At 56.4% G+C, this 275,111-nt stretch overlaps 11 protein-coding genes and 1 pseudogene across 24 annotated transcripts in view; 8 read left to right on the top strand and 4 right to left on the bottom strand.

Annotated features, from left to right (window-relative positions):
- PDIA2 (protein disulfide isomerase family A member 2) overlaps nt 1–3,654 on the top strand; it is a 3,657-nt gene extending 3 nt beyond the window's left edge. Inside the window, exons 1-11 of the mRNA XM_047098085.1 lie at nt 1–196; nt 1,344–1,550; nt 1,619–1,752; nt 1,834–1,971; nt 2,043–2,159; nt 2,247–2,372; nt 2,444–2,641; nt 2,747–2,867; nt 2,948–3,129; nt 3,309–3,419; nt 3,532–3,654. The exon at nt 1–196 is cut by the window's left edge and continues 3 nt beyond it. Coding sequence (XP_046954041.1) covers nt 1–196; nt 1,344–1,550; nt 1,619–1,752; nt 1,834–1,971; nt 2,043–2,159; nt 2,247–2,372; nt 2,444–2,641; nt 2,747–2,867; nt 2,948–3,129; nt 3,309–3,419; nt 3,532–3,576 — 1,575 coding nt within the window. The 3' untranslated portion in view covers nt 3,577–3,654. The remainder of the gene's footprint in view (nt 197–1,343; nt 1,551–1,618; nt 1,753–1,833; nt 1,972–2,042; nt 2,160–2,246; nt 2,373–2,443; nt 2,642–2,746; nt 2,868–2,947; nt 3,130–3,308; nt 3,420–3,531) is intronic.
- A 288-nt stretch (nt 3,655–3,942) lies between these two features.
- Nucleotides 3,943–67,372, bottom strand: AXIN1 (axin 1). 4 transcript variants are annotated; one of them, XM_047097891.1, is made up of 13 exons: nt 67,317–67,372; nt 62,503–63,460; nt 28,382–28,522; nt 24,053–24,149; nt 20,255–20,374; nt 19,747–19,863; nt 17,356–17,493; nt 12,295–12,824; nt 11,515–11,685; nt 8,698–8,943; nt 6,767–6,874; nt 4,984–5,151; nt 3,943–4,817 (listed from the first exon to the last, which is right to left on the bottom strand). In XM_047097891.1, the coding sequence occupies exons 2-13, from the start codon at nt 63,378–63,380 to the stop codon at nt 4,691–4,693; spliced, it is 2,841 nt and encodes a 946-aa protein (XP_046953847.1). In that variant the 5' UTR covers nt 63,381–63,460; nt 67,317–67,372; the 3' UTR covers nt 3,943–4,690. The 4 variants fall into 4 exon arrangements, with proteins under 4 accessions (XP_046953847.1, XP_046953848.1, XP_046953849.1 ...); XM_047097892.1 differs by lacking the exons at nt 19,747–19,863; nt 20,255–20,374 and adding an exon at nt 45,055–45,135; XM_047097893.1 differs by lacking the exons at nt 19,747–19,863; nt 20,255–20,374.
- An 11,690-nt stretch (nt 67,373–79,062) lies between these two features.
- MRPL28 (mitochondrial ribosomal protein L28) lies at nt 79,063–82,409 on the bottom strand. 3 transcript variants are annotated; one of them, XM_047098043.1, is made up of 6 exons: nt 82,355–82,409; nt 81,719–82,016; nt 80,834–80,986; nt 80,481–80,615; nt 80,304–80,390; nt 79,063–79,446 (listed from the first exon to the last, which is right to left on the bottom strand). In XM_047098043.1, the coding sequence occupies exons 2-6, from the start codon at nt 82,004–82,006 to the stop codon at nt 79,339–79,341; spliced, it is 771 nt and encodes a 256-aa protein (XP_046953999.1). In that variant the 5' UTR covers nt 82,007–82,016; nt 82,355–82,409; the 3' UTR covers nt 79,063–79,338. The 3 variants fall into 3 exon arrangements, with proteins under 3 accessions (XP_046953999.1, XP_046953998.1, XP_046953997.1); XM_047098042.1 differs by lacking the exon at nt 82,355–82,409 and adding an exon at nt 82,292–82,327; XM_047098041.1 differs by lacking the exon at nt 82,355–82,409 and having other exon boundaries at nt 81,719–82,124.
- Nucleotides 82,410–83,826: 1,417 nt separating this feature from the next.
- On the bottom strand, nt 83,827–93,200 carry PGAP6 (post-GPI attachment to proteins 6). 2 transcript variants are annotated; one of them, XM_047098031.1, is made up of 13 exons: nt 93,077–93,200; nt 89,144–89,321; nt 88,865–89,057; nt 88,517–88,644; nt 88,057–88,325; nt 87,642–87,961; nt 87,166–87,256; nt 86,960–87,083; nt 86,393–86,529; nt 85,516–85,694; nt 85,278–85,424; nt 84,503–84,619; nt 83,827–84,237 (listed from the first exon to the last, which is right to left on the bottom strand). In XM_047098031.1, exons 1-13 carry the CDS (start codon nt 93,198–93,200, stop codon nt 83,941–83,943), a joined length of 2,304 nt encoding a protein of 767 aa, XP_046953987.1. In that variant the 3' UTR covers nt 83,827–83,940. The 2 variants fall into 2 exon arrangements, with proteins under 2 accessions (XP_046953987.1, XP_046953988.1); XM_047098032.1 differs by lacking the exon at nt 84,503–84,619.
- Nucleotides 93,201–105,445: 12,245 nt separating this feature from the next.
- NME4 (NME/NM23 nucleoside diphosphate kinase 4) lies at nt 105,446–109,089 on the top strand. The gene is made up of 5 exons (XM_047098023.1): nt 105,446–105,604; nt 107,264–107,397; nt 107,669–107,770; nt 107,882–107,994; nt 108,533–109,089. Exons 1-5 carry the CDS (start codon nt 105,514–105,516, stop codon nt 108,654–108,656), a joined length of 564 nt encoding a protein of 187 aa, XP_046953979.1. The 5' UTR covers nt 105,446–105,513; the 3' UTR covers nt 108,657–109,089.
- Nucleotides 109,090–110,247: 1,158 nt separating this feature from the next.
- Nucleotides 110,248–119,617, top strand: DECR2 (2,4-dienoyl-CoA reductase 2). Of its 6 annotated transcripts, none has more exons than XM_047097926.1 (9): nt 110,249–110,512; nt 111,209–111,277; nt 112,432–112,483; nt 112,937–113,072; nt 114,080–114,204; nt 114,276–114,369; nt 114,583–114,687; nt 118,545–118,637; nt 119,275–119,617. In XM_047097926.1, the coding sequence occupies exons 1-9, from the start codon at nt 110,433–110,435 to the stop codon at nt 119,337–119,339; spliced, it is 819 nt and encodes a 272-aa protein (XP_046953882.1). In that variant the 5' UTR covers nt 110,249–110,432; the 3' UTR covers nt 119,340–119,617. The 6 variants fall into 6 exon arrangements, with proteins under 6 accessions (XP_046953883.1, XP_046953882.1, XP_046953881.1 ...); XM_047097925.1 differs by lacking the exon at nt 119,275–119,617 and adding an exon at nt 115,143–115,360 and having other exon boundaries at nt 110,256–110,512; nt 118,545–118,627; XM_047097924.1 differs by lacking the exons at nt 118,545–118,637; nt 119,275–119,617 and adding exons at nt 115,143–115,360; nt 116,452–116,539 and having other exon boundaries at nt 110,256–110,512.
- Nucleotides 119,618–129,301: 9,684 nt separating this feature from the next.
- RAB11FIP3 (RAB11 family interacting protein 3) lies at nt 129,302–212,135 on the top strand. The gene is made up of 14 exons (XM_047097898.1): nt 129,302–130,003; nt 172,266–172,359; nt 181,389–181,480; nt 188,796–189,007; nt 192,570–192,719; nt 199,409–199,444; nt 203,313–203,406; nt 203,940–204,043; nt 206,919–207,059; nt 208,817–208,898; nt 209,630–209,767; nt 210,023–210,178; nt 210,357–210,497; nt 210,579–212,135. The coding sequence occupies exons 1-14, from the start codon at nt 129,302–129,304 to the stop codon at nt 210,690–210,692; spliced, it is 2,256 nt and encodes a 751-aa protein (XP_046953854.1). The 3' UTR covers nt 210,693–212,135.
- On the bottom strand, nt 143,136–144,738 carry LOC124525557 (60S ribosomal protein L35-like; annotated as a pseudogene).
- Nucleotides 212,136–215,592: 3,457 nt separating the features above from the next.
- CAPN15 (calpain 15) lies at nt 215,593–240,080 on the top strand. 3 transcript variants are annotated; one of them, XM_047097904.1, is made up of 13 exons: nt 215,593–215,738; nt 224,438–224,733; nt 233,035–234,517; nt 235,323–235,531; nt 235,607–235,790; nt 235,872–236,095; nt 236,782–236,907; nt 236,979–237,131; nt 237,549–237,710; nt 237,796–238,028; nt 238,127–238,293; nt 238,375–238,553; nt 238,683–238,776. In XM_047097904.1, the coding sequence occupies exons 2-13, from the start codon at nt 224,552–224,554 to the stop codon at nt 238,690–238,692; spliced, it is 3,312 nt and encodes a 1,103-aa protein (XP_046953860.1). In that variant the 5' UTR covers nt 215,593–215,738; nt 224,438–224,551; the 3' UTR covers nt 238,693–238,776. The 3 variants fall into 3 exon arrangements, with proteins under 3 accessions (XP_046953860.1, XP_046953859.1, XP_046953862.1); XM_047097903.1 differs by having other exon boundaries at nt 215,594–215,738; nt 238,679–240,080; XM_047097906.1 differs by lacking the exon at nt 224,438–224,733 and having other exon boundaries at nt 215,594–215,738; nt 238,679–240,080.
- Nucleotides 240,081–248,989: 8,909 nt separating this feature from the next.
- On the top strand, nt 248,990–251,026 carry PRR35 (proline rich 35). Its single transcript, XM_047097913.1, has 2 exons — nt 248,990–250,110; nt 250,393–251,026. The coding sequence occupies exons 1-2, from the start codon at nt 248,990–248,992 to the stop codon at nt 251,024–251,026; spliced, it is 1,755 nt and encodes a 584-aa protein (XP_046953869.1).
- A 2,961-nt stretch (nt 251,027–253,987) lies between these two features.
- On the top strand, nt 253,988–254,374 carry NHLRC4 (NHL repeat containing 4). The gene has a single exon (XM_047097912.1). The coding sequence runs from the start codon at nt 254,003–254,005 to the stop codon at nt 254,372–254,374; it is 372 nt and encodes a 123-aa protein (XP_046953868.1). The 5' UTR covers nt 253,988–254,002.
- A 1,673-nt stretch (nt 254,375–256,047) lies between these two features.
- PIGQ (phosphatidylinositol glycan anchor biosynthesis class Q) lies at nt 256,048–269,030 on the top strand. The gene is made up of 11 exons (XM_047097998.1): nt 256,048–256,158; nt 259,100–259,798; nt 261,514–261,645; nt 262,263–262,383; nt 264,118–264,244; nt 264,609–264,762; nt 264,874–264,985; nt 265,687–265,767; nt 266,222–266,336; nt 267,891–267,952; nt 268,783–269,030. Exons 1-11 carry the CDS (start codon nt 256,115–256,117, stop codon nt 268,933–268,935), a joined length of 1,800 nt encoding a protein of 599 aa, XP_046953954.1. The 5' UTR covers nt 256,048–256,114; the 3' UTR covers nt 268,936–269,030.
- The last annotated feature ends 6,081 nt before the right edge of the window (nt 269,031–275,111 follow it).

Raw genomic sequence — 275,111 nt, 5'->3', positions numbered from 1 at the left:
GACGGCCAGCTCCTGCTTGTGCTGCTGCTGCTGCTGCTTGGGGCCTCGGGCCCAGAGGGCCAGGGGCCAGGGCCCGGGGAGCCCGAGGAGGAGCCCCCCAAGGAGGAAATCCCTGAGGAGGATGGGATCTTGGTGCTGAGCCGGCGCAACCTCGGCCTGGCCTTGCGGGAGCACCGCACTCTGCTGGTGCAGTTCTGTGAGTGCACCGGGCCAGAGGGCTGGAGGACCCACAGGGGCCCCCTGGGGCGGGGGGGGGGGGTTCAACTCCCCACCCTGTGTAGCCGGGGCTTGTGCACATGAGGGACTTCCCCTGTGGGCACCTGGCCCTCCGCTGTGCTCCTGGGGCTCCATGGAAGGGCACCTGAAGCAAAGCCCTGGGACTGAGCTGGGCCTGGGGGCGTCCAGCCTGAGCAGGGGAGGGTGGGGCTGGGGAGGGAGGCGCAGGTGCAGGGAAGACCCTAGATCACCATCCATCTGCAACTCTTTCTGTGAGGGGCCACATAGCATTCAGGCCTTGCATATTCTGCTATGGATTAGAAAAAGAATAGGGGCGCCTGGGGGAGCTCAGTGGGTTAGGCGTCTGACTTTGGCTCAGGTCACGATCTCACAGTTTGTGAGTTCGAACCCTGCGTGGGGCTCTGTGCTGACAGCTCGGAGCCTGGAGCCTGCTTCTGATTCTGTGTCTCCCCCTCTGCCCCTCCCCAACTTGAGAGTGCGCGCGCGCGCTCTCTCTCTCTCTAAATAAACATTAAATAAATAAACATTAAAGAAGACATGTTTTTAATGTTTATTTATGTTGAGAGAGCAGGCACGTGAACAGGAGAGGAGAAGAGAGAGAGGGAGAGAGAGAATCCCAAGCAGGCTTTGCACTGTTATCTCAGAGCCCGATGTGGGGCTCGATCCCATGAATCGTGAGATCATGACCCCAGCCAAATTCAAGAGTCGGACAGACAGTCAACCACCTGAGCCCCCCAGGCGCCCCCTCTTCGGTGGATTCTTGCAAAACTTTACACACGTGAAAGCCATTCCTAGATGGCAGGCTTCCGCAAGCAGGCACAGGTGGCCAGGGAGCAGCAGCTGGAGGGTTCTTCTCAAAGTCACTGTCGGGGCGGTGCTGGCCGCTGCACGCCCCCCCACCCCCACCGCCCGCCGCCCCCCGGTGTGGGACCTTGAGTCTGGCTCTGCTGCAGAGGGTCAGATGGGCCCCCAAAGGATTCGGGAAGCGTGGACAGGAGTGCTCTCTGCCAGACCTGACTGATCCCAAGGTTCTGGCCGGGAGGGAGCAGGAGCCGAGGCTGGGGCTGTGGAGGCCGGTCGGGGACACTCATGGCCCTGTCCCCCAGATGCCCCATGGTGTGGGCACTGCAAGGCACTGGCCCCCGAATACAGCAAGGCCGCAGCCCTGCTGGCGGCAGAGTCAGCCAAAGCCAGGCTGGCCAAGGTGGACGGGCCTGCAGAGGCAGAGCTGACGGAGGAGTTTGCTGTGACCGCATACCCCACGCTCAAGTTCTTCCGCGATGGGAACCGCACACACCCGGAGGAGTACACCGGTAGGGGGAGCGGGCACGAGGGGGGCGGGGGCGGGGGGCTGGGCCCGGGCTGAGGGGACTCTTTGCAGGCCCCAGAGAGGCTGAGGGCATCGCTGAATGGCTGAGGCGGCGGGCGGGGCCCAGTGCCACCCGGCTGGAGGACGAGGACGGTGCCCAGGCACTGATCGACGGCCGGGATGTCGTGGTCATTGGCTTCTTCCAGGTGAGCTGGTGGTACTGGGGTCCAGGCCATGGGAGCAGGGCCCGCGGTGCCGGCTGACCTCACAGGCTTGGGGCTCCTTAGGACCTGCAGGACGAGGACGTGGCTACCTTCCTGGCCCTGGCCCAGGATGCCCTGGACATGACCTTTGGCCTCACTGACCAGCCAAAGCTCTTTCAGAAGTTTGGCCTCACCAAGGACACCGTGGTGCTCTTCAAGAAGGTGGGTCAGGGCCAAGGTGGGGGTCGGGGCTCAGGGCCGTGGCTCCTGCTGACCCCCGCTGAGTTGTCCAGTTTGACGAGGGCCGGGCAGACTTCCCAGTGGACGAAGAGCTGGGCCTGGATCAGGGCGACCTGTCGCACTTCCTCCTCACGCACAGCATGCGTCTGGTCACAGAATTCAACAGCCGGGTGAGTTGGACTGCGGGTGCATTTGCAGGGGTGGGGTCGTGTCCAGGGAAGCCAGCCCCCGCGAGCGAGCGCGTTCTGCCCTTGCAGACGTCGCCGAAGATCTTTTCGGCCAGGATCCTCAACCACCTGCTGCTGTTTGTCAACCAGACGCTGGCCTCCCACCGGGAGCTGCTGGCTGCCTTCGGGGAGGCAGCTCCCCCATTCCGGGGGCAGGTACCGGCTGGGACGGGGGGAGGCGGGGTGGCGGGGATGTGGGCTGACCGGCACCGACTGCCTGCCGGCAGGTGCTGTTCGTGGTCGTGGACGTCGGTGCCGACAATGGCCACGTGCTGCAGTACTTCGGCCTCAAGGCTGAGGAGGCCCCCACCCTGCGCTTCATCAACATGGAGACCACCAAGAAGTACGCACCTGCACACGGGGGGCCGCTCACCGCAACCTCCGTCACCGCCTTCTGCCACGCGGTCCTCGGCGGCGAGGTCAAGGTCTGCTGCTGAACTGCCCACCCGGAAAGGGGGGGGTGGCGGGAGGGGAGCAGCAGTGCCCAGGAGAGCCCCCCCCAGTGAAGCACCCGGCCTGGTTTCCCCCAGCCCTACCTCCTGAGCCAGGAGCTGCCCCCTGACTGGGATCAGCGGCCGGTCAAGACCCTCGTGGGCAAGAATTTTGAGCAGGTGGCTTTCGACGAAACCAAGAATGTGTTTATCAAGTTTTGTGAGTGCAGCGGGCCACGGGTGGTGGGCAGCGGGCAGGTGGGGGCCTCTGCCGGCTGTGCCAACGCCCCGCTGTCCTAGACGCCCCTTGGTGCACCCACTGCAAGGAGATGGCCGCGGCCTGGGAGGCCCTGGCCGAGAAGTACAAGGACCACGAGGACATCATCATTGCGGAACTGGACGCCACAGCCAACGAGCTGGAGGCTTTCCCTGTGCACGGCTTCCCTACCCTCAAGTTCTTCCCCGCGGGGCCGGGTCGCAAGGTGAGGTAGGGCAGGAGACCCCGTCTTCCTCGGTCTGCGGCTTGGTCCGCACCGTCCTCGGGCCTCGGCCATGGCCAAGAGATGGGGCAGGGCCTCCAGCGGCAGGGCCTGGGAGGATGTGGCCAGGGTGCAGGGCTGGGTGAGGCGTGTTCTCCAGCGCCTCGTGTGTCCCTCCTTAGGTGGTTGAGTACAAAAGCACCAGGGACCTGGAGACCTTCTCCAAGTTCCTGGACAACGGGGGCGAGCTGCCCGCAGAGGAGCCCGCAGAGGAGCCCGCAGCCCCCTTCCCGGTGGGTGCCTCTTTCCCAAGGTTCCCAGTCTCTGGACGTGGCAGTGAGGGTGCCAGGGGCTGGGGTGAGTCAAGGGCACAGCTTCTAGCCGGGGCTCTGTGACCCTTTCCAGGAGACCCCAGCCAATTCCACCACGGAGCCCAAAGAGGAGCTGTAGTCGCCCCCCCAACATCACCGTCTGGTGCCCCCGCACCGGACGGTTCACTGAGGAGCCAGTGAATAAAGAGCTTTTGATCCTGCACGGTGTGTGTGGTTCCTGAGCACGGCCGGCCCCCCGGCCCCCCAAGAACCTCCTGGGCCCGTTCCGTCTTGAGTGCGTCCTAGCCCTTGCCCCCAGCCCTTCTGGGTGGGTCTCTGACCCGGATCAGGGTCTGGGAACCCACCCTCTCCAGAGCTGTCAGTGTACCTCCACCGGACACCCCCCACACACAGGGGACCCTCAGAGGCCTGAAGTGCCGTGGTGGACGATGGCAAGCAGGCCACCAGGCTCCACCCACAGAAAACACGTGTCTCCATCGCCGGAGAAGGTTCAAAAATGATTTTATTCCATTATTATCCAAGTACCTTTGAAAAGATAATTGTACAAGTCAGCACATGAAAAATGGGCTGGGGCAGCCCCCTCCACCCCGCTGGCCCTGGCCTGAGAAATGTACATATTTACACGGGCCCTTAAAGGGGAGGTGGGGGGGGCCCGGGACCCGCTGAGCCCGCGCTCTGGAAACGGAGGGTGGAGGAGGGAGAGCGCTCCGGGCTCCGGCGCCGGATCCACACAGTGGCAGGCAAGAGACAAGCTGTGTTGAAGGCACTCGGTGACATGTACAATTTACAGAGGCCCCCGCGGGGCCCCTGGCCCCCCAGGCCCGGGCCAGGCCCGAGCGGGGCAGGGCGCGGCGGACGAGTCCCAGGGGGAGGGGCAGAGCCTGCAGTGTGAGCGCGGGGCGAGGAGCGGGCGGGCCTGCCCGCGGTCAGCAGCAGGGCGACACGGAGGGCGGTCGAGGTGGCTCCGGGGCGGGCTCCCCGCCCAGGCGGACCGAGTATTGCTGAGGAGTGGACCGCGCACCCTCCTCGTCAGCTGCAGGACGGAGGCCTGTGGGACCCGCAGAGGGACCCCTGCCCGTCCGGACACAGATGGCCCGAAGAGGCGGGTGGCCTTCTGCCAGTAGTTGTGTTGTCTGCATACACGCCAAGCAGGTGACCCACAGGACCCTCGGAGGCCGCCCTGGCCCCTGCCTGACGAGGGCCCAACCTGGCGCGGAGGCCCGGCTGGCGGGTCAGTCCACCTTCTCCACCTTGCCGATGATCTTCTCCTCAAAGACCGGCAGGACGGTCTCATCTTCCCGAACCTCCTCAAACACCACGCCGCAGTCAAACTCGTCGCTCACCTTCTTGAAGTAGTATCTGGAGGACGCGGGCCAGAGGCGGCGAGAGGAGGTGAGGGCCTCGTCCCCTCCTCTGCTGGCCCAGCGGCCTCATCTCCCCTCCCGTGCACACAGACGCCGCAGGGCCCCGGCCACTAACACGCGTGCTGCCCACCGCAGGGTCTCCCGCGCCGCCCGGCCCTCACCTGTAGTTGCCCTTCCTGGTCAGCAGCTCCTTGAACTGGCCCAGAGTGACGGCTCGGCCCCGCACCAGGGTCCGGTACGGGATGGGCTCCCCGCAGAAGTAATAGGCCACCACGATGCTGTCACACGGCTGGGCGCTCCCACTGCCCGCCTTCCTCTGCGACTTCGACCTGGGGGCAGAGGCACAGCGGTGACCGCTGGGCTCGGGGTCACACAGGACACACCCCAAAGGGCTTCGGGCCCCCTACAAACAGGGGATAAGGACTAGAGAGGATGAGCCGGCCTGGCCGTGTGCAAACACCACGAGTGCGAAAGCCCGGATACCCCTCACCCGCAGCGCCCTGTGGCCTCACTCCGTGTGGGGCCTCAACCAGAGGCTCCGGTCCGGCCACACTCTCCGAAATCTACAGTATGGATGCCAGCTCATCTCCCCTCGTGCCCGTGGCCTCCAACCTCCCTGTGTCCTGAGCTGGCTGGAGCACGTCACCTCCTACCCAGACCACACGAACGTGGCTTCTCAGGGCCACAACCCATGGTGGATCCCATCACGAGGCGTGGGAAAAAACGCCTAGGTTACTGGAAAAAACGCAGCCCCCACCTCTAGGCTGGGCTACGCTACCTGTACCTTAGGAGAGGCCTGAAGCCCTAAAGCTTCAGAAACTCTGAACGCCAGAGGCTGGGCGAATGGCACCGTGCATGGGTCTGGAAATGAACCTGCCCGCCCCCCTACCTCCACCGCAGACAGCTGGTCTGAAGAGCAGAGGCAGTGGCCGGCCAGATTTGCAGGGAGGGCCGTGAGGCCAGCACGGTCTCCTGCCCGGGACCACTCCGAAGGGCCATCTGTCCTGATGGGTGACGAGACCGCACAGGCAGCGCGCCCTCCGTCCCGTAGTGGTCCCCGTCCCTGTGACCACCCCGGAGCTGCCCAGGTGTGCTCGGACACAGCCCCTGGCCCCCACCAGCCGCCCTGCCAGGAGCGGGTGCAGCGTCATGTCGGGAAGGCCTCCTGAGCTCACAACGGGACCCCCTGTCTCCCTGGTGCTCCGGGGGATAGAGGGGGCGGTTCCTTGGGCTAGCTGGCCGTCTGCTGCTCAAGCCGGGCTCCTGGGTGCCTGCTTTCCTTCCCTGAGTGCTGCAACCTAACATGGTGGCGGGGGTCCTCTGCAGAAGGGATGCAGGGCCCCCCCCCGCCGGGAGACCACCCTCAAGGAGTGACCTGGTGGGGAAGCTCTGAGTCACTCAGGCATCCGGCTGGACGTGATGAGCCACTGTGTGGGATGAGGCGGGGGACCCCGTTTCTGCTCCGTTCTGAGCAGAGGCACAGGGGTTGGGTGGCCGGCACCGTCTACATGAGGTCCCCAACACCTGCCCTGCACCACGCCTGCCTGGGGAGCGGACGCGCCAAGCACCTGTTCCCACGTTCCACGCAAGAACAGACCTAGACAGACTCCGTGTGCTCACGGCACCCGGACACACACGCCCGCGGTGCTGGGCCAGGAGAGGCACCACCAGTCGCAGACCACCGAGCCCCAACGGCCGGCCGGGAAGCTCAGGAAAGTAAAGGCGGGTGGGCACACGGGGCCAGAGCGGAGGCAGCAGGTCAGAGCTCCCTCCCTGGCCCGGCGGCCACGTGTCACACAGGACGGCCCACGTCTCCTCTGACAGAGACCGGAAGCTTGAGGCCGGCTCCAGCTCTTCCGGCGCGACGCCCCAGATCCTGGGAACAGCGGCTCCCCCGCAGGAGGCGGGGGAAGCGGTACCGAGACCCTCGGGGGGCGCACGTACTCTGTCTCCGAGAGCTCCAAGTCGGACACGGCTGGCACCACGCTCAGCACAGGTGTGCACGCTGGCCTGACACAGGAGCGCCCCCGCTGGATGACCTCCTGCACATACCTAGGGAACAACCACGGCGGTGAGCTGCGCGTGCCGGGGTCGGGCCTCCGCCAAGGCTCCGCCGTGACAGTGGGGCCACAGACAGGCAGACGGAGCAGGGGCCCCGGGGAGGGTCCGTCACCGCCGAACCAGGCTCCCGCCGTGTGGGGCGGACAAAACACCACACCACACCACACGACGGGGGCTTCCAGGGCTCCGTCGGGGCCGGTCAGGAAACACGAGGCTCCAGTTAATCCAGAGTTCCTGGACTCCTCGGCGGATGACACTCCGGGGAACCACCGACCCTTCCTCCACACTGAAAGGAGCCTTCGGGGACGGCCTGGCTCCGGCCTCGTCCGCGTGCTCGTCCTCGTCCGCGCTCTGCTGCTGCTCCATCCCGAGCAGCTTTCCCAACAGCTGTCCGCCCCGGACGTGACGTTGTGCAGCCCTGACGGTGACTTCTCTTCCGCCAGCCGGGGCGGGGTGGGGGTGGGTCACCCCACAAGGAACTCGGACCTCCATCCGTGTCTGCAGTCGCTTACAAAAGGCCCACGTTCTGGACCGGCGACAAATGGAGACGCCGGAGCCGGTGGCCAAAACCCTGTCAGGAGCCTCACGGCCCAAATACGGATTCCCAAGAGGCTTGTGTGGACCAGTTTGGCGTCTCTGGCCGGCACGAGCACACGCAGGGCCTGCCGGGTGCTGCCGAGAAGAGCAGACATGAGCCCTACACCCCCAGTGCGTGGCAAGGATGACGTTCCCAGGCTCTGTGCAGCAGGGAAGACTTCCTACCCATATGCCCCAGCCCCTTCCCCGCCGGCCCCTCTGCCGCCCTGTCCGCCTCCAGGTCACAGGCCCCGTCAGACGAAGCAGCATCCGCAGCACCGAGCCGGCTCTCTGGTTCTATGTTGACAGGGTCACAGGGTGTGAGACAGGTGGCCATAAACGTGGTCACACTCAATGACCAGGGGACGCAGTCAGGCTCCTGGCTCTGCCCGATAAGACAGGCACCAGGGATGGCCTGCATCCTGACACCAGCCTCCCAAGAGCTGGATGGCCCCCCACACAGTGAGGTCCCCAGGAAACATGTCCAGTGACCATGACTGGGCAAGGGGCGCTGGCAACGTCCAAGAACAGGGCCACCGTGTGACCACGCTCTGGGGCCTCGGTGGAAAATGCAGATTTCCCGGATCTGTCCGGGAATTCTAACGCGCTGGTACATTCGGGGAAAAGTGACCTCAAGGCCCAGCAGAAAGGGCAGGGGAAGGCACATTCTGGCCTGGAGAGAAGACCGCCATCCACAAAGGGGTTCTCCCTAGGGTGAGCGGCACGGCGTGGGGAGCCGCATTGGCCTGAGGCTGCGTCAGCAGTGGGCGGGGCCTCTCTGGCCCTCAAGGCCCAGGAGGGCATGGCGCTGGGGACAATGGGGCTTGGGGTCCCTTGCAGAGAAGACTGTACCTCTACGCGTACTTCAGCAACGTTCACCGTCCCACCTGTGCGTGGCACCGTTTATGGCTCCCCGCCCAAGGACCCCCCCCAGGACCCCCACTCTGAAGCCTGCACAGCGGCCAGGGGGATCCTGACCGTAGTTGTCTAGAGGCTCCGTGGAGCCCCGGGGCGACTGCACACTCACAGAGGGGAGACGGCTCCCTCTCTACCCCAGGAGGACCCTCCCAGCCCCTTGTCACACAGCAAGACCACGTGCCGTGCCCCGGGTGGCGCTCAGTGAAAGAAGAAACCAGGACTGCTGGGGGGTGCCCAGGCCTCGGGGGGCTACAGCCCCAAAGCAGTGCCAAGGCAGCCCTGATTGGGGGTGTGGCCTGCCCTCCCCGCTGCCCCCCTACCTCTGCTTTGAGGGTAATTTGCTGGCTCTCTTCTCTTCCTCCTCCAGGCGCCTGCGGGCCTCCTCCAGCTGGGTCAGAGGGTTGGGGGCTGGGTTGGGTGGCATGGTGGGGTCTTGAACGAAGAGGTGAGAGGGCTGGACGGAGTTGCGAAGCTGAGCGCTGACCCAAGGGTGCACGGCCCCGGGACGCTCCACGGACAAGGGCCTGGGGCTCTCGTGCACCTGCTGCTTCTTGGCACCGGAAGACCTTTGGGAGCAAAAGAACGAGTGTGGCAGCATCTGGAACCCTGGCCACAGGCGGGGCCAGTGGAGGCCACCAGGGGCACACCTGCCACCCCTCCCACCACACCACATGACACCGTGCTCCTCCACTGCACGCTCTTTTTGTAACTCATTTTTATTTATTATTTTTTTTAAGTTTTTTTTTTTTTTTTTTAACATTTATTCATCTCAGACAGACAGAGCACAAGCAGGGGAGGGGCAGAGAGAGAGGGAGACACAGAATCCCAAACAGGCTCCAGGCTCTGAGCTGTCAACACAGAGCCCAACGCGGGGCTTGAACTCACAAACTATGAGATCATGACCTGAGCCCAAGTTGGACGCTTGACTGACTGAGTCACCCAGGTGCCCCTGTAACTCATTTTTGAAGAATTGTTTAAACGTTGTTTATTTTCAGAAAGTGTGAGTGGAGGAGGAGCAGAGAGAGAGGGAGACACAGGATCCGAGGCAGGCCCCAGGCTCTGAGCTGTCAGCACAGAGCCTGACACGGGGCTTGAACTCTCAGACCGCAAGATCACGACCTGAGCTGAAGTCGGATGCTTCACCGACTGAGTCACCCAGGTGCCCCTTTTGTAACTAATTTTTAACAACTTTACTGAACTATGTCATACCCTATATAAAAACTTAAAAAAAAAAAACTTTTCACTGTTTTTAAAAAACATTTTAGTATCAAAATAAATGCTCTTTGTGAGAAAGCTGAACCATATAGGAAATTCCAAAGTAAAAACAATCTAAAAATCTTAACTTAGAAGTACCTACTCTCATTATATTGGTATATTCTCCTTCCCGTTAAAAACAATCAGCGTAACTCTAAACATACAATTTTTCATTTTTTCAAATGTTTCCCCCATGGGATCACACACCTCTCTCTCCCTTCATTACCCAACACAAAATGCTCCAGAGCTGTGCAGTACGCCTTTGCTGCACGGCTGAATTATACCGAAAACATCAGCCTCTCTTAGCCTTGGCTGGAGCCCTTGGAAAGGGGGGCTTTAGCACCAGGAGGGAACCCTGGAAGAGGGCCCCCAGGCTCAGTGCCCTCGCAGTCCCGGAACTGCCCCAGGAAAGATGGCATCTCCCTCCTAAAGAGCCCACGGGGCCAGCCACAGGGAGACCTTGGCTCTGGGGCCCATCCCCAGCCTCTCCTCGCCCCCCACCTCCCCGCCCCACACCCACCTCCCATCGCCTGGCCCCCCCACGTCCTCCCTCTCTCGCTGCCCCGTGCCTCCACCCCCCCTGCCTACCTGTTGTATGATGTAAGAGCAACAAAGACAGAGGCACACTGTCCCCCAACTCCAGGGAGGCCAGGGAGACCTGGCAGGGATACTGAAATGCCACCATTTAAAATGGCCCATCCTGACATCAAGCACCTTCCAACCTGAGACTGTTTCCAGATGGGCCTTTTATTCTTCCACCACAGAAACCCTCCATCTGGCGTGGGAGGAACGGCCAGAACAGAGCCATTCCTTGTGGAAACCCGAAAAGGAAATCCAGAGAAACCCAACCAAAGCAGGAGAGGGGCTCTGGAAAACCCTCACCCAGGACAGGTTTTGCGACCGCAAAGGTGTCCGAACGCTGGCGGGAGCCTTGCTCCCACAGTCACGTGGAGACCAGACACAGGGACCCACGGGAGGAGAGTCCCACGTCTCTGCTCAGGATGGGCTGGCTGGCAGGTGGTTACCCACTTCTCCCTTTCTCCCCTCCCCACCCCGAGCCCCCCCCACCGCCGCCACACACGCGCACTCTACCGTCCCCAACCATACCCAAAACAGACAGCGCAGCGGGAGACTGAGGAAGGAGGGGTGGCCAGCCCACCCACGGGCACCAGCCCCACGGCCCAGACAACTGGTCTGGGGGTGAGGCGTGCAGTCCGGGCCAGCCCCAGTCCCCCATGGTCCCCCCAAAACGGACGGACCCAAGCGAGGCGGCAATGGCACGTCTGGGGTCCTGGCTCCACACCCTCCCGAGCAGCCTCCGGCTCTGTGGGGCCAGTACAGAGTTCAGAGGGTGCAGACACCACCGACGGCTGGGGGGTGACCAGGTGCGATCAGAGAAGACTTGTCCTGCGCGGTCTGTCTGGAGTGGCGTCCAGGTACCTGCCTAACTGCCCCAGTAACTTAGGTCACTGTCGTGTGGAGGCGTCAGCCACCCAGAAAACAGCTCGTGAGGGCAGCTGTGTGAAAGCGGGGCCCCCCTTGGCGGGCTGGGCACAGCAAGAGGAGAGCAGGCAGAAACGTGGCGACTTGAGAACGAGCTCAGCAGCGGACACTCCTGCCCAGGACACCGAAGCTGTGTCAGGACCCCAAGGCCGGCACGGGGCCCCACTCGGGGCGGGAGTCAGAGAGCTCACACGGCCACGGCCACGGGTTATAAGGACAGGTGGGTGGGGCCAGGCCGCAGCTTCAAAGACCCTGGCGGAACCGTGCTGTAGGCTCGTCAATCAGTGCCACACGCTGGTGCCCGCGCCACCCAGGACGCCGGGGGCCTTTTACCCGTGGCTTGTGTGGCCACACCCACCCGGGACGCTGGCGCCTCTCACCCGTGGCCAGCCTTGCGGTGCCGGCTGATCTCCTTCTCCCCCTCGATGATCCACTGCATGATCTTTTGGTTCTTCTCCGCGTCTTCCGAGGGGCCAGGCACCTCGGCTCCCGCGCTCTTCCCTGACTCCGCCTTCTTGGCGTTTCTTCTGGAGGCAGTGCCAGACTTCCCGCTACAAAAGCAAGGGGCCGGGAGTCACCTGCTGCCTTTACTTTGTGGCCTGTTGCCGGAAAGCGGCCACCTGAACGTGGTGGCTTTGACAGAGCTGTGTGTCCTCGCGGGCTCCGCCCCAATGCCAGGGGGTTCTCTGAGGTTAGTCTGGTGGGGAGCACAAGGCGTCCAGGCAGCACCAGCCGGGAGGGCAGGAGCACCTGTCCTTCGCCCTCCCAGCCCGGCCACCCAGCTGGTGGCAGCAGCACCGGGACCCAGTCACCCCGCACCCAGACGCCTCCCCCGAAACAGGTACCTCTCTATCCATGCACCCTTCAAGGCCAGAGCCCTGGATGGCCCGGGACCCCAGGCAGGACCGGGCACTCATGCTGGGCGCTGGGGCCCTCTGGCCACCACATGCCCACGGTCTGCGCAGGCAACCCCGGCTGGACGACTTTTAAAGGGGAACTGTGGCCCAGAAAACTGAACAGAACCCTCAGGAGACACAGCCTCTCACTGTGACCCCTTCCTCCCCGGGAAGGCGCACGTGGCCCTTACTGATTCAGGTTCAGGGATGAAGAAACCACAGCCCCGATCCCAAAGCAAGGCCCAGGCTGCCACAGACACTCACCTGTAGGCCAGGCTGTCGCTGGCATTGGGGGCGGTGCCCACGCTCTCTGAGTGGCTACGGGGCTTGGCTGTGTGGCCGTGCAGCTCCGGGCCCCAAGAGAAGCTGCCCGGGATGCGGCGGGCGGCCTCAGCCTCAGCCTGCTCCTTGGGCCTGGCCGCCCCGTGGTGACTGTGGTGGTGGCCGTGCCTGTGCAGGTGTGGGCCGGCTGCGTCCAGCTTCACCCCGGACTTAGGTGCGTGCTTACTGTGCCCAGGGGGCACGCCCCCTAGGACCCCCACAATCTTGGGCACGTGCCCGCTGTCAGGGGAACGGTGGCCGGGCCCCGGCGACTGACAGCCCGGCGTCCTCATGACCCGCTGCACATGCTCATCCAGGATGCTCTCAGGGTTCTCCTCGTGCGCGTCCCGCAGACCCACGCAGCCCACGTCTGCATAGCGGGGCGGGAAGTGGTGCCAGGCTGTGGCCAAAGGCAGCTTATGAGTGGCCCCCGGGGGACCAGAGGGCATGTCACCATCCTCACCTTCTTCCTCCTGCAGGACAAGGTCACGAGTCACCTCCTGGCACCGGCCGAGTCATAGAAACCTCGCCCTCGCGGAAACAAAGAAATAGGCCCGCAACGCTCCATCTCGGGGGCTGGAAGCACCGAGCCCAGGATGAGCAGGCCAGGTGAGGCACTGGGCGCTGGGGAGCGTGAGAGAGTGAGCACGCCCACCACGCACCGGAGGCTCGAGGACCACAACGCCCACCCAATCCCGCCCACTGAGAAACCTCCAGAGGGACTTAGTTCTTTTACGCTTCTCAATAAAGATATTTTTATTTCTTCAGTTGATTTTCCTAGTCCTCAATTTTATTTCCATGTTTTCCATTATATTTTCTTTTGTTTGCTTTTAAAGTTTATTTATTTTGGGGGGGGAGGGGCAGGGAGAGAGGGAGAGACACAGAATCCTAAGCAGGCTCCACTCTGTCAGCACAGAGCCTGATGTGGGGCCCAAGGGAGATCATGACCTGAGTCCAGATCAAGAGTCAGACGCTTAACCGACTGTGCAACCTGATCGTCCCTTTCCCATTACATTTTCAAAGGGAATACGCCCTTGTACAGAAGAGCTCGTTTTCTGCTTAATTGCTCTGCTCTGTGATTCTGGGTCAACTGTCACACTAAATCCAGTTGGGTTTCTCTGGAGTCTCTGGCAGCCAACAGGACCCTATCTGTAAATATAACATCTGACCAGCCAAATCCTGTATTTATTTTCTCATCTCACTGAATTGTGGAAAACAGAATAATGGTGGGTACATCCGGTAGTGACCAGAAAGGATGGGACAGCTACCCCTGTACTGTACCAGAAACAAATCTCACAAAATCCACAAGAAACTTTTCACTTATGGGAAAGCGTCTCCACGTCACCAGGACAGGCGGTCAGCTGCAGACACTTCAGTCCACGCTCAGGTCACAGGTGGCACGGAGCAGGACAGAGGGCAGGCGCATGGCTGCGGGGAGGGTGAACACGCCCCTCTCGGGCACACCGGGGCCCTGGGCTCCCCACCCCACGTCCCATGCCGGACCCCCCACTCTGCCATCGACGGACACTGACCCCTACGGTTAAGGAAGAGGGGCTCTTGCAGTCCCCGGGGGGCGGCACGGGGTGGTGACGGACAGCTTGGGCTGAGAGCCAGCTTGTCTCGGTGGCTCTGCACATGTAGGAAATCGGTTTTACGGTTTTGAAATGTTACAGGTTCACCAAACTGTCTAGCTAAGAATTTTCACTTTCTTCTTTGTTCTTATTTTCCGAATTTTACAACAAAACTCTTATTTAAAAATTTGTAGTTATTCTTCTTTAAAAAAAGACTATAGTTTATGGCATATTTATATGAGCCTTATTTTGTAAAATCATACAAGACAGGGACTCTCACGTCCACGCGGATTCCCTGTACATACGTAATTAAAATTGACTTTCTCCTGTTTTGTTTTTAAACACTCAGGGCATCCGATGGAACCGCACAGCCAGCTGTGGGGCAGCGAGCCCCCCAGGGTCCGAGGGAAGCCTATGGGGACAGAGTGGCTACAGGCCAGAGACTGTGACACAGAGCCCGGCAATCCTGTCCAGACGCCACCGTGGGCCTGCCGATTCGTTCCCGAATCGATACCCAGGAAATACAAGGGGCTACTCGTTTGAACATCTTGTGTTAAGTCACAGGCACTGGGGAACCTCTGTGGCCGGGCCCAGCCCCCCGTGACAGCTCCTGGGAGATCCAGGCACAACCGCACGCCCCCGACAGGGAGGCCGCAGACAACAGGAGACTAAGACTCAGACATGAGAAAAATACACCGAATACCGATGGTTGTTAAAATGCCCATCCCGCACAGTGACCTGCAGGGCCACGGGCACACGGAGCCACGAGGACAAACTTGACACAATTACCACAGCTGGGTTCTACGGCAAGAAGGTTTGAAAGTCTCCTGCCTTAAACTTCTTTCACAAACCACAGGGTACTTTTACTTCGTGAGCGTACTCAGGAGGCACTGACGGAGGCATGCTTGGGCCGCGGACGTGCCACGGTGCCAGCCCCACGACGGCACGCAAACCAGGGCTTGGCTCCTGTAAAACCCGCCGTACCTCACGGCAACTCTGTGTCCGACACTGATTTCTCAAAGAAGGTTACCTGACAGGCCACGCCCTAACAGTCCCTTCACTCACGGAGGCCTCTGCTGGACCCTGACGGGGAAGGTGGCCTCCGTGGATGCCCACTGAACGTCCGCCCCCACCCTCGCTGCAACCCAGACTGGCAAACAGGCAGCGGGTCAGCACACGCCCGGCGCCCAGGCCAGCACTGCGTTGCCTCCATGGGAGTCACCAGGTCACTACGAGGGAGGGAGACAAGAAGATGCCGGTAAGAAAAACCTAGTGTCCCTGCCCAGGTGCTTAAAAATACTTTCATAGGGGCGCCTGGGTGGCTCAGTCAGTTGAGTGGCCGACTTCGGCTCAGGTCATGATATCTCGGTCCATGAGTTCAAGCCCCATGCCGGGCTCTGTGCTGACAGCTCAGAGCCTAGAGCCTGCTTCTGTTTCTGTGTCTCCCTCTCTCTCTGCCCCTCCCCCATTCACACTCTGTCTCTCTCTGCCTTTCAAAAATGAATAAATGTTAAAAAAAAAAAACAACCAAAAACTTTCATGCGGGCTCCCTCTCGGAGAGCACACCATCTGGCCATTCACCTCGGTGACCACCCCAGCCTTCCTGGTGCCCACCGCGAACCCCAGGTTTTGAAACGCTATTCGAAATCTGAAAAATGTGGGGGGTGGGGTGGCCCCTCATTTCAAACCTGGGTGTCCTATGAGGGGGCTCCGGAACCCTGGACGGCAAGGGCACAGCACCGTGTGTGATGCATGGAGGGCAGGACAGGAAACCGCCAGGTGTGACTGTGGCTGGGCCCCATGACTACCCTTACGATGGCATCTCTAGACTTCAGGTGCACATGACTCACCGGGGGAACACGGAAGGTGAGACAGCAGGCCCCTCCTGGGGGTTCGGACAGAGTCTGAGCAGGGCTCAGGTCCGTGTTGTAAATGAGTATCGGGTGATCAGGTAGAGAAACAATTCCTTCAAGAACAATCCTGTTTGGGGTGTGTTTTTCTTTGTGTTGTGTTTTGAGACAGAGAAAGAGAGAAAGAAAGAGAGCGAGACTGCAAGAGGGGCAGAGAGGGGAAGACAGAATCCCACCAGGCTCCACGCTCAGCACAGAGTCCTATGTGGGGCTCAATCCCATGACCCTAGGATCACGACCTGAGCCAAAATCAAGAGTCGGATGCTCTACCAAGCGATGCGCCAGGCACCCCCACAGCAGTCATGGTTTGGGTTTCAGGCATCGGGCATGAGGTATTGAGGGAAAACGTGCAAGACGCCACTTGTTGGTGACTGTTTTTCCTTTTTCTTTTTTTTAAAGCAGACTCCACACCCAACGTGGGGTTTGAACTCACAACCCTGAGAGGAAGAGTCGTACGCTCCACCGACCGAGCCGGCCGGGTGCTGCCAGTGGTGACCTTTCTTAGTTTCAGAAGGAGATTCCTACCTGCTGGAGAAAAGCAAAGGCCTGTCTCCAGCGACACAGTGGCGCCTGGCTCTGGGAGCACAGGGCACTGGGGCCTCGGGGACACACAACCTGGTGAGGCGTGAGAAGCAAGGGGAAGGCCGTGCTCAAGGGACATGTCTGTCGTCAACATCTCAGGACGGAAACCCGAGCACACGTGGGAATGAGTCTTGCAGGATGACGCCCACAGGCCACATAAGCCGCATGTCTCTTTGACAGCTACAGGCCGAGAAGTATCAGAGCAGGTAAGTCACAAACCACACGTAATTGTCCCAGCACTCCACGTTCTGCCCGGCAAGGCCACGGGTCAGAAAACAAGGCCCAGGAGCCTATTTCTGAACGTGACCCTTTCTGCACTCGGGATGACAGGTGGGAGCCCCCAGGCCCCGTGCCAAGGGCACACTCTGCTCCACACGTGTGCCCGGCGCCCCTGGGACCTGGCGGGGCGACGGGGGCATGTGGGACACGGGAAGGAGCAGGAAGGGGGTTGGGCTGAAAGGAGAGGTCAGTATGCACGTGGTACGCGTTGAGTCGTCTGCCAAAACTGCCTTCCTGAGCCGAGCCGATGTAGCTCCGGTGTGGCCACCGCCTGGGGATGACAGCAGGGCGTGGTCTCTGCCCGCCTCTCCACACCTCCCCAGAAGCAGGTGGCACAGGAACCCCAGCTCCCCGCAGGCCAAGGAGCGGCTGCTGAGTGCCTACTGGTTGCTCCCAGACCGGGCTCAGGGTCCCCGCCAGGGGGACCTCCTCCCCAGGAGACGGTGAAGACCGCACAGGAGCGGTGGCGGCTTCAGACGGGCCCCCGTCACAGCAGAGCGGCCGGCCACCGGGGCAGGGTCAGAGGGCGTCGGGAGCCAGCACTCTGGGAGACCCAGGAGGGAGCTCGTGGGAGCCCGAAGCTGCCCTCAACTCCACCAAAACGCAGTAAGATCATCCGGAACCCGAGCCGCACCGTGGCCTCTCCCAGAAGGCTCACTCACCATCCGGACGCGTTTCAGCCGCTCCTCCAGCTTCTCCTCGGCCTCCCGTGTCCGCTGGATGGCCTCCAGGCGGTGGATGAGCTCCGCGGCGAACTTCTGGGGCTCCACGCGGACTTCCTTTGGCATTCGGTAAGTGCGCTGCAAGGAGACACTGATTAGCCAGCCACGTGCAGCCTTGAACTGCCAGCCCCGTCAAGATGGCACACGGGCACTCTCCGGGTGACCAGGAGGAGCCCCGAAACGCGCGTTTTGTTTCGTTTTTTTAACTTGTTTTATTTTTTATTTTTTTAAATTTATATCCAAATTAGTCAGCATGTAGTGCAACAGTGATTCCAGGAGTAGATTCCTTAGTGCCCCTTCCCCATTTAGCCCATCCCCCCTCCCACACCCCCTCCAGCAACCCTCCGTTTGTTCTCCATATTGATGAGTCTCTTCTCTTTTGTCCCCCTCCCTGTTTCTATATTATTTGTGTTTCCCTTCCCTAATGTTCATCTGTTTTGTCCCTTAAAGTCCTCATAGGAGTGAAGTCATGATTTTTGTCTTTCTCTAATTTCACTGAGCATAACACCCTCCAGCAGTTCCATCCACATAGTCGCAAATGGCAAGATTTCATTCTTTTTGATTGCCAAGTAATACTCCATCGTATAAATATACATCTTTTTTTAAATTTGTTTTTATTTATTTTTGAGACAGAGAGACAGAGCATGAGCAGGGGAGGGGCAGAGAGAGAGGGAGACACAGAACCTGAAGCAGGCTCCAGGCTCCGAGCTGGCAGCACAGAGCCCGACGCGGGGCTCGAACTCACAGACCGTGAGATCATGACCTGAGCTGAAGTCAGCCACTCAACCGACTGAGCTACCCAGGAGTCCCATATATCGCATCTTCTTTATCCATTCCTCCGGCAATGGACATTTGGACTCTTTCCATACTTTGGCTGTTGTCGATAGTGCTGCTATAAACATCGGGGTACGTGTCCCTTTGAAACAGCACACCTGTATCCCTTGGATAAACGCCTAGTAGTGCAATTGCTGGGTCGAAGGGTACTTCTATGTTTAGGTTTTTTGAGGAACCACCATACTGTTTTCCAGAGTGGCTACACCACTTTGCATTCCCAGAAACCTGCGTTTTCTCTTAAAACGAGTGTTCACACTTGCCCCTTCTGCTGGGTTCCTCACTGCCCCCTTTTCTTGTCTAAGGTCTCCTTTACCCAGCACTAAGCCAGGAGGGACAACAGAGCCCTGGTGACCATCACATTAGGTCTGTGTTAGGTCACTACATGTTTTAAAAGTCTAACATTACTGTTACCTAATCAGGCCTTATTTTAATTTGATCAGCTGTCCTAACAATATCTTTTAGCGCAAACGTGTTTTAAAAATCTAAGCCACTTGGGCGCCTGGGTGGCTCAGTCAGTTAAGCATCCAAACCCTGATTTCAGCTCAGGTTCCAATCTCATGGTTCCTGAGTTCAAGCACCACACTGGGCTCTGTGCTGACAGCGGAGAGCCCAGCTTCGAGCCCTCTGTCCCCCTTTCTCTCTGCCACTCTCCAGCTTGCACTCTGTCTCTCTCTCAAAAATTAAAAAAATATACATATTTTTTAAAATCTAAGCCACCACCCCCCTGTTGAGGGGGATGGGGTCACCGGGGAGCTGCCAAGAGGAGAGGAGAGGAGAGAGCCCAGGGGGCTCGGACAGGGCAGGAGGGCAGACGGAGGAGGGAGTAGCCCGAGACAGGGTGACACACAGGAGTCCTCTCTGATCTCCTGGATGGATAGTGGCGATCTAGAACCCTGGACTTCAGATGTACAGCAAGCTGAGCAGGGAGGACTCCGTGTGGGGCAGGAGCCTGAGCGGGGGCAGTGCCCCTGGGCACAGTTTTGACTCTATGTTTCTCATCTACAAAACGACAGAACCTCAGAAACAGGTAAGCTTAGGTGAGAAAATCATGGGAAGGGCTCGGGGACAAATGCCCACGTGTGGGGCTATCACTGGCCTCGATGAGCTCAGGGGCGGCTGCAGAAAGCTCGGAAGGGTCCGGAGAGGGAAGCAGGGGAGGGCAAGCCCAGGACACAAGCTAACACTTCAACAGAGAGAGCTGGTGCGAAAGGTCCGGGGGTGCCCAGTGTTCTCAGAAGAGCCTGGGCAGTAGGGACAGCCATGAGGCCGAGACCCGGAAGGGAGTCTTTGCGGACAGCATATCCCAGTGGACAAGAAAGGCCCGAGGCCAGCAGGCTGGCTTCTCCGGGGACTGAACTGAGCAGAGGGCAGTGACCTGCATGGGACTGAGAGAGCAAGGCCAGACGTCCAGGTGGCAAGCACTGAGCGGTGCTGACCGTGAGACGGCACACGCAGAGAAAGGGCAGAGTGAGAAGTCCCCACGAGACGGAAACGCACCCACGTGGAGTGAGGACGCGTGCGAGGCTCGGCCCTGCGGCGGATGCCTGCCCCCAAGCTCAGGAGTTCTGGAAAAGAGCCTCTAGGCTGCACGGCTGTGCTTCTGAAAATGGGAAACTGTCAGAAATGACAATAATTACCAGCTCTGTGGAAAAACGGGTAACGTTCCGGCTGTGGAGGAACAAAAGAAGTCACAAAGGAGAAAGTCCCAGTAATTACAACTGTGGACCTTCTGGGTAGTTCAGATGGCCCCTCCCTCGGGCATCAAGGAGTAGACCTTTCATGACTGGAAAGTCAGCGGGGTCCCCCACGTGGTGGTGCCTCTGTGCCCCTGCACCGACACCCACACACAGCCCCTCGTCCTGGTCACGCAGCAAGGACCACCAGGCACAGCCCACCCACCTACCTCGGGGCAGCACAGTGTCTGCCTCTCGCCCGCGCTCCCCGGATGCTGCCTCCCCTGAGACCCACCCCAAGTCTCCGGCCCAACGACAAAGTAGACACGCACAGGTTCCTGGGGCAGGCGGGTGTCACCAGCCACAGAAGAGACACCCCAATCACAGGACTCCACGACCTCGGCCAAGATGGGGAACATTTTCTTCTGGTTTGTTAGATAAAAAATGTTGCCCTTAAAAATAAAAGTCAGTTATTCTACCAGCAAAAATGGTTTTATTTAGGAGTAACAAAGAACTGCAACTGGGGACAAGCATTGTATGGCAAAAGTGATAGACTACTCCCACAAACAAAGGCAAAGACGTCATCTTACGGAGAAGGGGAGTTGGGAGGGCTGCTGTGAATGGAAGTCCACTGGAGAGAAGCAAGCGTCTGGGGCGACAAAGGCTTCTCCTTGGCTGAGCTGCAGGGGTGGGACGCAGTGGGTAGGGGACGCAGCGCGTCCTTCCCTGTAACGGACGCTCCTGCTGGGTTGGCACGAGAGCTCCCCCCACTGGCTTCCCGACTCCCCTTCGGTGAGGTTTCTCCTGCTTCATTTCCACGCCGGACAGAACGGATGCAGCATGCCCTCTCTTCGCTCTTAACTCTGAGCCACGTGCTGGCCTGTCTGCCCTGACCACACAGCCAGGCTGGGCTCCAGGCTGTGCCCAGTGCTGACGGCAGACGCCAGCTCACCCAGGCAGCGCTTCTGCTGAGACCACCCCCCCCGCGCCCCACCGCCTCAACGGGCTACCCAAGCACACCCCCGCCAGGCCCCTCTGCTGAGCTATCAGACAGATGCAGAGGGGCCCCTGGAGAGACCACGAAGCTCCCCATGCCGCCGAGAAGCACGCGGGCGACATCTTCTAACGCTGGTCCCCGGAAAACGAAGCCCAGGCGGGTGAGGAGGCCGGTGACCTCTGCCCCCCCCTCACTGCCCCCAGCATCTGCACCAACCGCCTGGCCGTGCCCAGTCCATCCCAGCCACGACCTGTTCCCCTGAACGTGTGAACAGCTCAAGGAGCAGGGCTCATTAAGCCTCCCCTGGAAGGTAACCAGCACTCAGAAGTCACCAGGACGCACAGGACTCCTGCTTTCACCGAATGGTTGCACAGGGTCAGGCCCGGGGGTCAGCGTGGTGCCCAAGAACGCTCTTAGCCCTGCCGGGGGGCTGGGCGGCCGAGGCTGGAAGCCTGTGGGCCACAGCACTGTACACACCGCACGGTAAAGCCAGGCTCACGCTGCCATGCCTGCCTCTCTCAGCTCTGCCTTCACGCTGACTTGGCCAGGACCTTCCAGAGACTGAAGATGCCTTGCCTTCCTCGATTCTGGAACATTCCCCCAATGACACTTCTGACTCTTGTCTCTTCCTGATTCTCTGTGCCGCATTCTGAGACATCTTTCCAGGTCTATATTCCGGCTCACCAACTTTCTCTTTTGGTTTTCTTGAATATGCCGTTTAATTGTTTGAATCAGATCCTATCGCCAGATTGGTTGGTAGGCGTCCCACAGAGGAGGGCTCCCTGACATGAGCATCCCTGGACCCCGAGGCCCCACAGGCCCTGCACGGCCACGGCACTCAGCTGGACCATTTCTCTGCACTCCCTCAGTCTGGAACGAGGCTGTCTCCTCTGGACTTTTGTGACCCTGTGACTTTTGAAAATTTGAAGCCAGTTCTTGGGCAGGGTGGCCCTCAACGTGGGCTGTGTCCTGCTGATTTCTCCGGCAAGAGGCCCCGGGCCTCTCATGGTCCTCGAGGGGGCAGCATCCACGGGCCCCCTCACGGCCGAAGATGGCACCCCTGCCCCGAAGTCACTTTTTCCCATGGGAGCGACAGCTTCACCTGGGCCGGTGCAGGTGTCCTGCTGCTCATCACACTCCCGGTGTGTTCAGTCCATCAGCGGAGACGCGCACGTTCCCGCCTCACCACCACTGACCCTCACGCTTTGGTGGCCTGGTGGGAGGGAGCGCCTCCACGTGGCTCCTGTGTCCACTCACCCCCTTCCTTTCTGGGACACAGGGTACCCAGGCACCCCTACTGCTCCCCCTGCCCAGGCCCAGTCCTGAGTTTACACATCCATGAAGAGAGGAACCTGGGGGGTCAGTTAAGCGTCTGACTCGGTACCGACTCAGGTCACCATCTGAGACCGAGCCCTGCATCAGGCTCCGTGCTGACAGTGCGGAGCCTACTTGGGATTCTCTGTCTCCCTCTCTCCCTGCCCTTCCCCCACTCCCTGCCCCCTCTCTGAAAATAAATAAATAACCCTTCAAAAAACCACAAAACACAAAGAACAAAAAGGATCTCTGAAGAGAGCTAGGAGACACACGCACCAGCCTACAGCGAGGTGAAGACGTGTGCAGGCCCCGGCTGCGCTCCGACTCCGGCTGGTGCTCCCTACGGGGGAGCCCTGAGGGGCCCCGGCAGCGTGCACGCACACGCAGGCACACACGTGCACACAGACCACCAGCAGCAGCATCCACTCCTCCCGAGCACACGCTGTCGGCGCCTGGCTTAGGTCAAGTCTGTGCTGGGAGGTGACAAGATGCTTGACCAGGCTTTTCTGTTTTTTCCTTTTTTTAAACATTTATTTATTTAAATTTTTTTTTTTCAACGTTTATTTATTTTTGGGACAGAGAGAGACAGAGCATGAACGGGGGAGGGGCAGAGAGAGAGGGAGACACAGAATCGGAAACAGGCTCCAGGCTCTGAGCCATCAGCCCAGAGCCCGACGCGGGGCTCGAACTCACGGACCGCGAGATCGTGACCTGGCTGAAGTCGGACGCTTAACCGACTGCACCACCCAGGCGCCCCAAACATTTATTTATTTATTTAGAGAGCACGCAAGCAGGGAGAGGCACAGAGAGAGAGAGAGAGAGAGAGAGAGAGAGAGAGGAAGAGAATCACAGGCAGGCTCCGCGCTGTCAGCACAGGGCCCGACACGGGGCCTGACTCCGCCAGCAGTGAGGTCATGACCTGAGCCGAACCTGAGGTCATGACACTGAACCGACCGAGTCCCCCAGGTGCCCCTAACACTGACCACCCATCCTCTTCTCAGAAGCAAGAACATACCCACAACCTTTCTGCTCAACCATAAAAATCACCTTTCTTACCTGGAAATTAGCTAAAAGACTCTAAGCAAAGAACTGGCCACGGATGAGTGTGCGGTGACCCCGAGAGACGTCCCCTTCACCTGCACAGGAACCGCGGACAGCTGCTTGCAGCACCAACAGTTTGAGACTCCTGCAAGCCCTCCTTCTCTTCCCTGAGAAGTCTTTCCCGTTCGGTCGGCACGCCAAGATAAAGAGGTCTCTGCAGGTGGGGGCGGGCTGCCTGCCTGCTCTGCGAAGCCCCCCCTCCGGCGCCCACAGTCGGGGGGACTACTGTCACCTCACTATTTCCTCCCAGGAGGCGAAGCTGAGGCACCTCCCACAGCAAGTGCTCACAGTAACTTGGGATGAGAGGCGCTGAGCGTCGCCGCTGTCAGGCTTCCGCATGGAGCCACAGGGAGGTGGCCCGTGCAGGGGCCGGGCCCGGTATCGAGCCAGGGACAGGGGCTCAGAGCTGCTCTCCCACATCGAGGACAGCACGTCACTTAGCAGGACGGGAAGACTGCACAGCAGGTGCTACGTGAGGCCCTCCCTGCCCCTGTGAAGGGAACGTGAGGGCCTACAAGTCGCCCACACTGTCCTCGCCAGCCTGTGGGGCGTGACCTCGTGTTGACCAACGCTATGCCTGGACATGAGCTGAGCCCGCAGGAAGCAATGCCCTTCCCGCTGCCCAGTGCCACAGTGGCCGGGGGTGGAGGGAGAAAGGGTGGGCATGGTCCCAGAGGGCCCAGGAGACAGGGCGCAGGGCTGCGCGGCCAGAACTTACAGGGATGTGAGGTAGGGGCACCCGCCCGTTGACCTGGACGCTCTCTTGCATCTCCCGGCGGTGCTGCTTACGGGTCCTGTACGGCGGGACTCCATCCCTGTCCGGAGGAGAGAGAGCCCGGCGTGAGTGCAAGACAAACAGCTCAGGGAAGTGCAGCTGGCGAGGCCTGCTCTCCACGGCCGGAGAGCTAACAAGGGTTTCTCCGTTTTCTACAGCAGTGGACAAGGGGCACCTCGGTGGCTCAGTAGGATGAGCGTCATTTCATTTTATTCTTCATTTCAGCTCAAGTCATGATCCCGGAGTCGCGGGATCGAGCCCCTGTCGGGTCCCACACTGAGCATAGAGCCTGCTTAAGATTCTCGCTCTCTCCCTCTGCCCCTCCCCCACTTGTGTTCTCTCTCAAAACTTGAAGGGGAAGGGGCGCCTGGGTGGCTCCGTCGGTTAAGCATCTGACTTCGGCTCAGGTCACAATCTCGCGGTTTGTGAGTTTGAGCCCCGCGTCGGGTTCTGTGCTGACAGCTCAGAGCCTGGAGCCTGCTTCAGATTCTGTGTCTCCCTCTCTCTCTGCCCCTCCCCTGCTTATGCTCTGTCTCTCTCTGTCTCAAAAATAAATAAAAACATAAAAAGAAAAATAAAATAAAATTGGGGGGGAAGAAAAGCAGGAAAGGAATATGTGACAGAGACCGTATGTGGCCACAAAGCCTGAAACATTCACTGACCTGTCACTGAACGCCCAGGTGCCTGTCTGGCAGGGGTGCTGTAAACAGACCAAAACATGGACAGCCAAGACAATTTAGATCCCACTGGAACAGATCTCCCAGGTTCTATGTTACCTACTGTCTTCCAAGGTAGACTGGAAAGGCAGCGTTCTCTCTCTGAGGGTACGCAAATTAGCTTCCTTGACGTAAGTTTTAGTTATAAACCCTCTTGAAGATTGTAATAAACGTATGAATCAAATCACATGTTGTCTGTGCATGACTGAATGTACCTACTCAAGACACATGCCAGCTCTAACACCTCACCCACTGCACGGACCCGATCCCTCCCGCTCTCCAGTCCTCTCCGCACTTTAAATCTACGCTAAGAAGCACAGTGGCCAACAGGAGCCACTGTGACGTGACGACGCCCGCCAGAGCAGGATGCCTAGAGAGAGTGGCTCCTCTGGGTCCCCACCTCCTCCTCACTGAAGAACTCCTGAGCGGGTTCCCAGCTCTGACAGCTGGAAGGGAGGGGTCTGTAAACCATCTGGCTGTTGAAAGACCTCGGCCTCCCTGGCCTCCAGTGGGTGAAGATCTGCGTCCCCTGGCCTCCTTCCCAAGCACGGCCCAGGGAAGGGGGTGTGGGGGGACAGGGCTGGGGCGCTCTCAGAGCAGTGCTCCTACTTGCCAGCAGGATCCACACGTGCACACAATTCTGATCTCATTTCTTAACTGCTGGGCCCCCGGCTCGGCGGCTTTGCTTACAGGCAGGGATGCAACATTCTCCTCTTAAAATCATATTCCTGAGAGCCCTGGTCTGGGTGGAAAGGGTAGACTTTGGCTGAATGAGGCAGAATGAGGCTGGGACAGCCCACCTCTCCTGTCACTGCCTCGGTGTCCCGGCTATCAGGGCACCAGCTGGGTGTGCAGTGTGACTGGCTCAGCACTCCAGCAGGGGCACCTCAGGGGACAGCTGTCAAGCAGCAGGCAAGTCAAACGCATTAAAAGATGTCGTCATCTGCCCGGAGGGTTTTGCCCAGGTGTCCCCGAGCCACCAACTTGTTTCTCATACGCTTTGACCGGGCACTGGTTAAAGGTCCCACATGCCTCCGGATGAGGCACTGTCCTTGGACACCCACGTCCAAAGTCTAGTGAGCCATGCGACCGTTTTTACTGTGTGGTTGACGTGCCGAGGGCAGCTGTGCCCAGGAGAAATAATGCAGAAGAAACGCACCATGCTACTTTTTGCCTCTGACGTATATTCAAATACATTCTAAATTTACTCCTACGTTTTTTTGAAAAAATTAAAAAAAAAGCACACATTTATTTATTTATTATTATTATGTTTGTTTGTTTTTTTTTTACTTGAGAGAAAGAGGGAGAGCACACACACACAGGGGAGGGAGCAGAAGGAAAGAGGGGAAAATGTTTTTAATGTTTATTTTTTGAGATAGAGGGAGAGAGGGAGAGAGGGAGACAGGGAGAGAGGGAGACAGGGAGACAGGGAGACAGGGAGACAGGGAGAGAGGGAGTGCACACAAGTAGGGGAGGGGCAGGGAGACAGGGGGCCACAGGATCCCAAGCGGGTTCTGTGCTGTCAGCACAGGGCCTAACACGGGCTTCAAACTCATGAACCATGAGATCATGACCTGAGCCAATGTCGGACGCTTAGCCAATAGCCACCCAGGCGCCCCTACTATTCCTATGTTTCTCAGTCTTAGAGTAAGCCAACATGAACAGAACATCAGGAAAAAAATACTTTAAAAACTTTAGATCTTCCCTTCAGCAAACATATGTCCTTTTCTTAGAGTGAATTAACAGACTTTATGAGAAAAATGTACTGGCAAATGAATCTTCATCGTAGTAACCAATTTCTGGGAGGAGAAAACCAAACAGCACGAGGGCACGATCCCGAGCCATCAGCTGCGAGTGGGGGTCACAGTGGGCACTGCTAAAAGCACAGTCATTTCAAGTAAGAAACTGCTAAAAACACGTCAACATTTTATCTTAAAGATGTGATGCAAAGGGGGTGGCTGAGGGGCTCAGTCGGTTGAGCCTCCTTGGGATTCTCTTTTTCCCTCTCTCCGCCCCTCCCCTGCTTGCTCTCTCTCTCTCTCTCTAAAAATAAACTAAAAAAAGGGGGGGGGCACCTGGGTGGTTCAGTCGGTTGGGCATCCGACTTTGGCTCAGGTCACGATCTTGTGATTTGTGAGTTCAAGCCCTGCGTCAGGCTCTGTGCTGACAGTTCAGAGCCTGGAGCCTGCTTCAGATTCTGTGTCTCCCCCTCTCTCTGCCCCTCCCATGCTCTTTTCTGTCTCTCTCTAATAAATAAACGTTAAAAAAAAAAGAAAGATGTGACACAAAGAAGGATGAAATAGTCAATATACACACACAAGTTGAACCCAAAGGGACAGACCCATCTTGTGACGTCACCACCATGTGGCCACCAAAGAGGAAAAGAGAAAGGGGCCCCGGATGCGTGGCGACACAGGGTAGCCTGCAGAAGTGGCGAGTGCACACCACAGGCAGGGGCGTAGGCAAAGGGGAGGCAGCAAGTATGAAAACGGCACAGAAAGTGGGACCACAAATTTAAAAAAGGGTTTAGTAACCCTTTTTTTCTTTCTTATTTAACCCTACCTGATTTTCCAAAATGTTTCCCGTGAAGAAACAAGCTGGCTGGAGAAGAAATCCCCCAGCGACCGGTTGACAGTTGCTGCCCCCCCCCCCCCTGCTGGTGGTCCTGGCCCACACCCCTGCAGCCTCTGTGCAGGGAGGGTGCCCTGCAGCTTCTGTGCGGGGAGGGTGCCCGCGGTTCGGCCCTCAGCCCCTGGCCCTGGCCGGGGACTTGCCATCAGTGGTGGTCAGATGGCGAATGGCACACAGTCTTAGAGCTGGGTACGTCTGATGTTCATGGGTGGCCAAGACCCCACATGACGTTGATAGGCTGGTTGGGCAATGCCCTGATATAACAACAGGGTGTTTTACACCACTCTTTGGGTGGTCCCAAAAAGCCACCTACCAAAGCAAAGGAAGAGTGTTGGAAAATAAGTACTTTCTCACAAAGGGAGGGCTTCCCTGGGGAGGACGATGGGAGAATACGGTCCACTGTCACCACCGAGGGCCGCTAAGGCTCAAGGTGGTTCTTGACGGTCACTGAGGCCTCAGAGATGTGTTGCAGCCCCAGTAGCTGTCCCTGAATCGACCAGGCAGTGGGGCTGGCCCGGAACCAGCTGTAACGACTCCCCTCCGGCTCCTGTCTTCCCATCCCCTATGCCAAGTAGGTGACAGGGAGTAGATTTTGAACAGTGACAAGTACGGAGAGGCACCCCTGCCCAGGAAGCAGCCCTGCCAGAGGAGGCCCGCACCCCCACCGCCCACCCTGCTTGGCCACCTGTCTGTAAAGCGAACCCCAGACCGAATGCCGAAGACAAAACTGAACCACGGCATGAGAGGCGGGCAGCTCTGGAATCTGCTTCCTTAGTTTCTTCTCTTTCAAAGGTCCCAGCAGCCTTGGCCTGGGGAGAAGCAGTGGCTGCAGCCCCGGGGACCATCAAGGACACGTCCCGCAGCGCGGACTGTCCGTGCAGCAGCGGGGGGCCTGCCGGGGTTCGCCCAAGAAGGGGGGACTCACACGCTGCTGTCGGTGAGGGACAGGCTGTCGGCATCACTGGATAGGCTCTGCTGCTCACTGTCGTTGGCACTGGTGGCCGGGGCGAGGGCGTAGCCGGAGCTGACGTAGTAGGGGTTGGCAGGCTCCCGCCAGGACCCGCACCTGTGAACAGGGAGCAAAGGTCAGCAGCAGCCCAAGGACACGTGCGCAATCACCCACATCCACGGGCGAGTATCCGTGCAGATACCGATTTATGAACCGCACATGTAAAGAATCCAGAAAACACAGCACAAGGAGCCGGTGCCTCTGTCCTGCCTCCGGCCCCTCTGCTCTTCCCAGAGGGATCGGTTAAGCCCCGGCATCTTCCGGATCTTCGGCGTGCATTTAGGCAGACGTGTAAGTGCGCACACACTTGTCACCTTGGTTTGCACTTTTATGCACGTCACTACAAACGGGACGTGTGCCATTCTGCTCTCGGGTCTTCTAAAGAACGCTGCTGGCAGGCTTACTTGCCGCACAGCGGGGCGCACCTCCACCACCAGCAGCAGCGACACCGGTGCCCCTACCCCCGCTGCTTCTCCCCAGAGTCTGAGGCCACAGGAGGCCACGACCCCTTCAAGGAGCCAGCCGGGACTCTGGCGCACGAGTGTGACAAGGCTCACGGGACGCAGGCGGGAGCCGGGGGTGAAGGTACACGTGCGTCTACGGAGGCTGCAAGCTGCCCGCCGGGTGCGGCGAAACCAGGAGTTAGACGCTCGATGGACCGAGCTCCCGGGCACCCTCGGGGCCGGTCGCACCGCAATGACTTCTGGGGGCAATGACTTCTGGGGGCCGTGCTGTTCTCCCGTCAAGGTACCCCACCCCCACGCCCCGCCAGGCACCTCCTCCTCCCAGACTGCCCTCCGGTAGCGACAAGGGGCTCAGGGAAAGCGAAGACGTTCTGTGATGGCTGCCGGGATATGGGGGCCTCGCATGACCCGCCCGACTGCCGCCCCGTCGGGAGCCCCGGCCTCACTCTGTCGAGCGCACCACGACCCACAGTGCCCAGCGTGCGCCAAGCGCGGGGACCTGGGGCGCATCACGGCGGCCCTCAGACTCCAGTGTCCTCAGTGCAGAGAGGGAGAGGAGACCGTCTCTACGGGGATGGAACCCCTGTGGACAACCATCGCGTCACCGGGCCCGATTCGTGCCACGCACAGCCTCAGAAAAAGGTGCCCTAACGACACTGGGGACCAGGCCCCTCGGTACCCTGAACACCCATCACGCAGGACGTGCAGGGCCAGGCAACACGGCCAGAAGAGAGGCCCGACCGAAGGGGGACCAACTCCCCGGGGGGCCTTGGCATCCGGTCTCAGGAGAGGTGGCACCTGAGGCCACGAAAATGAGAAAAGTGCCAGCCAGGTGGTCCTCCTATTCTGGCCAATGAGGCCACAGCACCGGATGGAGACACAGCCACCGAAGTTCCGCGCTGGCTCAGGAAACATGTGCTCCACGTCCGTCTCCAGAAAGGAGTAGGTCACCGTCCAACACCACGCAGTTTCTCTGACCCACCCACCCACAGCCGCCAAAGCCTCTGGGGAGGCCACTAACAGGTTCCAGCCAGCTGGGGGCAGGGGCAGGGCCCAAAGGCTCCTAGTACACAACATGCCCCGTCCAAGGGCTCATAGGAAGGGATGGGGACGAGGACAGAGACACCAATGCCTGTCCCTGGTCTTGTGCCTGTGTACATTTCCTCATCTAGATCATTCCTACCGTGAAGCAGACAGAATGATGGGAGCTTGCCACATCAAAACTCTTTAAGAATCATACAATTTCAGGGGCGCCTGGGTGGCTCAGTCGGTTGAGCGTCCGACTTCAGCTCAGGTCACGATCTCACGGTCCGTGAGTTCGAGCCCCATGTCAGGCTGTGGGCTGATGGCTCAGAGCCTGGAGCCTGCTTCCGATTCTGTGTCTTCCTCTCTCTCTGCCCCTCCCCCGTTCATGCTCTGTCTCTCTCTGCCTTTCAAAAATAAATAAATGTTAAAAAAAAAATTTAAAAAAAAATCATACAATTTCATTTTTATTACTTTAAACAATTTTTGTAAAAAGTAGGCTCTACACCCAACATGGGGCTCAAACTCATGACCTGGAGATCAAGTGCAACGACGGAGCCAGCCAGCCGTCCCACCATAAAACATTATTTTTAAATGACACTGTTATTCCTCTTCTATACTTAAAAACATAAAACCACCAATATCATCACCATAATAACCACAGCACTGGAATCCAGATCGCAGGCTAAGTGCTAAACTGTTTTTTCAGTTTCCCCATTACGAGTAAGCAATATTAAACTTTGGTTACTTTCTGTAAACACTCATTTGGTCAAACGAGAAAAAAAACTCCAACTTAAAGAGGAAAAGGCATCCCGGCTTGGAAGCCCAAGCCCGCAGAGCACGCGCTCCACCCGTGCACCTGCTCACCTCTGCCCTCCCCCTATGCAAGAACCCCATCCAGCAGGACATAGCCTTCGACTCCGATGTGTCCAAGACTGTGTGTCTTACGCCTCAGACAGGTCCCCAGCCGTGCCTCCCACATGTATAAAAAAGTCCATCTTGGGGTGCCTGGGTGGCTCAGTCGGTTGAGCATCTGACTTCGGCTTGGGTCATGATCTCACAGTTCGTGAGTTGGAGCCCCGCATCGGGCTCTGTGCTGACAGCTCGGAGTCTGGAGCCGGCTTCAGATTCTTTGTGTGTGTGTGTGTGTCTCTCTCTCTCTCTCTCTCTCTCTCTCTGCCCCTCCCCCACTTGTGCTCTCTGTGTCTCAAAAATAAATAAATGTAAAAAAAAAAAATTCAACAAAAAAAGTCCATCTTTAGGTGAAAAGCAAGAACAACATGGTTTAATTTTCCACAGCCTGCAGCACAGAGCCAAGCCCACTACGTACATGAGCTCTGAGTCCAGATGACAAAGGGAAGAGAGAAGAAAGAGCCACACCAGACAGAACAGAAGAGGAAGGGGTGCCTGGGGGGCTCAGTCAGTTGAGCGTCCGACTTTAGCTCAGGTCATGATCTCACGGTTCCTGAGTTTGAGCCCAACGTCGGGGTCTGCACGGACAGCTCTGAGCCTGCTTAAGATTCTCTCTCTCTCTCTCTCTCTCTCTCTCTCTCTCTCTCTCTGCCCCTCACCCGCTCATTCTTTCAAAATATATAAATAAATTTTTTAAAATAATAAAAAAGAAGGGAGGAAGAGCTATCGGTTATCTTTTCCCTTTTTAAACTTGTAGACAATAAAGCTGGCTCTCGGAATCAAGACCGTTAGTGCCCTGGGCCTTCGCTGCAGGCTGACACCACAGAAAGTTCTGGCCAATGACCTGCGAGAGGAAATGTCATGTGGTGGAGCCCATGTCTCTACAAGACAGCCAGAAATGGAGACAGGGAGAGTGTGCGTGTGCTCACACACATGCACACACACACACGGGCACAGCAAACGTAGCCAACCTCCCAGGTGCTGCGGCCAGAGAAAATGCCCACTGCTCTGTCCCTTTCGATGTTCTCAGAATAAAACCTGGACGGGCCCACATATGCCCAACCGGGAACATCCTGCCTCTGTGCTGCCTTTTCTCCTGGGATGCCGTTTGCAGGACTTGGGTTTTCCATCTTTTCATGTTTAACTTATTCTACTTTCGTGTGTCTGCTGGGAAAGCTAGCCTTGTTAAGATCCAGCTGGACAATCTTTCTTCCAATCAAACAATTTGGTCCTGCTGCATCTGGTGTGACTACTAAGGGAACAGGGGTTGTCCACCACCTCGTTATCTGCTGTCTGTCCTTCTATTCCGTGTTTTTTGCTTCTTTCTTGCCTTCTTCTGGCTGTTTATTTTCCATCTCCTCTCTCTAATAAAGTAACCCTTCAGTCAGTAGTTCCTGTAAAGATCACAACACAATCCCAGGATCATGGCATCAAGCCCCGGGCCTGGACCAGAGATCCGTCCCCCGGGGACACCGGGAAATGTGGCCCGCTCCACGGAAGGCCAGGGGCCTTCCCAGGCTGGCTGCCGGCAGCCTCTCCCACTCCCAGCGCTCAGGCCAGGCGCACACCAACCCCTCGCCCATAAGGCCTTGCTCCCTGCACTGAGCCCAGACGTGCCCCCGGAACAGGGGCAGAGGCGGTTCAACACCGACATGACGCGGCCTGCCGACCCAGAAGACAAGCTCAGATGTGTTTCACTGTCCGGTTATGGACCGTAGAGTGTTTTTCTCCCTCCTGCCTCCTTTAACCTGGACCCTCATCCTTACCAACACGACGTTCTCAAGAGTCCAGGCAGTTACCCTACACAACGGTTCACTATTTCCTTGTGGTGACACTCACTGGGCACTCTTGGGCAGGAATGTCACAGAAGTGATGCTGAATCACATCAAGAACACCAGGTGGGTTCGTCCCAGTACTGGTAGCAAACCAAGTGCCAGCCAATTTTTTCCACTTCATTATTTTTCTTTTGTTATCAAATAGGCAATTGCGGAGAGATACTGAGATACATACGAATTGTTACCACCCGGTGATTTTCCGACCCCTTCATTTGACCGCACACCCACAGCTGGCTGGTGTTCTACCGTAAGGAAGATGTTCTCTCCATCTGCATTTATTTACATCCGTGTGGACCTCAGATGGCTTCATCCAATGGATTACAACCCATTCATTTCTTTTCTGCTCATACTCGGCACAGCCCTGTCGGCCTAGGAACGCGCCCGCGCTCTCTGGCACTCCCTGCCCCAGCACTGAGATTTTCACCAAGAAGGTGTCTGTTAACTGTGTTATCTGGATTCCCGTGGTTTTCTTTCTTTCTTTTTAATGCTTATTTTTGAGAGAAAGGGAGAAAGAGAGAGGGAGACACAGAATCCAAAGCAGGCTCCAGGCTTGGAGCTGTCAGCACAGAGCCCGATGCGGGGCTCAGGGACCCTGAGATCGTGATGTGAGCCAAAGTCAGATGCCTAACCGACTGAGCCCCCCAGATGTCCCCTCCGTCTCTTTTTATCATCCCATTGCCGTATATCCCTGAGCATGTGGTTATTTTTCATTCAGTATCTGGTTATTTTGGACAGAGCGCCAGACACTGTGCGGGAAAACCCTTCCACCGCGGCAGCCTGGGATGACGCATCCTTCTCTAGAGCACATACGTGTGACAGGGCATGTGGCACCAGGGTCCCCAGCCACCTTAATCCAGCGTCAGGAACTGAGAGATGCTGGGTGAGGCTGCAGACCGGGGAGGCGGGAGGGCTCGCGTCCTGCAAGCGTGTCCCTCCTCGAGGGCAGGGCACCTCCCTCCTAGGCAGGCCCCAGCCGGCCGGGGCCCAAGAGCCATACTGCCAGGCTCGCCCACCTGGGCTCCCTCCTCCCTGAACGGGGCTGCACGCCTTGCTGCTTGGGTAGCTCTGCAAAGCCTTCAGCCAGATTAAAGACAGAAGAACAGGGCGCCCGGGGGGCCCGGTCGGTTGGGCGCCCGACTTCGGCTCAGGTCATGATCTCGCGGTCCGTGAGTTCGAGCCCCGCGTCGGGCTCTGTGCTGACAGCTCAGAGCCTGGAGCCTGCCTCGGATTCTGTGTCTCCCTCTCTCTCTGCCCCTCCTGTTCATGCTCTGTCTCTCTCTGTCTCAAAAATAAACAAATCTTAAAAAAAAAATTTTTTTTAATAAATAAATAAAGACAGAAGAACAAAACCAGGTCTCAACATTTCTAGTTATGCTCAGTAGGATGTCTGCCGTGAACGGCCTAACTTCTCCGCGTAGGGAGACCTCTCATCTCCTAGAAATCCTGTGACGAAGGATGTCCCCTAACTAGCACTCTACCCAGGCGAAACGTGAAATGGAGATTAGGCCTGTCCCCCTGCCCGACTGCCCGGAGCGTAAACGTGCGCCCTCGCCCCACAGGGAAACTCCCGTCGACCTCAAACGCCCCGAGGAAGAGGCTTGTGATTTTTACTCGGAAGTGCAGGTGCACACTGCATTCTGCTTCACGTGACGTGCCCGTCCGTGAAGACACAAAGGTAACGCCCTGAGTGATTTAGCAGTGAGTCCGCTCAGCGCTCCAGAGGAGCGCTCGGGTGTCTGTCCGGCCACAGCTCTGCCGGCTCAGGTGGGGAGGCAAGACCGCCACGCTCCTGTGACCAGCTGGCCCCTGTGCCTCCTGTGTCCACGCTGGTCTGCAGGGACTGTCGGGGGCCAGACACGCACACCCCACACGGCCCTTCCTAGCGAGCCAGGCGGTCTCTGGTCAGCTGCTGAGGTGACAGATGGGTCTCCCAGCTAATGAGTCAAGGAGGCCACACGGGCTCGCTCTCTCCTCTGTTTATTTTCTTCATCTGAAATGACGCTAATTCTTGTTACGGCCCCTGCTCCGACCCCCCATCCACGCTGGCTCACTGGCTGTGTGCTCGGCAGCGGCCGGCACAGAGACAATAAACAAGCCCTCGGTACCGACCGCGGGTACCAAGCACCATGCCACCCACTTCCTGACCCCGGTCAGCGTGGCGTCTATGTCTCAACCTGAAAGCCCTCTGTTCGGTGCCACCTGCCGGGCTTGGCCAAGCCCTGCCCCTAGCAGAGTCACTGCTGTGTCCAGACCTGTCCCTTTGCCGAATACCTACACCCTACCAGCTCAAGCAATTCTAGACTGCGCGCACAGGTCAATCAGTAGAGGAGTTCTACCGCCACAGAGATCAGAGCAGAGGTCCTCCCTGAGCAGACGGTGAAGTGGGCTGGTGCCCCGGCCTTCTCCTTCTGGGCAATCCTAGGGCCTCAAGGCAGTGTGGCAGCATTGACTTGTGCGCCCCCAGCTGGCAGGCAATTGCTGCAGCACAGAATTTAATTCCCTGTGGGTGTATCCTTAAGCCCAAGACATGAGTGTCGTGACCTATACGTTTATTAGTTCTTACTGACCCGCGCTGACCACTTCAGCATTTCAGGTGTCCGCTGGGGGCCTTTCAGTCGGCGCGCAGTATCCTCCGGCATCGTGCACAGATCCCTCGTGACCGTGGCCATCTTTCACTCCCAAGTGTGAGACCAACCACCGCTCCTCGAAGGTCTTTTCTTCCTCCGCGGCTGGCGTTCTCCGACGTCACTGCGCGCCCTCGACGTGAAGACTGATCCATCCTTCTTCTTCCCTGCCGCCTTGTGGATCATTTCTTCCGGCTCACCCTCTTCTAAATGACTCATCTGCTAAATCTGTCCATGGGACTTTTATTACGGCTGTTGTCGATCTTAATTTCTTAAATCGTCCGCTGTGGTGGATACTAGCTTCGTGTGCTACTTAAATTTAATCAAAATTATATACGTTGAAAGTGCGCCTCCTCCTGGGTGGCGCAGTCGGTTAAGCGTCCGACTTCAGCCAGGCCACGATCTCGCGGTCCGTGAGTTCGAGCCCCGCGTCGGGCTCTGGGCTGATGGCTCAGAGCCTGGAGCCTGTTTCCGATTCTGTGTCTCCCTCTCTCTCTGCCCCTCCCCCGTTCATGCTCTGTCTCTCTCTGTCCCAAAAATAAATAAACGTTGAAAAAAAAAAAAAAAAAAGTGCGCCTCCTCAGGCACACTGGCCACATTACGGGTGCTCCTGCACGGTGCGCCCAGGGCCGGTGAGCCGGGCGGCCGGCGAGGGACCGCTCCACCCTCACAAGGCACCGGCCCACAAGATCTAATTGGCTGCTTCAAAGTTTCTGCATCACTGCTTCCTGTCCCCTGGAGAACCTGTCGGGTAAACTGTGATCTCCTGGACTTGAGAGCGCTTACATTTTACAGGCTGTCTGAGACCCCCTGTCCGGAGCCTTCCCGAGGGTCACTCTGGCCTCTGCTTCCGGTGGCTCACCCTCTGCGTATCTGCTCACCTGTCGCTGCGGACTGGCTGTTTTGTTACAAAGTTTTCTGCAGGAGTCGCTATGGGCTAGGATAACGTGCCTTCTGCCAGAAGCCAGACTCGCCTGCACCCAGTTTGAGGCCCGTGCTCCTGGGGTGACTGTGGCTTTGAGTCCATGCTTCTGGGCCGCCCAGCCCAGTCCAGAAGCATCCCCGGTCTGAGGCTGGGGTCTGTGCCACCCAGCCCTGTGAGGTGACGAAGGAAACTCCCAAATGTCCCCAAATTTGACCTCAGGGTCAAAGATCCTCCCTGATACTTTGCTTGTTGGATTTTCCTCTATATGTTTAGTCTGATCAGTTCTGGAACACATTGTTTTTTTTTTTAACGTTTATTTACTTTTGAGAGGGAGAGACAGACAGAGTGCAGGATGGGGAGACAGAGAATCCGAAGCAGGCTCCAGGCTCCGAGCCGTCAGCACAGAGCCCGACACGGGGCTCGAACTCACCGACCACGAGGTCATGACCTGAGTTGAAGTGGGTCACCCAACCAACTGAGCCACCCAGGCGCCCCTACCACACATTTTTAATGTTTATTCATTTTGAGAAAAAGAGTGAAGGGAAGGGGCAGAGAGACAGGGAGACAGAGGATCCCAAGCAGGCTCTGCGCTGTCAGCACGCAACCTGATTCTGGGCTCGGACCCACGACCTCGGGATCACGACCTGAGCCAGTATCGAGACAGACGCCTAACTGACCGAGCCACCCAGACGCCCCGAACACATTTTTTATCCTAGGAAATGTCGACCTTGTAGACAAGTAGACGGAACAGTGTATGAACCCAAGGCTCACCTCCACAGTGACCGCTTCACGGCCAGCCTGTCTCCCCTGGCCCTTGCACACCTTGCTCAGCCCTGTCGCCCCTGGGGGTGCAGAGCCCGGCCACGCGCATGCCCTCGACTGCTGTAGCCATTTCAACAGAAGGGAGGTCAGGAGACCTGGCCCCGGCTGGAAGCACGAAGTCCTGTGGTTGTGCGGGCGGGAAGCAGGGGCCACGCACACCTTCTCTCGGGTGTCTTCCCTCATACTCCGCAAGGTGTAAGGAAAGCCAGAAGACCTCATCATTGTGTGAACAGCGGCCAACGCCGGCTTCCTCCCCTGCGTGGCCTGCTCACACACAGCCGCCCGCGTGAGGGCAGCTACAGCCTGGAGCTGGGGCCCAGACAGCGCTGTGCTCTGCCCTCTCCATTTGCAGCAGGACCTTCCCCGCTCACCCGCTGCTAGTCCTGTGGCCGGGCCTGGTTTCCTCACCTGCAAACCAGAGACAAAACACACGGCAGGCCTCACAGGCCCACACACACGGGTGGTGGGAGCAAGTTGGGGCCTCACCCCCGCAGACCAGAGTGCTCCTGGGAAAACGCCCGGAGAGAAGTGGGGATTTGGTTTCTGTTTCCGTGCTCTTTGTTTTCGGGGGTTTTTGTTTGTTCCTGTGTTTCTAAAAATTCTGCGGAAAACTGAACAGTGACAGAACTTCTGGGAAGGAACAGTAATAATGGAACAAGTGGAAAGAGGAGAAGGTGGCAGGCTTTGGCGCCCTGCTTCTGCCCCAGAGCTTTCCTTCGTAACACAAGTGTACGGTCAAAAATATGAAAGGTTAAGAACATAAGAAGATGTACTCCCTACATAAACAGGTAAGTTCATCATCCCCATTGCAGAGACGAGGAACTGAGACTAAGGGAAGTTAAATACCTCAGGTGCCGAGGCCCGTGAGACACTGAAGAAACGCAGGAAGCGGGGGGTGGGGTGGGGTGGGGTGGGGGGGTCAGAAAGTTAGAAGGCAAAGCCCAGGCCAGGCCCTCCCACCAGGGACCACACTGGGGGCTTCACTTTTTATTCTGAGCGCAATGGGCCTCACCAAAGAGTTTGGAGACGTGGCTTCTTATATGGAAGTGAGAGCAGGGGACAGAGTGAGGTGGGGTGGCCTGGCCTGGAAGGCGTGAGAGGCCGGAGACCCGGCAGCCAACAGCGGGCAGGTGGGGACTGGAGTCAGGGAAAGTACTCACACTTGAAAACGGTCGTCTCTTTATTGAACGGAAAAGCCTTCTGACAGGCAGGAAGGGCCAAGGAGGAGGCCTGGTGTCAGCTTGTCTGCCTCGCTCTGACAGAGCCTGCCCCCCCGCCCCCCCCTCCCTGTGTGCGTCTCCCCTGTCCTCGCGTGAGGGTCAAGCCCTGACCCAGAGCGCTGCCTGGCTGTGCCCCTCAATGAGGCCTGGAGTCGAGGCCACTCGCTGACCTCGGTGAGGCCACCACGCTGAAACGGCCAGCATCCCAGGACTCGCCGTCTGTGCCTGCACTCAGGTGGCTCACAGACGACACGGGCAGCCGGGGCGCAGACGGCTCCTTGGGCCGCCGACCTGGGACAATGTCTTGACACCCTGTTCACCCGCTCCGGGGTGACCTGAGCCGCCTCCCGCCTGCAGCATCCCTGACTGAAGTGTGAGGATGTGACCCGCCGAGAGAGCCTGACGGGGCTCGTTCCCACGCCAGCACGCTGCGCCGGGACGGCCTTCGGGGCCGCGATGCGGGACGCTCACCATGGCCGTGAGCCCCACGAGCAGGCAGATGCTGCTGGCATGTGTGGACACTCTGTCCCTGCTCCAAGCTCCCTCTGCCCTCTCTCAGTGTCACTCGCTGGTCCCAAACACTCTCAGCTTCCCCGGTGACCTTCTATTAAGAATTCATGAGAACAGTCTCCACCCTGAAAAATACTTGGCAAACTGTTGTCCACCTGCTGTCAGCGAACTGCAGAGGTGTGTGCGCTCAGTTAAGGGGACTCACAGGCCACATCCGCTGGTTTTAAGCTTGCTTTATCTATTAATCTATCTAACATCTAGCATCTAGCATCTATCAAAAGTAAGTTCAAGGCCCAACGTGGGGCTCAAACTCATGACCTCAACTTCAAGAGTCGCTGCTCCACTAAGCCAGCCAAACGCCCCCATCAGCTAATTTTAATGAAAGTTCAGCACAAATGAACAAATGCCTAAAATGATTCCCGCAAAGTAAGAACACACCAGGGAGCTCAGTCAGTGGAACGTGTGGCTCTTGATCTTGGGGTTGTGATTTCAAGTCCCATGTTGGGCCGAGAGCTTAACTTAGAAAGTAAGTGAAGGGCATCTGTGTGGCTCAGTCAGTTAAGCGTCCGACTTCAGTTCAGGTCATGATCTCACCACTCGTGAGTTTGAGCCCCACGTCAGGCTCTGTGTTGACAGATCAAAGCCTGGAGCCTGCTCCGGATTCTGTGTCTCCTTCTCTCTCTGTCCATCCCCCACTTGATTTCTCTCTCTCTCTCTCTCTCAAAAATAAATAATTTTTTTAAAAAAGCGAATAAAAATAAAATAGAAATTGAGAAATAGGTCAAGCTTCAAGCCATTCCACAATAGCCCTTAAACACACACCCATAAATTCAAGAGGTTTTCGGCCTTTAAAACCACATGCCTGGAAATCAGGCCTTTCTCATCAAATACTTGAAGAGAATACTGTTAAGTTCACTTAAGGATATAAAAATCAATGGCAAAAAAACTTAACAGCAAAAAGCCAGAAAATTAATGGCCAGCCCACTCCCCCTGGGTGTGAGGGGGGCCTCTCAGTAGCCAGGGGGAGGTCTGCTCCCTGGGTATCGCTACAAGCAGTGTCCAGACCTTACCCTGCCCCTCCCCCTCCCCCTCTCTGCCTCCTGTCCCCAAGGTCCCCGCCCCCGCCCCATCCTCAGCAAGAAGCTGCTGCCTGCCACGCCACTTCAGTGGGCGGACATCGCTGCGGAGAAACAGCAGCCCATGCGCCCAGGACAGAGTGTCACTGGTTCCCTAAAGCACTCCCAGCCATTCTGGAGGCAGGTTGCCTTCCCCTGCTACTATTCTAAAACCTGGGCTCTGGAGTTAACAGTCAACTCTCCTAGAACGCTCACCTGTGAGCAAGCACTGGAAGACAGGTCAGGGATGAGATGCGGCCACCACGGCAGTTCCCAGGACACGTGAGCGCCCAGACCAGACGGTGAACACGGGCCTCCGGGAAGACCACGTGCCCACGTCCACGGGAGACGCCCCCTTTCCGATGAGCACCTGTGGAGGCAGCCCCGGCCCCTCACGCCTCTCTTGCGGCTTTTGCCTGAGCTCCGACGCAGGCCTCGGCCTGTCATCGCGACCCGAGCCCGCGACCTGAGCTCTGTCACGGGGCTAGGGGTGCCGGGGTGCTGGCGGCAGCAGGCCGCAGTCGGCCCGTGTGTGCCCCCCAGCCGGCCCCTTCCCAAGGCCTGTGAGCCCCTCGGCAGCCTCATCGCCCATCCCCAGACGTCTCTCCGTCCCAGGGGACCCCGGGACCTGTCAGGTCAGAGGGATGCGATCACAGAATTGCCGGCTGTGACATGTCAGCGTTCCGGCACCCAGAGAGCCGCGGCAAGGACAGGCGCCGTGGTCAGAACCCCACTGTCCGCAAGACACGGAAAACCCGCCTTCAAACAACACAGGCAGAAAGGGGTTTGGCACAGAAGGCAGGTGAGTGGGTCTGGAGAAAGCTGATGAGCCCACAGCCTGCCCCTTCCTGAGCACTGGCCTCAGACCAGTTCCTGCCCAAGCCTAGAGCCCGCACTCGACCTCAGTTCACAGACGGGCCTCAGCCACGTCCCCTGCCTCACAATCCCCCCACCCCCGGGGTCCAGGGAAAGGGCTCTGGCAGCAGATGGGCAGCGGACAGTCACGGGGCAGACAGGAAACCATGGACGCCACCAGTGCTGGCTTCCAGAAGGGCAAGCCAAGGGCTTTGGCGTGTGTTGTCCCGTACCCCAGAAGGCACACGGCCTTCATCACCTTGACGACAAGGGGGAACAGGCATAAACTGCCCTAACTCCATCAACACTGCGGAGCAGAGCCTGAGTGGACGGCCCACCCGTGGGGGGCCGAACCCACAATGCCCAGCACCCTCTGTACTAACCAGCAGCCTCCACAGGGTGGAGACTTCCAGGCAAGTGTCAGAGGTGGTGGTGTGGTGTCTTTTGGTGTTTAAATCTGTATTTTTTAGGGGCACCTGGGTGGCTCAGTCAGCTGAGCGTCCGACTCTTGATTTCGGTTCAGGTCATGATCCCACGGTTCGTGGGTACAAGCACCACATCAGGCTCTGCGCTAACGGTGGGGACCCTGCCTGAGATTCTCTCTCTCCTCTCTCTGACCCTCCACCACTCGCTCTCTCTGTCCAAATAAATAAATAAGCTTAAAAAATACACATATATATACACATATTAAACCTTTTTTTCTATTTAAACATAGTTGACACACCACGCTATAGTAACTTCACATGCACGACACTGTGACTCCACACGTCTACACGATATGCTGTGCTCATTACGAGAGTAGCTCCCATCTTCACCATGCACTGTGCCTTTGAACCCGGTGACACGTTCATCCCATAACTGCAAGCCTGGATCCCCTACTCGCCTTCACCCACTCGGCCTGTCCCAGCGGGTACTTCTTGGTCATATCCTGGCTCGGTGCACACACACACAGCCACGGCCCCAAGGATGCTGGTTCCATCGAGGGTACTTCCCGGGTGAGCCTCCCTGAGCCTCCTGGGGAAGAGGGTGGCGGTGTGGACACACGCACCAGGGGGAGGCTGGAAAGCAGCTAAGGAAAAAAGCCATCACCGGAAGGAGACGCAGGCACAAAGCGCTACTCAGCAGAAGGTCCTCTGGTGGACCTGCAGGGACCACGTGACCGTGGCTGGGTCATGACCAGCAGCTCCCAGACGGACTTGTCCACGGCAGCTTAATACAAACAACTGGAAACGACGTCAACACAAGTTTACACTGTGAGGTCATAGAACCACAAACCACACATTAGGTTATGAGATACATCAATTCACCTGATAGCTATTGTGAGAAGACAAGTAATAATTTACACCAGAAACAAAGCAACGCGTCAGTGTTACTCACTTCACCTCTGCAGAACCAAGGGGAGGGACGACCTGGCTGAGCCCTGACCCTGCCAGGGCAGACACCAATCTGCACCCTCGGAGTCAGCAGCCCACAGTCAGGGCAGGCGAGGACAGCAGGGGCACGCTACCGAGCAACCTCCTGCCAGAGGCCACAAGCAGCCTCCCGTGTCCCCGGCCCCTCCCTGGAGCCTGGTCCTCACCAAGACCCCAGTGACAGGGGCTGCGCACAGGAGCCCACGCCTGTCACAGTCCTGCGGAAGCAAACGGGTGGGCTCTGCCCAAGCCCTTCTACCTTCGGGTACTGCTGTCCCCCCGCGTGTGAAAGCCTCGTTCCCTTACGTGAAAGCACGTAACAGCCATACGAAGTGCGCCACACAATCCACTGCACGTAATTAAAGCACAGAACGTAATGGCTTCTGTGACGTGTCCACACCCATGAAACCATCAGCCCAACCAAGATCATAAAGGCACCTATCACCCTGAAGTTTCCTTGTGCCCCTCTGGAGCTCCTCTGTTCAGCCCCTCCACCCCCGTCGTCACCAGTGGGCACATCTGTGCCCCTCTGGAACTCCTCTGTCACTACTGGGCACATCTGTTCTGAGATCTGTGCAGGCTCTGCTCCCATCGGTAGTCTGTGGGTGACACTGCGTGGCACTGCGTGACACTGTGTGGGTGACACCCTCTGTGGGTGACACTGCGTGGCACAGAGGCCCCATGGCTTGTTTCTACACCCGCCTGGCAAGGGCCACCCTAGCTGTTCCCGCAGTGACACAGGTTCCTTCTGCCAAAGAGCAGCACCCTCCCCACTGCCTCAGTTTACCGAGGGGAGGGAGCGCGAGTCTAGAACCGCATCTGAGCAGGAGGCCACCAGCAGACTCTGTTCCGCTGCCCTGAAGGAGCCAACCACCGAGTGAGAAGACCATCACCCAAACCCAGAGTGACGTGGCTGGGCCCCTGGCCCAGCTTCTGCCCAGCGCCCGCCTGGCACGCACAGGGTCAGCCCTCAGGAAGAAGAAAGGAGGGCCGGCCTCCTAACACAGCGGTAACAGCTCTGTCTTCTCACACTACAGAGACTTCAACACCACAAAGAAATGACCAAGACAAAGGAGCGAGAAGGTTTAGGACGGACGTTTCCTCATTTCAAATCAAAGTCTTCACAACCTGCAGCGCACCGGCCCCCAGAAACGACACATTTCTGTGTTTCTGCAGCCGCAGACACCATTTCAGGGCACAGGGCCCACACTCACTCACAAAACAAATAACTGATCTTTGCATCCAAACATCAGAAAGTTTATATTAAAAATGACAGAGGGACTCCTGGGTGGCTCAATCGGTTAAGCTTCTGGCTCTTGAGTTCAGATCAGGTCATGGTCTCATGGTTCATGGGATCGAGTCCCATGTCAGACTCCATGCTGAGCATGGAGACTGCTTAAGAGCCTCCTTCCCTCTCTCTCTCCCCCCTCCCCTGCTTGTGCTTGCTCTCTCTCTCTCTCTCTCTCTTTAAAAAAAAAAAAAGAGAGAGAGAGAGAGAGAGAGAGAGAAAGAAAGAAAAGAAATAAAAATGACAGAAATCAGGCCAATGTCAGCTATAAAAGTCTCTATCTTACATGCTCTGTGCAGAAATCAAACAATCAGGAATTCGGTCTCTACACAAACCATGAGCCAAGGTTAACGGCACCCTGTGCTGGCTCCCCTACACTCCCCAACTGACACGCCCATCACGAGCTTTAGTGTCAGACACCTGGGGCACCCCTGGGGGCAGGAGCAGGTGCAGTGAGGGGCCACTCATAGACCATCAAGCACACACACTGCCCCTGACAGAGCTCAGAGGGAACAGGGTGGGAGGAGATGACAGCTAACTGAGTCACCTGGCAGGACCAGGTAAGAGCTTCCTGATCACTCACTTTGCTACCTGTGCATGAGGCGGCCCCTGCTCTCACATTCCTGCAGGCATTCTATTTATTTTTATGATACAGCGGTGCGCCCCGCCCAACACTGTGCACGAACTCTGGACTATGTAACATATAAAAGGCCCTTTTGGTCAGAATCAAACAGTGAGACAGGGGACGTGCATTCTGTGGCACAGGCACACTGGTGGCCGCTGGGTGACCTCTCCACTTGCCCCCCACTGCCAGGCGTGGACAGAAGAGAACCCTGACTCTAGAATGGTCCCCGGGGCCAAATCCCACCTCTCCACCACTTGTCTGACCTTGATCAGGTTGCCATTCGTCCCCTGCCAAGTACAACGACAATGGCCACTCAATTCTTTACAAAGGTTCCGAGAGTCGGGGCACCTGGGTGGCTCAGTTAAGCGTCCGACTTCAGCTCAGGTCACAATCTCACCGCTCCTGGGTTCGAGACCCACATCAGGCTCGCTCGCTATCAATGCCCGCTTCGGATCCTCTGTCCCCTTCCCTCCCCCTCCCCTGGCTCACAATCCCTCTCTCAAAAATAAATAAAACATTAAAAATATATTTAAAAAAAATTAAAGAATAAAGGTTCCAAGTGTCCTAAGGAATAGTACTCATAAAGCATCTGCTGGGGGCTAGAATATGAAGCAGAAAGCCGTCAGGAGAGACCACAACCATGCTGCCCTCGCACCGTGCCCCTCGCATCCAGAGACAGAAGGACTAGATGGTAAAGCCCGCAGGCTGCAGTTAGAACCCACGATTCCACCTAACTTACTTATTAGGAGAGTCAATACGAACGCTGAACAAACCAGACTCAAGGCTCTAAAGTCAGAAGAATCATGCTCACGGGAGCCCAAGTGCTCATGAGCTGGAAAGGCACAGCAAGACTCCCAGCTGGAAAGACAGATTCACACACAGATTCACAGAAGAGGGGGCAGGCAGGGCAGCCCTCCCCCGCCCCCCACGGCATCACTTCCTCTCTGCTCCCATCTTACGTGTAGTTGTGCTGTTGAAACCAGCTCTTCACAATGACTGCTGGAGACACACATTGTGGGTAACGTGGATTAGGGTCCCATCTTCCTGGGGGAAAACAAAGATTATGTATGTGCCAAGATCTACAGGGATCTAGACAGAACAGTGCTATCTCTGAGCAGTGGGATATTACATCATTGCTCATTTGCTCATCTGTATTTTCTAGTTTTCCTGCCCTAAATGTATTTCTTTTTACTCTTTTTCTTTATTTCAGAGACAGTGTGTGAGAGTGGGGGGGGGGAGGGAGAGAGAGAGAGACAGAGAGGGAGGGAGGGAGGGAGGAAGGATCCTAAGCAGGCTCCACGCGCCTAGGGCCATGAATCACGACCTGAACCAGTAATGTCAAGAGTCTGAGCCACTCGGGCGCCTCACCAAATGTATCTCTTATATAATTTTGACAACGACGTGTCTCAATATATTATCTCTGCAGAACAGTTATTGAAATGCGTAGAACAACACACACGAAGAATGCTTTGACAACTGTGAAACAGGACACAGAAATCAGTGATGGAACTTCCCAGTGAGAGCTCCCGCATGATGAGTTAACAAAACCGGAGACCCTGATCCTCTCTGCTCAGCATAAATCAGCTTTACCCTGCTCACTGCCAGTGTGTTACAGGTCAGTGCAATTCTCTTCAGGGCCTAGACTTACATAAATGTTTCACAACTGATTTTAGATTCTCATGGATCTGAGGAAGAGAACGCTGAGGTAGTAGTGTTTCAAAAGTGGAGAAAAAACATTTTACAGAATCTCCCATTGTAGTTTTAAATCAATCTTTCTCAGTGCAACGGTACACTGAGGCAGGTCAGCCTGCCTGGTAGTGCCCTCTCCCGGAGACCCCAACCCCTTACTCCAGCCTTGAGCCCTCAAACCAGAGCTCCAGCGAATTTACCAGTTGCCAAGAAGAAGTGCCAATCACACTTCACAAACTCAGTAAAGGCTGCAACAAACATTTAGCAATAGCGACTCCCAATTAATTGCAGGTCATTTAGAGTAATTTACTGTGATACTATCTGTACCTACCCCCCTAAGGTCTTTCAAACACGAGCTAGAGAACTACAGGACACTCTGGACCTGGGTCCTTACTGACGTCAAAATGGCAGCTCACGCGTCAGACTGATAATCTCCTTAGCACAGGTCCAACCAGTCAATAACCCGAAACGAGGCTCGGAGGCTTATGTTGCAATCCTATGATCCCACAAAACTGCTCAGCAGCCCGGTTCTCAGCGCTGCAGCTACAAGCCTGGAACAGTGGCTTTAGAAAAACAAGGCTTATTGAAAATCACCTTTAAAAAGCACTTAGGAGTCTAGTCGCAAATTCTGTTCCCTTGAAGTGACTTAGTAACCACTAAGGACTCCCAGCCTCGGGTTGCCCTCTTTACTTCACGTCATCGGGTAACCCTCAAGACCTTCTCCGAGCTCACAGGTCGCCTGACAGTCCCCACACCTGCAGGACACTGGTCTTTCCTTGCCTGAGCACAGAGAAGCAGCCTCTGTGCAAAGACTGAAAACCTGGAGGAGAAACAGAAAACCTCTGGGAGCCTGAGCTATTTGATTTCTCTGCTTATGCGTTTTCTTTCACAATGTTTCAAAAGGTTTTTCTTTTTCGAGGGGTTTTACTTTACCCAGATGAACTTAGCATGACCACCTGTGCAAAAGCCGAACCACAAAGGATCCATCCCATGTTTCCGTATGTAAAGAGAACGTACAGTGATAACTGAGCATGTGAGAGCACGGCCTGGGCTGCTTTCGTTTGCCAGTCTTTGTTCACCACGGAAATGGGGTTGTCTTTAAAGTACCCCCGGCGCAGCCCCATGCGGCCCCACAAAACTTCACATTCCAAAGCGAATGAAGTTTCAAAGGACCAAGGTGCGAGCCCCCTCCGTCGTCGGGATCTCCATCGAGGCATCCGTGCTGCTGGCCTCACCCCACACCGATCTCTGGCTCAGAAGAGAGCGCCAGGGCTGATAAGGCCCGACTCGACGCTGCCACTTCCACACCCGTGAATTGCAGAGGCCGCCTGGAAGGTGGGACAGGGCCGCAATGCCAGGCGCCACAGACGAGTGCTCCAGGTAAGGATGGGGAGGACTCCATCACAGGTGTAGCTGTGGGCCTCTGTCTCCTGCGCCCCCGGCAAGGCGATCAATGACACGTAGCCTGCTGCGGAGCACCAAAAGCCGAGCCCTGCATCTTCGCGTGGTGGCGTGCACACACGCCCGATACACACAGGACACGTGGGGCTGAACCTCCCTGGCCTGTGTTTGCTGGGCAAGCCTACACGTGCCAAGCCCCTGGGCACGCTCCTCATTTAGGCCGGCCAGCTGTGTCCGTCCTCTTCCCCTATAGTGAACCTGGCCACTGATCCATCCGATCCCCTTTGTCACACGGGGAATGGGGCAAAAACTAGGTGCATAAAAGCTACGTAATTCAAAACACAAAGAAAATCCTAGAAACATTTGCAGTAATTAGTACAGTCATCTTTATAACTGAAAAATGAACACATATTCAATAGATCCAAAGTGTGTACTCGATACATACCATACTCTCTGTGAACGATCTGATTATTTTTGGCCATATCCATTTCTTTTTTTGTTTTTTCTTAATGCTTATTTATTTTCCAGAGAGGGATAGGAGGCACAGAGAGAGAGGGGAACAAAGGATTCAAACGGGCTTTGTACGGGCAGCAGAGACCCCAACATGGGGCTCGAACCCGCTATGAGATTGTCACCTGAGCCGAGGTTGGATGCTTAACTGGCTGAACCATGCAGGCACCCCAGGTCATATCGATTTCTCATATGAAAATCTCAATGTTTTTTAATGTTTATTTACTTTTGACAGAGAGAGAAAGAGACAGAGAGTGGGGGAAGGGCAGAGAGAGAGAGGGAGACAAAGAATCTGAAGCAGGCTCCAGGCTTCGAGCTGTCAGCAAAGAGCCCGACGCAGGGCTCAAAATCACGGACCACGAAATCATGACCTGAGCTGAAGCTTAGCCGACTGAGCCACCCAAGCGCCCTTACTTTAAATTTTTTTTTTTTGACGTTTATTCATTTTTGAGAGACAGAGCGCAAGTGGGGGAGGGACAGAGAGAGAGAGGGAGACACAGAATCTGAAGCAGGCTCCAGACTCCGAGCTGACAGCACAGAGCCTGACGCGAGGCTTGAACTCACGAACCGCAAGATCATGACCCGAGCTGAAGTCGGCCGCTTAACCGACTGAGCCACCCAGGCTCCCCGAGAAAATCTCTACTTTAAAGTGTATTAGGTATTGGGGAGTCTGGGTAGCTCAGTTGGTGAAGTGGTCGACTCTTGATTTTGGTTTAAGTCATGATCTCATGGCTCTTGAGTTCAAGCCCCACATCAGGCTCCGCGCTCACTGCACGGAGCCTGCTTCGGATCCTCTGTCTCCCTCTTTCTGGCCCTCTCCTGCTCACGCTCACTCTCTCTCAAAAATAAACATTAAAAATTTTTAAATAAAGTGTATTAAGTACTAAAAATGTAATATGTTTATGTTAATACGAACATGCGTAAAGACATTGTGGAAGGACACCCAATAAATTACTCGCATTATTTACCTCCACGCAGTCAGTCCTTGCAGGGCAGGTAGGCCAAGAGAGATGAGGGGGAGACTGGGGAAGAGGAGGGTTCCATCTTTCGAAATATATTTGCATTTTACAAACTGTGGGGCATAGACTTCAGCGCCTGCTCGTGTACCTGACCACAGCAGGCTATGACACAGTCTGCAGAAGAAATGCCACTGAAGACAGCTCTCAGGACGAGAAAGATAGTCACTGCAAGGCCGAACAGCCTCCCTGCCCAGAGGCCATTTCAAGCCACATCCAGAGAAACAGGGACACCTATCAGCACCCACTCATCTTTTCAGACTCTTCTCTTCTGACTCCTACCTAGTTCAAAATCACACAGAAACATCTAACACAAGGGTTCATCAAAAATAAGCTCTAGGGCACCTGGGTGGCACAGTCAGTTCAGCGTCCGACTCTTGATCTCGGCTCAGGTCATGATCTGACAGTTCATGAGTTCAAGCCCCGTGTACGGTTCTGCACTGATGGTGCAGAACCTGCTTGGGATTCCGTCTCTCCTTCTCTCTGCCCCTCCCCTGCTTGTACGTGCACATGCTCTCGCTCTCTCAAAATAAATACATTTTTAAAAATAAATAAATAAAAAATAAATATAATAATAGTAATAAAAAATACAATCTTGGGGCGCCTGGGTGGCTCCGCCGGTTGAGTGTCCAACTTTGGCTCAGGTCATGATCTCGTGGTTCGTGGGTTCGCGCCCCGTGTTGGGCTCTGTGCTGACAGCTCAGGTCCTGGAGCCTGCTTCAGATTCTGTGTCTCCCTCTCTCTCTGCCCCTTCCCTGCTCATACCCTATCTGTCTGTCTCTCTCAAAAGTAAATAAAACATTTAAAAAAGGAATATCCATATACAAAACCATATCCAGCTTATAAAAGAAACAACTTATATACAAGAATATAGAAAAATTAAAAGTAAAAGATTAGAAACACAGTCATGCATATATTAACAAAAGAAAATTTGGGGTAGCATTAGCAATATCAAAGTAGATTTTAAAACAAGAAGCTTTGTCAGACATAAAGAGAGAAATTTCATAATAATAAAAAGACCAGTCCACAAGGAAAATATAACGACTCTGAATTTGTATGCATGCAAACTACGGGTTCAAAACACATAAAGCAAAACCTAACAGCAACAGAACACCCGAAACTAATAAAACACTGTGTGTTAATTATACTTAAAAAAAAAAAAAAACTAACAAAATCAGAAACAGATATTCACATTCATGATGGGAGATTTTAGCCCATCAATTCAGCCCCAACACTCACTAGCAGTGGTACATACAAGCCACGGCTTGTTTCTGTACACTTAGTAAATCAGACAGAATTTCTCAGTTTACCTATTTTTTTAAAAACATGTTGACTTCTTTATCAAAAGTGAAAGGTCCAAAAGGTAAAACCAATGCAGAGGTTGTGGCTGGCCGTGACTACAAACCACAATTTGGGTAGCAGCTTCCTTAATAAAAGATAGGAACCCAAAAGACGATGTGACAGCAATGGCTCAAGTGCATAGGGCTATCAAATCCTGCAAGTCCCGCAAATGATTCCTAATGGCTACAATCATTTCAACTCAACACATATCTATCAACAGCAGACCTGCAAACCACTATTTTAAGCCAAGAGACAGAAATAAGGCAAAGGTACAGTCCCTTCTCAAAGGGCTTTGAGTTGTTGAAAGTTAAACTTGAAAGTTGTTTCAATATACCTTTACCATTTCCCACCACCATCACCCCCACCCCCACCATCACTACCATCATCACCCCCCACCCACCCCTCCCCACCCCACCCCCACCATCACCCCCACCCCAACTCCCCCCACCACCCCCACCACTCTCACCATCACCCCCACCCCCACCCCCCCATCTTCCACCACCACCACCCCCACCCCCCACCATCTCCCACCACCACCCCCACCCCTCCCCACCCCACCCCCACTCTCACCATCACCATCACCCCCACCCCCCCATCTCCCACCCCCACCACCACTCTCACCATCACCCCCACGCCCACCCCCACCAGCCAGAATCACCCAGGATCACCCAATAATCTCCACATTGTTAAACCTCATGACTATCAGTCCCCATCTCACTTCACCTACCGGCAGCATTTGATAGCTAATCATTCCATCCTTCCATCTGGCTTCCAAGGCACCACCCTCAACTGGTTTCTTCCTACCTCATCTCCTTCTTGCTTCCTATCCATTCCCAAAGCCTCAGCCGTGGAGTGTCACTTGACTCCTGGGGATGTCAACAATGCTCACAGCTCTAGATACCATCAATACACTGACGACCTGAGAGAGAGGCCAAAGCAGAAGCTGCAGTGGCTTTTCTAACCCCACCAGAATGTCCCATCACCTCTCTGGGCTCACCTCCCCACGGCTCTCCCTTTGAGTGCTCTGCTCCAGCCATGCTGCCCGCTTGCCTCCCCTCTTCTTCCTCCTCCAGGTACATGGTTTGTGCTCTCACTTTCTTGAGGTCTTGCTCGAAAGTCATCCTCTCAAATGGGACCCTCTCTGGCAACACTTTGTTAAAATCACAACCCTTCCTCTGCCCCTTACTGCCCTTTCCCCTCTTATACCTCACCACAGTACTTGTCACCATCTGGAATATTCTATGTTTTATTCATCTTTTACTGCTCCTTGTTAAAAGAAACTGTAAGCTCCGCAGGCGGAGGGATTTTTGTCTGCTCTCTTCGCTGGTGAAACTCTGGCTTCTAGAAGAGTATCTGACACAGAGGGCACTCAACGAATGAACGTGTCTGTATTTCTGTCAACTCTCCTTTTAGGGGGGCAGCGCATCAGGCCACACAGTAGAGACATCTGTTCCCATCTGCTCACACGCAGCTTTTCTCGGACATGCGTGCCCCACGGTGTTTATACTCTCCTCCTGTTCTCCAAACACCACGATCGTATCATAGTCCACCACCAGAACAGGGATCAATTGTCCTGAGATGAACCAAGGGTCCTCAAGAAGGTGCGGTAAGAAACCCAGTCACACCAGAGGGAGAAACGGTACCCACATCCCCCCCAGACACCAACCCCTCCAGCTACATCCAGTACAGACAAGCCTCACACCCGAGATAAACGTTCCCCAGAGAAGTTCCACGTCCGCATACAACTTTTACCCACTGAGTGATCTCAGATTATTAAAGGTGTCCTGAATGAATCTGTATTAAAAAAGAAAGAATCCTTTCACGATGCTGCCGCCTCCACATTACATATTTCAAGGTAATTACATCAGACCTCCCCCAAACAGCAGGTTCACATATCCTTCACGGATTTCTTCTCAGAGTTCTCTTACCTGTGCAAATAAGGCCCAGCTCTACAGAAACAAGGAGCAGGCTTCCCCCACACATGTGCAGGACTTCTTGGCAATAACCAACCGTACCTCCCTGCCGAGGGCTGGGTAGAGGGCATGACGCTAAATACAGGTTGTTGAGCACCAGTGAAGGGCTAGTTAGACCTGCAGGGCCCGGTGTGAGGACCGGCATGAAGACACAGCCCTCCATCACACACTCCTGGAGGACGCTGGACAAACAGTCTCTGTAAAAATGAAGACGAGGGGCACCTGGGTGGCTCAGTCGGTTGAGCGGCCGACTTCGGCTCGGGTCATGATCTCGCGGTCTGTGAGCTCGAGCCCCGCGTCGGGCTCTGTGCGGACAGCTCAGAGCCTGGAGCCTGTTTCAGATTCTGTGTCTCCCTTTCTCTGACCCTCCCCTGTTCATGCTCTGTCTCTGTCTCAAAAATAAATAAACGTTAAAAAAAAAAAAATTAAAAAAAAAAAATGAGGGGCGCCTGGGTGGCGCAGTCGGTTAAGCGTCCGACTTCAGCCAGGTCACGATCTCGCGGTCCGTGAGTTCGAGCCCCGCGTCAGGCTCTGGGCTGATGGCTCGGAGCCTGGAGCATGTTTCCGATTCTGTGTCTCCCTCTCTCTCTGCCCCTCCCCCGTTCGTGCTCTGTCTCTCTCTGTCCCAAAAATAAATAAAAAACGTTGAAAAAAAAATTTTTTTTAAATAATAATAAAAAAAAAAAAATGAAGGCAAAAGGCTCCTGATCTGGGGAAATCGGGTACAGGGAAGACATTAGGGGGCTCAGGACTGAAAACTGAGAGACTAGGCTAAAGTCTGTATTCTCACCTGGGAAACCCCAAACTCCTGTACCTACTTAGCGCCAGAATCCAACAGACAGCCCCCACAAAAAGGAGACATGAAGCATCCCTGTCAAGGAGAAACAAATGACCCAGAGAAAAGACCACAACAAAGTCCACAGGTGGCGTGAACACTCTGAGCACACTGCTCCAAAAGGCCGCCTTGCACACAGCTTTCAACCAGCATCTGTAGTGCCTCACTGTGAAACACGAAGGAACAGCCAAGGATCACCACTTGGGTAGAACTTCCAGCAAGGAAGACAGGAACCACAGCAAACCCATAAGAAAGAAACTCAGAGGACACAGAGACTACCTTACCCAGAAAGCTGGGCAAAACAATAATTAAGAAGTTATAACTGACATCTCCAGAAAGATTTTTAGCAGATGTTGACCCATGAACACAACAACAACAACAAAGACAAATGTTTTGTTTGTTTTTTTCAGAGCGTGCATTCAAAAAACAAGGGCAGAAAAATTTAATAGATCAGAAAACACAACAAAAAGAAATGGAAAATAGGAGAAAGATTTAGAATTTAAAATTTTTTTTTTTCAACATTTATTTATTTTTGGGACAGAGAGAGACAGAGCATGAACGGGGGAGGGGCAGAGAGAGAGGGAGACACAGAACCAGAAACAGGCTCCAGGCTCCGAGCCATCAGCCCAGAGCCCGACGCGGGGCTCGAACTCACGGACCGCGAGATCGTGACCTGGCTGAAGTCGGACGCTTAACCGACTGCGCCACCCAGGCGCCCCAAAGATTTAGAATTTAAAGGCTCGTTCCAGATGGTCCAACATCTAAATAATAGGAACCCTGAAACGAAGAAACCGTGAACGTGGAAAATAGGAAATTATCAAAGAAGTAACATTTAACAAATTCCCAGAATTGAAGGACTAGTTTGTTCAGCACAACGAAGCAAAAACCACAGAGCAGGCACAGTGCGATGAGACAGCGCTGCTGACGGGGCACCCAGAAATGCTCCCAGAGAGGGGACCCACGACCAAGGGTTATGAATAGAATGGACTCAGCCTTCCCCAGCACAAGGCCCTAAGAAAGAAGACGAGGCGCAAACCCTTGAATTTCTGAAGGAGACACCACCGCCCCAACTGGAATTCTAAGCCCATTCGACCTCTCCCCCACTCACGGCAGTCACAGGGTACCGCGCCCCAGTCACACGGCACCACATGGCAGTCACATGGCAGTCACACAGCAGTCACAGCAGTCTACACAGCAGTGAATGAAGAACCACCTGAAGGGAAGTGGGAAGAGGGAGGGTTTTAGGAGACATGTCTCTTGGAGAAAAACAGTTTGTCTGACAGGTTTTATAATGCAGAGACATATATACGCAAGGCATTTCTTAAGCTGATACAGAGTAAGGGAAAATGTACATCACAAAGTCAAATAACTAATCGAAGGGAAAAATGCAGCTCTTAAAATTCAAAAAACACAAAAAAGTGATACTTCTTAACAAAAAAAAAAACGTTTAGGGGCACCTGGGTGGCTCAGTTAAGCCTCTGACTTCAGTGGCTTCACTTCACTTCAGTGGCATCACTTCGTGATGATCTCATGATTCGTGGGTTCGAGCCCCACATCGGGCGTTGTGCTAATGGCTCAGTGCCTGGAGCCTGCTTCGGATTCTGTGTCTCCCTCTCTCTCTGCCCCTCCCCCGCGTGCATGTGCTCACCCGCTCTCTCTCTCTCCCTAAGAAATAAACATTTTAAAAATTAAAGATTTTTTTTTTAAAAGAAAGAAAGAAAAAGCTTGGCCCAGCTCAGCAATGAATACACCAAATATGGATGGAAGCCAAACCTAGGGTGTACCAACAAATAGGGTGGGTGGCAGGGAGCCAGAACCCCAACAGAGATGGTCTAATAGCAGGTGGCCTACAGACAGCAGTAGGGACACAGGACTCAAGGCGGCCGTGAGGGCCTGAAAGCCTACATCACCCCAAACCCTATGTTGGAGTCCCGGCCCCCGGCATTTCTGCATTTAGAGGGGGTGCCTCTACGCAAGTTGTGAAGGCTACACAAGGTCGTGAGAGCCCTGACGACAGGACTTAGCACCCCTTACTCGGACACAGCAGGGGTGGGGGGGGCCTGCTCCCTCACCACCCACGGGGTGAAATGGTGAGACAGTGGCCCTGCTGGGGCCTTGATGTGGCACCCCCAGCCCCCCACACTGAGAAATAAATGGCCGCCATCTAAGCCCCAAGTGCACGGTGTTTTGTTGTGGCGGCAGAGCGGACACACAGGAGGCTCAGACACAGACGGAAGTGGCCGTCCTGGAGAGGCTGGGAGGAAGGACATGGGACTGCTAAGGGTTTTGGGGGTCTTTTTTAAGGTTTTTTTTAAGGGGGCGCCTGGGTGGCTCAGTCGGTTGAGTGTCCGACTTCGGTTCAGGTCATGATTTCACGGTTCATGAGTTCAAGCCCTGCATCGGACTCCGTGTCTCCCTCTCTCCCACTCGCGCACGTTCACTCGCTCTCTCTCTCTCATTCTCAAAAATAAATAAACGTTAAAAAAAATTTTAATGACATTAAAAAAATAATATAAATAAATAAATAAATAAATCTAAGATCATATTAAAAGGAAACATTTCATGCATCCTTCTTAAAGAAAATATAGACTTTTGAAAAGCAGATAATTCAGGCCTCCATGCAACCTGTTTCTATACACCTGATTTCTATAAATATGCTTTCAGGAAACTTGGAAAACGCAGTGAAGCCAAAAGCCTACGTTCTCCAGCTGTACAGACACAATCCCTGTGCAACCACCCGTGCTACTGGACATTCAAGTTACTCTGTTAGCTGTCACGAGCAGTGCTGCCAGCAACATTCTTTATGGCTTTTTTTTTTTTTTTTTAAGTAGGCTCTACACTCAGCGTGGGGCTTGAATTCACGACCCTGAGATCAAGAGTCACACGCTTCGACTGAGCCAGCAGGGCACCCATTACGGTTACTTTAAAATGTTGGTTCAAGAGAAGACACTGGCCCTACACCGAAGGTGAGTTAGTTAAGATCCAGAGAGGGTCAATGCCAAAAACAAACAAACAAACGAAACCAAAAAGCATTTAAATAACTCAAAGTGCACAAAGCTGGATGAGCTGAGGGCTCGGGAACGGACCGATGGCGCCCACCAGACCACCTAACCACCTCTGTCCCCTGAAACTGGAAGAGCCAACCCCAGCTGCTACCAGAAATTTCCCTGGCTCACAGAGAAGGCTCAAGGGCCAGCACTGGAACACACCCAGTGATGGGGGGCTGCCCACAGGGGTGCAGCAGGCCCTGTGCACGGCCTCTCCTGTGAGCTCTCTGAAGACGCCGAAGTGGTTCACTTTAACAAAGTCAGGCAACCAGCCTGGGTCCCGGGAAGGGACTGAAGAGATACACTGAATTGTTTATTCAGATCAATGCTTCTTGGAATTAACGGGCTCTAAGAGGACCCTGAGTGGCTCACAGAACCGACCATCTGTACTGATATGACACAAAGGGAAAATACAGCAACACAGACTTCCTTCCCCACACACAGGTATGCAGCCTCAAGCAGGCCGCAGACTTCGACTGCCCTTCTTTCCTACTGAGCTACCTACCACTACTCACCCAAGTCTCCTTCCAGTAGCTGCGGGGTAAACTGATGTAATGCAGCTGGGATTATAGAACAGATTAAGAGGGCTGGTGACTACGGTCAAATTCAAATCTCTGTGACACCAGGGCACAAACACGGGAATGCGCTGGTCACGGCAGGCGGCTGACCTATAGGTATGGCTCAGTTCCAAGAAGTGCACCCAAGCCAAGCACACCAGCCCCACACTCTCCTGAAATCGTCCTGAAATAGCGGCACGTCAGAGCCACGGGCAGTGCCGTCCGTGCAAAAGGTCTGGTCGACAACATTGCTCATGGGCTCTCTGCAAGCACTTCTCTGTCATAAGCCCACTGACGCAAAGGCCCAAGCAAAGGGGCCTCTCTATTCCAGAATTCTCCAGTCTGATGGCTATCTGCAGATACTTTCCCAGACTCTGTTGAAACCTGTCAAAGACCATGGAATTTTATATGACTTTAGCGGACCGAAAAACACTTTGACTCTCCTTAACTCGCTTAAAAATTTTAATGGCCATGTACACCACTGACAGGTAGAGGAAATGCATACAGCATGATCGTGCCTCCGTGACGGAGTCCAGCACGGGCACACGCATATCACAGGAGCTTGGGGTCAAGTCAGGTGCCGTGGGAAGTCCCGGCGGCGCTGGAGAAAGGGAAGACGCGGTCACACTTGCACTTAGGAGGGACTGCTTTGGTGCTGTGGGGAGAAGAGACAGAGGCCCAGACAGAAGGTTCTGTGGTGGCCCAGGAAGAGGTGGTGGGAGCCAGCACGCAGAAAGCAGGAGGCAGAGAGATTCAACACACTCTTGGTGGGGAAACAGGACTGGACGCCGTACTGGATACACAGGTGAACAAAGCAGGGATCGGAGTGCTTGGTTGGCCTGGTAGATGCCGGTACCACTTCCGCAGGTTGGAATGGTTACGAGAGGGACAGGTTTGGGGCGGGAGGTACTACGCCTCCCCTGAAGGGAATTTTTTCTTTAATTTTTTTTTCAATGTTTATTTTATTTTTGAGAGAGAGAGGCAGAGCACTAGCAGGGGAGGGGGCAGAGAGAGAAGGAGACACAGAATATGAAGCAGGCTTCAGGCTCCGAGCTGTCAGCACACAGCCCGAAGCAGGGCTCAAACCCACGAACCGTGAGATCATGACCTGAGCCGAAGTCGGATACTCAACCAACTGAGCCACCCAGGCGCCCCATGAAGGGAATATATTATTAAAATCTGGACATGGCATTCCTATCCTTGAAACCATTTGTAATCCAGATACGAATTCCACCAACATCTAGCACTGTTGGTGAAATTCAGATGACGAAGGAGGGGAATGGGGCAGGCATAGGCCTCACCCCCAGGCGCGATCGCACGGGACCCCGTGACAACCTCATTCGGCAGGTATCACCTCATCCTCCCCAGCTCACACGTGAGCACAGAGAGGTATAGCAACTTTCCCTCCGTCACAAAACAGAAGACTGACCTCACAAGACACTGTCTAGTGGAGAAGTCACTAAGTGAGGAGTCATTAAGCTAAACCACCAAGCTTCACGTTCTCCCCGTCCAGCTGGCAAGGTGAGTGAGACGACATGCAAACTCCCGACCCAGGAACCCACAGCCGCACACCAAGGGCTGTTCCGAAAACGTCTCCAGTCACCTCCTCTGGGATCATCTGTTCAGTTAGAAGAATTCATCTAGTTGAACGGGTCACACATCTAGAAGATGACGAGGGAATGCCAACGGGCCCCGGTCTCTCCCTAAGCTTCATGCCCCTATTGAAAGGAACTACCAGCACTGCAGTAGAAGAAGCAGGGGGAGGGCTTTAGGGAGAGCCAGACGCTCGCTACACTCCATAACAGATGGTCTAGAAATTCAACGGCGAAGAGAATTTGCTGGTGGTCAAACCGAACAGGCTCACTATTAAGCAGACAAATGCACACACTGTACCCTCTGCAGCCAGGCCACCGTCCCCAGACTGTACGCTCCACAGCCAGGCCGCCGTCCCCAGAGCCACAGCCTGAACCACACCCCGCTCCACTTGAACTCCAATCAGAAATCCAAAACCAATCTCGCTTTTCTGCATTCCGTGGAAATTATATACATTTGGAGCATTTCCTCTTTTTACATTTTTCTCTAGACCTTTTAAATACAGTCAATGAGGGGCGCCTGGGTGGCGCAGTCGGTTAAGCGTCCGACTTCAGCCAGGTCACGATCTCGCGGTCCGTGAGTTCGAGCCCCGCGTCGGGCTCTGGGCTGATGGCTCGGAGCCTGGAGCCTGTTTCCGATTCTGTGTCTCCCTCTCTCTCTGCCCCTCCCCCAGTCATGCTCTGTCTCTCTCTGTCCCAAAAATAAATAAACATTGAAAAAAAAAAAATTTAAAAAAAAAAAAAAAACAAAATTAAAAAAAAAAATACATAAATACAGTCAATGAGCCAACCATCAGAACAGACAGTTCCTTAGTCAAAACATGAAGGGGCCCTGGAAAGGACCAGCTGTCTGCCCTTTAAATGTGGAGCCGCTCCTGCTATAAACGGCATCCACGGTCCACTCTCTGGCCATGACCATGATGACCAGCCCTGACCAGAAGCATCCTACTGGGCTGGCCCACCAGGAAGACACAAGAAAAAACGTGGGACCCTGTCCTTAGGGAACTTCCCACCGGATGAAGAAGGTAAGGGTAGCAGACAGAAACAGAAAGCGCTTGCCAACGTCAGTCATTAAAACCAGCAGTGACTGCGGGGGCGCCTGGGTGGCTCACTCGGTTGGGCGTCCGACTTCGGCTCAGGTCATGATCTCGCGGTCCATGAGTTCGAGCCCCGTGTCAGGCTCTGTGCTGACTGCTCAGAGCCTGGAGCCTGTTTCAGATTCTGTGCCTCCCTCTCTCTCTGACCCTCCCCCGTTCATGCTCTGTCTCTCTCTGTCTCAAAAATAAATAAACGTTAAAAAAAAAAAAAAAAAAAAACAACCAGCAGTGACTGCGAAGTGTGGGTGGTTGAATGGCTGAGGCAGGTGACCAACCAGGCCCTCCCACACAGTCCCTCAACGCATCTGGGGGGCCAGCGCATGCTTTTCATGGGGGAGTAAACCTTGAGCCTGCCAGCTACTGTCCCACAGCCCCTGGGCCCTACACCTGATACCAAATCATTCACACACCCTCTGCCACTTCTACACCAGTGAACACGATGGGTGGGAGCCAACCAAAGTCCTATTCAGAGTTCCACCAACTGTGGGCAATAAAGACCGGGAAAGTCTGCGCAGAGACACAGAGAACAGCAAGGGATTCTGGGATCCCGTGGCCCAGGGGCTCGAAATGGCCCCAGGTGAGCAGGATAAAAGCAGAAGGCCAGGGAGCACCGCTGCTTTCCCAGGTGTGACAGAGACCTGGGTAACACTCATCTAACTTTCCCCAAGTTGCCTCCATGAGAAACAGCCACGTGCCCACACATAAGGCCAAGTGAGGACAGACACTCAGGCGTCCTATCGGGAAGCAGGGAAAATGCTTACCTGGTCAGGGAGGCTGAACACCAGAGGGCACGCGTGGAGCAGCCCCAGGATGGTGAACTCAAGGAACCGTGAAGTTCTAGGTTCGGGAGAACCCCCGAGTCATCTTGTCCTAGATAGTGGCCCTGGTGACACACGTCTCCAGGCACAATCAGCGCTTAGGAGAGGCAGCTGTAGGGCACCTGGGTGGCTCAGACGGTGAGGCGTGCCACTCTTGATTTAGGCTCAGGTCATGACCTCACAGCTCATGAGATCGAGCCCAATGTCAGGCTCCACGTTGACCGCACGGAGCCTGACTGGCATGGCGCTCACCCAGAGGAGGTGAAAACTCCCATCCGCACAAAAACCTGCACACAGGTATGTATGTACTGCAGCTTTACTCATGATTGCCAAAGCTTGGGGACAGCCACGACGTCCTTCAGCAGGTGACAGATAAATTAACTGTGGTCGATCCCCACAATGAACTAGTATTCAGCACTGGGGTGCCTCGGTGGCTCAGTTACATGTTTGCCTTTGGCTCAGGTCATGATCTTGTAGTTTGTGAGTTCGAATCCCACGATGCCCTCTTTGCTGACAGCGTGGAGCTTCCTTGGGATTCTCTCTCTCTCTGTCCCTCCCCCACTAGTGCTCTCTCTCACTCTCAAAATAAACATTAATAAATAAATAAATAAATAAATGTAGATAGAAGAAAAAGAAATGCTCCATCAAGCCACAGGAAGCCACGCAGGAAGCTCAAATGCGTGTTACCAAGTGAAAGACGCCGGCGAGAAAAGCCTACACTGTAGGGGTCCAACTACATGACATTCTGGAAAAGGCAGAACCGTGTTAAAAAAAAAAAACAAAGCGCAGTTATCTGGGGCTGGGGGAGAGGAGAGGCTGAATAGGCAGGACAGGGAAACTGCTCTGTGACGCTGCAATGGTGGAAACCGGTCATCGTCCATTCATCCAAACCCACAGTGTCCAACACCAAAAATGGACCCTAATGTAGACTTTGGGTGGTGATGCCGTGTTGATGCAGGTTCAGCAGCTGTAACAAAGGTAGTGCTCTGCCGACAACGGAGGAGGCTGTGTGTTGGTGGGGGTGGGGGGTGGGGCTGGTGGTAATGGGAAACCTCTGGACCTTCCTCTCATTTTTGTTGATAACCTAAAATTGCTCTAAAATAATAAAGCCTTTGGGGCACCTGGGTGGCTCAGTTGGTTAAGCGTCCAACTTCAGCTCAGGTCAGGACCTCACGGTTCCTGAGTTCGAGCCCCACGTCGGGCTCTGTGCTGACAGCTCAGAGCCTGGAGCTGCTCCGGATTCTGTGTCTCCCTCTCTCTCTGCCCCTCCCCCGCTCATGCTCTGTCTCTCTCTCAAAAATAAATAAACGTTTTTTAAAGACTTAAAAAAAATAAAAACTGTGTCAGTTGCTAGCCTTACTCAGAAAAACTTCATGGTTAAGTTCTGTCCTAAAAAGCTTGCTATATCGACAGCATTCAGCTAAAGACAATGAGCAAAAGTCACACAAAAATTAGTTCAAATGGGGTATCTTGAATCCCATCACTTAAATGATATTTAAAACTTAGAAACGTTTAATCCTGTGCTTATTAAGCAAGTAGCCAGTTTCTCTGCCACAGTGAGCTTGAAGAAATGATCCAGGTTTTGAATAACTCCACGGGAGAGCCATAGCACGAAGTTTCTGACTCCTGATTAAGTCAGTGTGGTCAGCAGGGTCACACAGACGCCACGCTTTGAAGGTTTCAGGGGCATAAGTCCCCAGGACCAGCTACAGGGAAATGATGGGACATGGGAGTGGCCTACCAACATGTGCTAACATCGGCCAGAGGCTCCAACCCACGGCCAAAATCTCCAGTAACCGCAGGGGGAACCACCAAGAAAAGAGGATGAAGACACAGGTTTCCCAAGCTGTAACAACTTCTCGATTAACACCACTGGTGATTCTAAAGTTGCAAGGAGCCTGTAGGCAAAGGCTCCCCCAACGACTTCACACTTCACACGATGCTGGGAACGGACCACACGGCAGCAGGAGGAAAAGGCCGCCCCTAGAATTCCATCCAGAGGACGTTCCCCAAGTGCTCTGATACTCTGCTGCATGGCAGTGTCCTCCCCCACCCCTCCCCAACCTCCAGGAAGAATCTCAGAAAACCCGCACAAAATGCAACCATCCAGAATTCTCTAAGGATTGATGCTTTCAGACGTTCACTCCTCTCCATGAAGCCAAAAGGATTGTGCCTATCGCGTAAATCCAACTTCTATGCAAGACGATACAAATTTCACTGCTAAAGGGTAAGTTCCAGCGTCTTTCTGAGTTTCAACGATTTCTAAGACTTCCCATGTTCTCAATGACTTACAAAGCCACATATTTTAGACTGTTCTTGATAAAAGTCTCAACTTACAAATGTCAAACACATTTAAGGACAAATGTGCAGGTGTCACGAGTAAGGACTCAAACCACAAGTCACCCACAGCAGCAGGAGCATATCCACCTAGGGGCTGGAAGACAAGACCACTCCTTACCCACACCTCTCCCCTGCGGGTTCTCCGGGTCTCGGACGTGCGCATAGACACGGACGCCTGGTACCTGACTCACCTGAATTCTCTGCCTTCGCTGGACCGTCTACTTGAGGAGGCCCGCGGGGCAGCCGTCTCCAGAAGCAGCTTCTGCGTGAGCCTGCCGGGGGGAGCAGGGTCTCTGCCGCTGTCTTCGTGCAGGTCCTGGTCACACTTCCATTCCTCATCTTCATTCAAAGTGGGCAGGTATCCAGGTATGCCCTTCCCTGTCCCCGACCCAGAGCTCTGGTCACTACAGAGCTTTGGGCTCTCCGAGCCTGTCCTCGTATATTCCAAATAAATATCAGACTTGAGGAAGGAGGGGTAGGTGTTTTCTTCCATGGTGGACTGGATCTCCGTCTGGGCCTGGTCAAACATGGCAGGATCTATCAGCTGCTTCACGATGCAGTCCTTTATGAAGCTCTTGGTAGCTGGCTTAGTTTGCCTGGATACGATGCCGTTGTTATCGAGGATGTATTTGCGGTAAATGGCTTTGGCCAACTTCAGCCTCTTTTCCTCATTCGAGTCACAGGGCTCCAGCTTCCTGAAGCCGCTGCAGGCGAACCAGAAGTCCAGCAGGTCAGCACAGTCCTCCTGCTTCAGGAAAGTCCTAAACAGGTTTATCCCATCTTGATCGTCCAGTAACGAGTGCAACGACTCAGCCCACTTCAAGTATGGCGGGGTGGGGGAGGCGCTGCCCTCAGGCTCATACCCCAGGTCCAGATCCGAGCGCCTTGGTGTGGCTGCTGAAGTCTCACCTTTAACCCCGGCACCCTTCCCGGAGCAGAAGCTGTGGCTGATGGGCCTGGGGTCTGTGGACACCAGTTCACCCTCCTCACCAGGCACTGGGGGTCGGGGGGCATCTTCGGTGAAACTCGCTCCAAGGTCCAAAGGGAAACCCTGCTCTTGGATACTCATTGTGGGATCCTGCGTCACTGTACAATGAGCGCTGCACCCTAATAATCAGTACTTACAGCTCCAAAGTGAATCAATCTGTCCTGTTGAAACCATTAAGAGGACAAGGATTAGGAAAGGTGGGTCCATGGAAACATGACCACAGAGGTTTTCTCAAGACAAGACTCGCCATGATGCCCTCCCGCTCGAACTCAAAGCCAGAAATTCAGTTTACGTTTCAATCATTGTCACAAGGTTTGTGCTACGTTAAAACCATTTCTGGGAACTCTTACAACTACAGGAATGCCTCTGGATCTAAAAAATGAATGCCCAGGACAGGGGGAGCGCCTCTCCCGTCAAGGGTCGTTCTCCGAGAACGTTATGGAGACCGGCAGCCTGGGGACCTCCCGTCTCAGCCACAACCAGTCCTGCTCTGCAAGCTCCAGGGAGACAGGACTGGAGGAAGGAAACGTGCCCTGTAATCCTCGTGGCCGTGTAAACTCGGGTGAGGGCTGGCTCCTCACGTGTTAAGACGGGGCGGCCCCACCAGCACTGCAGGTTGCTGCCACACTCAGATACCAAAAGGTAGACACGTCACACAGCAGAAGCGGGGTGTCACATCTGCTCCCCACATTCCCTAGGCCCACAGCCACGATGCCTTCTGCCCACCCCATCACTTCACACGTCGTGTGCCTCCTAACGTGTGCAAACACACAGGTGTTGTGTTCCTTTACTTCCCAACACACAACTATACGAACAAGGATGGGTCACCTTCGGTGCCTTCACCCAAGTGATCCAAGGACACCCCCTCCCCCTCACAGAGCAGCCTTCTCATGTCACCAGTGTGGACAATCTTTAAAATGTTCCCACCAGAAAGCTGCACTTGACCTTGCTTCTAAGGAAAGCGTCCTTCTGATAGCAAGTGGCAATTTAGTACTCTGAAGAAAAGAGAAGGCATAGGAAAAAAAACGAAATCCAAACACAGTTATACCTTTTAGCTAAGGAAGCACACAGCTCACGATTCCACTCCGTGAGCTCAAAACCAAACCACCCACCCCCTCAGAGACCGGAGTGTTGCAGGCGTCGTTGCTGCTGCTGCTGCATGCCTGCCTCAGATGCGAAGGAGGCAACCCTGGGTCAGAACTCGTCCGCGGCCTTCCGTCCCCGCTGCCGTACCCTACAGGAGCTCACAGAGCCCTCGAGCTGAGCTACACGTCCCGACCTGGCCGGACAGGTGACCACAACTCGGCCTACCAGGATCCAAGTGGTCTGGCTACAAGTGGGTTGGGGAGAAGCGTGTCAAGTGCAAACGCCGAGGGCACCAAACAAGCCAGAGGGAGAAAAATTAACTCCTAAAACCTGGTCCCTCACAAAGGGTGGCTCTTCCTGGCCACCACCCCACACTCTGGGCCACGGCCGACACGGGATCTGCCCCCACACCTGGGCTGTCACGCTGTACGTACCGCACCTGCCCGCGGCTGCTGATGGCTAGAAGGCAGAAGGGAATGGGTCACAATAACGTGCCCCAGATGACATTTCTGCAGCTAATGACTTTTTATAAAAACTACTGGGGAGGCTGTAATCTCAGCAGGAATAGCCTGCTTCTTAAGGTCAAGGCCCGTGGGCTGTGGCACCCTGCTGTCACGGACCGCTTCAACTGCAAAGGCGCTTTCTTTGAGCCCCCTCAACATGAATGAGCACCTGTGGTGTCGTAGCTCCAGCCCAGCTCATGGACATCTAACGTCCTCTTGTCCAGGATGCCTTCTCAGGAAGGAGGGCCCATGCCTGGCCTGAGCCTTACCCTGAGAGATACTCTTTAGTTCACAAGCCTTGACAAAGATCCGAGTCCCTGTGTTCCAATAGGAGGTTAATTACATGTCGCCGTCACCTGCTCTGAAGACGCTGCTGTCTCCTGTGTACATTATTAGCAGCAACCTGATTAAACATTTTCCACAGGATCTGCAGCACCTAACACAAGGTCTTGCAACTAACAGGCACCAATGAATATTTAATTCATCGACATGAAGGCAAACGACAATTGTCAGAAAAGGCAAACGTTAGCCCTTCCTAGATGCTGAACCATTGTGCTACAAAAACAGCAAGAAACTCAAGATTCTAGCCCTTTATTACAAAACTGCGGTTGTCGTTAAAAGCTAACATTTTAATTCATGTATGAACAAGTCCCCCTAATCGTTCTAAACTATTTTCCATTGTCCTGAAGAAACAGTTCTTATAATTCACACCTATTTTTGGCTGTCAACTGACAGAAGACGTCTGGTGTCCCTGAAAGGACGTGAACACCTCTCGGAATCACTGGCATTATCGAAACGCCCCCTAATTCCTGCAGTCTCTGGGTTCCCACACAGAAGCACACCAGGCGTTCAGCGTCTACACACGTACATACCACACATAAAGCAGCTCTATTAATTCACAGAGTCAAATGCCCACAAGCATCGAATACGGCCAACAGCCTGTAACCACCATCAATAAAAGGATTCCATAAAAGTAATGTACAACTGTGATACCAGACTTAAAGTCTCCCGTAGTCACTGCGGAGGCAAACCCCTGGGTTCCACGGCAGCCAGCTCCATACCACAGAGATATAGATGCTTACTTATTTCACTCCAATATAGCTTTTCAACTCTTAATTTACGTGCAGTGTGAAAATAACAGAGCGTGACTGTGACATTCTCCTAACTGCCCATCATTAAACTCGGAAAGGGTTAGGGCCACTGTTTTACAATGTAATCCATTCCTCCAGAACCTAAATTCTCAATGACTGATGTAGCCCAAAAAAGTCCACTTAGCTTTCCTGAGGCTAGAAACCCAAGAAACACCCACACCTGCTGAAAATCCAACAGAAACGTCGTACTTTGCATGCCTGTCCAACCCTGTCCCTCAAGAGAAGTTCTTAAAACTGAAACCCAAACACTGCTATCCTGAAAGGTCAGGTTGGACCATGTGTGTTCTTCAAAACAGGGCCTGTAGATCCAAGTATGCGTGAGATTCTTCTTTTAGAAGCACAGAGCATAAATGCAAGCAAATGGGAGGGGCTGAGATGCACGGCAAGGAGTCTTCTTACATTATCTTAGAGAGGAGCTGAGAAAAGTCCCCGGAGAACTGGTTCTGTGTGTGTTTCCTCTAACGTCCTCGGTGCCCAGCTAAAAGTTTCACGGCCCTGGCCATGCAGCTCTAGCTTCGTGGGGGACTCAATTCCAAAATGTGGGGTGGAGAAAGAAGCTAAGACCCACACCCAAAAGAGAGTTCTGGGGGCAAGGCATCAACCTGAAAGAGTACAGCCACTCAGAGCAGCCAAACCACAGCCTGGAACCAGCTCAGGCACCTCTGCCTCGGAGGGAGTGCCCTCCTTGGGTTTCAGACTCACTCATTCCTACTTTCTGCTGCGGGGGAGAGGGAAGGGATGTGCTACTGTCCAGCCTCCGTCCAGGGTCTCTGCACACGGCGGCTCCTCTGCACCCCACACACACCCGAAACAGGCTCCAGGCCCGCGACTGACACCAACCAACCAAACACATCAGCTGCGCGCCCTGGCCTCCTCCAGGAAGAGCGTTCCCCACCCCCTCTCACACAACCCTGGTTCTTCCTTACACTCTTCCACTCACCTAGAGCAAGGGACTGCCCTTTCGGAACCGAACCCCGCACTTTTCCGGGTTCACACAGCCCTGTATCAACGGCCCTTGCTAGCATCCCCTCTGACACACCTGCCCTCACAGCCTGGAACCCCACACACCTTCCTCGCACACCACACGGTCTGTACACCCGGCCCGCACAACCTGCTCAGTGCTGCAAGCCTCCCCGCACGCGCCCCCAGCCCGCACCCTCCGAGCCCGTCTTCCGGGTCCCGCGCCGGGCCCGCCCGGCCCGGCCTACGCGGCCTACAATGAGCGGCCGCACGGGCCCGCGCCCCGCAGTACCGCGCGCCCGGCCCGCACTACTCACCCGCGCGCGTCGGCGGCGGCGACGGCAGGGCCCCGGCCCTGCTCGCGGAGCGGCGCGGCGCGGCCCATGCGCTCAGCGGCGGCGAGGCGGGCGGGACGGGGCGGGGGCGCGGCCCCGGGCGGCCCCCATGGCAGCGGCGGCGCGGCGGCCCGGAGGCGGGCGCGGGGCAGGCCGCGGGGGCGCCGCCGAGGCCGGCCGCCCGCTCTCACCCGCCTGCACCGGGGAACGCGGCTCCGGCCCCACTCCGGCCGGTCCTGCGGGCGGCGACGGCGGCCGCGAACGCTTCCCCGAGCGGGGAGCCCGAGCCCAGAGCGCCGAAGCCCAGGCCGGAGCGCCCCCGCCGGCGCCGCCCGGAAGTGCGGGGGCGGGGCCGGAGCGCGGGGCGGGGCCGGGAGCGTGGGGGCGAGGCCGGGAGCGTGGGGGCGAGGCCGACAACGTGAGGCGGGGCCAAGCGCGTGAGGCGGGCCGAGAGCGCGGGACGGGGCGGGGCCGCACGTGCGGCGCGACCGGAGCGTGGGGCGGGGCCGAAGGCTCGAGGCGGGACCAGGACGCGGGCGGTCCCTAGACCGTGGGGCGGGGTTGGAACGTGAAGCGCTACCCAGAGCGTGCGGCGGGCCGAAGCGCGGGGCGAGGCAGGGGCTTGGGGCGGGGCCGTGAGCGTGCGGCTGGGCCGAAGCACCAGGCGGAGCTGTATTGTGAGGCGGATCCCGGGGCTTGAGGCGGGCCTTGGAGCGTGGGGATGTGATACGGACAGGAGGCGGGACCGGGGCGTGGGGCGGAGCCGAGAGCATGGGGTGGGATCGAAACGTGAGGGCGGGACAGGGACGAGGGACACCGCCAGGAGCGTGGGGCGGGGCTTGGAGCGTGGGAGCGGAACCGAGAACGTGGGGCGGGCCGAGAGTGGGAGGCGGGGCCAAGGCGTGGGGCGGGGCCAGTAGCACGGGGCGGGACGGGGACGACGGGCGAGGATAGCAACGTGGGGCGAGGCCGCAGCGCTGTGGGTAGGGCCGGAGCGTGGGGCCGTCCGAGAGGGTTGGGGCAGAGCCGAGACCTGGAGCCTGAGTACTGGGAAGGGCGAAGAGCGGGAAGGCTATACCTGGGCGTAAGGGTGGGCCCTGAGCTCGGAGGCGGAGCCAAAAGCGTCCTGGAGGGCCTCGAGCGTGAGGCGGAGTCAAAGGAGTGGGTGTGGCCAAATTGCTGGTGTGGGTCCAGTGCCTCGAGCGTGGGGCGGGACAAGGACCCGGGAGCAGGCTATGCGAAATTGCAGTCCCCTCCCAGCAGGGCAGCTGCGTCCCGGAGGGTGTGGTCTGTGGAGACACCCCTGCGAAGGTCCCTGAGGGACTGTGGCCACCAGGGAGACCTGGCCTGGTGCACTGAGCGGTCAGGCGGCTCTCTTGGGCACTGCGAGGCGCACACCACGTCTCAGCCCTTTGCTGCTGCCCACACGGGTGTCCACCAGCCCGGGTCTCCCCCAAGTTAGCACCCACAGGCCAGGCCCGCACCCAACCGGTCTCCCACCCCTGCAGAGGGAGCATCTCGTGCATGGGCGGGCAGGGTGGCCAGGGGGACTGGAGACCTCGCTCGGGGACTGCCTGGCCGGCCCTGCACAGGAGAACCCTCGCAGGACGTCCAACAACTGCCCACAGCATTGAAGGAAGCAGGTGTGCGGGAGTTGGGCGGTTGGAAGGCACAGCCAGGCTGACCTGGAGCTGACCCTTGGTAACGTCCAGTCCCTCTGTCCCTCTGCTTGTTACCCCTCAGCTGGCCCAGTCCCTGAGAAAGTGGGTTAGAGCTCCACCCTCCCTTAGTCCCCAGTGGGTCTGGACTCGAGGCCAGGGCTGAGTGGTGGTAAATGCTGGTTGTCACTTGGACAGGAGCCCCCGCCTGCAAAGAACTGTGTGCTGAGATTCCACCATGTTGGGCTTGCCTGCTCAACTGCTCCCAGGCACCATCCAGAGTGTGGACAAGGGCTCTCCTTCCTACCACTGCCTTCGGGTCACAAGCGCACAGGCCAGCCTGAGAGCAAGGGCTTCCTATACCCACCACGCCTCTCCCCGTCTCCCCATCCCTGTCACCACGGCAGCTCTTGCCCAACCTGCAAACCCAGCTGGCCCCTCCCTAAGGACGTGAGCACCAGATGTTGATCACTGCCCCTAAGCAATTGCTTCTGGTGTCCCCCATGACACCCGGGACCCTGTGCTCCACGGAGCCACGCTGGGCTTGGCACCTCAAGAATGCTCCCAGCAGCCCCCAGAGGATGGCTATACCCCCATTCTATAGGCCAGCACATCTTCTGGATACTGCTCGCCCTCACTGCCCACCCTCATCCTTCTCGTCTCCAGACCAGAGCAGAAGTCCTGACTGGGGGCTCCATGAGCCATGGGCCATCCTCCCACCCAGCTGCCCACCAGTGGTGCCTTGCCTGGGGTGAGCAGGTATGGAGGCAGAGCCAGCACCCAGCCATTGCCAGCCTGCCAAGTCTCAAATAGCATCCGATACCCGGGGTTTTGTAGGAAAGGGGGGCAGCGGGGGATGAGGGCCACTGGGGAAGCATCCCCAGCCTACCAAGAGCCCAGGTCACCCAGGGCCATCGCTGTGCCTCAGGGCAGGCTGGGCAAGGCTGGGGCTGTAGATGAGGAGCCTACAGTACTGAGTGCACACTGGCCCCACTAGGGTCGTGGCACTGGGGGGTCACTCTCACCCACATCTAGCTGGGATGGCCCCAGGCCCCACCCTGCTCAGCCTAGGAGTCTTAGAGGAGACAAGGCATAGTGAGTGGCCTTCAAGGCACAGCAAGGTCTCTCTGGGGTGTGGGAGTCCTGGGTGGGCTGGAGAGACAGCAAGAATTCCCAGATATTGGCCCTCAGGTTGCCTCCCCGCTCCCAGGCACAGGTCCCCAGTGCTTGCCTTGGTTCTGCGGAGCTGCTGCTGTGGCCAGGCCAGGCTCCCGGGGTTGTGTCCATGTCCATCCTCCTCCTGGCCCATGGCGGCAGGTGTCCCCAGGCCCTGGGACCACAACAGGGCCCTCGGGCCCCTGGCTCCTTGGGGCCCCAGCCCTGCAGGGACAGGAAGGGAGTCAGAAGGCCTGCTACAGTGGATTACAACTGTGGGCATGAAGGGGAGATTGAGCAGGGTGGGAGTGGGGACAGACCAGAGGAGGGAGCTCAGGGAAGGCTCTGAAGAGGAGGAGGCGGAGAGGGCAAAAGTGGGGGCCTGCAGTGGAGAGGGAGACCTGACGGGGACTGTGTCAGCCACCCACAGATGAAACCAGACAAAGAGCCACAGGGGCCTCCCCTCTGAAGGGCTGAGTTCCTCGACGGAGCACCCGCTTTTCGCTTTCCCAGTGAGGGGCACTGGAGTTTGCCAGCAGAGGCTTGGGTTTAACTGTGGATGATATTTGTTCAGGAGTTCCAGGAGCCACGTGAAGAACTTAAGACCAGAAGTGAAATTCTTTTCTTCGACTTAGACACAAAATGAATACTCTGAAATAAAGTGGACTTTGGCGGCTTACACGTGTGTGTCCGCTCGGCTGAGGAAGACCACTTGTAAAAAGCGATCCAAAGAAGTCATCTAAGTGCCCCAAGGAGTAGGCTAAGGCGCGTCCAGCATGGCCTGGCATGGGATGAAAACCAGCAGCAGAGAGCGAGCTGCAGAAATAGGGTACAGTGAGTGGCACGTCCCCATTGTCTTCCGGGAGGGGAGGACAGGAGGGACGTTCTCATTTGGGCTTCTGGAGGGAGATAGGAGACTCAGGCTGAACCTCTTCTGGGCTCTCCCTTCCCTGCCCCTCTGCCCTGTCCACAGGTGTCAGAGGTGGCGGGGGGGCGGGGGAGGCGGGTGAGGCCCCGAAGCGGGGAGGGAGGCTCATCCAGTTACGATGAGTGAGGCATGGACTCCCCTTTGGAGGCACAGCCCCAGCCGCACTGGCCAGCCACCTTCTTGGCCATAAGCCAAGCCCCTGCGTTCCATCCCTCTTCCCCAAGTGTCCTTTTCTCACCGGTTCTGAGCCCAGGAGGACGGCCCAGTGTTGTTTGTGTCCCCATCCCAAGCCCAAAGAAGGAGGCAGAGATGTGACAACAAGGCTGTGAGATAGAACACCAAGGAAAAGGCCACAAGACCACACATATCGGGTGCCCGTTTTTGTGAACACAGAAAATGTGCACGTAAAGGCGAGAAGACTAAAAAACTATTCCAGGGTATTAATACGGGCCACTGTCGGAGTGCAGTTAGGGCTGGGTTCCGTTATCTTCTTTCTGCATTCAAGGAGACGTTCTGCGGCCATGTGACTGTCACCAACGCATGGAAATCACAAAGGTGTGCGGCAGACGCCATCTTCCTACCCGTGATCAGTGTAAACTAACCCAGGGGAGCGAGGACCCTGGGGGAGAGTGCAGAGCTGCCCGCTGGGCAGACTCAGGCAGGCCTGTGGCCCCAGGACCAGTGAGAAGGTGCCGAGTCTAGCTTCCAGGGCCGGCCAGCCCAGCTCGCTGTGGCCACTCCAGGCTGGGGCCCCCCTGGGCGCCGACTCCACGGCAGGCAGGCCCCCGCCTCTCTCCTCCCTGTGCACACCTTGGGGCAGGTGTGTCGTCCACGCTGGCATTTCACACCCCTCTTCCTATTTGGGGTTCTCTCACAGCTCTTCAGCTAAAGCTGCCTCAGGCGGACACCCCCGAAGTGACCCAGGTCCCAGTGCCAAGCTGGGGCGGTAGGGGGATATAAGGTCAGGGCTTTGCCTCAAACCAGCCGGCTCGAGAGTCAGCTCGGTGTTGACACCTGGCGTGACTGGCACCTTCTAACCCTGCTGCTGCGTGTCACCCTGGCCTGATGGTCCCTGCTCCTAGGAGCCTTCGTCAGCTGCATTCGGGGTTTGTCACACATTACTGTGCGCTCCCCTTTCATAGGTGAGGGGGTCCCATGGCAGAGGCGGGCAGAGTGAAGCACTCAGCCATTGTCAGCCATGTGGCAGTCCCCTCAGAGACAGCCACTGTGGTCACTGTGCTTTTTCCCCACTTGCTTAGCATTCCAGGGTGCCAGGCCCAGCTGGCCAGTGCTGTGATTGTCCCACGTCCCCTGCATAGACAACTCACCCAGCAGACCTGACACGGCCCCCCCCCATCTCGGCTGGCCCCCATGTGTCAAGGGTCAGGCCTCAAGGCCACCAGGAAAGCCGTGGCATGGTAGCAGGCATGTAGCCCCAGGGCAGCACGCTCCATCCCAGGGTGCCATCCACACCCAGCCCAACTTGGGTCTCACCTCCAGTGTCCTGAGGGGTTCCTGTCACTCCAGGCAGAAGGGCATAGCAGGACACCTTCCCATACTGCCTCTATGGAGGATTCTGACCCTTTGGTGGGGATGTGTCCTGGAGGTCTAGGACACAGTCGAGTAGGCTCATGATTAGAGGGCAGTCCTTGAGTGAGTTCTGAGTGGGCCCTGCCAGCCACAGGGGCCTGGGAGACAAGAGGGAAGAGCGCCTCACCAGTTTGGGAGCCTCAGGGACATAGGGGTGCAGCCAGGGCTGACCCAGCTCCCACCTCCCTGAAGACACATCTATCTATGGCAAGGTGGGTACCTCTCTCTTGGCAAGGGAGGGTCCTGACCCAACCCTGCTGGCCCCAGAGGTCTGTGGCAACCCTCCGAGAATGAGTCTCAGTCTCAGGGTGGGGCCAATGGCTGGCAGTGGCCCAGGTCAAAGAAGGAAGGGCCTGCTGACCTCCCCCAACCCCAGCACCGTTTTCCCAGGAACTGTAGCATCTGAGTTCAGGGGCCTTCAGCCCAGCTTGTAGAAGCAGCCGCTGAAGTCCCACCTTCCCAGGTGGCCTCAGGTCACTTCCCTTTCTGGTCTCGGGCACACCTGCCCTCTTGCCGTACTGACCCTTACACCAGGCAGACTTGCACCTTTGCCTCCGCCATTCCTTCACCTGGAATGTCCTTCCGTGACCTGACCGCCCCACCCCCGAAGGCCTCTCTCAGCACCAGGAGCTCACATTGCCCCTCTGTTGGCTATCTTTTCTCCTTCTGTCGGAGACACCTCATTCAGCTCCAGCAGGCCTATGCAGGTCCAGGAACCAGGGGCAGCCCCGCGGGCTGGCAGCTAGGGGACTTGGTCATGGGGGGCAGGGAGGTGCCAGCCCAGGCTGGCTGGCTGCCTTTGCCCACGGCCACACCCACACCCTCCGGGTCAGCCTCTGCCAGCCCCTGGCCTCTCGGCCACCTGCCTCCCACCGTGCTGTCCAGAGATGTCTCTTTCGGCTGCCTAGGAGCCCTGCGGCCGCTGTGGCCAAGTTATAAGTATGTGATTATGTATGCCGAGGTCCCTCCGGCCCTTTGTTGCTGCAGAATCTGTCCCAGCAAACAAAAGTGCACTGGATTAGCCACAGTGGATTAAAAGATTTGCTTCTCAGAGTTTACCTAACAACCCGACAGTCCTGCCTGCAGAGGCTTTGAACCTCAGGACGTGCTCAGCAGGCCATCTGGGAGCTCTCGGCTTCTGCGGGCAACAGGATGGCGGTCAGGGTGATTACAGGCAGCTACCGCCCCTCACACTCTGCTCTGTCTGCAGCCAGGCCTGTGCGTGTGGCCTGTGCTCGTGGCCTGTGCTCTTGGCAGGCCCGTCTGGGTCAAACTTTGGGGGCGAGACCAGACTCCAGGACGAGGTGGAGGAGGCTGAGGTAGGGGAACGAGGCCCAGCCAGGACCACCTTCCAGAGGGCCTGCCGCCCAGGGCCCAGGCATGGTGGGGACCAGGCCTTGCCTCCCCCGGCCCTACCCCCTGGGCACGTCCACACGCTGCACACAGCAATAAGGCCACGAGCAACATGGAGGGTGGCCGTGGTGGGCAGGGACACGCCAGGCTCCACCATGCTGCAGCGCATGGCCCCACTACTGCCACCCCGTGGTGTACGTTCCTGCACACGCGTGCACGCGCGCTCGCGCACGCGCGCGCGCGCGCACACACACACACACACACACACACACACACACACACAAGCGTGTCCCTCTTTGATCTCCAAAGGACGCTTCATTTACAAGCTCTTAATCGCAGCTGCCTTTTCAGGGCCTGTCCGCTAAAGTCCCGAGTAATGGGATTTGGCACTTCTGATCCATCTTGGTCTGGCCGTTCCCCAGGACAGGTGGACATTTTTTTTCCTCTTTTGCGCTTCTTTTTTTTTTTTTTTCCCTTTTCAAAAATAAAACGCTCCCGAAACTGCACTGACTTGACGTGGCTTGTCGCCCAGCCCTACAAGCGGGGCCAGGAGAGGGGCCAGGTGGCCGGCACACCAAGGGCCCGGCCAGTTGGGGGTCTTTGATGCGGCTTCCATGTGAAATCTGAGTGAAAGACGTAGGAGAACGATTTCGGGACCACGGTGCCGTGGGATTCATCCTGCCTCGTGCGTTTCCCTTTGTCTCCCTTCCCGTGACCCTTCTTTGGGACGTTTGGGGAGAGGGTCCCAGGGCAGGTGCGGGCGTGTGTGCAAGCGTGCGCGTGAGGGTGCAGAGGGCAGGGTGGGCTGAGTGAGGGCAGGGCCTCAACCATAAGAACAATGGGCAGCAAGGGAGCACATCCACCTGTCCGCCTGTTCGTCTGTCCGTCCATCTGCCCGCCCGGCTTACCTCACCTGCCTGGCTCCGTGTGCCTGCTCGCGCCCCACCATCCCGCGGTCCGCCATGATGGGCTTGGCCGTCCGTCTGAGCACTTTCAGCCACTCCAGGACGCGGGTCCCTGCTCTTGGCCACTGTGTGGCTGGGAGGAAGAAGTGTGACTCTGGGCTGCAGCTCGGGCTCCCACCGCCGATTGGCTGAGGCAGGGACCAGATGACGGCCTCAGAACCCTATGGTAGCCATGGCAACCAGCCCCTTTAGACACCGCCACCCGGAGCCACTCCTGACTGCCGAGGGAGCAGGCAGTGCCGACGTGGGCCCACACCAGGGTCCCCTTGGAGAGTAGGGTCAAGCATGAGTGGACCCTGCTCCTATACCAGCTGTTGAGTGTGTGTGTGTGTGTGTGTGTGTGTGTATGTGTGTGTGTATGTTTCTTGTATGTCCGGTTTGAAGGGTCCCTGTCCCTCTCTTGGGACGTGTCCTGTCTCACCACCTGGTGGAGGCAGGAACAATGTCTTTTTAGCCTCTACTTCCACGAGGATTTCAGGTCAGGCTTGCCCCAGGGGCTGAAGGCCAGCCCCTCTGGTGAGAAAACCATGGATGACGGCGGTAGGAAGAAGGGCAGGGGCAATTCCCCATGCTAAGGGAGACAGAGCCAGGCTCTCAATCCACCTCAGACCCCAAAGGTCCTTCCAGCCTCTTCTCTGCCTGCCAACCCCTCCTCCACACTTTCACAGACCTACTCAACACACAGGCTCACACAATCCCCAATCAAGAGCCTTTAGAGGCCCCAGGCCGGCCCTGCTGCTTCATAGACCCAGTGTCTGTGTCCCCAACCATGCAGGACTCCGAGACTTCAGTCAAACCCAGCACTTTCCAACCCTGCAGGAACTAAGTACACACCTGTGACTCTACCTGCTCTTCCCTTGGTCTGAACTCCTAGGGTCTCTCGGCACCAGCCCCTTGGTAAAGCCTTCCCGGGTGTCTCAAGACAGGGTTCTCATCAAGGGCGTAACGCAGCATTACCCCAAGGACTGACCATCCTGGGAGCTGCAAGGCAGTGAACACCCTGGAGCCGACCTACCCCCATCTCCGTGAGAGTCCGAACATTCTTGGCTCAGCACAAACTAGTCAAGGCTCCCATGAAATCCAAGGGAGAGCCCTGGGAAGGCACCTCCCACTTCCCGGCCCAGGCCCAGCCCACACCTGCTGAACATATGAGGAAGTGAGTAACAGCCATAGGCCTATGAGCAGGTGTGAGTCCCAAGTCCCCAGGAAGAGGCCAGGGACTGCTGAGGAAGCCACTGCCCGGGTCAGAGGGACACAGAGAACAGCGGGAGTGGGCTCAGGGTGGGCCGGGCTGGGCACCCCCACCCCCACCTTGGTCCCAGACTTCTCCACGCTGGCTCGTCCCTCCCTAAGCTGCTCAGTCACAGCCTCGAGGGCAGGCTGTCGGTGAGGACATAGGCCAGGGTCAGCTGGAGGTGGCGGAGGGCCCAGGGGCTGAGGGAGAGGTCGGGGAGGGCTCCGGCAGGCTGTGCCAGAAGGTGCTGGATGGCGTGGGACTGGTTCTGTGGAGCAAGTTCAGCTGATCCAGGGCTCCAGCTTTGGGGCAGGCGGCTGGCAGGGGTAGGAGGGAGAGGTGTTCAGGGGTTCTGGAGCACAGGCTGAGGGAGAAGGACGGTACACGTGGCTGGGCCTCACTACAGCTCCTCCGGGCTCCTAGCACCCCGACGCAGCCAGCTGGCACAGGGCCAAGATGTGAAGACCTGCCTGTGGTCTCCACACCCGCCACCTGCAAGCCAGTGCACCCCTGAACAGGACTCCATTAAGACCCTCAAGGTGAGGGACTGGGCCACACCTCTCCTGACCTCAGCTGTCCTTCCTAGGCCTCGAGGCATCACGGTGTTGACGGTCACACTTGTCAGGGCCCTCCACCGTCCAGGTGTCAAGGGACCTCTCCATCTACAGCTAGTGATGGTTGACCCTCGTGGCCCTTGAATGGATGGGCTGTCACGGACACATAGGGACTCGGCCAACCGCAGGGCTACATGGGGAGCAAGGGGACTTGCCCGAGCTCCTAGAGGGGCGGGGCAGGGACAGGGGCACAGCCTGTCTTCCCACTAGGGGCCAGCGCAAGGCAGCTCTGGCTTCGGCGGGCTTGACCTGGGTCAGTACAACTACCCAGCCCACCACAGAGGCCCGAGGGGCTGCAGGGACTCAATGAGGGGACTGGAGATGGTCAGGGACACAGTCACAGCTGACTAGCAGAGGTGTGGCCCATGGGGGAAAAGTAAGGAGGAAGAGGGCTGGAGGGGAAATGGAGCCTGCTGGGCTCCCACAGCTAAGCTCCCGGTTGGGGTGTGTGTGTGTGTGTGTGTGTGTGTGTGTGTGTGCGCGCGCATGTGTGTGTGTGTGCGTGTGTGTGTGTGAGCATGTACAGTCCCTGTGTCCCCTTCCCACCTTCTGGAAGGGGGAACAGTGTGGCAGATTCTCCCTGCTAGGGGCCTTCCCACACCTGAGTTATTGTTTCATTTGGGGTGGGGAGGGGAGGGGAGGGGAATCTGTCACTCACCGAGAGTTCCTGACCTTGCCTGAGTCAAGGGTATTTGTGGGAATTTGGTGAAACTGACACTGACTCTACCAGAAAAGGGCCAAAGCCACAGCCAGGCCCATTGCAGGGTACGGGGAGGTGAGCACCGCTGAGTCGCATCAAGCTCTGCTGACCAGCAGCACCGGAGGCCAGTCTGGGCTGTCCTTGTGGAAACCCCACGTCCCCAGGGAGGGCAGAGGGGCGGCCTTGTTTTTCTCTGTGCTGCCCCCAAGCGCGGTGACCCACTGCAGGTGCATCTCCGCTTCAGATACTCTTGCCTGGCCCGCCAGTGCTGACAGGGGGACCCAGGCCAGAGTCCACCCTCCTCGACTGTGGCCCCCACCCTGCTCCAGCCCCACACCTTGTGCCAGCAATTACAAACACTACAGGTCCTGGTAGGAGCTCCCCCAACCTTGACCTGTAGCCTTACTGGGGGCAGGAAAGAGCAGAAGAGCAAGGTGTGACTGAGAGCCACGGCCAGTGAACTGGGGACGTCCTGGGTACACAGCATGGGGGCGGGTGGAGGTGGCATCACGTGACAAAGGCAGGGCTACCAAGGCATCAGTTTGATTCAGTTCAGCGCTGACCATGGGAACCGTGAAGTGGGGGCCAGGAGGGCTGCCCGTTTCAGAACACCACCGACCTAGCTGGAGCCGGGGGCTCTGGTTCGCGTAGCCAGGCTGGGCCTTGAGGCCATCCAGAGCCGGGGCACAGGTGGGCTGGGCACCGTCAGCTTTTGGTAAAATTTTAGAAACATTAAAAACTGTTCACAGTGTTAGAGCATCACGTGAAGAAACAATCATGTGCATCAAAACACGGGTCCAGAGGCGTGTCCCAGAGGAGTCGGGACTGATGACAGCATTTCCCGGCTTCGTAGACACCTCAGGATCACTCCGCAGAGGGCAGGCCCCGACCCTAGATGACCTCCCTATGCTGTGGGATCTCCAGGACCCTCCTGAGGCTGTGTTCACTGCCCAGCCCTGCCCACTGGGCCAGCTGCACGCTCCCTCTGGCCTCCACCTCCGTGAACACAGCCCAGATGTCCTCACTTCCACAACAGCCCTCAGAAGATCTGGGTGTTCCTTGGTCAGCTGCCAGGACCAGGTCAGGGGAGTCCCTCCCTGTGCTCCCAGAGAGATCTGAATGGGTCTCAACGCTCAGTACTCCCAAGGAAGGGTTGCGGAAGAGGGTCAAAGCACCCCCAAATTTCGGGGCAGGAGCGGGCTCAGGTACCTGGCCCAGCCTCCCCCTGGGAATCCCATCCCTGCACCTCCCGACCCGGTAGGGGCACTTGCCACCCTGAATGGCCAGCACAGATCTTTCCCTGTCACCCCAAGTCAAGCCACAGCCTCCCTGCCCCCACTCTGGAGAACACTCCGGATGGGTGGAGAAGTGCAATCGGGGAAGGACCTATTGCAAGACGTCTTCAACTACACTGGACTCTCTCCCAGAGGAAAACAGCTCGGCCACATCCCGGGTCCCTGGGGCAGGGCGTGACGAGGTCGAGGACTACTCAGGAGAGCTCCGCTCCTCCCAGCAAAGCAGCACACACATGGCCCGGCTCAGACTTTACTTGTGCTGCCCCCACTTCAAGGGGGAGGGGGTGCCACAGAGGCAGCACGACGGCCCCAGACCTCTTAGGATCCTGGGGCAAAAGACCCCCTGGGGCCTCCACAAAGCTCACCCAACCCCGGGAGCTACTGAGTCAGCACACAAGAGCGAGTTCATCCACTCCCCAAATACGGCCCTCGCCACCACCCCAGGCTCAGTGTCCACGGTGCCGCAGGGCGGGGTGGCTGCGCGTGGCTGTCTGGCGTGGGTCACTGTGCGGTCAGTTCTTGTTGGCTCTCTTCTGCACTACCACTGGCTCAGACAGTGTCTGGTGCTGAAGCCGCTCAATCAGCCTCTCCACGTAGACCTTGAACAGAGGAGTCGGGTCCTATGGGAGTGAGACAGGGTCAGGATAAGTTGCTCTGGGGAAGGTCCGAATCCAGTTGGCCAAACACCAAGAGGAATCTGGCACAAGAAGACTGGACCCCTCAGGCTTGGCTACAGCCACCGGTCCAGAGGACAGTGACCCTGTCCATGAGACAGGGGCCACCTTCCCTTGGGACATAGGGATCAGGCATCTGTGGCTACAGTTAAGGTGGCAGAGAACAGGGGCAGTGGCTGCTGTGCCGTGTGGGTTCCCTTTTCCAGTAGCGACCACAAGCTCAGACCCTTCTAGGGTACACACACAAAAAGACCTCAACTAGGGGCGCCTAGGGGCTTAGTCGGTCAAGCTTCTGGCTTCCGCTCAGGTCATGATCTCATGGCTCACGAGTTCGAGCCCCGTGTCAAGCTCTGTGCTGACATCTCACAGCCTGGAGCCTGCTTTGGAGTCTGTGTCTCCCTCCTTCTCTGCCCCTCCCCTGCTCACGCTCTCTCTCTCTCTCTCAAATAAACATTAAAAAAAAGAAAAAAGAAAAAAAAAGAAAGACCTCAACTCGCTAACAGGAAGACCGCAGGGCAAGAAGGCGTCAGGCAGCCAAATAAACCAAAGGTGCCACCGAGAGTCTTTCTGTCCATAAACTTATGAAGCTAGCCGGGGGCGGGGTGGGGGTGGTAGACAGGAGAGGGTCAGACCCTCGAGGGGAGGGCACGCGCTACAGGGAACCCAAGACCATGGCTCCATTGGGGCGGCTCCTCCCCAGACCCACCCAGGGCAGTGGCCACCAGCCCAGGTTCCCCAAGGCAGCCCTGCCCCCACCCCATCTGCCTGCTGGTGCTCAGCGGTTGGTGCTCACACATGCTCACCTGCTCCTCCAGGAGCCTCTGCTTCTCCAAAGCCTCGTCTAGCGTCAGGCCGACCCACTCAGCCTCTGCCTCTGGGATGACAAACTCCTGCACAGGAGGGACCAGGCCCACAATGAGGCCAGAGGCACCAGCCAACGGGGCCCTCAAGGAGCAGGAAGTACGAGCCAAAGCCCTTACCTTGTACTTTTCGTAGATGGCCGCCCGCTTCTTGGGGTTGTCTGGGTGCAGTTGGGGGTCCTGTCGGGCCAGCCGCAGCAGCATCCCTCGCTTCAGGTCCATCCCGAACTTGGAACACAGGTCCTCCTTCGGAGTCTGGCAGGAGGCTACGCGTGGGGCCAGGTGTGGCTGGCCATGCCCCGCCCACCCGAGGGCTGACCCCACCAAGCGCCTCCCGGGCCGGTGGAGGGCCCCAGGCCGTCACAGGACAAAGGACTGTGAGCTGACACAGGTGTGCCCCACCAAGTCTCTCACTAGCCGGGAGACTCCACTGTGTGCTGACCCGACGAGCCCTGACCCCGCTCCCCGCTTGCCTTGAGGATGTAGAAGTCGAACCCGTAAGCCTCGTCAATAAGGTCCAGGGTCCGCATGGTCACTGTGACGGTGAATTTCGTGTCCAGTATCTCACTGTAGAGCTGGCGCTGAAACAGCTGTGGCTTCCACACCTTCTTCACCCTCTTGGAGAGCTAAAGGAACAACAGAGAACCTACCTGAGACTCGGGACACGGAGCCAGAGGACCAGCCCCCACCTGTGGACCCAGGGATCAGCTTCTCCTCAGCCAGTCTAGCACGTCCTGACCCTGCCTGGGTCGCTGGTGCGTGTTCCACATGTACGACCATAACTCCGTGGTCCACAGGCCATCACATTCCAAACCAGGGACCAAGGGACCAAGGGCAAAGGGAGATGTCAGCCTGAGAGCCACCAGGCAGGGGGCTCAGCAGCCCCTCCAGACTGCCCACTGGAGACTGCACCGTGCGCAGGGCTGACGTCCTAAGTGCGATGACAAGGTGGTAGTGCCAGCCCTGTACGTGTCACAGACACACTGTGGCATGTCAAGCCAACAGGTGGCTGAAGACCCGACCTCCCCCTACCTCCTCTCACGCACAGATCCCCTCACTCCTCATCCCTACACTTCATCTCGTACCCACCCCAGGGTCTCTGCACTTACTGTTTCTGGTACAGACCACCGCCCTGTCTCAGGATACCCAACTGGCTTCGCAGAGTAACGTCTGCCAGAAACGCGTCTTCACAAATGAGCATGCCTCTTCAACGGAGCGGTGTCTGCACCATACTGTAAGCGCACCACCCCGCCCCCGGCCCTCCACGCCCACCTTTGGAGCACAGCACTGAGCCCGGAGCAGCAAAACCCAGAGGAGCGGCCCCCCGCCCCCACCCCCAGCCTGTCCTGCTCACGTACCTTGTCGTTGTTGGTGTATCTGTGACCCAGGACCCAGCCCTCCCCACCCCAGAGCCCCAGCTGGGACTCTGGCGGGTAGTAAATGGGAACGGGCACATCCTCCACACGCTCCCGCTGCCCATTCTTGGGGTTGATCTTGAACTTAACCCCGTGCGGCCTGTAGTGCACAGGAGTGGGCGTTCGCGCAGGCTCCTGCGAGCGCAGGTAGTGCCGGGGCAAGCGGGAGCAGATACCCTCCCGCAGCCGGAGCTGTTTCCAAAGGCCAACCGGGACCTTGTGCAGGGGCATCGCGGCGAGCCTGGAAGGGGGCAGGGGGGCAAGGGGCGGGGGGCGGGCCGCCGTCACTCCGCAGCCCGGCCGCATCCCGACCCAGACCTCCGACACCAGACCCCTGACTCCCGCCCCTGCCCCCCACCCCCGCGCGGCCTCTACCTCCGACCCCGACCCCGACCTCCCACCCAGACTACCGGCGCGGCCCTGACCCTCGACGCCGGCCTCTTGACTTCTGACCCCGACCCGGACTACCCGCGCGGCTTCGCCCCCCGTCCCCTGACTCTAGACCCTGGCCCCGACCTGCGGCCCCTACTCCGCCCCAGTGACCCGAACCGCGGACCCTCCGACCCCTGCACCGCCTACCTCTCCAAGTTCCGCGCCCCACCGGAACCAGAAGTCCTGACGCAGAGCTTGGCCCGCTATCCGCCGCTGACTGGCTGAAAAGCCCGTCCGTCTACCCTCGTCCCGCCCCCTTTCCCGCCTTTAGGGACCGTGCAAAACGTCCTGCAGGGACGGCGGCGGCTCCAGGCACCGTCAGCAAATGAGGCCCCTTTTGCCTCGAGCGGAGCCGGGGGCAGGGCGGGGCGGAGCTTGTCATCCCAGGTCCCACTCCCCCTCCTCCCCGAAGGAGAGCAGAAATCAATGAAAAACGCTTGTGTCTTGAAATATCACTGTAGAATATTAAATTCATCAATCGCAGCGAAAGAAGGGCTACATAAAAATATGTCCTCTTGTCTTAAAATTTTTTTACCCCCCAAAACACCATATATAAATGTCTCCCCTTTACAAGCCTTGAGTGACCTAGTGGCCAAGTGCAGGGTGAAAGGGGTGGGGGAGGCCTCCAGGGAGGCCACACCTTGGACAGGACCAAGAAGGGAACCCCCCCCCCCCCCGCAGCCAGTAGGCAGGATGGGCTGGGCTGCATGCCTGCACCCCACCCTCAGCGGCCTCGCTTCCTGTGGCCACGTCCCACACCCCTGGTCCTATAGCAGCAGCCCACTGCAGTTTTGTCTTAGGGGAGGGGCAGGGCACTGACCCTGGGGCAGTCAGCCCCCCTTATCCTGCTTCTCCCACAGAGGAGGCATAAAGGCCCAGCCAGATCTCTGGGAAGCCCCTCCCCAAACACACAGTTGAGCCCGGTGCAGGGCTACAGTCATCACCTCCTCTCCGGGGAGCAACTCATCCTTCTGAGCTCCAGACAAGGTCCCAGGAACCCCAGGGAAGGCTGAAGGCACGGACCTGGGGCAAAGTGTGCCAGGTTGTATCACACCCCTAGAGCAGCTCGGCAGCCCCTCCCAAAGAAGCCCTTCTCAAGGGCCTGCAGCTCCAAAGCTGAGAGCCAAAGGGAGGGGCAGGGCAGGACCAGACAGCCAAATGCCAGCCTCTCCATGTCACTCATGGCAGCCCCAGTGCCCATCAGCTCCCTGGGGACTACGGACACCTCCCCCCACACTACTGCATCGGTGGGAAGCATCCCCATGCTTGAGGAAGGCTGGCATCAGGGAGGCAGGGAGGGCACAGCTCCCAGGCCCAGTGGGGCGGGGCCTGTGGGAGGTGAGCTCAGGTGTCCCTTGTCCCCTTGGGTGTCACATCACAACCTCACAGGGGAATGGGGCAATGGGGGAGTCTTTCTCCACATGTCCAAGCATCTCTACGCCAGAAGAACACAGAACCTGGCCCTGTATGGTACGTGTGGTCTCCAGGCAGCCAGGCCCAGGCCCCAGGGGCCCCTGCAGACACCAGCTGGGACCTGTGGAGGGGCCACGGGAGCCAGCACCTGGCAGGCACAAGGCAGGTGGGAGGTGTGGTCCTCTCCCCAGGAGGAAGCAAAAGGGTGCACAGGGCAATTTTATTCAGTTGGAAATCGGTCTGGACAGACTCGTTCTCCGGTCATATCCCTGCCCAGTGAGGTCATCATCACAGCCGCAGGCGTCCCCGAGCCGGCCATGTCACGTCACCGCGTACAGCTCCTCTCGGTGGCTCTTACAGATCTGATAGCGGCACGTGAGCTTCTGCGAGCAGGCCCAGGGCTCGGTGTGCTCCTCTCGCGGCGGCAGCAGGAAGGCCGCACTTCCCGCCAGCAGCATGTGCCAGATACTGTGGGTGTAGTAATAGTTGTCACTGGTCATCATGGAGGTGTAGATGGCCACAGCCACAGCGGCCATGGAGATGCCGGGCAGGAGGAAAAAGCCCCAGCGCTGCCAGGAGGTCGGGTAGCACTGGCGCCGGTGCCCGCAGCGGTACACCTGGAGGAAACCGCCCGTGAGCGACGGCACAGGAGGCTGTGGACACAGTTCCCAGGGGCCCACCGGGTCTGGGCAGTGGGGCCGTGTGTGGCTGCTTGGAGAGGACTCAAGGCCAGGACTCGGGCCCAGGCCCAGAGACGTGGCCAGAACGAAGGGCCAGGCTCTCTTCCCCCGGGGAAAGAGTCTGTGGGGAGCCCCGATTCTCTCCAATCCCGCCCCCCCCCCGGGGCCAGGGGGCTGGGCAGGACCTGCCCCAGCTCCTTACCCACATGGTGACCATAACCACAAAGGCAAAGAGACAAGGCCCCATCATATTCCAGGCACCCCTGCGGTCCAGCTGCAAGGACATGGCGAAGACCAGTGTGCCCAGGAGAAACAGGACCTGGGCAAGACACAGGGATGACCGCAGGCTCACATGGACCCTCAGCCACAGTCATTCCTGACAGAACATGGTCTAGCAGGACAGGTGGACCGGGCATGTGTGCCATCCCCCCGCCCCCCGCCCCGCCCAGGCTGCTGCCCCGCTCCGTCCTGCTCTGCCGGCTGGGAGGGAGGGGCCTCTCGTCCAGCTCGCGCATTGCGGGGACCCCGCGCTCCCACCGATCTGTCCGCAGGTGGATTTCTCAGGCACAAACTTGGCCAGGCAAGGTACCGGGGGCACGTGTCTCTATCAGCCAGGGCCAGCTGATGCAGAAAAGTCCCCAAAATGTCCCGAGCACCAGGGACTGCAGGAGCAGAGCTGGGGCTTATTGGGGAGGTCTGGCCTAGGGGTGGGGCTCTAGGCCTCCTCTCCGAATGGGGCTCTGGGAGAGACCGGCTGGGGCCCTCACTGCACCCTGCCCACCACCTTTCTTTCCTGGCGGCCTCCAAGCAGCAGCCCCCTCACCGCTACCGGCAGCTTCTGCCAGCAGGCAAATGGTCATCACAAGAGATGAGCAGTTTCTAAGAGCTGAGCCTGCTTTCTGGGGTCTTCTTCAACGTGCTGCATGCCGGGCCTCTGCTCCCCTAGAGCCCAGACTCGGGTGTCAGGAGCCACTCACATGTTTCAAGGCCGCCTTCAGCCGCGCCATGCAGAGGATGGTGACCCAGATGGACACCCCAGAGCCCAGAAAGTCGCAGTACTGCAATGTGTCATAGCTGAGGATGCACAGCACCGCCTCCCCGGGCTGGTCACAGGCATGGTAGAACTGCGGAGCAGGCCGGTGAGCGGCAGCCCATCCCCCCCCCCTCCCCTGCCCTGCCCCCGCCCAAGTCCCCAGGGGAGTGAGGCCAGCCTACCGTGGAGAAGAACATGGTGTAGGCATAGACAGAGGCCTCCACCAGGAGGAGGCGGTGCACGGAGACGGCAATGGGAGCCAGGAACATGAGGTTGCTGAGGGTGAGGAGGAGGGTGGCCACCCTCTGCTGGGCCACCGTCTGGGCTGTGCTGTTGTCCGTGCAGCTCCACCCACGCCAGCCTGTGGGCCAATGCGACGCCAAGGGGGCTGAGGCCAGGAGAGGGGCGTACCCCTCACCTAGAGCTCTGCACAGAAGCCCCCTCCTCACCCAGGAGCAGGCTGGGACAGACGGGGGCAGGTGTGGGCAGGGGAGTCCAAGGTGAGGAGGCAGCACTATGTCTGGGGGTGCCACTCTGTGCCTGTGGGGGGATTGAGGAGACATGGTAGGAATGGGGACGGGGCGTGTGCACTTGTTCTGCAGGGTCACTCTCCAGCCGCGGCAGAGCTGACGTGGGCTCCCAGAGGACGGCGCCGGGCTCAGAAGCCAAGGGGAAAACGTCTGCAGGCAGGGCGCCTGGCTGGCTCAGCCAGAGGAACATGCAACTCTTGATCTCAAGGTCATGAGTTTGAGCCCCACGTGTAGAGATTACTTAAATAAATAAACTTAAAAAAAAAAAAGTGGGGGCGCCCGGGCGGCTAAGTCGGTCAAGTGACCGACTCCTGATGTTGGCTAGAGTCACCATCTCACAGTTCGTCAGTTCAAGCCCCGCGTCGGGCTGGGTGCTGACAGTGTAGAGCCTGCTTGGGATTTTCTCTCTCTCCCTCTCTGTCTCTCCCCTCCCCCACTCAGGCTCTCTCTCTCTCTCTCTCTCTCTCCCAAAATAAATCAATAAACTTGACAAAGAAAGTGTCTGGAAGCACCCAGGCCTGGCGCTCACCTGCCTTGCAGCTGCAGCTTGCATACAAGTAGCTGTGTCTGCGCAGCAGAAGACACTGGCCGTAGGGTCCACAGTCATTCAGGCAAGGCACCAAGTACAAGGTGGTCTCCACGAGGACCGAGGTCTGCTCACACTCCCTGTGAGGAAGGAGCCACAGGAGGGCTAGCTGCTGACAGCTGGTAGCCAGTCCCCTGTCACTGCTCCCAGCAGGCTCTCGGACGCACGACCCCAGACTCGAGGCCCCCAGGCTCCAAGCCTCAGAGGTCGGCAGCTGTGAGCTCTGCTGAGGCCGAGATGTCCTGTCCCCATTGCTATTCCCTGAGTCCCAGTCTCCCAGGGCTGTGCCTGGACTGGTACCCCTCCTCGTGTCCTGATGCCCAGGGCTGCAGCAAGGAGAGTGACCAGATGGAGGAGAGGGACCCTTCACAACCCCCAGAGGGCAACCGACCCCGTGGGGCTTGTAGAAAGCTTGGTCACTCCCAGACTTGGACCTGGGCAGCCCCGGGCATGGTCCTGATGCAATGATACAGCTGCCTGCCCCAGCCGGTAGCCCCCGCGTGTACTTACTCAGGACTCTCGGGGCATACGAGCTGCAGGGAGAGGTACCAGTTGTCTGTCTCTGGATAGGGGATGACGAGGTCGGCCTGGCGTGATGAGGCGCTCAGAGACAGGGGGTAGCCCTGGAAGAAGGCTGTAGGGAAGTGGGAAGGCGTGATCAGAGGTGGCCAGAGGGGCTGGCCTGGGTTGCTTGGCCAGACGCTGCCTGCCCGTACCTGTAGTGCAGTTGAGCGACGTGTTGAAGCTGAGGAAGGGCGAGGCCGCATTCACGCAGACCACGACCAAGGTGTTGTTGGTGACCGCGGTCTGGAAGGAGAGGCCGTGCACAGTCAGCCCCAGCCCCGGGGCAGCTGCCCAAAGTTCCCGCTCTGTCTGGTGCTGGGCACCAAGGTCTGTGGCTCCTGCTGGCCCAGGGCCCCGCCGGGACCCTCCCTTACAGGCCTGCGGACACCCAGGCTGATCCCACACACAGCCCCGTTCCCTTAGATACAGCCTATAGAACAGGCCTTCCTTTCCTGAAAAGGAACCCCCATTCTGCCCCAACACCCGCTGGGGTCATCTTGTTGCCTGAAAGGCTGACCTCGTCCCCGCGCCAAAGTCAGCGCAGGAAGACCTGAGCCGCAGCCCGCAGCCCGGCCAGGTGTGAGCCCGGAGCTGAGCCAGGCCACGGGGTGCTCCCAGACAAAGGTACCTGGTTGGCCTGCAGGGAGACGGTGAGGGAGCCCCCGCTGTCCATGCCAGTGTTGAGGTGCAGCCGCAGCACCGAGGGCACGGCTGACTGCACCAGCATGGAGACCCTGTCCACGGGCCGGAAGCGTACAGATACCACGTCCATGTCTTCTCGAAGGACCGGGTAGCTCATGAGGCAGAAGGGCCCGCTGCCCAGCCTGCTGCTCCTGCCCGGGCCACGGGAGCCGGGGCTTGGGGGCAGCAGGCCAGCGGAGGCGTTACAGCTCTGGTTTGTGCCGCTCGGCAAGAGGTGCTGGGAGTTCAGGGTCCACGGCCTGCAGGCTGTCAGGAGGACAAGGGGCTCAGGCGCAGGAAGGCCCGGGGGTTGGTGGCAGGGGGCAGAGTCACCCGCACCCTGCCCTCTCCACGCGGCCCACCTGTGAGCGCAGCTACTGCCCTGAAGGCCACCGACACATGAGGCCCGGCCAGGCTCCTGGCTGTCACTTGCAGCCACCGGTCCCAGGGCGGCGAAGGCAACAGCAGGTGGCAGGCCCAACTGGGGCTAGCGCACGTGAGCACCTTCTGGAAGTTCCTGGGCAGGGTGGCCGAGCCCACAGTAAGGCGAACAGGGCAGCCCAGACTCCCGTTGGTCGCACAGCCCTGCAGCTCCAGCCGCAGCTCCCGGGTATTCTCAGGGATGAAGATTCTGCGGCCAAGGGGATGCGGTCTCGCTCAGGCCCCGTGGCCCCCAGCGCCCTCCTGTGTCACTCTCACCCGGGATGTTGCCCAAAGGGGGCTGGGCATCCGGCCCCGAGACCCAGGCCCACACACTGAGGATGGTGGGAGCGCCCACTCTACCCAACCTGGAGGCTCGGCCTCCCCAAGGGCCCCACTCACTTGAGGTAGCTGGGGTGGGACAGGAGAGTCTGTGGAAGGGGGACATCAGGCTCCAGGATGAACACCTCGACTGCCCGCAGGACAAGCATGTCCGGCTGGAAGATGTAGGCACAGGTGGGCACAAAACCCTAGGGAGAGAGTGAAGTTCGGGGGAGAAGAAAAGACAGACACGGGGCGGTCAGGGCCAGACCAGAGGGCCCAGGTGTGGAACAGGGGGCAGGCGGGACTGGACCAGAGCAGGGCAGCAGAACCCAGCGGGCAGTCTGCCCTGAGGAGGGCAATGACGGCCACTGGGCACTCATGCACTGAGGGTCCTGTCCCCCCGCCGCCGGAAGGCAGCCCCCTTACCTTCACCTCAATCTTCTGGGATGAGGGCGGCAGGTGGGCGGCCACAAACCAGTCCCCGGGTGCTGGGTGGGAGACGTTGACGGACGCGTTGCTCTGCAGCAGCTTGATGAGGAAGGAGGGCTGCACGGAGGTGTTGGCGGGGAAGCTGGTGTCCAGAGGGTTGATGACAGGAGGGGCGCCGTAACGGAAGTACCTGGAGGCAGGGAGAGCAGGACAGGCGTCGGGCGTGGAGCCTGGGAGAGCCTGGGCGGGCGGGCGGGCGGGCGGGCGGGCACCTACACAGTGACCTCCACGTCGGTGCACGCAGGGCCGCCGCCCCGGGACACTTGCAGCAGCCAGCGCAGCAGCACGGCGTCGGGGGGCACGCGGAAGTGGAAGAGCCTGGCGCTTCCGTACCAGCTGTAGAAAGACAGCTTCTGGGGGGACTGCGAGAACTGCTCCGACACCAGCCTGACGTCTGCGGGGACACGGCGCCGTCAGCCAGGCCAGGCCCCCACGTCCTCACGGAGGCCGCGACAGGCGCCCGGCGCGCTGACTCTGACCTCTCGCTGTCCCCGGCAGCCCCGGCGGCTGGCTCTCGCTCGGCAGGGGCCCGGGACTCACGAGGTGTCCCTCTGCCATCACACGCCCACTCAGTTTCCACGCATCCAACGTCTCCACCCCCGCCATCCATCTCTCCGCGGCTCGGGCTCTGACCCTGAAGCCATTTCTCTGCCACCGCTGCCCAGACCACCCACATCCCGCCCACCGGGCACCCCTTGTCACTGTAGCAGCTTCCAGAGCGAGTCCCCCAGCATGTCACCCCAAATGCCTCAGACCTTCGAAGCAGGACAGACCTCACCCTGCCTGTCCCCCGACCCCCACCTTCCGCACGCTGTCGTGGCCTCACTCAGTCCCCCTCACAGTGCAGCCCTGGCAGGTCTGGGGCCAAGAGGTGGAGGCTGAGGGACGTGGGGAGCGTTCGGGGTGGGAGCCCAGCCCCAGCCTCACATCTGCCCTGGGCACCGGATACCGGGATGGCCCCCCACCTCCTCGGATCCTCCCTGCCCCCTTCTGGGGAGCCTGTGGGGCCTGCCGTGGTTGCACCTGACAGGTGAGGGGATTCAAGTCTGGGGGCTGGCCACCTGTTCAGGCCCATGACGACTTGAGCCTGAATCCCCACCAACCCAGAGACGTGGCAAGCGGAGACCCTGGGGCGAGGGGAACCCTGGGCCGGAAGCCTGGCCAGCCGTGAAGACAGCGGGGGGGGGGGGGCAGCTGGTTCCCATGCTCTAGTGGGCGTGTGTCCATGCAGAGTGGCACGGACAAGGCAGGGGCCCCTGGCAGCAGACTGCCTGCGGCCCCAGCCTGGGGCGCCCCTGTGCCCACCCTCAGAACACCTCTCAGGTCTCCACCACGGTGGCTCCCTGGCTCCCCTCCCCTCCCCCCTCTACACATGCGCACTGACACTCAGTTGTTGTCACACCAACCTTTCGAGGACTGGCTCAGTGTCCGGGGGCTCGGCACAGAGGCCCGAGGCCCCAGCCTAGACTAGGCCCCTCCTGGGAGTGTCCACTCACTGAGTACAACCTGCACCAGGACCGGTGCCCGACACCATGAATGTGCCCCCCAAACCCTCCCTCCTGGGGTTCCCACCCTGGGTGTTCTCTGTGCTCTTGGGGGCAGCCAAGCAGATGTGGGGTCCAGCCATGAGGCGCCCGGGTTGCGTGCCGGGGAGTCCAGGCCCAGCAGCAGCTCAGACCTCATGCCTCCTGTGACCTTGAGTGTCCCTTCCTTTCTCTGGGTTCCAGCTTCCTCGTGAGTTGGCTGAGGTGGATGGCACCACCCCCTCTCAGGTGCCCTGCCCTGCAAAGTTAATGGATATTAAAGTGCTTCTGGAAGAAATGCACTGTGGACACAGTAGGGTGTGGCTTCCTCTCCTCCAAGCTGACCTCTCTCTGCCCCACCAGGAGAGTGGCTGGCTGACACCACCCCAGCAGAGCAGGCCAGGCCCCTCAAGGTAAGCTGGAGGAGCAGGTCAGAGGGCCAGGTGACCAAGCCTTCCGCCAGCCGGCTGACCTTCCCATGGAGTCACCTCAAGAAGAGATAGTAGGGGCGCCTGGGTGGCTCAGTCGGTTGAGCGTCCGACTTCAGCTCAGGTCACGATCTCGCGGTCCGTGAGTTCGAGCCCCGCATCGGGCTCTGGGCTGATGGCTCGGAGCCTGGAGCCGGCTTCCGATTCTGTGTCTCCCTCTCTCTCTGCCCCTCCCCCGTTCATGCTCTGTCTCTCTCTGTCTCAAAAATAAATAAACGTAAAAAAAAAAAAATTAAAAAAAAAAAAAAGAAGAGATAGTAACCCACTTATGAAGTCAGTCTGAGTTCCAGAGGAGCTCCACACAGTGGGGTGTGAAGAGGTGGGCTCCATGCAGGACGAGCTCCAGACTTTCCATGTGGCTGCTGGCCACATGGTCCCATCCAGCGGTCTGTGGCCTGAATACTAGGAGGCCAGGAGCTACTGAACTAACACAAACTTCCCCCTGAGGCGGCTGTAGCCCTTAGGATAACATGATGAAAGGGGCCGAGAAAAGTGCTAGGGAGCTGAGGCAGGACAGCCCCCACCCCCACCTCAGGACCAGGGGGCCTGAGAGAAACAGGCAGCCAGCTGGGCCCCCAGTACCTTGACCTAAAAGTGCAAGGCCTTCTGGCCCCCACCAGCGCTGGGGTGCCAGCCTGAGCACACCTGGAATGCAGTTGGTAGCTCTGAAGTTTCAGCAGGTGCATGAGAGATGAGACCTGCTCAAGGTCACCCTAAGAAGCAGAACCCTTCCAGCCCCTCAGCACCCCAGCTCTACAGCCCGACCTCCCTTCCCAAGATACCCAGGCACTCATCTTGCTGAACACCAGGCGATTAGCACATCACCTCTGATATCAGGGAGCACAGGCTTCATGCACGCCAGCCCGGCCCCACAGTCCCCTCCAAGGACACAGGGTGACAGGGAAAGGAAAGAAAGTCCCTGAGCCTGTCCTGGGAACCCAAGTGAGGGCACACTACCCCACACACTCTGAAGCAGGACAGGGACCCAGTGCACAGACCCTAGAAGCCAGGGTCACACAGCTGCCTGCCCCCTCAGCAGGCCTGGGAGGTGAGGGGCTGCCCCAAGTTTTCCACCTCCGTAAGCCCCTCACCAGTGAGCCCTCATCCAGCCCTGAACCCAGGATGGAGAAAAAGGTGCATGTGAGGGTGACAATATGCAATCCAATGGAGCAGTTGAATCGGGGGCCAGTCTCAGGGGAAAACACCTTTCATTTCAAGCTGTGCCAAGCTCAGAAACCGGAGGCACAGCCCTCAAGGAAATAGGAGCTTGGAGGGTTTCAGAGAAGGGGGGGAGAGGCAGGGAGCCAGGGAGTGGAGGGAGAGAGCTCCAGGCTGTGCTGGATAAGCCACCTGCTGCCCAGAGGGGCATCTGGGCCCCCCTAACCCAGGCAGCCCAGCCAGCGGCCCTCAGGAAGACCCAGGCCACAGTCAGGGGAGACCACTCGGCACTCCCAGGGTCTTATCTCAGGCGGGTCAGAGGGGCAGCGTCTCCAGGTCTCTGGGGGGCTCAGCCCAGGGTGCGGACTCTCAAGGGGCAGAACCACCTGGCCCACCAGGCCCCTCAGGTCCACCGGGGAGGCCAGCCTCCGAGAAGCAGTGCCAGGTGTTCAAAGTCACTGCACTTGTCGCCGTGGGAGGGGTGAAGACGCGGCTCCACTCCAGGATCTAAGCAACTTTCTCCCAACTCCGCCCTTCTCAGAGGCCACATGGGGGCCCTGGATCCCACCACACAGCCCTTCTTCCCAGCGGGCCTTGCGGCTAGACCCTGGGTTGAGTCCCGCCGCACCCCTCCACCTCCGCGTCCCTCCGCGCGGCAGTCGTGCCCTACCGAAAGGCGTTGGGAGGAAGCAGAAAGGGAGAGCGCACTACGAGGGGCCCGTCTGGCCGAACCCGGCCCTGGGGACAGTGCAGGGGGCGCTGGCGTCCTTGCCACCCCGACTGCCCACCAGGGGATGCTCACAAGGGCTTGTCCTTAGCTCCCAGCCCGGCGTGGGGACCTGGGCCCCGGGCCCGCGCCAGGTGAGCGCACAGGCGACCCCAGGTGTGTCACAATCCCGACCCCGCCCCCTTCCCGGCTGCCGCCGGCCGCCCCCCGCCTCCCCCCGCCCCACGGCGCCCTCAGGTCCGCGCGGGCTCACCGCTCTTCTTGGCGTCGCCGGCAGCCGCAGGCGGGGCCCCAGCGAGCAGCAGCAGCAGCAGCAGCGGCCCCGCCACCGCGACCGCCACCGCCGCGCCCCGGGTCCCGGTCCCAGCCCGGCCCATGGCTCCGCGCTCGGCCCGGCGCTAACCGGACCGCGTCCCCGGCCGCCCGCCCCCGCCGCCGCCCGGGCAGCCTCCGCCGCCACTGCGGCCCCCGCCGCCGCTTCTGCCCCGGGCTCCCATCGTCCCGGCCGGTCCCAGCCGCCGGCGCCCCGGGCACTTCCGCCTGCGAGGCCCCGCCCCGCGGGTGCCCTGCCCGAGCCTGACCGGGGGACCGGGGTCGCAGAAAGGATGCGGGCTGGGGGCCGAGGCGGGCGGAGGGCAACGTGGGGACGGAGGGGGCGCTGGGGGAGGTCGCCGACTTAGGGGAACGCCGACCCACGGCCGTGCGCGCAGATGCGGGAGGCAGGGCGAGATAGGGTGGAGGGTCACGCGGGGCGCTCGGGGGACGTGGGACCGAGGGGGCGGGGGAGTCGCGGGAGGGAGGGGGCGCGAGGGACGTGGGACCGAGGGGGCGCGCAGGGGCAGAGGACCGAGGGGACACGGGTGGGCGGGCAGAGGGCTTGAGCGGGACCGAGTGGGGCGCGCGGCTGACGTGGGACGGAGGGCGCGCGGGGGACGTGGGACCGAGGAGGCGCAGGGGACGTGGGACTGAGGGGACGCTGGGGGCGTGGGAAGGAGAAGGCGTGGGGGACGTGCGTCAGACCGAGGGGGCACGGGGACGTGGGACGGAGAGGACGCGGGGGGCGAGGGACCGAGGGGGCAGGGGGACGTGGGAAGGAGGGAAGGAGGGGGCGCGGGGGACGTGGGACCGAGGGGACGCGAAGGACGTGGGACATAAGAGGCGCGGGGGACGTGGGACTGAGGGGACGCTGGGGACGTGGGAAGGAGAAGGCGCGGGGGACGTGCGTCAGACCGAGGGGGCACGGGGACGTGGGAAGGAGGGGACGCGGGGAACGTGGGACCGAGGGGGCGCTGGAGACGTGGGAAGGAGGACGCGAGGGGGACGTGGGACGGTGGGCGCGCGGGGACATGGGACCTAAGGGGCACGGGGCGGGGGGGGGGGGGGCAGAGGGCAGGACCCAGGGATTCAGAAGGGAAAGTGGCAGGACGTGAATTGGAACGCGCGGCGGGGGGGTGGGGGGTGGTGGCGCAAATGCTTCCTGCAGTCTCTGGGGGTCCAGGCTACGCGTGTCTGGGTTCCCTGAACCGTGAGGGGGGAGATGCGCGATGTGGGCCGCGGGGCCCGGCGCGCAGGAAGCAGGCGAAAACTCGCGCCCACCAAGAGGTGAGTCCTGCGCGCCTTTCTGCCTCCGTGGGCCTTGACTCTGCGCCTCCAGCCCCTCAGAGCTGGGCTCCCCAGGCCAGGCCTTCCCGCCCTTGAAGCCGCTACAGGGGTCGCCCTTCATACCAGGAAGCCGCTACAAGTGTGTGTGAAGAAAACTTTCATGGGAAGATGAAAAGGCTTCGTGTACATGTGGGAATTTCGGACTCTAAGGTGGCGATTCACATCAGTGAGTGGGATTCACCCCTCACCCTTCACATTGGCTTAGATTCCAAACAAGTTAGATTTAGGCATTAAAAAGAAACGATGGAGAGACTAGAAGAAACTTGGGGGAACTTTTTCAGAGTCCCCTGGAAGGGAAGGCATTTCTGAACATGACCTCCAATCCGAAGACCAGAAGCAGCCTGAGAAATTCAACTACCTGAAACCAAAGCTTTCAAAGCTTTCGGCGAAGCAAAATGCGTTAAGCAAGGTCAAAAAAACAATCCACGAATTGGGAAGGACAGGCTTGCAACTCCGATCGCAAAGGGCCAATCTTAATACGATTGACAATAAAGAGTTTAATAATGCAGAGCCCCTACAAATCCCTAACAAAGTGCCACCCTCCAATAAATCCAAGGACCCGCCTGGAAAGGGTATGCAAATGAACAGGACTGGGCTCCAACATCCCTCCTTAAAGAAATGCGAATTGAAAACCACCTAGATGCCTGTCTTATTTATACCCAACAAACCTGCAGAGTTGAAAAAGTTTGATCACCTGGCCGGGTGAAATTGTGGGCCCACAGTCGTCCCTGTATTCAGTGAGCGGCAGTGACAGCTTCCAGAAGCCTCTGGACTCAGCTACCAGAGTGACGAGAGCACATCGCTTTGCCTCGGTCACCTTTGTGCGCCTTCCCTGCAGAGGTGCTCACACGGTGTGAGGCTGCATATGGTTCAGTACACAGACGGGTATTGCTCATTAGGGAATGGCGTATTCAAACCACGAACACATCACCGGCCAAACCCTGCTACGGTGTGGCTGTGAGAGGAAAACCAGGAAGCTCTGTGTACTGATTGGGGGTGGTCTACCAGACTCACCTTTAGCTGATAAAAGAAAAGGGCAGAACAATGTGTCCAGAAAGCTACCGTATTTGTAGGAAAATGGTTTTAATTTGCATGCACCAAAGGCATAGAATGCATCGGGCAGCAGGTTATGCTGAATGACTCTGAGGGAGGGAGCCTGATGGCCAAGGGTTGGAAGGAGGGGCTTGACCTGTTTGTATCTTTTGCATTTTGTACTGCTGGGGACAGGGGGTTGGGGGTTGTTGAGAGTTTAAAGAAGGGAGGGAGGAAGAAACTGACCGCAGAAAGCTGGAAAGTGGGGTGGAGCATGGAGACCCAGGGAGGACAAAGGCCAAGGTGTGAAGCCATCAAAGAGACTCTTTGTTCCTTTGGGATCTAGGCTGGGCCCTCCTCACCCCTGGCCGGTCTCAATTTAAAGGGACAGAGGTCAATTCTGGGATTTTGCTGAGCCGTGATTTCAAGCACTGTGCTGACCCAGGGTCAGTCGTGCTGGGACAGCAGCTGTGGTCAGCACTGAGCACTGGAGGCTGTTCCTGCCCTGGGCTGGGCTATGCACTCCGGGGGCCTCCCCTGAGTGTGTCACTGCAGTATGAGGCTCCACAGGTGGGAGGGGACGTGACAGACACCCTGTCCCAGTGCTGTGTCTGGGGGCAAGTGAGTTTGTAGACAGACCTGGAGCCCTGGGCTGGAGTCAGGAGATCTGTGCTAAGGACCAAAGCATTAGCAGTGGGAAGAACCCTAGGACCCACCTCAGAGGGCTTCAGTTTAAAGACAGGAAGCTGAGGCCCCCACCGCGGAGGGTCCTGTCCCGAGAGGGGCTCTTGTATTCCGCCTCAAATCACACAGAAAAATTAATTCTAAGGGACTTAGGACACAGCCCTTAGAACAAAAGGGTGGGAAATAATTAAGCAACATGGACAGCAAATTGGGGAATCACGAAGGAAAAGTTACTCGTTTGACTGCTTTTTAAAAATGTTATGTAAAAGGGGCACCCGGGTGGCCCACTCTTGATTTCAGCTCAGATCATGATCTCACGGTTAGTTCATGGGTTGGAGCCCTGCATCTGGCTCTGCACTGACAGCTCAGAGCCTGCTTGGGATTCTCTCCTTCTCTCTCTCTGCCCCTCCCCCACTTGTTCTCTGTCTCTCAAAATAAGTAAACATTTAGAAAAATTTTTAAAAAATCATTGTTTGGTTTTATAAAAATGTTATGTAAGTAGGGGCACCTAGGTGGTTCAGTCCGTAGAACACAGGACTCTTTTCTTTTCTTTTTTTTTATTTATTTTTTTATTTTTTTATTAATTTTTTTTTTCAACGTTTATTTATTTTTGGGACAGAGAGAGACAGAGCACGAACGGGGGAGGGGCAGAGAGAGAGGGAGACACAGAATCGGAAACAGGCTCCAGGCTCTGAGCCATCAGCCCAGAGCCTGACGCGGGGCTCGAACTCCCGGACCGCGAGACCGTGACCTGGCTGAAGTTGGACGCCTAACCGACTGCGCCACCCAGGCGCCCCTCTTTTCTTTTTTTTTTGAGAGTGAGGGGAGGAGGGGCAGAGAGAGAGGGGAAACAGAGAGAATCCCAAGCAGACTAGACCTCAGGAACTATGAGATCATGACCTGTGCCCAAATCAAGAGCCGGATGCTTAACCAACTGAGCCACCTAGGTGCCCCGAGCACTTGACTCTTTTTTTTTTTTTTTAACGTTTATTTATTTTTGAGACAGAGAGACAGAGCATGAACGGGGGAGGGTCAGAGAGAGAGAGACACAGAATCTGAAACAGGCTCCAGGCTCTGAGCCATCAGCCCAGAGCCCGACGCGGGGCTCGAACTCACGGACCGCGAGATCATGACCTGAGCCGAAGTCGGCCGCTTAACCGACTGAGCCACCCAGGCGCCCCTCCGAGCACTTGACTCTTGATCTCTGGGTTGTGAGTTTGAGTCCCACTTTGGGGGTAGAGGTTACTTTTTAAAACTGTTATGTAAGAATAAAAACTGAAAGTAAAAAGTAGGATAAGAGTCATCAAGTCAAGAGACAAATGGGAGATTATATGTGCCATCCATATGATAAAGGGTTATTATACCTAAGATAGGCAATTTACACATTGAAACCAAAAGCAAAATAGACTCATGCTTTATACAGTCGAAGGTGAGCGGAGTTGCCAGAGTCCAGCACAGGCCATTCAGAAGCTCTGGCGGCAGGGCACTGCTCATGTAGTTTTCACACGAAAACAAGATACCTGTCAAAAGCAGACCGGCAGCCCTCTCCGGATGCCTTGCGCGGCACCCAAGGGAGTGCACGCTGCCTCAACCTTTTGAAGGTTACTGTGGCAGCATTAAAATGTAACAAAAACACAGGAGCCTAAGGACAGACACCCAGGGGGTTGACTGTACAAGGCTGTGTACTGGCAGGAGCTTGAGAGCTGTGTGACTCTACTCACCCGTGGCAGATTATGACACAGAAGTGTATGAATTTCCACACAAGTTTTGTTCTGGTCTATGGGACCTCTGCAGGAATATTGACGGAGTGGAAAAATCCAGTTGCTGGATAACACGGATACATCCCATTTCCGGACTGGAAAGCTCTCGGGTCCTCTTGCCAGCTCTGTGAGTGTGGATGGAGTGGCCCGCTGTCCACTCACACAGAGGGGAAGGCAGAGGGGCAGTAGAGGGGAGTCTTTCTCACACACAGCCTGCGTCTGGCCACAAGAAGCGTTATGATCTTTGCTTTGGATAAAAATGCCAAAACTTAACAGAAGGAAAAAAACACCTATAATTCAATTTTATTCAAATAATGAGAGGAAGGGCTGCAGCCCCTGGATTTTGAGGATGGGCCTCAGGACCCACCCAGTGGGGGGGAGGAGGTAGAGCTGTCTCCCATCACTGCCCCCTGCCTGCCTTCCTCCCTCACTTCTCCTCCTTCCTTTTTCCCTCCCTCCCTCCCTCCCTCCCTTTTTCTCTTCCTTCCTTTTCCCCTCCCTTTCTCACTTCCTCACTTCTCTTCCTCCCTTTCTCCCTTCCTCCCTTCATGGTGGTTGCAGGCAAGTGGTGCTGCTGACATCTGGCCTCAACTCCCATGGCTTCCCTTGCAGCTAGAGGCAGGTGCTCAGCCCTGCACACACGGTGGGGATGCTTGAGGTCCTCAGACACCCTGGCTACTCTCTTCCATCCTGCCTGTCTTCCAGAACCCGCATGGGTCCCTCCTCCAAGTGCCTCCTGTGTAGGAGGGCCTGTGAAGACGTCAGGTCAGAAGGCGCTCCCCGCTCTGTGTGTCCCTGGCCTCCCTTCACGCCACCCCATGGCAGGTCACCTAGAGGCAGGAGCGCGGTCAACCCTCTGGTCTGGGGGTGCAGTCTCGCTTCCTTCTCGTCTCCGTGCCCACCCCAGCTTGTCAGCATAAACTGGACCCGGGGGCCCAGACATCTGGGTTTCACAGGAATAGTTTACCCAAAAGTTTTGGGAACAACATAAGAATTTTGAATATCTTACCAAGATGAAGTTGTTGTTGTTGTTGTTTTTTTCAGTTCAAATACCATCTGTTATTAGAAAAATCGTTTTCCAACCAAGAAAGTAGGAAGTACATACTCTTAAAATTGTGTATAAATAAATGTTAGTTTTAGTTTTTATTTTTATTGTTTTAAAGTACTGCAGGTGATTCTTATTTATTCCCATTTTATCTGGGCAAATGAACACCTCCTGTCTAGGGCGTTGGACACCCCTGAACAGGAAGATGAAGGGCACAGGCCATGCCCTCAGGCTCTTGGCCTACGGTGAGCCTGGGAGGAAACCCAAGTGCACTGGGGCAGGTAACCGGAGTGAATTCTTGGTCCCGTTCTAAGGTGCAGAGGGGGACAGGGCAGGAGGAACCAAGAGTTGTGCCCTGGTTTCAGGGCTCCCCTTGGCACTCCTCCTCAGTCTCCCTGAGCTACAGATGGAGGCAAGGCTAGCAGGGGGCCCTCCTGGGAGAAGGAGCCCCCTTTTCCTGGTTCCTGCCTGCGGCCGGCCGCTGGAGCAGGGGCAAAGTGGGGGGGGGGGGGCGTTGACATCTCCCAAGCTGGAATCCCAAGGGCCTCCTGGCTGGCTCAGTCAGTGGCGTGTGCCACTCTTGGTCTTGGGGTTGTGAGTTCGAACCCACGTTGGGTGTAGAGGCTACTTAAAAATAAAGCCTTTAAAAAACTAATAAAATTTTTAAAAAGTGTTGGAGTCCTAAGAGGAGTGGAAAGAGAGAAGGAGGCAGAAAAAAAATGTGAAAAACTAATAGCCCCAAATTCTCAAATTTGGTAAAAGACGTTACTTTCCAGATTCAAGCAGCTCAGTGACCACGAGAAGAATGAATACAGAGAAAACCACACCCAGGCACAACTAGGGAAAGCAAACTAGAGCAGAAAATATTGAAAGCAGCCGGAAGAATGGCATTCAAGGGAAGGCAGTTTGAATAATAGATAACTTCTCAGGAGTCAGAAACAATGCAGGACAAAACACGGGGGAAAACAGGGAAACAGGGAAAAACACTCTTGTCAACCCAAAGCTCTATAGCAAAAATATCCTTTAAGAATAGATAAAACAGGGGCGCCTGGGTGGCGGAGTTGGTTAAGCCTCCGACTTCGACCGGGTCACGATCTCGCGGTCCGTGAGTTCGAGCCCCGCGTCGGGCTCTGGGCTGATGGCTCAGAGCCTGGAGCCTGCTTCCGATTCTGTGTCTCCCTCTCTCTCTGCCCCTCCCCCGTTCATGCTCTGTCTCTCTCTGTCCCAAAAATAAATAAACATTGAAAAAAAAAAAAAGAATAGATAAAACAGGGGTGCCTGGCTGGCTCAGTCGGTGGAGCATGCAACTCTTGATCTCAGGGTTGTGATTTTAAGCCCCATGTTGGGTGCAGAGATCGCCAAAAACGTAAATAAACTCTAAAAAAAAGAATAGCCCAAGTAAAGACATTTTCAAATAAAAGAAAGTGAATAGGGTGTTGTCAGAAAATTAGAATGATAAGAAATGCTAAAAAGATAGATGTTTTCTTAACACATACAGTAACAATAATAAATATATTTAATTATATTGTTATTGTTATTACCACTTTGAGGTGTATCTTGAAATCTCGGATTGTGATATCTCCTGCCTTCTTCTTTCTTTCTTTTTTTTTTAAGTTTATTTATTTATTTTGAGAGACAGAGAGAGTGTGTGAGCAGGGGAAGGGCAGAGAGAGAGGGAGAGAGACAGAATCTCAAGTAGGCTCCACAATGTCATCGCGGAGCTCAGCGCAGGGCTCCAACTCACAAACTGTGAAATCATGACCTGAGCTGAAATCAAGAGTCAGACGCTTAACCAAGTGAGCCACCCAGGCGCCCCTCTCCACCCCCCCCCCCCACTTAAGATTACTTTGGCTCCTCAGGGTCTTTTTTGGTTCAAACGGTATGATGCTGACAAAAATAGATGCATACACCCATGAAATGGAATAGAAAGCCCGGAAATAAACCCATGCTTGTATGGTCAACTAATCTACAACAAAAGGAGGCAAAAATATACAACGGGGTAAAGATAACATTTTCAATAAATGGTGCTGGGAAAACTGGACAGCTGTATGCACAGGAATGAACCTGGACCGCTTTCTTACACCACACACAAACTCAAAATGGATTAAAGACCTAAATGTGAGATGTGAAACCAAAAAGCCCCTAGAAGAGAACACAGGCAGTAATTTCTTTGACGTCAGCCGTAGCAACATTTTTCTAGATCTGTCTCTGCGAGTGAGGGAAATAAAAGCAAAAATAAACGATTGAGACCACACCAAAATAAAAAGCTTTCGCACAGCAGGCTAAAACATCAACATGACAACAAGACAATCTACTGAATGAGAGAAGGTATTTCCAAATGACATATCTGATAAGAGGTTAATATCGAAAATATATGAAGAATTTAGGGGCACCTGGGGGGCTCAGTCGGTTAAGCATCCAACTCTTGACTTCGGCTCAGGTCATGATCTCATGGTCTGGTGATCGAGCCCCACATCAGGCTCTGCGCTGACAGTGCAGAGGCTGCTTGGGATTCTCTGTCCCTCTCTCTCTGCCCCTCTGCCTCACTCGTGCTCTCTCACTCTCTCTCAAATAAACTTGAAGAAAAAAAGAATTTATACAACTCAATACCAAAAAACTTATAGTAATAATCGGATTTAAAAATGGGCAGAGGACCTGAATAGACAGTTTTCCAAGGAAGACATACAGCTGGGCAACAGATACATGAAAAGGTGCCCAACATCATTCATCATCAGGGAAATACTAATTAAAACAACAGTGAGATATCTCCTCACACCTATCAGAATGGCCAGAATCAAAAAGACAAGAAATAAGTGTTGATGAGGATGTGGAGACAAGGGAACCCTCGTGCACTGTTGGTTGGAATGCAAACTGATGCAATCAGTGTGGAAAACAGTATGGAGGGGCGCCTGGGTGGCTCAGATGGTTAGGTGTCCAACTGTTGGTTTTGGCTCAGGTCACAATCTCATGGTTCATGGGATCAAGCCCCGTGTTGGGCTCTGTGCTGATGGTGGAGCCTGCCTGCGATTCTCTCTCTCTCTCTCTCTCTCTCTCTCTCTCTCTCTCTCTGCCCCTCCCGTGCATGCTCTCTCTGTCTCTCTCAAAATGAATAAACAAACTTAAAAAAAACAGTATGGAGTTTCCCCCCCCTAAAATTAATGTGATCCCATACATCCACCGCTGGGTATTTACCCAAAGAAAATGAATATACTCACTTAAAAAGATACATGCACCCCTAAGTTTATTGCAGCATTATATACAATAGCCAAGACGCATGTCTGGCAGGCTCAGTTGGTAGAGCATGCAACTCATGGTCTCAGGGTTGTGAGTTCAAGCCCCATGTTGGGTGTGGAGCCTACTAAAAAGAAAATAAGAGCACCTCAGTGGCTCAGCCGGTTGGGTGTTGGACTTTTGCTCAGGTCATGATCTCACGGTTCCTGAGTTTGAGCCCCACATGGGGCTCTCTGCTGTCAGCACAGAGCCCCGCATCAGATCTTCTGACCCCTTCTCTTTCTGTCCCCTGTTCGTTCTCCCTCTCTCTCAAATCAAATTAAAAAAATAAAACAAAACAAGACTAGCCAAGATATGGAAGCAGCCCAAGTGTCCATCGATAGATGAATAGATGGGGTGCCCCCTGGTTGAGTTGGTGGAGCGTGTGACACTGGATCTCAGAATCATGAGTTTGAGCCCCACATTGGGTATAGAGTTACCCTTTTATTTATTTATTTCTTTATTTATTTTTTTAATGTTTATTTTTGAGAGAGAGAGAGAGACAGAGCGTGAGTGGGGAGGGGCAGAGAGAGAGGGAGACACAGAATCCGAAGCAGGCTCCAGGCTCCAAGCTGTCAGCACAGAGCCCCACGCGGGGCTCCAACCCACGAACTGTGAGACCGTGCCCTGAGCCAAGTTGGAAGCTCAACTAACTGAGCCCCCCAGGCACCCTGATAGCTCATGCTTTTTATTGCTGAATAATATCGCTGGTAGGGATGCCTCACAGAATGTGTATCCATTCACCCCACCGAAGGACACCTTGGTTGCTTCCAAGTTTGGCAATTGTGAATAAAGCGGCTATAAATATCTGTGTGCAGATTTTTGTGTATGTAAATTTTCAACTCATTTGAATAAACACCAGGGAGCATGATTGCTGGATCATGTGTTTAGTTTCCTAAGAAACCGCCAAACTATCTTCCAGAGCAGCCGCACCACCACCCTTCATTTCCACCAGCAGCCAGGGAGAATTCCTGCTGTTCCACATTTTTTATCAACAATTGGTGTTGTCAGTGTTTGGATTTTGTCTCTTGTGATATCTTCATGGTGTCACTCTTTTCCTTTATAATGAGTGCTTTTTGTGCCTAAAGAAACTCTTCCCCACAGAAGACTGTGAACATATTTTCCCATCTTCTAAAAGGTTTATATAGATTTTCCTTTCATATTTCGGTCTTTCATATGCCTGAAACTTATTTTTATGTACATCTAGATCGGGTAAGGAGTATTGCCACCTTAACAAGGTTAAGTCTTCCAAACCATGAACATGGGATTTTCCTCATTTATTTAAGTCTTCTTTAATTTCTGTCAACAATGATTTGTAGCTTTCAGGGTGTAAGAAATCAAAAGGGAAATCTGAGAAATACTTTGAGATGAATGCAAATGAAGGCACACATATAAAAAGTTATACAATAGAGGGGCGCTGGGTGGCTCAGTCGGTTAAGTGTCCGACTTCGGCTCAGGTCATGATCTCATTGTTGGTTCGAGCCCCCCGTCGGGCTCTGTGCTGACAGCTCAGAGCCTGGAGTCTGCTTCGGATTCTGTGTCTCCCTCCCTCTCTGCCCCTCTCCCGCTCGCACTCTGTCTCTGTGTCTCTCTCAAAAATAAGTAAACATTAAAAAAATTTTTTTAAATAAATAAATAAAAAGTTATGCAATAGAGCAGAAGCAGTGTTTAGAGGGAGATTTATATCTGTAAATGTCTACACTAAGAGTGAAAAACTGTCTTGTAAAAATTAATGAAGGGAAACCTCATTAAAGTGGAGTCAGGAGGTCGGAAGTGGGACCTGTCACTCAACCTCCGTTACAGGCGGGATTGCCAATTACAGACTCCAACACAACTGTCAATTACATTTCAATAGAAGAATAATCTCCAAGAAAGAATCATCAAGTAAAAGCCCCAATAGGGAGGGACACCTGGGTGGTTCAGTCGGTTGAGCCTCCGACTTCAGCTCAGATCGTGATCTCGCGGTTTGTGAGTTCGAGCCCCGCGTCGGGCTCTGTGCTGACGCTGCGTGTCTCCCTCTCTCTGCTCCTCCCGTACTCACGCTCTGTCTCTTTCTCAAAAATGAATAAACATAAAGCCCCACTAGGGCAAGATGTGCATTGAATAAGAATACGAAGATAATATGATATAAGAATAAATCAACCCTCGGGGCGCCTGGCTAGCTCAGGTGGTTAAGCCTCCGACTTCCCCTCAGGTCATGATCTCAAGGTTCGGGGGTTCGAGCCCCGCGTGGAGCTCTGTGCTCACAGCTCGGAGCCTGGGTCCTGATTCTGTGTCTCCCCTTCTCTGCCCCTCCCCTGCTCACGCTCTGTCTCTACCAAAAATAAATAAAAACATTTAAAAATTTAAGGGACTCCTGGGTGGCTCAGTCAGTTGAGTGTCTGACTTCGGCTCAGGTCATGATCTCACGGTTCGTGGGTTCGAGCCCCGCGTGGGGCTCTGTGCTGACAGCTCAGAGCCTGGAGCTGCTTTGGATTCTGTGCCCCCTCTCTCTCTGCCCCTCCCCTGCTCACGCTCTGTCTCTCTCTCTCTCTCTCTCTCAAAAATAAATAAACGTTACAAATAAATTAAAAAAAAAAAAAGGAATAAATCACCCCTGCAACTCAGTCAAAAATAAACTCTCAGCACCCAGGAATCTTTTTTTCTCCAATGGACTATTGTTGAAAACAACCCCTCCTAAATTCCGCCTCCATCTCTGTAAAATAAAGTTCTCCTTTTCCATTAACAGCATATATAGTTTTTCAAAAGTTCATTAAATAAGATCTAGTAAAATCTATTTCAAACTGGAGCAGGCCACCATCACCACCCCTACACTATTGTAACAAAATACCTGTTTCTTTCTCAACTCCGCCTTTCCCTTCCCTCCGCCCCTCCCTCTCCGGCCCCGCCCCCGCCCCGCCCCTCTCACCTCCGCCCCGCCCCCCACCCTCCACTACTCCCCGCCCTTCTCCCCATCCTCCCCTCCGCTCCGCCCTCCCCTTCCCTCCCTCCCCTCCGCCCCTCCCTCTCTCTTCCGCCCCGCCCTCCCCTTCCTTTTCTCCCCTCCGCCCCGCCCTTCTCACCTCCGCTCCGCCCCGCCCTCCACTACTCCCCGCCCTTCTCCCCATCCTCCCCTCTGCCCCTGCCTCTCTCTCTTCCGCCCCGCCCTCCCCTTCCCTCCGCTCCGCCCTTTCTCCCCGCGGGCTCCGTTGCCCGCCTTCTTTCCGCGCTCCGCCAGCGGCCCGCGGGCCGAGGGTAATGGGCGGCCTCTTGGGGCGCGCGGCGCTGCCGGGGTTGCTGAGCGGCCCGCGGGCCGCAGGCCCAAGCCTGCTCGCACGCCCCAGCTCGGGTGAGTGGTCCCGCCCGTCGGCGACCGGCGGAGGGGGGAGACGGGCGGGGGCGTAGCCCGGCCTTTGTTGGCGCGCGTGTGGCCGCTGGCCGCCTGGCTGTCTAGATGGCCTCGGGTTCCCGCCGGGCGGGCCGGGGGCGCCCTGCACGTCTTTCTTCACCGCTCGCTGCTCCCCCCCCGCCATCCGCCCACCGTCCCGGCTTGCTTGCGGGCCGGGGCGGGGGGTGCCCTCAAGGTTCCAGAGCAGGAGGAAACCAGAGGCCTGGTGGCCACGAGAGGCAGTGATGAGGGTTGCAGCGGACCTGGGGCGGCTGTGGGGGGCATTCTGAGCAGATGAACAGTCCCACACGGAGCCGCTGCCCTGGGAGCGTTTTTCTGCAGGCCCTAACTCCATCCGGCTCATCCCCGCCTGGGGTCCTGGGGCCCGTATCTGTAGCGGGTTCTCCCCGTAATTGCGACCCACAGGGTGCTCCCGAGAGCCAGATGTCTTCGTGTTCCAAACTCTGGAAAGAGTGAACTGCCCCGTTCTCAGGGACAAGTCAGCTGGCAGCCGGCCAGGCTGCACAGACGGCCCCTAGGCACTGGGTTTGGGGGGGACAGACAAGCCAGGGGGGCTTCTTCCAGGGGGCTTCATTCAGTCCTGAAGAAAAGTGGGGGGCGCCTACTGCCTGCTTTCCAGTCTCTGCACACCTTGTGGTTGATTTTCCCTCCGGAGGTGGGAAGCCGCAGATGCAGACCCCTCCAGGGACACTGGCCTGTCCCCATCCTATCCTTCCAGTTCTGTTCTCCGTCTTTGTGAGACATCCAGGGTTTAGGCTTCTCTCAAAGGCACATTTGACCCTGGACCTAGTGCTGAGGGTCAGCGTAACAATGTGGCAGGGGGCTGATGGGTGATGGGTGATGACGCCTCCTGTCTCCCTGGCAGTGTCCTCTAGAGAAGACTGGGGCCCGGCCCGGTCCTGTATTTGGGTCTGGAAGCGTCCTGTCTTGAAACCCACCAGCAGCACAGAGTTCCTGTTTGGCCAGTGAGGGTGTGCGAGGAGGAACCCTCTCCCGTCTCCCCACCTGCAGACACCCTCTACCTTCCACCTTCCTCCTCAGCCCCCCCCCGCTCCCTTTTGTCCCAGTGTGTGCAGGGAAGGTGCACCTCACTAGTCCCTGGTTCCCCGCCGTTCCCGCACCTTGGACCTAGAAGAGATGGGCTTTGGGTCCTTCCTTGTGTGGCAGGCTGGGGGTTGAGACAGTGTTGGCCATCACTCCCAAGGGTGGGAGTCAAAAGCAAGGCCGAGAGTTGTGTCTGCTTTCCAGCGTGGCTTCTCTGGGCCTCTGGGTGGCCAGTGAGCGGAGCTGTGCCTCCCCAACTCTTGAAGATGCCTTCTCAGGCACGCTGTGTCCATCATGGGTGCTCCTGCCACTGCATGGGAGGAGCCACGGCCCCTCTGACAGGCTGGAAGCACGGGGGACCCACTGTCCTGCTTGTCCCTGAAAGGCAGCGCCATGCCGGGCATTAGTTGGCTGTGGACCCGGCACTTCTCCCCTCCAGAGCTGTTCTGGAGAGGCAGACACTCTGAGGCCCAGCTGACACCTGGACCCGGGCAGGGGAATCCGGGTTCAGGGAGATGTGAAAGGGTCAGGCACCTGATTCCCCATCTTCTCAAGGAGGGTCTTCCTGGACCCGGGAGCGGACCCTGGTTGCAGTGAAGCCCGATGGGGTGCAGCGGCGACTCGTTGGGGATGTGATCCAGCGCTTTGAGAGGAGGGGCTTCAAGCTGGTGGGGATGAAGATGCTGCAGGTACCCGGGCTCTCGATCCAGGGGTGCCCTCGAGGGGACTGGGAGTGGGGGACTTCTCCTGGACCCCAGCCCTTCACATCTCAGCCCTGCATCAGGAGCGTCCTGGTATTGGCAGAAGGGGAACGGTGGGGAGGTGTCTGCTGGTGGGCCAGCCCATTTTGCTGCTATTTGCAAGGTGCCCTGGGGTCAAGGTACCGTGGTCACTGCCCTAGCGTCCAGCGGGGTTCCCAGTCCAGGGGCTCCTCTCACCCCTTACCCCAATGCCACCCAGGCGCCAGAGACAGTCCTTGCCGAGCACTACCATGACCTGCGGAGGAAGCCCTTCTACCCAGCCCTCATCAGCTACATGACCTCCGGCCCCGTGGTGGCCATGGTACGGCAGGCAGGGGTGGCGGAAGGGGTGGAGGTCCCTGGACTGAGCCCAGACCTGCTGAGTCCTTGGCAGTCGCCACATCTCCCAACCTCCCTTATCTCTGTGCTGCAGGTCTGGGAAGGCCCCAACGTGGTCTGCTCCTCGAGGGCCATGATAGGACACACCAACTCAGCTGAGGCTGCCCCCGGCACCATCAGGGGGGACTTCAGCGTCCACATCAGCAGGTCTGGGGACCCTGACACACTCAGCCACTGGAGCTGATGGGCCAGCTCATCAGGGTTGAGGAGGGCCTCAGTGTGGGGTGGCAGTCTGCTCCCAAGGCAGATCCATGGGACCTGGGCCAAAGTAAAGCCAGAAGAGATTTTCGATGCTGGGATGTCGCACGCACCTCACGTTTGCAAGAGCAGGTTTTTCAAAGCCCTTTGCGCACAGGAGATGATAATGCATTCTCTGTGTGCTGTGTGTGAACTCTGCCGTCATTTTCTGTTTCCTGACTCTGTGTTGCCAGACACCCCACAGGGTTGGCACTGGATGATTGGTGGGAACGTGAGGCTCCCAGAATGGTCAGGGCAGGTCGTGAGGTTGTGGGTAAGAGGCCAAGGCCAGGCTGGAGCCAGTCTTCCATTCCTGTTCTTGCTTTCCCCTCTGCACAATACCGGGCTTGTTCCTCTTAACAGTACGGAATCGGCAGATAGTCCCCGGGACCCCCAAGGTGCACAGTGAGCTCTGTGCCTTACCTTTGCCACCTATCACTTGGCACAGGAACATCGTCCACGCCAGCGACTCCGTGGAGGGGGCCCAGAGGGAGATCCAGCTATGGTTTCAGAGCAGTGAGCTCGTGGACTGGGCAGAAGAAGGCCACCAGAGCAGCACCTACCCAGCCTGAGCACCCGGGCTGCCCTCAGCCACCCGGATCAACTACCTCTGTCGACAAGAACTTGAACCCACACCGCGGTCTGCCCTTCTGTCCCAGACCACCTCCCTGTCTACCTTCTGCCCCACCCCAGCCCAGAGGGGTTGAATAACCAACTTTATGTGCCTTTTAATATCCTAGCCAGTAACAACTTGGACCAAGTTCTTTCTGTACCAAAGTGCCAGACTGACAGTCTTTGGGGCATGTCCAAGAGTGGGTACTGTGACCTCCCTTCCCCCAAAGCCGGGGGCTGGGGGGGGGGGGGGCGACATTAAAATTCACTGTGTTGTGTATGGGGTGGATTGCTTGTTAGTTTGTGCCATCTCTGAGGTAGGGATGAGGACGAGGACTTTATGCAAAGTTATGAGTTTGAGTGTTGAAATAAAGCGTACCTTCTCACACATCAGTAGGGGATCAATTAACTTTATTGAGTGTATCAGACAGGCAGGGGTCCAAAGACCCACAGCCTGAAATGGGGAGGAATCTGAGGTGAGCCCTGGAGCTGGTGCTGCCCATTCGTCTGATCATGCTGAATGAGGAACGGACTGCCTTGGGCAGGACTGGAGGGTGGCAAGAAGGGGTGTGGCGGGGACCCACTGAGACCACCCCCCAGGGCAGAAGGCCTGGTAACCACGGCCCCCTCCCCTCTAGGTGGCTTCACGTGGAGACTGGAATTGCCTCATGTCTCCTTGTTTTCACGTTAGCACCATATACCTTACACTTCACCCCTGGTCCTCATGTGTGTCCCGGGTCACTTGTCACAGGTACTGGACATTGCATATCATTACATCTGCTGAGGCCGCCTTGGTCCTCACTCTACTTTTTGACATCTTTGAAGAGAAGTGCCCGGTTGGCGGGGGCCTTTAAACGCTAAGTGCCCCCCAAACCAGATGTTTTAAATGCACAGCGGGGCACGCGAGCGCCGCCTTAACTCGGGCACCAAACGTCCGCAGTGTCTGGTTGGCTCCGACCACGGCACTGACTCCCAATATTGTCAAAAGGACTCAGGGACGGAGACCGTTCAGAACCGTGCCCGTTGAGTCTCCACGGCGGGAATCCGCCGGCCGCGCGGTGTTCACCGAGACCTACCTCCAGTCCCAGCGGGTCGCGCGGCCGCTGTGGGCGGAGCGTCACGGGAGCCGCGAAGGCCGCTGTGGGCGGGGTGTCTTGGGAGGAGGGTGGTGGATGCTGTAGGCGGAGCGTCCTGGAAAGAGCTTGGATGGAGCTGTGGGCGGGGCTAGCGGGGCGGTCGGCCCAGTGGGCGGAGCGTCACGGGAGAGGCGAGGGCCGCTGTGGGCGGGACGTCCTGGAAAGAGCCCGAATGAAGCTGTGGGCGGGGCTAGCGGGGAGGGCGGCCCAGTGGGCGGAGCGTCACGGGAGAGGCGAGGGCCGCTGTGGGCGGGACGTCCTGGAAAGAGCTTGAATGAAGCTGTGGGCGGGGCTAGCGGGGAGGGCGGCCCGGTGGGATGAGCGTCACGGAAGAGGCAAGGGCCGCTGTGGGCAGGGCATCCTGGGAGGAGAGTGGAGGCCGCTGTGGGCGGAGCGTCACGGAGAGGCGAGGGCCGACTTGGGCGGGGGCGTCTGGGAGGAGCAAGAAGGCGGCTGTGGGCTGGCCTAGCGGGGCCTCCGGATCTGGGTCCGGGCGAGTGCTGAGCGCCTACGCTTCTATCCGGCGGTGGGTCTCCGCTGCTGTCGGATCCTGGGGAGGTCCCTGTTGTGCTCGCCGCCCTGAACCCGCAACCGAGAGCCATGGCCCAGCCGCCGCCCGACGTCAGTGAGGACGAGTGTCTTCCCGAGTACCGCCATCTCTTCTGCCCGGACCTGCTACGGTGAGGGCCGAGTCCCTAGGGGCGTGCAACCTCTGCAGGGGTGGCTCGGGGACCTGCGGTTTTACTAGGGTGTGTGGGGACCCCGTGCCTGGCGGCCGAACAGTCTCAATGTCCAGGTGGCGCTGGGGACGCAAGTGCTCTGGTATTTTGACATTCGCCTTGTTGGGAGCACGTTCTGTTTGTCTTGGTCAGTGGCGGTGGGTGTTCCCAGTGGTGGTCCTGGGAAAGTGGAGCGAGGGGCAGGTGGAGGAAGGCTTGTGTGTCTTGAAAATATTTCTCACTGATAAGTTTCTTGTTGTTGTTTTTTGTTTTTTAAAGTAGGCTCCATGCCTTGCCCAACGTGGGCTTGAACTCCTGACACAGATCAAGATTTGCATGCTTTACTGACTGAGCCTGTTAGGAGCCCCTTAACTGATAACTTTCTGAATAGAGGTTTTTAGGTTGAAATAATTTTTCCCCGAAAACCCAGAAAGCATAGGAATGCAGCCTTTAAAAAGTAGCGTTTCATTTTCTTACAAAAGTCATCCCTGTTACTTACTAACAATTCAAATCTGATAGAAGTGCCCAGTGCAGGGAGCCAAAAATCTTCCCAGAACCACTGGCTTCCTCCCACCCACTAAGTCAACAAGCATCTATCTCTTTAAAGTTCTTCCTGTTAAAAAAGATAAGTAAATAAAGTGCTTCCTGTTTTCTTAGGGACAAAGTGGCCTTCATCACAGGCGGTGGCTCTGGGATTGGGTTCCGAATTGCTGAGATTTTCATGCGGTGAGCACTGCTCTGTGTACTCCGTGCACTCCCAGCCCCCTGAAACTTGTTCCACTTTGCCTGGACCCCACTGGATCCTGAGATCCCTGGGCAAGATGCTGGGGGGAGGTGGGAACCCCTCTAGGCCACAGGGCATCAGAGAGCATCTGAAAGGGGTCATGCGCTTTCCTGAAGGAGGCAGGACTCCAGGGTCTTGTCCTGGAGATTAGTTGAGACGATGACTCTGGCCCCAGCACCCTCATTTATACAAAGAGGGAGGGTTCAGCAGGTTGAGGTAACTGCTGCCAAGCTCCCTGGGGCCTCGTGGAGCCAGGGTCAGGATGAGCTGAGTTGACCCCAGTCGTGTGGAGAGCACAGTGTCTCTTGGGACAGGAGATCTTGCCCTCAGGCCCAGGTCAACCACTTGTGCCCCCACCCCCACCCCAGGAAAGGACCAGGGTTAGGCTGGGGTTGAGGAAGGGGGAAGCCTGCTGATATCCTAGAGACCCTCCCCGGTTTTCCCCAGGCCCCCACTTTTCATACCAGAGAGGTGAGTCTCACTGGGTGAGATTTGGGGATTCATCCATTGCAGGTGAATTGATTTTCCGAGCTGGTGACTTTGTGCATGTTGCTGCTCTGAGCAGAGTGTAGCCAGCTGTGCTGAGGGGCCTTTTGAGGATTAGATGGGACCTACTCAGCGGGTAGTAGCTGCTGTTGTTACTGTGAGGCTGAGTTTGTCAGGAGGCGAGGCAACGCAGGGACCCTGGCCTCAGAAGGGGCTCTCTCTGTCCTTCACTCCAACTTCACAGGGAGAGGCCAGAGCACATGGGGCCAAGCCAGGGGGACCCAGCAGGGCCCATACAGATGCCTGGGCTGTGCATCTGAGGCTCACAGCTGCCTCAGTGCTGTGCGCATGGTGTTTGGGGCACGGCCCACATGTCTCTGTGGCTGGGGTACCCTATTGCCAGAGGGACCCAGACAGGAGACCCCAGGGTGGACACCGTTGGTGCGGCTGGCTCTGCTCAGACCCCTGTGTTCTCTGCCCGCTGTGCCTTCAGCCCGGGGCTGATGCTTCAGCCCAAGAGAGCCTTGGGGGAAGGGAGCTCTGCCTAGAGCACCGGGCAGGAGCCCACCTGGGGGTGTCCCTTGTGCCTTGATGCTCTCACGCTTTACAGGCACGGCTGCCACACTGTCATCGCCAGCAGAAGCCTTCCAAGAGTGTCAATGGTGAGTGGGTTTCTCCTGTGCCCACCCCATCCGTGGCTAGCTGTGGGGGCCCAGAGCCTGTGCCTGGAGGGTCCTGAGGCCCAGAGGATGGTGACACTAAAACCTGTTCCTCCCCCAGATATGGAACCTCAGTGGAAGTGGCCTCCTCCCAGGGACACCCCTGGCTTTTTACAAAACCTAATTTTTGTGAGGAGGCCCTCATGTTGGGTGGTATTGTTGCCCCAAGAGAGATCTCAGCTCATATGGATTTTGAGGGTGGTTCACAGGTCCCGTCCACCTGGGAGGAGAGTCTCACCCCTGCCACAGCTGGTCTCGGGGACGAGAAGTCAGCGGGGGCCATTGTCGACCCATGACCGGTGACCAGTGGCCTGGAGGGTAATGTGGAAGGAGGATCCTGGCTCCAGGCCAAGGCCACTGGGCCGCTGTCCACCTCTCTTCCCATCTGGCTTCTAGGCTGCCAGAAAGCTGGCTGCTGCCACTGGCCAGCGATGCCTGCCTTTGTCTCTGGACGTTCGCGCTCCCCCGGCCATCACAGCTGCTGTGGACCAGGCACTGAAGGAGTTTGGGAAAATTGACATTCTCATTAACTGTGAGTGGCTGCTGGGTGAGGCCCGGGGGCCTCTGATGGGTCACAGTACCAGACCTCCCTGTTGCCGGGGCCTCAGGACTCCTGTCCTGGGCCCCTGGCTCCTTCTGGGTCAGTGCAATCACGGAGAAGGTTGGACATCCTATGAACTTGGCTGGATCACAGAGCTGGGGCACTCTCGTGTCTCAAACTTCTCCCTTTAAAAAAAAGATAGGCTTAATTTTTTTTAGTAGGGTTCAAGATGTACAGAACAATCAAGCAGCTGGTACACAGAATTGCACCCCCCCCACACACACACACAGGGGCCTCTTGTTAACATCCTGCACTTGTTACACTCGGTGAACCAAAATGATAGGTATCATTAGCCAGTCTGTAGTTCACGTCAAGGTTCACTTTTTGCTGAAATTCCCTCTGAGAAACATGGGGTATATAAATCTCCTGCAGCTAACGAAATACCACGAGCTGAGTGGCTTAAAACAATGGAAATATATTCTCTCACACTTCTGGAGGTCACAGATCCAAAACCAAGGTGTCGGCAGGGCCGGCCCCTTGGACGGGCCCCGGGGAGAGTCAGTCCCAGGCCCCTCTCTCAGCTTCTCGTGTTGCTGGCGACCCTCGGTGCTCGTTGGCTTGGGGCCGCGTCGCTCCAGTCTCTGCCTGCCTCTTTGCGTGGCCTCCCTCGTGTTTCTCTGTGTCTTTTCTCCTTTCCTCAGGGGGACACCGGTCCTTGGATGTAGGCCCCCCCTAAGATGCTGTCATCTTAACTTGATTGCCTCCAAAAGAGCTTATTTCCAGATAATTCTCACTCACAGGTGCCAGGGATTAGCACTTCCTGCGTCTGTTTGAGGAGCACACTCCAACCCAGGAGATCCATCCTGCCCCGTCGTGCAAGAACTTACCCAACTGCTTGGGCCCCCCCCCCCCCCATCTAGCCTGGACCATCCTGAGGGTCCCTGTGTCCTAACTGCCTGGAGCTCCAGCACCAGCCACTGTCTCCTTGCACCCCGCAGGTGCGGCCGGAAACTTCCTGTGCCCTGCCAGCACATTGTCCTTCAACGCCTTCAAGACCGTGATGGACATTGACACCTTGGGCACCTTCAACACGTCTCGTGTGCTTTATGAGAAGTTCTTCCGGGTGAGCGTCCTTTCCACGTGGGAAAGGCGTCTTCTGGCCACCTGCTCACTGTGCTCCCCCATGTGTTCCAGGACCATGGAGGGGTGATCGTGAACATCACTGCGACCCTGGGCAGCCGGGGGCAGGTGCTTCAAGTGCACGCAGGCTCTGCCAAGGCGGCTGTGGGTACGGGCACACCCCCTGGTCTGCCTGCCTGGGCTCCCGTTGGGTCCCTCTCCGGCCTGTCCCTGGAGGCCCACGGTGTCCTGGTAAAGCTAAGCACAGTGGTGGGCAGTGGAGAGGGCCGGCCCTGGCCCTGAGCCCCGACCCATACCCAAGCCGCCCCAGAAAGCAGAGCAGCCCTGCACCCCTCCTCATGCCTACCTTCCTTCTGTGCAGATGCAATGACACGGCACTTGGCTGTGGAGTGGGGTCCCCAGAACATCCGTGTCAACAGCCTCGCCCCTGGCCTCATCAGCGGCACAGAGGGGTTCTGGCGGCTGGGTAAGCCCCTTCCGGAGCTTCGTGCCCCACAGTACCTCTGTGGGCTCCCCTCCCACCTGGCTGGGACAGGCGCACGATGAGGGCCGATTCCTCACGGCTCCCAGGGCTGGCAAAGAGTCCGTCCCCAAGCCAAGTCTGGGCCGTTATTGGTGAGCACACCTGTGACAGACTAACGGTCAGCCAGACGTGGGCAGCTGTTCCTCGGAGGTAGAGGCTACACGGCTGCCGGCCTCGATGTATGAGCCAGACACAAAGTGGGATACCCGTCAGAGCTTCCGGAACCCTGACCCTGTGTGTGGCAGAAAGCCCCGTGCTGCTTCTGTAGCCATGTTCTTTCTTACCTTGCCTGTGCCAGCCCTGCCCTCGGTGTTCCTAGATGTGGTTTAGGGAAAGAAGGGAGTGGAGGGCCCTGGGTCCCAGGGCTCATGGTGCTAAGCCACCTGCTGCCCTTCCAGGTGGCCCCCAAGCCAGTGTCAGCACGAAGGTTCTGGCCATCCCCCTGCAGAGGCTGGGCAATAAGACAGACGTTGCCCACAGCGCGCTGTTCCTGGCCAGCCCTTTGGCATCCCACGTGACCGGCGCTGTGCTGGTGGTGGACGGCGGGGCGTGGCTGACACTCCCTAACGACCTCAAGTCACTGGCAGATTTTGAATCCTTCTCTGCTAAGCTCTAGGTGATGTGCTGCTCCCACCTTTAGGGTTCACCCGTGTCCTTGGCCCCCTCCCCGAAACCCCCACCCGGGGGGGCTGATGGGCACTGCTGGGCCCTGTTGTGTTTCACCTCCGTCCCTCGGGTGTATTTCTAGATGTGTTCTTGGGAACTTTTGGGTTTCGACTACCCCAGTAGGCCAAGCCGTGGGTAGGGCAAGGCCAGGGAGGCGTCTTTTTGAGCCGGTGGGGTGGTGCTGGGAGGGGGCCCGGCCCAGACCTCAGGGCCTCTCTGCAAATCAGGACGGGCATGCTTGCCTGCAGCAGATGGGAACCCCTCTCTTTGGGAGCTCTCCTGGATGACCTTCTCTGGAGGCCTGAGGGCCTGCTGGGCCCATGCAGGCATGGGGAGAGGGTACCCTTGCTCTCTGCCTTCCCCTTCTCTCCCACTAATCTCCGTGCTGCGGCCAGCCTCTGAGGCCTGCTCACCCTAGTTCCCTGAGCAGCATATTCCTCTGAGGAAGGCTGAGGAGGTGGCTCTGCCTCTGAGCCCCTCTGTCCCCCACGCCTCCTGGGTCCCCAACTTCAGGCTGAGGGCAGGAACATTCTAGGGTCGTTGCTGACTCCTGTCCTGTCTGAGGGGTGGATGTGGTGGAGGGATACCCCAGGAGCTCACAGCGTCCGGTTACAGCATGGAGCCGTGGTTGGTTCCGTAATGACCCCCATCCACCCTGGAGGTGGCTCTGTTGGTGGGCACAGGTGAGGCTGAGAAGCCCCTCTTCTGAGGCCCTCTGTGGTTTGCTTGCCGGCAGACACGTTCTCAGTGCCCGGGGCACGGGGGTGACCGGGCAGTGGGAGGGAGTGCGCCCCAGGCTGGCACCACAGTCACCGGGCTGAGGGACACTCATCTTGGGGAGCTCTGGAAGGTTGCAGAAGGGGTTGCTGGCGTCCATCCCCCTGGGAGACGCATGGGGCCCGGCAGCCTGCTCTCCTGGCCCGGCGCTGACGGGGATCTGCGGCATGCTTCCTGGGTGCTGCCAGGGGCTGCGCAGGAGGCAGACGCTGGCGCCCCTCGGTCTTCCCCCGTGACCTTGGCATCTGCTGCAATTCCAGACAGGTGTCTGAGGCAAAGGAGGCCTTCTGAAGGGAATCTTGTCCACAACCCCTCTTGGGACGCCTCCTGCGGTGCTCTTTCCAGGACCCGCCTCCCACCCACAGAGAGCGTCAGACTGGACAGTGCGGCGGCATCTGAATCCGAGACTGGCCTCTCCCCCGGGAGCCATGCTGTGTCCACCTTCCCTCCCCCCCGGCCCCATCTCCCGTGCTCGGGCAGGAGTGACCAGGCTATGATGCTGCCCGTTGAGCTGCCCGCACCACGCGGGTGTCGCCAGAGGGGCTTTGACGTTCCAGAGCTGCCCCGGGAGTGGGGATGCAGCCAAGGTGCTGCCCCACGTGCCTGCCCTGCCTCGCCCCGGCCTGGGAGGCCTTCATTCTGCTGCTGCAGAAAGCGGGTGTCCCATGGGTGTCCCGAGGCAGCCCTGCTGCAGAAAGCGGGCCTTTCAGGCTCCCTGTCTTCCCTTCCCGGCTCTTCCATTTTGGGATCTTATTCGGCTAAACCAGGAAGCCAAACCAGGGAGACTAGAAAAGCATCTTTGACCCCTCCCACCCCAGGCCTGGTATCCTGGATCCCCTTACCAGGGTGTCGGGCTGCATACGGGATCCCCCGCCTGGGGGTCACCCATCCCTATCAGCCTTTGGTGACACGGGCTGGGTTGCTCCCCACCTGTCCTGGAGCCAGTCTGTCCTTTGCTGGGACGTCCTAGTGGACTTAGTCCTTTGCCATTCAGAGACTACTTTCTAGGTCTTCCAGCTGGCCATTGTCTTCATCAGCACCTCCCATAGTTCCAAAGGGCTCAGAAAATTCTGGCCTCGGGCGCCTCGGGGGCTCAGTCGGTTGAGGGTCTGACTCTTGATTTTGGCTCAGGTCGGGAGTTCACGGTTCGTGGGATCCAGCCCTGTGCTGACAGTGGAGCCTGCTTGGGATTCTCTCTCTCTCTCTCTCTCTCTCTCTCTCTCTCTCTTTTCCCCTCCCCCACTTTCTCTCTCAGAATAAATAAATAAACAAATTTTAAAAACTACTCTTTTTACTATGAAACATCTATTTGTTGGACTTTGCGAACGTTTTTTTATTCTTCGTTTATTTTTGAGAGACAGCGAGACAGTACAAGTGGGGGAGGAACAGAGAGAGAGAGAGAGACAGAGAGACACAGAATCTGAAGCAGCCTCCAGACTCTGAGCTGTCAGCACAGAGCCCAACATGGGCTCAAACTCACAAACCGTGAGATCATGACCTGAGCTGAAGTCAGATGCTTAACCGATGGAGCCACCCAGGCGCCCCTGCAAAAATTTTTAGGAGGAAGAGGGTGATGCTTGAAAAGAATCCTGGGTGATCTGGTCATTTGGAGTGGGGGGGTGCTTCCTTCCTGTCCTCCTCCGGTGAGGGGTTTAGAGGCCGCCTCCCGCCTCCTACCTGATACTTCCTGAGGCACAGGCACTGGGAGGCTGCCTGCTTCCCTGGTGGGAGGGGGTGTGCTCAGACCAGCCAGGTCCCCAAGGGGGCTGCCTTGCCCTGCAAGTCCCGGTTTGCTCCTGGACAGTGCTGGCCGCTGTTAGAGCATGGAGCTTCAGTTCTCTGCCCCAGGTGCCACATCACACGTCCCTTGTCCCGGAGCCTTTGTTCCGTGGAAAGAGACTGTACCTGTCTTTGAAGATGCAGGGGAGTGGTAAGGAGGCCCCAGAACCACACTGGCTGAGAAGCCACCTGGCAGAGGGTGCTCCACTTGCTTTAAAGGTGCTTCTTGTCACGGAGACCAGAATGTGGTGGCATCATGTCCGCCAGCAAGGCAGACGAATGGGTCCTTCTCATGCAGCTGGGTGGAAACACAAAGCAGTGAGAGTGGTTACTGGGCAGGCTGGCCAGTGAAAGGCAGAGGCTGTCATTAGACAACCCCCACCGGCCGAGCTTGGGTTGCGGTCCTTCCTTGAGGAAGGACCTGGGTGGTGGCCAGAGGTAGGCTGACGGCCAGGGTCTCTGCTGCCTTTGAAGGCTGGGACGCACAGCTGAGGTGCAAACTCCCTCCCACGGGGGATCTGGCCAAAAACAAAAACAAAAAAAACACTTGCTGGGACTCAACAATGGCTTACTTCCAGGAGGACAGAGTCTGGAAAGAAGGTTGCAGGACCAGGCCCTTTACTGCTGCGTCAGCGTTCTCCGAAGGAGCAGGACCAATAGGATATATAGAGGTACACCTGAGGGGGTTTGTTAGAGGGGTGGCTCACGCCACTGTGGAGCCCCAAGAAGTCCCACGTTCTCTGTGTACGATCTGGAGACCCAGGAAAGCTGGCGGTATGATTCAGTCTGAGTCCGAAGGCCTGAGAAACAGGCACTCTGGTGGCCAAGGGTAGGAAAGGATGGATGGATGTTCCAGCTCGAGCAGAGGGAGAGGGAGTCGTCCTTCCTCTGCCCGTCTGTTCTCCTGGGGCCATCAGTGGATGGCATCAGTGATGCCGCCCACATTGGTGACGGCAGATAATCTTCACTCAGTCTACCAAATCCAATGCCAGTCTCTTCCAGAAACACCCAGAAAAACTGTTTCACTCTGTCGTTGATTGCCTGCATGTGGTGGTCATTTGGCTATGAGATAGACCCTCTCTGTTTGGCTCCCTGCACCCACCCAGGTTGTCCCTTGGGTCTTGGGAGGCTGCTGGCGGCCCCTGGGTCACAGGCACACTCAGCGGTGCCACTTGCTTGGTGGTGAGGCTGGTGGGCCCCACGCACAGGCTGGCGAGAGGACCAGGGGGTGCGGGCAGACGGCCCCAGCAGTGGCACTCAGGCTCTGTGGCGATTGACAGAGAACTAAGTTGTCCTCTTTCACATTAGCCATCTCTAGATTCCCTCAGGAAGCGTCAGGTTCTCTGAAAGGACGGGTAATTCCGTGCACGTGAACCCTGGTCAGAGTTTCCTGCAACCTTCGCCATAGAAGCTGATCTCCGGGCCGCCCTGAGCTCCCCGTTGGATGGTGAGGGGGTCCCGCTTTCATCCCTTCGAGCCACGTGAGACCAGGAGCCAAAGCAGAGGACTGCCAGCCACAGAGGCAGTGCAGCCTTCCAGCCTCTCCCATTCCTTCACCAGCGTCTCAGGGAGCAGAGAGGCGTTTTTGAAAAGCTCTGCGTGCCTTATCTGTTGAATGAATAAATGAACCAATCCCAGCTTATTCACCCTATGCCGTGTGAGCCACACAGATTATTCCCGAGACGTCCCACCATGCAACGGACGTTCGGGTGTTCTCGCCCTTGTAATACAGAAAGCAAAGGAAACCTCGAAATGGTCTGAAATAAGGAGTGCTGATTTGGGGAGTTTCTCTCTGCTCACTCCTCCTGTTGTCATGGTAACTTGGTAGAATTCGGCGGTGGCTCGTATGAGCTGGCTTTGTCCTTGGTGTCACCTTAGAAAGGCCCAGAGGTCAGCACCAGGCACTAAGGCTGGTTTCCCAAAAGCCAGACTTGAGCCGCGCCCTTCTCTTGGCCCCTGGGTTGGCACGCCCTCCCCGTGTTTGTCTCTGGTCGCTCTGGGTCGTTCACCTCACCCCTCCCCATCCCCGTCTTCGCTCACACACTATCCACCAAGCGCACACTGAGCTCCTGCTTGTGCCCGGCACCCTGGCTGAGGACCGAGGCGTGGGCACCCCCGAGTCTCCTGAACTGCGCTCTCTGCCTCGGCATCTGGGCACGTGGGCTCGCTGAGTAAAGCGGGAAGAATGAGGAGTCCCAAGAACCCCCACAATTGGAGGCTCAGTAGATGTTCCTCTCTCCTCTGACCCTTACATCACCTTGTCCTTATCCTGTGGATTGGAGCAAGCCCGCTTCTCGCGGTCAAGCCCCCACCCTACATAGCACGTCCCCGGGAGGGGGAGGGCCTTGCTCCTTCCTGCCCCGCATAGAGGCCCAGTCACGCTGCAGCTAGGTCCCCTGGAGGAGGGTCGATGAACTCTCCAGGGTAGGGTTTCCCTGGCGGCACATGGGCCCCCTCAGGCATCTCCCTCAGGATGTTGAGGCTAGTCTGTGTTGGATGCTGGCATCAGAAATCTGCCCTGGGGGCGCCTGGGTGGCTCTGTCGGTTGAGCGTCCGACTTCGGCTCAGCTCAGGTCATGATCTCGAAGATCACGATTTCAAGCTCCGCGTGGGGCTCTGTGCTGACAGCTCAGAGCCTGGAGCCTGCTTTGGATTCTGTGCCTCTCTTCCTCTCTCTCTGCCCCTCCCCTGCTAGCACTCTGTCTCTCTCAGAAATAAACCTTAAAAAAATTTTTTTAATTGCATCTTAAAAAAAAAAAGAAGAAATCTACTCTTACTCTGGCTGTTCAGATCCAAAGAGAGGGAATGTGTGAGAACGCTCCTGGGCTCCTTCACTGGCTCCAACGGTGGGTGTGCTAGGGCTCTAGGGCCCAGGGGTGAGCACCCCTTCCTTCTTCCACTTCTCCCTCTCCCTGGGAACCTGCACATTCCCCTCGCTGCACATCAGCTCTCTCTACGACCAGGTCCCAGCCACTGTGTGTTCAAGCTGCAGCCCAACCCCTGGAGAGAAGGGCTGCCTTCCTTCCCTCAGAGTCACATCCCCAGTCCTGAGGAAAGGTACCCATTCACTCCGTTTGGATTAGGAGTCTAGCGCTTTTCAATAAGCCGCAGCCAAGGTTTGATCACACATAGGAACACGGCAACTCCCATTACAGCCACGGGCTTGGAGAGGGCCTGCTTCTAGAAAATGCGTTAGCAGACCATCCCATGTGGATCCTGACTGACACCAAGGAAGCTCACTAAAGACCAACGTGTAGCCTAGCGTGCTGGTGTGTGTGTGTGTGTGTGTGTGTGTGTGTGTGTGTATGTCTACTCTTTTCCAGTGACCAAGTGAGTCTTAGGTCTCCCTCTGGTGAAACCCAAAGGCCGGGTGGAAGATGGCAGAGATTGCCTAAGTCTGTGCTCTATCCACACTCCCCGCCCCTATCTCAGGGCCAGGGCTCTGCCCTACTCAACCTTTCTGTCCTGGGGACCATGGTGGAGACTAAATCTTTCTTTGGACTTTCCTTTTCCTTGCCCTTTGTAACTCGGTTCTTTGGTGAAACAGTACCCCCCCACCCCCACCCCCCAGACAGGGAGTTGATGGATTTCACAGGGTTCTCCCTGGACTCTGGTGCAGATCGTTGGGAGCAGACCCACATAACTTTCTCAACAAGCAGAGGATTCTATGACTCTTTATTCATTTGTTTTGATTACCTCTCGTATTATTTCTTCCAGTAATAAATGTAATCAATATGGGTCTCACTAACTGAACTCTCAGAGGATAATTTTATTGCCAATTCTTGGAGTTTGAGGGGCACCTCATCAGATCCGAACGTCAGAGCATCTCGAGGAGACAGTACCTGACAGGTGTCGGTTGAGGGATGAGAGATGTCTGTCATAAATGTGCAGAATTGGGGGGCGCCTGGGTGGCTCAGTTGATTAAGCCCTAGACTCTTGATTTTGGCTCAGGTCATGATCTCACAGTTTGCAAGATCGAGCAAAGAGCCTGCTTGGGATTCTCTCCCTGCCCCCCCCCCCAAAAAAATAAATAAACATTAAAAAAAAAAGAAATACGCAGAATTATCTCTTCTGCCACCACATGTAACTTGGACAATTTTTACGCGATGGGAGAAGAATGATGGAAATTACATCTTCAACTCTTGAAAAAGCGTGACCTGTGGCCAAAGAAAAGAAGCTCTGAATCCCGCACAAAACTCTCCCTGCTAGCTCCTCACGCCCATCCCCCAGCCATGCTTTGGGCCCCGGGGGAGGTGAGGTGGGTGCAGACTGTAGGCTACAAAGCGGTCTGGGCACGGCTGCGGGGACTGGCGAGGCCCGTCATCACAGGAAGATGTGAGCAGGTAACGACAACGTCAGAGTGAAGTGTTTAAATAAGAAAACCATCCAAACCTCCGCCGAGTCAGGAGGAATTAGACTGTGCTTTTACAAACTCATGTTCTATTTTTACTCTGAGGAATGTACTTTACTAAATTTGAAGGTGATGAAAAAAATCCTTCCCCACTGAATAAAATATCAGTAAACACGAGTGTGGCTCTGTGCTCTCCACTGCTGGAGGCTAGCGGGGGAGGGCGTGATCTAGCCTGAAAATTTACTTCCAAGTTTACTTACCAAGTGCAAAATGTTAATCTAGTTTTCAATACTGAGAATTAGAAATAGTTGGCCTGAAGTTTTTGTTTATGGCTTGATTGAGGTGTAACTGACATACAATAAATTGTATGTGAAGTGTATAATTTGAAGAGTTCTCTAGGTCTATATCCATGAAAATATTACCACAATCACCGTCACCTGCAGAAGTTTCCTCCCGCCCCTTGTTAATCCTCTCTCACCTCTACCTATGCCCCTGCCCTTAGATGACCTGTCCGGAATGACAGCTCAGGGCGTGGGAGGACAAGGCGAGACCAGACAGAAAGGAGGGGAGCTACTCGGGAGAAAGGTGGGGACAGTAGGAAGAGGTGCTGGGCCCTTTTCTGGCGCACCAAGTGTAGGTCTGCTTGGTGGTCCTGCTCCTTTGTCACCCTGGCCCCATCATAGGTCTGTGGCCGGTCCCTTCTTTCCCCAGAATAGAGCTTAGCCCTCCTCCTGTGCCCATCTCCAGGCCACCCTCATGGCCTTCCTGGGGTGCCAGCTGCCCCATGATGCCCTGCACAAGGCTCTCACTTGATCACTGGCTGGCTCTAGCCTGGACTTTGAGCTCTGGGACTCAGGGCTGGCTCTGAGCACAGATGTGCAGCAGCCTGGCCCCCAGAGCTCACTGAGGGACGGACCTTGGGAAGAGCCTTCGCTATCCAAGAGCCTGCTTCCCAGTTCTCTGATCCGTGTTCTCATCATCCCTTCACTTTTGACGCCTCCTTATTCCCCAGCAAGTTACACAAATTACTTTCAAATATTAAAATAAAATGGCTGATACGGGGCGTCTGGGTGGCTCAGTCGGTTGAGCGTCCGACTTCGGCTCAGGTCACGATCTCATGGTTCATGAGTTTGAGCCCCGCGTCGGGCTCTGTGCTGACGGCTCCGAGCCTGGAACCTGCTTCAGATTCTGTGTTTCCCTCTCTCTCTCTCTGCCCCTCCCCCACTCTTGCCCTCTCTCTCTCAAAAATAAATAAAGATTAAAAAAATTTTTTAAAAAGAAAATAAAATGGCTGATAGAGAAGACCTCACAAGGGTGGGGAAAGAACAGATAGTTTTGATGAAACTGGCTATTAAGTGAGAAAAATAAAGCTGGGTCTCTATCTCACATCACATCAAAATAAAAAAATTCCAAATGAATTAAAGACATACTTGCGAAAGGAAAAACTATAAATACAGGCAGATATCTTTATATAAATATTTTTTAAGGGGCACCTGGGTGACTCAGTTGGTTAAGCATCTGACTTTGGCTCAGGTCATGATCTCACCGTGAGTTTGAGCCCCACGTTGGGCTCTCTGTTGTCAACTCAGAGCCTCCTTTGGGCCCTCCACCCCCCCTCTCTTTGCCCCTCCCCTGCTAGTGCACTGTCTCTCTCAAAAATAAAAATAAACGTTAAAAAAAATAAAATATTTTAAGTAATCTGTATACCCAACATGGGGCTCAAACTCACCGCCCCAAGATCAAAAGTCACATGCTTTACCAACCAAGCCAGCCAGGCGCCCCCATAGACAGGTATCTTTGAGACTTTGGGTAAAATATTTATTTACCTAATTTTAACTGTTTACAACTTCGATTTTTTTTAATGTTTGTTTATTTCTGAGAGAGAGAGAGAGAGAGAGAGAGAGAGAGCGCAGGGGAGGGGCAGAGAGGGCAAGGGAGACAAAGAATCCGAACCAGGCTCCAGGCTCTGAGCAGTCAGCAGAGAGCCCAACGTGGGACTCAAACTCGTGAACTTCAAGATCATGACCTGAGCTGAAGTCGGACACTCAACCGACTGAATCACCCAGGCGCCCCAGTGAAATTCTTAAAACATATGGACCAGCCTGGAAAATAGCACAAGACATCCAGGTATTCCGTACCCACATTTACCAGATGCTGATCCTTTGTCCTATGCGTGCTCAGCCTTTGTGTCTTGCAGGGACATAGCAATATAGCTAAAATTTTACCCTGTGCCCCTTTCCTCTTCCAGCCCCTCAACACAACTCCCACTCTTGTTTTGTTATTTTTACTACAAATGAACGTATTTGCAGCAATTTGTGGTCATTGACCACATTTTTAACCTTTGCAGAAATGGGTATTACACAGTCTTGTTCCATAACTTGCTTTTATCAGCAGTGCATTTCAGAAGTCGGCACACGCTGACGTGTGCACCTGTGGTTCATCCATCAGACCTGCTACGAAGCATTCCCTCACCATCGACGACACCTCAGCCATTCAGCAGTCTCTTCGTGCGAGCATGAACACCAATGCTGTCAAACACCCCTTTCCTGCCTCCTCATGGGCTTGTGCAAACTTCTCCCCAGAGGTACTGGAGGTGAAAGCGCGGAATTGAAGGGTACATAGACCCTCAGCTGTGTCGGTAATGCGAATCCCCATGCTCTGCCGGGTTCAGACTTGATTCTCACTGATTGGTGTCCAAGGATACCTTTACTAATTCCCTTGATTTCCAATGGGGTGAGCATCTTTTTTATGTGTCTATGGCCACTTGAGTTTCCTCTTCTGAAACTGCTTATTGTTATTCTTTGCTCATGTTTCTGCTGGGTTGCTGTTCTTTTGTTTTTTGCGGAATTCTTTGTGTATTCTGGAAATGAATCCTTTGTCAATTACATCTGTTCTAAATATCTCTTTCAAGTTGCTATGGACTAAACGGTGCCCCACAGATTCATTATTTGAAGCCCTAACCCCCAGGCAGGGAGAAGATATTTGCAATATTAAAGACTGATTTTATCTGTAGATAATGTCAGAGAATCTAATAAAAAAACAACTGGGGCGCCTGGGTGGCTCAGTCGGTTGAGCGGCGGACTTCACCTCAGGTCATGACCTCACAGTCCCTGAGTTCGAGCCCTGCGTCGGGCTCTGTGCTGACAGCTCAGAGCCTGGAGCCTGTTTCAGATTCTGTGTCTCCCTCTCTCTGACCCTCCCCCATTCATGCTCTGTCTCTCTCTGTCCCAAAAATAAATAAACGTTAAAAGAAAAAAATTAAAAAAAAAAAAACAAGTAAGTGCTACGACTGGGCAATTCACAGATTTGGGATCCCAGTTGGTCAATAAACACAACAAAAAATACTCAACCACACTAACAGTTAAGTTCAAATAAGACAAGATGCCATTTTAAATTCATGGGACTAGCACAGACAGCAGAAATCGTATGTAATGCCTACTATAATTTTGGTTTTTAAAAACTTGCATTTAAAAAAAAGTAGAGGGGTTAAGCATCAGACTCTTGATTTCAGCTCAGGTCATGATCTTGCAGTTCCTGGGTTTGAGCCCCGAATCAGGCTGGGTGCTGTCTCGGAACCTGCTTGGGATTCCTTCTCTGCCCCTCCTGCTCTCTCTCTCTCACTCTCTCAAAATAAATAAATAAAATTTAAAAAGAAATAAAATAAAATCTTCTAAAAAAACACATTAAAAAAAAAAGTAGATATGGGGCACCTGGGTGCTCAGTCTGTTAAGTGTCTGACTCTTGAGCTCAGCCCAGGTCTCCATTTCAGGGTTGTTAGTTCAAACCCCACGTTGGGCTCCACGTTCCATGTGTAGCCTACTAAAAAAAAAAAAAAAAAAAAAAAAAAAAGTAGGTTTGTGGGGCACCTGGGGGACTCAGTCCAAGGAGCATGTGACTCTTGATCTCGGGGTCATGAGTTTGAGCCCCACGTTGGTTGTAGAGATTACTTAAAAATAAAATCCTTTTCTTTTTGTTAGTAAAAGTAAATTTGTGATCAAATTGAGCCTTGTCGATCACCCTACCCTTCCTTCCGTCTATGGCCAAATCTTACCAGGTGGTGGAGGAACCTTACCCCAGGAGAAACAATCTTACCTTTCAAGTGAGGTTTCTTAACCACTTTCCCTCAGCTCCCCTGGGTGGGTCCAATGAGGCTGTGCCAGGACTCTGTTGAGTCACCTTTCTGGTCTTCATCTTCCTATCTCTTCCCACAAGCCAAATGCCACCAGGGAAGAGGAATCAAGGAAACCTACGTGCTTGGAGATTTCCAAAGATAAGTGTTTATTCAAGTACCTTTCAAAAGTAGGGGTGCCTGGGTGGCTCAGTTGGTTGAGCGCCCAACTGTTGATGTCAGCTCAGGTTGTGATCTCATGGTTTGTGAGATGCAGCCCTATGTCTGGCTCTGTGCTGACCTGCTTGGGATTCTCTCTCTCTCCCTCTCTCTCTGCCCCTCCCCCATGCACTCTCTCCCTCTCTCTCTCTCTTAAAATAAATAAATAAACTTTAAATTTTTAAACATTTATTTATTTTTGAGAGACAGAGAGAGACAGAACGTGAGTGGGGAGGGGCAGAGAGAGAGGGAGACACAGAATCTGAAGCAGGCTCCAGGCTCTGAGCTGTGAGCACAGAGCCCAATGCGGGGCTGGAACCCATGAACCGTGAGATCATGATCTGAGCTGAAGTCAGATGCTTAACCAACTGAGCTATCCAAGTGCCCCTAAATAAATAAACTTTAATTGAAACAAAACAAACAAACAAACAAACAAACAAAAAAAGAAGAGTCACAGAGAGAGGTTTCACAGACATTCACCCAGACCCCAAATCCAACAGTTGTGAACTGAACCCCACCCTCCCTCCCTCCCTCCTCCTCTTCTGTGTAACTATTACCAGGTTAAATTAAAATGTGCATAGGGTGGGTGTGGAAGAGCGCCTCCAAGTGGCATCAGGGGCTGCTTTTACCCAGCTAGTTTATTTCATCTGGAATGTTACATCAAAAATGTCCACAGACCACAGAAGGGATGCCTGATGCCGTTGGAATGACTGACCAGGAAGTTGTCACTTTAAAAAAATTTTATTTATTATTATTATTATTATTATTTTAATTTAAGTAACCTCTACACCCAACATGGGGCTGGAACTCACGACTCCAAGATCAAGAGTCACATGCTCCTCCAACTGAGCCAGCCAAGCACCCCAGGAACTTGTCACTTTTAATGTTCCATGAACAGAGTCTCTTGAACTATTGCAAGCAGGAAGGTGTATGCTTTCCATGCTGAGGTTCTATTTGGGCATGCCAGCCAACCAGGGAATGCAGATTTTTCCAGTACTGGTACAGTGGCAGGAGGACCTCCTGTTGTTTTTACTTCACCCACATTAACACAGCTATTGAGAAAGGTTGACACATCACTCTAACTACCTCTGAAAATTATGTCTGGTCAAATGCATCAGCTTGATTTCAGATTCTTGCCAAAACTGTAGATGTTTTGAAAGCATACAGCTCATATAAGGAATTGATGAGTTTGGGGAGGAGGATCCCCTGCCTCTCTTTTCCCAATGCCAACCTGACAAAACCTGGAACTGCATGCCCTGGGATTCTGTCATAGGTGATGACTCAGTTAATTACCACACTGTTTCTCACTGTACATTTGGAAACAGCGGTTCAATTTCCTTTGGTTCTTGCCCAAACTGCTTATGAAATATATCTGGTGCGTGTGCCCACCGCATATAAAAATACCAGTTCATACTTTCTCTTGATACATTTCATTGCAGGCTAAATTTAGTACCTCGCCTGGGGCCTGGCAGCTCACCTGCTTCTAACTAGCATGTCTCCACTTTCATGCCTGCTGCAGGGTGTCCGAGTTCCTGTCTGGTGCCCTGTTCCCCACTGATGATGGTGACATCTAGAGAAACAGATGTCAGCTGTCAAAGACAGCCACAGTGTTTGGGAGGCCTGGCTTAGACTGGCGGTTTACACTGGGTCTCCTATGAAAGTAAAAGACTTAGTCATAGGTTTAAAAAAAGGTCTCAGTGTTCCACCTCGCGTTCCTTCCGTTACAGATGAGACGGACCGCATTCTCGGGGCAGCCCCACACTCGGGGCGGCCGTTGCCTCTGCCCACCTCTGCCCCACCGCAGGTAAATCCCCGGGCCTCTCTGCGCGGCTGGCGTGTGCAGGGGGCGCCGCACCCGCCCTCCGGCTATGCCTAGAGCCACGTGCACTTCTCGCTGACCCAGGAGGACTGGGCTCCTCTCTTGTCAATTAGTGAGAAGGCTCTACGCAGGCAGGACCCTGTCCCCTTGGGACAGGTGCATATATCGGTATTTTGCTCGTCCGGTTTATCCATCCGTGCAGTGCGTGGGGGCGGCTGTTCTGGCGCGCCCCAGCGGCGACGTGACACCCCGCCGACGACACCCGGTGGCGCACCGTACGTGGAAACCCCACTACCCAGCAAGGCGCTCCGCCCCCCCAGGCCCGGCACCAGCCTTTAAGGCAGGCCGGCGAGGGGCGGGGCTGGCAGGAGCCGCGACGCGCTGACGTCACGCCCGACGGAAGGCGGGGCCAGGGCGGCGGCGGCGGCGGCGTCTGCTCTGGTACCGTGGGTACCTCAGCCTCCCCGGCAGCCTCCTCCGCGTCCTCCTCAGAGGCCTCAGCGGCGCCTGCCCCTTCGGCCTCCCGCCGCCGCCGCCGCCGCCGCCGCCGCCGCCTCCGCCTTCTCGGCGCCCTCCAGCGCCCGCCGCGCCGCCGACATGGGCCCGCGCCCGCCGCGCTGCCGGGCCGAGGGCAGCTGAGGCGCCGCGCGAAGATGGGCGAGGGCGGAGCAGGGCCCGAGCGCCAGCCCGAGCAGCCCGGGTGCCCCGCGCGCGCCCGCCCGCGCCGCCGCGGGGATGCCCGCGCCCGCCGCCGCGCCCTGAGCGCCTTTGTCTACCGCCCGCGCCGCCCGCCGCACCACTGGCCTCGCGGGCCTGCGCCGCGGCCGGGGTCGCGCCCATGAAGATGGAGCCGGGCCGGCCGGCCTCCCCCGCGGGCGGCGCGTGCCTCGACCCGGAGCCCGGCGGGCCCGACGGGCCGGGGGCCTCCCGGCGCGCGCCCGCCGCCCCCGCCCCGCGCCGGGCGGTCGGCTCCCCGGAGCCCGCGGCCTGCGCGGATGCCGGGGCGGGCCTGAGCGCCGGGCGGGCCCCGGGGCTGGAGCGGCGGCAGCCGCTCGCCGGCCCGGAGGCGCGCCCCGAGAGCGGCCGGGCGCTGGCCACGGGCCCAGGAGCCTCTTACCTCCTGCCGGGCCCGGCCGCCCGCCCGGACCCCGAGCCCGAGCCCGAGCGGCAGCTGCCAGAGCTCGGCCCGCTCCTGTCCTGGACTGCAGAGCCCGAGGATTATGGCCCCCCGGTTTTCCCGGACAGCGCCTGTCTCCGTGTGCCCGGCTTCAGCCACAGCCAGCACAGGAGGCCCGAGGTCGACTTCTTCCCTTGCTTCCCCTCGGCCTCGGTGGGCGAGCTGACGCTGGAGGTGGGTCCCGAGGACCCGGACCGGCCCTCGGACTTCAGCCAGACGTGCCCCCTATCGAGCGAGCCCGCGGCGTGTCCGGAGGACGGCCCCCGTCTGCGTGCCGTGTTCGACGCCCTGGACGGCGATGGAGACGGCTTCGTCCGCATCGAGGACTTCGTGCAGTTCGCCACGGTCTACGGGGCAGAGCAGGTAACTAGGCGAGCGCGCCCGGGCCCTGCCGTGGTCGGGGAGTGAGCGGCTCACACCGGCCGTCCCGCGCTCTCCTTTCGGGACTTCTTGGCTCGGCTCTGCCTGAATTTCCCTGGACTTCCTTTCCTGCCTTCCAGGAGCTTCTTCTGTTGGAGGGAGTCACCTTCTCCCCCTGCGCCCCCCCCCCCCCCACGCCCGCCCCGCACCACACCAGCTGGTTTTTCCCAGACGGAGAGCCGCTTCTGGCGTGGGGACATGACCCCGGCCCTTCCCGCCGCCGAGGGTCACGCTGATGGACACCTGTTTTGAGCACAGTTACTTCACTGTGCGTGGTTGGCAGTGTTCTTCCTGGGCCGTGGTTTACTGTTCGGGACACCGTGGTCGCTCAGAGTTTTCGTGTCTAACCCTCTGTGTCCGAAGGAAGGAAATACCCCCCCGGGAAGGGAATGGGCCCTAGAGCCCGGTGGTGCGTGCAGACTGGAGAACTCCGCTCCTGCAGGAGGTGAGCGGTGTAGACAGGTGACCAGGATGCACAGGGCCGTGTGTCAGTGGGCCCACCCGGCCTCCAGGGCTGCGGCTGCTCCGGAAGAAACTGGGCCTGGAGGTTTGTCCTCCCCCCGTGTCTCGGCACTTAGGGACGTTTAGGTCAGGGTTGTGTGTTCTGACATCCACTGTTAAATACTTTACTTAGTCGTAGGAAGTCCCTACAAGGTTGATTTGCTAGTTTTTACATTTTATTGACTTCTCACACGTGCACGCGTTTGGTAAGTGGGTGTTAGGGTTAGGACTAGAGGTTTCTAAGAAAAGAGGTAAAGTTGACACCGTGCTGTTTAGGGTGTCAGTTACAACATTTACGAACCTTTATAGGGGACCCATGTGTCCCCCTGAGTATTCACAGTGGGCCTTGAGCTGTGAAGACCTGGGTCCTGAATCAGCCCGGGAAGAGGTGCGCGTCCCTGTGGGCATCCTGAGCGTTGGCGTCAGTGTCCTGCCTGCATTTAGCTCTGTGTTGGAAGACATTGCTGAGGATGGGCCTCCCATCTCTTAGTCTCACTGGCACAGAGACATCATGGGACTGGCAGTTTCCCATATTGGCAGCATGGATTGTGATTGCTGGTTCAGTTTCTTTCTTTTCTTTTCTTTTCTTTTCTTTTCTTTTCTTTTCTTTTCTTTTCTTTTCTTTTCTTTTCTTTTTCTTTTCTTTTTCTTTCTTTTCTTTCTTTCTTCTTTTCTTTTCTTTCTTTCATGTTTATTTTGAGAGCAGGGAGGCAGAGAATCCCAAGCAGGCTCCGCGCGGTGCGAAGAGCCCAATGTGGGGCTTGATCCCATGAACCATGAGGTCGTGACCTGAACCGAAATCAAGAGTCTGGTGCTTAACCGACTGAGCCACCCAGGGGCCCCTTGTTCAGTTTCTTTTGATGCTTTTCCTTCATGCCACTGGGCTGGAGGACACCTCGGCATCCTTGGTTGTCGTGTGTGTGTGTGTGTGTGTGTGTGTGTGTGTGTGTGTGTGTGACTAGTGCCATGTGTCTCCTCCCCAAACATACCCTTCCTCTTTACACCAAGCAGCGATTTTAGAGAAATACAACATTTGATCTTGTTATCATAACCTGACTCTGTGGCTCGTGTGAAGCTCGTGTATGTTTTCGCTGGAATACCGCCTTTTTCTGAAGTGGTGGTAAGCAGGTGGTTTTCATGTCACTTCACAGGTAAGGAACCGGAAACCCAGGAAGGATGAATCACTTTCCCAAGACCTGACGATGGTCAGTGCTCCAGCAGGGACTCTCACTAGGTCTTTTGAGTCATAATCTTTAGGTGGCTCTCATCTTACTAGATTTGGTGGCTCAAAGTGTTTCCACAAGGTTTCGTGTTACTAACTGCCATAAAATCCGTTTCATTTGAGAAACACCTTTTGTAATTGTCCTTATCTATCACAGTGGGAAAAACTTGGGTGCTATTTGGGGTTGAGCTTTCTTGTGATCACAGAGTGGAAATGAGTCAAAATTCTTTGCTCTTATAGCTCCTGGTGGAATTTTAAATTTGGCGTCAGAACCGAATGACTTGGGTTTTGGTGGAATGGGCGAGTATCCGGAGATCGCTTGTGGCGTTGCCCCTTTCGTCTGCTGGCCCAGACTGTGCAGGAGGAAGCAGTGCTGGGTGTGATCTCAGCTTGACTTGGACAGACTTCCTGGGATGGTGGAGGAGAGCTCTTGGTTTGGAGCAGATAATTTACGGAGTAATGAAAGGTTGATTTTTGGGTCTGTGTAAGCTTTAAGCTTTGCTAGCCTTTATTATGACTCAGGATTGCTTTTTCCAAGTCTGATGTCAGAATGCATTATAGAAGAGCAAAGAAAAGAAATATTTTCTGATGGTGAAGTCGTTTAAGGAAAAGTGAAGATTTCTGCCTCATGATGAGTATTTTTAAACTTTTAAATGAAAAGTCTTAAACATGTTCAAAGATAGAGGGAATGGTCTAGTGAAACCCCCCACCTCAGTTGCGCTAGTCTTGGCTAATCTGTCAGCTCCCTCTTTCACACCGTGTGGGAAGTGCACACCTGACATTAGATTCCATCTGTATGTATTTCAGTGTGTGTCTCTAAAAGATAAGGATTCTTTTTTTAAACATTTGTGATTTAAAAAAAAAAAAACCCTAGGAACAGATAAGGTGGATAAGAGCAATAACGATAAGTTTTTGTACTTTCCGCCTTGAGATTTCAAAATATTGAGTGCATGAGACTCTTACCCCGGTCACATTACTGTCTTTGATGATAGCAGCTCATTATCTTGATTATTGTCAAATTTTCAAAGGTAGCACGTTGAATAATCTGTTTATGAAGGAAGCATTTTAAATTATTTAAGCTGATTATCTGAATTTTTAATGGAAGCAGCTCCTATTTATAATAGAGAAGGCTTTTGTGTCCCTCTTTCTTTAGTAATGTTATGGTGTGTTTGGCTCCCCTTACATCATCTGGGTGGTAGATCAGGTGTGGTGTAACATAACACAGTGTTGGTTATCAGCAGAGGGAAGGAGGAAAAGGACTATAGTGGAGCTTTCTGGTTGTATCTTACTGAAGCAGGAATTCATAGGCACTAGTCGTGAAGTTGGAATAGGTTATTTAAAAAACAATTTTTTTTTTAACATTTATTTATTTTTGAGAGACAGAGACAGAACATGAGCGGGGGAGGGGCAGAGAGAGAGGGAAACAGAATCTGACACAGGCTCCAGACTCTGAGCCGTCAGCACAGAGCTGACACGTGCTCAAACTCAGGAACCGTGAGATCATGACCTGAGCCGAAGTAGGACGCTCAACTGACTGAGCCACCCAGGCATCCGTGGAATAGGTTATTTTTAAGGCCTCAACCATTTCTGAAGATTCTTCATTGACATGACCCCTTCATACTAAGAGGGCTGATGCTTTTGTAGCCACTAGCAACTCATCCTAAAAAAGAATTGGCAAAATAAATTCCAAGAGTATTGTAAGAAAGGATTGGTTTCTTTTGGCTTTACTTTTGAAAGGAATTAATTACCACTGTAAAGATTATCTTCACATTTATTACTACACTCACTTCAGCATTTACATTTAATAGTTACTGGTCCTTTCCAGAGTACCTACACATTGAAACACTGAATGCCCTTCACTGACCTTGTAGGCACTGTCCTCTTGAGTGCTTGCATGAGTAGGCTGCTGAAGGAAGGGTTGATGCTCAGGTCTCCCTGCTTCTTGTTCCTGCCGTGCTGCTGGCGGGCAGTTGGAAGTCCCTAGAGACACGGCTGCACCTTTCAGTTGCCTCAGTGTCCTTCCTGGTTTCTTTCCTAGCCTTGCATTTGAGTGTGGGTGTATCTGTGTACATGAGAGAGAATGAATGCCGGTGTGTGAGCAGGTGCATGTGGGAGCTGGTGTGGGGTGTGCGTGCATACTTCTGGGTCTGTGTGTTGGATGAATTACTAAAAGGCAGATGAGGTCCCTTTCTGTGCTTGGATCACAGGCAATTTTGCTAGTGTTTTAAAAGCATCTTTTTCATATTATAAAAGTAACACATGCTTATTAAAAATTGTGAAAACAAAGAGTAATGTAAAATATAAAACAAAAAAAAAGTGACCAATAATCCTATTTTCCTGAGAAAAAATATCACTAACATTTTAGTGTATCTCCCTACAGACTTTTTTGTACACACAAGCACACACATACACAGAGCTTTGTACACAATTGAGATCATAGTGGGTAAAAGCTAAATTATTTTTATAGATGTTCATTGTTTAAAAACACGAGACTAAGTCATATCAGTAAGCAAAATAAGAAAAATAAAAACCACCTATAATTTCACCACCCAGAGTAACTACTTAAAATTTTTAAATGTAAATTAAAATATATGTAATGAATGCTTCATTGTACAAAAACGGTGTAATTCCCATGTCTGTTGTTCTGAACCCACTTTTTGACCTGTTTTTGAAATTAAAGATCTCTGATACCAGTTTACTTGTTTCCAGGAAGATTCAGAATTGTTAGGCGTTATTCCCACACAGAAACTGACATATAGGAAGAATTTAATTCCACGTAGACCGCACAGACAATGTTGTAAAGCACACCAGGCTCATGAATTGCTTCCCTTCCAAATACTTATTTGTTTCAATTCCAGAAACAGGGTCCAAACATTAGTTAAAATTGAAATATCAGACACAAGAGTTAGGCATCCACTGAAGACTATTATGTGGTCCTTAGCAGTGGTTATTACAAAGTTACCAAAGTAATTTAGATTAGTGCTTCTGATGGAATGAATTGTATACCATTATTGTAACTGTGAAAATTGTCCATGTGGAAAAGTTTTGAAGGAAATACTAAAAACTAGTTGTAGTGTGTATGTGTGTGTATTGGGGAGGTATATTTGTAGAAGGGGGTGAGTGGTAGGGATGGGCTTGGTTTCATTTGAGGTACGGGCCACATTTTCTGTTATGTTTACTGATTTTACTTTGGAAAGTAGTGTCTGTATATGTATCACAAATTTCAAACCATATAAAAAAGAATCTAGTAAAAATTTTATTACAATCTTTAGAAATAGAAAATTACACCCTAAAGATAAAATACTTACATGTCTTATTTTGACTCAGATAAGGCTTTAGATCAAAATAAAAAACACATAAAGAAACAGATTTTTCTGAGGAACTTTTATAGAATATTGAGTTAGCATGTTCAGACGCTTATCGAAGATAGACTTAATTTGTGTTGATATTTGGAAAAATGCATATTAAAAATGCCTGTAATTCTTAAAGGTTGGCTACTAGGTGGGATGGTGGTTTCATCAATGTTTAATAACGTAAGTAATACTGAGAGCTTCCTGGTGAAAAGAATTGCACTGTAATTTTTGAAAGTTCTTGAGAGTGGTAGAAATGATTCAGTATCGTGGTTAGGGAGGAAAAGAAACTTTTTCTGTGGGTACAGTTTTATTTTTATGTCCAAATATTTAATGCTTGTTTTAGGCAAGTTGGTATTACTCTGGTTATGATCTAGCTAATTTTTTAAAGACCCATGCCTTCAGAAGGATTTAAGAACATACAGCTCCTGGAATTCTAATTTGTTAAATGATCTATTTTACTTTTTCTTTTGTTGGATAATTAAAAAAAGTTTACAGAAGTTTTAGAGCCTTCTGTGCTGAAAGCTAAATCATCCTGCTGTAGTCAAAAGTGAGCTTGTCTGTTAAGATCCCTGTTTTGAGCTAGAGTTCCATGGGATTGGGAATTTATGCTGTTGTCAGTATCAGAGGCTTTAATGATTCATTGTTCTTTTTCATTTCACATAATCTGTTCTCACTTCTCTTTAAGCAAGTTTAACCAGCTCAGATTATGATTGATGTGTGGTACCGGCTGCCTAAGTTTGTTTATAGGTAGGTGATTTATATGTTCAGGCAGGAGGAATTGTTTAGCACTTTAAGGACCATTATTGCCCTAAATCCTTGGGTCAGTAACAAAACAATGTGCTTAGCGTTTTACTGTTTTGAGCAACCTAGGGGTGTTTTGTAAACAGTTTGATTAAGCTGCCTGCCAGTGATTCATTAACTGAATACATATATACATATATATGTGTGTGTGTGTGTATATATATATTTTTTTTTCAATAGATTTTATTTATTTATTTTTTTTTTTAATTTTTTTTTTTCAACGTTTTTATTTATTTTTGGGACAGAGAGAGACAGAGCATGAACGGGGGAGGGGCAGAGAGAGAGGGAGACACAGAATCGGAAACAGGCTCCAGGCTCTGAGCCATCAGCCCAGAGCCCGACGCAGGGCTCGAACCCACGGACCGCGAGATCGTGACCTGGCTGAAGTCGGACGCTTAACCGACTGCGCCACCCAGGCGCCCCTCAATAGATTTTATTTTTAAGTAAAAATACCCACCTAACGTGGGACACAAACTTAACAACCCTGAGATCAAGAGTTGCGTGCTCTACTGACTGATCCAGTCTGGCACTCTTGATTAGTCATATTTTTAAAAGTTAAATGTAATTTAAATTTTACTAATAGATTATCCATAATGAAAGGAATTAAAAGTCCACATGGACTAGAGACATTAGTGTTTCCTTTGAAAGCCTGCTAAAGTACATTTTAAAAAGTTCAGCCAGTGAGAGAAATGTTTTAAAACGTTTATTGATTTTTGAGAGAGAGGGAGACTGTGTACTGGGGAGGGGCAGAGAGAGAGAGAGGGACAGAGGATCCAAAGTGGGTTCTGCACTGACAGCAGAGAGCCCGATGCAGGGCTTGAACTCAACGAACCGTGAGATCATGACCTGAGAGAACATTTTTTAACTTGAAATACAGATGAGGGATGGTAGAAGGCTGTGAGTTTCGAGTGAGGTCTGAGCAGAGGGTAGCCAGTTTCTGGTTCTCCTCAGAGCACTGATAATGTTTATGGGCTATGTGTAGGGTCCAGTCCCTGGTCTCCCTGATCATATCTGTGGAGGAACCTCAGGTTTTCATCTAGAAGATGAGAGAGCATAGCCAGCCTAACACACCTCTTTGGCCCCACTGTGTTCTCCAGTAGGGGCTCTCAGTAAGTTTTTTTAAAAACACGAGATAAAAGACTGATGTAAAAACTCTTGAAAGCCAAAGGGGGGAAAAAAGACAACCTGGTAGAAAAATGGACAAGAGATGTGAAGACATCCCACAGAAAAAGATACACAAATGGTCTTGAAACATATGAAAACATACTCAGCTCATCATGATGAGAAAGATAAATGCAAATTAAAATCACTTAGATAGCATTTCTCACTCATCATGTTGGCAAAAATGTCAAAGCTTGAACACATTCTGTTGGTGAGGCTGTTGGGAAATAGGCATGCTCTCATATTGCTGGGAGGGTGCAAAGTGGCACGGCCCTTATCAAGGGGAATTTGCAGGATCTGCAGACGAACTGACCCTTTTGCCTTAGCAGTCCCACTTCTAGTAATTTACCCCGAGGATGTACCTCCACAGATAAAAATATCAGGTGCACACAGTATTCATCGCAGCATTACCTGTGAGTAAAATATGGAAACAACTGTCCGTCCAGGAAGAGTGAACTGAGGTTTGTTCATGAAACAGAGCTGTGCAGCTGCAGAGATGAGGGGGGGACATTAATACAAACTGGTAGGGAGTGATGTCCAACATGCAGTAAGTGGAAAGAAAGTACAAAGTAGAATGCATAATTTGTGGTGAGAAAGAATGGTTATTATGTGATTCCCTGCTAGGTGGCTCCTGGAGGAGTCAGACCACATAGCTGGAAAGGAGAATGGGGCTGGAGGGGAGTTAGTATTTAATGGGGAGAGTTTGAGTTGGGGAAGTTGGAAAAGTCCCAGAGATGGATAACGGTGATGGTTGTATAACAACGTAATTGTACTTAATGGCATAGAACTGTATACTTAAAAATAGTTAATTTACCACAACAGGAATGCCTCCGTTAGGCATCCAACTCTTGATTACAGCTCAGCTCATGAACTCCCAGCTCACGGGGTCAAGCCCCACACCGTGCTCTACGCTGGCAGCGCAGAGCCTGCGTGGGATTCTGTCTCCTTCTCTCTTTGCCCTTCCTCTACTTGCTCTCTGTATCTTTCTCAAAATAAATAAAAATAAACTTAAAAAAAAAAAAGGTTAATTTACCACAATTAAAAAAAAAAGGAAAAATAAGATGAGGGATCTGAGATGCAAAACCCTAAGTGAATGACTTTAGCTCAGAGGAAGGGGAATCGACAAACAGAATAAGAAACCAAACCTCAGGGTGTCTGGCTGGCCCGGTTGGAAGAGCGTGTGACTCTTGATCTCGGGATCATGAGTTTGAGCCCACGTTGGGTGTAGAGATTACAAAAAATAAATAAACTTTAAGAAAGCAAGCAAGAGGGGCGGGCGCCTGGGTGGCTCAGTTGGTAAGGTAGGTTTTTGTATTCACAGGCCCCAGGACAGGCCTAGGCCAGCAAGATCTGACTATAAGGAGGTCAGGGTGGTGGTGGTGTGGAGGGAAGAGGTTGGAAAGAAAGAATGCAAAATTAGAAGAGGAAATAAAATGTATATATTTGTTTCTTTTTGCAAAAAGAAATCTAGGAAGGATAGATGAGAAAGCAATTTAAAAAACTTAAGTGGGTGGGGACAGGGTGTAAGGTATATATGGGTGGGAGTGAAACTTGTTTGAGTCTGCCTTTTTATATATCTTTGAGTTTTGAGCCATCCATATATTCTACATATTAAGAAAACAAATTAAGACAATGATAGAAACCAAACTGAATACACATAGGAGCAAAGGAAACCGAAAGTGAGTCCAATTACTAATATAACCACATAGGAAAGATTAATTCACGGGTCATGAACACAGTACTCTGTATTCCTTTAGTGGGTTGTATTTAAAAGAAAAAAAAGAACTACTAAGAAACTTAATACAAAGTAGGTTTGTTGTTGATAGATCAGCATAGAAGTTCTGAAATCTCTTTGGCTGTATGTCAGAGCAAACAAGTGTACTGCCTCTGGGAACCAGGGTTCTCTGGGAGGAAGGAGGTAAAAATATGGTATGGAGGGGCACCTGTGGCTCAGTCGGTTGAGCCTCTGACTCTTGATTCTCTCTCCCTCTGCCCTGTCCCCCCACTCATGTTCTCTCTCTCCCTCTCTCTAAAATAAAATAAAAAATAAAATAAAATATAAAAGAAAATAAATATGTTATGGAAAAGGTGAGGGAGAGCCTGTTGTCTTGATATTTAAATTGAGGGTATCGGTATGAATACGTGATTTAAGAAACAATTCCTAGCTCTGTCTTCTGAAAGAGTTTAGGAGCAGTGACACTCCAGTAGCAGTGAGGACACTTCGCCCCCCAGATACCGGTTACAAACACCATTTCCTACTAAAGCACTCAGGGGTCCTCGGAGAAGTGACTTACTTCAGGTTTGGGGCAGGCAAAATTCAATGCGAGCCTGGATTATCTTGTACCAGAAAGCAAGGAAGTGTTCAAAAATTGATAGGGACGTGTCAAAAATGGAGCAGCTTGAATGGGTTCCCAGTGGGCAAATCTGGGACATTGGGAGTGTCAGAAAAGAGTAATGATGATAACGGATACATCGAATTTAAAAAGTCTGTGGCATACAGTGAGTAACAACCAGTCCTAGTCACACTCCAAAGGAGGTGCGTAGTTCCTTACAAATGGCCTTTGAAGGAGAAAGTGACAGATTTAGAGAATCGGTGTTTTGTTGTTGTTGTTTGTTTTTTTTTTGTGGGGGGAATTAGTGTTTTGTGATGACCAAGGTAATTATTGATTCAAGTGAGGATCATCAGTGGTTGCCAAAAACAGTCTGAAGTGTCATTCCACAGATGATTGATTCCAAAGGTAAAGAGAAAAGTCCTTACATTTGGAGAAATATGTCAGACTCTACCTTGACCAGGTGATCAAACTCTGACTTCCCAGTAATGGAGATTACATTGCCCCTTGAGGGGATACAGTGGCGGGGGCGGGGATGTGTGTGTCAACATTCTTGCCAAAAATGCTTACCCTGAGTCAAGTAATGAGGAGTAACCAGATAGCCCAGAATGTAGGGCATTCTACAGTTGCCTGGACACTTGAAAATATCAGTGTCATAAGAAGGGTGGGGGCCCATCTAGATTGAGGAGGTGAGAGAATTGTAACAACTCGTGACTGGTTCTTGATTAGAAACTGGTTTAAAAGGAAACAAAACAAGTGTGAAGGCCATTATTGGGACGACTGGAAAAATTTGAATATAGATGAACTTGGGATCAGTGGTCATAATGGTATTACGTAGGAGGACGGTCCTTGTTCTTAGGAAATACACGCTGAAAGGGCTTAGGGAGGCATCGTGATGTCTGTACCTTAATACAATTTTTTAAAGATTTAATGATTTTTTTTTAATTTTTTTTCAACGTTTATTTATTTTATTGTTTGGGACAGAGAGAGACAGAGCATGAACGGGGGAGGGGCAGAGAGAGAGGGAGACACAGAATCGGAAACAGGCTCCAGGCTCTGAGCCATCAGCCCAGAGCCTGACGTGGGGCTCGAACTCCCGGACCGCGAGATCGTGACCTGGCTGAAGTCGGACACTTAACTGACTGCGCCACCCAGGCGCCCCTTTAATGATTTTGTTTTTAAGTAATCTCTATACCCAACGTGGGGCTTGAACTCAAGACCCGGAGATCAAGAGTTGCATGCTCTACTGACTGAGCCAGCCAGGTGCCCCTCTGCAGCTTATTTTTAATAGTTCCACAATCAAAGTGCAGGTGTGTAGAAAGAGATACAAAGCGAATGTGGAAGGACATTAATAATTGAATATAGAGGAGGGATATACAGATGTTCTTTGTGTTCTTCTTTGAACTTTACAGTGGGTTCACTTCAAAATAAAAAGGAAAAGTACAATATGGGAAGTTCATTGAGGATAACCTGTACTTCGTCTTGTACTGTACCTTAGGTTGTGTGTCCTTTACCAATACCCGATATAACCCTGAAGCCCTTTGTTCTCAAACATGTTTTAAAAGGAATGTTACACACGCACACAGGTTTTACTTGTTATTAACTTCACAGCCAAGGTAGCATTTATTGATTGACAGTTACACAAGGTATGAAAGGACCCTTTCCTTTGACACGGGGGTTGGAATGGGAAATTAACAATAGCTGTACGTTGAAACCTTATTTATGAAGGGATGGTGCTTCCCCAAGAGATGTAAATATCTTGTCCAGTGTACAGAGTCCCTCAGAACGAAATTTATAAAGAGCTCTCTTTTTCCCTCCCTGTTGACAGTATTCAAATGGATAAATCCATGTTTGAATAAATATGTGAAAGGAGCTTTGAAATACTTAGGGTGTCTAAAAATTAATTTCCTGTTGCAGGGTAACTTTATGTATTTTCTGCTTTGCATTTTGTCTGGGTGTGAAAATGTTCAGTTAGATGCTGCTGTAGAGAATGAGGTGTCTCTGATGGGGTGTTGCATGTAGAAGTCCTGAGGTCATTTTGTTGTGGATTTAGGTATCAACAAAGTACAGTAAAACTGGATTTGTGGTTTGGGTTGTGCTTATGCCACAAATGTGTTAACCATATGGTTCACTATGTACTGTGACCTTTTAGTGATGGTCAGTCCTTGCTGGGCTTGTTAAAGCCCTGGACTGCTGGTTCATAAACTCTTTGTCTTAGACACTGCACATTGTGATCTCCCTCTCTCTCTCAAAATGAATAAACATTAAAAAAATTAAATATTAATCCATTACATGTTAACATTAATGACAGTTTGTTTTTGAGAGGGCACACGGGAGGGGCAGAGGGAAGGAGGGAGAGAGAAAATCTTTTTTTTTTTTAATGTTTATTTATTTTTGACAGAGAGAGAGAGACAGAGCATGAGTCAGGGAGGGGCAGAGAGAGAGGGAGGCACAGAATCTGAAACAGGCTGCAGGCTTTGAGCTGTCAGCACAGAGCCCGACGCAGGGCTGGAACTCAACATCAGTGAGATCATGACCTGAGCTGAAGTCAGATGCTCAAACGACTGAGCCACCCAAGTGCCCCGAGAGAGAGAGGAAATCTTAAGCAGGCTTCATGCTTAGTGCAGAGCTTGACATGGGGCTTGATGTCACTACTGTGAGGTCATGACCTGAGCCGAAATTAAGACTCAGACACTTAACCAAGTGAGCCACCTAAGCACCCCAACATCAATGACATATTTTTTTAATTAAAAAATTATTTTTATTTTTTTATTAAAAAAGATTTTTTTTAATGTTTATTCATTTTTGAAAGAGAGAGAGCACAAGCAGGGGTGGGACACAGAGAGAGGGTTGGGGGTGACACAGAATCCGAAGCAGGCTCCAGGCTCCGAGCTGTCAGCAGAGAGCCGGACGTGGGGCTCGAACTCACGAACCGTGAGATCATGACCTGAGCCGAAGTTGGATGCTCAACTGACAGAGCCACCCAGGCACCCCTAAAAAAAATTTTTTTTTAAACATTTATTCATTTTTGAGAGAGAGAGTGTGAGCAGGAGAGGAGCAGAGAGAGGAAGACACAGAATCTGAAGCAGGCTCCAGGCTCCGAGCTGTCAGCACAGAGCCCGATGCCAGGCTGGAACTTGGAAACCATGAGATCGTGACCTGAGCCGAAGCCAGATGCTTAATCAACTGAGTCACCAGGTGCCCCCGTCAATGACATTTTTTTTTTTTGATTAAAAAAAAATTTGGGGGGCGCCTGGGTGGCTCAGTCGGTTGGGCGACCGACTTCGGCTCAGGTCATGATCTCGCAGTCCGTGAGTTCGAGCCCCGCATCAGGCTCTGTGCTGACAGCTCAGAGCCTGGAGCCTGTTTCAGATTCTGTGTTTCCCTCTCTCTCTGGCCCTCCGCCGTTCATGCTCTCTCTCTGTCTCAAAAATAAATAAGTGTAAAAATAAAAAAATAAAACAAAATAAAATTGTTTTTTATGTTTGTTTATTTTTGAGAGCGAGCAAGAGACAGCGTGTGAGCGAGGGAGGGGCAGAGAGAGAGGGAGACACAGAATCCGAAGCAGGCTCCAGGCTCCGAGCTGTCAGCACAGAGCCCGGCGCGGGGCTCGAGCTCACAGACCATGAGATCATGACCTGAGCCGAAGTGGGTTGCTCAACCGACTGAGCCACCCAGGCGCCCCCGTGTTCTCTTGAACCCAGCGCTCAGGCCTTGTCCAAGTACTGCTGCAGCAGCTGCAGCTGCTCTGTCCGCTGCTGCTGCTGCTGCTTGGTCTTCGGGTTTTGCTTGTGTCTTCTTGCGCCGCAGATCAGGGGTTCGTACTTCTTACCCGTGTAGAATTTCCTGAGGTTCTCCTTCTGAGTCTGCTTGATGATGGTGAGAATGCAGGTGACGGATTTGCTAACAACCCGGATCTTGGAGAGCTTGGAGGCCGCGCCGCCTGTCAGTTTGGCCACGTGAGGCTGGGACGGCTCCACCTTTAAGTCTTCGGCTGCCTGCCTAAGCACCTCCTCCGCCCCCTTCTTGCCTCGAAGGTCTCACACCTTAATCTTGGCCACATCTGCACCCTCCACCTTCGCTGCCAATGGAAGAGGTGAAGGAGAGAGTTTGCATCTCTTTAAAGACCCAGTTCTATTTGAACATCACTCTTCCTCACTCTGTATTTACTCCGACATTAATTTCACAAATGTTTACTTGGGGCCCACTCTGCTGCCCCCTCAGGAGGCCTCAGGGCTGCCCTCTGCCCTCACTGCTTTCTGTTTGGTAGAAAAGCAGAGGTGAAGCCAGGACTCGGAGAGGGAAGTCCACGTGCACCTTGGTCCACCTTTGCTGCTCTGTAACTTCTGCTTGCTGTGCTCGTTTCTGGTACTTGTTTTTTTTTTTAAAAATTTTTTTTTCAACGTTTTTATTTATTTTTGGGACAGAGAGAGACAGAGCATGAACGGGGGAGGGGCAGAGAGAGAGGGAGACACAGAATCGGAAACAGGCTCCAGGCTCTGAGCCATCAGCCCAGAGCCTGACGCGGGGCTCGAACTCACGGACCGCGAGATCGTGACCTGGCTGAAGTCAGACGCTTAACCGACTGCGCCACCCAGGCGCCCCATCTGGTACTTGTTTTAATGTTATATTTCAGTTTAATGTTAATTTTTATGTGTAGTTTGAAAAGTCAAATGGTGTACTGCACGCTGCACAACAGGAGGTAGCTGTGGTCTCCTTGCCTTTCCTGATCCTGGACTCCCGGCTGTTTCCTTCTCGGGTTCTGTCCCCCAGGTTTGGATAGTTGCTGTTGTGTTTCTCTTGGGGAAGGTACACCTGCATATTTCCCTTCCGTCTCCTCTGTTCTTCAGTGTAGTGAATCCTAATGCGGATTAAATAGACCTTTTGTGTTTGTTTTAATTGCAGATATTTTCCACAACTGTCCCATGTGGTGTGCCAGGAATACATTTCCTGCCTAATGCAAACTTCGGCTTCTCCTGGAATCACTTTACATTGTTTTTTAATGGGTTTTTATTTTGAGAGAGACAGAGAGTGAGCATGACCAGGGGAGGGGCAGAGAAAGAGAGAGAGAGAAAATCCCAAGCAGGTTCCACACTGTCTGCCCACAGCCTGATGTGGAGCTCTATCCCACGAACCTCAAGATCATGACCTGAGCTGAAACCAAGAGTCAGACACTTAACCGACTGAGCCACTCAGGCACCCCATTAGTTTACATTTTCACGTGGTCTGTTTTCCATGTACCCATCAATAGTTCTTGCTAGCCTGTCTGCTGGGGATCTCACCAGTCAGCATGAACTCTTGGACTTCCATTGTTGTGTCCTGGCCCCTCTTCTCATGCTGGGGCTTGTCTCCTCACCTCCAGCCTGGTGTTCTACTTTTGGAGCACCTCTGCTCGTCTGTCCTGAGTCCGTATCCTGCCTGAGGTTCCATGTCAGACATTCACCCAGGCTTTTCTTGTCAGGTACGACACGTGATGACCTTTCTACTTCCTGCACTTTGCTTGGTCATCTGGCATCCTCTCTGTGGCCATTATGTTACTGTGTTCTTTGCTCTAAGTGAGTGCCCACTTATCCATCCCCGTGCATCTTCCAGAAGGTCAGCGTCTCTCCTCTGGAGCAGTGTTTTTCCAGAGGACTTCCAGGAGGGAGTGGAGAGAAACCCGGGTATTCATTCCGTTGAACTCTATTTAAGGCCCTTTCTCTCCTCGACATCCTGCACGTGCGCCTGTCAAAACTGGCTCAGTGCTTGTCTCCCTGGCCTCACCGTTGTCCGTGTTGTGGGTGGAGCAGGACTTACTAGTGTCCCACAGCTAGGGGACAGTGCCGGGACACAGACTGCTGCCCTTGTCCCTTCTCCCCTGATTATTGTCTGTGGGAAATCTGTGCCAACAAACGGTTTGGTTTGGGTTTCCTTATCTTGCATTTTGTGTGTGTGTAAGTTTTCACATTTTGACAAAGTCCACATGCATGAAATGAGGTTTTTGTAACTCTAGAATATTCCATTACATGGATGTACTAGGTATTGTTTGTTTTTCTCCACCAGGAGTAATGCCTGTATGCCTCCAGCTATACAGATTAGTTGTCACAGCTTCTAGCAAGACCTAATTTTTGTGCTGGGAAGATTGAGGTTATTGTCTTGGGCTTTGGAATTGGAGATATTTGGAAGAAGTGTAGTAAGGCTTTCTTAGCATTTTAGAGCTTTTCTGTGGCATAGTAGAGGAAGGAGGCAGAGCGTCCTTGGCTGTGTCGTGGGAAATCCCTCGTCTGATTCAGCAAAAGTTTCCTGTTACTGGTCTAAAATGTAGTCCCTGAGGGTCCCCTGGGGGACTCAAGTCGGTTAGGCGGTTAGGGATCTGACTCTTGATTTCGGCTCAGGTCATGGTTGTGAGGTCCATGGGTTTGAGCCCCGTGTCGGGCTCTGAGCTGCTGACAGTGTGGAGCCTGCTTGGGATTTCTCCCTGCCCCGCCCCGTCCCTTCCCTACACATTCCCTCCTTCTCTCTCTGTCTCTGTCTCTGTCTCTGTCTCTCAAATAAATACATAAATACATAAATAAATAAAACGAATGAATGACTGAAGTCCCTGAAACTGTGAGTTGAGAAGCTGCCTGCTGCCTGCGTCTCCTCCCCCTGTTCGGTTTTCAGGGGCCAGCGTGGCCCCAAGTGGTCACACTTGACGTGCTAGGGAGTGGAGTGTGTGGGGGCTGTTCTTTGAGGAGTAAGGTGCTGTGGCCGATGCCACGCTGGCAGTGGCACTCCTGTGTCCAGTTATGTGAGGTCTTTGCCCACCCTCAGCGGAATGTCGCGTACGTTCAGGGAAGCACGGTGGTGTCGTTGGGGCCTTAGAGTCAGATCTGGGCTTTGTTTCACTCCGCAGATGTGCATGGTGGTGTTCACTGAGTATCTTCCTCGTGCCAGCCAGTGTCATAGGTGCTGGGGACAGATGACACACCAGAGCAGCATGCTTCGTGTCCTTTCGGTAACTGCCAGCACCGCCAGGTGCTGTGCAAGAAAAGCAGAGATTGTTTAAGGTTGTGTAACAGGGAGCCCGACCTAGTTAGGAGTTTCCCTCAGGGGAGTCCCTTTCTTTTTTTTCTTTTTCTTTTTTTTGAGGTAACTCTTAAGCTGACGTTCTGAAGCTGAGTAGAATTAGTGAAGCAAAGGGTGGCAGAGGAAGGAGGGTCCCAGGTGTAGGTGCAGTGGGGAGAGGCCTGTGTGGGAGGAAAGGGGGCACAGAGCCGGAGGGGTGGAGAGGCAGGGACCTCGGCACCTGCTGGGGAATTCGGGCCTGTAGTCTCTGAGAGAGGGGTAGGTGATAGGATCTATTGTTTAGAGAGGGAGGGCCCAGTTAGGAGAGGACAGGAGTGGATGGGGGAGAGCAGTCGGGACCCCAGCACAGTCCCCTCACACAGGACGAGCTATAGGTACGTGACTCCTGACAACATCGTTCAGATCCGACCCTGCCTATTCTACTCAGCATGCTGGCCACTCTCTTCATGGTCGTGGCTGCAGCCGCCAGTGTCCCGAGGTAGGAAGAGGACCCCGTCCCTCTGTCTCTGTTTAAGAAACTCCCCTGCGGTTTCCTGGGTCCACCGGCCCCCCACCCCTTCATTGGCCATGCCAGTTCACAGGTGCTTTCCAGCCAGGTCCCTGCACTGCATGGGGGTCGGGGGATTGGAGGCATTGCAGTTGGCTTGAACAGTGCCTCCCCAAGTGCTGTCCCTGGGCCTGTAGCAGTAGCAACATTGCCAAGAGAGCTGTCAGGGATGCAGCATTCACCTTGAGTGTGAGGAGTGTGGGCATCAGTGGTTAGACCAGTCAGCTTTGCTCTCTTGACCTGGCTACAGTCAGCCTTCCCTGCTGGGACCCCCCCGCCCCTCCTTGCCTCCAACACTGCCACTTCCCCTTTCCCCATTTTACTGTTCTCCCTAGCTTAGTGTTGTCTACAGAGTCCATATTTTACTTATTCTCCTATCTGTCATCTCTGTCTCCATTCCCACCCACGTGCCACGAAGGTGCCTGGCAGGCCTGGCATGGAGCAGTGCTCCTGGCTGTTTATTACTGAGTCAGATGAATTAAAGAAGGATTGAAGTCTGTCGGCAAGGGAGAAGTGGAGAGTGGTGTTGGAAACCAGCCGGCAGTGACCACTGGTGCCATCCAGAGACCCCACTGGACACCTTGGGAAAACACCATCGACAGGGTCCAGCAGGAGGTGTAGGGTATGCAGGGAATGACAGAGGGAAGGCAGGCTGAGGGACAGGGGGCGGTAATTATTTTAAGATAGGCAAGGGGGCCCTCCCATGTTGCTCAGCTGCTGTAGGCCTCTCTCTAAATGAGGACCCGGGACGCCTGGGTGGCTCAGTCAGTTGAGCGGCTGACTTCGGCTCAGGTCATGATCTCGCGGTCCGTGAGTTCTAGCCCCGCGTCGGGCTCTGTGCTGACAGCTCAGAGCCTGGAGCCTGCTTCGGATTCTGTGTCTCCCTCTCTCTGACCCTCCCCTGTTCATGCTCTGTCTCTCCCTGTCTCAAAAATAAATAAACGTTAAAAAAAAAATTTAAATGAGGACCATAGGGGAACCTGATTCACAGGTGGTTGTGAGCAATGAACCAGGCAGGTATAGTACTTAAACCCTTCCTGACATTTGGGGAGTGATGTTTATTATATGTGTGTGTGTGTGTGTGTGTGTGTGTGTGTGTGTGTAGTGATGTTAGTTTATTATATGTGTGTGTGTGTGTGTGTGTATACACACACACACACTTTTTTTAAGGTTTCTTTATTATTATTAGTTTTTAGCAATCTCTACACCCAACGTGGGGTTTGAACTCACAACCCCGAGATCAAGAGTTGCTCACTCTTCTGCTTGAGCCAGGCAGGCACCCCTTGGGGAGTGCTCTTTAAAGAAGTCTGACTGATCAAGGGCTCACTGTGTGCAAAGCCGTATTCTCTGGACTTTAATTTCCTTTTGGACATCGTAGGGGAACTTTAAAACACCGCATGTGTATTTGTGGCTTGTGACTCCAGAACTAGGCCCTGGGGTGGCTTAGGGTTACTGACACCATGTGTCGGTGTTGCTGATTGCCCACTGTGTACTAAGCTCTGGGCTGGCTTTTTATGGGAGTTGCCAAAAGAAATTAGGAAACACGTTTCCTGCCTCCTAGGAGTTAATGGTTTGGGGGCTGTTTGAATTGGGGTAGGGAGAGTAATACTTTTCTTTTTCTTTTAATGTTTTATTTATTTTAGAGAGAGAACGCAAGGGTGCACGTGGGAGAGGGGTGGAGAGAGAGAGGGACAGATGCAGGGCTCGAACTCTTGAACTTCGAGATCTTGACCTGAACTGAAGTCAGGTGCTCAATCCACTGAGTCACCCAGGTGCCCCAGTACTTTCTAACTTTTAAAAGGAGATTTGGGGCACCTGGGTGGCTCAGTCAGTTAAGTGTCTGACTTCGGCTCAGGTCATGATCTAATGGTTTGTGAGTTTGAGCCCCACATCATGCTGTCTGCTTTCAGCAGGAGTCCACTTCAGATCCTCTGTTCCCCTCTTTCTGCTCCCCCTATGCTCGCTCGCTTGTGTGCTTTCTCTCTCTCTCTCTCTCTCTCTCTTTTGAAAATAAACATTAAAAAAAACAAAACAAAGGGAGGCTCTATTTCTTGTCTGTGGTTTTTGTGTGTTTGTTTTTGCAATGTCTGGTTATTTAGGACCCTTTGAACAGATCACTCCTTATTTTTTTCCCCCTTTTGTTGATTTCTATTTAATTTTTGTGTGAAAAGTATTTATCCTACCTCTTAGGAATCTTGTGTTCCTGTTTCTGTAGGTGTGAGTAGCATTTTCAGTATTTCATTTCCTAAAAATAGGCATGCTGTAAAAACATGGTGTATTTACTTGGCTATGTGTTATACATTTTTATATTATGTTATTAGTAGATTATATATTATATGACCTGGTGAACTTGTAGATAGTTTCCAAAATGGGAAAGTGCTTAGAATGTTTTTGGACCACAAGTTTCTGTGTTTCTTTTCATTGTGTTGAAGACTAAGTGGCTTAAAACGCTTGAGGTGGATGCCACTGGGGGGGGGGGGGGGTGAAGCTGCTTACCAGGCGAGGGGGACCAAGGCAGTGTCCTCCTCCTTCCTGTTCTCTGTAGGCCTGGGTGGCAATCTTAATTTCCCGAAGAATGTTTTCTGCTGGAAGAGAGCACCTTGCCTTGCCCCCAGACTCCTGCCTGTTGCCTCTGAGGTCAGACATGTGCCTTCCTGACAGAGACTTTCAGAAGACACAGTGAGACTTTTTAATCTTTTTTGTATTATTATCACAGTCTTTTTATTTAGTATTTATTTTTGAGAGAGAGAGTGAGCTTGAGCAAGGGAGGGGAACAGAAAGAGAGGGAGAGAGAGAATCCCAAGCAGGCTCCGTGCTGTAAGTGCAGAGCCTAACACGGGGCTCAAACCCATGAACTGTGAGATCACGACTTGAGCCGAAATCGAGAATTGGAAACTCAACCGAGTGAGCCAACCCAGGCTCCCCAGACGCTTTTATCTTTTTAAAAATTGTTTATTTTTGAGAGGGGTGAGGGACACAAGCAGGGGAGGGGTAGAGAGAGAAGGGAACAGAAGATCCAAAGCGGGCTCTGCTCTGACAGTAGAGAGCCCAACGTGCGGCTGAAACTCATGAACTTGAGATCGTGACCTGAGCCGAAGTCGGACACTTAACCGACTGAGCCACCAAGTACCCTGAGACTTTTTTTTATCTTTTATGTCAAGAAAGACTGCCTTCTGAAAAGGTGGTGTGCTGCCTCTGGACATGTCAGAGCCTGAGACCAGCCACATCAGGAGAAGTCTGTTGATGGGGAGGGAGGCTCCCTTGTGTCCTTGATGGCACAGCTGAGGACTGTGAGGTGAGGCAGGGCATAAAAAGGTGAGAACAGGCACTCTATCCACACCCACCCACCTTCTTCCTCATCCAGCCTCCTTTAGAATGGAGGAAGACAGGGGCGCCTGGGTGACTCAGTCAGTTAAGTGTCTGACTTCAGCTCAGGCCATGATCTTGTGGGTTTGTGAGTTCAAGCCCCGTTTCAGGCTCGGTGCTGTGTCTCCCTCTCTCTCTCTGCCCCTCCCCTGCTCGCTCTCTCTCTCTCTCTCTCTAATAAACATTAAAGGGGCGCCTGGGTGGCTCAGTCGGTTAAATGTCCGACTTCGGCTCAGGTCATGATCTCATGGTCTGTGAGTTCGAGCCCCGCGTCGGGCTCTGTGCTGACAGCTCAGAGCCTGGAGCCTGCTTCAGATTCTGTGTCTCCCTCTCTCTCTGACCCTCCCCCGTTCATGCTCTGTCTCTCTGTCTCAAAAATAAACATTAAAAAAAAAATTAAAAAAAACATTAAAAAAAGAATGGATGGGGACAACTTGGGTTGATATTCCTCATAGCTAACGTCATACTCATTTGTCCATTATTAAAAAAAACAAAGGTTCCAGAAATGTACACCACAGGACATGAAATCTTCCCCAGTTTCTGTTGGCAGTGGGAGTGTTCTCTCACTTGGGATGAATCTCTCTCTCTGCGTATCCCCCCAGCCCCCCGTAAAGTGCTGCTCGTTAGTTTACAGGCCCTCATGTAGGCAAGTGACAGAATACCTGAAATAGTAATGAAATACTCCCTCATAGCTGACACTGCTTGGTTTCTGCTGCGAATTGGTTTCGTGTACATGAACCCTAACGTGAGCCAGGACTGGCGCAGCAGCCAGGCTGGAGTGCTCTGCCCTGAGCCGCGCTGTCATCCTGCTGTCATCTTGCTGTTGAGCAGGCGCACCCCGGGCTCCCCCCACGCAGGCCCCATTCCTCTTCCTACCATGTAGTGACACGTTCTTTGAGTGATTGGTGATCAGGCGTGTAGTTCTGACTTGTGTGCTTAGAGAACGGAGAACCTGGGTTCCAGTTCACAGTCTGCAGTTGGAGCCCCCTGTGTGACGCTTCTGTTTGAAGTGGGTCGATACTCTCTCTAGTCTGTGTCTTGGGGGGGCTTTGGGGATGGTGATGGAAGTTACAAATGTAAACAAATGGAAGTTACAAATGTGAAAAGGATCTTTGGCTCCTTTTTAGCCCTCTCCCCTGTCTCATCCCCCAGAGTCATCCGGGACTGGGCCTGCCCCCCTCCCTCTGCATCCCCATCCCTTGTCAGCAAGGCCTGGCTGGGGCTGGAGAGTCTGCAGCCCTAGCGCGTCCCCAAGCACTGCTGCAGTGTCCCCTCTGGAGTTGTGGCCGCACACAGAATTGACCAAGGAGCTACAGACTAAGGGGCCCAGCTGTGCCACAGTTTCAGTCCTACTCTCTGGGGGCAGGAGCAGGAGGAGTGCGGTGGAACCTCCCCTCTGCGAGGCTGAGAAATATGTAGCAGTGACGGAAAAGCCGGCCTCCCAGAGCAGGCGGGAGCACTTGAACTTGGAGCGGGTGTGGGTGCCTCTCTTGTGTGGGTCTTATTGAACACTGTGTTGTGGGTGAGGACTGTAACCTCAGACCTGGAGGCTTGATTGATGAACAGCTCGGAGGAGGCCGGAAAGATAGTTGGTGAGAGCTATCTCTGTGGAGGGTGCCCTGCGGGGCCCTGTCCCCTGTCTGGCTCAGGCCCAGTCGGTGTGAAGGGGGAGAAACTAGGGGGACAGGATTGGTGTGGTGCACAGGCTGTGAATTAAAGAAATTTTTTCCCCTTTCATTCTGGAGCCTTTGATAATTCTCCAGAAGGCTGTCCTGGGCTGTGCCCGGGAGCTGCTATCCCTTCCACTCAGCCTGGTCACACTGGAGGCGTTTGGATGCTTTCATGGATTTCTGCTTCTGGATCAGAAGCAGAGCTGAGCCTTTTTTTTTTTTTTTTTTTTTTTTTTTTTTTTTTTTTGCTGAGCTGCTGGAAGGCACAGAGGTGTGATCAGAAGGTGTTTTGCATCTGTGCTTGGGTGTCAAGGGCAGTGCCTGTGAGTGACCCCCTGTGGGCCAGAGCCTGCTTCGCTGGGTGGCTCTCTGGAGAACGGGACAGGTGGACGGTCTCTCTTGTTGGGTGTGGTTCAGAGTGTGACCTGTGCAAGTGTCTGCCTCCCCCCCCCCACTCCTTGCTGCCCTCCCCCTACTTGTTTACACAGTGCCCTGTCATTCCAGCACGGGGTGTGCTGGTTTACTTTACTAGAACCCTGGAGAAACAAGGCTGGATTTTTTTGCTGTGGGAAACAAAAAGCCCTTTTGTGAGAGTTCTTCCTTCTCAGTGTGGTTCACTCTGGCTGCTGAGGAAAGGCCACAAAGTCCCAGACACTTTCTTCTTAGTGATTTCATTTTTAAGAACCCCCTTCAAGGAACCTGCCTTATGCATTTCACCAGACGTACCAGTTAGTGAGGCTTAATCAGCACCTAGAGAGCATTTGGCTTTCTCTTTTACCAAAGAACTTTCTAGCAGGAGGAATCTTAGCATTTGTGATGGTGAATCAAGAACCTGTTCTCATTGGTTCATATTGCCTTAAAATTTTTTTTTAATGTTTATTTTTGAGAGAGAGAGACAGAGCACGAGCAGGGGAGGGGCAGAGAGAGAGGGAGACACAGAATCAGAAGCAGGCTCCAGGCTCTGAGCTGTCAGCACAGAGCCTGATGCAGGGCTTGAACCCACAAACTGTGAGATCGCTACTTGAGCCAAAGTCGGATGCTTGACCGACTGAGCCACCCAGGTGCCCCGGTTGTTACTGCCTTTAAAGCAGTAACAAGAAACTTGAAAAGAAAAAAAAAAAAAGGCAAATAATGTTCGTTTAAATAAAAACGTGCAGATAAATGAGAAAACAAAAACTTAGCACTGTGAATCTTTAAACTTCTAGACTCATAAATTATTATTTATATGACTGATGGGCAAAACCAGAGTCATAATTAACTTATAGTTTTAACCTCCTCCAAATCAGTATATTGTCAGCATCTCGTGAACATATATCTACTTCCACAACATGATTTTAGTGGGTAGTTTTCCATCATATGAACGAATGTGCTGGAATTTGATTAATTCTCTGTCTTTGGTATATTTTCACTTTTCAACATTATAGGCTTTCGTGTAGCTGAATCTTCCAGCACAATCTTTATTATTTCCTTAGGTTAAAGTCTTAAAAATGGAATTGCTGGGGGAACAATATAGATTTTAAGGATTTATTTTTTGTGACCAAATTGCCCTCTAGGAATGTACTGCCAGTGTGATACAGGAGAAACGATGACCACTGACTGCTTCAATTTGCATGTTTCTTGTGACGGTATTTGATGTTCGTCTAAAGTGTTAATGAACAAGTATTTCTGTGTCATCCTGTGCTGCTGACTGGCCTTCAGCCTCCATTCCTTCACCTGTGATTGGGGGATCAGCTCAGGCACGCTCTAAAATCTGAGGGAGAAAAATCTAAAAAATGTTACAAGTTCCCGTAGAGTTCTTTTCTATTGTGCTATTTTATAAGTTTCAGAAATAGGCCATTGATCTATATCAATAGATATAAACAATAAGCAATAAATAAGCAATAAGCAATAAATAGTGACTTTGTTTTGATTTAACAATCTGCTGTTAAAGAGCCGTGTGCAGAAGATGAAGGCTGAGAAAAATACCATGATGTTGAACACAATGAGAACTCAAAGAATGTTCTTTTTGTATGGACCTAAACGTTTTCTCCACTGTTGAATGATCTCTTGATAATTACTCAGACTATCCCTTAGACTTGAGGTCGTTTCTACAGTTCACTTTATTTGGCAGTGGTGGTCTGAGGCTCCAAGATTTCATGCTGAGCATTTTAGAATTTCTGGAATGTTTCAGTCCTCTCAACTTTGGATCCTAGACACTGTTCCAATCTAGGAACTGTCACTTCTAGGTTTAAACCGAATCTCAAAAAAACTAAAACACAAACTACCCCCAAGCTACACAGGAATCGCTCTCATCTGGTCCGGTGTTGAGAATGAGATCTGAGGGGCGTCATCCCCAGTCAGGTGGCTGCAGTGTGGACCCCCCGTACTGGGTCTCCCACAGGGAGAAACGCTCTGCCGGAAGACCCGAGGGAGATGCAGAGCAGAATGTGGATTCTAGGCCTCACCCATTTCATCCAACACGTCGGGTTGTAAACGCCCGGCACACTCACGGGGGTCTGAATTGGGGCTGTGGGTCATTAGGTACTGTACGGTAGTGAGTCTTATCTGTCTCACATACCTACGTAGCTGTGTCTGTTCTTACCTAGTAAAATAGGCACACTCCTTGAGAGGTTCTGCCATGTTCCCAGGCGTGTTCCCCTGCCTGCTAGAGAGCCCTGAGATGTGTGTGTGTCTTCCCAGTTCTTTTCTGTGGTTGTGTGTACCTTCCCAGGACACAGAGCGAGTGTTTGTGCCATGTCCTGATTATAGTCGTGACAACTGTGCTGGGCCCTCCTGCAGGCATTCAGCACCGCCTCGTCTCTGGGCGGGGAGGTACCATTATGAGTCTGCGCTTTTGTGATTGGCATCTTAGGCAGGCTGTCCTGCCGGGCGGCTCTGGGGTCCCTTTTCTTCCAGAGGAGAGACAGGCCTTCCCTTGAGGCAGAGCGTGGGGGCCCAGGAGGGCTTTGGGTTCCCCAATGGGGAGGTGGGGGTCTGTCCCCATAAAAGGGAAACATGAAAGTTGACTCTGGACAGCCGCCCATTCCAGGAGAAGCAGATGTTCTTATGGCCACAGTCAGTCCCGCCGTAGTGATAAACCGATGAGTCTCTTGACCAGCTTCCTGCTGTTGCTTCCAGCTTCTCGTCGTGGTGATGGATCCCTCTTTTCCCTGAGTGAATGTTCATTGAGTACCTGTTGTGGGCCAGAGGCTACTCTCACCTGCGGGGTGTAGCAGTGAGCAAAGTGACTGAAACCCCAGGTTTTTTCTCGTTGTTTTAGATGCACTGTATCTATAAAATGCAACAGGATTTAGTAACACAACAGATATGTTTCTAAAGGTTATTTTATAGAATGAATCTTTTTTCCACTTATTCCATTATATTCTCAGAAACATGTTTAGAAAAATAAAATTCTCCACCTGAAGTTTAGCTTGAAGAAAAGGTACACATTGATGACATCAAGTTAAAGTTAACATGACTGACGTTCATCAAAGCCTGAACTAAAATCCTACATGTATCTTACTGTAGAAGTTCTTTGAGAATTGTGCTCAAAACCACTGATTAATGTGAACAATTTGAGCACGTCAGCGGCCCGCAGAAAGGGGTGACATTAAAGGTTTAAAGCCAGCATTAGATATGTTGAGTTTGTTCTAAATAGAGTTATTTGATTTAAAACAGTAGGATGGGCGCCTGGGTGGCTCAGTCGGTTAAGCGTCCGACTTTGGCTCAGGTCATGGTCTTGCGGTCCATGAGTTCAAGCCCTGCGTCGGGCTCTGTGCTGACAGCTCAGAGCCTGGAGCCTATTTCAGATTCTGTGTCTCCCTCTTTCTCTGACCCTCCCCTGTTCATGCTCTGTCTCTCTGTCTCAAAAATAAATAAACATTAAAAAAAAAAAAAAACCAGGATGGAAGTCGTAGCTCAATAAAACGGTTATTTAAAAAAAAAGTAAGGTGGGTGTGGTAGGCTAATAATGGCCCCCCAAAAGTTGCAGGTTCCACTTCCTAGAACCCGTGAATGCAACCTTATATGACGAAAGGGACTTGGCTGTTGTATTTAAGGGTCTTAGGGCACCTGGGCAGCTCAGTCGGTTAAGTATCTGACTCTTGGTTTCGGCTCAGGTCATGATCTCAGTTTGTGAGTTTGAACCCCACCTTGGGCTCTGTGCTGGCAGTGCAGAGCCTGCTTGGGATGTTCTCTCTCAAAATAAATAAACTTAAAAAATATATAAATTAAAGGTCTTGAGATGGGGTTTTCTTGATGGCCCCCACGTGTGATTGCAAGGGCCCTTCTGAGAGGGAGGCAGAGGGGGATTTGAGTGCAGAAGAGGAGGTGGTGATGTGGTGACTGAAGCTGAGACTGGAGTTTCCTGCCACAAGCGATGGAAGGCCGGCAGCTGGGGGACAAGGGAATGGGAGAACGGGCTGCCCCTGGAGCGCCCAGAAGGAGTCAGCACTGCCACCTCAGCACTGCCACCTCAGCACTGCCACTGAGGTCAGTTCTGTCCTCATTTCAGACTTCAGAACTGTAGGAGAATAAGTTTCTGTTGTTTTAAGTTACAGAGCTTGTGGTAATTTGTTACAGGAGCAGTAGGAAGCGGTTTCCCAAGAAAGGGAAACAGCCAGTCTCAGCAGAGAGGTCTCAATTCAGAGCACTTCAAATAGCTGTGGAGGGAGGATTGGAAGTGGGCAGAGACCACTACCGTTTTACACGTAGAAGATGTAAAGAGGATGTAAAGGAGACGACTTGGAGAAGTCGTGTGATAGTATTTACCCAGGTAGCTTAATACCACTGTGTTGTAATTACACTGCTTGTACAGTTTAAATATTTCCACACCCACGCTCACTGCAGCACTATTCACAGCAGCCAAAAGGCGGGAGGAGCTCATGGGCCCATCGGCGGATGGGTAGAATGTGGTCTGTCCACGCAGCAGACTAGTCCTGTATCTTAAAGGGGAGGAGATTCCGACACGCGCTCGGACGCGGATGGACCTCGAGGACGCCGTGGTCAGTGACATAACGCCTGTCACGGGAAGACAGTGCGGGTGCCCCTGGGGACAGAAGGAGACGGTGGTCCCCAGGGGCAGGGGAGGGGTGGGCCACAGAGCTTCCGTTTGGGGCCGTGAGAGAGCTGTGCGGATGGGCGGCGGTCGTGGTCCCAAACAGCGGGGATGTGCCTCCTGCCACTGAACTGTGCTCCTAGAAACGCTTAAGGCGGGAAACTTCGACTACGTACGCTTTACCACAATTAAAAAAAACCAAAAACACACGTCTAAAAGAATACTGTCATAGCCTTTCTGAAAATAAAGTAGCAGTAGGCATTAAAAACGTTCAGAAAGTGAGGCTGTCGACAGAACCACCCTGGTTCTAAATTAGGTGTGTGGAAGGCCACAGGGCTGTCCGCACAGGCTCTGCCTCACGACGACACCCTTGCTGTTACAGCCTGCCTGTGCTTCTCGCCCTCACGCACGGGGCCCGCGCGGCCCATTGCTCCTCCGCCTCCGCCTGGCACTCGGTTCGTCCTCTCGCTGGCCTGGGTGCTCCATCCTCACCAGGGACCAAGGGCCCAGGCCCACGGCCTCCCACCCCTACCCCTGCACTCACTCCGGACTCACTTTAAAGGTGTCCTGTGTGCCCTCAAGCCCCCGACTTCATGCCTCTAGTCCAGCCTGCTCCTGAACTCCTGGCTCACACTCGGATATCAGATAGGCCTCTCAAACGCAGTAGCTGAAGGTTTGAGTGCCACCATCTCCGTTAACAGCAGTCCCACCCTCTGGGGATGCAGGCCATCCCTCTTTCACTTCTGGTCCATCAGGAAACCTGTTGGCCACACATCAGAACACATCCAGAATCCCCCCATGTCTCAGGTCTCCTCTGCTAACTCCCTGATGTGAACCACCATGTCTCTGTGTGTGGGGGAGCACTCCTCATGCTGTCACTGCCACCAGCCCACCCTCCAGCCGGTTCTCAATAGGCATCCAAACACTCTTAAGCCTAATCATGTAATGCCTGTGCTTAGGGCTTTCACTTCCTACTGCCAACCCCCTCACCTGTTCTGCTCCAGCCACCCGGCCTCCTGGAGAGTCCCTACATACCACAGGCACACCTCTTTACTCAGGCCCTTTGCACTGGCTGTGCCCTCTGCCAGGGACACTCCCACATCTCTTCTGTCCAGGGTCTCTCCTGGCCTTTTTCTACCTGGAGCTCAGAGTTTCCTCCACACTCATTGGGCGGTTGGCAGAATTCAGTTCCCCTTGCGGTTGTGGGGCTGAGATCCCTGTTTTCTTGCTGGTTGCAGGCAGGCAACAGCCTTAAGTCCTAGTGGCTCCCCTCATGTCCAGCCACCTGCGCCTGGCCCTCTCACACACCACGACAGCTCACTGCTTTGCAGCCCACTCTCTGCCACAATTAATGTGTGCGCAGAGAGATTGGCTCACCACATTGGCCACGCACAGCTCTCCCATCATGTTGACACGCCCTCCCGGGGTCCTGCCTCCAAAGTGTCCAGTCCCGGAGCAGCCAACAACACAGGAGCCAGGTTGCTGCCAGGAGTACCTGCTGGAAGGCCTGTTGTCAGTGAGCCCACCATGCAGACCACATTAAGCTTTTAATCAACTTTTAAGTGGTCATTTTTAACTATAAAGTGGCTACTTACTAACTTTTACACTATTGAGGATCTCAGATAATTGACGAAAGACTCCAACGAGAAAGGGAGAGATCATAACCAAAAACAAAAAAGAAGGAAGAGTAGAAGGCGCTTGAAGGGAAGAGAGTCAATGCAGAGAGCAGAAGAAAACTTGGAAAATAAAACTTGATTTATATCCGGTTAAAGAAGACATCGCATTAAGAGAACTAAAACATATCCTCAGAAATTAAAATGAAATAAAAGCATCCAGTTGAAAGGTTAGAAGGTCAAGTCAAGAATAAATCCAGAGGGGCGCCAGGGTGCCTCAGTCGGTTAACCATCTGTCTTCGACTCTGGTCATGATCTTGCGGTTAGTGAATTCGAGCCCCGCATCTGGCTCTGTGCTGACAGCTTAGAGCCTGGAGCCTGCTTTGGATTCTGTATCTCCTTCTCTCTCTGCCCCTCCCCCACTCGTGTTCTCTCTCTCTCTCTCTCTCTCTCTCTCTCTCTCTCTCCCTCTCCCTCTCTCTCTCTCTCCCTCTCTCTCTCTCTCCCTCCCCCTCCCTCCCTCCCTCCCTCTCTCTCTCCCCCCCCTCACTCCCCCCTCCCTTTCTCAAAAATAAACATTAAAAAAAAAAAAGAATATATTCCAGAAAGTTACTTTTTTTCCTCAGCTTTTTGTTTAAGTAATCTTTGCACCCATTGTGGGGCTCGAACACATGATCCTGAAATCAAGAGTCAGATGTTCTTCGAACTGAGCCAGCCAAGCCCCCACCCTGGAAAGTTCTTTAAAAGATAGAGAATAAGAGAGAAAAGATAAGGAAAGTACATGATTAACGAGGCATAGCACCTGACAGATGTGCCAGGGAGGAGGCTAGAGATGCTATCGGAGGCTCCCTCAGGAAGGCTTACAGAGCCCGAGGACTGTGTCTCTGTTTGAAAGGGCTTTCCTGTGGTCAGAACAGTGAGGAAGTACCCCCAGCAAACAGGCAATTCCTGCCGATACAGAGGTTCTCCACAGCTTCCAGAGACTAAAACAGACCTCACACAGGGCATTAGGACTGGATGGTGGCAGGCACTGTGGCACCTGCAGGAGTGAGCGGAAGCGGGGCACTGACCCCTCCGGCACCAGGGAGCTGCATTTCCCACCTGCAGCTCTGTGCATGGGCACCTGTCTCGTGGAGGGAAGAGTGCAAGGTGTTGCAGGCAAGAAGGGTCCCAGGTGCATGCTGTACACCCCGTCTCAGGAGCTACATCCGTTTCTCTGAGAGGAGGGGGCACCGAGACAGGAGGATGCACAGGAGGCTCCTGGGGGCATCGTGGGAAACACCTAGGGGTTAGGTCATGGTGGGGAGGGTTTGAAGGGGTGTGCAGTCCTGTGGAGGGTTAGAGCAATAGGGATGCAGAAAGTAAAGGCAACAAAAAGCAAGAGAATTCTTAAGTATGGAAAAAGTGTACAAGAAAGGTGGTCCTGTAGTTTAAATGATCAACAGCAAAAAATATGTAGTCAGTGACGTAAACACGGCAGAAGACCTAGGCAAGCTCGGAAGCGGGGACACTGAATTCTCATATTTTTCCATAGGAGGCCAAAACACAGCATGTAAATTTTGAAAAGCCAAGAAATAGCACCAGAAGCATATTAATTAGATATGGAGGCAATGATCCCTCCCAAACTACCCAAAGTTAGACAGCAGATAGAAAGAAGGGCTTCAGGGAGCAGGGTGGGGGTGGGCGAGCGTGTTCCAGGCCTTACTGTGCTGTAACATTTTGCACCGTGTGCCGGTATTTGATAACTGAACTTTCTCTCGGGTCTCTGTTGGGCCATGAGTTGAAGGATGTCTGGGTTCTCTGTTGAGTGCAGCGAGGTGAGGGGGTCGGTTGGAGGCTGGAGCAGTGTTCTGTGATCTGAACTTGGGTAGCTTTCCAGAGAAGAGCCATGGAGGGGACCTTTTCCCAGCCCCTTGGAGGGGGCCTCAGGGCCAGGAGAGTCCTAGCAAGAGCTACTTCCTTCCATTTCTCTGGTCCCCCTGACTCTCCTGACGACAGACCTGAAATGCAGAAATGCCTTGCTCTTTCCTCTGATTAATGTGGTTATGTACAAGTCAAATGTATGTGTTCTTTAGTTATTTTTATGAAGTCTGTGTTATTTCCTCAGTATGTTTGCATAAAACTTGAATGTATGCACTTGACTGTTTTTGGAGTATTTTCATGTACATTTTGAGATTTTATTGTCTTTAAAATAACACGGAGATAGCTCTGTGAATATACTAGAAAACACTGAGCTGTGCTCTGTAAATGTGTGAATTGTATGGTATGTGAACTGTGTCTCCATAAAGCTATTAACAGAAATAACACAGAGTCAGAACTGGCGTGCCCCTGAGCATTGGGAGTCTGCCCCAGACCTGGGCCTCCTGCTGGCCTCCCGGCCTCGCCTCCCCTCCCACACCAGGGAAAGCTTCAGAGTGGATGGTGAACTTGTTAGGAGAGTTGCGATCTGCCAAAATCCCAGTGATGACAGATGTAAGGAGAAGGCAGCTTCTGGGTGCTGGAGACAACCCACGCCCCTGACCCAAAGCATGTCAGGAGGAGTGAGCCAGTCATGGCTACAGCTGGGTGCGGGCAAGCTCCTGTTGATGAGGGGCACGGCTGGTGACCTTTTGGCACCTATTTCTGAAAGACAGGGATTCCTGAATGTGATACACGCCTCTTGGGGGACATATAGAATGACCTTTAACATGTAAGACCAACATGATGCCTTTATTGTAGAATTTTCTAAGCCTTCCCCCATGAAACTAGGGATGATTAATATGCCCATCATCACAGATCTAGGAAGGTGTTCTTTTACTTCAAGTAGAAAAACTGGGCTCCAGGGCTCCTGGCTGGTTTAGTCAGTGGAGCCTGGAAAGTGTGAGCCTCACCCCCGCTGGGTGTGGAGATTACTTAAGAGTAAAATCTTAAAAAAATAAATAAAATCTTTTAAAAAATAAAGAAAAAGAAAAACTGAGCTCCAAATGAGCACATTCAGTGTTGGAAAATTTATCGTATTCAAACTGTCTTAATTTCAAATTTAAGTTTAGAAGTAAACCTACGTTGCCTTTTAAGTTGCCCCAAATTAGACATTCGATTTACTGAAATGACTTCATTTTTCCCCAGCCGGACACAGTAATTCCAAAGTGATTTAGGTATTAGGGCGACAGCACGTCTTTATCTTATGTTCACACACCTGGCCGATTTTTTTTAAAAAGTAAGTGTTCCTTCTCACCTGGAGAAATCTGTGAACAGGGTCTTCAAGTATAAATTGCCAAGCATGATCCCTGAAAAAGTTACTTGATATAATAGTTGGTGCAAAGCAGACCTACTAGGGTTAAAAAGTCCTCTGTGGTGCTCTGCATCCAAGATCCCAGAGCCCTGATGTGACACTGTCCTGTAGGCTTAGGGAGTGTAACATATGGGAAGCTCTCTCTCATTTTGTTGGTTCTCCAGACAAGGAGGAAGAGAAGGAAGCTGGAATCATCTGTTACTTATGCCTCGCTTTCAAAGGCTCTGTGAACAAAGTTGTGACATTTCTTCTTATTTATTTATTTTTCTGGTCTAAGAACTCAAACCAGTGCCCACTCTGGTTGAGCACACAGCTTTTTCAACTTTTATTGTATTAAGTGTGTCACTGTAATGATTTATCAAGCATCTTTACTCTTCTAAGATTCCTTCAGTTATCTCCAGTAAAATGAACCAACCAGCAAAATCCCCCTACTCAAGTGCATATCTGTACTCTTCATGATTACCGATATCAAGAGTTTTAGCTTCTTCGGAGTTTAAGCTAGAATAAATGACTCATTGATTCCTGGTGCTTGTGGGATTTGAAACTTATTTTCAGGGGGATGTTACAGAAAGAATTTTTACTAGTGATTTGGCTGTGTGTGGCATACCTGAATCTATCAGTAGAAGTTGTTTTCTGTGCTGGAGGGGAACAGGGAACAGTGTTACTGTGTATGGGCACTGTCTGCTTGTGCCTGCTCTGTGCATCTGTCCACAACTCTTCTCATGGGTCTGTCTTTATTTTTTAAAAAGATATATACATTTATTAAAAATCTGAAGATAGTTAACAATTTATTGAAGTCAGAAAAATAAATACATAAAATTTAGAAAGGTGGAATTAGGTTTCACAGGATTTAGAAAGAATTCCTTATAAAATTTTTAATATTACATTCCTTGTCAAACTGGGACTTGGAGGGCTTTTGGTATTTCACCCCTGACTGCCTGCCTTGATGAGTCAGTCAGCAGAGGCACATGAAATTGTGGATAGACAGGAGATGCATATTCACTCTTATCCAAATGCAGCAAAAAGCACCATGTTTCTTACTAAGTAGAATTTGTAGTTTCTTCCCCAGTTGTTTAGAGCAATAAGCCTTGAGAATGGGTCTGTCTTTAAATTTTTATTTTTATTTATTTTTCAGAGAGAGACAGAGAGAGACAGAGTGTGAGCAGGGGAGGGGCAGACAGAGAGGGAGACAGAATCCAAAGCAAGCTCCAGTCCCTGAGCTGTTGGCACAGAGCCCGATGTGGGGCTCGAACCCACGAACTGAGAGATCATGACCTGAGCCGAAGTCGTGTGTTCAACTTACTGAGCCACCCAGGTACCCCCTGAGGGGTCTGTCTTACTGCATCACGTGAATTCTTTTTTTTTTTTCCAAGTTATTTTGAGAGTCGGAGGGAGGGGCAGAGGGAGAGGGAGAGGGAGAGAGAATCTTAAGTAGGCTCCATGCTCAGCATGAAGCCCAACGTAGGACTTGAACTCCCAAACCGTGAGATCGTATGAATTCTTTTTTTTTTTTTTCAACGTTTATTTATTTTTGGGACAGAGAGAGACAGAGCATGAACGGGGGAGGGGCAGAGAGAGAGGGAGACACAGAATCGGAAACAGGCTCCAGGCTCTGAGCCATCAGCCCAGAGCCCGACGCGGGGCTCGAACTCACGGACCGCGAGATCGTGACCTGACTGAAGTCGGACGCTTAACCGACTGCGCCACCCAGGCGCCCCGAGATCGTATGAATTCTTAACCCATCTCTGGTACTTAGATTTTCTAAGGGTCATTGTATCTGACATAATTACTGTGTGATCAGTAAGATTCCTGTAAGAAATACTGTTCAGTAAGGAAACCAACGTAGTGCTGAAAAGTTTGGATTATACTCCTACTGCCTCTCCCAGACATGGAAAATTCACTACTATTCTTTTCTTTTCTTTCGTTTAATGCTTAAGAGATGTGACTCCTATGACCTGTACCTATCCTGTCAGCTCCCTTAGGTGTGGAGAGAGACTTCTGGCGAGGAATGCCGGGGTCCTCAGGAGCCCACGGTTGGGAGTGAACCTGAAGGTTGGGTGATGGCCTCTGGTGGGCTCTTTAGAATGGGAGGGATTCCTGGAAAAGTGGCAAGTGGGAATGTCCCGTCCACGGCTCTTTCCTGCTGCCTGCCTGAATTTAATAAAGGATTCTTCTTATCCCACATCAGAAGTTGTTTCCTTCCTTGGATGAAGTTTTTACTCTGCCAAAAAGCTGATTATTAATAAGTTGCAGGAGGGAAGTGGAGACTGCAAAGTAACAATAGATCTGGGATTATGATAATCAAAAGGTTTAGATTTATATAGCTGGGGCTTTTTTTTTTGAACAATTTAAGTCAGTTAAAATGTCCTCTCAATTCAAACTTGTTCTGCAGGAAAGAACTTACCTGACGTGAAAATTTCCATCATTTTAATAATCTAATAGAAAATGGCAAATGCTTGGCAAATTTGAACTTCCACACCCAGTTTTTGCTTTTTTGTGCCTCTCCCTTCTCCTTTTTTGCTTTATTAAGGTATGTAATTCTGCACTTAAAAAAAAATCTTACTGTTACGGAAATTTTCAACATATACAAAAATAAAGACAATTGTGTAATAAACTTGTGTGTGCCCATTGCTCTGCAAAACTGTCAGTTCCCGAAAGTCTTGTCCCCCCGCCATCAGTGTTTTCAAGGAAATCCTAGACCTCATATCATACTAAATACTAAATACTAATATCTAATATCATACTAAATACTTTATCATGATACTAATATCATACTAAATATGATTATTTAGGTTAGGGTTAGGGTACCTCCAAAAGGTACCTCCAAAAAATAAGGATTCTTTTTTTAAAAAAATCACAGGGGCACCTGGGTGGCGCAGTCGGTTAAGCGTCCGACTTCAGCCAGGTCACGATCTCGCGGTCCGTGAGTTCGAGCCCCGCGTCGGGCTCTGGGCTGATGGCTCAGAGCCTGGAGCCTGCTTCCGATTCTGTGTCTCCCTCTCTCTCTGCCCCTCCCCCGTTCATGCTCTGTCTCTCTCTGTCCCAAAAATAAATAAACGTTGAAAAAAAAAAATTAAAAAAAAAAAAAAATCACATACCAGTATCACATCTAAATAATTAAAATAATTCTTTGGGGGGTCTGGCTGGTTTAGTTGGTAGAGCATGTGACTCCTGATGTTACAGTGTGAATTGAAGCCCCACGTTGCGGGTAGAGTTTACCTAAAAAATAAAAATAAAAAATAAAATAATTCCTTGGTGTTATCAGTTCTTTTGTCAGCACCACCCAAAGGTAAATAGATGCTACCATCTCGCTGTTTTGGGGTTTCTTTTTTAAGAGAGCACCCTACACACATGGTTGCAGCCTCATGCAGCCCTTTTCCCTCCTCACCTGTTTGTCTCCATTTCCCCCAGAAGAACCACAACCTTAAATGTCTACTGAGAATCGTAGCTCTGTCTACTTAAAATACGCCAGGCTTATTTCCACAGATGTCAGTAAAGAAGCAAAACATAAACATCCTTCCTGACGCCTATTTATAAACTTTGAAAATTATATGACATTTGGTATTTTCTCATTTTATCAAAATGACTTAATTTTTGCTCATCCCTAAGTAAGGAAAGTTGGAAATGGCGTCTTGAGTGTTGGTGCTTGCTGTGACGCACACCTCCGGGTGCAGAGGCCAGTGGGGCTGTCTGTGGCAGAGAGCTCTGGGTGCCTGGGGCACTGGCTGTCCCCTGCAGGTGGGCGCCGGTAGGGGTGCCCCGGCTGGTGCATCTCAGGACAGCAAGAAGGGCTTCTTCAAAGCAGCAGGGAAAACCTGCTGAGTATATGTGCTTTATTGGAAGAAGTGCAGATGCCAGAAGGTGGGTGAGGTTCAGAAATGATGTGTAATCAGGCTTTTGGGAGTTGCTTCCCTCCCTAGCCCCTCCTGCCCACTCACACAGCTGACCTGAAGTTTATGAATAGCTAGAGGGAGCCCCAGGAACCTTGTACTTATTTTCATGGCTTCCCCCCCGCCCCCAAAACCACAGTTTGTTCATGCATTCGTATGTTGATGGACATTTAGGTTGTCGCCATTCTTTTGACCATTGCAACTAAAGCTTCTCTGATCATTCATGTATGAAAGGAATTCCCAAATGGTTCTCCAAAGTGGTTGTGTAATTTTACATTCACAACAGTGCCTGAGAGTTCCAATTCCTCTGCATCCTCCCAAACCTTGGGGTGCATGGCTTGGCCAGTCTTTTTAACTTTAGCCCATCAAATAGATATGCACGTCATTGAAGTTTTAATTTGCCTTTCCCTAATGACTAACGATGTTGGTTTGAATCATCTTAAATGTATTGGAACTCGTTTTCTGTTTTCAGACTGTAGTCCCTAGAGGAATGTTACTCTGCACTCCTTTCGTCTGGAGTGTTCTAGAAGTGTGAGTTGGAGGTGACTTTCCATAAGAAGAGCTTTGTTGATTGAGAATATTACCGTCTAGGCATGGTAGTAACAAGGTGCAGAAATGAGGGTCGTCTGTCCTGTCCTCTTGCAGTGCTTTCAGCGTGATTGCTGGGAGAGCTGCCTCTTCAGCTGGTGCTGACTGTGGTCAGCAAAGTTGCTCTGGCTTCTCCTCCCACGTTGTGTGTCCGATCTGTAGTAGAAATAGTAAGATTTGTTAGTTTCTCAGAGGAACCCTGTAGGGAGGGACCAGCGGTATCTGTCTGAAGCTGCTTGCAGGGTGGTTTTCTCTCCCCTGGTGTTTCTGTAACTTACTGAATCCATATCCTGCAGAGGGTACGGGCTCGCTTTGACCACTCAAGTGCATGTCCCTTGGCTTGTTTTCTGGCCCTGCTGGATTGTGCAAGAAAGGGCATGTTCTTATTTTTCACAGTCACCTTACTTTTTCTGAAAGCTTCTGAATGGAGTACTTTGGGCTTAGAGAATTAGAATCATCCCCAAATCATCAGCCACGTGGAAATTGATTTATTCTCCAAACTATAAAGAAAGCATAAAGTGGGCTTTAAAAATGTATACTTTGGGGCACCTGGGTGGCTCAGTCGGTTAAGTGTCTGTCTTTGGCTCAGGTCATGATCTCACAGTTTGTGGGTTCAAGCCCCGCATCGGGCTCTGTTCTGACAGTTCAGAGCCTGGAGCCTGTTTCGGATTCTGTGTTTCCCTCTCTCTCTGCCCCTCCCCCACTGGCGCTTTGTCTCCCTCTGTCTCAAAAATAAATAAACATTAAAAAAAATGTATACTTTGATTCCTCTTTGCTCATACTGACATGGTAACATGTCAAAAATTCGACCCCTAGTTAATGATTTGTTTAAAAGGCATTGGGTTAATGTTTCAGAATGAGCAGCTTGGTACTTTGTGTTCAATTCGTTAGTTGCTTTGTTGTTGAAATTCTTGGAATCTTTTTTTTTTTTTTTTTTAAAGTAAGCTCCATGTCCAATGTGAGGCTTGAACTCTTGAACTCATGACTCTGAGATCAAGAGTCACATGCTCTACTGACTGAGCCAGCCAGGTGCCCCCAAATTTTTAGGAATCTTAAGGACAGATTTGTCAGTATGGATTCCAGGTTAGATCCCCGTTCATGTATCCAGCAAGATTCTCACTAGACATCATGTGCTTTAGGAATGAAGTTTTTTGTGTGATAAGGAAGGAGGCCTTTTATAAATAATTCCCATTCAGCTGTTTGAAGAAGTCAGTGGATGCATGGACTTCCAAGACCTGTATCTCAGTGGCCCAAAGGCCCTGCCCTGGAGGGTCGGTGGCCCTCGCCTTCTCCGGGTAGCAGAGGGAGAAGGCAGGACTCAGTGTGTGGCTTGAGGGCCCCACACCCTCAGGATCAGTCAGCTTGAGCCAGGCCTATTCCACTCTGACTTTATGTTACCTGAATAGTGGTGAGGGGGCTGAACATGGTGGCCTCCAGCCTGCCCCGTGCCGAGGAGGCCCTGGGGACGTTTGTGGATGTCGTGGATTAGTGGGTTTGCTCTCAGCCGCGGTTCGTGCCTGCCTAAGTCTTAGCCCTGGTTTTCCACCTTTGTATAAATTGTTTGACTGTTTATTTTTGAGAGAGAGAGTGGTGCATGTGAGCGGGGTTAGGGTGGGGGAGGGGGACAAAGAATCCGAGCAGGCTCCACACTGTCGGCCCAAAGCCCGATGTGGAGCTGGAACCCACAAACTGTGAGATCATGACCCGAGTCGAAGTCAGGACTCAGACACTTAACTGACTAGCCACCCAGGCACCTCTAAACATGATTTTAAAAAGCAATTTATTTGAATCAAGATCCAAAAAGCCCCTCCAGGTCACAGAGTGCTGTGTGTTCTGAGTCCCTTAGTGAGGGCTTCCTGTCTGTCCTTTATGCTTTGGAAGCAGAAGGTCACTCATCTGTGTCTGTTGGGGCCTCACGGACTGGATTTGTCAGTTGCATCCATGCAATGTTGTTGAAACCTGTTGCTTTGATCATTGTGTTTTCCTGCAAATTGGTAGTTGGGTTCAGGCTTCATTTAGGTGGTGCTGCAGGGTTCGGTCAGGAGGCGTGTGGTGTCTGGCCATCTGTCTTTCTGTGGCCTCAGGAAGCACTGAGGGTCATTGACTGTGCATTACTTCACTGAGGATTGCAGGCGTGACGTTTGGTCTCCGTCCTTCCCCCATTTATTAGCTGGATACTCCCTAACTACTTGATTCTTTCCCTTTATTTATTTGTTTTCACAGTAATAACCTGGTTCACTCGTGTCCTTCATTGATGACCAGTTGGTTTTGTTTGTTTGTTTTGTTTTACCATAATTATGCCTGCACAGTTTGAGGTATGTTTGTGTTTCATTGCACTGAGCCAGCACTCTCACCCGTGCCCATGTTGTCTCGTTTTGGGCTGTGAAAGCATCTTCAGGCTGGCCCCTGAGTTGCTGGATGTGACCCAGTGAGTCTCTGATAGCTTCTTTGCTCTCAGGTATGACTGGGTTCTAGGCTCCGCTTGCACACTTCCTGACACGTCTCTGCGGGTCCTGGTTCCTTTGAATGGGAAGTGGGGTTTGAATATCACAGTCTGGGTGCTAGGGAAGCTTGCTTTTAATTGGACAGAATTGGAAAGTGTTCACTTTGTTTTAGTACATCGTGAGTGATACTTCACAGTGGTAGTTCAGATTCAAATTCAGGGTTATGAGGTGTTTGCTTAATACTTTCACTCTGACATCTTTTGCTTCTTTGTCAGTCACGTGAGGGTGCCTGTTCTGAACAACGCTTCAAATGAGGGAATTGTCATATTCCTTATTACTGGGTATTGCTGCTGAAAAGTTTAATGATAATCAAATTTTCTTTTATAGTCACTTGAATTTTACATAGCTTTTTAGAGGATTTTCTGCCCTTTAAAGTCCAAGAAACTCACTCACAGAGTGAGTGAGATTGGATACTCAATACCCAGTGTACTCTTTCAATATGTAGTTAAAATTACTTTTTTATTTTAAAGAAGTTTTCTTAAATATAGTTTTAATATTCTGTCCCTTTGATTTTTCTTCTCTGGGGCTTCTTTTATTCATATTGTGAGAAATAAGCCCTCCACCCCAATTAAAGGGGGACAAGGAGACTCGGAGCACAGTGAAGTGAGGCTTTAGTTGACGTTCTTGCAAGAGCAGGTGTCTGACAGACGGGGACACTCAGTGGTTATAGCAGACAACTTATCTCCTAGCACGTAAGTCCCTCCCCTGGTTCCTTATTGGCTGAGTGCTACAGAGGTTATGACCTTACCCGGATGTCGCCTGTGCCCACGGAAGGCCAAAAAGTAGTCTGAATGGAACAAGTGTACATTCCTTGAGGTGACGCAGAGACATCAGTTTGGTGGCACATGCTCATTGCAAAGCCCGCGAAATGGAGAGGGGACGAAGAACCAGGAAGTGAGGTGTGTAAGGGTTTGGGACTCCACTGTCGGGGGCTTGGGGGGGGGGGTTCATACATATTTCCATTAGGTTGTAAACCTATTGTTAACTAAACAGCACAGCTTTTATTTGGTATTTCTGAAAATGAATCATCTCACTTCTCACAATATAGTAAATTGTCTTTGTCTTCAATATTTGTCATTTTCTCTTGAATCCTTTTTATCTTTTCATTAATTTTTAAAAGCTTTGTCAATGTGTAATATTTTTGAAATTTTTTTACATTTATTTATTTTTGAAACAGAGTGAGACAAAGCATGAGCGGGGGAGGGGCAGAGAGCTAAGGAGACACAGAATCCGAAGCAGCCTCCAGGCTCTGAGCAAGAGGTCAGCACAAAGCCTGTTGCGGGGCTCGAACCCACGAACTGTGAGATCATGACCTGAGCCGAAGTCGGACGCTCAACCGACTGAGCCACATAGGTGCCCCTGTCGATGTATAGTTTACATGCCATAAAATTTACCCATTGTAAGTGTATGATTGAGTGAATTTTAGTAAGCGTATAGGATCGTGCAGCTCCCACAACCTAGTTCAGTGTTTCCACACCCCAAAAGGTCCCTCATGCTGCCTGCAGCCCGTCTCCGCCACCCCACACGGTTCCAGGCAACCGCTGATGTGCTTTTTATGTCAGTAGAGTGGTCTTTTCGGAAAGCATTCTATAAATGAAAGAATATAATTTGTGGTCTTTTGTGTCTGGTTTTTAATTTGGCGGAATGGTTTTGAGATTCCATCCATGTTGTGTGTGTCACTATTTCATTTCTTTTTAGGGCCAGATAGTGGCCCATTATATGGCTAGACCACACCTTGTTTACCCATTCCTCCCGTAATGTGATGGACAGTGGGTTCCTTCTCCTCTTACCTGGCGGGAGTGATGCTGCTTTCTGCGAACATGTGCATGCACACCTTTGTATGTGTGGTGGGACATCCCTGAGAGCGGAGTTGCTGTGTTGTGTGGTGTAGTTATGTTTGACTTTTCAACTGCTAAGTGGTGTTCCCCACTGGCCAGACCATCTTGCCTTCCTCCTGGCGTTGTGTGAGGTTCCAGGTCCCCACACCCTCCCCAGCACCTGTTGTCGTTGGTTTTTTTGGATACAGTCATTCTGGTGAGTGATGTCTCGGTTTTAATTTGCGTTTCCCTGAGGACTCACAATCTTGAGCATCTTTTCATGTGCTTATCAGCCATTTGTCTATCTTATTTATTTATTTTTATTTTATTTTTTAATGTTTATTTTTGAGAGAAAAACAGAGCATAAACAGGGGAGGGGCAGAGAGAGATGGAGACACAGAATCCGAAGCAGGCTGCGGGCTCTGAGCTGTCAGCACAGAGCCCGATGCAGGCTCAAACCCACCCCACCTGCTTGTGAGATCACGACCCGAGCTGCAAGTTGGATGCTTAACTGACTGAGCCACCCAGGCGCCCCAGCCATTTGTCTATCTTGTTTGGTAGAATGTTTATTTAAATGTTTTGCCCATTAAAAAAAAAAAATTGTGGTATTATTGAATTGTAAGTTTTCTTTATACATTCTGGATACAAGTCCTTTATCCAGATATATGATTTGCAAACATCTTCTAGTCTAGGTCTGGTCTTTTAGTTTTCCTAATGGTGTCTTTTGAAGCGCAGAAGTTTTAAATTTTGATGAAACACAGTTTATACTTGAAAGTATAAATATATCTTTTTTCTGAAGAGTTTCATTCTCTAACATCCATGTGTGAATCATCTTACTTAAGATTTTTGATATCCAGCATCTTCTTGCCTAAGTTATTTTTACTAAGGACTCTGCACAGTTGGAAAGGTAGGTGGGACTGTGCTGTAGTAATAATCTAGATACTGGCTAGAATATCTGAAACTTCGACACTTCCAATCTTCACAATTAGGAAGCATGACTAATTTCTTTTTCAAAGTTTATTTTTATTTGGGGTGGGGGGAGAGCAGGTGAGCGCAAGTGGGGGAGGGGCAGGGGGAAGGGGGGGTGGATATGAATGAATGAATCCCAAGCAGGCTGTCAGCGCAGAGCCCAATGCAGGGCTCGATCCCACAAACTGTGAGATCATGACCTGAGTCAAGAGTCAGACGCTTAACCGATTGAGCCCCCCAGGTGCCCAAGAAGCATGACTATTGACCTTTGAGAGCATAGCCTTAACTTCCACGATTCATGGTCCCAGGTGCCTTTGGCAGCTTTCTGCTGGGAGGCCACTTGGCTTTGGCTGGAGCTGTGGGTGGCCTTCGGATCAGAGGAATAAATGGCTCTTATTTTCAGTACCGCACCTTGCAAGAAGGCTGCTCCTCTGAATGTGGTGAAGGGGTCCGACACCTGGTGTACTCTCCCTCTGATTTTGTACGGCTTGGGTAACATACTCTCACTTGACAATTGCAGGTGAAGGACTTAACGAAATACTTGGACCCCGGCGGGCTTGGCGTGATCAGTTTTGAGGACTTCTACCGAGGGATCACCGCAATCAGGAATGGAGGTCAGTCTACCCCACCTTGTGCTTCCTTCTCGCATTCTCTCTTCCAGCCCTTGCCCTGCTGTGCCCTCAGCCAACCTTAGGAATACCCCTCACTCCTCAGGCTCCTTTGGCTGGGCTTAACATCTTCCCTTCTCCTCAAAGCCCCTAAAATACTCCAGTTTCAGGGTGCTCTCTCACTGTTCTTTGCTCCTCACACACCCTATCTTAGAGAACTGGCTAACTCAGTCTCTTATCCATAATGTTAGAAAGCTACTGCCCCTTTCCCCAGACATACCAGAATATCGAAAGGCTTACATGTGAGCACCCACATGCATCCTTGCCATTGGTGCCCTATAGGCCGCATGTTGCTGTATTTACATTGTTGTGTATCAGTCCATCCTCTGTCTGGCCGACAAGCCATCCTGTTTTTAATGGGATGCGTTTCAAATCACATACTCCCGTACACTCACCCTAACAAGTTGCATACTCCTGTACATTTCACCCTAAACACTTCAGCATGTGTGCCAGTCATTACCTACAGTTCAATATTTGTTTGCAGTCTTACCTTGAGTAAAAATTTACAGTGAAATGCACAAATCTTTTTTTTTTTTTTTAATTTTTTTTCAACGTTTTTTATTTATTTTTGGGACAGAGAGAGACAGAGCATGAACGGGGGAGGGGCAGAGAGAGAGGGAGACACAGAATCAGAAACAGGCTCCAGGCTCCGAGCCATCAGCCCAGAGCCTGACGCGGGGCTCGAACTCACGGACCGTGAGATCGTGACCTGGCTGAAGTCGGAGGCTTAACCGACTGTGCCACCCAGGCGCCCCGTGAAATGCACAAATCTTAAGTAAATCTTAAGCCAGTCTGAATTTTGACAAATTCTTATGTCTAATAATGCAAATCTCTACCAAGTGTTACCATCCCTGCAGACCTCTTCCTGATGGCCTCCACGTGGCCTCTCTGTCCTCTCAGCACCGTCTTGGCTGATTTTCATCACCCTAGGTCAGTTTTGCCTCGTAGGGGCTTTGTTGACACAAAGGAAATGATCAGTATGTGCTCTACGTCTGGTGTCTCCCTGCGTGTGACGTTTTTGAGACGCACGTATGTTGCACGGTTGGGGTCTGTGTTTCGATTGCAGAGCAGTTCCATTGTATTCTTGTACCATGTGTCGTTTCTCTCTGCCTAGGGGTGGACACTTGTTTTGGGGCTAGTATGTTTCCAGTTTGGGGCTGTTATGAGTAAAGGTCCTAGTGACATTTGTGTATAATCCTTTGTGTGGGCACATGTTTTCATGCCTTTGGGGCCTGTACACAGGAGTGGGATGGCTGGCCTTCTGGGTGTGAGCTTAGTATCTCACGTGTACTCAACTTGCCCGTATGCTGTCCCTTCACGTCGAATTCTGGAGCTCTGGAGAGCCCTCTTTTTTTCATGCCCCAGCTTCAGCCAGGTGTGTGGGGGTGATGGTGGCCAAAAGGCACTGGTTGCAAGCAAGCCCTTCCCTTCTTCCTGCACTTGTCAGAGAAGGAAGAGGGAGAACAGGGGCAGGACCTGCAGTGGCTGGGTCAGGGGAGGCCCTTGGACTCCAAGTCTTATCAGCAGTTGTTGGCAGAGTCACCTATCTTGTCTGTCCTCTGTCTGTCTACTGTATTGCCCAACGGTGTCCTATAGGAACTGGGTTTCCTGTGATGCTGAGCCCAGGTGGTTCTGAGATGTGCTCTGTGTCTCGGGACCTGTGTGAATACTACCATAGTCTGGGGGCCCTGTGGTCCTTTGGGTCCAGAGCACATATCGAGAGAGGGAATGGTCCGTATGGTGGCAGGGGGCCATGCCATAGAACCATACAGCCTGGCTCTAGGTAGGAGCCCTCTATGAGGAGGGCCGGAGGGGAGCCAGGTAAGGGTGGCTGGAGTGAGATCTGGTCCAGGTGGCGGAGCTGTCCTGAGGCCTGTGATGAGGTTGGCTGAGCCCACTGATGGAAAGTCTGCAGGCCCTGGGGCCGTGGTGAGGATGCCACCATCTCCTGGGCAGATGGGGCCTGGGGAGAGACATGTAGAGCAGGTGTGAGGCAGGACACCCTCTGGGAGGTGGTACTAGCAGGGGATGGATGACGTGGGTAACGCCATGCTGGCAGAGGGAGGAAGAAGAGAGCCCTCAGATGAACTTGGAGTGTTTAGGCTTAGCACCACATGCCTATGTCTCTCCCCTTGTAACCAGTATGTTGTAATCCTTAGGTGATTTTCTGAGGCTAGACATGTAGTTAAAACAGGAAGTTGTTTAAGCCTTCACCCTTTTGCACAAAAAGTTTGATGGTGGTTTCATCCACATTTTGGCCTCTGCTCCACCTCCCAGTGCCTTTGGAGGCTTCCTGAGTGGAGCACATTCACTTGCCCCCAGCCATGCTCCTCAGGACCTCCCTGGGCCAGTGCACCTGTGCCCAGGACCCTTGGAATGGCTTTGTGCTCCAACAACTTTCGGTAAACCTTTGGGGGAAATCCAAGTATATGCTTTTTCCTCTGTGTTTTAAAATCCAGTATGATTTCCCTGACTCATCAATTATTTAAAAGTTATTTTAATTTCTAAGTGTATTTTTTTTAATGTTTATTTTTGAGAGAGAGAGACAGACAGAACATGAGTGGGAGAAGGGCAAAGAGAGAGAGGGAGACAACAGAATTCGAAGTGGGCTCCAGGTTCCGAGCTGTCAGTACAGAGTTCGATGTGGGTCTTGAACTTGTGAGCCATGAGATCATGACCTGAGCTGAAGTCAGATGCTCAGATGCTCAACTGAATGAGCCACCCAGGCATCCTGGTTTCAAAAGGTATTTTAAAATCTCACAGACTGGAGCCTGCTTCGAATTCTGTGTCTCTGCCTCTCTCTGCCCCTCCCCTGCTCATGCTCTCTCTTTCCCTCAAAAATAAGTAAACGCTAAACAAACCAATAAAAATCTGGTCATTAGGGGCATTCAGGTGGCTTACGTTGGTTAAGTATCAGACTTTGTGGTTCAGGTCGTGATCTCAGATTCATGAGTTCTGGCCCCGTGTTGGGCTTTGCGCTGTCAGCCCCGAGCCTACTTTGTATTCTCTGTCTCCCTCTCTCTGTCTCTGCCCCTCCGCTGCTCGTGTTCTCTCTCTCAAAAATAAATAAATAAACATTAAAAAAAGAAAAAAAACTTGAAAAAAATCTTGTCATTAGTTTTAAAGCTAATTGTGTGTGATAGAGAATGGGATCTCTGTGTTCACTTTTTTTTACGTTTATTTATTTTTGAGAGAGAGAGAGAGAGAGAGGGAGGGAGTTGGGGGAGGGGCAGAGAGAGAGGGAGACACAGAATCCAAAGCAGGCTCCGGGCTCTGAGCTGCCAGCACAGAGCCCGACGTGGGGCTCGAACCCACAAACCACGGGATCATGACCTGAGCCAAAGTCGGGTGCTTAACCGACTGAGCCATCCAGGCGTGCTTCTCTATTCACTCTGTTCCTTGTTGAGTTTATTTTGTGGTGTGCCACACAGCTGGGTCTCACACGTGTTGTGTGTGTGCTTGGTGGAATATTTACTCTCTGACCAGAGTACACGGGCTCATGCGTGTACGGTTGAGACTTCCTGTGTTTGTCTGTTTGATCTCGGTGTCACAGGGAGGAGACGCACGTCTCACAAACGTGGTGGCATCATTAGTTTTAGATGGCTTTATTTCACCCTCGTGCTGGTTTGATGGTGATGGAGTCTGAGGAGCTCAGAACCGGTAGGTCAGCGGAGAAGGCTTCACTGCTCTGCCTGATGGTTTGGGGGTAAGAAGGCGACAGATGTACAGAGGCCAAGCCTAAGTCCCCAGAAAGCAGTTAACATTGCCGGGAAAACCAAGAAGCCTAAAAAGAGGGAAAACGTGCTTCTAGAATACTGCGTGGCTGGGCAATGAATGCCGTTTTACACAGTCATAGTAATTAAACAGATTAACCGTTTATGTAACCAATGACTGGGACTTAACCATTTTGGAAGGTTAGGAGAGGGAAGGTGGAGAAGCTAATGCTAAAATCCTCAAGTACTATGCAGGATGTTGGAAGAAAATTCTAGAATCCAGGAATTCACAGGAACTACTTAGAAACACTGTGTAGAGGGACAAGGACGACAGGCTAAGGGTGTGAGGACTGCCTTGTGCTGCCTCAGCCTGTCAGCACCGTTCCGTTCTCCGGCCCCAGGAGTGATGACGTGTGCCCCCTAGGTTTGTCGTGACCACTGTCCGTCACAGACAGGAACCCATCTCCCTGGGTGACCTCGATGCACAGCGTGCTGGTCACGCCTGTCAGGTGGGAAGCTTGATGTGTGGGCTTACTGATGGCACAGCCACAGCAGCATCCATGGGCTTCCTTGGGTCTAGGGGATTGAGCAACACAGATTCCTCTGAAGAGTCAGGGCTGGGAACAGCAGTGGCAGCTGGTCCTGTGGGTCTGGGCAGGAAAGAACCCAGTGTGGCAGCCAGCCAGGTGGCCGGTGCCGTCCGTGTGGCTCTGAGGCCCTCTCTCAGCCACAGTCCAGGATTCTGTGGGCAGGCTGGTGGCTGGTCTGCTCTAATAGGCACAGTTCATGCAAAATGGAGCTCGGCTGGAGGAGTTCCTGGAGGGTCGTGACCTGGGAGTCAGCAAGCGCTCCTGGAAAACTTGTGACCCGCTGACGCCTGGCAGGGGAGAAGAGCCATCCCTGCACAGGCTGATTCTTTATCTGTAGAGAAGGAGGGGCTGCTGGCTGTTGCCCCGTGGGGCCGTCTCGTGGGTTGCATGTGTCTTGAAGTTGAGTGACTCAAGGAGCACATGGGTATCAGTGTGGTGTGAGACGTGGCCTGTGTCCTTGAGTCCTGACCTCACCCTGACTCATTGAGACAGGGCCTCTGCCTGCACCTGCCACCCCTCCTCCCTCCTGCTTGCCTTTGTGTGGGCTGTCCCCCTGTGTCTGTCACAGGAGCTGGCAGAGGGGAGCCTGAGGTGAGGCCCTGGGAGGGTCCTGGGCTGTGCCTGAGAGGAGCTGGCTGGAGTTGCTCTAGCCCGCTCTCCCCTGGGGCCCCCTCTCTTGGCTCCCCTGACCAGGGATACCTGGTCCCTCCCCACCCTCATGGCACCTGGCCAGCTGCGTTCTGTCTGTCCAGTGCTGCAGCTGCACTGCCTTTTGAACCTAGGAGCAGTGCCTCGCTGCTCTGAGCTTCTAAGTCAGGATACCACAGCGAAGTCCTGCCTCGGGCCGGCCCACGCACCACACAGAGCACCCACAGGAATTGTTCGAGTCTCAGTATTTTCTCATTCTTGCTGGTAATAGTTCCACTTTGGTTTAATTAAAAACAAAAACCTCCCAGTCAGTCCCAGAGTTAGCATGCATGCTCCAGGAAATAGTGCTGTGTGTTTTCCTTTGGCGAGAACATTCTGGAATAGAAGCATCCCCAGAGGGCGAGGCTTGGTCTCAATGCGATGCCACATTGCAGGTGATGTCCCCCTGCCTGGAATTTAGCCTGCACAGGGCAGACCCCTGCTCCCGAAGTGAGGTGGTGGGCCGTGGGGGCGCATTCTGCTGCCAGGGTGCATGGCACAGGGGCTCTGGCCAGAGGCTGGGCTGAGGGGAATTGTGGCGATGAGAGCTTGAAGCGGACGGCGTGAGGGCCGCAGCCAGGGGAGGCACGGCTGAGGCCCGTGAGGAGTGCGGGTACAGATATCATCGAGCCGGACTGATCTAGGCTCCAGGGACACAGCCCGTGTGGAAGAACAGCGTCCCCCGCCCCTGGGAGCTGGCTTTCCAGTGGAGGACAGCCCGCAGACAGCGAGGCACAGCAGCTACAGGAGGAGGGTGAAGCCGGGGTAGGGGTGCCTGAGTACGGCGCGTTGGCGTGTTTGGGGGCTGCAGGGAGGCCACCGTGGCCAGGTTGGGCAGGCGGGGTCAAAAGGTGGAGGTGAAGGCACTGGGGACACGGCCAGGCTGTGGGCAACGAGGGAGGACTTGGACTTCCCCACAGGGTGGGTGGGTGAGTGACTGGCCCCTGGGCTCAGTGCCAGCTCACGGGGACCACATCCGAGAGTGGGCGTGAGGCGCTGGGCCTCCAGGTGTCCGCAGCCCATGTGGGCTCAGGGGAGGCCGTGTTGGTGGGGATGCCCCACCTGCATCGGACATACTGCCAGGTGGTATCAGGGACTCAGGCTTTGTTTTTCTTTTCTCTGTAGTTTGACTTCATCTTTTAAGTTTCATTAGGAAAGGAGACTGAAAATAAAATCGTAATGAAAGCAAGTCAAAGCTGATTTTGAAGTTGTGACGTGATAGCATTTGGGAGGGTGCAGCATGTGATCACGGACCCACATTCCATGGAGCTGTCTCCGGTGCTCCTCCAGCGTGCGGGTGGCCTGTCTTGGCCGGCGGGCCTCTTCTGCACCCAGGGGCGACACAGCAAGGGACACGGTGTGTTGACCCAGTTTGCAGTGAAGCACAGGGAGATTTTCACTGTCATACCACAGACCTGCCTTATTTCAGGAATAGAATGAGTCGGGGCGGGGGGGTGGGGCGCTGCAGATTGCTACAAATAGGCCATTACACTGGCTACGCCCTCCCCCAAGCTCTGGAAGAGTAGGATGAATGCACATTAAAAATGTCCACTTAACTGAAAATTGTTTTAATTCACATGGAGAAAACTTACAGAACAATCATACTTAGTTCCCATGAGGAATATGGCAGCACTAGCTTTGTCCCCACCCCCCCTCTCCACAGTGTGGGGCAAGACCATTTGTCCACCTCTGGAGGCTGAGCACAATCCACCACATCTAGAACCATCGGTTGTGTTTTGAGAGCTTTGAATTTTGGGTTTCAGGCTTCGGAGGGCAGGGAAGACTTAACATCTGAGAGGGGACACAGCCCAAAGACAGCGTAGCTTTTTACAAAGACACGTGCACGGGGGTGATTGGGGCCCTCCATCCCCTGCCCCAGAAACCCCAAACTTGTGTCCACAGCAACCTTCACCGCGTCACCTGCACCAGAGACCCCGCCTCCCAGTACAGGGGCCCCGGCGTGTGGGCTCCCATGCTCCTCCTTGCCTGCTGCCATCCGCCCCGCTGGGGTACTTAACCACACTCCTGGGGAAAATGGTGCGAAACAACAGCAACAAAAGTGCCCGTGATTCTTAAAGGCCACATAGGAGTTTTTTTTGGCATAAGGGCTTTGATCAGTACTGCAAAGTAGCTTTGAGTTGACAAAGGCATCTCATAATTGCGTGATACATAAATATTTCAATTTACACTGTTGTTAAGGGAAAGCATTATTGTGTTTAAATTGAGAGTCCTTTATTAAAAAAAAATTAATGTTTATTTTTGAGAGAGAGAGAGAGAGAGGGAGGGAGACAGAGCGTGAGCAGGGGATGGGCCGAGAGAGGACGACATAGAATCCTAAGCAGGCTCCAGGTTCTGAGCTGTCAGCACAGAGCTGGACGCGGGGCTCGAACCCACGAACTGTGAGATCATGACGTGAGCTGAAGTCGGATGCTTAACTGACTGAGCTACCCAAGCAACCCAAGAGAGTCATTTAGAGACAGGACAGAATGGCTGTGGGTCCTGCCGTTGCCGTGTGGTGAAGGGCCTTTCAGTATCTGTTCTCCCTTCCCTGCTTACCGGGGTTCTTGCGGTAACTTCAAACCACTGAGTCTTCAGAGCCCGGCTGGAGGACATGGGGATGGCTAGCAGCATTCTCTCCATGTGGTCCCATTGGCAAAGTTGTCCTCTGGGGGCGACTGGCTGGCTCTGTTGGAAGGGCTTGTGACTCTTGATCTTGGGGTTGCAAGTTTGAGCCCCACGCTGGGCATAGAGCTTACTTCAAAAAATAAATAAGGGAGTGATGTTACGTCAGATCATGTGAGATATATTAAATAACTTATGTACTTAAAATATTTTTTTTAAGTTTACTTATGTATTTTGAAAGAGAGAGAGAGAGAGAGAGAGAGAGAGAGAGAGAATGAATCCCAAGCAGGCTCCGCGCTATCAGCACAGAGCCTGACACGGGGCTCAATCCCACAGATCGTGAGATCATGACCTGAGCCAGAATCAAGAGTCGGACACTTAACCAACTGAGCCACCCAGGCGCTCCTAAGTGATGTATTTTAAATGAGTAATTCCTATTATGATCTGTGTTCTGTTCATAACACTGACACCAAGTATGTGGGATTTCCTCACTAAGTGATTCTCCAGTTCTCTGGGATCTCCAGTTCTCTGGGGACACCAGCTGGGTGTCCCACAATTTAATTTGCTCTGACACCAACTGTCAGAGTTCGTGAAGACCCCACTTCACCCTCCTGGGCCACCCACACTTCTCTCTGACCTGACAATGAATCCGGGGTCCTCAGTACCCCTCCCCCAGGTGTGATAATTTGCTATAATGGCTCATAGAACCCAGGGAAACACTTTACTTACCATAAGCAGTTTACTCACAAGGTTACAAAGGAACAGCTAGATGAAGAGGTATATGGGGTGAGGTGTGCAGGGGTCTGGAACGCAGGGGATTCTACCCCATGGAGTTTGCGCTCACCTCCCGGTATGTTGGTGTGTCCACTAACCCCTTTATTTTGGATTTAAAATTTTCCTTATTATGAGATAAGACATTTATTGCTAAAGATAAAGTTCAGCAAAAATGAAGGAAATAAAAACTGCCAGCGAGCCCAACACCGAGCGCAAGATGCTATTTTGGTATAGTTCCATCACACCTACATGGCCCCAAACACACACACAGTTTTAAAAAATTTAAATCTGGTACCTGATACATTTTAAAGCCCGTGAACAGTGTCATGGGCTTGAGATCTTGCTCCTTCTCTTTTGCAGTGCTGTTGGGGGTCTAAAGAAACAAATGTTTTATCATTCTGCCTCTACACTACCTCTCTGGGGGGAGGGGGCACGTGCTTGCTTCCCGTCGTAACCATGCTGCTTTCTCCCCTGGGCTTCTCACTGGCTGTCCCGAGCAGGGCTCGCCTTCACCCCTCTGGCGCCTTCCCCCATGGCCTCTGGGGCTGGTCTAGGCTTCCTGCTGAGTACTGGGTCTTCTCTCCTGCAGAGTCTGATGGCCAGCTGTGCGGGGTTGCACCTGCCCAGGACGAGGAGCCGCCCGCCTGCCCCGATGAGTTCGACGACTTCGTTACCTTTGAGGCAAGTGGTTCTCACTGAGGGGCTGAGAGGGAGTTTGATGTGACACGTCTTCCTTTCTGCCCTCTGAATCCCGCTCCACTTAGTGGTACCGGGGATATTTCTGCAGGAAGTGGAAGGGAGGGCAGGGCAGGGCTCACTCTGCAGCCCTGTGTCCGTGGCCAGGGGCTCTGGGGGGGCTCCTGGTTGCGGCAGAGGGTCGGCAGGTGTCTGCTCCACCACTGCTCACCTGAGATCATTGACGGCGGTCCCCTTGGGGCCTGTTGTCAGCAGAGAGCTGGACTGGGCTGGTAGGGCTCTCCAGTGCTATTGCTGTCACCTTCTGCCAGGCTGCCAAGCAAGGCCAGAGCAGAGGTCTTGTGTAAGGTTTTCATGTTACCGAATTTCAAGTCGTTTTTGGGGTTTAGGGACTTGTAACACCTCGTGCTCCTTTGCCACCTGCCTCTAGGGTTGCTATGGTTACATGGTGTCACCTGTAATTGTGGGTGTTTTGTTCTCTGCATGGCAGGGCGGAGGTCTGTGAGCACAGTCACAGGAGGCTACCACAGTTTTGTCCCCCCCCCCCCCCCGGTTGGAGGGGTGAGCAGATGCTGGGACAGCCCATGTGGCTGGACCTGCAGTTTTTTCTTATTAAAAAAATACATTAGAAACTCCTGAGCGCCTGAAGAGCTGTGGGGAAGTTGGTGATGGTAGCCACCAGCCCCTCAGTCCTCTGTTGCTCAGAGGGGTGCAGGGAACAGGGCCAGGCTGTGACCCGGTGGCTGTGAGCCTTGGTGCCTTGGTAAAATGAGGGAGTTGCACAGAGTGGCTTCTCATAGTCCACAGGGACTCACTACTTTCCTTTGGGGTCTTGTGTCCTGGCTCTGAGAGGCTGCTCCAGGTATTGGTCAGACCTCAGATAACATAGGTTCACTTTCTGACCATCTCTTCTGCTGGCATAGACCTTTGGGCCAACTGGGAGCATTCACCACAGCGTTGTCCCAGAGTACCAGCCAAGTGTGAGCCTCCCGAGGGCAGGGACCACCCCACCTTGCATCCTGTTTGGTGAGGTTGGTGTGTTCATTTTGCGTGTGACTTTGTGGGGTGTCAGGCCCGGTCCTGGCATTGGGCGCCAGATGTCACATGGGGCATGTGTGGCCAAGTAGGGGCTGCAGGAGGGCAGGATTCTGATGCATCACATTTCAGATGGGCTGCCAGACCCTGTGATGTAGGGTGGCTGCTCTCATGACTGGAGCGGGGCTGGCTCCCTTTCCAGCAAGGTGGAGAAGCCTCTTTGCAGTTTGACACACCTTGAATTTTCCAGGAATGTCCCTAAGGTCAGGGGAGTCCTTCTTTCCTTGTTTAGAGCATCTGAGGGGTCACAACACTTCTGCAGTCAGTGACCATCAGACCTCTGTCCCCCTCCCAGCGGAGCCTGAGCACCTACATCAGGATCTTCTGCTCTATCCTTGTCTCAGGATTTTGCTGGATCATCATAGTGGGTGCAGTGGGTTGAATAGTAGTCTCCTGAAAGGTACGATCACTCGGAACCTGTGAACGTGACCTTATTAGGAGATAGGGTCTTTTTTTTTTTTTAATTTTTTTTTTTTTTAACGTTTATTTATTTTTGAGACAGAGAGAGACAGAGCATGAACGGGGGAGGGGCAGAGAGAGAGGGAGACACAGAATCGGAAACAGGCTCCAGGCTCTGAGCCATCAGCCCAGAGCCGACGCGGGGCTCGAACTCACGGACCGCGAGATCGTGACCTGGCTGAAGTCGGACGCTTAACTGACTGCGCCACCCAGGCGCCCCGGAGTTAGGGTCTTTGTGGATGTAATAAGTTGACGGTTTCGAGATGATATCATTCTGGGTAGTAGGCTGGGCCCTGAATCCAATGACTGGTGTCCTTAGAAGCCAGGAGAAGACACACAGGGGCAGTGTGCTGATGCAGCAGACGCTGGAAAGATGCATTCGGGGCCACCAGGAGCTGGACGAGGCAGGAGGGAGCCTCCCTTGGAATCTCAGGAAGAGCTTACCCTTGCTGGCCGGAATACATTCCTCTTGTTTGAAGCTGCCCGGTTTGTGGTCATTTGATGTGGCTGCCCCAGGACACTGATACAGGGTCACTCAGGGTAGTAGGAGGCATCAACACATTTTGTACTTCCAAGAGTTCATTTGGTCCAGAAGTGTGGGAGCCTCTGATGTTGGGGCTGCCTCTTGAACCCTGAGCAGAGCAGACCCGGGGGTCCTGTCCAACTCCGCATCTTCCCGTCCTTGTGCAGGTGGATCCCCGAGGCCCACAGGAGTGTGGTACCCTTGGGGGTACCAGCTCCCGCCTTGCGCTCGCTTGTCACCTTTGGAAGGCATGGTGGGAACCCGATGTTTCAAAGAATGCAAATTTCAAAGGATGCTAATTTGTTTTTCAGAAAGGAGGATACGGTTATGTTTTGTTACTTAAAAAAAATTAATACACTTTGTATTTTAGCAGTTTTAGCTTTTCAGAAAATGAAGCAGATAGTACGGAGAGTCCCCATTCTCCCCTGTACACACACACACACACACACACACACACACACACACACACACAGAGTTTCCTTCATCATGAATGTCTTGCATTAATTAGTGTGGTGCGTTTGTTATAACTGATGATCCAGTACAGATCTGTTGCTGTTAACAAAAGCCCACTGTGTACACTAGGGCTCCCTCATGGTGGTTTTAACAAGTGGACAAGGTCATGTGTGCCCTGTGTAGTATCCTGCCAAGGAGTTTCACTGCCTTCCGCATGCTCTGCTTCCTGGACTCACCCTTCCTTCCCCGATAGCACCTGGCAGCAACTGACCTTATGCTGTATGCACAGTTCTGCCTTTTCCAGAATGTCACAGAGTTAGAATCCAGTGTGTGGCCTTTGCTGCCTGGCTTCTTTTGCTTAGTAATGTGCATTTAAGGCCCCCCCCCAAAAAAAAGGCTCTTCCGTGTCTTTTTATGATCTTCAGGTGTAACTTTCAGGGGACTGGAACCAGGTACTGTGAAACTTCTAGAAAGATGTTCTTTTAAAAAAGCTTGCATGTCATATAATCTTCCAAGTTCAAGGGCGCCTGGGTGGCTCCATCATTGAGCCTCTGACTTCAGCTCGGGTCGTGATCTCGTGCTTCACGGGTTCGGGCCCATGTTGGGCTCGCTGCTGTAAGTGCAGAGCCTGCTTTGGATCCTCTGTCCCTGTCTCTCTCTGCCCTTCCTCCTCCACCCCCTCGTGTGCACGTACACACTTTTTGTCTCAAAAACAAACATTTAAAAGAAAAAATTTTGGTAAAAATATGGGTGGAAGATATGGGCATTACTTGCAAATCTTACCCTCTTCTGGTGACCTTCAGAGATAAATAAGCTTTGTAATGACTTCTGGCCCAGCACGCAACGGTGTGGGGGCAGGGGTGCTTTGCAGTCCACTGGTGGGCTGCTCCGGGGTCCCCCCCCTGCTTCCTGTGGGCTCCTTGCTCGAGTCACCCCTAGGAGAGTTACACGTGGCCTCCCTGAGGAGTGGGGGAGGGGTGAGGGCAGCAGTGAGGGGAGGGGAGGGGACGAGGCAGGCATGCAGGGAGGAGTGCCCCAGGCCCCGCAGCGTGCTGGAGGGGGGGGGTGGAGCTCTGCCCCCAGGGTTTCTGGAAGGGCCATGACCATGGGAGGGTCAGAGAACTGGCACAAACAGAAATGATAAGAACTGTCCCTGCTGTGCCTTCTCTGTCCCTCCCTCCTCCTACCAAGGCCCCTAGAGGAAAGAGCTGCCTTAATAAAATGATGGCGACCGTGCCTTTTCTGTAAACTGTTACAACAGAGGTTTGAAAGTCAGGAACAAAAGCCACTGTTTTGAGGAGTGACTGTTAAAAACCCAACAAGGACACTTCCTGAACTTTGTCCCCTTCCCCCAGTCAGTCAGCACAGCAGGACGCTTAATGGAGCGTGTCTGGGAGCAGGTTAAACTTTTTTCCGAGGCTTCATCGTTACCTTCAGGGGAGCACGAAGGTTTTGCTGAAACGCCAGCACCACTTGCAGATAGGAAGGCCGCAAGGTTAGTCGAACGAAGCTAGTGACTGATCTGGACAGATGTCCCCAGTATTTCCGTGGGAGGAATTCTGAGTATTTTCTGGGGGGAGGGCGTCTGTTTCGGAGAGCACGCCCTTCCTGGGGCTGGTGCGTGGAGCCCACTGAGGCTGCCCGGGCTAGCGCCCGCAGGTCACAGAAACAAACAGTCACCGTCCCACAGAGGGGCCATGACCTGGACAGTGAAGACCCTGGGCAGTGTTGGCCACATGGGAGCCCTTCGCCGGTGGCTCTGAACCCTGCTTCCTTGTAACCGGTGACATCATTGCTAGCGTGTGGCACAGCTGTCCAGGTGCACTTGATTTTCAAGTGAGTTCGTCCCAGCCTGTGAGTTTATAAGTACTCTGAAAGTGGATAGCATAGATTTGTGTGCTTCCGGGCAAAGTTGGGTCCCTTGTGGTAGCAAATTTGAGCTGATGGGGCAAGTCTGTGAGCTTGTCCCGTGTCTTTAGACTGCCCCCCGCCCCGAGGTGAGCTCTGCCTGCTTCTCTGAAAAGACAGATGCTTACCTTGCTACTCTGGAAAACTGCCTGGCTTGCTGGGATTTTTTTCAGGGCATTCTTGAATCGTAAAAGTTGACCCTCAGGGGGTGAGGAGGTGTAGAACACGCAGCTCCTGTGCCCTGGGGCTCTGACCGCCAGGTAAGAGGCTATTTGCAGCTCAGCACCCCCAGCGGGTGCCTGACACTCCAGGACCCGACCTCCTCCGGGACACTATTTATTTATAATTTGGAGTGTAAGTGCAGACATGAAGCCTTCAGTGAAATGGGAAACAGGGCTCATCTCTTTGACTCTCCTTCTGTGTCGGAGGAATGGCTTTGCTTGAGGAACGAGGAGTGGAGGGTGGAGGGGAACATTCGCCCTGCCCTGCCCTACCTGTTTAAAAGGTGAGTGAGTTCCCTAGAGCAGAGTTCCATGCCCAGCCTGCGGCGGGCCGCTTTGTGACGCCTTTGCCTCCTTGTTTCTGTGTCCGTGGACAGGGACTTGCACCCACAACTGTCCTGGCCAGGCCCCAGGGAGGGTTTAGACCACAGCCCCAGCCTCACTTGTGTGATTCTGGTGGGCTCCTTGCACACAGAAGAGACAGGCCCGAGTGCCTGGACCCTCCTTCCCTTCCTGGGGGTCCTCAGCTCACGCTGAGCTGCCCATCGAGGGCTCGGGGTCCATGTGGGCCAGAGAGGAGCATTGTGGGGAAAGGGCGCTCAGCCCCCTGGCACACGCTAAGCTGCCCGTCGAAGGCAGGGGGTCCATGCAGGCCAGACAGGACCATCTTGGGGAGAGGGCCCTCAGCCCCCTGCCACACGCTGAGCTGCCCGTTGAGGGCATGGAGTCCATGAGGGCCAGAGAGGAGCGTCATGCTTTTCAGAGGTGCTGGTTCGTTGGTTTTTTTAAAAGCTGACCTCAGGAGTTAAGTCCTGTTTCCTGTTCCGTCTAGGAAATCATCTCAGGGTCCCCAGTCAGTGTCTGGGGGCCCCTTGATGGACCTGTTTGGTGGGGATTGGAGGGTGTGGGTCTTGCTGGCTTCCCAGGTGTGAGGACTAAGTAGTCAAGGTGAGCAGGGCTGCATGGGACTGTTTTGCAGATGAGGAAGTGTTTTCTTTTAGGAGTTTTCGTCTGGATACTAATAGCCAACACTGGTCTTTGTTGTTGTTTGAAGTCTAGGGGGTGGGGGAGGTCTTCCTCCCGCCATTGGGTGATTCTCCGGCAGCCCCCCCTTTGTGAGTGTGCGGTGTCACCTGGGCAGTAAACCAGCAGCTACCCCTCAGCAGAAGCCAGGAATTGGCTGTGAATTTTGTGCCTGCTCTGTAGTGCCTACCCTGCGGGCCAGCCCCGACTTTGAGGAGCCTGCCTAGCTCACCCTGCCCGTCTCTGCCCATGCTGCCCATCCGTGGAGCAAAGAGCCAGTCCTGAGCCTGGCAGAAAGTGGTACCTGCTCATTGATGGTGATGTTAAACAGTATTAGAGGCCATGCCTCTGAAAGGGATTTCCTGGTTTCAGGTTTTGAAGTGAGTGCTTTTTAGGAGTTCCTTAGTTGCCTTAGATTCCAAGGAAGATTTGGTTTTCCTTTGGAAACATAGGTAACGAGGTAACGTCAATGAGTGCCTGCTCTCACATCATTCTGTTTCATTCTGGCCTTACAGACATTGGGCAGGGATTCTGCCTCCCCAGGGACTCGCGGGCCCCACAGTCCTCCAAGTTTCTGTACCTGCCTGTGTGGTCTCTTAATCCCAGTCCCACTTGACAGGACTCAGAGTGGTTGGGACCCCAGTGCAGGGGCATTGGGCTGGTGGATGGGCTGGCCACGGATGGACCCTGGCCTGTCATTGGCGTGCTCGGCTCTTGCCAGCTCGACCTGGGCCCTTCACGCCTCTTCGATGGGACAAGGCACCCCGGGAATGCAGCCAGGAGAGGCCCTCAAAGCTAGCGGAGGATGGGGGGCTTTTTGTTACCAGGCACATCTGAGCACACTGTCCCCTTGTGACACCAGAGCACCTGGACAGAATGCACTTTCTTCCAACTCCTTTTCTGGAATCTCACTTGTTTGCAAGTGGTTAACCTCAGATTCTTTTGAGCCTGAAATGTTGGCTCCTTTCCCTAGCCAGTGCACTTGCATTGGAATTACAGCTGAGGTTATAAATTGAAAATGGCCTGTTGAATAGTTCTTTGGATTTAAGTCATTTGCGCTGCCGGACCCTGTGCTGGGTGCTGGGTCCATAAGAGTGGAATAAAGGTAGGTTCTGTGGAAAAATCTTTAACCAGTGAACACAGTGGGTTGGTTAAATAATTGATGGGTTAGAATTTTGAGGTTAGACCACGTACTTGAATTTCAAAGCAGTAACCTGAACATACATAACACATATTGATGGTGACTTTTTAATTGAAAAACGCATGTTCTTATACTGTTCTTTGGATAGAAATAATTTCAGTGCTGGTAGCCATATGGGTGGTTCCACTCACACTTAATCCTATGGTGTTGGATACCTCCTGTTTTGGGTAACCTCTACAACTAACTTTCAAAATTGCTACTCTGCTTTGGAACATGTGCTATGTTTCAGTTTTCAAAAATACTGGATTGTTTTGTAAGCTAACGTTTCTGCTTAGAGGTGCTTTGGGGGCCCTGCCTGAGGCTGTCTCTCCACGCTGTCTCTTCGATGCCTGCAGCAGAGCACTGTGTGGAGCGTCGGGGTTTACTGACATGTGACCATTTCAGGGTGTGGGACTGACCCTTGGCGCTCTCTCCTAGGCCAACGAGGTGACAGACAGCGCATACATGGGTTCCGAGAGCACCTACAGTGAGTGTGAGACCTTCACCGACGAGGACACAAGCACCCTGGTGCACCCTGAGCTGCAAGCCGAAGGGGATGCTGACAGCGCCGGTGGCTCAGCTGTGCCCTCCGAGTGCCTGGACGCCATGGAGGAGCCTGGCCACGGCGCCTTGCTACTGCTCCCAGGGAGGTCAGTACCCTGCCCCTGCACAGCACAAGCATTGGTTGCAAGACACCAACCGAGTGGCTGTGCCCGAAGGGCAGATTGGGTTTGTGGACGGGTTGGTGTCAGAGAGCTATGCAGTCATTGTGGGATGAGCCCATGCTCGTTGTGGCCCCGAGCCGGCTCCCAGCCCCCACGGACCTCCCCGCCTGGAGGTGCTCCTCCTGCTGGCCGCAGATGACCCTGGCTAGACATGTTGCACAACTTCCTTGGCTGTAGAGAGAAACCTGATCCTGGATTTCTCACCGAAGTTCTTAGAAACCAGGGCAGGACACCATATTCAGGGCACATCTCCCAGCAGGATCTTAGAACCCACTTGTCTTTATTGCACCCCTGCCCAGATCTGTTTTCCGCCCTCCCCGCCCCTGCTCCAGGCGTCCCCCTGTGATTGAAGACCAGGTTCTGGGTGGCAGTTTGCCTCTGCTGCGTGGGAAGCCATCATACGTAGCTGCTTTGGAAGTGGTTTGGTTTTATTTTGTTTTGCCTGTTTTATTTGATTTCACTTTTTGTTTGGCCCTCACAGAGTTTTTGGTTTTTTTCTCTTTAACTGAAGTATGGCATACTGGCCTGTGAGTGCAGCCGTCAGTATACGGACCCGCCAGCAGCCTCACAGGCGCCCTCTGCCTGGCGCTTAGGAAGAGTAACTACCCAGTGGCGCCTGGGTGGCTCATTCTTGATTTCTGCTCAGGTCTTACTCTCACAGTCCATGGGGTCAAGCCCCGCATTGGGCTCCATGCTGACCGTGCAGAGCCTGCTGGGGATTTTCTCTCTCCCTCTCTCTCTTCGCCTCTCCTACTCATGTATGCACACACACTTTCTCAAAATAAATAAATAAACTTTAAAAAGTAACCACACAGGATTGTAGCCTTGTCACACCTGGCTGCTTTTGCTTCATGTTGTGGCTGTTGCGGTTCATCCAAATTTTTGTATAGTTGTCAGTTACTTGTATAGTTGTCAGTTTCATTATTACTAGAGTTTTCCACTGTATGAATGTGCTGCAGCTTTTTATTTTAATTCATTGTTGGTGGCCATTTGGGTCGGGTTTACAGCTTTGGTTCTGTGAACAAAGTTCCTATAAACACCACGTGTCTCGTGGCCTGTTTGTACCCAGGAGTGGGACAGTGCTGCATGTGCGTGTTGGGCTGTGAGGCTCCCCCACCAACTGCAGTCCTCACAGGTACGGATGGGGCTTCTCGTAGTTACCTGCCTGCCAGCCACCTGCGGGGCTCTGGTCCCTCTCCGTCCTCCACAGCGCCTGGGCTTCGCTGCTTTCTCATGTTCCTTCTCCAGAGGGCATGGAGCTCAGTGTTGGTGTGGGATATTCTTAGTCGCATTTCCTTGGTGAGTGCCTTTTCTTGCGTTTAATGCCCATTTGGTGAAGATCCTTTTTTGTGAAGTGCTTGTTCAAGTTTTTTGCCCCACTTATTTATTGCAGGGATCTGCAAACTTTTTCTGTAAAAGGCCAGATAATAAATACTTTCTGGTTTGCAAGCTGTGTAGTCTCAGCAGCCAAGTTCTGCTGTGAAGTGGAAAGTGGCACAGCTCGTGTCTGTGTCCCATTCCTACTTTCCCAAAACAGGCCATGGATGGGATTTGGCTTCTCCTGATCTGTCGGGTTGTCTTTTTCTTACTGATTTGTAGGAATTCTTTATATATTTTAGATATGAGTGCTTTCTCTGGGATGTGTATAACAGGGATGTGTTTCCTACTCTGTAGGTTGCCTTTGCACTTTCCTGCTAGTGTCTTTGAGGAACATGTGTTTTTAATCTTACTGTGGCCCGGTTCATCCATTCCTATTTTGTGGCTAGCACCTCTGTATTGTTCTAAAAACCTTTGCGGACTGAGGCGCCTGGTGGTTCAGTCAGTTAAGTGTCTGACTTTGGCTCAGGTCATGATCTCATGGTTCCTGGATTTAAGCCCCACGTTGGGTTCTTGCTGACAGCTCGGAGCCTGGAGCCTGCTTTGGAGTCTGTGTCTCCCTCTCTGCCCCTCCCCCATTCGTGCTCGTTCTCTGTCTCTCTCTCAAAACAAACCTTTAAAAAAAAAAAAAGAAATCTTTGCTTGCTTCACACAACTATGATGTTTACTTTGTTTCACCTCTGTGTTCAGATCTGTAATCTCCCCATAACTGACTTTTTGTGTGTGGTGTGACATAGGGGTCATCTCCCAAATGGGTATCCATTCAATTCAGCCTCAGTTTTGAAAAGATTCCCCCTTCCCTCACTGTCTGGTGTCACCTTGGTCCTGCGAGGTGAGGTGGCTGAGTGTGTGGAGCTGTGTCTGGACTGTGCACTCTGTTCTGTCCGTTCTCAGATCAGTACCACATAGTCTTGGACTCCATCGTGTTGTAGATTGTACTGTCTGTGTAAGTCCTCCAGCCTTGTTCTTCAAGGCTGCAAGGCTGTGTTGGTGCCTTTTGGCCCTTTGGCCTTTCCATGTGGGTTTTAGAATCAGCTTGTTGGTTTCAGGACAAAGGTATTCGCTGGGATTTGGGTTAGGGTTGTGTTCATTATAGATGAATTTGGGGAGAATCAACATCTTCACATTGTCAGATCTTCAGTCTTTGAATATAGTATCTCTGTCCACGTATCTGAATTTCAATGCATTTATGTATATGCCTCAGGATGATGAGAAGTGAGATCATCCCCATCTCAGTTTACTCAGGTTTCCTTGTTCCTGAAAGCGAGTGTGTGTAAGACCACGGGATTTGTCCTGAGTGGCTTCAGGACTGCTCTGTGGGCACATGCATTTCTGGGTGGGCAGTGGGCGCATGCTCCGAGGGTTGAGCAGCCGTGATGGTCTTGGGGGCGTGCACAGGGACCCATTTCTGTCCCTGACTCTGCCTGTGAGACCCTCACTTGGTTCCCCGAGGCCCCTTTCCCCTTTGGAAAGGGGCAGCTCTCAGATTCGTGTGCCCGTTAGTGGTGATGAGCTTAATCCAGCCCTGGTGGAGGTGCTGGTGGAGCCACAGCTGTTTCCTGTCGTCCCTGGTGAAGCACTGGGCCTCCCAGCACTGGCTCGGCTTCTGCCAGCCTCCGGCGGTGCCGGGGCACCTGGTGCTCTGGAAGCTCTGGAAAGCGGGTGTGCAGGAGTGACCTCTCTCTCAGAAGGATGGGTGCTAGCAAACCCTTCACCTTCCCTGCTTGGAATCCTGCTGTTCTGAACTTCACATCCCAGCAGACGTCTGCGTGCACACTCTCCAGCAGTTGTGTGAAGACAGCAGCTGCTGGTAGGGGCACAGGTGCATTTGCAGGAGACGCGCTGAAGTGTACGGGGAACTCCCGGTTTCGAATACTTGTTACAAAATAAAGAATAAAGAGTCTTGCTTCTGAAATGATGATATTTGGGATATGTTAAAATGTATTGTTAAAATCAATCTCACCTGTTCATTTATTTCTTTCTAATGTGGCTACCACAATGTTTGAACCCAAGCCTGTGGCTAGTAGCACATCTCTGCTGGAAGGTGCCATCACAACATCGGTTCTGGAGCCACCAGTCACAGTGCGCTGCTTTTGTGTTGCCTTTGCAGATCCCACCTGCACAGCCAGTCCGTCGTCACGGTGATAGGTGGCGAGGAGCATTTTGAGGACTATGGTGAGGGCAGTGAGGCAGAGCTGTCCCTGGAGACCCTCTGCAATGGGGAGCATGACTGCAGAGACCCCGCTTTCCTCACCCCCAGGTAATGCAGCCCTGCACTGCCCTGGCATGTGTGTGTGTGTGCACGCGTGTGAGGAAACGTGTGCATGCATGTATGTCAGAGAACACGTGTGCATGTATGCACATTTGTGGGAGAACATGAATGTGTGACTATCCGTGTGAACACATGTGAGACCATGTGTGTGCTTCCGTGCACACGTGTGAGACCACGTGTGCGTGTGTGAGAGAACACGTATGCATGTATCGGCACACACGCGCAAGAGAGCATGTATGTGTGTGTCCATGTGTACACACGTGTGGAAGATCATCACGTGTACATATGTGGGAACATGTACATGTATGTACACATGTGAGAGACCACATGTACATCATGTATCTGTGTGCGCGTGTGAGAGAAAACACCTGTGTGTCCATGTGTACATGTGTGTGAGAACATACGTGTATGTATCCGTGCGTACACGTGTGTGTGAGAGAGAGAACATTTACGGTCTACTCTCAGCGATTTCAAGTACATGATACCGTGTAGTTACCACGTTCTACGTTCGAGCCTTAGACCTTACTCCTCTTGCAGCTGCACGTTTGTACCCTTTGATCAGCCTCTGCGGGGGCTTTAACATTGCAAGTGATTCTTTGGATTCATGCCCAAATTGTCTGGAACGTTCTGCATGAGTAGGCCGAGGTGCTAGGTCTAAAGGGTGAGACCTTCGCTCATGGAGTAGATCCTCTCCAGCCCACCTTTCTCTTAGGGCTCCGCGTGTGTCCAAACAAGGGGCCTGTGGACCTGGCAGTCTTTTGCTGGTGACTGGCCCATCTGAGGACGTACGTGCCTGTGCCGGCGAGGTCCCGCCTGGCTCAGCGGCTGCTCTGCGCCAGTCGCGGATCCGCTTGGCGCCAGGTTCCTCAAACCCTCTCTGTTTGCCGACAGCGGAAGCCGAGTATCTCTGAACCTGCAACCGTGAGGCCCTTCTTTTGCCGAGACCGTTGCCCTGGCCCAGAGGACCTGCGGCCCGGGAGAGGGCCTCTGTGGCGAGCCTCTGGGAGTTGGTGTGAGCGAAATATGTGCGTGGGTTTAGCAGCTTTTCTTTCCACGTGCGTGTTCGTGGTGGTGTGAGGCAGAGGCCAAGGACTGGACGCTGCTAACCCCGTGTCTGTCTAGTTGGGGAGTCTTTCTGGTCTGCTCATCTGTGCCTCCCAGCCAGCCTTTTCACTATTTTATGTCTCAGGTGTAACTTCTGCGCTACCACTAATATTTCCCTTCAACCTGTCTTCACGTGGAACTTCCAAACCAGCTTCCAAAAGCCAGCAGGTCCTAATGTCTCATGGACATCACTGCCTTCCTGGTTTCATCTTCCTGTAGTGGGTGTCCCGCCAGTGCTGTGAAAGTCCATTTAAATTAGATCACAGGGAGGAAAACAGAATCTTGAGTTATTTTATTTAGCCAATTAACTTATTTTTGAGAAAGAGAGCGTGTGCGTGTACATGGCGGGAGCACAGAGAGAGGGAGAGAGAACCCCAAGCAGGCTCCATGCTCAGCCCAGAGCCCGGCGCTCAGTCTTAGGACCGTGGCATCATGACCTGAGCCAAAGTCAAGACTCAGACGCTCAACCTACTGGAGCTACCTAGGTGCCCCTGAATCCTGAGTTTTGTTTTTTTTTTTTTTTTTTTTTTAATTTTTTAACGTTTATTTATTTTTGAGACAGAGAGAGACAGAGCGTGAACGGGGGAGGGTCAGAGAGAGGGAGACACAGAATCTGAAACAGGCTCCAGGCTCTGAACTGTCAGCACAGAACCTGACGCGGGGCTCGAACTCACAGACTGCAAGATCATGACCTGAGCCGAAGTCGGACGCTTAACCGACTGAGCCACCCAGGCGCCCCTGAATCCTGAGTTTTTAATGAAGGTCTTAAAAATGACAGAATTGTTGGTGATCATCATCCATGCGTAATTCTGACACTGGCGGGCTTTAGAGCAGCAAGTAAAGGAGCTGCAGTGCAGTAAGTTAAGCCCCACCTGGAGACGCGTGCTTTGCTCTCACGCTGGTGTGTTTTTGACAAAGGACAAGGCAGCAGCATCTCCAGTCATTTCGCTTCTTGTTAAAGAAGAGTTTGTGTTTTACAATGAAGCCCACGGGCTACCTATTTCCTCTGCGCACCTGACCAGGAAGGAGCAGATGTGTGGCCAGCTGGTGTGTGTCACCAGTCCTAGAGGTGACGCTTGAGGGAGGTGGGCTCACAGCAGTCTTAAAGCAAGAGCCAGAATGTTCCATAGCCTGACACAGTGCTTTTGTCCAGCCCCTCTGTGGGGTCACAGATAACCTGACGGGTCCTCGCTGTCTTCTGAACTGACACTTCTCGTCTTTCTAGCACTGATCCGCTTGCCGCAAAGCTGCACAGCATCCTCACTGATGAGGCTTTTGAGTTTTACTGTAGCCAGTGCCACAAACAGATCAACCGCCTTGAGGATCTTTCTGCTCGCCTGAACGATCTTGAAAAGAATAGGTAACTGACTAGTGCCTGGCCTTGCTCTGGTCAAGTGGGAGGGAGACTGCAGTTACCCACAGCTCCTGCCAGTGGGTCTGGCTGGAGGCGCTGCTCTCTCGGCTGGGCTGAACCGCAGCCCGGAGGCAGGACCCCTCCCCTGCCCCCCCCACCCCCCACCCCAACCATGCATGTGCTGAGCGTCTGCCCTCCTCGCCCTGTGCATGTGCCACCCTGGGTGTGTGCTGCAGCCTGAGCCACTGCTTCTGTTCCCAGGGGAGGAGACTCCCTTCCCATGCTGTGTGTCCTGGGAGAGGGAACCCAAAGTAGGAAAGAGAGTCTGCACCCGGAAGAGATACATGTTTCATTTTACTAAAAGGTTTCTTTAACTGGGAGTCACATGAAAGAGCTTTGGGAAATTTAAAGTGAGATTTGGTCTTTAAAAAAAACAAATTCGTAACAGCTTTCAGGAGTCTATGTTTACATCCAGTGAGCTCTTCCTTGAACTTACTACTTTATGTTGTTGGGGTTTTTTTTTTCCTCTGTATGTTGTTTCTTTAAAGTTTTTTTATTTTATTTATTTATTTTTTAAATTTTTTTTTTCAACGTTTATTTATTTTTGGGACAGAGAGAGACAGAGCATGAATGGGGGAGGGGCAGAGAGAGAGGGAGACACAGAATCGGAAACAGGCTCCAGGCTCTGAGCCATCCGCCCAGAGCCCGACGCGGGGCTCGAACTCACGGACCGCGAGATCGTGACCTGGCTGAAGTCGGACGCTTAACCGACTGCGCCACCCAGGCGCCCCTAAAGTTTTTTTATTTTTTAAAATATATTTTTAAAAACGTTTGTTAGTTTATTGTGAGAGAGAGTGAGCACATGCACTCAAGCAGGAGAGAGACAGAGAGAGGGGGAGAGAGAATCCCAAGCAGGCTCCACACTGCCAGCACAGAGCCCGTGTGGGGCTTGAACCCACAAACCATGAGATCATGACCTGAGCTGAAGTCACGAGTCAGATGCTGAACCGACCGAGCCACCCAAGTGCCCTTAAGATTTTTATTTTTAAGTAATCTCTACACCCAGGGTGCCAACTTTGCTACCCTGTTTTTAAAATAAGCAGCCGGGACCCAGCATGTGTCTGCTGCTCCCTGGCCTTGGTCATCCCCGGTCTGTCCCTCCTCCCCGTCTCCCAGTTCTGGTTTGTGTCAGAGTGTTAGCCTCCCTCTCAGCCATCTGTACCCAGCCCTACTCAGGTTGGAGCTCCAGAAGGAGACCGTTCCTTTTGCTGGATCCCCACAACTTCACACCCTCCAGTTAAAGAAAACATGTTTGAGTAGCTTGCCCATATTGACGTCCATGGAGCATATTGTTGATTTAGGCCCCAGGCCAGCAGAGTTGGTGAGCTCTCACACTGGGCAGGAAGGGATGGTTTGTGCTGGTCAGTGGTGTGGGCTCCCAGGCGGCAATCTCAAGTGGCTGTCTGAAAAAGAGGGGACATGGCTGGTGGGAGGTTACATAAAATGTGGCAGGAGGGCAAGCCATCCTGACAGCTTCAGCCTGTTTAGAGTGGTCTTTTTTTTTTTTTAATTTTTTTTTTAACTTTTTTTTATTTATTGTTGAGACACAGAGAGACAGAGCATGAATGGGGGAGGGGCAGAGAGAGAGGGAGACACAGAATCGGAAGCAGGCTCCAGGCTCTGAGCCATCAGCCCAGAGCCTGACGCGGGGCTTGAACTCATGGACCGCGAGATCATGACCTGAGCTGAAGTCGGATGCTTAACCGACTGAGCCACCCAGGTGGCCCTAGAGTAGTCTTCTAAAAATTCCTCCTCTGTCTTGAGGAGCCTGCCCCCTTAGGGCCTCAGCCCAGGGCAGCTCAGTCTTCCTGGTGGGTCCCCGTGGCTGAGAGCCCTGCTGTGCTCCTGACCGGCCTCCAGTTCCAGCTCAGGACATCTGATGTCTTCACCCCTTTGTCTTACGTTCTGTGCAATACTCACCACACAGACAGCAATCCAGCAAATGCCCAGTTGGGTGGAGAAGATTCTTTGTGGCCAGTCGGAAGCCTCAGAGGGGAGTCTGGGGGGAGGTCCCAGCAGTACCAATGAGAACCTAGCCTTCCAGGGAGACTTGGGGGAACTGTGGCAACTAGGGATTTCAAAGACCCACTGGGCTCTTCCGTAGGGAAAACTAGTCTTCTTTTCTTGTATGTGGTTAGCTGGGTGTTCAGTGCTCCAGGAAGGTCCCTCCACGCGACTGGTGAGGGGTCACCTGTCTTTCCCAAATGGAGACTGCTGTCCTGCTAAGTGGGTTTGAGTACAGGAATGTCATCTCTGTTCTTGAGAGCAAGCATGAAGACGTGTCTCATCTCTCATTTCTGAAGACTTTTGATGCAGAAGTGATCTTTTGCCGTGTTGAGAACCTGCCACATAACGGCCAGGGTCGCCTCTCTTAGGGTCCCCTTTTGAGAGGGGGAGCCTGGGATGTGGCTAAGTGTGGCCGGCAAGTCCAGTGGGGCCTTCTGTCCAGTCTGAGCCATTCCCTGAGAGAGACCCTACCAAGGTGGGTTCATGTGCCATTAAAATCGTTATTCTCATCAAGACACAACTGTCAGGAAAGTTGTCCTGAACACTGAAGTTAAGGAGATCTAAATCTTGCTTGTTGGTTTCCAAGAAATTGTCTCAAAATAAATGTATTTGGTTATGGTTTGTGGATGATGAAAGGTGATTTAGTCCCAACTGTGTTTGGAAGCTTTGATGTCATTTATATTTTCTACCCAGTGAACCTCGGAATGTGCCCACAGTGATCATACTTTCCAGGTACTTACAGCCTGTATGAAAACAATTCATTTTGTAGAAATTAAGAAGAATACTAAGAACAAGTTAAGAGTAACAAGGTCTATTTACAAATTATAAACCTCAAAACTGGACTGGCAGTGCAGCCCCTGAATAAGTAAACCGAGTCTGTCTTGTCCCATCAGCCTCAGGGAGTCCCCAGGATATTAGGGTGACATATGTGGTGTGAGTCGGGGCCCTGCCAGGAGAGGGGACACACAGGAGTGGGCGTGAGGAGTGTGATGGGTGAGTAGCCCCAAAGGGATGGAGCGATGAGGGCCCCGCGGGAACAGCAGCTGTGAAGAGGCCAGGCGGCGGGTGTCACCCTGACGGCACACCAGTGGAATTTGCTGGGAACTTACCTTCTAGAAGTTGATGGAAATCTGCCCTCTGGCCTGTACCGGAGGCGCTCCATGGCAGAACTGCCCGGGGAGGCGCTGGCCCCTGGGGAAGCTGCCAGGCAGGATCTGGGGTGAGCCCCACCAGTGTCTATCAGAAGCTAGGTGTAGCCGAGGACACATGGGGACCCTCCCATGAGGGCCCTCTCCAGCACCCTCTGCTGGCAGAGCACGGCAAAGGAAGACTGGGAAAACCGCCCCTATCCTTTTCCACAGAATAAGTGGGGAGGAAGAGTCTGGAAGTGGGCGGCCGTAAATTGGTAACTGACACAGTGTAGGTTTTTCTGCCCGAACTGTGCGGGAATCGCAGGCGTGTCTCGGATGAGCAAGCTGAAGGGAGACGCCATGGGTCTGGTTCCTGGCGTGGGAGACGAGGGTTGTCCTTGTGTTGGAAGAGGGCATGTGTCTTCTCGTGGGCTGAGGCCGGTAGCTTAGCAGTTACATTTGAAGATAAAACTCAGACTTCAGAAATGAGAGGTAAGGTAGGTTTGGCCTTTTTTGCCACCTCAGAGGATTCTGTCAGCCGGACGATGGGTCCCAAGGCGGCAGCGGGAAGGGCTTCCAGATCACCGCCCAGGCACATGAGGTTTCAGTGCCTGAGTTAAAGTTCGAGTCCGAACTTTGCTGTCACAAACAGGCTTATGTCACATTTCATGTGGGGCCTCTGACGGCCAAGTGATTGGAGGGTAAGCGTTTGGCACGTGGCACTCGTGCAGCCCACCAGTGGGTGTGGTGCTGGGCTCGGCCTCGGAACTAAGGTCTGGTCGCGGTTCCATCTGGGACCTCTGGGAGTGGGAAAACGTGACTTGGCGAGGCCCTGGGACTGTCTCCTGTGTCCCTGAATGTTTTGCTGAGCAGGCCTTTCTGTGTATGGCGCTGGTCTCGGCGGGTGCTGCACGCTTGTGAACATGCCCCATCCCCGTATCTCTTCAGCCTGAATTTCCTGTTTCCTCCCCTTCCTCCCTGTTCTCTGACACGATTTTCCTGTTTATTTTGATTTTGCACAGTCCAGCGAAGCGGCTCTCCAGCAGGAAGGTGGCAAGGTAGGAGACCCTTGGTTATTTACGGAGATGTTCAGAAATGTATCATTAATCATAGCTCTTTAAAACGTGTTTAGAAAATAGTATCTTCCAAGATAAGTTTTTAAAACTTTTGGAAGTCACCTCTCATGGTTTGGGACTGAACATAATTCTTGGGGATGGGTTGTGAAACCAGTTTCCACCGCCACGCCACGGTCAGACCCTGGTTTGTGACAGGGAGGTGTGTGCTGAAAGCTTCCGGCATTGTGCCCATCTTACCAAGTCTTCGCAGAAATGTCCTCAGGCGGCCCTTGGCATCCCCACGTGTCATGTCTGCTGTAAGGTAGCCCACGGTGTTATCCGCGAGGGTCATGGCGGAGCCCTGGTCTGGGTCGGCCTCCTTCAGATGCTCTGCCCTTCACGCCCACGCTGGCTCTCCAAGGTGAGAAGAGGGTGGAGGCGAGCCAAATGCCGAGTTTCTGAAGAACACACTCTTGTGGCCATTTCTCCACCTCCCAGCTTTGGGTCTACCTGTCGGCTTCCTGCGTAAGAGGTGGCAGCACGCACAAGTACCCTGTGTCCCCCAGGGCTGGCTCACCAGTTTTCACCGGGCTTGTCTGATGCCAGCGTTTCTCACAGGAAGCCATGGAATGCTCACTTACTTCCTTTCTCCGACAAGTCGCCGCTTCTGGACTCAGTGATGGCTGTGATATTGCCACTTGCCTCACCTTCTCGCCGCACCCCTGCCTCCCCTGCCCAGCTAGGGCCTCTGCCCTCTGCATGGGCACCACGGCTGTGGGCAGTAGCACTGTGGTCCCCGGCCTGCGCTGTGTGTGTTTGTTTCAGGGCTGGGGTCATGCTGCTCCCTGAACCCGTCTCCCTTCTTTTATCTACGTGTTTTTTGTTCGGCACATCTTGTAGCTTCTTGAGAAAAGAGGTGTCCAGGAGATACATTTTTGAGACCTTGCTGGCTACTTGACTCCCGTGTGTGACTTCATACAGAATTTGAGGTTGGGAGCCCCTCCTCTGAGGAGCTGTGCACACACCGCCCAGTACCTCCCAGCGCTAGGGCTGCTGCCAGGGCCCTGAGGCTTTCACGTTTTCTTCGCAACTTTCTCCCTGGAAGCTGAATTTTCAGGTGTTTTCTCTATCCCTGAAGTTTAGAAACTTTGTGATAAGTCTCATGAGTCCTTCCTATTAATTATGCTGGACAGAATGACAGACAGACCGTTTAGGTCTGGGAGTCTCCACCCCTTGGTCCTGTGGACCTTTCTTAGGCTGTTGGATAGCTTCATCCATCCCCCATCCTCCCTCTGGAACCTCCTTGCTGCCCTGTGTGCCTCTGCTCTGGTTCCTCCTGTGACAGCCACAGCGTTTTCTCCGTGTCTCTTCCCCACGTCCGGGTCCGGGCCATCTTTCTAGAGACTTTTCCCTCACAACTGGGGCTGCTGCTGTCCGTGCTGCTGTGGTTGCTTACAGCTGGCAGGTGGCCTCTGGCCCATGTGTGGTGTGGATAGGCCTCGGGCCGGCTGGTGTCCCGGGGCGGGGGGATCTGTGCTGGGCCCGTGTGTGCGGCTCTCCTCCTCTGTAAGGGTGTGGTTTGGAGCCACTCCTGTGTGCTCTCAGGTGCTGGGCCTCCCTGGCTTCTCCAGAGCGACGTGCTGGCTGCCAGCGCCTCCCTGGCCGGCCGCAGCCCTCCTACCCACTTCCAGCGTGGGCACCTTTTCTCTGGTACGGCCTAGTCTCTTCTTTGCCCTTGGCGTGGGAACCTCCTGTGTTTCTTTTTCTAGTGTCTTAGGGGTTTAGTGGAAGCAGAGGTGAAGGTTGTCAACCCTTTTCTGCACTTGTTCTCACCAACCCCCTTGTAGAGGAGCATCGAGACTCCAGGGAACATAACGTGTAGTCCAAACTACACGCTTGTTACAAGTCTGGCATTGCTTTCCTCCTCCCCACCATGTTCCACCCCAGACGGCCTACAGATGGTGACAGGAAAGAAGGTAAAAGCTGTCCCCCCAGCCTCCTGCATCCAGGATGTGGACAGGCCCTGGGGTCCCTGGGCCCGTGCTACCTCAGCTCTTAGTCTCTCTCTGCCTGCTCCTTTGAAATACCCTCTGAGAATCTGATCTTTCCTTCACAGATACCATTTGGTATGAAAAAGTCTAGTCTGCGACTGTTTATAGTTTGGTTCACAAACAGCATATTTACAGTCTACACACGCGGACGCACACACACAGTTTTAATCTGCCATTTTACGCTTCAAACCACCACTAGAATTCTAAGGAAAACTCAGTCACGGGTGCTTTCGCTGTTCACATTGTCTCAACCCTTTGCATGTGGCACTGGACCGTGTGGTTTGGAACCTCCAGCTCTGGCCTCTGAGACCTGGCTGTGTGCCTGGCCTAGATGGAAGTGGCTCTGGGGTCAGTGTGCGTACAAGGACCCGGAGGAACCCGCACACAGCACAGCCGACCTCAGGACAGGGGGCAGCACCAGCGGGATGGCCACAGGGCTGACGGCTGCCATGTACAGAAGGCACCCTTGGGGTGCATCAGGCATCTCCCACAGCCCCCTCTCCTGTGGGTCTCCTGCGTGGTGGTGGATTTAGATAAACAAGGCCTAAAGGGGCCACACGGTGAGGCCACATATTAGGAACCCATGTTGGGGCCAAAGTCATGGAGGGGTATTTAAACACAGCAGTTGGACAAAAACAGGATGGCCCTTTGGGTTTAGCACCCTTCAGGGAATCAGGTGAAATCCACAGAAAGGTGCTCAGTGTCCCACCCAGGACACCTCCGCTGGACTTCTGATCCCCAGGGGTGAAGATGTCCTCCTTTTTTGTTCCCCTTAGAACACATCTGGAAAAAGATTTAAGGAATGTATCAGCTCAGTCAGTGCTAAAAACGAAATAGAATTTCACGCCTTTGATAACGTAGAAATCTTCAGTGTAGTTTTTAATAGCATTTTATTGAATTCTTATCCTGTGTTGTGTCCTTAAAAGGAGCTGTTTATTTATACAGCCTCACTTACACCTCATAATAGCTCGTGATCCCCATTTTATAGGAGAGTAAGGCTCAGAGAGGTGAGTGGCTTTCTCAAGGCCACACAGCTCTGAGCATCAGGCTACTGAGTTTGGAGCCTGGGTCAGCGTGGGTAGACTTGCTGCCGGGACTCTGTGCAGATGGTCTGAGAGTTTTAAGTGCAGGTAAATTAAGCGATAACAGTGTCACCGTAGCCAGTGAGACTGCCTCTGGGGTGACTGTGAACATAGTTTGCTGAGCACCTGCTAGGGCGCCAGTGGCTGGGGAACGAAGGAGGGGCTCTGAGGGTACTGAGGGCGCTTCTGCAGGTCCACCCGGCATGGCCCACAGTGCGGGGCTGCGGCCGCAGGGGTGCTTGCGTCTGCGCGTCTTCCCAAGCTTGACCCCGGGAGAAACTCCACGCGCGGCCCTGAAAGAGACCCCTGGTCTCTTGCTGTTACTGCCACATAAGGAGTGTGTTTGAAAACCAGGTAGCAAGAGTGCATGTGGGTGATGCCACATGCAGAAGGTATGATCCTGAATTAATGTTTCACGGGCCTGTGGCCGAGAGGAGATTAGTTCATATCAGAGAGAGGAATGAAGTCGTGTTTTATTACCCGAGGACAAAGTACCCTCCTCCATTGGCTTCCCAGGAAGGCGGCCAGGACGTCAGGTTTCAAAGAGCAACGGGGCTATCCTGTGGCCCTTGGGTGGCTGTGTCCTGCCGGGACCCCCTTGGTGGAAGCCTGGGCCCGTGGTGCTGGCTTCTGGTGTTCAGCCCAACAGATGCTCATGTTTATAGAGCTAGTGACTTTTCCTTGCTGTGCTCTGCTGAAGGACCTTTTCTGGACTGGGCTATTGTTTCTTCTCCACAGGTACCTGCACCAGTCAGGGGCCCTGACCGTGGAGGCCCTACAGGACCCTGCCCCAGACCCTGTGGAGGTCATGGAAGAGGACATTGCTGATAAGGTAGGCCCCGGACCACCTGCAGATGGCACAGCCAGGTCTGAGGACATGCGACGGTGCTGCCGCCTTGGGACGCAGGCCATGCTGGGGTGGGGGGGTGCCAGCCTCATCAGAGGCCCCAATGACTGTGCAGTGGAAGGAGCGTTTCCCGTTGTGCATGGAGAGGCCGGTTGTCGGCCATATCTGTCTGTGGGCCCATCTGGCTGCACCGACGCGCAGGGACTCTGTTCCCCTGTCTCCTGGAGGCAGAATCTGGGGGTGCTCGAGGTTTCAGGGTGGTGACCACAGAGCCAGACAACGCGTGAAGTCAGAGTTCCCAGAGAGTCCGTGTGGGGGGTTCCTTGGGGCAGGACAGCCATGCTGTGGAGGCGACCCCAAGTTTCTCAAGGGCCAGCTCAGCCAGAAATGAGGAGGAGTGGCACAATACCCGCAGCTCTTCCCGGGTCCCTGCTTGCTTCCTCCGTGAGCTGGACGGACCCCGGTCCCGCCCAGTGGACACCGCCTCCTGATTCTGAAGCCCCTATGTCACTCCCGAGGTCGTCTTCCTGGAGAAACGGGTGTCAGAGCTGGAGAAGGACACGGCTGCCAGCGGGGAGCAGCACAGCCGGCTGCGGCAGGAGAACCTCCAGCTCGTGCACAGGTGAGGAGGGCGTCCGTGGCCCTGGCTGCCTGTCCGCGTGTGACCCCGCAACCCCCTTGCTGCCATGATGTGGCTCACACATGGAAGTGCCCCTCCACCAGCCACCGGGAGCCAGGTCGGGATGGTGCCAGCGGCCTCCCGAGCGCGGTTCCCACTTAGTGCTGCCCCCGCCCCCGGCGTGTGTCCGGCCCCAGGGGAGACCAAAGGGAGGCACCAGCTCACGTCTCAGAAGTATGGCGGCCAGCACCCAAGCTGCCTGCGCAGAGTGTCCAGGAGAGGCTGGCAGAGACGGAGGTCGCATGTGGAGAGTCATGGAACTCTCTGGTAGGGTCCCCGATGTGTGTCCCTGTTTCCGAGAACCTGTCCTGGCCCAGATATGCCTGGAGATGGGCTTGCTGCTCTGTGACTGTTGCTGTGCTTGGTACACCCGTATCGTCCCCTCTACCGTGTCCTGTGAGGCAGATGCCACCTAATGTGCCATCTCGCAGGCGAGGACACTGAGGCACAGGCCATTGTCAGAGCCAGCCAGTGGGGCCAGGAAGGGTAGGGCCTCCAGAGCTCCTGCACTGGGGAGCTGGACCCACCCTGGAGCACGCGGGCTCTTGCAGGGACGGGAGGAGAGCGGGAGCCACAGGCAGACGGGATGCACAGTCTGGCTCAGCTGGGCATCCGTGCTGACCTCCCCCACCGTTGTTTTGTCTGCATTTTGGAACCACTCCTGCCATGTAGCCTCACACCCAGTATAAGGGAAGACGTGTCTCCTGCAGCATATGAGTTTGGCTCAGGAGCGTCAGCTTCCTGGGCTGTGCCTGCATGCAGCTGGGTGTCACGGGGACAAAACAGCATTGTGGGGACGAGACAGTGTGGGGAGGCCCTGGAGGCGGGGGGAAGGCTGGAGGCTCTGTCCTCACCGGGCGGCCTGGACCTGGGCCCGGGCCTGAGCCTGGCTCTGCCACACATTCTGTGATCTCAGGCTCCTCTGAGTAGGTGTTGTGAGTGCTCCCGATGGCAGGACACAGGCCCACGTGCACTCACGGCTCCAGGGGATGCTTGGCCCCTGCCGTGATATGTTCATCCTGGAAGGCACTGACCTTCCCCACCCGTCCTCCGGTCTTCTCTTTGGATGCTGAGAATTAGAACGAGTCGTGTTACTGCACACATACTCCGTATGTCACTTTAACAGTAGAAACAGGTTCCCTATGTAGTCGAGGGCCTGGGCTAGGCAGCTGCACGCCCTCCAGGCTCTCACGGGAGGGTCTGCCCGTGGCCTTGCTGCAGAGCTGGGTGGGGTCGGCACGCTCGTGGAGGGGCTTGGTTCCAGTGCTGCACAGAGTATCTGCCACATCTCTGGAGGCGCGTGTTCTCCCTCCTTGTTCGCGTCCAGAGGGACGTGGATGGGCCACCGCACTCATTTCTCAAGCTGACCGGTGAGGCTTCGTTTGATCTGATGACACTTATCAGTTATCCACGTATGGAGTGGAAAGTCCACGTGCTGTGCCCCGGGGCTTGCCACGTCCAAACCTGTGGTATTTCTTTAGGTGTTGCCTGAGCTCTCCTAAAAACAGCATGCTTCTGCTGCCTTTCCCGCCGTCCCAGCGACCCCACCCCACGCAGGTTCTGGTGCTCAGCTTCGTACTTTCTGGATCACCACCCCGGATGATCACCTGGGGCGGGCGGAGAGAAGCAGGTTCTGTGAGGCCTCGTGTGTCTGCAACGTGCGTGTCCGCTGCCAGTGTGACTGGGTCTGGAGTTGTTCCAAAGCGGGGGTCCCCGGGACCTGGCAGGCAGGCTCTGGGCCTTCTGACCACACTGTGACTGCAAGCCTGGCGTTCCTGTTCTTCCTGCCCTCTGTGGGGTCTGAGTTTTCTGCCTGGATGCCGGAAGGGTCTCGTTTCCTGTGCTGGCACGTGGTTTCCAACCTTTAAATCTGGAAGCTGTGCCTCCGCTTTGGGAAGGTTTCTAGAATTATTTCTCTGCACGGCTTGTTCCATTTTCTTATTTGTCTGAACTTGTGTTAATCTAACATTAGACCTTCTGGACTTTCTCATTTTCTTTACTTTTCTATTCTCTTTGTCATTTCCGTCTTTTAAAATTCTAATATCCTTGTTTTTCTTCTTCGGCTCTCCTGTTGAATTTAAAATTTTTTCTTCTCATGTTTTTAATTTCTGAGAATCACTTTGTAAATTCCCTTCTGGTGTCCTGTTCCTGTTTCCTGGAAGCAGTGTCTTTGCTCTGAGGCCTGGGTTACAGGGCTTTCTCCTGCATGAGGTCCTTTTTCTCTGTTTGCTTTGGCCACTTTGTGTCAGCACCTTTCCCATGGTGTCTGGTGATCTTGGGCTCTCCGTTCACTCTTACGTGTGAGGCACCCCAAGGAGGTTGAGAAGCCCTGTGTGCATCGACAGCTTGTGGATGTGGGCTCCATGGGCAGGGCCCCGAGCCCTTCTCTCTGGGATGGGCATTCCCTGCTTCCTGCACGTGGGCGTGGTGGTCTGGGAAGGTGCCGGGGTCAGGGCCCCCATGTGCACGTTTCCTTTGTCTCAGGTTACTGCTAACACCCACCCGTGCCTCTCCCATGGGTGACCTGGGTGCTCAGCCTACAGTGTCCGTGCAGGGTGCTCCCGGGGGCGGACACCTGGTGGGCTTGTGCCCCTGGGAGGGTCTCCTGGCCACACGCCGAGCGAGCTTCCCGAGAGCGCTGGAGACCGTCCCTGCTGTCACAACTTTGCCACCATCTCGAGGCCCTGGGTGCGGGCATGGGAGGCCGAGGCTGTCTGGGGGATACGACCCCTCCTTCAGAACCATCCTTGACCGGAGCTGTTGGGGGGTGGGGTCGTCTCTCTTTCTCTGCTGCCCCTCCTTCCCTTCGCCTTCACAGAGCCAATGCCCTTGAGGAGCAGCTGAAGGAGCAGGAGCTGAGAGCCTGTGAGATGGCGCTGGAGGAGGCGCGGAGGCACCGGGAGCTCGTGTGCAGGATGGAGCGGGAGCGCAGCATCGAGGTGGAGAGCCTGCAGGCCAGGTGGGGCGTGCAGCCCCGGTGGCTGCCCCTCCCAGCACATCCGGTGTCTTAGAATAAAGCCGATGTTAGAGAAAGGGAAAGCCCGCACGAGGAAAGCTGTAAAAGTGCTCAGTGTCACAATTCAAAGACTGACCCTACGTGGATGTCCTTCTGAGTCCGTCTCTAGTTGGGGTTCTCCTAGTCAGAACGCCAGGCCTCTTGCAGACAACTTGACGCAGTGCCTTTGTGCTGCTCCGGAGGTAGGAACCTTTGAAGAGTCAGGAAAAGTGGGGAAAACAGCGTGGGTTTGCACGCCCTGCATGAGACAGCCTGTCAAGGCCCGGGAGCAGCAGCAGCCACCACGCGGGGTGTAGGCCGGACATGCGGCACACGCGTGTGGTTGTCTCTGTGAGCGGGGGTCTTACAGCGTTGGGGAGAGAGAGCCTGCGTGTCCGTCCGTCAGCGGAGAAATGCTTGAACAGGCCGTCTGAGAGCTCCCCAGGGGTCCTCCCCAAGGTCAGAGAGGGCGAGGGCATCTGATGGCTCATTTCATAGCTGAGCCGGAGCCACTTCCCGAATTCGGGACACAGCAGGTGTAACTAGATGAGCGGGTTTCCAGGCTCTGCGGCCCGAGTGTCCCTCCCCCACTCCTAATGCTGGGGTGCATTGGACTTTACTGGAGAAGAGCTCCTGTGCGTTTTTAAGAGTAGGGGTGCAGGAGGGGCTGCGTGCAGGGCTGTGCCAGCCACCTGGACACGAGGCCCCCTGGCATGTAGACACAGTGGGGTGCTGCTCTGGGTTCAGCCGGGCCCAGATTCCGGCTTCCAGAGGACAGAGAAGGGACGGGAAAATGCACCTGACACAGGACACACCCGGAAACACACCTTCACCAGGCGATCCAGGTCAGCATCACCTGTGGGGAGTCGTGAGGACTCAGACACCCGATCTGGTGACGAGAAGGGCACCTCCCCCCCAATGACCCGTCTCATCACGAGAAACACCAGATCAACCCAGCGTGAGGGACACTACCAAATAAGTGACCAGAACTGCTCAGAACTGTCAAGGCCACGAAAAGTCAGGAAAGGCCGGGAGACTGCCACAGACCCCAGGGGACAAAGCAGACGAGGCAGCGTGTGCAGTGTGGCCCAGAGACTGGAGGGCACGATTGGGAGATGACATGAAGTCCGTGGTTTGATGACTAGTATACCCCGCAGGGCTGTGGTAAAGGCGCCACGTGGCCACATGACGGGCAGATGCCATGCAGGAAGCAGTACCGGCCAGGCCCACAGGGACTCCACGCCATGTCTGCAACTTTTCTGTAAACCCCAAAGTATCCCCAACCCCAAGGGTATTTTTTTAAATGTTTGTTTAATTTTGAGAGAGAGAGAGAGAGAGAGAGAGAGAGGCAGAGCACAAGTGGGGGAGGGGCAGAGAGAGAGGGAGACACAGAATCAGAAGCAGGCTCCAGGCTCTGAGCCGTCAGCACAGAGCCAGACATGGGAGCTTGAACTCGTGAACTGTGAGATGATGACCCAAATTCGGGTGCTCCACCGACTGAGCCCCTGAGGTGCTCCCCCCAAGTGTATTTAATAACTATCCCAGCGTAAGGGAAAGCTTGGGCCCAGAGCACTTGAGTGGTACGTAGGGTCGGAGCATCGGAGGAGGCCTCTGTGGCTCCCTAGGCAGCTCCTGGCAGGGCTGCCAAGACACTGGGTCTCCCTTGCCCCAAGGAACCACGTTTCCTGGGTTGAAGTCCCAGCTTTGTTCTTGTGTCCCAGGCTGCAGCAGCTAGATGAGGAGAACGGAGAGCTAAGGTCCTGCACGCCGTGTCTGAAGGCCAACATTGAGCGCTTGGAGGAGGTGAGCGGTCAGTGGGGAGCACAGAGCGGGTGGAGGCCAGGCCGGCTCACGGGCCTGCCACCCTCTGCACCTCATGGGTCCTCTGAAGCGAGGCAGCCACACGGCCAGCCACGGGGTGTGACCAGAGGCCAGGAAGCTATGCTGCTCCGTAGCGCAAGCTGTTACCCTGGGCCCACCGGCCCCATATGGTGAGGACAAGGACAGCTCGGTCCCCGCCTGGCTTCCCAGCTTTCTCACGGATCCAAGAGTTCAGTTTAGATTAACCCGTGGTCCAAATCCAGGGATGATGTCCTCCAGGGGCTGACTCCAGCTGGACCCCTCGTGCCCTGTCCTGCAGCTGTTCCCTCGAGAAGCCTCTCCTCCCCTCCTCTCCCCTCCCGGTCACATGTCCCCTGGGAAGCTCCGAACCCGGAGAACATCTGAGACCACCTGGGCTCTGACTCCCCTGAACTATTCCCTCTGGGCAGCCGTGGGTCCGATCCTGCTCTTGCATGGATCCTTTCTGCCCTGCCTCGCCTGAGGAACAGTGTCTGTGGCCTGTGCAGACACCCTGCGCCAAGAGCACCCCAGGCGCACCTGCAGGCGCGGTGCTCGGGGTCAGCGCTGCCCCGGGAGCACCATGCCCGGGTGATGGGATGGCTGAGACGCAGCCATTGTGGGCTGAGCCCGGGGGCCACGGAAGACTCGGGAAAGCTGTGTGGTCGGGGCAGCAGGCAGGCTTATTTCCACAGGAGAAGCAGAAGTTGCTGGATGAGATGGAAGAGTTATCCCTGCGGCTCAGTGATGAGCAGGAGAACAGGAGGAAGCTGGGGGACAGGCTGAGCCACGAGAGGCACCAGTTCCAGAGGGATAAGGAGGCAACCCAGGAGGTGAGCGTGGCACCCGGTAGGGGTGGGACCTGCGTGCCTGCGTGGGGTCCGTGCCTGTGCCCTCCACATCCTGAGACCTGCAGCTGGCGGCCATGTGGTGCTGGGCGTTAGGTGGTGTTTGGGAAGCGTGGCTGGCATTGTCCTCCCACTCGGACGTGGCGCTCGGACTGACCCAGAGGTTCTGAAGCTGAGGGCTGAGCTGGCACTTGCTGCCTCGGGTGCCCGAAGGCCTGCTCACCCTGTGGTTGCCTGCAGTTGATCGAGGACCTGCGCAAGCAGCTGGAGCACCTGCAGCTCTTCAAGCTGGAGGCCGAGCAGAGGAGGGGCCGGGGCAGCAGCATGGGTCTGCAGGAGTACAACAGCCGCACCCGCGAGAGCGAGCTGGAGCAGGAGGTCCGCAGGTTGAAGCAGGTGCGGGCAGCCACACCCCTGTATCCCTGCAGAAGCTTCCAGGAGCCCGGCATGGGGCAGGGGGCACGCAGGGAGCTCGTGCCCGAGCCAGAGGCCGTTCCAGCCACTCGCCGTATGGGCTCAGCCACTAGCGGGGGCCCCCCGCCCCGGGAGTGACCCTGTCGTGTCCCCTATTCAGGATAACCGTAACCTGAAGGAGCAGAATGATGAGCTCAATGGGCAGATCATCAACCTGAGCATCCAGGGTGCCAAGAACCTCTTCTCCACGTCCTTCTCAGAGTCCCTGGCTGCGGAGATCAGCTCCGTTTCCCGAGATGAGGTAAGGCCCATCCAGTCCTGGCCACCGGGACGTGCCACAGTCTGTGCACCAACCCAGCACTGACCGCTGCTCTTCCCACAGCTCATGGATGCGATTCAGAAGCAGGAGGAGATTAACTTCCGCCTGCAGGACTACATTGACCGGATCATCGTGGCCATCATGGAGACCAACCCATCCATCCTGGAGGTCAAGTAGAGGCAAGAAGGCCCAGCTCGGTGGGCCCAGGACCCCACCCGCACCCAGGAGATGGCCACGGCGCGCACACAGCCGAGACAAGCGGCTGGGCTGGGGTGCATAGAAGGGTCTGCACAGGGAAGAGGAACAGGAGCTCCGGGGCCAGGGCCCACGCCGGAGAGGGTGGGGCTGGGCCTGCTCTCTGCAGAGATGTGGGGAGCACGGCTCAGGCTCAGGCGAACCCCTCTGCGAGCTCCCTCTCATGTGGCAGACCTCTCTGCTGCCCTACTTGTCAGGGAAGAAAGGAAGGACACGTCCCCACCGGGACACTGCCATCTGCATCTGCTCAGGGGCCCTCACCTGGATGGCACAGAGGCCCCAGGACCCTCTCACCAGACGTGGTGGCGTGGGAAGGACTGCCAGGCAAGGTGGTGCACATCAGGCTCTGGCCGGGAGCTGCAGGACCCCGGCTTTCCTGGGGCTGTGACTCTTGAGCTGCTCTGCCCAGCCACCCATCCAGAGAGGGCACCGCAGTCCAGCTTCAGACCCAGGGGCTCTGCAGCTGGCCACGCAGCTGTCCCCATGCCCCAAACCCTTGCTGCGGTAACGGGGCTGGGGCCCAGCCTCTGCTCCAAAATCAGGACTTGAGAGTCCCACCACATGGAGCATGCCCCCTGCACAGGGTGGGTCTCAGGGCCCCTCTGACTCCAGGTGTGGCAGCATCGTGGTGAGAAACTGCTTCCCCATGGGTGTGGTCCCCGGCCTCCTGGAGCCCTCCCCTCCCTGAGCACGTCTCAGCTGCTCTGGGTGAAGTCCCGGTCTCCCAGGCCAGAGTCCACATGTCTGACACCACGTTTCCTCTGGGAGTTTGAAGTCGCTGAAGTGGCCGTCCTTCCCCGAGCTGCATTTTGGAGGAGGCTGGGTGGTGCGGGTTCTCTAAGTACATAGATCTGGAGCAGAGAGCAAGGCCCTCCTGGCAGCTTGTGGGTTCCTTCAAGGAAGCCATTGCCTGGCTCTGTGCCACCACCGCCAGGCACTGCACCACCATGGGGGCTGCTGGGCCTGCCCCCACCCTGCGCCTGAGCACTGTCCAGGAGCCTCTGGGTGCTCCAGGTGGGTCAAGACCCCACACACAGACTGGCCACTGCTGCGTGCAAGTGCGTATGTGAGGGCGTGTGTGTGTGTGTGCGTGTGTGTGTGCGTTGCCCTGTGTCCCTCCATCCTCCGTGTGGCCCACCTTCTACACTAAGATTTAAGATGTTGCCTCGTATTGTACATTTTGGGGAAAGCCTTGGGTGTAAATCAGTGTAAACTTGGAGGAGAGATTTTTCTATCATGTAGAGTAGGTATTTTTTATAGATTGAAGGTTGATCAATTTTTTAATACTTCCAAGAGAGAAAACTATCTGTGTATACACATGAAATATATATATATATATGTATGATAATAAATACTGGAACTCTGCTTTCCGTGCCCAGCCCTGCCCCCGTGACACAGACTTGGATCTGTTTGTGTCCATCACCCAACGGTACCGTGGCTGTAAATATGAGTTGCAGGGAGATGTTTCATGCACACACCCAGGTGTGGACTTGCACAGTGACCCTCTTTCCTTCCCCTTGAGAAAGACTTTTCAGGCAGAGCAGTGGTGACCTGGATACTAGAGGGCAAGGCCAGGACGCTCTCACCGAAGATTAAAGCTGTCTATACCCACTGAGGCCGGCTTCTTCCTCCGTGGGGTCTGAGGGCTGGGTGGGGGTGCCATGGGCCTCGCCTGGTCCCCCAATGTATTTGGGGGTTGGAGGCTTTGCGCCACGTGAGCTCAGACAGCAGGAGACCTTCTGGTCAAGCTGGCCCTTCCTGGAGGCCCCAGGGTTGCACCTCCAGTCTGGACCCCCAGCGGAGCTCAGCCAAGGGTCCCTCCTGGGGCGGGGCCATGTGATGGGGCTTTGGGGGGCCATGGGTGTTCATGGGAGGACACAGCCCGAGTATAAGCTGGGCTGAGGGGTTGCATCGCAGATCTGGGGCTCCTCGGTGTCCCCATGGGACATGTAATTGGATAAAGAACAGGCCTGGGGGGGGGGCGGTTGGGTCACGCGGTATACCCAAACTGAAAGCACAGGGGAAGCACAGGTCCCGACAGGATTTGGCTTGAATATCAGGAAGAAGGTCAGGCTGGGTGCCCAGGCTGAGGAGGAGAGCTCAAGTGCCACCGTAGTCGGGGAGGACAGTGAGAAGGTTCTATGGGCAAGTGACTAAATCTAATTTGAAGTGGGGGTTGTTGGCCAAACCCCCCAGACTCGATTCCCCAGCCCAGGTATCCACAGGAGCGGCAAACCGTGCATTTACCACATCCCTCGCACTAAGCTACCTGCGTGCCAGTCACAAAACTGAAAGACAGGTCCAGGGAAGACCAAAGACCCCACCCCCAACCACCCAGCAAAGCACCAAATGGGCTTGAACCCAGGTGTGCTGGCCCACCGGGCCAATAACCTGAGGGCCATGGGGAGGGGACACGGTCTGGCGTGTGGTGAGCAGGGGCCCCAGGACTCCTCCCCAGCTGGGGCTGCAGCAGCCGGACTCCAAAGGGTCACCAGGGTCAGGCCTGGGAGCCCTGGATCCTGTGTGGGTGGCAGTGAGGAGGGCAGGGAGGACACAAGACTGTCATCCTGCACGTGGCCCACTTGCCCCTGGTCCAGCATGTGCGTACCACCACTGAGGGTCCCTGTGCCCGAATCCCGCTAGAATCTCCATTCCGTGAAGGTCTTTGGGTATGTCGTCTACTGCTGTGTCCCAAAGCCAAGAACAGCATGGGCACACGTGGGATCTGCACAGGGATGCTTGAGCCAACGCCTCCCACCGATACACAGGGCTCTTTGTGTTCGGCCCTTCCCAACCCTTCTCCAGCTCCCTCCCCTTACCTTGGACACATAGCTACTCCACAGTCCTGAAAACTCCTCCTGAGGCCCGCTTGTAGTGACTGGGCTTCCTCCCCATTGACAACAGGCCCTGGCCCCTTGCTGGGAAGGGCAGGAATGCTCCTCTCTCCTTAACCGCTCCCACCCCCCCCACCGCCCCTGGTGTATGGCCTGGCTCTGAAAAACTCTGCAGTGAGCTGACAGGAATCTCGATTTCAGTTGCTTATCTTGTTGGGAAGTTACATGACACCAGTTGAAACACAGCCACCCCAGGCAGTGTGCTTTGGAAGGGGCAGGGGAGGGAAGGGGACCTGTGGAGTTCGGCCCTTGACTGTCTTCTGTGATTCCACAGCCATCACGCGGGGGAGGAAGCTAGGGACAGGCAAGTCACAAGCTTGCTGCTTAGAGAACTCAGGAAGGGGCACCATCCCGGCTGCAGCATGTGGAGAGTCAGAGAGAGGTTTTCCTGGGGCTTGGTCTCCTGGAAATACTGAGCTCTGTCCCTGAAGGTCCTACTGAGGTTAGCTTACATTTTCTGGACACTGAAACAAACCAAGCTTCCACTTAGAATATAAGTGTGACCCCTGGATGGCTCAGTCTGTTAAGCGTCCGACTCTTGATTTAGGCTCGGATTTGTGAGTTTGAGCCCCACACTGGGCCCCTCACTGACACTGCAGAGCCTGCTTGGGATTCCCCCCCCCCCCAAACGCTATGTCTCTCCCAAAACAATTAAAAAAAAAAAAACCCCAACTCTACCCTATCTGGAGGCAGAATTGAGCCACAGCCAAGTACTCTTCCTGAATCTCTTAGCCGACATGCCTGGTTTTTCTCGTCTCTTGCATGACCAGTGCCTCCTCAGGCTCCCCAAGTGCCCCCTGAACACGACGAGTCTTTAGGGCTCTGCCCTCAGCATCCTGGCTCCCCATTCCACAGCCTCCCTGTGCTTCGGCCGCAAGTGAACATTTTACTCCGTGTCCTGCTGCCTCCGAACATCTAGGCGGCATAGGGGCCTCCAGTTTCGTGACCTCTGGTTGGGTGACCTCACGCTGTCCAAAGGGAACTCAACGGTCGAGACTGGACCTAGGAAGCTCTTTTGTGAATGGTGGTGGCGGCAGCGGGGCGGGTGTGTTTAGAGGCCCCTGTGGAGCAACACTGGCTTCCCAGGTTTAGGGGTCTTCCTGTCAGGCACTAGCCTGAGCGCGCCGTGGGTGGTATCTCACTTGGTCCCCCTTCACCGAGAAGGAAACCGAGGCTCACAGAAGTAATGTGACCAAGTCACGCTGTTAAGTGCCCAGGCCGTGTCTCCACCCAGGTCGGTCCCACCAAAACTGGAGCTTTTGACCACGAAGCCTTGAGAGGACCCGCGGAAGCAGACAAGTTGCAAAGAGAATTGCGGCGGATGGGAGGACGGGAGGTAAGAGGGCTGGGGAGACCCTGGGAGGACGCCACGGAGGTCTGCGGGCCCCATGGAGACGGAGGGACCAGGGCCTAGTCGGGCGCTCCTCCAGACAGCCGCGGAAGCAACCACAGCACCACACCTGGGCCTGCAACGCGTAGCCTGAAGTTCAGAGACCGGCGCGGTGGAAGTCCCGCCCCTTCCTCCAGCTCAGGGCATTCTGGGAGCAGCAGCGCAGTCCTCTCCTGGAAGGTTTCCTTCCGTCACTCCGAGCCAGACCCGACACGCAGCGCCGCCCGTGGCGCGGGTCTTGGCATTCTCCAGCGGTGCTGGCGGGCGGGGAGGCCCGGGAAGTCGGCGGGCCCCTGGACGGAGACGGTCGCAGCGGCTGTTGGCCAACACCCGAGGACTACAACTCCCGGCCTGCGTCGCGCACCGGCCACCTCCCCGAGCTTCCGTCCTGGCGGTGCCGCGCGGCCCTGTGGGAGCGGTAGTCCGCTCGCGCGATTCACAGCGCCGCGTGCGCCCCGGGCGCGCCGTAGCCGCGGGGCCCCGGCCGGGCGCTACGCTACGGAGGCGGCGTAGGGCGGGCGCCGGACGCGGGCCGGGTCGGGGCCGGGCCGGCCGCGCGGTTGCTCCGCCGCTCAGCGCGGGAGGCCGGCGGCAGAAGTTGTGGATCGGCCGGCGCCGGCGAGCAGGCCTGGGGCCGCGCCGTCCGGGCCGCGGGGACTGAGGAGGCGTCGCCAGGTTGCGGAGGTGAGTCCGGCCGGGCCGGGCCGGGCTGGATCGGGGGCGCGGCCTGGACCCCCGCCGGAGCCCGGGCCCGGCGGGCGGCGCCTTCCGAGCGCTGGCCGGAGCCCGAGCAGGGCTGGGGGCGCCGCCTGAGAGGGGAGCGCGCGCGGACCTGGGTCATCTGGGTCACGGGGAGACCAGCCCCGGGGTGCTGCGGACGCTGGAAGCGGCCTCAGCCCCTGCTGCCCTTGAGTGCCCTTATCTTCCAGGCCTGTCCTGATCCCGCTTGCATTAGGGGATGTGCCCCCTGCTGCCCCCCGCATCCCTGCCCACAGCGCGTCTCCGGGCACTTCCCCGGGGGCGGCGCCCTCCGGCCACCCCACACTTCCTCTTTCTCTTGGTTTGGCTCTCCGGAGACAGGGAAGTTACAGGGGGTGGCCCCTGAGAACGTTTGCCAGGCTGCTGGCCACCCCTTCTCATACTGACCAGTGAACCCTTGTGTGGTCAAGTGGCCCTGACTGGGTGGCTCGGGGGCGCGCGGGGACGGGAGTGGGGGGGAGGGGCGCTTCATGCAGGAGAGTTTGTGACCGGACTGCAGGCGACAGGGCTCCTGGGCCACCAGGCCTGGGAGGGCAGACAGGCCCAGCTGAGCCTGCACTCCTCCCTGAGCCCCTCGTCGGCCAGGTCTAGTGGGCTGTGCCATGTCCGTGACCCCCTCCGTCCCCCCAGAGACTGGGCTAGAGCAGGAGGGGGAAGTCACTGCATCCCTCCACTTCTGACTTTCTCAGGTGTGAGCAGAGAGTTTCCCTGGTCTGACTCACAGAAAGAGGGCCCCAGACAGGCAGGGGGCCACACTCAGCCTGGCCTCGGGTCGGGCACATCTTACTTTCTGCTCCCAGAAGGAGCACTTCTCTCCTTTCCCTTCCGCCTCTAAAATCTCTCTGAGTTGATTCTGGGCCGACGGGCCGGTGACCTCGTGACCTCCCGAGAGCCAGGTTTAAGCCCTGCTGAGTCCAGGGCTCAGCGATAACACTGCCAGGCTGGGACCTCCGATCTCGGGTCCTGCGTCTTTGCTCTGGGTCCCCTGCCCTTCACCCAGCTCTCCGGGCCCCTGTCCCGGGTGGCTCCCTGGTAAGTCCTGCTTTCAGACGAGCAGACTGAGGCCAAGGGGCCCAGGGGGCTGCACATCCAGGTCTCCAACCCGCGAGGCTGCCTTTGTACCTCCTGGTTCCATGGCCTGTTACATTTGCGGCAGTTGGAAAGAGTATTCTGCCCTGAAATCCCTCGAAGACTGCAGGTGTCTTTTCTGGACCCACGGTGGGTGAAGAGCCCCAGGGGGTAGCCACCCACAGGCTTGCATTCATGGCTGTTGGACACAGAGCAGCCTCTGCCTACCCCCCCCCCCCCCCTGTACCTCAGGCACGGGAGGGTGTGGTTAAACAAACTGGTTAGGCTTTTTGAAGAACCAGGAAGCCCTGGTGACTGGTCACGTGTGTCCATGAATGTCTTGGGTTGCTCCTCTCCCCCGGAGTGTGAGGCTGCAGTGAGAGGCCCACATCAGAGTGGGGACAGGCATGGGGTGCCTTGGGTGGCTTCCTCATCAGATTTTCAAAGCCTGGGCCTGCGTCCCAAGCAGGGACACTCCGGCTCCGGGCGTCCGGCACGAGCTCTGGGGTCACTCAGCCCTGGCCCTGCTCTCCCCTCCTACCTGGGCTGCCAGCACCTCCTCAGTGCTCCATTCCTCTGGTCCCGCCCTGCACCCCATTACTCAGCACCAGCACCCCGGGAATGTCCCAGAGCAGGACTGTGATCGTGTCTGTCGCCCAGTCTCTTGTGCAGAGCTCCTCGGCACGGACTCAGACTCCCCCACCTTCTTCCCTTCCTGCTCTGCCGAGAACACCCAGGAAGCCTGTGCCGGGCTCCGACTCCACCTCTCGGGCCCTGTCTCTGGCTCCTTGTGCGCATGCAGGCCCTTGGTGCTCAGCGGTGTCCCGTCCACACCGAGTAGGTGCTCCCTGAGCTGCTTGCTCCCCAGCTGCTTGCTGGCAGGTAGCTCCAGGCCTCCCAGGGGAGTACAGAATGGCACCCCACAGCGTTTTGGGGGATTAAGAGTGGCCTTGCTGGCTTCCACCCTCTGTGAACGAAGGTTGGGCCGCTTCCGTCTCTCAAGCTTAGAGACCTGCTTAGCCACACCCCATCATTCTGTGGGTCCCTGCAGGGTCTGAGTAGGGGCTTGGCAGACAGCTGTGTGAATGCCGCCAGGACAGGGCCGGCTGGGTGCAGGGGGCCGGGGCCGGGGGCTGTGGGAGGACAGAGGGCTGTCCTGGCCCAGCACAGACACCCCAGGAGGGGCCGCTCGGGAAGTCAGTGACTCCGTCCCTTCCACAAGGACTAGTCTGGGTACCAGGGGTGGATTTGCAGGAGATGGGAGTGGGACACATGGTGGCTGTTCCGTGCCCTGTTTCTCTTGCTTCTGCATGCTTGAGGGGAGCTTTGTCCCCACCGCCCTGGTGGCCAGGCTGAAGGACGTGCCTGGACGGTGCTGTGAGGTAGTCAGGGAGGAGAGCGGGTGGATAGCTGCTGCCCAGCGGTGTCACGTGTGTCTGTCCAGAGGAGGCCTTCACTGCAGCCCCTACCCACCCCTGCTGTCACAGCCCGGACCTGGGACGGAGGGGGTTCGTTCTGGAGCTCCATCTCCCAGCACCCACACTTCTCTTAAACGTTGCCCTTTGCAATTAAATTCACCTTGAACTCCAGGACCGTCTGCCCTGGCCTGATAGTCCCCTCCCTCCACTTAACAGGGAGGTGGTACGTTCTGGAACCCTGCCGTTCGGGAACGGTGGCTGCAGGGAGGCCTGAGCTCCTGGGACCTAGGCTGCACGGCTCCCCGACTCCCCGACTCACCTTCTTCCTCCCTTAAAGTGAGCTTCAGGCTAGGTGTCCCCACGGCCCCGCGAAACCTGTGCTGCTGTGAGGCCAGAGGCTACCAGACCTCCCTAGCCAAGGAAGGCGCCCCAAGTGAGGGGGTACATCTGGTGCTTTTTCTTTCCCCGTAGAACATATCATCTGACATTAAACAATATTGAACCTGTGAACTAAGAAACTGAGACCCTGAGAACGTCCCTGTTCCTCTGACAACAGCGTTCTGGAATGTGCACCCTTACTCATGATGCACAGCTGAGGTGGTGTAAGCCTCCACAGACTCAAGGATGCTCAGTGACCCTGCTCCCCTCCGTGCAGGCAGCCCCGAGACCCCCGTGTGTGAGTGCGTCTGTCTGGAGAGGCCCTCCTCTCCTCTCCCCGGTCACTGGCTGCCTGTTTCCCTGTGACGAGCAGAGGTGCTCCATGTGCCCCGGCGCCAGGACCTGACTGATGTGGACAAGTCCAGAAATGCCGACGAACGTGACCGCCATCCTGTAGTTCCCTCAGGCGGCAGCTCCTGGTCCCGAGGGCAAGGGTTTGGGACAGAGTATGGTTCCTTTCAAGTTTGGTAACAGGAAGTGCTAGGTACCCTTCCGGGGCCCACGAACTTCACCCTGCACCTGGCTCTCTGAGCTCAGCAGGCTGGTGACATCACCTCCCAGGGCACAGTGGCCTGCGAAGCAGGTGGGGGAGACCGGCCTTGTGTTTGCCTCAGGGCAACAGAGGGCTGGTGGAGGAGGCCACGGCGAGGCGGAGTCTGGGCCCTTCTGGCCTGAAGGACCGAGCAGGCCGCCGGTGCCCTCCCCACCACGGTCGTCCCGTACCAAGGAGCACAGAGCTGCACACGGTTGCCCCGTCGGTGGGTAGAGTGGCCGGTGGTGCTGGGGTCTGAGTCCAGGTGAATCTCCGTAGCTGGCAGGCTGCTGGCCTGGAGCCCTGCCCACTTGGGCACCTTCCTCTGGCAGCCCCTGTCCCCTGAGGACTCAGGATCTTCAACAGCCCCATCTGCCACCCTGGCTGGCCCGTGGAGTTGAGGGGTCTTGAAGCAGGCAGCAAGGGGCTGGTGAGCCACGCAGCTGTCCTGGAGCCCCTAGCCTTCTCTGGGTAAGGGACAGATGCGGCTTCTAAAGGGACCTGGTCCCTCAGCCACCAACCTTGGAAGCATTGTCCTGCTCCCTGGCACGTCAGGGTCTAGCACAGCAGTGGAATCCATCGATTTGCTGCAATGACAAATAAATACATAAATCAATGTCCCGTATTTATGACTGCGCAGGACCCAACTTTTGGCCCCAGTACTCTTTAAAAAATATGTCGAGACAACTCCACGATCGTACTTAAAAATAGAGACCTCTGAGACCCTTTCTGGACGCCGCCCCTAAAATTGCAAGTGCTTCTTCAGGGGTGAGGTGTCCACCAGGCTCCCATCTGGACGTTTTCCTCAGGGAACCGTCCGGACGGCCTACAGCCTGGAGAGTGAGGGTTGTTCCTCGTCCAGGCCCACGTGCCCAGGGTAGGACAGTCTTCGTGTGACCCTGGCCCGGGGGTGAGAGGCAGAGCCTGGACGGAGTGGACTCTGGCTCGTGCTGATAAGCCTGGGGGTGGGTGTGCAGGCCCAGGGCCAGAGTCCAGAACCTTCCGGGAAAGGGAGTGCCCTCCGGGTGGTGGATGTCCCGCCGGCAAGCCTGCTGTCACGGAGCCTTCCCTCTGCGTGGAGGGTCTGGCACCTGAAGCGCTGGGAGGGCCCCGTCCCAAGGGCTGTGGGTGCGTCTGGGCCACAGGGCTCGTGTGCAGTGCAGGCAACCCCTCGCCCTGCCCAGAGAGAGCTTGGCTCTCGGGGCCACCTTGCATCAGGGCGCGCTGCAGGGAACCCCTACTGGCCTGGTGGTCCAGCCCCGACTCCGGCACCCTGGCGGGATGGCCCTTGAGGGAGAGTGCTGTCCTGTCATTCCTGGGGTACAGGGAGGTCAAAGTCCGGCTCTCCCCAGGGCGGGTCCGGCCCGATTGCACTCAGGCTGTGGGGGTGCTGAATGACCGGTTTCGTGTCTGCTGGGTGCGATTCTGGGCTTCAGCAGGGTGGCTGCTCCCCCATGTCCCCCCACCCCGGCCAGCAGGCCGCTCCCCGCCGTGCCCCCTCCGTTCTCCCCCCCCAGCAAGCTGCTCCCCCCATGCCTCCGTGTGCCCCCCTCCCCCGCGCCCCCCCAGCAGGCTGCTCCCCCTGTGCCCACCCCCGTGGGCCTGTCCTGGGGCTGACCTCAGGCGGCCTGTCAGGGTTGCTGTGGTTCTCACCATTATTGCGGGACTGGGAGGTACATATAGACTTGCTCCCTGGGACACCTGGGTGGGGGTGTTGTGGAGCTGGGACACAAAGTTCGCCTTCTCACCCGGGGAGAACTAGCACAACTCGGGGAGCATGTGCAGCGTGGACATAGTCGTGGTGCTGCGTGTTTGGGGAGGGGCTTGGGCGAGGAGTGTGCATACGGAAAGAGGCATCGTTAGGCAGCATACAGCTGTGTGGAACCCGGGTCGTTGTCACACGGGACTAAGGGACCCAGGAGCACAGGACACAGTGGGCCATAAACACCCCGGTTGGGTCCTGGGGTGTGACCCATACTGTGTATTCACACCCCCCCCCCAACCTTGGCTTTTACTTGCCCATAGGCTTCTCGGTTGACAAGTCATGGTGACCCCTGCAGGGTGGGTGGCCCCTGCTGGATGTCACCTGGGTGAACTCTCACTTGGCGGAAGCAGCTCACCTGACCCCTGCACCTCAGCACTCCACCCCTACTCTCCCCGCCCTGCGCCTGCTGAAGTCTCAGTGCTCACCCTCTCAGAGGGCCCACAGGGGCAGGGGAGGTGGGTGGGGGGACGGAGTAGTCCTCATCTAGCCCTTCTCGTGCTGGTCCCTCTGGGCGGGTCGTGCCCTGCCAGGCGCACGCCTCACCCCCCGCTGGGGGACAGGCCGCTCAGCCCCTGCTGGTCAGCACCTCAGAACGGAGACTGCAGCCCTACCTCCGGGCTTCCATGAGGCCGGATCTAGGCCGCTGCCCCGTTTAAATCTAGGGCAGCGGCTCCCGAACAAGGCCGAGGGGGCCCGGGTGGTTTGTCAGGCTGCGGGCAGGGCTTTGCCCTCGGCGCCACGTTGCCAACCAAGCACGCTGCCCTTTGCGCGTCGCGGGAGTCTGGCGCCACCACCGTGTGCGCTCTGGCTTCCCCCCAGAGACGTGATGTTCATCGCGCTTGTCCTAAGGCACGGCAGCGGAAGGGGCGCCCTTCACGCACACGGTTCGAGTGTTGTCGCTTGCCTGGCCCACGCGGGCACCTGACGGGTGTTTGCTGAATGAGCGAAGATGCAGGAGGTGTGGATGTGTGGCCCGTGTCCACTCTTTCGCCTGGGTGAGGGCTTTGCCCACCCAGCAGGCCCTGCAGGAGAGGAGGGTGGCGTGATGCCCGTCACCTGGGGTCGGGGTGTGCTCTGCCCCACAGGAGGCCCTCCCCTGGGTTTCGTCTTAAGGGGCAGGGCCTGTGGAACAGGCTGTGGAAATGTCCCCGTGCCTGGTTGTTCTGGCGCGGAGCCAGCGTGAGAGTCCGGGACTGACCAGCCTCCCTGGCGGAATTTCCCGCACATCACCCCGCGCAGGTGGCACTCTCAGGTTAGCACGGGGCTGGTGGCCATTCCCCAGGGGGCCTCACTCTACCAGGGCGCTCCTTCGTGGGGTCTCACTACCCCCAGTGGGGCCAAGACGGGGGATGGGATGCAGGGTGCCGTCCTCCCTGGCGGTCCCAGAGAGGCCCTCTGGAGCCAGCTGCTCTCTGGGGAGCATTTCCCCTTGCAGGGCACCCCTTGTCTTGAGCCCCTGGGGAGAGGGACCCTGTGCTGCCTCTGCCCTCCCAGGAGACGCTGGGCTGCTACCACATAGCCCACCCCAGATGGGGCCTGAAGGGTCCCAGTTCCCCGAAGACATGTCAGGAGGCTGGTGCTCAGGGAGCCACGTGCAGGGCTCCCTGAGCGACCGGGACAGGCCTAAGCGTTCACCGCCCTGCCGCCGAAGACCTGTTCTGGGCCTTACCGAGGAGCCGGTGGGTCCTCGACGGTGCTTCGGTGCTTCGGACAGCACGCCCAGCCTGTGCGAGGGCCTTGAGACCTCTTCCTTCCGGGCAGAGTCACATCCCCCTGGGAAGCCTGGGGCCACACCCTCACTCTGCTTGGGGGCCGGTTTCTCCTCAGCTCTGCCTGCCTCGGGTGCATGTGGTGCTGGCACTGACTCAGGGCAGGTGGCACGGTCCACCCCCCGCCGGCCCTCTGCTCTCCCGGGGGGCAGAGGCAGAGCTCTTGGTCAGGGACCCCCCCCCCCAGCCCTGGAGCCAAGCCTGAGCGTCTGCGGTCCCTCCAGTGCATATGGCCCCACCTCAGGCCCCTCTGCCCCGGATTTGGCTGTGAAAGGTGGCTCAGAAATACTCGGGCCCTTCCTAGGAGGGGCTCCCGCGTGGACTGGAGTCCAGGGGGGCTGTTCTGATTGTTCGGGGTCTGACTCGAGCTCGTCTCGTCCACACGAAGGGGCGCCATCACAGCGGGGTCCGAGGATCTCGCCTGGAATCGTATCACTAGCTCACACGTGGTTTTACCTCAATTTCACGCCGACGCAGGGACAGTTAGGACGTGTCGGGTTACATAAGATGCATCTTTCAGAGTCCTTCCATGTGTTTTACCTTCCTCACACGGCTGCCGGGCGACTGGAAAGGGCATCTGTGGCTCGTGCGGCCCCTGTGGGTCGGTGCCCGCAGACATTCCTTCATGGATGGGGCGGGATGGTGTCGGTGTTGCAGGCCATGGGGTCTCTGCCTCCCAGAATCTGCTCTGGCGGTGCCCCGTGGGGAGGCCCGAGTGGTGGGGGCTGGTGCTGCTCTGTCCCACCCACGTCCCCATCCCTCCAGGCAAGGCTGTGCACAGGACCCGGGTGATCTGGCTGGAGCTCTCATGGGGCAGGGGACCCAAACTTCTCCCGGCCCTGGCCTCCAGAGCCGCGTATGTGCTGCTGGTCACTCTCGGCTCGGGGAGCCTCTGGCCCCACCCACATACCCTGTCCCCGTGGCCCTCTAGAGCCTGGGCGCCCACTGGCCTGTGCTGCACAGAGGCCTCCCCCGGTCCCACCCCAGCCGCCGGCCCCCTGGGGGCTGGGCTCCTTGACCCCAAGCCTCATTGGAACTTGCCTTGTTTGGAACAAGCCTCGAGGTCTCTCCCTCGTCCCATGGGGCGTCAGACAGCCTCCCCTGAGTGCAGGCCGTCTCTGCCAGAGTCCCCTTGTCTTCCTGGGCCCTTGGGGTCCGTCTGGCCTGGGAGGCTCACCCTCAGGAAGGCTCCGCAGAAGCAGGTGGATCGAGTCCGCTTGCCTCTGCCGGGCCACATGGGTCCTTGGTGCCCCCTCCCGAAGGCCGTCCCTCGGGCTGCCCACCTCCACTGCGCACACTTCCTCACTCCTCTGCTTTCAGCCTGATGCCCCTCAGGCCTTGTCTCTACAATAAAGCGTGACCCTGTGACTTCTTTCTCCCTGAGGGTGGGGCCCTCTGAAGACCAGCTGGACACGTGCCCACCCCCCCCCCCGCCGGGGGCAGGTGATGGGCTGTGGTCGGTCGTCAGGAGCAGAGCAGGGGCGCTGGTGGCGGGGTGGGGGTCCTGGGTCCCCGAGGTCGCTTGTGCCCCGGGGAGCCTCCCCAGGCTTTGGGGGTTCATTCCTGTGAGTCATGCTGTTTCTCCTCTTTCTCTTTATTCTCTCTGTGTTTATTTCTGTCGTGTGACTGACCAGCCCGGCCGCCCTGTCTCCGGCGTGGGCGCTGTCCTCCCTCCATGCTCCACCTCACCCGCTGCCGGCCGCGTGTGACCAGGCCCGGGTCTCAGCGCGGCCGCCACCGCGGGGGCCATGGGGAGCTCCGCCTCCTCGCTGGCCACCGAGACCGAGTCGGACCACGGCTTCCCCGGGGGACCGCCTTACCCTGGGCCCCCTGCAGCAGCCGGCTGGTGTAGGAGCGGCCCCGGGGGGCCTGTCTGGGGTGGTGCCCTGGTCACCCGGCAGCACCCGTCCCCGCGTCCCCGGGCCCGAAGGTAAGAGGGTGGGGAGGGGAGGGCCCAGGGGGCGGGAGTGCTGTTGTGTCAGAGTGACCCTTCCTGGGCAGAGGGCGGGGGGGGGGGGTCCTGTTTCTGAGAATCCTCTGGCAAGGCGCTTCCCCCACAAGGCCCGAGACTTGAGAGGCTCTTGGAGAAAATCTGGGGCGCCAGCCCTCCCCCCACACGTGCTGCGTGGGTCTGGGCCTGGCTGGCTGGTGTAGTTGGGACAGGGACTGTGTGGCCTGCTTGCCAGGTACGGGGCTCGCTCTGCTGCTCCTCCTGCCGTGGTGCCCCTGCCCAGGCAGGCCTTCACGTGCCAGCCCAAGCCAGCTGCGGGCACGACCGGGCTCCGCCCAGGTTTCTCCGCCGAGGCCGCCCATTGAGTCACCTGGGTACCCTTCCCCAGGAGTTCTGGGGTGACTGGTGGGGAGCAGCCTGGGCGCTGTGCCCACTGCTCAGGTCTCGGCGGGGACTGGGCTCAGATGGCCCACCCCTGACTTTGGCCCATCCTGTGGCCTCGCTGGAGAGGGGAGCCTTGTGCTCAGCAGGCACTCAGGGTACCTCCAGTGGTAGCCCCTGCTCTCTTGTGACTCCCGCCAGTGGCGGCACACCTTCCCTCAGGCACCTGCCGTGCTGCGTGCGCTTGGCCGTCACTTCCTGTGGACGCAGCTCACTCTGCAGGACAGTCTTCTGGTGTCTGGACCCCAGGCCCGTTCTGGGGTCACCGGCTAGGTGGATAGTAGACAGGGTCCTGACGGATATCCCTTCTGGAATGGCATTGGAGGCCCCTGCAGGGCGCTGGAGAAGTGAGCCCAGCCGGTGGCGGCATCTGGCCGTCTTACCTAAGTTACCCCGGTGGCAGGAGGCACTGGGCCTGGTGGCCCACTGAGCGACAGGAGGAGTTTCCTCTGTTCCCTCGTCACGGTATTGGTGACGCACGGGTAGACATCCGTGTGTCTCTACTTGCGTGCCCTCAAATTCACCCCCTTGTAAGCGTGCAGCTGCCTGGCTTTGGACGTCCATAGAGTTGTGCGCCCAGGTCTCTGAGCCCCCGGGGACCCTGCCCGTTTGCCACCCTTCCCCGGGCAGCCATCCTGCCTCCTGCCCGTAGATTTGCCTTTTCGAGAAATTTCATACCAGTGGAATCGTATAACTTTTGCATCTGGCTTCTGTCACCGAGTGTGACTTCCTCAGGGTCTGTCCACGTGACAGTGGGTGTCAGGGCTTCATTCCTTTTTGTGGCTGAATAATAAATACCCCCTTGTACGGACGGACCCCCGTTCTGTTGTATCCGTTTCTCAGTTAACAGATACTTGGTTGTTTCCACTTGGTTTTCACGGATCGTGTAGCCGTGAGCATTCACGTACAAGCGTTTGTGCAGACACACGTTTTCCTTTCTCTTGGGCGGGGACCCAGGGGTACAGCTGCCGAGGGTCACTGTAAGTTTGCCCGACTTCCTGAGACAGCGCCAGCCTGTGTTCCCCAGCGCTGTACCGTTGTGCGTCCCTACCAGTGACGGGGGGGAGGGTTCTAGCTTCTCCCCGCCCTGGCCAACACTTGTGACCATCTGCCTGGTTGAATCCAGACACCCTGGCGGGCGCGGGGCACTACCCCCATGTGGTTTGGTTTGCGTCTTCCCGACCGATGACGTGGGGCATCTCCCCGTGTGACCCGTCTGTCCACACGCTTTTCACAAATGCCCACTTCCTTCCTTTCTGGGGGTAATTCCTTACTGGGTCCTGGGGCGGGGGCTGGCCGAAAGGAGCAGCAGGCCAGGTGTGGGCCCTGCACACCACACCCCAGCGTGCTGAGGGACACGTGTGCCCGTCAGACTTTGGATCCTGGCGCACGCTGCCGAGCCGAGTCAAACTTTTTCATTCTGGCCTCCTGCCAGGCTCTTCCCCTGGGCTGGGGCACCGGCGGCTCCTCCTGTTGCCCCCTGCAGCCAGCCAGACCCGGGGCGGTCGCTGCGTGCCCTTGCGAGCAGCAGGCGAAGCAGGAGGAGTTGACAGACGCCCCGACTGCGGATGAGAAACGGTCGGGGGGAGCTGCACCAGGCAGATGGCGGGAAATGGGGCAGAAAGGCAGGTGCCCACGCCCAACCACCCCTCAGGACCCTTCCCCACACGCACACCTGGACGCGCGCACACACGCATTGGGCGCTCTGCCAGTCTGGAGGGCGCCCTTCACTGAAGAGCCTCCGTGTCTGGGCACGCTGTCTCCTTGGCCGGGACCGTCCCGTTGCACCGGCTTCCCTGTAACCCACCGCCAGGCCTTGGGAGCTTCTCACCTTAATCCATAAGCGGTGGCCGAGGGCATCGTCGCCTGCAAGCCCTGGGAACACAGAAATGAGGAGGATGACCCCAGAGGAGGGCACCTAGGCCTGCCTCGAGACCTCGGGTCGGGGGTTCTGTGGTCACGGCCAGTGGGGCATCCAGACCTTTTGGCGTGGCCTGCCCAGGACCCTAACAGCCTCAGGTCTGGCGGCTTCACTGAGGGCCTCGAGTGTGGACGCCACTTACCACTCTCAACTGTCTGGGGAGGAAAGGCATCCCCCCAGGGCTGTGCTGCACCCTGCGCTGATGACCACTAGCGTCCGTGTTCCTGCAAACGTGCGTGTCCTGGGTACTAGGGGGAGCTTACAGTGTGCCCCCAGAGGAACTCCGTAGCCTCCCTTTTGAATTGGAACCGGGTGCCGGCGACTCCCGAAGACTGAGGGCACGGTGGGCATTTGGAGTTGGGATTTTCTGGACAAGTGCCTCAGTTTCCCATTGACTTGGCCTTCTGTTGTAAGGAGTAACTCAAGTCTTTCCATGGGCAGCTGGCTCCTCCCAAGACACAACTCAGCCCGTGTCCTGAACCGTGTGGTGTCGTGGCGCTCGGGTGCGCTTTGTGTTGGAGTCTGGCTTGGCTCCGGGTCCCGACGCCGTTGCTTCCTCCCAGGCTGCTTGGGCGCTCTGGCCTCTCTGAGTGTCTTGTGAGCCCTCAGCTCCTACCCGGGCCCTGAGTCACATCGGGGCGACCTGGGGTTCTGGGGTTGTGGAGTTGGAGGTGACCTGAGGGAGGTGAGGGCCAGGGGCCTCTGGTCAGCAGGTCACTGACCTCTGAGCCACTTCTCAGCCTGCCCAGTGACCCCGAGATGTGGGCTGCAGGGGTCAGTGAGGGAGCACAGTGCCCTCACCACTGCCTGTCCTGGGAACCCCTGTGCCACTGCCGCCTTCCCCAGGGCCGCCCCTGCACAGGGCTAAATTTGAGTTTCGGGCACTACTTTGATTTAACCCTTTCTGAACCCCAGACAGAACCTTCCTGGTGTGCTTTGTCCACCACGATGGCTATAAAACCTGCCGCGTGCCGCCAGTGTCCCCAGGTGCTGGCCAGGGCCAACAGACACCATACGTCAAGTTTAGCTGGGCCCAGGTGGGAGACTGGCCAGCTGGCAGATTAGGAGGGCAAACGGGAATTGGGCCCCCTCCCTCCCCATGCTGCCCTTGCTTAGAGCATCTGGGACCCCCAGAGCCCTGGATCCAAGGGCAGATGTGTCCTAGAACAGGTGTCATCTCCCCTTCCTGCACCGGGGCCAGGGGCTTTTCTTTGGAGACCCCGCTCGGGAGTGGACGGTCTCCAGAGTGTCACATTAGCTCTGGTGGCCCCCGCGACCAAGCCAGGTGAGGTGTGCGGGGTGAGTGACCGTGCCCTGATCCTGGAGCTGGGGTGAAAGCAGCCTAGGACTTAACCCATGCTTGTGTGCGTGTCTCTGGGCACACACTGTGACCCACACCCTGACTGTGGACCCTTCTCTGAGTGGGGAACAGTGTGGGGGAGGGCCCAGTGGTCTCCAGGAAGATTTCTTAGGCTTTTTGTAGCACGGAAGCCAAGGCCAAAGCTCGTGTGCCCCTCTCTGCTGGTGCTGCGTGCCTGTACTGAGCCCAGCCTGGCACCCATTCACCCCACCGCCCGTCTGTCTGCTTGGGCACTGCCATCTGTGGGCAAGGCTGTGTTGGCTCCTGAGCCTCGGCCACACAGGCTGGGAAGGTGGCTTCACAGAGTTTGCCCTGGGCCCTGAAAAACTTTCCTGTTGCTTGGGTTTTGTTTTGTTTTGTTTTGTTTTTTTGTGTTTTCTTGAAGAGGCAACTTTTCTTTCTTCCTGAACCAAAAGGTTTTGGCATAAACAGCATCAGAAGCACGGGCTTCATGCCTTGTAAAGAACAATTGATTTTTCCGCCAGGCAGAAGAGCTACAATCGGTGAGGAGACTGTGTGTCATGGAGTGTAGACGCCCCCTTGCACCCAGATTAGCCCTTGAGAAGCAGGTCGAAGGGCTCTCTCCGCCCCCAGGCATTGACCCATCTGAGGCAGCAGAGGAGCGGGGAGCACCCCGCCCCCCCCACCCCCGCACTGCCCTCCAGCGCTACTAGACCCATACACACACACACACACACACACACACACACACACACACACACACGCCACAGCCCAGCCGCTGGGAGGTGCTGTGTCCTCTGGGGCACACGGCCGTGCCTGCAGGCTGCCCCCTCGGGACGAGGGTCAGGGGCTCCAGGCAGGGTGCGGTGCACTGTGAGTGTTGCCAGCTCTGCAGCCACCCCATCCTGGGAGGGGCACGGGATCCCTCGGGTCTGGGCACTGCCAGCACTTCTGGATAAGCTGCTGGTGGAAGGGGCTCTCCCCTTTCTCCCGCCTCCTTTGACCTTGAACACCTCCCCCGGGATGCCCCTGGGCTGGGCAGCTCCCCACCACAACCCACGGGACTGCCACCTGCGGGTGGGCCTCACCGGTCGTGGCCCCCGCAGCTTGGGCGTGTGCCACGGGAGGGCAGGTTCGCACGGTGCCGTGGGGCCAGGCAGGGCGGGCCTGCGGTGGTGTGGGTTGGTAGTGAGCAGGTGAGTGGGCAGTGCCCAGCCCCTCAGGATACAGCCTGCCCCTCCCTTGACCCAGCGGGTGCGCCTGGACCACTGCTAGGCTGTTTTTCGCAGTCAGATGTCTGCCCAGGGTCCCCAGAGAGACCAAAGAAGTAGCTGGGCTGGGGGAGTCAGCCTTTGGCCCTGAGTGGGCGTGACCCCCAGTCACTTAGGCCCTCCCCTTGAGTTCTTTTTTTTTTTTTTTTTTTTGAGATGAAATTCATACAATATCAAGTAACCATTTCAGAGTGAATGACCAGTGGCATTTAGTACATTCACACTGTGTGTGCCCATCACCTCTACCCAGTCCCCGGACTTCATCACCTCGGTGCTCCTTAAGAAGCTGTCCCCAGCCCTTGGGGGCCACCACACTTCTTACTGCCTCTGGGTCTCCCGTTGTGAAGATTTCCTGTAAATGGACTCCTACAACGTGCGGTCTTTTGTGCTTTTGTGTTTGTTTTCTCTCACTTAGCTCCACGTGTTCACGGTTCATCCACATTGCTGCCTGTGTCGGAATTTCATTCTTTCTTAGGGCCGAATAACAGTGCACAGTTCGTTTACCTGTTTATTCACTGACGGGCCTTTGAGTTGTTTCCACCTTTGACTGTCGTGAATAGATCTGCTCTGAGCGTGTGTGTGCGTGCTGGGGTACCAGTTGTCATTTGTTGGGGGTGCACACCCAGGAGAGGAATTGCTGGGTCAGGTGGTAATTGTCACGTGCTGAGGGCCGCCTCTGCATTCCCGCTGGCGATGCGGCGACGGGTTCTCTCTTCTCCGGTGCCCGTGGGTCCTTGTTGTCGTCTGCACTGTGGATTCCGGCCAGCCATCATGGTGCCTCTCGGGGGCTTCGGTTTGCCTTTTCCTGGTGGCCAGTGATGTTGAGCATCTTTCCACAGGCTTCCATAGCCACTTGTGTGTCCTCTTGGGAGAAATGTCCGTTCACACATCCTTTGACCATTTTTAAAACAGATTTTGTGTTGTTATTCAGTTATAGGAGTTATTTATATTTCCTGGATGCAAAACCCTTGTCAGACACGTTTGCAAATATTCTCTCTCGTTTTATGAGTGATCTTTTCACTTGTCCAGCTGTGCCCTTTGAAGCATGGATGCTGTTCATTCTAAGTCCGATTTTCCCTTATTGGCCTGTGCTTTTAGTGTCGTAACTGGCCCGTTGTCAAATTCAAGGTCGCAGAATTTTATCTTTTTCTCTTTCTTTATTTTATGTTTTATTTAAGTAGGCATTATGCCCAGTGTGGGGCTCAAACTCACAACCCTGAGATCAGAAGTTGGATGTTCTACTGACTGAGCCAGCCAGGCGCCCCTCAGGGTCCCAAAAATTTACCTGGGTTTTTTTTGTAGGAGTTTTATAGTTCTCACTCCTATATTTAGGTCATTGATCCATTTGGAGTTACTGGTGTGAGGTAAGGGCCCAACTTCATCGTTTAGTGCTTAGATCCTGCTCTCCCCGCACCATTTGTTGAAAAGACTGCCCTCACCCGGAGCGGCCTTGGCGCCCTTGTCTAAAATCATTTGACGGGGCGCCTGGGTGGCGCAGTCGGTTAAGCGTCCGACTTCAGCCAGGTCACGATCTCGCGGTCCGTGAGTTCGAGCCCCGCGTCGGGCTCTGGGCTGATGGCTCGGAGCCTGGAGCCTGTTTCCGATTCTGTGTCTCCCTCTCTCTCTGCCCCTCCCCCGTTCATGCTCTGTCTCTCTCTGTCCCAAAAATAAATAAACGTGGAAAAAAAAAATTTTTTTTTAAAATCGTTTGACGAGGGGTGCTCAGCTGGCTGAGTTGGCAGAGCATGTGACCCTTGATCTCGGGGTCGTGAGTTTAAGCCCCACGTTGTGTGTGGAGCCTACTCAAAAAATAAGAAGTTTTGACCATATGTGTGAGGGTGTTTTCCAGACTGCTCACTTCTGTCCTGTTGGTCACACAGACCGTATGTAGATACATGCGTTGTCCTTGTCTTGAGTTCTTTTGCGAGATTGTTTTGGCTAGTTGAGGGGAGGGGGGTGTCCTTGCAGTTTGATACGAATTTTAGAATCAGGTTTTTCCATTCCTGCAAAAAAGAAAAGAAAAATGGGATTTTGATTGGGCTTGCATTGAATCTGATTTTATCAATCACTTGGGAATTACTGTCATTGTAACCGTATGAAGTCTTACGGTCGAGGGGATGTCTTTCCATTCCTTCGTGTCTTCTGTGATTTCTTTCAGTGACGCTTTGTACTTTTCAAGGTACAAGTCTCTCCTCCTTAGTTAAATGTATCCTTAGATATTTCATTGTTTTGGATGAAGTGGTGTTGCTCTCCTAAGCTCTTGCTGGCCTAGAAACCCAGCTGACGCTTGTGTGTCAATCTCGTGCCCTGTAACGTTGCTGAATTCATTTATCAGCTCTGGTGGTTTCTCTTTTTAATGTTTGTTTATTTATTTATTTTTTTTTAATTTTTTTTTTCAACGTTTTTATTTATTTTTGGGACAGAGAGAGACAGAGCATGAATGGGGGAGGGGCAGAGAGAGAGGGAGACACAGAACCTGAAACAGGCTCCAGGCTCTGAGCCATCAGCCCAGAGCCCGACACGGGGCTCGAACTCACGGACCGCGAGATCGTGACCTGGCTGAAGTCGGATGCTTAACCGACTGCGCCACCCAGGCGCCCCTAATGTTTATTTATTTTTAAGAGAGAGAGCGCACGCATGAGCAGGGGAGGGGCGGGGGGGGGTGCAGGTGGCAGAGGATCCCAAGCAGTGTGAGGCAAGATCGGAGCTGAAGGTACGGAGCTGAAGTGGGTCACTCAACCAACTCAACCACCCAGGCGCCCCAACTCTAGTATAATTTTTTGTGGATTCTTGGGATTTCTGCAAATAGAGGTAGTGTTACTTCTTCCTTTCCAGTTGGATGCCTCTTACCTCTTTTTCCTGCCTAACTGCTCTGGTTGAGACTCGAGTACAATGCTGACCAGCAGTGCTGAGCCCCTGGTCTTGGGAGGAAAGCACTCAGTGTGTCACCTCTGGGTGTGATGTTCGCTGTAGATTTTTGAGGATGCCCTTTTTCCCGTCCAGGAAGTTCACTCATACTCTCTCCTGGAACTGGCTAAAGACTGCCTGCCTCCCCAGCAGAGCGCCGTGGCCACTAGGGTAGCGTGTCTTGACCCCATTGCTCTGTCCCCACAGGTCTGCCCCTCCAGAAGGGGTCTGAGGACAGACCTGTGAGGTCCCTTGGAGGCCTTGAGGGCTCCTGACTCCTCAGAATCCTCGAGCCCCTCATAGGCTGCGCTCTTGGGGCCGATGTCTGTTACAGCCCAGAAGGACACGGACCCTGCGGCTCAACCCCTTTGTCCCAGGTGGACACTCGGGCCTGCACTGATCAGGACCTTCCCTTGCAGCCACACGCACTCTCCTGGGTCCATGGCCGCGATTGGGGAGTGGTCCTGTGCGCGCTGCACCTTCCTGAACCCAGCCGGACAGCGCCAGTGCTCCATCTGTGAGGCCCCCCGGCACAAGCCTGACCTCGACCACATCCTCCGGCTCAGCGTGGAGGAGCAGAAATGGCCCTGCGCCCGCTGCACATTCCGGAACTTCCTGGGCAAGGAGACCTGCGAGGTGTGCGGCTTTGCCCCAGAGCCTGTGCCTGGCACGTCCCTGCTGCCCATCATCAATGGGGTCCTGGCGGAGCCCAGGGGCAGCTGCAAGGAGGAAGCCGGCCCCGTGCGGACGGTGGGGCTGGCGGCCTCAGAGCCAGCTCGGGGGCGGCCCGAGGAGGAGGAGGAGGAGGAGGAGGAGGAGGAAGAGGAGTTAGAGGAGGAGGAGCAGGAGAGGGCAGCAGAGCCTGGGAGTGGCTGGGCCTGCCAGCGATGCACACTGCACAACACGCCCGTGGCCAGCTCCTGCTCGGCCTGCGGAGGCCCCCGGAAACTCTCGCTGCCCAGAATCCCTCCCGAGGCCCTGGTGGTCCCCGAAATCGTGGCCCCCGCCGGCTTCCACGTCATACCTGCCCCACCCCAGCCCGGGGAAGGCGCCGAAGCTGACCCTCCCTCTGCCACCGACCAGGAGCCCCCCCGGGCGCCGTCCTTCAGTCCTTTCTCGCCCACCCTGCAGAACAACCCTGTGCCTCGCAGCCGCCGCGAGGTTCCCCCCCAGCTGCAGCCACTGGTGCCTGAGGCCACCCAGCCCTCACCCACTGCCGGCTCCAAGGGGCCCCCCCAGGGCCCAGGGCGGACCGCAGCCGGGGCCTCCCGCTTGGCAGAGCTGCTGTCAAGCAAAAGGCTGAGCATGCTGGAGGAGGAGGCCACTGAGGGTGGCCCTGCGCCGCACCGGTGTGGCTCCTGCTCTGTGCCCGGCCCCGCGAGCCCTGCCCGCTGCGAGGCCTGCGGTGCTGTGCCGGGCAGCGACGTCATTGACCTGGCTGGAGACACTGTGCGCTACAAGCCAGCCAGCCCCTCCAGCCCCGACTTCACCACCTGGTCATGCGCCAAGTGCACACTTCGGAACCCCACGGCAGCCCCCAGATGCACCGCGTGCGGCTGCTCCAAGCTGCATGGCTTCCAGGAGCACGGTGAGCCCCCCACCCGCTGCCCCGACTGCAGCGCCGAGAAGTCCGGTCCCTGCTCAGCCCACAAGGCCAGCTGCCCGGTTCTCGTGGGGCCGCCCGAGCGCCCAGGCCAGTGGGCCTGCCCTGCCTGCACTCTGCTCAACGCACCCAGGGCCAAGCACTGTGCCGCCTGTCACACGCCCCAGCTCCTGGTGGCCCAGCGCCGGGGCGTCGCGCCCCTGAGGCGCAGGGAGAGCATGCACGTGGAGAAGCGGCGGCAGACCGATGAGGGCGAGGCCAAGGCCCTCTGGGAAAACATCGTGGCCTTCTGCCGGGAGGTGAGCGCCCTGCTGATGGTGGCCCCGCACCGGGTCTGGCACTCTGCTTCCACAGACGTCTCCTCTTTGTGGCCCCCCCCCCCCCCGTCCCCCGACCAAGGTGTCTGCGCCTTCTGTCCTTTCTGGGTGGTCCTCCTCTGGCCGGAGGGACAGCACCAGCACTCTCTTCCCCAAGCTCTGTGCACCAGCCTGGTCTCCTACCCCTTGCCCTTTGATCCTGTCTACGCATGAGGGTCTGTACTCCTGACCCTTCTCAGCTGTGATTTCCCGTAGATGGTGAAGCCACGGGGGGGTGAGGGGGGGGGGTGGGGACACAGGTGCAGGCTTCTTGCCACAGGCAGGCCTGGTGCCTCCTCCAGCCAGGGAGACCCTGCGGAAACTCGGGGTCGGGACACTTCCTCACTCTCTTCTGCCCTTGTAGCTGTGGGGGTCCTGAGTCCAGGGGAGCATTGCCCCCCGCGTCACTTGGAGGGACTGTCTGTCCCCCCTCAGGTTGCTGCCCCCATCACTGCCAGCAGCCCACCCTGACGGCCTGTCTGGGGGTTTGTGCCCTGGCTTCCCCATCCCAGGTTCTCCGCACCCCCATGCCTGCCATCCCTGTAACTTCCAGGCTGGGGATGTGCAGTGTCCCCCGTGTCCACATGGCGTGGTGTGGCTCACACAAAGCCTTGGCCAGGACCTCCAGATCGGTCAGGGTGGCTGCACACACCCACCCTCTTGCTTCTGGGGCTCAGGCAGCATTTTCAGGGTGCTGGCTCTGGCCTCAGCCAGGAGGAGACTGAGTGTGAGGCCATGGCCCTTGCAGAACAGTGTGAACTTCGTGGATGACAGCTTCCCCCCTGGGCCCAAGTCTGTGGGCTTCCCCGCGGGTGACAGCGTCCAGCAGCGTGTGCGGCAGTGGCTGCGGCCCCACGAGATCAACTGCTCCGTCTCCAGGGACCACAACGCCTCGTGGTCCGTGTTCCACACTCTCCGGCCCTCGGACATCCTGCAGGGGCTGCTGGGGAACTGCTGGTGAGCGGGGCGCCCACAGGGGGCTGGGCGGCGGACGGCCCAGTGTGCTCACAGCAAGGCCCTGGTTCCGTACAGGTTCCTGAGCGCTCTGGCCGTGCTGGCCGAGCGGCCTGACCTGGTCGAGCGGGTGATGGTCACACGCAGCCTGTGTGCAGAGGGCGCCTACCAGGTGCGGCTCTGCAAGGACGGCACGTGGACGACAGTGCTGGTGGACGACATGCTACCCTGCGACGAGGCCGGCTTCCTCCTCTTCTCCCAGGTGGCGGGACGGGGGGGCCTGGGGCGGGCATCATGGGTCTCGGCGGACGCCAGGCCTCTCGACTCCAGCCCCTCCCTGTAGGCTCAGCGGAAGCAGCTGTGGGTGGCGCTCATCGAGAAGGCGCTGGCCAAGCTGCACGGCTCCTACTTCGCCCTCCAGGCGGGGCGCGCCATCGAAGGCCTGGCCACGCTCACCGGTGCCCCCTGTGAGAGCCTGGCGCTGCAGGTCAGCTCCACTAACCCCCGCGAGGAGCCCGTTGACACTGACCTCATCTGGGCCAAAATGCTGAGTTCTAAGGAGGCTGGGTAAGAGGGGCGGGCGCTGTGGCGGTCAGCGGCGTTGGGAGGAGAGGCGAGACAAGGGGACGGCCAGGCCGGGGCCTGGAGCGGTGGGAGAACCGGGACACGCGCCCTCTGGCCCGCACCCTGCATCTCAAGTTCGCCAGCATCTCTTACGGCAGGCAGGAGGCTGCCCATTGGCCTGACCTGGAAGGCCTCATCCTGAGTTGGGCCTCTGGTGACTGCCAGGGCCCACTCGGAGCCGCATGGAGAGAGAGCCCCACGGAGGCACCTGGTGGGAGTGGGGTTTGCCTTCTAAGACCTGGCACGCGCTGGCCGGCGTGTCTGTGGGAAGGGCTCAGAACCTTAGGCCTGGGAGAGACGGCTTGTGAGTGCTCTCGGCTGATAGTGGGCAGTATTGCTGCCCTCCGAGAGCCACAGCCCGGAGCCGGCAGGACCAGCCAGCCTCAGGAGGCTTGTGGGGACTGGAGCCCAAGGCCTCTGAGCTCCTGGACCACAGCGGAGGGGGCTGGGCCAGCAATTTCCCGAGTCCCCTGTGTCTCATGAGGGTCCCACAGGCAGGACCCCCCCTCCCCCCACCCCTGCCACCTTCCGCTCCCCTCCTATCCCCCCACCCACCGGGGGGCAGAGCCAGCAGAGAGGCTCCTGCTTACTAAGGGCCCCCAGTCGCTGAGGCCGCTCTGCCCGTGCAGGTTCCTCATGGGTGCCTCCTGTGGTGGGGGTAACATGAAGGTGGACGATGCCGCGTACGAGAGCCTGGGCCTGCGTCCCCGCCACGCCTACTCCATTCTAGATGTCCGGGACGTCCAGGGCTCCAGGTAGGGGCCGGGTGGATGTGTGGTGGAGGCGGTGGGGGCACGGCCATGGCCCTCAGCCCTGTGGTCCGCAGGCTCCTGCGTCTCCGGAACCCGTGGGGCCGCTTCTCCTGGAACGGCAGCTGGTCAGATGAGTGGCCGCACTGGCCAGGGCACCTGCGCAGCGAGCTCATGCCACATGGGAGCAGCGAAGGTGTCTTCTGGATGGAGTACAGCGACTTCATCAGGTACCCAGACGCTGCAGGCAGGCCCCATGGCAGCCCCTGTGCTCCAGCCACCTTCACCTTGGCTCACCTGATCTCTCTGCCCCAGTTGACCCATTGTGTGGTGCCCTGCCCTGGGGACCCCACACCTGCCCTTCCCGACAGCTTGAGCGGGGAGCGGGGGGGGGGGGGGGGCATTCCAGAATCCAGCTCAGCACAGGATCAGTGAGGGAGGGGCTTGTATTGCCAGGGCTGGGCCTCCTCCTCCTCCTCCCCCCTTCATCATGCTCAGGGCTGCGGACCCCTGGTGGTGTCCAGGGGCAACAGGCCGGGACCAGGGCTTCCCGACCCTGGTCCCAGGAGATGCCCTGGGGCAGGGAGTGGAGAGGGTGCAGAAGTGCCTGCACCCGAGCGCAGCGGAGCTGTCCTCTCGCTGCCCAGGTACTTCGACTCCGTGGACATCTGCAAGGTGCACTCGGACTGGCAGGAGGCGCGTGTGCAGGGCTGCTTCCCCAGCTCTGCCAGCGGGCCCGTGGGGGTGACTGCTCTCACGGTGCTGGAGCGCGCCTCCCTGGAGTTTGCCCTCTTCCAGGAGGGCAGCAGGTGGGCGGGGCCCTGGGCTGGCGGTGGGCGGGGCCGGAGGCGGGCGGGGCGACTCCCCTGACCGCAGCCCCACCTCTCGCCGCAGGCGCGCCGACTCGGGGGACAGCCACTTGCTGGACCTGTGCGTGCTGGTGTTCCGCGCGTCCTTCGGCAGCGGTGGCCGCCTGAGCCTGGGCCGCCTGCTGGCCCACAGCAAGCGCGCGGTCAAGAAGTTCGTCAACTGCGACGTGATGCTGGAGCCCGGCGAGTACGCTGTGGTGTGCTGTGCCTTCAACCACTGGAGCCCCGCCGCGCCGGGACCCCCAGCCGGCTCGCAGGGTAAGCCCCACCCCGCCGCCCCCCACCCGCAGGGAGGGCCACGCTGTGCCCCCCCCCCCGCCTCCCCCACTCACGCCCCCAACTCCCGCCCCCCACAGCCTCCAGCCCCTCGGCGGGAGTCCCGCGCTGCGCCCCGCAGCCGCCCGGCCACGTGCTGGCCGTGTACAGCTCCAGGCTGGTCATGGTGGAGCCCGTGGAGGCCCAGCCGACCACGCTGGCCGACGCCATCATTCTGCTCACCGAGAGCCGGGGCGAGCGGCACGAGGTGGGCCGGCGGGCGGGGTCCTGGGTGGGGGGGAGGAGGGGAGGCCCCGTCGCAGCCCACTCTGTACCGTCTGCTGTCCAGGGACGCGAGGGCATGACCTGCTACTACCTGACGCACGGCTGGGCAGGGCTCATCGTGGTAGTGGAGAACCGGCATCCCAAGTCCTACTTGCACGTGCAGTGTGACTGCTCGGACAGCTTCAACGTGGTGTCCACGCGCGGCAGCCTGCGCACCCAGGACAGCGTGCCCCCCCTGCACAGGTGGGCACCGCCCGGCCCGGATGCTTCCTCGACCCCGCCCCCTGCCCCCGCCCCGCTTCCTCTGCCCTCACCGGCCCCACCCCTCACCCCACCCCACCCCCATCCTCACCGGCCCCCTCCCCCAGGCAGGTCCTGGTGATCCTGTCCCAGCTGGAGGGCAACGCAGGCTTCTCCATCACCCACCGCCTGGCACACCGCAAAGCCGCCCAGGCTTTCCTCAGTGACTGGACGGCCTCCAGGGGCACCCACAGCCCCCCTCTCACGCCGGAAGTCGCTGGCCTGCATGGCCCCCGGCCTCTGTGACCACCCCACCTTCCCAGCCCCCACGTGCACTTTATGAGGGAGACCCCAACAGAGGCCGCTTGAACCAGAATCTCAGGACCCCGCCCAGGGAGCCACTAGCTGCAGTAGCTTCCCCTAGGCCTTCCTCCCTGCCCCTTCCTCCTGCCCAGGGCCTCCCAGCTACCAAGCAGAATACCTCGAACCTGCCTCTGGCACAAGGGGCCTGTACGCCGGCCCCTCTGACCGGCCACCTCCAGGTCGGGTTCAGACCGCGCCAGGGCCAAACCAAGGTGAGGCTTCTCTTCCCTGGGGGCCTGGGGCCTCCTGCCTGGGTGAGGCAGCCGGGGGCCCTGTTCCTAGAACCAGATCTGGGCAGGTCAGAAGCCAGGACCCCAGGGTGAGAGCAGGGATCGCTCCCGTGTAGGGGCCAGAGACTGGGACTCCAGGCTGAGCAGGGACCACCCTCCTCTGTGGGGGTGAGGACAGGGACCACCCCTCATGGGACATGAGATCAGGAGCCTTCTCGCCTCAGCTTACCCCCAGAGCACATTTCCCTGCCCTCCAGCCCCCACAAGGCAAGCAGGGGTCCTTGGAGTCCCAGCAGTGTGTCCCGGAAGGCAGGTGCCTGGCGACCGTGGGCTCAGGGCCAGGGATGGGGAAGGTCCCAGCTGCCCCTCTGGCGACACTATGCAATTCCTGGAGCGCCTGCCAGGATCGAAGCCATGCCCCGGGGGCTGGAGGTCAGGGCCTCCCGGTCAGGGTCCAGCCAGGCCCAGGTCCCGCCCTGCTTTTTGGTGTCCGCATCCCTGGCAGCCTCCCCGTCTAGGCACATGTAGGGCCCGGCGGCCCCTCCCTGCTCCTCCCCCACCTCAGAAGCCCAGGGAGCTGAGCCGCCGCTTGGCCACCCGGCCGTCCTCCCTGGAGGGTGCTGTCAGGCCAGAGAGCTGCAGTTGCCCGCAGACATCTGAGGCCAGCTTCCTGGGGGCCCCACCCAGCCTCGGTGTCCTGCAGCTCCCGGTCAGCGGGCAGCCCTGGGGGCCTTTTACACCTGGAGAAACACCGGGAGGCAGTCCACTCCCCTTTTACTCCGAGCTGTGAATATTTTTAACCCTGTATATATGGCCAGCTCTTCTGACACAGAGACTATTTTACCAATTGTCAGTCCCCATCCCTGTAGGATGGCTCTCCATGGGTGTTTCCAGACTCAGGCTCCAATGGACCAAATAAAAATGTTTTGTTTTGTAACGACGCCTGCTCGTCTGTCTGCTGCCCCTGCCAGGGTCCCTGGCCCCTCCCCTCCCTGCGCAGGCAGGGCTGTGCCGAGGGGCACCAGCCTGCCCGGTGGCAGCACCTCACTTGAGGGGGGCTTGCCAGCTGCCTGCACGTCGGAAGGGCTGGGGCTGGGGGTCCGGGCAGGGCAGAGGCTTGGGGCAGACCTTGGGGCTGCCACGGTCAGCGGGCGGATCCCACGCATACAGCACACCCTGCCACGGTCAGCAGACCGGTCCCCACGCACGCAGGACGGTACTTTTCCCTGTGGAATCTGCTTCCGGGGGTCCCGTCTGAACCCGTCAGGCTCGTTAGACGGGAGCAGATGGAGTGAGGGGCTGCACCGGGAGAAAAGTTTCCGTCTGGGACGGCAGCTGTCCTGCTCCTGCTCGGCCCCAGCCAGCCCACGTCCCCTCCTGCCCATCCTGGGAGGCCCCATCCCCGTGTCTCAGGTGGCGGGCCGAGGCGGGCGTGCCGAGTGGCTCACCGGGCTGCGGTTTGCACAGCGGGGGCCGCCCCCCACACACACACACACCCAGAGGCTGCGGGGGGGGGGGGGCGCTGCACAGGCCGGTGCTCGGGCGGGTGTAAGAGGCCTGTCACAGGCCAGCCTATCGAATGTGAAAGCAATTAAAGCCACCAGCAGTGTTCGCTCCGGGCGGGCCTCGGGCAGCGGGGCAGCTGCCACAACACATCTCACGGGCGCCCTGCTCCACCGCGGCTGCGCCGGCCACGCTGGGCCTCGTCCTGCGGGGCGGGGGCCCGGGCGCGTCCACCTTGAGTTGGCACGGGGCTGGCCCTGTCACCCCTGGGGTGTCCCAGCCTCCTGGGCCACGTCCCTCCCTGGGACAGCCCAGGAAGCAAGACGTGAGGACAGCGGGCTCCTGACATCCTTGGGTCCCGCCAGGCCGCAGTCTCCACACGAGGCCGGAGTTGGGGGGGGCTGCTGTGTGCCCACCCCCTCCCCTAGAACCCCGGAGTGCACGGGAGGAGGCTCTAGCAGGGAGGGGGTGGTAGAAAGAGGGGCCACGTGGCCCCAGCCTGAAAGGGCACACGGTATCTGGGAAGGAGTTGGGGGACCCCATAGTCCAGACCCTTAGTTTTGATTCAGGAGCTCACAGGAGGTGCTGGAAGGGGGTCGAGGTGGGCGCTTGGCCAGGATCAGGGGGCTCCTGGGGTGTGGACTTAGCCACCAAGCCCTTGGCCGTGGCTGGCCTCACCTGGACCCCAGGGCCACCAAGATGGGGATCGGGCGCAAGGCCGGAGGCCGTCCCCCTTCTGTTGGGTCCCGGCTCCCCACCTCAGCCCACTGCCTCCTGTGTCTCCCACCCTCCGGCCGCTGAAGCTGCTGCTCCTGGGCCCTCCTCCCCATCTCTGCCTGCCAGCTTGGCCTCGGGCCTCCCACAGCCCTCTCTCCTGGCCTCCCGGCCAGGCCACCTCACTGCCCACACGGCCACGGCGGCCTTCTCCAGGCGGGCGGTGGTGTGTTCTCACTTGTGAAGCGTCCCTGTCAGAAGCACTTAGTGTACAAATTAGCCGCGGCCTCCCGCCTCCCTCTGCACGGCTGTGGGCGCCGGGCTGACAGGGCCGAGGCTCCGGGCGCTCTCCCGCCTGCCCCGGGCGCCCACACAGCCCGCGTGCACCCCTGGCCGCCCGCCCGCGACTGAGCAGGAGGGCTGTTCCTTGCCAACCAGCCAGGGGTCCTCCCGGGGCCCCCGACCCTGACCTGGCCAGGGAGAGGGGTGGGGGGACCGCAACAGGGCAGGGCATTCAGCAAGATCCCGGGGGTCCCAAGCTCGAGGCCCAGCACTTGGACCTACCCCAGAGTTGCAGGTCCAGTGTTGAGAGCCTTGGGGGGGACCTAGAGCCGGCACAGAGGCTCGGCAGCCCCCACCTGCCCCTCCTGTTGGCTGGCCTGCCACTCAGGCAGGGAAAATCATGTGTGACAGGCCCAGGAAGGCCGGGCCCGGGGGGCCGCGGAGCGACGCACACAGCTCCTCTTCCAACATATGGCTGCCGTCGGCCCCAGGCGCTGCTCGGCCGACGCCGGCTTGGGAGCGGGTGGGGGCTCCGGAGGCCCGAACCTCTCATCCCACCCGTCTGGCCACACTGCTCCCTCAGAGATCGGCAAGGCCCCTGCCTTAGCTCACATGCCTCCCGTGACAGGGAGATCACTCCTGCCGGACCTCTTCCCTGTGCCTCCAGGGAGCGTCCAGGAGCCCCCCTCCCCCTTCCCGGCAGCCCGAGGCACACAGCCACCCCACGCCCTACCCCCAGGGGACCAAGGATATAACACGTCTGGGGACTGATCTGGGGGTGGGGGGGTGCGTGGGGGTTTCCAGGAGAGGTAGCCCGCAGCTAGGGGCACAGGCAGGCTGGGGCTGCCGCCGGACCGTCCTCCGCAGGCCCGGGGGAGCTGGAGCCAGAGGGCCTCTCCTGGGGACCCCGGGGCCAGAAGTTTCCTGGCTGGGCCAACTCCCTCAGGGTGGGCCCGCTCTGCTCCCCAGTTCCTGGTCCCGTTTCAGTGGCCCCCTCACGGACTCTCCAAGAATTCCCCAGGCCTGGCACATGCCCCCTGTGGGCCACACTCTGCCCAGCCCTTGTTGGGCCCGCATTGGGGACCCCCAGACCCGCTCACAGCCCTGCCCGCGTCGCATCCCTGGCTCTGCTGCGCCCCTCACAGCCCCGCCGTGAGCCTCCCGTGACTCCCCAGTGCTTTTCGGGTCAGCAGCCACAGGCTAGCATCCGGGGCCCTCAGGTGTGACGCTGCCCCTTTTGGCCAAGCCCTGGGCCCACCCCTTTTAGCCAGGAGTCCCCGAGTTTCACCTCCAACGGGTGAGAAGGAAGAAGTACCAAGGATGGCCCATGTTCTGGGATCAAGGGGCTCCTGCATGGTGCCACCCCTCTCAGGGACTCCGAGCCCCTGCCTGGGGGCTCCGGCCCCTAGATCTGTGTTCCCAGCACAGGCTGGCCTGGCCCCTATACCTGTCCTGGGGAGGGCTGTGTGCCGACACTGAGAGAGTCAGACAGGCCCGCCGTGGGCACTGCTCCACTGACCCCTGCCTGGCCCGGCCCCGCTGTCCGTCCTGACTACTCGCCCCCCGCGTGGATGTACCAGCATTAATAGAGGTGACAGGCGGACAGCCGTGGGCCAGCCAGGCGGAGGAGGTCAATGGCCAAGATGAGGCTCTGGCGGGGATCAGATGGAGGGGTTGTGGGTCCCCACCGCACCCTACGCCAGCCCCGGCTGAGGACGAGGCGGCTCCCCAGGCCCCCACTGGTGCCAGAAGCACCCAGAGACCAAGCCTCCTGTCACCCGCTCTGCAAATGAAGGGAACACGACAGGTGTCTCAGAGCTCAGGGCCACATGGGTGACCAAGCCCCAAAGCCACAGGGGTCCCTGTCACTGCCTCAGGGGGCAGGAGCTATCTCTGCAGGCCCAAGCTCTTCCCAGCACGTGTGGGGCGGGTCCCAGCGGGAGGTTTATGACCCACCCTCACTCCCCACTCCTGAGTGGAAAGTGTGGCAAGCCACGGGCACAAGGTGTGCCGGCGACAAGGGAGCAGACGTGCCCCAGCGAGAACACCTTGGGCAGAGGGCACGGGGGTGCGAGGGGCTGGCATCAACGTCCCTGCCTTGCCTGGCCGCAGGTGCTAGGGAAGGTCATAGGTGCACCCGATGGGCCGGCTTGACTCACACTCCCACGCAGAGGTACTGGGTTGCAGCCACAGCTGGTCTCTAGGGACCACCCCTCCGCAGACCCCTCCCGGAAGCTCAGAAGTGCGCAGGAATCATGCCCCTTAGGGCTGGGTTCCTCTGGAGGTGCCCCCACCCCTCCTCTTACTTCAGCTTCTGGAGAAGCCCGTCCATAGCAGTGGCCTCCACGGCTGGCCCCCAGGCGCATCTTCCTGGGCCTCCTTGGTCACCTGGGTGTCACTGGCTGCCCTCTCTGCATGCCGGAACGAGGGCTTCCTGATCCACGTCCTTCCTTCCCCAAGCAGCCCAGCCCCTGTGCTGGCGGCTGTAGCCTCTCCCAGACCCTCAGAGGGGTCAGCCAGTGAGGTGTGGGGAAGCACAGAACTGTCCCGGGAACAAGTGGCCAAGGCCTGGGACACCCCCCCACCACGCTGTCTCTGGGCGATCTGTGCCCCTGGCTCCCTTGGGGCCGTGCCTGTGCCTGTGATGAGGGGCCCGGGCCTGGCTGAGCACATCCAGGGGTCTGAGCACAGAAGGAACAGGCCTCCTGGCCTCCTCTCTCCACAGGGCTGCTGGCGTGACGGCCGCTCAAGCTGTCTCCCGGCCTAGGGCTGCCTGCACGGTCAGCTGGTCAGCTGGGCCAGGCCAGGCAGGCAGAGAGGAGAAGGCTGGCGTGCCGTGCCGCCCAGCCCCCAGCCCTGCCCCTTGGACTCGGTGAGAAGTGGGTCCCCTCAGGTGATGTCAGGGAAGGTGACACTAGGGCAGAAGGGAGACAGACCGCAGGACCCTATTTCCTACAGATGCCTGTCGTAGTGACCAGAGCCCCAGGAGACCGGCGCCACCCTCCTGCATAGACAGGGAAACTGAGGTCAGTCTCCCGGGGTTCCGACTCTGGATCAGGGCTCTCCTCTGTCTGCCCCACTTGAGGGATAACACTCGGAGGCCCCTAGAGGACACTCCTTCCTTCCCCAAGGTGCTCCTGCCCCCCAAATTTAGCAGGGGATACCCCAGGAAACCTATACCTGCTTCTGTGCCCCCACGGCGCTGGCCTGGAGCCTCACTCCCGCTCTGGCTGCAGACCCCATCCTGAACGTGAAACGACACGGTCACCCGTGTCCCCCAAACACAGGTGAGACTCCCCGAGAGAGACACAGTCCGGCCCTGCCCCAGCGAGTCTGCGTTCGCATCTGGTATGGGACCCGCCAGTCAGGTGAATTTCTACGAGGATTTGGCTGAGAAGTGGGACCCCTGACCGTTACGTTTTGGCAGCTTGGGGAGCAACGTGGCCTTTGGCACACTTTGGGAGCTGGGAGGGAAACAGGTCTGGCCGTGAGGGCATTGGGGGCAGGGGTCTTAGGGTGGCTCCTGGATACCCAAGTCTTTCCCCCGCCCCCACTCCCACCCCAGGTCCTCCCGGGAGGGATGGCCAGCGAGGACCAGTCCTGCAAACGCAGAGGCAGGCCTGGGCACCCGTCAGGGTCGTGAGGAGTGATGTTTACAGAAGAGGGGAAGCAAGCCCATGGCGGCCGTCCCTTCCTGAGCCCGTAGCCATCAGGGGGCAGGGCAGGGGTTTACAGGGTGCAGACCCGTTCAGCCTCCTGCTCAGAGGAGAGGAAACATCTCCGGAGTCAAGGCTTGGCCAGGGACAGCTGGCGGGGAAGGGAGGGTTGCCGCACTGTCTGCTGCCCGGCTCCGGGCTCCAGCGCTCTCAGGGCTCAGCTCCCTCTCGGGGCTGGTCTGGGCTCCCATCCCATCCCTGGCCGGGCTGCAGCCCTCCCCAGGCTGGCTCCTGGCTCCCCCTGTCCCAGGGCTCAGCCTCCAGGCTTTGGCTCAGGAGGGCGGCTGTCAGGGGCCAGAGCCCTGCCCTGACGGATGAGTGCTGACGGCGCCTCTCCCCGCGCCCTCGGCCGCTGACACCCCGTCACGCGGCTGCGGGGACCCCGGGAGACCTGGCCGCCTCTGCGCACCCCCGCAGCAGCCCGCAGGCGACGGGGGCGGGGACGGTGCCAGGAGCCCCTCATTCGGCCGCACACCTGCGCCCGCACCGCCGGCTCCTCCACGCCGCTCCCCGTCCCTGCCGGTGTCACCGGCCACCGCTCGACCCAGGAGTGGCCGGCGCCGCGGAGCGAGGTGAGTGCGGCCAGCGGGAGACGCGGGCGGGGGCACCTGGGGCGGCCCCGGGGACGCCGCTCCCCGCGCTGGCGCGTCCCCTCCCGCGTGAGCCCGGGTCGGAGGTCGCGGCGCCCCCCGAGCCCGGCGCCGTAGCGCACGCGCGCCAGTCCCGCCGCCAACTTCGGAGGGTGCGAGTCGGCGTCGGGGGGCCGCGCGCGGTCGGCGGCGGAGGCTTCGGGGGGCTCGCTGCCGAGTGAGTGACTGCGGACGGCGCGGGGGCCTCAGTTTCCCCTGCGGGAGTCGGTGTGACTGCCCAGAGGGCCTGAGCCGGGGGCGCGGGCGGGGCTGGGGCCGGAAGTTTCCGCCGCGTCCTCGGGGGACGCAGCCTTCGCGGGGCGCGCAGGTAGGGCGGGCGCGGGCGGCGGCGAGTCCCGCGAAGTTTGGGGGCCGCGCGGGGCCGGTTGGGCGCCAAGGGCGCGGGGGCGCGGGACGCCGGGAGTGTCCAGGCGCGGGGTGGAGGGGGGTGTGGAGGAGGCGGCCCCAGTCCCCATGTCCCTCATTTCCGCGCGGCGGACCCCTGGGCGCAGCACCCCATCCCTGCAGGAGGGCGCCCTCCCTCCGGGGAGGGCAAGGGGGAGGGAGTTGGGGTGTCGACCTCAGCCAGGGAGGAGGCTGGCCACCGCCTCCCTACCAAGCCCTGTGGGGTGCTCCCCAAGTCTCGGGTGGGGATGGGTGGACTATATTCCCCCCAGTGGCTGGTGGTGGCTCCCGGCGCTGGGTGCCCCCTCTCCCACCCCGGGGTGGGGCCTCCCACTACTCCCCTGCCACCAGTTGTCTCCAGCACAGGGAAAGGTTAGCCGGCTCAGGGGTCCGGGCCAGCACACTAGGGGTGTGGGCCACCGAGGAGCCCAGAGCACGCACCCAGTCACGGGTTGGGACACGTGTGCAAATGAATGTGCTTTTGGGTGTGTGTGGGTGCATGCTACTGTCCGGGGGTGTCTTCTGCTCGTGCACAAGCATGCGGGGGGGGGGGTGCGGCCAGGGCCCCCTCCGGGGTCCCCGTGGGGTCAATAGCTGCCAAGACAGATCCTGGACAAGCCCCCCACCCCCAGGGGACGGATCTGAAGAGGGAGCACGGGCGGAGCCGCACCTCCGGAGTCCAGGGGCCTGGCGGGGAGGTGGGATGGGTGTCGGCACCAGGCGGCACAGCTGTGTGGCTCCCAGGGCTGGGTGATCGATGGCCCCAGCACAGCCGCCTCCGTCTCCCAAGCACATGTGCCCATTTGTCATCTGTGTCTCGGGGAGGGTTCGGAGGACAGGGATGGGCCCACCTCTGCACCCACCACCAAGTCCACGAGGGTCTGCTGCTCCTCGGGGAGCCCAGCTCCCTCCTCCCACCCTCTCACTTCTCTCAGAGCCCCTCCCCTCCAAGATGTGGACGTGCAGACCACCCAGGCTCAGTCCGCCTGCCTCACCCTCTACACCCTGCTGGTTGCCATGCTGACCCCCCTCTGAAGGGCTCCTTCGGGTGGGCTGCCCTCTCCACCCCTCTGGCCGTCCCCACACCGGGGGGTGCCCACCCTCTGTTTGGGGGCAGCGGACGTGACTGCCTGCTGTGTGCAGAGCCTGAAGGCTGGTGAGGAGGATGGCCTGTTCCCAGTGGCTGCCCGGCTGCCCCAGCCCTGCCCCGCTCAACCCACCGGCCGTCCCTGAACCCTGGGGGAAAGGGCGAGTGTATGTGTGTCCACACCTGTCAGAGTGTCTGTGACCGTGGGTGTCCTCAGATGTGTGTGTGCGTGTGTGTGTGTGTGCACAATCGCCTGAGTGTGTCCAAGAGTGTACTCACACCCCAGCTCTGCTGTGAGTGCTTTCATGTGCACAGCCACTGTGCCCACTCTGAGTGGTGTGTGAGCTCCACAGTGTGTGTGTGTGTGTGTGTGTGTGTGTGTGGCAGTGGGCGAGCTCCCAGGCCCCGTGCATTTTGGCGGCCGACTGACTCTGTTCCCAGTCGGCCCAGCCGTGCAGAGGCTGTGCCTCCGGGCGCCGGGTAAGGGCTCGTCTGGAGCCTGGTAACGCTTGTGTGCACACACCCGAAGCCGGTGTGCACACACTCACCGTGTGCCCCACGCAGGCGCGCACCGGGGCGGTGGATGGCCCAGGTGGCGGCCCAGATGGAGCGTGGAGCGGCTTCCGAGCGAGTGTGTGGGGCGTGGGGAGAGGAGGGTCTTGGCTGAGCTTGGCCGCTGCAGGCTCGGCCGCTGACCTGCCTGAAGCCACCCAGATGGAGCCAGGCTGAGCAGGTGGCTGGGCCGGGGGGGGGGGGGGGGCATGCTGTGACGTCCACGCCCCCCAGCCTGGCCTGGCCCCACATGAGGCCGACCCCCTCAGAGACCCGCGTTGGCGCACCCAGCACCCTGCTGGAGCGGGAACACACGTACGTGCGCTCGGTGGTAGCGAGACTCTCGGAGCCTTCCGCCGGGGTCTCTCACCCAGGCAGCTTCCGTCTCCGGCTTCCCAGCGCGGAAGAGGCCTCCGGAGGGGAGTGAGGAGGGCTGGTGTCCCAGGAACGGGCCTCCTCATGCCTGGCTTCTGGTCACTCACCAGATGCCCGGCGGGTAGACGGGTAGACGGAGACCCAGGCAGGGGCGGACAGAATCATCCCCGAAACGTTTCCTGCTGGAGGCTGATGGGCGTGGCGGGGGGTGGCGTGGAGACGAGAGCTGGGCCCACGGATGAGACACAGGATGCTTAGTTAACCTCAAATGTCCCATAAACAGCAGGGGTTCTTAGCGTACGTTCCAAATATCGGCTAGAACATACTTCCGCTACAAAAGCGTTTGCCGTCTACCCGGATTTAACTGGTGTCTTGCGTTTTTATCTGCCGCATCTGGTGCCCCTAGACGTGTGCGTGAAGCAGAACGGGAGGATGAGGGGGGCGGGCCAGGGAGGCAGGGCTGCGGGGCACAGGTGGGCGGAGGGGGGCGCGGAGCCGTCAGGGGCCGGCGCTGACCACGGCCCCCCTCCCCCCTGCACAGGTGGCCATGGGCCCGGGCCCCGCCCAATAGCAGGCCGCCGTCATGTCCCGAGAGGCAGGCTCGTGCCGCCTGGGCCCCGGGGCGCGGGCGCGGGCCCGCAAGCCCAAGAAGCCGCACTACATCCCGCGGCCCTGGGGCAAGCCCTACAACTACAAGTGCTTCCAGTGCCCCTTCACCTGCCTGGAGAAGTCGCACCTCTACAACCACATGAAGTACAGCCTCTGCAAGGACTCGCTCTCGCTGCTGCTGGACTCCCCGGAATGGGCGTGCCGTCGCCCCCCGGCCGCGCCCCGGCCCCGCGCGCCCACCCCCGACCGCCCCTCGGGCCCCACAGACACGGGCGGCCAGCCCCGAGGAGGAGGAGGAGGAGGAGGAGGAGGAGGAGGAGGAGGAGGAGGAGGAGTGCGGCCCCCTGACGCTCCCCCTGCGCCCGACCCGGCCTCCCCAGTCCTCTCCCTGCGCCGCCACGTCGGGGGCCCTAAGCTGGGGGCGGAGGGGTCCCCTGCGGCCCGGGATGCTCCGAAGGGTGTGGGCCTCGGCGGGCTCCTGGCTGAGTCCTGGAAGCCGGGGCCGGGCGGGGCTCCCGGGGGCCTGGCCGTGGTGGACGCGGCTGCAGCGGGCCCTGAGAGCGGGGTCCCCTGCTACCCCCCACCCGCCCCCAGTGAGTTCCCCGAGGCCCAGAGCCTCCACGTGTCCCTGCTGGGTGTCAACTGCCCTCTCGGGCCGGGTCTCTTCTCCTACCTGGGACCCTCCTTGGCCGCTGCGGCCCACATGCCCTTTCTGGCCTCGGCCAGCCCCCTGCTGCCGCCGGCCTCCGCTTTCCCTTCCCCACAAGCCCCCGAGCGCCCTGCCCTGGTCCCCCGCCTATACTACCCCCTGCTCCTGGAGCATACCCTGGGGCTGCCAGCAGGCAAGGCTGCCCCTGCCAAGCCCCCAGCAGCCCCAAAGGGGCCCCCTGGGGCTCTGGCCCCGGGGCTGCTGAAAGTGCCGGCGCCTGGGCTGGGCAGGCCCTGGCCCCGAGGAGGAGCCCCTAGGGACTCAGGGCCGGAGGGGGAGCTGGAGCCGGCTGCCCAGAGTGACCCCAAGAGGAGGCTGCCCCTGGGAAGCAGTCTGGAGCCCCTGAGGGCCCCCTGTAGCGTGGTGAAGTTTGGTTCCCAGAGCAGGTAGGTGTCAGGGGCCCCTGGCCATGGGGGTTGGGAGCGGTGGGAGGCGAGCCGGCCAGGATGGCTGGGCCCCCTTCTGAGCTTAGTTGCCAGGAATGTGGGCTTCAGGCGACGGAGGGGAAACCAAGGCCACAGAGCCAGCCTCTCTTTCCTTCAGGGGTCTCAAGGCCCTCAGCCAGGCTGAAAGTGGTTGGTGGGGGGGGGACCCAGGGGGAGCGTGGGGCAGGGACTGGGCACACTGAGGGGCACAGTGCAGCCTCTTGACCGGCTTCTACCCCCTAGCTTGCAGACTGGCCCCTCCGCGATGCTCTGGCCTGAGGACAAGGAGCCCAGCAACCCTGAGCCCCCAGGCCCCATGGCCCTCCTGCCCCAGCAGCCCCTGGACCTAGTGCCAGGTGGCCCCGGGCACGTGGGTGAGGACCTCACCCGGGCCCTGGGTGACTATGCCAGGGTGGAGCAGCGCCTGGGGCAGTTGGCGCCTGCCGGGGGCCTGGCCCCTCGGCCTCTGCGGGAGCAGCTGGGCAAGATTCGCCAGGAGCTGCTCACCATCCACCAGGCCCTGGAGCGGGCTGTTCGGCCGCCGGACGCACCCCTCGACCTCTCTGTGAAACGGGTGCCCACCAAGGGGCTCAAGGGGCCTGTGGGGCCCTGGGGGCAGCGGGAGCTGGGCCCCACGCTCGCCCAGGGGGCCCCCGAGCCACCCAGCGTGCTGGGCCCTGCACCAGCTGAGCCTTTCTCTGGCCACACCACCAAGTGCGAGGCTGACTCCAGTGTCCCACCCCCGGGCCTCCCCGTTCAGGCCCCGGAGGACCCTGTCATTCCTGGCAGCGGTTGGGGTGCCCGAGGTGGGCCCGTGGGCTCCTGGCCCCCTGAGGCTGTCCCTAGCATTCAGAGCCCCCCTGGTGCTGAGGTCTGACCACAGCTTCTGTGTTAGCTCCGCTCTTAACAGACAGGCACTCCTCTCCAACCCCGTGTCCGCTGCCTGGCCCCCCACCTGCCCCAGCCCCAGAGGCGTGGCCTAGAGCCTGTCCAGCATGCCTGTGGACTGACCTGCCATGGCTGTCGCCTGTCTATGAGGGCATGAGGGACAGTGGAGGGTCATAGCTACGTACCGATCACAATCGTGGACGTTAAAATAGAAACTATCTTCACACACCCTGTCTGGGCCTCCTTCTTCCCCTGCCTCACCAGCATCACCACTGGGACACTCTCTGACATGGAAATGTCCCCGGCCTCAGCTTCTGAGGTGGCCAGTGTCCTGGGCTATCTTGCTGGGTATTTACCTTCAGGCGCTGACCTGCTTCCTGTAGGCTGGGCCCTCCCTGGGAGAGCCAGAGTCAGGAAACCGAATTGGCGGGGGGGGGGGGGGGGGTGGCTTTCCTTCCAAGGCGGTAAAGCAAGCAGAGGTGGGGAGGCCCGCGTGCACGGTCTTGGGGCCAGTCAGGCCTGTGTTTCAGCACGTTGGTGGTGGACAGGAACCCCTGGGCCTGCCTCCAGCCCTCGTGTCTAGCAGGGCAGCCCTAATGTCAGATCCATGCTGGAGGCGGCCCCCTCTGTGGTTACACGGTGCACCCACATTCTGTGGCCCAGGGCTGCTTGCCCAGCGTGGCCTTTGCTGGCCCCCCGCCAGCCCCTGCAGCCACGATAGGCATCGGTGGCCTTCACAGTTCACTGCTTCCCTCCCTGCACGGCCACACTTGGCCTTTCCCACAGGCGGGGGCAGGGGGAAGACAGGGAGGGGTGCCCGGGGGGACCCTTGGGCCCCGCTAATCACTTCTCTCCTGGGAGCTGGCCATACCTCCGTGCCCACCCAGGAGTGGCCCCAGGGAGGACGGGTCCTGCCTGTGCCTGGTTCCCCAAGCTGGGCCGGCCGGGCTGGGGCCAGTCGGAGCAGGACCTATGGCTGCCCCATTAATTGTGCCGGGCAGCAGATAGCATCGGCCGCCCACCCCACCTCGGGGCATTAAGAGGCCAAGTCCAGAGCTGGGGTGTGAGTCAGCCAGGTGGGAAGTGCGGCAAGCCACAGACAGGGGCTGACCCCCCACCTTCCAGAGGCTTCCTAGACGGGCTGCAGGGTCTGTGGGCTGAGTTGGGAGTCGTCCGGAGACCTGCCCCTCCTTGGCCCCCTGTTGGCACCCCCGTGTGCCTACTGCACCCAGATTTCTCATCACCCCCCAGGCAGACCTGAACTTAGGAGCATCGGCCCAGTTTCACAGGTGTAGAAGCAGGATCAGAGAGACAGGACCCAACCCTGCCGGTTTTGGGGGGGCAGGATGAACACCCTGGAGGTTCCCCACCCCAGACTCTGGTGAGAGACGCATTCAGCATGGGACGAGTGCAGCCCTTTCCCCGAAGTCCTAACCCTGCGGTCGTACCCGGGGGACAGCGCTCTAGGCTGCCTCACACGCACGTCCGCTCAGTGCCCTCTGAGCAGCAAACCCACGAATTCCATTACGGCGGGTTTGGGAGGGCTGTGCGGGCCTCCCTGAAGGGGGGGCGGGGTGGCTGGGCTGACCGCGAGTGGCATCCAGACCAGGTGGGGGCAGTGGGAAGAATGTCCCAGAAGCCGGTACAAAGTCCCCGAGGCAGGAATGCGGCAGCACTGGGGCGCCTCTAGGGGTTTAGCAGCTGAGTGGCGGCTCCACAGAGCTTTCTTGGGCCACTGCTCAAACATGTTCTTGGCCAGAGTCCCACCTGCCCCTCCCACCTGCCCATGCCAGCTCATCAAGGCGGCCCCTCCCTCAGACCCCAGTTTCTAACAACAGAGGCTGTTGCTGCCGGAGCAGGGCCCAGGGCGACTAGCCCCAGGTAGGAGACCCCCACCCAGCCTCTCTGGGCGGGAGCAGGCAGAGAGGCCCAGGAAAGGCCCCCTGCCTAATCCTTCAGGTGTCGGAAGTTTCCAGGGGCTTTGTGGGGACAATGGGCAGACCCTTGGGCTGCCCCCAGGAAGAGTCATTTTCCCTGCCTGAGGGAAGGCAGGGTTCCCTGGGCAGATGAGTTTGAGAAACACCCCGCCACCACCTCAGGACCTCCCAAGGCCCGTGAGCTCATTCGGGCCTTCACAGGCCTGTGTCTCCCAGAATTGTGTCTCAGGGGCCATGTCTGGTGAAACGGGACCCAGACACATGGCTGGCTGCTGGGCTTGCGGACTGTGCCAGCACTCGGGATCTGGTGGAACTGGCTTTGAATCCAGCTCCCCACCCCCACGCCTCAGTTTCCTCGTGTGTAAAACAGGAGAACGCCAGCACGGAAGGGAGCAGGGGAATAGGGGTAGCCACTGCTTGGCCCACAGTGGGTATTTCTCTTGCAGCCCCACGCGCGGCCCAGCTGCAGGAACTCAGCTCAGAGGGGCCGAACTGTGATCTCTGCCCACCACCTCTCTGTCCTCTGGCCTCCTGGGCCTCCCCGCCCAGCTGCTCCCAAGCTGGACCCACCTGGAGACCCCACTCGCTCCCGGCAGCCCCGGCTGCTGGGACAGATCCCAGTGCCGGCAGGGGCTGTGGGAGGACCCCGGGGTCTGCACTGCTCCCCGGATGGCCTGCTCTTCCTGACGGCCGGGGCTGCACCCTGCGTCCACGTGATGGACCTCGAGGGACGCTCCATCTGCCACCTGCCCTGCCATCTGCCGGGGACTGGGGCCTTTGTGCCGGAGGACGTTGCTGTGACGGCCGCTGGGCTTGTGGTGGTCAGCGACCTCGTCCGTGGGGCTGTCCACGCACTTCAGCACGCCGCCCGAGCCCCCCTGGGCCGCTGGGTCACGGTGGGCACCCACCTGGCCCCCCGGGGACTGGCTGTGGATGCCGCCGGCCGCCTTCTGGTGACAGACTATGTGCTTGGGGCTGTCCACAGCTTCACACTGAGCCCCGCCTTGCAGCCACTGGCCCCAGCCTCCATGCTGGGTCTGGAGGGCCCGTGCTGGGTGGGCCCAGGGCCTGACGGGGGCCTCGCCGTGAGCGAAGAGTTTGGGGATGTGTGGCTGTTCGGCAGTGCTTGCCAGCCCCTGGGCTCCCTGGGGGTTCGGAAAGGGCATGCTTTTGGGAACCCAGCAGGCGTGTGCACCGATGTGGAGGGCAGTGTCATTGTGGCAGATGAGCAAGGGCGCCGCGTGACCCTCTTTCCTCGGGCCAGGGAGCCCGTCTGCCTGGTGTCTGAGGGGCTGGGGCGGCCCCTGGGTGTGGCCTGTGCCCCTCAGGGCCAGCTCGTGGTGGCAGACGCAGGGGACAGCTACATCAAGGTGTACCAGTACCACTCGGAGCCAGCCTGACCCGTGGACTCAGATGGGAGCAGCACCTCGCTGCATGTGGGCCCAGCCCCCAGGGCCCTGGACCACTACGGGAGGGACATTCAGGGTTGGTGGGGTCCTCCAGGGCTGCCGGCCGTGCCTTTCTGACCTGATATATTGGCTGACAGTTGCTAAGCACCTGTTGTGCCAGGCTCTGGGCTAGCCCCGTCCTCCTCTTGGAGAGGATTCAGACTTGCCACAAACCAACCACCTCTCGGCCTCCCTTACCAGGTGCACAGCCTCCAAGTTTGGGTCCTCTCCACACCCCAGTTTAGTGGGCCCCCCAACTCACTGCCCCCATGGCCACTCAGGCCCTGGTCCTGCAGGCTCAGGGCCCTGGAGGCCTGAGCTTTGAGGCCAGCAGCCGAAGCCTGGAGATGATTGGTGTGTTGGGCTGGGCGCCCCAGGGTCCTAATCAGACAGAAGCAGGCAGGGAGGGTTCTGCTGGGCTGGGCTGGGCTGGGCTGGGCTGGGCTGGGCTGGCAGGGGTGTGGCCTCTCACTGTCCCCCGTCCTCAGAGGCACCCCAGACGCCAAGCCTCTCGCAGCTTCTCTGGGCCTAACTGAGGTAAGGGAAAGCAGAGGAAGGACCACCCCTGAGGCGCCTAGGGGTGGCACGTGGCTGGGCTGGGAGCCTCCATACCCCTGGTCTCCTGCTCCCATGTAAGACTATGTCTCGGGCTGAACCTTCACTTTCTCCTCTGCAAGCTCTCCAAACTCATGGGTGGGGTGTGCTGGGAAGGTTCCAGACCGTGGTCAAGCCAGGAGAGCATTCCTATGAGGAGAGACTCCTGTTACTTGAGCACAATGAGCAAATGAGGCCCCAAAGGGATGGGAGATGAGGGCTTCCTCTGAATCTGGGGCCCGGCCAGGCTCCCAGTTCCAGTGAGGGGACTCATTGGGAGGGGACAGTGCCTGGTCCAGTCTGTCACCAGGACAATGCCTCTGACAAGGTCCCTTTTGTATGTACCAGCCCCTGTGAGTGGCAGGGTTATGTGGTCAATGTAAGGAAGCGTGTGCAGTTAAGTGCTCAGTAAATGTAATTTGTTGCTGCTGGTGTTGGTGGTATTGTTCCCTGGGGCAGGAGGGGCCAGGGACACCTCTGACAATCAAACCAGATGGCCGCAGCCTTCCTAGCCCACTTAGCCCTGGGGGAACATGGGGGCGCCCCTTTGCAGAGACCCTTTTGGAGGGGCCAGCCTGGGGCTGGGGAGGCAGCTCCTTTCGCAACCCCATGCAGGGCTTGGGGGTTGCTTTTCACCCTCGGAGGGTGGTGGCCCAGTGAGGTTGGGGACCCTCAAAAGCCAGGTCCGCTGGGTCCCTCAGATGAGAAAACGGGGGATGGGGGAGGTTTGGCAGCTGTGAGAAGTCGGGGGATGGGAAGGCAGTGGTGTTGGGGACACTGCGGGTAGACTGGATGGGGTACAAGAGCTGGGGAGGGGACATGAATGCCTTGGCGGGAGCGAGGATGCCGCATGAGGGGGACCAGGACGCCGCACGAGCCTGCCTCCGACTCCCGGGACTGGAACGTTGCGTGCGCGGAACGCTCGGGCGCGGCCGGCGGGCCGCTCGGGCGCCTTTGGGGGCCGGACCGTCGCGCGGCAACGCTGGGAGCCGGCGGAAATGGGGCTCGTGTCCCGCGGCACGGCCGCGGCGGGGCTGGGGGCCGGGGGCCGCGAGCGCTGTCGTCCGCTCGGGCCGGCCCGACGCGGTCCCCGACCCCATGCCGACCCCGCCGCCTGAGAGCGCGGCCCGGGGGAACAGCCGGTGAGCGTTCGGCGGGGGGAGGAGGGGGGGGGCGCCGTGCGGTGTGACCTTGGGGCGCCGCCCCTCCCCCCGGGGCTGTGGGCCCCGACTCCCCGGGCGCGGCGGGACCGGGCGCGGGGCGCGGGCGAGGCGGCGGAAGGGGCCCCGGTGGCTACCCCCAGCCCCCGCCCCGCCGGCGCGGGCCTGCCGCCGCTGGAGCCTCTGTTTCCTCATCCGTAGAGTGGGGCCCGGGAGGGGCGGCGGCGGGGCCGCGTGGGCGCCCTTCGCGGGGAGCCTTGGCTCAGCGCGCTCACCGCGGGCCGGCCCCGGGCCCTGGACCCTCCGGAAAGGCATTCAGGGTCAGCGAGCGGGCCTCGGCACCTCCAGGCGTCCCTGACTGCGGGAAGGCGGCGCCTGGTGGCTCATTCGGTAGGGCAGGCGACTTCTTGTTGGGGGGGGGAGGGGGGCAGTTCAAGCCCCACGTTGGGCTTAGAGCTTACTTAAAAAAAAAAACAAACCCAAAACCAGAATCGTAGATTGAGTTCTTCTGTAATGAGGGGTAGGAAGCAGTGTGTACCCCATGCAAGAAAAACAAACGAACGAGCTGTTGTTGGTTTTTTAAGCACAAACTACACGGAGTAAAAGTGAATGTTCCCGGATTATGGAGGAGCAGCGGTGGGGAGGCTTGTCAGAGGACGGCTCCAGCCAGCGAGCTGTCCCTGGCCAGTCCCGTCTGCGCTTTTCCCCAGTGGCCGCTGGTGCCCAGGAGAGAAGGCAGTAGGCTTCCACCCTGTCAGGGAGACCCTGTGGGAGCAGGGCTGTCCCAGCCCCCCGAGACCTGTCACCAGACAGATCGGGAAGGGAACTCGCTGGCATTGTGAACACGAGGCCGCCCCGGGCACGCGCCCTGGCTTTGTATTCCCGTCTTGAAAGAGCAGCGCTTTGCCCAAGTTACTGCCCTCCTCCCTCTGCACCTCTGCTATCGATTGCCTGCTCTTTCTTCTTTGTCTGGATGTCTGATCTGAGTAGACTTGTCTGTGTTCATCCCTCCCAGAGGCTGAGGTGGGGGTGCGGGTGGAGATTCGCCCCGTGATGTGTGAAGAGTTCTCCCTCTCTGCCCCATGGATAAGAACACCAGCTTCTGCCCTCTGCTCTTCGTCCTTCCACACGAGGAGCCTTTTCTTCCTTCTTAGGCAAACTTTGTAGATGAAGCGTAACGCACACGAAGAAAACGCACTCACCGTTTGTGCACAACTCAGTGAAGTTTCCCGAAGTGAAAACACCTTTGTTTCAACAGATGCAGCTTTTCCTCCAGAGCATCTGTTCGCTGTTGGGACGATTGTTGTTCTTTTCCGCCAGTAGCCGTGCGTAGTTTTCCTTAGGTCCTGTGAAAGGGGTCCCCAAGCAGGGCCTGATGGTGTTGTCCGGCCAAGCTGGTGTATCTCAGTGGGCTGGCACTGACAGGCCTAGGGTGGGATGTCTGGTCCCCCTGCTGGTCACCAAACCAGAGCTGCCGGGTTCCTCCCAGGTCTCACAGTGGCCCCTGTCAGGAGGGTCAGGAAGATAAGTTGGCCTCGATGCCTTTGATAGTGGACGCAGGGATTCGGCCCCGGTTGCTCCAGGCCGTCCCCTGCCTGCACTTGCTGCTGGCTGCCCTCTCCAGTCGCTTGGTGAGGAGGGGGCGTTTGGGAGTCCTGCTGCTCTGCCCGGAAGGACCCTCTTCAGCTGGAACCCACAGCTGTGGGAAGCCCCCTTTACAACCGGCTGGAAGAGGCCTCTACCTTCCAGCCCCAGTCTGGGCCCCTGCAAGGGAGGAAAGCAGCCATACCAGTGATCTCTTGAGCCCTGGGCCTTTGTGTCTGCCGAAGGCCTTTCCCAGAGCCCCCCGACAGATAGGAGGAGGATGAAATGTCCTGCCATCCCAACACGTATGTCCCCAAGGGCCTGGGGAACAGTGGGCTTAGTCCCAGACCTGTGTGCCTCCCTCAGGTGTAGGCTCCAGCTTGGGGGTCTTAGCCCAGGGCGGCTGTTATGCCGTCCGTGCTGCCAAGGTTGGGGAAGTCAGTGCCTGGGAAGGAGCGTGCTCTAAGGTGAAGCCCTCAGTGCTCTGCTGGGTGAGGGCCTGCCGCCCGCCCGGTCTTATCTGGGAGGGGCTTTGCTGAGAGACCCACATCCCTGCTCAAGTTACCTCTGGGCAGGGCAAGGCTTGGAGTCTCCCCGAATTCAGGGGTTGCAGCCACTTGGGGCCGTGTGAAGGTTGTGAGAGGCCATGAAGACTGGTGCCCCCCAGCTAGACAGAAAACAACGGGGAGCCTGCCATTCTCCAGGGTCCCCATGTCTAGACAGCTGCCTAGCTCAACTGTGACCAGAGGGAACAGTCCCCCCACCAGGAACCCAGCCCCGATGCGACGGACAGGCGCAGCCGTAGGCGGTGGGGGGAGAGTCAGAGGAGTGGCCAGAGCCCCACAAGAGCAGCAAGGCTCCTCTGGTATATTCTGGGGCTCCCGTCCCGTGCCCACAGCCGCCAGCATGTGGTTTCCCTCAGCCCAGAAGTAATCTGTTTAAATTTTCATCTTTAGTCTCGCTGGCTTAGTGAGTAAATCAAGGTTCGTCAGATTTTCATCTGCGTCTTTCATTGTTAATGAGATCTTCCATCTTTCCACGTGCTACACGTAAAATACTCTCATCACTTTCCTTAAAAACAAGAAGTAAACCTTCACGTTCAGCCCTGCACACCCTTGTGAGTGGTATCAGGGTCGCGTAGCCTCGCCCCCTTTCGGCCTGCTTGTCTCTGAAAGGGGGGAAAGCGTTGCCCGGCCTGGGGTGGGGGTGGGGGTGGTACCCACGCGAGATGGGCAGCTGGGGTCGACGCGGCCCCACGGCCGCGTGTGCGTGTCCGTCAGGGCCGTCGTGGGGCGGCGGCGGCGGTGGCCCTGAGCGGGGTCTCTCCCCTCTCTTCCAGCGTGCCCGGCATGGTGCTCAAGGCCTTCTTCCCCACGTGCTGCGCCTCGGCCGACAGCGGCCTGCTGGTGGGACGGTGGGTCCCGGAGCAGACCAGCGCTGTGGTCCTGGCTGTGGTGCACTTTCCCTTCATCCCCATCCAGGTGAAGGAGCTCCTGGCTCGGGTGCAGCAGGCCAGCCAGGTGGGGGTGGCCGTGCTGGGCACCTGGTGCCACCGCCGGCAGGATGCCGAGGAGAGCCTGGGCCACTTCCTGGAGGGCCTGGGCGCCATCTTCTCCCATGAGCCCTGGCTCCAGCTGTGCCGGGAGAGGGGCAGCAAGTTCTGGAGCTGCAAGGCCACCCGCCGGCAGGCACCTACTTGCGCCGGTGCCCCCGGCGAGGACCAGGTCATGCTCGTCTTCTATGACCAGCGCAAGGTGCTGCTGTCCCAGCTGCACCCGCCCGTGGCCCTGCCTGACCACCAGGCTGGCGATGCCGTGGCCGGTGCTGGGGGCTTGGCTGCTGTCTTTGACACGGTGGCGCGCAGTGAGGAGCTCTTCCGAAGTGACCGGTTCGACGAGGGCCCCGTGCGGTTGAGCCACTGGCAGTCGGAGGGCGTCGAGGCCAGCATCCTCGCGGAGCTGGCGAAGCGGGCCTCGGGGCCCATCTGCCTGCTGCTGGGCGGCCTGCTGTCACTTGTCTCAGCCGCCAGCGCCTGCCGGTAAGTGCCCCTGGGGCCGGGGCGGGAGGAAGTCCGGCCCCTGAGCCGTAGCCCAGCCCTCTCTGGGTATGTCTGAGGCTGCCTGAGTGCTGGTTGCTGTCCGTGCCCCTTGCTCCCTGGGTAGAGCATGCCTCCTCAGCAGCGTCTGGCTGCATGGGACCCCGCTGGGTAGGGGGCCAGAGTGGACTTCAGGTGGCTCGGTCCCCTACACGGGCAATCGGGCCATGAGCAGGCCCAGCTGGTTGCCACCCGAGGGCTGGTGTTTGCCCTGCCTGGTGCCTAGGACTTGTTTGTCCTGGAGGCCTTCGGGTCCCACCCACTTGCCTGGCCCTGGCAGGGCTGGGGCCCGCTCGCTGGTGGCCGTGTGTCTGGGATGGTGGTCCCTAGCCTTGGCTGTTCTCCACAGTGGCCTGGGCTACTCCTGGCTGCAGGCCTGGCCGAGGGATTTATAAAAGTCCTTGAGGGCCCTGGGGAATGCTGGCACCCCTCCCCCTGTGAGAAGCTGGCTCCCCCATGGCGCCCCCCACCTAGGTCCTGGGGTTCTGGCTGTTGGGTCTGGGGACTGGCTTCACCTCCTCACCGAGGGCCGTGGAGTGCTCTCGCCTGTGCCGGCAGAGAGCCCTTGGTGGCTGTGTGTGGACAGCACCTTGGGGTGAGGGCTGCAGGGGATCTGGACACGAAGGGCGGGTTTCGGATCTTCACTACTCCCTGGAACGAATGACAGGAAAGTGTGTGTCAGCCAAAGTCCGGTTTTGGGGAGAGACAGTCCTTAGCTTTTATCAGCTTTCAGAGGACTCAAGAAAGGTTAACAGTGGCTCGTGTGCCCCGAATCCTGATTAGCCCATCGGGTTAGAGCACAGGGACGGTCATGCGAGGCAGAGCTGTTACTGTGCAGAAGGGCAGCCCCCTCTTCCCCTTGGGCAGCCCCAGGGGTGCTGGCGGAGCCCTGGCCGCCCACGGCTCGTGTGAGCCTCGGGGAAACAGCTGTGCAGGAGGGGGTCTCTTGTGCAGACAGTGCGAGGCCGCCTTCCAGCTGACTGGAGCTCAGGAGGGGTGTGCTGAGCACGTCTGGCTCCTGGAGTTGGCTCGGAACGGCTCGAAGACCTCCTCCTTCCTCCCGAGGGCCCGGCACTCGGCTCGTAGGCGGCTCCGCGCCCTTCGGGCTCCTGCTGGCAGCAGCAGGGACTGAGGTTCGAAGTGGAGACTCTTGAGTGTAGCCGAGTTCCGACAGGGCACTTTGCTCACAGACGTCTCCCCTCAACATCCCCCCTCAACGTCCCACTGTCTGCAGAAGCATCTCAGTGCTTCCTTTGCCTTGTGAGAAATCAGTCTCGTGGGGCAGCCCTGGCAGCCTGGAGACCCTCGACGAGGGTCACCCGTCCAGCGGGGCGAGGCGCTGGGTGGCTGGACAGCACATTCTCTCCACTCCTGGGGCAAGGTCTTGGCGCTTGGCCTTGGGTGTCCCTCGGGTCACTGCTTTGTGAGGAGGTCAGGTTCCCAGTTAATGTCCGTGAGTGCGTCATGACCCTCGCCGGGCTGCCCGCCTGTGCCCCCCGCCATGTGCCTGTGCTGCCGAGTTCGGGAGTGTGGCCATAGGTGTTCGGGGTCTTCCAGGGCCTTGCGTCGAGCCTGGTGACGGCACCAGCCAAGGGGGCCCTCGGCCCTTGGCCGACAGGGAACCCCAGCTGAAGATCCACCTCTCGGTTCCTTCATAGGGTGTTCCAGCTGTGGCCCCTCTCCTTTATCTGGAGCAAGCTCTCCACATGTGAGCAGCTCAGGCACCGGCTGGAGCAGCTCACGTTTGTCTTCAGCACCCAGAAGGCCGAGAACCCCACCCAGCTGATGAGGTGCTGGGTCTCCACCACAGCTGCTGGTCATGCCACCAACCCGTGCCCCCCCCGCCCACTTCTCTACACCCAGCCCATCCACAGTGACCCTTTTGGGGCCGGCCCCCTCACTGCCCACCCCGTCGGACCCCTCCTTCCAGAAAGACCCCCTCACCACTCACTCCCGTTGGGCTCCTCCTTCGGGCTGGTCCCCTCACCACCCGCCCCGTTGGACCCCTCCTTCCAGAAAGGCCCTCTCACCACCTGCCCTGTCGGACCCCTCCTTCCAGAAAGGCCCCCTCACCACCCGCCCCGTCGGACCCCTCCTTCCAGAAAGGCCCCCTCACCACCCGCCCCGTCGGACCCCTCCTTCCAGAAAGGCCCCCTCACCACCCACCCCGTCGGACCCCTCCTTCCAGAAAGGCCCCCTCACCACCCGCCCCGTCGGACCCCTCCTTCCAGAAAGGCCCCCTCACCACCTGCCCCGTCGGACCCCTCCTTCCAGAAAGGCCCTCTCACCACCCGCCCCGTCGGACCCCTCCTTCCAGAAAGGCCCCCTCACCACTCACTCCCTCCTGTCGGGCTCCCCCTTTGGGCTGGTCCCCTCACCACCCACCCTGTGGGGCTCCTCCTTCCAGAAAGGCCAACGTGCTTGTCTCTGTGCTTCTTGACGTGGCCCTTGGTCTTGCGCTGCTATCTTGGCTTCACGGGAAGGACCGGATCGGCCACCTGGCAGAGGCGCTCGTCCCCGTGGCTGATGTGAGTCGGTTGGGGGAGGCTGGCGTGTCCCAGGGGTGACTTGGTTGGGGGAGCCCAGTGTGTCCCAGAGTTGGAGGTGGGGCCCTTCCTGGGGGCGGCAGAGGCCCATCCGACGGCCAGAGCACCATTGCCCTTTCCCTCTGTGGGGCCCCTAAGCAGCCCTTGTCCTTGACCCCAGACGGGTCCCATCCCTGGCTGCTGGCTTGGGCGCTCTGCACAGAAAGCATCGCGGAAACCTTGCGTGTGTCCAGGGCTGTCTGTGTGCGGTCAGGCTCGGGCCTCACACCCTGTGGCAGTCAGGCCACTCGCACTGCTGACTCTGCAGTTCCCATGCTGAGTGCTGGGGGCCCAGCTTGTCCGTGGGGCTCCCTCCTCTCCTTCCGCGGCCCTCCTCTCAGCTTCTACCCTGCTGCTCGTTTATGCCGGCGCCGAGCCTTCGGCTTCTCTGCCTCCCCTCCTCAGAGCCACAGGCCCTGTCACTCCTGTCGGGGAGCTTGTCTCCCTGCTTAGAGCAGTCCCTCTGGCCCCTTGGGCCTCCCCCACGCCTCTGCCAGTGGCCTGCTGGCCCCGGTGTGGTCCCTGTGCGTGCCACCCCTGCCACTGCCATCAGCATCAGTCGCAGCTGTGCTCTGGGCCTGCTTGTGGGCAGGAGCCCTCACAGGCCGGGAGCCCCCATGGCTTCTCTGGGAGACCTGGTCCGAGAGGAGGAGAGCAAGGAGGGCCTGGCGGCTGGGAAGGTGGCTTGGTCGCTTCACCTTGCTTGTCCATGCTCTGCCTCTTGGCCGCTTCATCTTAGATCTCCCTTTTGCAGAATTGCGCAGAAATATAAATATTTAATTTAAAAATGAAAGCTCCTTCCTGCCGCCTAGCTCTTATCCTTTAAATATTAGATAAGCTCTATTTATAAAGAATGCTTTGTTTCTCTCCTCACTGCCCCTGACACGGCTGAGGCTTTCATAGGCCCGCACAGTGGGCAGGAGGGGGGTGACAGGTCGGTGACTGTGGGGCAGTCACCGCTGTGGTCTCAGCATTGCTGATAAGGCTGAGGGTCCTTAGGCCTGTGCTCTGGGACGGGCACAGCGCTCGGACATTGGCTTCCTCCGTGGGCAACCAGGATGCGGGTCAGCTTCCCTGCTTGCCTGTGAGAGTCCCCGTGCCGTCTCTGGCCCTCGCTCACTGTAGTCGATGACTCACGTCTCATCCATCCTTTTCTCCCGGGAACTCTCTGGCCTTCTCACTGGCACCTGGGCCCCTGATGGGCTCGATAACCCTTCAGGATTACCTGAGGGCACCCGCCCAGGGCAGGCCTGGGCCTCTGCAGCACCAGGTGGTGGGGTGGGGTCCTCAGCAGAGGGGCACTGTAGACCCGTGGGCTCCCCCTACAAGGTTCACGGTGAGCTGGGGTCTGTCCCTCATCTGGGCATGTGGGGCCGAGTGCTCCGGTGGGCCCAGTGGCGGGAGGGTTGGAATTCGGGAAAGGGTGATGGCCATTCGGGCCCCCGTGTCCAGAGGGCCAGGGGAAGACTGTCAGCCTTGTAGGCTGTGCCTCTCAGCAGGTCCCAGAGCATCTGCGAAGAGGGGTTTCCTGGCCAGACAAGCATGGGAAAGCTTGTGTGCCCGTCATGTTAGGAGACACCTGGAGGGAGGCACCCAGACTACCTTGTCCCTGCCCAGATGGGCTGGCCGTGGTGGGGTGCAGCTGACAGACTGCGTGCCCCTCCTGCATCCCTCCAGCACGTGGCCGAGGAGCTCCAGCATCTCCTGCAGTGGCTGATGGGAGCACCTGCTGGGCTGAAGATGAACCGGGCGCTGGACCAGGTCCTCGGCCGCTTCTTCCTATACCATCTTCATCTGTGGATCAGTGAGTGGCAGCTCCCCCTGGCCCCAGTGACCCCCCCCCAACTCGGCTTCTGAAGCCTGTGCACCCGGGGGACAGCCCTGGCTGAGTGGGGCCCCACCCATCCCCTTGGTCCCTGCTTTCCTCCCTCCTGGTGCCGTGTGTGTGTGTGTGTGTGTGTGTGTGTGTGTCTGCTTTCCTCCCTCTTGGTGCCGTGTGTGTGTGTGTGTGTGTGTGTGTGTGTGTGTGTGTAGCCCTGCTCTACCAGGCCGGCTGCTCGGCCAGGAGATGGCCAGGAAGGAGAGCAGTGTGGCAGCCTCAGGCGCGCCTTGTCCGTGAGGAACTGGGGGGGCCAGGACCCATAGCTGACCGTCCCCCATCCCACCAGGCTACATCCACCTCATGTCCCCCTTCATCGAGCGCATCCTGTGGCACGTGGGCCTCTCGGCCTGCCTGGGCCTGACGGTCGCCCTGTCCATCCTGTCAGACATCATCGCCCTCCTCACCTTCCACATCTACTGCTTCTACGTCTACGGCGCCAGGTGGGCGTGTGCTCCCCGCTCGTGAGCACCCTGGACGCTTGCCGGGCCCGGGGGGGGTTCCCGGGGGGGCCCAGAGCCCTGGCCCTGATGCTGCCCGTGTCCCTCCCGCAGGCTGTACTGCCTGAAGATCTGTGGCCTGTCCTCGCTCTGGCGTCTGTTCCGGGGGAAGAAGTGGAATGTTCTGCGCCAGCGGGTGGACTCCTGCTCCTATGACCTGGACCAGGTACTGGGCAGGACTGCAGGGCAGGGGCACCCCTCCAGGGGGCCGGCGGGACCCACAGCCGACCGCCCCCCGAGCTCCAGTGCATCCGGTCCTCTAAACGGCTCGGCCAGTGTAGCCGCTTGGCACCCTGATGGGGTGACCACACTCCTGTCCGTGGCTCACCTCACCTGCCAAGGGTCAGCACGGACGCTGGGGAACGTGAGGAGCCTGCAAGGGGCAGGGTGCATACGGAGCCTCAGACAGCACGGGACCTTGCCCCAGGCGGGAGGTGGACGCTGCTCTGGGGAGGGTGCCGGACCCCCGGGAGCCGCTGGATGGCAGGGCATGGAGGTGACCTAGGCTCAGGGCCTGCCTCTGGCTTTTCCCGTAGCTTAGACCTGGCACATGGACCCTGTGTGCTGCCCTCCAAGGCCTACACTTGCTGCCCCCCAAATTCACCACCCGCCCGCTTCTGTTGTATGTGCTCATGTCCTGCTGGCTGGTTCTGTCCGCCCGAGTCTGGAGGGCACGCGGACACGTCCCTCCCAGTACTGGAGAAAGCTGTCCTGAGCAGCTTTTCCTGACTTGTCTCAGGAAGCCAGAGTGTCCCGGCGGCAGGCGTCCCTTTTCCGCTCGGTTACCGGATGGGTCTGGTGGGGACGGGGCTGTTCCCGGCGCGGGGCTCTTGCTGAAGCTGACGGTGGTGTCCTTTCTCCCTGCAGCTGTTCATCGGGACCTTGCTCTTCACCATCCTGCTCTTCCTCCTGCCCACCACGGCCCTGTACTACCTGGTGTTCACCCTGGTGAGCCGAGGGGCTCGCGGCCTGGGAGGGCCTTGGCCACGGCACCTGGCCGAGCCGGCCGATGGGCCTCGCCCACAGTGCTCGGGGTGATGAGTGTGTGCTCTGCCTGCCGTCTGTCCCCGCAGTCCATGGAGGGTGTGGCTCTCCTATGCTCTCCGGACACTGTGTGCTGGGCCCTACCCTCGGGGGACAAGCGGCGGGGGCGCAGGACTCAGGGGCGTGGCACCCAGGTGGCCCACGCCGAGGGGAGGGGCTGGTGGCATGTTTTCCTGGGCTCAGCCACTCCCGCTCGCGGCCCCCTGCCTCCTCATACCTGGGCCTTAGGATCGGGGTGGGAACTGCGCCCTCCCCGGGGGTTCCGAGCTCCTGGTCGCCCTTGGTCGTGGCCCGGGACCCTCCCGGCTGCTCTGCTCCTGGGCGTGCGGCGTGGCTCTGAGCGCTGTCTGTGCTGTAGCTCCGGCTCCTGGTGGTGGCCGTGCAGGGCCTGATCCGTGTGCTCGTGGACCTCATCAACTCCCTGCCGCTGTACTCCCTCGGCCTCCGGCTCTGCCGGCCTTACAGGCTTGCAGGTGGGTCCGTGTGCTGCTGGAAGCAGTAGTGTGGGGGGGCATGGGGGCGGCTGGTGGGGAGGGCAGAGACCCCTGGTGTCCACCGGGCCGGCTGCCTGCAGTGAGCTGGAGGGAGACCCACCTCACCCTCGGGTTTAGAGGCTGCAGAGGCGACCTTTCCTCTTTCTCACCCTTTCCTGCGACGAGTGTGAGATTTGCCCTGAGGTCTGTGTGTAGTAGTGTAGGTGGCACCTGAACGTGGCTCAGAAAAGTGTCCCCGTGTGCTTGTGTGTGACTGTGTGTGCCTGCTCATGCCCTTCAGCCTCGGAGAGGACAGGCCAGGGCGGAGACTGCTGGGCTGGCCAGATCTGTGAGATAGGAGCCTCGCCCCACCCCACAGACCACTGCCCACCGGGACAGTACCCACCGTCCCAGCTGCTCCTGGCTGTGCCCCCTGCAGCTGGCTGCCCCTGTTTTCATGATGATACCAACCACTAGGTTGGCCAGATGCCCCTGAGGGGAGGCTATCCCCGTGGCAGGCCCAGGGAGGCAGACCAAACCGGTCACAGCATCGTGAGTTGGCCAGTCCCGTTTGGGGGCTTTGCGCATGTCAGGGAACACGGGGAGGGCAAACCTGGCCCTGTGTCCGGTTTGCAGCCCAGCCCCCACACCAAGCTCAAGCAGCCTCTTCCAGCCCGTTGAGGGCCAAGGACTTGAACCTGCATGTTCCGTGGGCTTTGGGCCTAACATCGGCCTGCTGGGTACCCTTGAGTTCCCTTTCCAGACCACTTGCCCTGCAGGCCCCCAGGTGGCCCATGCCAGGGGCTCCAGCCTCTGCCCATACTTTCTTGCCAAGACCAGGCTGGTGAAGAGCCTGAGACCCAGGGTCTCCCTCCCCCGGCCCACAGCTCGTGGCCAGAGCTGAGTTGTTTTAACTTCACATAAAAACCCACAGATGCTGCTGCTTTCTCTGCTTTTCACTGAGTTTGCCTTGGGGCCTCTTCATCAATTGATAATTAGCTCCTGCTTCTCTTTTTAAGAACTTTCTGCCTTGGGAATTCCCAGGCTGGGGAGCCCACGCTGTAGGCCAGGGGCATGGTGGGTTCCCAAGTCGGCCATGCACACAGAATTTAGAAGACCTTTAGATGCCAGGAGGGTGGCCACAACCCAGCAAGCACCCTGTCCATCCTGTGGGACAGCCCAGCCCAGCCCGCATCCCGTTTGGAAAGCAGCACAGCCCGTGCCCCCGATGCCCAGCTGACTCTTCCCTGGCTCCCAGACACGCCGCTTCTGCCTTTCGGTCAAGTTCTGTGGAGGCTTTGATTCCGGCCAGGCAGCCAGCCCAGAGACAGACGGGAAGGTTGGGGCTGGGCTGGGGGCGGGTGAGCCTGTGGCGCCACCGGGGCCGTCCTCAGCCTCCTGAGTGCCACCGGAGGCGCAGGGCCCTCCGCCCGCACCCACCCGCCTGCGCTGACACGAGGAGAGGGAGGCCTGGGAGGCTGTCTGCAGGCCGTGGGCCTTGGGTGGGGCTGGGGGGCTCCGCCCTCCCTCCCAGCCACCTTGCCCTTCCTGCAGCCGGCGTGAAGTTCCGAGTCCTGGAGCATGAGGCTGACAGGCCCCTCCGCCTCTTGATGCAGGTGAGGCCCCCGCGCACCCCTCACGCCGCTGCCAGTGGACTGAGCCGGCACCCACCTGCCGTGGTGTTGCCCAGATGCGGGGGCAGCTGGGATCTCCTCCCTCTGTGCTTCCCTGGGCGTAGGGCCGCAGGGTGCAGCAGAGCCGATGGGTGGGGCCCAAGGGGAGGCTCCCTCACCTCCGAGGCATCTGGGCACTGTGACCCCCTCCGCCTGGAACCTCCTTCGGCAGGACCCTGGATGGGATCCCTTGTGCTATGTCAGATGCTTTCAGCCACGCAGGGCTCCTGCCTGCTGGGCCTTGCACCCTTGGTTCCTGCCCTGGGTCCCACGGGCTCTCCTTCCAGGTGGACGAGGACAGACTTGGTGAAGGCCTCGGGACACACAGGCCTTTCCTCTTGGGCTCTTTTCTCGGAAACAGCCCCTTTGGCCTGTGGGAGGGAGTAGGTGGGTGGCTACTGGCTGCTGGGGGGGCGGGGTGGCTGGCCTGAGGGCCACATCTCAGGGACCGTCAGATACTGAGGCAGCCAGCCTGTGTGGTGTTCTCGGGGCGGGGGGTGTGTTCCCAGACCACTTGCGAGGCTCCTGCGAGGTTAAGTCCTGCAGTAGAGGGGTCTGTACCCCTCCAGTCCGGCCCACCTCCCCTCCCCGAAGCCTCTCTCGAGGAGGGCATGCCCGTCTCGGCCGGAGTGTTCCCTTTTGAGCCGCTCACGCCACCCCTGGGTGCTGCAGAGAGGGCACGACTGGGCAGCGCCGGCTCCGACACGGGCACGATTGACAGCCCGGTGCGCTGGGGGCTGTGTGCTGGCTGACCACCGCCCTCGTGCTTTCAGATAAACCCCCTGCCCTTCAGTCACGTGATACGCACCTACCGCCTCCCCAGCTGTGGCTGCCACCCCACCCACTCCTGGGGCTCCCTGTGCCGCAAGCTTTTCTTCGGGGAGCTCATCTACCCCTGGAGGCAGAAAGGGGACAAGCGGGACTGACGGACCCTGGCCACCGGCCCGCCCGGCACCGCCACACGGCCACAGTCAGCCCTCCACCCTCCCGGGGACGCTGACTGTCAGGACGGCACGCATCCGTGCAGTTTGCCTTCTGTGCCCCTGGTTGTCTGAGGCCTCTACATCATCTGCCCCTGGCTCCGAGGCTGCGGGGTGCTGAGCAGGAGGTCGCAGGGGCAGCCAGCCGGGCCAGCAGGCCCGTGCTTCATCGCTAGCAGTGTTTGCCTCGGGACCCGCCTCCTGACCTGCTGGGATGGCATCGGCAACCCGGTGCCCCCCAGCCCCCGGGGGCCTGCCCAGGAGCCCTGCTCTGTCCCTCCCATCACACCCAGACTCCGGGAGGGGTTTGTAGGCCTCTACCCCTGACCACCACGGCCACTGCCAACGGGGCAAGCTGGCAGCTCTCCCTGTCGGGAGGTGGAGGGACCCCTCCCGGGATGCGCTCAACGGTCCTTGAGGCGGACCCCCAGCATCCCGTCCTTGGGGGTTGCTCCAGGGTCCCCAGAACCAGCAGCCCCGGTGGCCCCGAGCCCTCTGGGAAGCCGGCAGCACTGCCCTCGGAGCCTGGACCACACAAGGGTTTGCTTGATGCCACCCGGAGAGGTTGTCCCGCAGGGGGAGCTGCCGTGGGCCTTCGGGTCTCCCTGTGTGAAGCCGGGCCATGCAGGTGCCCGGAGCCGCCTTGCCAGAGACCAGACAGCCATTCACCCTGCCGCCCTGTCCCTGCCCCACACCCCTGCAGGAACAGGCCCCTTGGCCAAATACCATCTCCCTCGCTGACATCGCACAGAAGCAGGCAGCTCCTAGAGAGACACGTTTGTGGTCTCCAGTGTGTGTGTGGCGGGGGGGTGGGGGGCAGCATTCAGGCCGCGTCTGCCTGCCGGCTGGCGTGGCATCTGACTATGGGCACGAGCCCCACAATCCCCAGGGGGAGGAAGACTGTACGTGCGGATGGCATCGTCTGTGTTTTGTCCTCCTGGAGTTGTTTGTGCTCGTGCCGTAGCCCGAGCAGGAGAAGGGGCAGCGGCCTCTGTTCATTGCGGGCACTTGGGCCTGTCCACCTCTGCCACCTGCACTCCTTGGCTGCGGGCCACGGCGGGGAGCCCCTGGGGGAGTTCCCAGCAGCGCGGCATGTGACGGGACAGGTCCTGGCTCTGCCTTTTTCTGCTGAGACAATAAAACTTCCCACCCGTTTGGAGCGTACCCTCTACTTTCCCATCGCCACACGGGCAGTGGGTCTGAGGAGGCCCCCCACCTCCATCGTGATGGTGGTGGGGCTGAGGTGAGGTTCCCCTTCTCCTGGGGTGGTAGGACAGCTGGCCCCCATTGTTTTTCCTACGGTGTCTTGTGACCCCCGTTTCTTGTTCGATGCCAGCCTGGGGAGCAGTGGGCACACCATCCCCTGAAGCAGGCCTCCCTGCGGGTCTGGCAGGCGGGTATGGAAGTTCTGGCCCCTTGAAGATGTCCTGGCATGGATGGGCGGACCCAGGGTCACTCACTCTCTGGTTTTGGCCTTGCCCTGGTATGAATGACAGGGCTGAGGGTAGGGGTGCAGGCCTCCCTGGGGCAGGGGTGAGCCGCCCTGGCTCTGATGAATAGATCGCCTCAAACCTGTGGACTCCTCGCAGGGCAGGGATCCTGCCTGCCTCACTCTACTCATCCTGCAGCCTTGAGGGACCCTCGGCTGGCCGCCTGTGCACCTGCCGTCCTGGCTTTGCCGGGAAGGGCTAAAGTCCGGAGAGGTCCGTCAGCACCTCCCAGTGCTGTGCCTCCACTAACGGGTCAGCAGAGGCTGGATGGGGAGCCCTACGAGGCCCCTGTGGGTTCTCGTGGTGCCTTTCTGGTCTGAGGCAGGTCGGTGAGAGGTCAGGGGTGGGGAGTGGTGCGGGAACCCAGTGGAGGGCCCAGAGCCTCCGAGGAGTTTGCTCAGGTCTGTCCCCAGGCCCCAGAGCCTGCTGAGAAAAGCCTCCACCACCCGTCTTTCTTGCCAGCAGATGCCAAAACTCGAGATCACGCGGGGCCCACCGCCTCTCCTCTCGGGGCTCTGCCCAGCCCATGGGACGGTGGTGGCCACTTGACGGGCCATGCCTGGCAGCCGGCCCCCTCTGCCCGGCTGCCTCCCCACCTCCTGAGGGCAGCACCGGTCGCTCCAGCCGCTGCAGCCACCAGGAGATGCTACCTGCACCTCCCAGGCTGCTCCCATCCTCCCAAGAACAGCCTTCTTCTGTGGACGGCCTTGTCCTCACCCCAGGTCTCTTACCACCTCTGCCACGCTGACCGGGGCAGAGCCCTGTGCTCCGGCTTCCCTGAGGCTGGATCGCAGGTCGCCCCGAGAAGTGGACGTTTGCCTTCCATTCAGGGCCACTGCTTCCCGCTCCGGTTCTCACGGCTGGAAGACCGCGGCCTCACGCACATCAGTCAGGAGATGAGCTCCGAGAGGGAGGGTGACTAGTTGAAGGCCACACAGCGGGCAGGTCTGAGCCCCACAGTGTCTCCGCACCGGCCCCTCCTGTGTTTGGAAGCTCCCTGTGTTGACATATTTCAAACTTACAGAAACACAGTGCACAGTACTGTCTGGCACCCTGAGCCACACTCCCCATCGTTCACACTGTGCCACTTCGGGTTTTGTATTTGTGCCGTATTCTTTTCCAAACAATTTGATTGTCACTTGCCCTTAATTTTGCCCCTAAAACGTCCAGTGTGTACCTTGCAGCCACAGCACAGCGAGGGGAGTCGTTTAGCATGGGCGGGCCGCTTGCTGGGTGCCCCCAGGTGACCTCTGCAGTAGCCTGTCCTCCCCCCCCAACTCCTCCTCTCCCACCCCCCCCCCCGTCCCTGCCACACACTCACTTTGCCGCTCCCCAGGGCCTTGTAGCCTCCGGTGCCCCCAGCCTGCCTGCCTTTCACCACAGTTACTCCGTAGGATGTCCCTCTGTGGGGCTCATCTGATGATTCTGACCAGAAGATTCAGCCCCTGTGCTCTTGGCAGGAAGACCCTGGACATGCGACTGTGTCCTTCCCAGGGTGTCACCTTGGGAGGCGCGTGGCGTCCGTCCATCCTGGTGACGTCTACTTGATCGCCAGGGGTTCTCCTCCGCAAAGCCACTTACTCTTTAATAAGTAATTTGTGCCGAGATGTTTGCGACCACGCGAGTGTCCACCCTCCCCACCCTCCGGCTCGCCGGCTGCGCCATTGGTTGTTGCTGGACGCACACGGGGACTTTCCGGCTTCCTCCTGCTGTGGGGTTTCATGGGGCCTCTCCTTGGCTCCAGCCTTGGGCTGGGGGGAGTTCCAGAGTAATTGAACTTTTGTGGGTGCCCCCAGAGAGCCTGGGCACAGGACTTTGGAGCCAAGATCTGTTTGCCCGAGGGGGAAACCCCAGACCCTTCTTGGAGAGCAGAGCTTGGGGTTCAGCATAGAGAGCAGTGGGAATCCTGGAGGGGAAGGCAAAGACATCCCAGACCACTCCCCGCCTGGACGGGAGCCGTGTGTGGAGGCCTGCGGGGGGGGCCTGGGGGGTTTCTTCACTGGATACTTCCCGAGTCTCCCGAGAGAGGGGGGTGCTGGGAATCACCCTTAACCACCTAACGCGTGGGCACCTCAGCAAGGCTGAGCCAGGACTTGGAAGCAGAGGACTGCTCAGGACTGCTTCGTTCTTGGCCTGAGGCCCTTCTCGGCAGCAGGGATGCCTTCCTGTCCCCTCCTCAGTCTGGAGAGCTGGCACTTAGCCCCAGGACGTCTTTGCAGAAGGGCACACATCTGCGTGGGAGACAGCGCCTCTGTCCACAAGGCCTCCCGGACACCAGGGAGTTCGCCCGCCACCCCCGTCCCCCCATCCCGCCCTTGTCTGGGCCCTACTGCCCCGCACCCTGTGGGTTCCTATGGTGCCTTTTTGGTCTGAGGCAGGGAGGTAAGAGTTCAGAGGGGCTGGGAGCAGTGCAGGAACCCAGCGGAGGACCCGAAGCCCCTGAGGAGAGTTCGCCCAAGCCTGCCCCCAAGGATCACACCCCCGGACGGGCCTCCAACCTGCAAAGCAGGGACGGTTGCACCTGCTCCACAGGCTGTGCTGGGAGAGGCCCGGTTGAAAAGCCTGCATACGGAGCCCGATTCCTCGGTTTGTCCTGGCTGATGGGGAGGAGGCGGTGGAGCTAAAGCCACCGGAGCCTCTTCGGGGGAAGTCCTAGAGGGATGAAGGATGCTTCTGATTTAAAATCTCTGAAAAAAAATTAAAAATAAATAAAATCTCTGGGGAGGGGATGAGATAGGGGGTGGTCACCCACCGCCCCTCTCAGGCAGCCTCAGAAACCAAGAAGGAAAGTGGCAACCCCGCAGTGCCAGTCCCGGAACGAGGGTCTTGGTACTTCCGAGCAGGGAGCGGGCGGCGCCAGGGCAGAGCCGCCACTGACCGCTGCGGGAGAGGCCGGTCCCGTCACCCCCAAGCACCCTCCCTGCCCTGCCAGCTCGAGGTTCAGGGGTGGGCAGACACCTGCCAGCTCCCTTGTGCTGCGCCAGCCAACACTCAGTCCCTGGCCACTCTGGGGACTCGGTCCCCTACCTCCCAACAAGACCCTGCCCCTGGCTGTTTCTGTAGCATCGTGTGAGGCGGGTGGCTGTGCCCTTCCCGTAAATGTGGAGGCTGTATCTGCTGCCACCCGGCATCCAGGGAACGGCCATTCCGCAGGAGGAGGGCGTGGCCTGAGCAAGTGCACGAGCAGGATCGCCAGGGCTCCTTTGCGGGTTACAAACGAGCCAGGTGGCCCTGCCCATCCCTAGTCGGTCTCTGCCCTCAAGTGTCCCGGCTCTGTGCGTCCCCAGAGGACCAGGAGCACCAGAGGAGAGTCTCGGAAGGCAGGTGAGGAAGGCCCAGGTGCTACTCACCCAGCAGAGGAACCAGCTCCTCAGGAAGCCCCCCAGGCACCACACCAAAATGCTCAGAGGCCTGCCCGTGGCACACTTCCCGGGAAAGGCTGCTGCAGCTTGGGGACGGGGTCACTGGTGTGGTGCCATTCACGCTGGGGTCGGCTGCCTGACAACCACCTGCTACTGGAGGGATGGCCTAGGTTCGGTGACCTCATGGGAAGAAAGTTCTTGCAACCAGCTCCTTACTTCCTGGGTGACATGCCAGCTGGGCTGTCCTCGGCGCAGCACACCGGGGGATGGCCCTTGTGGGGACATGCCTGTTCCCTCTGCACAGATGTGCTTTCCAGGGAGCCCTACCTCTCTGTGGCCTCTCCGGTGCACGTAGCACTCAGTGCCTGCTCTGGTAAGGGCTGTGCTTGGCTCAGCTTTGGCAACTAATTCTTTTATTATTATTAACAGTTTTACTGAGGCATATTTTACATATTATACAATTCACCCATTCTGTGAGCACAATTCAATGATTTTTATTCAAGGTGAAAAAAGTGCTTTTATCATTAAATTTTTAAATGCTTATTTATTTTTGAGAGAAAGAGAATGAGCGGGGGAGGGGCAGAGAGAGAGAGAGGGAGGCACAGCATCCGAAGCAGGCTCCAGGCTTTGAGCTGTCAGCCGGGAGCCTGACGAGGGGCTCGTACTCACCAACTGTGAGATCATGACCTGAGCCAAAGTGGGAGGCTTAACAGACTGAGCCACCCAGGTGCCCCAGGGCTACTCATTATTAAGCATCATGTGTAAATAATGTTCTCATAAAAATGTTATCAATGAAGAGAGAGCCACTTTTTTTAAAGTTTATTTATTTTCAGAGAGAGAGAGAGAGAGTGCGAGCGAGCACGTGCAGGGCGGAAAGGGAGATGGGAGTCCCCAGCAGGCTCCGCACCATCAGGACAGAGCCCATTGTGGGACCGAAATCACAAACCTTGAGATCATGACCTGAGCGGAAACCAAGAGTTGGAGCTACCCAAGTGCCCAGAGAAAGTCACTCTTGATCCGCAATCCCAGAGGAAAGGATCCTGTCATACTTCCCAGACCACTTCCTATGGACGTATTATGCTTTCATAGACCTAAACCTGGAATCAAATGTGTTGTTAGCTTTTTAAGAGCATAAATTGAAATTACACTGGATAGACCATGCTGTCATTTGCGTTCTTCTCATCTCGTCTCACGACAGTGTTGTTTGCACCTCATCCCGTTCACTGTAGAACTGCACGAACGGGGTTGATTCAACAGCTCCCAAACAGCG

This window comes from Lynx rufus, unplaced genomic scaffold, assembly GCF_022079265.1.
Source record: "Lynx rufus isolate CCGP_SWC_20201006 ecotype Redwood Valley unplaced genomic scaffold, mLynRuf1.p SCAF_43, whole genome shotgun sequence".
Taxonomy (NCBI): domain Eukaryota; kingdom Metazoa; phylum Chordata; class Mammalia; order Carnivora; family Felidae; genus Lynx; species Lynx rufus.
Note: the sequence above shows the minus strand (reverse complement) of the source record. Positions and strands in the feature narration are given on the sequence as shown.

Bases quoted from the DNA above. Each gene is read 5' to 3' on its own strand.
- AXIN1 (XM_047097891.1), bottom strand. From the start codon at position 63,380: ATGAGTATCCAAGAGCAGGGTTTCCCTTTGGACCTTGGAGCGAGTTTC. The intron at 20,375-24,052 runs GTAAGTTCTGGC...TTTATTTTTAAG, and splicing joins TGCCCCTACCTCACATCCCT to GGCAACATTTTTTATCTAAC. The intron at 5,152-6,766 runs GTACGTGCGCCC...CTCTGCCCCCAG, and splicing joins TTGGAGCTCTCGGAGACAGA to GTCGAAGTCGCAGAGGAAGG.
- MRPL28 (XM_047098041.1), bottom strand. From the start codon at position 82,081: ATGCGGCCGGGCTGCGGAGTGACGGCGGCCCGCCCCCCGCCCCTTGCC. The intron at 80,616-80,833 runs GCAAGCGGGGAG...GCCTCCTGCCAG, and splicing joins TCGACTTCTACATCCTCAAG to ACTCCGAAGGAGGACCTGTG. The intron at 79,447-80,303 runs GTGAGCATGTGT...TCACTCCCATAG, and splicing joins AGAGGCTCCTGGAGGAGCAG to GACCCGACTCCTCTGTTCAA.
- PGAP6 (XM_047098031.1), bottom strand. From the start codon at position 93,200: ATGGGCCGGGCTGGGACCGGGACCCGGGGCGCGGCGGTGGCGGTCGCG. The intron at 88,326-88,516 runs GTGAGTGGGGCC...CCTTGGCCGCAG, and splicing joins TCCCACCCCAGCTACCTCAA to AATCTTCATCCCTGAGAATA. The intron at 85,425-85,515 runs GTAGGCTGGCCT...CCTGCTCCGCAG, and splicing joins ACACCATGTTCTTCTCCACG to TTCTACCATGCCTGTGACCA.
- NME4 (XM_047098023.1), top strand. From the start codon at position 105,514: ATGGGCGGCCTCTTGGGGCGCGCGGCGCTGCCGGGGTTGCTGAGCGGC. The intron at 105,605-107,263 runs GTGAGTGGTCCC...CATCTTCTCAAG, and splicing joins GCTCGCACGCCCCAGCTCGG to GAGGGTCTTCCTGGACCCGG. The intron at 107,398-107,668 runs GTACCCGGGCTC...AATGCCACCCAG, and splicing joins TGGGGATGAAGATGCTGCAG to GCGCCAGAGACAGTCCTTGC.
- DECR2 (XM_047097922.1), top strand. From the start codon at position 110,433: ATGGCCCAGCCGCCGCCCGACGTCAGTGAGGACGAGTGTCTTCCCGAG. The intron at 112,484-112,936 runs GTGAGTGGGTTT...TCTGGCTTCTAG, and splicing joins GCCTTCCAAGAGTGTCAATG to GCTGCCAGAAAGCTGGCTGC. The intron at 114,205-114,275 runs GTGAGCGTCCTT...CATGTGTTCCAG, and splicing joins TTTATGAGAAGTTCTTCCGG to GACCATGGAGGGGTGATCGT.
- RAB11FIP3 (XM_047097898.1), top strand. From the start codon at position 129,302: ATGAAGATGGAGCCGGGCCGGCCGGCCTCCCCCGCGGGCGGCGCGTGC. The intron at 172,360-181,388 runs GTCAGTCTACCC...TCTCTCCTGCAG, and splicing joins CACCGCAATCAGGAATGGAG to AGTCTGATGGCCAGCTGTGC. The intron at 181,481-188,795 runs GCAAGTGGTTCT...GCTCTCTCCTAG, and splicing joins ACGACTTCGTTACCTTTGAG to GCCAACGAGGTGACAGACAG.
- CAPN15 (XM_047097903.1), top strand. From the start codon at position 224,552: ATGGGGAGCTCCGCCTCCTCGCTGGCCACCGAGACCGAGTCGGACCAC. The intron at 236,096-236,781 runs GTAAGAGGGGCG...CTGCCCGTGCAG, and splicing joins CTGAGTTCTAAGGAGGCTGG to GTTCCTCATGGGTGCCTCCT. The intron at 236,908-236,978 runs GTAGGGGCCGGG...TGTGGTCCGCAG, and splicing joins CGGGACGTCCAGGGCTCCAG to GCTCCTGCGTCTCCGGAACC.
- PRR35 (XM_047097913.1), top strand. From the start codon at position 248,990: ATGTCCCGAGAGGCAGGCTCGTGCCGCCTGGGCCCCGGGGCGCGGGCG. The intron at 250,111-250,392 runs GTAGGTGTCAGG...TCTACCCCCTAG, and splicing joins AAGTTTGGTTCCCAGAGCAG to CTTGCAGACTGGCCCCTCCG.
- NHLRC4 (XM_047097912.1), top strand. From the start codon at position 254,003: ATGCTGGGTCTGGAGGGCCCGTGCTGGGTGGGCCCAGGGCCTGACGGG.
- PIGQ (XM_047097998.1), top strand. From the start codon at position 256,115: ATGCCGACCCCGCCGCCTGAGAGCGCGGCCCGGGGGAACAGCCG. The intron at 261,646-262,262 runs GTGCTGGGTCTC...TCCTCCTTCCAG, and splicing joins AACCCCACCCAGCTGATGAG to AAAGGCCAACGTGCTTGTCT. The intron at 265,768-266,221 runs GTGAGCCGAGGG...TCTGTGCTGTAG, and splicing joins ACTACCTGGTGTTCACCCTG to CTCCGGCTCCTGGTGGTGGC.